This window comes from Miniopterus schreibersii (assembly GCF_964146895.1).
Source record: "Miniopterus schreibersii genome assembly, chromosome: 19".
Classification (NCBI taxonomy): domain Eukaryota; kingdom Metazoa; phylum Chordata; class Mammalia; order Chiroptera; family Miniopteridae; genus Miniopterus; species Miniopterus schreibersii.
The window spans coordinates 39621775-39892126 of NC_138119.1; the positions used below are offsets into that span (position 1 = coordinate 39621775).

Here is a 270352-nt window from a genome sequence, read left to right on the forward strand (position 1 = left end):
AAAGAGAAGAAAGTGAGCAAGGGTTAGAGAACCTGTTTGAGGAAATAATGACAGAAAACTTCCCTGACCTGGTGAAGGAAAAGTCACACAAGCTCAGGAGGCACAGAGAGTCCCAATCAGGATGAACCCAAAGAGGCCCATGCCCAGACACATAATAATTAAAATGCCAAACATTAAAGGCAATGAAAGAATCTTTAAGGCAGCAAGAGACAGACAGAAAGTTATCAACAAAGAAGCTCTCATTAGACTGTCAACTGACTTCTCAACAGAAACACCTCAGACCAGAGGGAATGGCATGGAGTGTTTGAGGTAATGCAATACAAGGATCTGACACCAAGACTCCTCCATCCAGCAAGGCTATCATTCAACATAGAGGGTGAAATAAAGAGCTTCCCAGACAAAAAAAAAAAAAAAAAAAAAAGGCTAGCCCAGTGGTGGAGGGCGAGCAGGCGGGCACGGACAGCAGCCACCTCCCAGTGCCCCGGCTGCCCCGCCCAGGCTGGTCTTCTCCACGCAGCTGGCGCCCGGCAGCGCCACGGGCCAAGTGGAGAATTCCTGCGGCGTCCGGGAGCTCTACACCCGCATCACCAACGTGTTTAAAAATCTCACCATCCAAGATCTTATACTGCACTTTAAACACACCTAAAGTTGACATGGAAAAACCCTTAGGATCACAGATAGGTCCGGAAGATTTCATATTTGCCCACGTGAAAGGGATCAAAAAAAAAGTGAATGTGTATAAACCTGAGGATTCACTTGGTATCACCATTACAGATAATGGTATTGGCAGTGCTTTTATAAAGAGAATTCAAGATGAGATCAAAAGGCCCTGCCACCATGGAAGAAGTGCCCTCTGAAACCAAAGCCAAGGCAATTGAAAAAGTGGATGATCTTCTTGAATTGTACATGGGAATTTGACATACTGAGTTAGCAACCACAATATTTGAAGCTGGAAAAGACAAAGGTAATCCAGATGAATTTGCTGTCGCACTTGACAAAACTCTTGGAGACTTTGCATTCCCAGATGAATTTGTCTTTAATGTTTGGGGAGCCATCGGTGATGCCAAGAGAGGGTGATATGATGTGGATGCTTCATCACTGGAAAATTAATCATTGTTCCTTTTTTTAAAAAAAATAAACCTGTAAGATCTGCTTTTAGACACTGGAAAAAAAAAAAAAAAGGCTAAAGGAGTTTATCACCACCAAACCAGCATTGCAGGAAATGTTAAAGGGACTGCTGTAATAATAGTAAGAAATAGAGAGAGGGACATAGGCATAAAGAATTAAAATGGCAATACATAAGTATCTATCAATAATAACCTTAAGTGTAAATGGATTAAATGCTCCAATCAAAAGACATAGTGTAGCCAAATGGATAAGAGAACAGGACCCATATATATGCTGTTTATAGAGACCCACCTCAGAACAAAAGATTCACACAGTGGGAAAGTGAAGGGATGGAAAAATTTTTTCCCTGCAAAAGGAAACACACACAAAAAGCTGGAGTAGCAATACTTATATCTGAAAAAATAGACTTCAAAGTAAAGGCCATAACAAGAGACAAAGAAGGTCACTACATAATACTAAAGACATTGATCCAACAAGAGGATATAACCCTGGTAAACATATATGCACCCAATACAGGAGCATCCAAATACCTAAAAAACTTCTGGAGGACTTTAAGGGAGACATCAGCAGCTATACAGTCATTGTCAGGGACTTTAACACCCCACTGACTTCACTGGATAGGTCTTCCAGACAAAACATCAACAAGGAAAGAGTGACCCTAAATAACACACTAGATCATATAGATTTAATTGACATTTACAGAACATTCCACCCCAAGGCTGCAGAATATACATTCCTCTCAAGTGCACATGTGACATTCTCAAAGACAGACCACATGTTAGGACACAAAACAAGTCTCTACCAGTTCAAGAAGACTGAAATCATATCAAGCATCTCAGATCACAAGGGCATGAAATTAGAAATCAACTGCAGTAAAAACACTCAAAAACATTCAAATACACGGAGCCTAAATAGCATGTTATTAAACAATGAATGGGTTACCAATGAGATCAAGAAAGAAATCAAAAACTTCCTGGAAACAAATGAAAATGAACAGACAACAACCCAAAATCTATGGGGCAGAGGGAAAGCAGCCCTGAGAGGGACGTTCATAGCACCACAGGCCACCTCAACAAGCAAGAAACATTTTTAGTAAATTATCTAACCCTACAACTTAAAGAATTAGAAAAAGAGCAGCAAGAAAAGCCCCAGGAAGTAGAAGGAAGGAAATAATAAGGATCAGAGAGGAAATAAATGACATAGAGAATAAAAAAACAATAGAATCAATGAATTCAAGAGCTGGGTCTTTGAAAAGATAAACAAGATTGGTGAACCCTTAGCCAGACTCATCAAGAAACGAAGGGAAAGAACCCAGATAAACAAAATCAGAAACAAAAGAAGTGAGGTAATAACTGACCCAACAGAAATACAAAGGATTGTAAGAAAATACTATGAACAACTATATGCCAACAAACCGGACAACCTGGACAAATTCCTAGAAAAATACAACCTTCCAAAGCTGAATCAGGAAGAGTCAGAAAGCCTGAATAGGCTGATAACTGCTGATGAAATTGAAGCAGTAATAAAAAAACTACCAGGTTCACACTCAAAGAAGAACTAACACCTAGTCTCCTCAAACTATTCCAAAAATTCAAGAGGAAGGAACTCTTCCAACCTCTTTTTACGACGCCAGCATTATCCTAATTCCAAAACCAGATAAAGACACTACAAAGAAAGAGAATTACAGGCCAATATCTCTGATGAACATAGATGCTAAAATCCTCAACAAAATATTAGCAAATAGGACACAGCAATAACATTAAAAAGATCATACACCATAACCAAGTGGGATTTATTCCAGGGATGCAAGGTTGGTACAATATTCACAAATCAATAAATCAATAAATACATCACACAAACAAATTGAAAGACAAAAATCACATGATCATATCAATAGATGCAGAAAAAGTACTTGACAAAATCCAACACTCATTTTTTCATAGTTAAAAGGAAGTTTTTATTAACACAAGAAAGCTTAATTAGTGTAAGATCCACTTTTAATATTAAATCCAACACCTTTTTTAAAAATTAATTAATTTTAATATATCTTTATTAATTTCAGAGAGAGAAAGGGAGAGGAAGAGAGAGAAACATCAATGATGAGAGAGTCATGGATCGGCTGCCTCCTGCACGCCAACTGGAGATCGAGCTCGCAACCGGAGCATGTGTCCTGACCAGGAATTGAGCCACGATCTCCTGGATCCTAGGTCGATGCTCAACTGCTGAGCCACGCCGACTGGGCCCAACATCCATTTTTGATAAAAACTCTCAGCAAAGTGGGAATAGAGGGAGCATACCTCAACATAATGAAGGCCATATATGACAAACCTACAGCCAACATCATACTCAATGGGCAAAACCTAAAACCATTTCCCTTAAGAACAGGGACAAGACAGGGCTGTCTGCTTTCACCACTCTTATTTAACATAGTACTGGAAGTCTGAGCCACAGTGATCAGACAAGAAGAAAACATAAAAGGCATCCAAACTGGAAAGGAGGAAGTAAAACTGTCATTATTGGCAGATGACATGATATTGTACATAGAAAACCTTAAAGACTCCACCAAAAACTACTAGATTTAATAAATGAATACGGCAAGGTAACAGGATACAAAATTAACACCTAGAAATCAATGGCATTTTTATACACCAACAATGATCTCTCAGAAAGAAAAACTAAAAAAAAAATCCCATTTACCATTGCAACTAAAAAAATAAGATACTTAGGAATAAACTTAACCAAGGCTGTAAAAGACCTGTACTAGGAAAACTACGTGACACTGAAAAAAGAAAGAGAGGAAGATACATACAAGTGGAAGAATATACCGTGTTCATGGATTGGAAGAATTAATATCATTAAAATGTCCATACTGGCCCAGCCGGGCGTGGCTCAGCGGTTGAGCATCAACCTAGGATCCAGGCAATCAGGGTTCGATTCCCAGGCAGGGCACATGTCCAGGTTGTGGGCTTGATCATTGACTCTCTCATCATTGATGTTTCTATTCCTTTCCTCTCCCTGAAATTAATAAAGATATATTTTTTAAAAATAAAAAAAATAATAAAATGTCCATACTGCACAGAGCAATCTACAGATTCAGTGCAATCCCTATTAAAATACCAACAGCATATTTCACAGATCTAGAACAGATATTCCAAAAATTCATATGGAGCCAAAAAAAGCCCCAGAATAGATGCAGTCGTCTTGAGAAAGAAGAACAATGTTGGAGGGATCACAATACCAGATATCAAGTTATACTACAAGGCCACTGTAATCCAAACAGCCTGGTCCTGGCACAAGAACAGACATATAGATCAGTGGAACAGAACAGAGGCCCCAGAAATAGACCCACGCCATTATGGTCAGTTAATATTTGACAAAGGAGGCAAGAGCATACAATGGAGTAAAGACAGTCTCTTCAATAAATGGTGCTGGGAAAATTGGACACGTACACGCAAAAAAATGAAACTAGACCACCAACTTACTCCATACACAAAAGTAAATTCAAAATGGATAAAAGACTTAAATGTAAGCCATGAAACCATAAAAATCCAGAAGCAAAATCTTAGATGTCCCATGTAGTGGAATTTTTACAGATACATCTCCTAGGGCAAGAGAAACAAAGGGAAAAAAAAGAAACAAATGGGAATACATCAAACTAGAAAGCTTCTGCAGCCTTAGGCATTTTTGCTCAGTGGTTAGAGCGTCGGCACTTGTACTGAAGGGTCCCAGGTTCAATTCCAGCCAAAGGCACATACCTCAGTTGCAGGCTTGATCCCCAGCTTCAGTCAGGGCACATGTGGGAGGCAACCAGTTGATGTCTGTCTGTCTTGTCTCTCTCTTCACTCTCTTTGAAAAGCAATGGAAAGACTACCCTTGGGTAAGGATTAAAAAAAAAAAAAAAAGCTGCACAGCAAAAGAAACCATCAACAAAACGAAAAGGGAGCCCACTGTATGGGAAACATATTTGCCAATGACACATCTGATAAAGGGTTAATATCCAAAATCTATAAAGAACTCATACAACTTAACAAAACGAAGACAAGCAATCCAATTAAGAAATGGGCAAAGGACCTGAATAGACACTTCTCCAAAGAGGACATACAGATGGTGAAGAGATGTATGAGAAGATGCTCAACGTTGCTAACCATCAGAGATGCAAATTAACACCACAATGAGGTGTCACCTCTCACCTGTCAGAATGGCTCCATCAACAAATCAACAAACGACATGTGCTGGCGAGGGTGTGGGGAAAGGGGAACCTGGTGCACTGCTGGTGGGAATGCAGACTGGGGCAGCCACTGTGGAAAACAGTGTGGAGCTTCCTCAAAAAATTAAAAATGGAGCTGCCGTTTGACCCAGTGATCCCACTCCTAGGAATGTATCCTAAGGATCCTGAAACACTAATCAGAAAGAATATATGCACCCCGATGTTCACAGCAGCACAGTTTACAATAGCTAAGATCTGGAAACAGCCCAAGTGCCCATCAGAAGATGAGTGGATAAAAAGCTGTGGGACATTCACACCATGGAATACTATGCAGCTGTAAAGAAGAAGAGTCTCGTACCCTTTGGGACAGCATGGAGGGACCTGGAGAGTATTATGCTGAGTGAAATAAGCCAGGCAGAGAAAGACAAACATCACACGATCTCACTCATATGTGGAATCTAATAAACAAAATAAACTGACGAACAAATAGACCCAGAGATATAGAAGCATGGGACAGACTGAGGGATCTCAGAGGGAAGGGGGCACAGAAAGAGATTAATCAAAGAACTTCTATGCATATATGCATAGCCCAGGGACAAAGACAATGGTGCTGTGAAGGCCTGGGGCGGAGGCAGGAGCCGGGCAGAGGGGGTCAATGGCAGGTGGAAAAAAGGGGACAACTTTCAACAATAAAGATAAATTTTTAAAAAGAAAAATATATATTCTCTCTTATCAAGGTTCAGAGTTTAATATATATTAAATCCATCTTATTATGTTGTTTAGGTCTTCTGTGCCCTTCCTTCCTAGTTTCTCATTCACTTCAATCTGAGATGCATCAGGCTCCTATTACCAGTGCGTCCATTTTCCTGTATTAAATGTAATTCTTTATATCTCTGTTTGTGGTAAAAATTTCTTTATCTCTTTCAATACTTTTTAAAAAAATATCTTTATTGATTCCAGAGAGAGGAAGGGAGAGGGAGAGAGAGACAAACATCAGTGATGAGAGAGTTATTGATGAGCCACCTCTTGCAGGCCCCACGCTGGGGATCAAGCTCGCAACCCGGGCCTGTGCCCTGGCCGGGAATCGAACCGTGATCGCCTGGATCCTAGGTCAATGCTCAACCGCTGAGCCACGCCCAGCCGGGCTATACTAACACTTTTATACAATACATACATTCTCTCTCTTTTGGGCTATTGTCTACGTATGTTTGACAATAGAATAAATGTATATGTTTTGGTCTCTCCTCTGCCCCACTTCCTGGCAGAGAGCTCCTAGAACTGTTGCAATTTCCTAGGGATAGAAGTGTCTTTGCTCTAATGAGGTGACTCTGGGTGGCTTCTGAATGGGGGCACCTGAAGGGCCAGCTCATGATTAGAAGCTTGGAATTTTCAGTCCCTCTGCCCCCCCTTCTCCAGAGAGGGGAGAGAAGCTGGGAATGGAGCTAATAAACCATTATACTAATGTGATGAAGCCTCCATAAAAGTCCTGAGACCTTCCAGGTGAGTGAACACATGGAGGTGTGGGGAGAGTGGAAGCCCCACACCCCTTCCCACAGCCCTTGCCCTCAGCATCTCTTCCATCTGGATGCTCAGCTGTCTTTTCACAAGCTGGTAAGCAGTAAGTAGTGTTTTCCTTAGTTTTGTAAGCTGCCCTAGCAAAGCAGTTGGACCTGAGGAGGGGTCACAGGAACCTCTGACTGACAGCTGAAGCACAGGTGACAACTGGGACTTGAATGACATCTGAAGTGGGAGTAGTGTTATAGGACTGAGCCCTTACCCTGTGGGACCTGATGCTCTCTCCAGGTAGATGAAGTCAGAATTGAGTGAACGGTAGAACACCCAGCTAGTGTCACAGGATTGCTTGGTGTGAGGAAAACTCCACCCCTCTAGTGTCAGGAGTGCTGTGTGTATGACAGAAAAGGAGAAACACAGGACTGGAAATGTCCCCATACAGAACAACACTGAAACTATCTAGGAATCTCAATCCCCTTCCTGTTGCTTTACCCTAGCGCCTAACATGAGGCAAAAATCCTTTTATTCCTAGTTAAAACCTGTATACGACAATCAGGGCCTATTCTACTTCTCATGTACTCTCCCTCATCTCTCCTTGATAGCTGTACTATATGTACAAGGTTGCCAAGAAGCCTGGAAAGATCAATGAATACATATGGTTTGTTGATTTTATATTTCAGTACATGATGAAAGAATAGTGCCTATTTCCAGACTTTTAGCCACCCTGTATATTGTTGAAGCACACAGCTACCACATACAACAGTTTCCACTACAACAATCCTTTATTCTTAGTCGTGCAAGTAAACATGCTGTCACCACAGGGAGCAACACTGATGCCTCTTCAGGCGTTCTGGTTGTCTACAGCTTGTCCTCCAGACTCCACAGGAAGTGTTTTTATCCAGAATCTTTTTCTTTTATGACATACGGGGGGAGATAAATAGCAGTTTCCAGTAGAGGGAGGCTTATGTTCTTCACAGGAAACAAAGCAGGTCAGAAGCCTGCACTGTACAGGAACACCTGCCTTAGGTTTGTTCTGCCACCGTCCTGCTCAGTGTCCAGCACCAGCTGCCCACCTGCCTCATCCAGCCAACAGTGCACCTGCAATCCCGGAGAATGATGGAGGACACGAGTCACGTCAGGACCACAGACAAGATATGCTTTTCTCCCCAGGGACAAATAAGTCAGCCGCTTTTTAAAACATTATTCCTTGGCCTGGAAAGATGAACAGTGGACCCTATAAACAGGTCTCAACAGCGTTAACCACCATTATCTAGGTCGTAACTCACTTCACCTCATTCGCCCTGTGAAGCGAGGCTCTGCCATCCCCCCGAGTCCACAGAAATTCAATGAAGGGAAGCCAGCTGCTCAGTGTCACACAGCTCCTATGCTTCCATGTTAAGAATTTGATCGCCAGGGTCTGGCTCTAAAGTCCGGGCTACACGGCACCACACTGCCCAAGAACACAGCTCTGGGGGACTGTGGCTCATCACCATGGGGAGGACCCAGGTCAAAGACCACCTGCAAGTTGATAAAAACAGGGTTGTTATGCTAGAGGGGAAAAAAAGGGCCACTATTCAGCTAATTTTCTCAGGGTCACCTACTTTGCTTCCAGGAAAAAAGGTCGTAGTAGTGTCATCCAAGGGAGTGAGTCAAGAGCCCAAGGGAAAGGCGCCTGCTAATTCAGAGGCTGTCTGGAAGGTCGGGCTTCTGCGGTTGCCAGGCAACCGAGGTAAACAGCAGGAAGTCGCAGGATCATGGCCACTAACTACAGTGCCAACCAGGTAAGATCTTTTTCCATCTCTCTAACATTTTTAATTTTGCCTTCAAGATTCTGCCTCCGGACTGACACCTCCCCGAGGATTCTGGCCACTGAGTGGCTGACAGAGTGGGGTTAGAGTGCTTCCCACAAGCAAAAGGCATCTCTGGGTTAGTTTTAAGGTCTAAACAAGAGGTCAGCAAATTTTCTGTAAAGGGCCAGAAACTTAACATTTTAGGGTTTATGGGCCAAGTGACAAAATCAGAGTTATTATGTAGGTAGGTACATAACAGAAAACACAAAATTCAAAGTATAACAACCGAGTGCAATTTCTTATACTAATGAAAAGAATGGATTCTTTTGGGAGAAACATTTTGCTTAATTGGGATACAAACTTAATGTTCCCTTTTATCAAATCAATTGCAAGTGTTCATCTATAAAAACCATTCTTGGTTCTCTCAGGCAGTCCCAAAGCAGACAGGGTAGACCTAGCCCACGGCCATAGTTTGCTCACCACTGCTCTAGAAAAGCATTGTCTAATAAAAAGATATTGTGAACCACAAATGCAATTTAAAAAAAAAATCTATCTTTATTGATTTCAGAGAGAGGGAGGGAGAGGAAGAGATAGAAACATCAATGATGAGTCATTGATTGGCTGCCTCCTGCACACCCCCGACTGGGGATTGAGCCTGCAACCCAGAACTGTGATCTCCTGGATCCTAGGTCGACGCTCACCCACTGAGCCACACCCAGCCGGGCACACAAGTGCAATTTTAATTTCCTAGTAGCTACATAAAATTTTTAAAAGTTAATTTTAATAATCTCATTTTGCCCAATAAATCCAAAATATTTCAACATTTAATCAATATTTTAAGTTACAACCAGATGTTTTACATCCCCTTTTTTGTACCAAGTCCTTAAAACTGTGTATTTTACATTTACAAAGCACCTGTTTGGTCTGTCCCATGTTAAGTGCTCAACAGTGGTTGCGTGTGGCTAGAGGCTGCGTGGAGGACAACACACATTTAGCCCAAACTACACCCTCTCAAAAGCCAGTGTGTGGTTCAGGCCTTTGGTCCTCCAACCTAACGAGCTGTGTCCAGTCGTCATCTCCTGGGCTTGGGGTCTTGGAGCCTGAGACGGCTTCTCACCTCTCTCCACAGTATGAAAAAGCTTTCTCACCCAAGTATCTGCAGAACTGGTCTCTTGCCAAGCCAACAAAACAGGTATTCCACGTTAGTGCGCCACAAGGCCAGTTTCTGTGTAATTCACTGCCACCAACCTTGAGCTCCCACACCCTCTCCCTCCGCCCAAACTCAAGCCCCCAGATACCTTCTCCCTTTCCATCTCCCCCAGCACTTCTCTCCCACCTGTACCCCAGAACATTCCTTCCCACGAAGGCTACACTCAGATCATTGCCAACGACCGTGGTCATCTGCTGCCTTCAGTGCCCCGTTCCAAGGTGAGATGCTTATCTCCATTCTTACCAAGAACTAGAGCAAGAGGGGCAGACTTACAACCTCCTGCTGCCACTGCCTGGAAAGTTAAAGTTCAGTCTAATTCATGCCGTAACATGAGTGCCCCCGAACTTCCAGGCAGTTTACCCAATAGGTCAAGGTCGTGTTTAGCACCCAGAATCCCTTAATCTGATTATCTGTAGAAAATGGATGCCGGTGGGTGGTGATATTTATGCAATGGGTGCTCTGCCAAACTCAGTCTAAGGTTGAAGTAGTGAAGCCAGCAGAGGTCAGGGGATGACACAGGGTAACCCAAGTCGGGGGGAGGGGTTATGCTTTCATTCATTACCACCCAGTCCCAAAATATGGAAGATGAATACAGGGCCTGCCAGTGGCTCAGTTTCCGGGGGTGAGAAGTCCTGTCTTCTTCCTTTTAGGCAAGTCCTTGGGGTTCCTTCATGGGCACCTGGCAAATGCCTCTCAAGATACCCCCTGCTCGGGTGACCCTGACATCCCGTACAGCTGCTGGTGCTGCCTCCCTCACCAAATGGATCCAAAAAAATCCTGACTTACTCAACGCCTCCAATGGACTGCATCCAGAAATCTTAGGCAAGGTATCTACTCCACCCACCTAACCTCAAATCCTGTTTTCTCAGTTTCTTTTCAACCTCAAAAACGACTGTTATACCTCTGCTATTCCAGCAGGGGGACATCTAACCAACTGTCCTTGGGTAGACATCCTAGGCCTCTAACCAACAGTCTAGTCCCTCAGCACCTTCTGAGGTCTAAAGGGCTGAGCTAAGGACATCTTACCCCGCAGTACAAAGTGATCTGATCTCAAGGGGAGGTTAGCGCAATCAAATCTAACTCTTCTTGTTTGGAAGCTGACCTCTGGTCCATGGTATGGGGTGAAAGAAATTTAGAATTCTGAGTGGGTTGGGAGTGACCTAGGCCTGACCAGGCTCTCTTCTGTTCCACCCCGACAGCCCGGTGATCCAGGCAGTCAGAAGAAACCCCGGAACTCTGTGAAGCAAGCACCAAGTCCAACCATAATCCCAAACTCCCCAGCATCAAACCTCGATTCCCCAGAGCAACCCCAAAGCGCACACCCCTCTGCAGGTCACACTCCTGGGCCCCTCAGCCCAATCGACTTGCCTAAGAGCCCACCTGGAAGCGCATGCATGTAGAACCCTGGGTGGGTCCTAATCTAGCCGGGGCCAAGGTGCAAACCTGGAACTCCAGAGGGGACCCCACCTAGGAAACCTGTCTAGAGGGGTGAAGTAAGAAGAGCCCCAGTTAGGGAAATGATGGAAATAAATGCAAATTTGGAAAATAAACATTGCTGTTGACTCTTTCACTGATTTTGATTTTTCCCTCCGGCTGCCTCCTATCACCAACCATAAGGGCTGGGGAAAGACAGAGAACATGACAGAGGCTGGGGGGTAACACATCTGTATAAGGATTGAGTCAGTTACGCTCCAGAAACAACCAAGGAAGCTGGTTTGAATTACAGCACCCCACCCCCACACCTGTCTTCCTCCTGAGCACCTCTGCATGTCCAAAGACAACATCAAGGTCAGCAGGACAATCGTTTAGTAGGGCATGGGTATGTGGGTTTGGAGGTGGGGAAGAAAAGGAATGGGAAGCCAGAGTAGAAGACACTGTCCTTGTCTAGACTTCCTGTCTGATGACAGAGCACTCAGCGAAAGCACATAAGCTACAAAAGCAAAAGTACAAATATGGTTTGGAAACTGAAGATATACAAGTGATCAGAAGACAGAGAAAATCAAAGTGTGACGGTAAGCAGAAATTTAGGACCAAACATAAACATGAAGACCAGTCTGCCACTGCCCAGCCCCAACCATCTAAATGGTAAGAGGCCACCAGAGGTCAAGTCCCTGCCCACCCCCACCTCCAGCTTCTGTGTGGCATTGCCAGCGTGTGGTATCTTCCCAGCACTCACTGTTCAATTCAGTGCCCTTACCGAGCCTTTCGCAGCCCCAGTGCCAAAGTGTCCCTCCTGAACTGTCCCTCACTCCAAGGACAAGTACGAGGACATATGGTTTGGGCTGTAGGAGGCTGACAAGGCTTCCCAGGGCCAGTCCAGCAGAAGGAAGACATGATCTTACTTAAAGCCAGAGAGCACTGTTGACACAGAGGGTCCCCAGTGCCACACTTGGTCTTCCTCTACAGCTGACACCAATTACGTCACTGTCACTCCTCTCCAACCCACAGTTCTCACTGGCTAGCCAACAACTGAGTAACAGACAACAGAGATCTGTCACCCCCGTTTTATCAAAACAGCATCCCTGCCAAGGGAGTTAGGGACCCAGAAGCCTGGCCTCCTTGGATTCTAAAAGCAAGTTTCTCATTAAGTAGAAACATTTGCCAGGTTTTCAGCAATCCCTCCTTTTTCTCTCCCCTCAAATCTACACTTAGCTCATTGGCCCTCCGCTATCAACTCCCAGGTCCTCCGGCTCCCTCATGAGATCAAACTCTGTTGAACTGCACCATGGGGTTTACCCTTGGTTCTCAGGGGGATTCTGGAGCCTGTGACAGCCCAGCTCTCTGTGCTTCCCTTCCTCCCTCTTGCTCCTTCCTTCTCTGAGGCTTCCGCATGGTAGTAAATCTCTGGCTACTTGTGTCTGACTCTAAAAATTTTCCCAGTTGTAAAATAAACTGTTTCCCTCCTGAGCAAGGTCAGATTGGAGGACATAAGTCCCTGGGACCAGAGGAGGGGGAAGAAATTGGCTCCTCCTCAATTGCCATTCTCTTGGTTTCTCTAGATTTCAAGAAGAGTCAAAGACAAAATGAGTATTTTAATTAATTTCAGAAAAAGATGTCACATGAATTTAGATTAGTAAACATGACAATAAGAGGCTTGTTTTTCTGGAATTGCAAGGAAAATAACCCTTAATAGGTTCAGCAATAATTTTCTGGATCTTTCTCTTGTATCAAAAACTATACTCTTCTCCCCAAAGCACCTGCTCCAAAAGTCAGCTCACCCTCCTTATCTCCCTCTAGCTGGGACAGGCTAATCCCCCCCTCTACCGTGTGGGTGCTAAAGACCCTGGGCTCTGACCAATGAACAGAAGTGTCTTTTAAGCCAGCAACCCACAGGCAGTGGCACCCAAAGCCCCACTCCCAGTTCCCATGGCAGAGGCCACAGAGCTGGCTTTGTCTCCACTGTCTCAGGAAGAGGAGCCAAGAGCTGATCCTCAGCACAAAACAAGGCCTAACAGGGAGAGAATGAGGCTCCTAGGCCTGGGGAGACTGCAAGCGGGGCAGGAAAAGGGGGCTTCTGCAGGTGTTCCATCCTTAGAAGCAAGGGGACACTGGAGTCCTCTCTAGAGCCGAGCCTCTATAAGGTGCTCTGCTGCTGAGCCCCAGGGACATCTGCAAGCACAAAAGGGTCTGAACAAATCAGGAGAACTCTGCCCTGGCTGGAGACAAGACAGACAAGAGGAAACCGGGTAACAAGCCATCTGTGGGAGGATAGAGCTGGGGCTGGAGCCCTTCACATGGCTGCCAGCCCCACGGAGCACAACACAGTGAGGGCCAGGACAGCCACACCAGACTGGTGCAGCTGGGGGATCTTCAGGCCTTTTCCTAGGTCCCACATCTGTAGGAAAAAGAAAAAGAAAAAAAAAAGAATTTCAGCAATCAGGACCCTGGTCACTGTCGCAGACCCCTTCTCAGAGAGAAACTCTGCCCAATGGAGCAGGCGGCTCCTCTGGGCCTGTCTGGAGGAAGCCCTTCTCCGCGCCCACCTCTACCCATCAGCGCCCGCAGCCCGGCTCCTACCACCACCGATCCTGAGGACAGAAAGGCACCTGCACCCTGATATAAAAGCTTCCAGACTGAACAAAGCTTTCCCCAGACAACACAACCAACGTTTCCCAAAGTGTGTTCTTTCAAATACTCGTTCCTCAGAATGCTGAAAGGGTTACACGGGGAAAGTTCTGTGGTAAAAAAACCTGGTAAACATTTAACTGAGAGACTTCTAAACAATTTAGTGCACACCGTGCATCTCCAAAGCGGGGATATGACACACGGTTTCCTAGGTACAGGCCATCACAGAGTCCCTTTGTGGGAGGAGCACTGGCCCACCTGAGTCCTAACCAGTACTCTAAAAAACACCCTGGAATCTAGAACACTATTTCTCAATTTGGTTTTGACTGCGAACCCCACTAAGAAACATACTTTAATGAGTGCCTCACATTAAGGGAAAACTATAGGCATCGCTTGTGCTACAGCCCACGGTGTTGACCTGGATTTAATATCTGACCTGACTCTGTCTCCCACAAACATTATCTTAGTCAGCCCTTCTGGAACACCCTGGTCAGCACCCGGAAGGTCATCCCCCACAGAAAGAAGACAGTCTGCATGATAAAACCCCATCTCCTCTTCTCCCAGAGAAAACTTGTCCTGGTCCCAAAATAATCCCATCTTTTCTTTTGTCAACACCTCCCTTGCCCCACCCTACTTCCTATAAAAACCTTCCATTTGGTACAACCCCTCGGAGTGGCCTTTCTAGTTGCTAAAGGGGTGCTGCCCAGTTCATGAATCACTTAATAAAGCAATTAGATCTTCAAATGTACTGTTAATGAATTTTATTAACATATGCATAGAAAAGTTCATGCCCCAGGGATATTAACTCATTGTGCTCTAAGTTGCTGAACATCCCTTATGGTGAAAGTAGTGTCTTCGGGTTCCCCCCTTTCCCACATGACTGCCCCCCCACACACACACCCACACTCTGAATATAAAAGTGACTAAATTAGGAGCACTTCAGAGAAAACTTAGAGCCCAGGAAAAAACTGAGGATGCCCCACCTCAGCTCCAAACAGCTTCTGCTTAGATCAGATGGAGTCAAGCAGAGTCACAAAAAGCTATTCTGGCCCGGCCGGGCATGGCTCAGCAGTTGAGCATTGACTTAGGATCCAGGAGATCTCGGTTTGATTCCCAGTCAGGGCACATGCCAGGGTTTCAGGCTTGATCCCCAGTGGGGGGCATGCAGGAGACAGCCGATCAATGATGACTCTCTCATCATTGATGTTTCTATCTCTCTCCCCCTCTCTCCCTTCCTCTCTGAAATCAATAAAAAGATATATTTAAAAAAAAAAAAAAAAATCTGTTCTGCTCATACATGCCCAGTGTCTTACAAAACAGTCCTGCTGGGTGGCAGTGAGGGGAGGATGCTTTCTAGACCGCCAGACTATCAGCTCAGCAGACAAGAACTCTGGGCTGTCACAGAACAGAACACCCTGCTCCACAGTCAGAGCCCTACTTCCTAAGAGAAAGTAAAAGCAGATTTAAGGGCTTACGAAAGCTGTACTGCCCTGGCCCCGTGGCTCAGTTGGTTGGAGCATTGTCCCATACACCAAAAAAGGGCTGCGGGTTCAATCTCTGGTCAGGGCATATACATGAGTCAACTGATCAGTTTCTCTCTCACATCAATCTCTCTCTCTCCCTTCCCTCCTTCTAAAAAAATCAGTGAGAATTAAAAAGAAAAGCCATACCTTAGCTCTGAGATTCTGTAAAACCCCTTCCCCCATGTACACACTGAGACAAAAGCCAATAGGTGCCATCCCCTGCCTGGGCCAGGATATGACAGAGGAAGCTGGTCACTGATTTCCTTAGAGAGCTTTGTCCTACGGGATAAGTCCAAAAAGGAAATGCGCCCCCCCTTCGGGGAAATAAAGTCATACTGGATCAAACTGAGCACTGCCGGAACAGCTAGCTGACAGGTACACTGAATTTAACCGTTCATTTATCTCTCACTTTTCTACTCCATTAAACTGTCCACTGGACCAGAATGAAACTCAGAAAGTACTTGTCTCTAGGCTCTAACATCGAAGTTCTAAAAGGTCAAATTAAGGCAAAAGCATCCATGTGAAAGATGGCTCAGGTTGAGAAGTAATGGAAAACGGAACTGTACTTGTCTTCCTGGGAAAGGAAGCAAGACTAGGGGTAGGGAGCCCACAGAACTGGAAATCTCCAAAGTGCTGGAGGAGGGGGTGATCTCCTTTATGAAGACGAGATACAAGTCTAAACTGACGCCAAGGTCGTGCAGTTCTCAGGCCATTGAGACATTTCTAAACCCAATTTTACAATCTGGGATTCTAGGCGCTCAGTTTCTGTGAATGCTGGCCCCGTTTGCTCCAATAGCTCAAGACAAACAAAGACCAAATACAGTTAATGCAATTCAGTGTCAAGATAACAAAAGTCAGTGTATTTGAGGGCAGCCAAGGGCAGCCAAACTTGTCTCTCTGGGTTGCAGGAATGTCAGACTGAAAGCAGCAACCATGTTTCTTTCTCTAACTCACAGTGGAATCCTCATGTCTAGAGCAGTGCCTGACACAGTAGGTACCAAGTATCTGTCTAATAAATATGCCTTCCATGCCGATGTAAAACCTGGCTTCAGGGGTCTCTTTTAGTAACAACCCTCTTAAAACTGGAAGAGTTCACACGGAGACCCTGTGAGTGTCTGCAGGGCCTAACAGTGCTCAGCTCCATCCCCAGGAGAGCTGCCCAAGAGGCCCCTGAGCAAAGGCCCAGCACAATGAACTTGAGGAACAAAACTGAACCCACAGGATGAAGGAGAGCATCCTCCCAGCCTCTCCATTCCCTTTACCTGGCAAACATAAGAATCTCAATGAACTTACCAAGTGTCGGATCCCATTCCAGGTGTGATACATGAGCGGGAAGACGAGAGCAAACTTGGCTGTGTGGATCAGCGCTGGCCCCAGACTCAGGGACTTCACAAGTTCCAAATGAGACTCAAAGTTCCCAGGGAGCAACAGGGCCGACAAACCAAAAAGAGAGACCCCTGAGAAGAGAACCACACAAGCCCATCACAGCTGCCCACCAGCCACAACCGACGTAACACATGAGCTGGCTCTAGGATCACCCACGACATCCAGGACCACCTGGGCCAAGAGCACAGTTCATTCAGTTACATTCCTCTACAACACCTGACGACACCTACTACCTATAACAACACTACAGCACCATATTTTCTTTTTCTAGTCATTCTTTTTATTGCTGTCTGTTCATTCTGTTGACTTAACCTTTCCCAATCTCACTCAGTTCTCACCTGTCGTTCTCAAGGAATTTACCTAGTCTCATCCAGGTTTCTATACCACCTGTCACTATGAAAAATCATACTTTAATTCCTACAGAACCTAAGCAATGGAAGGATGTTACTAGCCCTCTCCATCTTTTAAAGAACTATTTGTAAAGTTCTTTTTCTTTTTCTTTTCTTTTTAATCCTCACTCGAGGATATTTTTTCCACTGCTTTTCAGAGTGGGAAAGACAGATAGAAACATCGATGTGAGAGAAACACATTAATTGGCTGCCTCCCACACATGCCCGAACTGGGGCTGGGAGTGAGCCAGCAACCAAGGTACATGCCCTTGACTGGAACTGAACCTGAGACCCTTCAGTCCTCGGGCCGACGCTCAAACCTCTGAGCCAAACCAGCCAGGGCATAAAGTTCTTTTTCAATAAATTCTATTTTAAAGTCAAACTAGTGCCAGCATGCTTTTTAAGTTCAACATGCTTTTTAAAAAAAAATAAAATATATATAGCTTTATTGATTTCAGAAAGAGGAAGGGAGAGGGAGAGAGAGATGAGATGAGGGAGAGATCCCCAGTCGGCTGCCTGCTGCACACCCCCGACTGGGGATCGAGCCTGCAACCCGGGCATGTGCGCTGACCAGGAATCTAACCGCAATCTCCTAGATCCTAGGTCGATGCTCAAACCACTGAGCCATGCCTGGCCAGGCTCAACATGCTTTTTAGGATTTCTGTATTGGCCACAAAATCCCTACAGTCTGAATAAATATCTTACCATGGACTGTCTAGGCCAGCTGTTCTGTTGCTGAAGGAAACAAGAGTATGAACCTCTGTGGCCCCATGGTCTAGAGCAGGGGTGGGGAACATCAGGCCCATGAAATCATTTGGTCTGGCCCTGCCAAGGCAACCACAGGCAGGACTCGAAATTCAATAAATCTAGCTTTTTTCATAGCTGATTTTTAAGTTGATAATTTCATATGGCCCTTGAATATCCAAATGGCCCTTGGCAAAGAAAAGGTTCCCCACCCCTGGTCTATGGGCTCAAGTTCCAGCCTGTTGGCATGGCAGCCACCTTCCTCGGTGCACTCTGCCCTTACCCACAGGCCCTGCACTCAAACAGCAGACAGCCCTGTGATCACTGCAGCACCTGGCATTTCCAATCCCTGGGCCTGTGCACAGATCACTTCTCCATTGGAAAGCCCTCCTCTACTCCTTGTGAACTTCCGACTCTCCCTTCCTTCAAGCTCAACTCCTCCAGCTGGTCTCTCCTCTGCGATCATCTCTATTACAAAGCTATCACAGTGTATTATAAATATTTCTTTGTCTTACTCCTTAGACTCCTCTATACTTGAGGGGAGAGGCTATTAACATCACTCCCCAATTTCCAATGTGTAACAGGAGATTAATCAGAAGGCAGGAGGAATATTCGAACAGCTCTTTCTGAAATGACCACTACAAGCAAACATCCATTTGGGTGCTCTCGTTTAGTAAATAAAGACTTCCCAAGTACCTACTGAGCGCAAGAGGGTATAAGTGGCAATAAGATAGACACAGTCCTCATTCTCTGAAGAATTTACAGTCTAACAAATGAGATAGATTTGTAAAACTTAAGCAAACAAAATAATTAAAAGTCATGTAATAAAAACTATGAAAGAAACCACCAGTGTAATAAGAACTATGAAGGATAGTGCTGTAAAACTGAAAATTAACAAAAGATCTAGAAATAGAAACTACTTTAGATATGGCAGTAAGCAAAGTACTCTTTCAATTGACACTTTTGTGAGGGAACCAACCACACAAAGCAAGGGGTGGGGAGTAAACACGAAACGGCTCCGTGCCCAGGAACTAAGACAGGTGAGGCGGGAGCAGGATCGAGGGGAGCTGGGGCAGAGATGAATCAGGTGGGGCCAAATCAGGCAGGGCATCGTAAGGCTGTGGTGGAGACCTGAATTTGAATCCAAAAGGAAAGGCAAACAATAATAATATACTAGTTAATAGGAAAACTCTAAGCCTGACATGATTCAATTTACTCAAAAAAGTTTTATTTTTCTTGCTATTGTGTGAAAACAGACTGAAGGTGAGCCACAGGATGCAAACACCATGTTGCTGGGCAGAACCACTTCAGGCCAAAGGCTCTGATCCTCGCTGCTGTTGGGTGCACACCACCCTCTCAGAGGCTATTGCTATTCAATTAAACGTGCTTCTTATCCCTGTTCCCGTAGGTCAACCTCCACAGTCTAGTTCCTAAAATCCCATCAATTCTGGGATAGGCATTATTGATATGCCCACTTTATAAGGAATAAATGGAGGTTTAAAGAGCTAACAAAGCTGCCTGAGCCATCCACCTAGAAAATGGCTCCCTTCAGCACGGGGGAGGCACGGTGACTCTGCCCAGAGGACAGTGACTGTGCTCCACCACGGAGCCAGGGACGGGCCTTTGGAAGAGCAGGACATGTGCTGATGAACACATGGTTGTTCAAAGGGTAAGGACAAGAAAACCTCAAATAACTATCCAGTACAGTTGTGAAGGAAATATATTCAATTTCAGCCATGTTTAACAAACTAATACTTTCTTATCATTAAAGTCCATGATCTGCCCTGCTGGCGTGGCTCAGTGGTTAAGCAGCAACCTAGGATCCAGGAGATCGCGGTTCAATTCCTGGTCAGGGCACATGCCCGGGTTGCGGCTTGATCCCCAGTAGGGGGCACGCAGGAGGCAGCTGATCAATGACGACTCTCTCATCACTGATGTTTCTACCTCTCTCTCCCTTCCTCTCCCCTCCTCTCTCTGAAATCAGTAAAGATATATTAAAAATTAAAAAATTTTAAAAATAAAGTCCATGATCTAGACTATTTTCATTCAGTGGTGACAAGTGCATCAGGCAATCATGGAAACTACAGTCTGAAAAATAAACTGCTCCTTCTCCCAATGCTTTTTAGGGCACAACCTGCTCATCAATACCACCCAACTAAGCAGAAAGCATCAATCTAAAAAACATAAGATTCAAACAAGCAGAAATAAAGAAACTATGAACTTACACTTAGAATAGCCCAATCTTGCACTTATCTGTTATTTCGGTGCAAGGAGGTGAATGAAGCACCAGAAACTACCCACGGATCCCCAGGTGACATCAATCATTCTTATGCCTAGATTCTACCATCCCTTTAACAGCCCAAGGAATGACAACATCAGGTCTTAGCTGAGAGTTTCTATCCTCACTTGGTCACCAGCAAAACTAATCTGGCTGTGAGGAGCAAGACCTGGCTTTAGGTAATTCCTGCCACTATCTTAGCTGCAGCTCCCTAAACACAGGATCCCTACGTGTAAGCCACCAGCCCTGCTGATGACCACTTCAGTAACAGTCCTCAGAAGCCTAGGAAGGGCCCTGAGGATATTATAAAAAACAAAAATATTTCCATGTCTCCAGCAATAGCCAGAGAAAATTTTAAAACACAGCTGATCCTCTTGTAAAGTGTCTCCCTCCTTGGAAGACACGTCCCATCCCAGAACTGAAACAAACCTCACTACCTGAACAGGATGAACTATAACCAGCACACCATCACCCCATGGCTGTTTTTACATTACATAAATAAACAGGCACTCTGGTCTGTAACCGAGACTTTGTGAGACGAGAGCAAGTCAGGCTTTGAGCCCGAGCAATCCTGGGTGACAAGGAACAGGGGCTAAAACTGAGTCTCTGCAAGAATAAGGGTAGTGACTGATCCTGGACTGTGTCTGGTCAATGTTCAGTCAGCCAACCCACATCTATTACATTTCTATTTCTGCTCTCTGTGACGTCAATAAATATACCAGCAGCATGTGCTACAGATGATTTTAAAATCCCTAAGCAAAGAACCTGAGCATAATGGGAACTCATAATTAGTTGTTAAAGGAACAAATGAAAATAAGCTTAAATGGACTCATCATTTTCTCTAAATCAGTTACTGAATTGAAGGAGGCAGTGCCTAGAGCCAAAGAAACAGCAAAGTTCTTCACAGAACTGTGTGTGTGTATGTGTGTGTGTGGGGGGGGGGGGGGTGTGGTGTGGTGTGGGGGTGTGATGTGGGGAGTGGGTGTGTGTGGGGATGTGTGGTGGGGGCGTGTGGGGGGGTGAGGTGTGTGTGGGGGTGTTGTGTGTGTGGGGTGAGATGTGGGGGGGATATGGGGTGTGTATGGTGTGTGAGGGGTGTGTGTAGGGTGTGGGGGGGTGTGGGGTGTATGGGGGTGGTGGGGGGTGAAGTGCATGTGGGGGTGTGGTGGGGTGTGGTGTGGGGTGTGTAGTGTGGTGTGGTGTGGTGTGTGTGGGGGGGGGGTGTGGGGTATGCATGCACAAAAACAGACATACATACCTGCACTCAAGGCAACACCAGTGCCGCGGTGGCAAATGGACATTGCCATGGGAAGAGACCAACTGCAAAGAAACACAAAAGGTAACTGAGAAAAGGAAAAGATGACACCATCCTAGAGAGTTCACCCTGGCAAAGAGAATATAAACCTTGTGGAAACAGGAAGTATTTAAACACAGAAACAACCAGCTTTCACATTCCTGTGTGTCCACTTTCTATATTTTAAATAAGAACACTGATATATTTAAGTAGTATCCTTCCCTGTGACCAGACTGTACTGCTGACAGAGCTGAAAGGCAGAATCAGTGATAACTCAAACTCCTCCTTTAGTAAGACACCAAGAAGGCTGCACAGTTAGAAAATAGTCACTGGAACACAACCTCAGGGCCTTCCGATCCTCCAGTCATAAAACTGAAGTAGAAGAAAACCTAAATGAGGTTTATTTATCCACTGTTTCATGTAACATACAACCATCCTCGAACTCTTTTTAAAATGTATTTTCAATTATAGTCAACATACAACGTTATATTAGTCTGTGGTGTACAACACTGTGGTTAGACATTTATTTAACTTACAAAGCGATCCCCTGATAAGTCTAATACCCACCTGACACCACAGTTATTACAATAGTACTTGGCTATATCTCCTATGTAGTACTTTACACCCCGTGACTGTTTTTATAACTAACAATTTTTACTTCTTAGCCCCTTCACTTTTTTCACCCAGCCTCCCCAACCCTCTCCCATCTGGCAACCATCAGTTTGTTCTCTGTATCTATGCAACACTGTACCCCAAAATACCCAAATTGAGCATACCATTTATTCCTTAATAAACCACCAATTTCAAATGTTTTCATTGAATTTTTTAGTATGTGTGGTATTTTATTTTTATTTTATTTTATTATTTTATTTTTTATTATTTTTATTTTTTTATATTTTATTTTATTTTATTTTTTATTTTATTTTATTTATTTTACTTATTTTATTTATTTTATTTTATCTTATTTATTATTTTATTTTATTTTATTTTATTATTTTGAGAGTACATTTATTAAAGTTAGAGAGAGTTAAACAAAGGAAGGACTTAAGATAGAAGAAGCAACAGAAGAGAGCCTAGGCAGTGCTCTGCTTTGGCTCTTTAGAAACGTTATAGAAATTAGCCATAGCTGGGCTGCTGTCAGCTCACTGAGAAGACAAAGAAAAGGGGGCTTTGGGGACAGGTTCAGGGGGTTAGCCCGGGACAAGCTGCCACTGCCCGTTGCTTCCCTGGCTACAAGTCTCACAGGGACCCTTAGAGTTTAGGAGACAAAAGTAAAAATGCACACCTGAGAGGGAAGAGAGGCATGGGCTTGCTTCAGAGAGAGTCCACCAATTTAGTATGTTATTTAATCCACAGTAGTTCTAAAATACTTTGTCATCAACCTGCTTTTTAAAGCATGTTCTGAATTGCTAACCTGCCAAGTGTTTCTGCAGGACAAACACTCTGCTGTACCCAGGACTAGTTTTCATGCTCCCTCCGGAGGGAGGTGGTTAGGGAGCTGGGAGAACAGCAATGTTTTCGTCCTAAAAAGTCAGCTTAGAGATAGAATGGTGAGCATAATCAAACCACACCGTCAGCACTCAAGGGAAGCAGCTCAAGTAGGTTAAAAAGACCTCAGGGAGAGATTCCAACTATGTAATGAAAATGGTCATAGGAAGAAAGGAGTAATACCCAAGGAAACCACAAAAACTGGCCAGGTACCACTGTGATGAACTACGACTCCATAGCACAAGTATAAGAGGCAGAGGAAGAGTCAGGGGACCAAGGCCAAGGGAGAGCAATGTGCACTGGGATTGGAATCAGGAGGCTGGGACCCAGGATAAGCAGGGCCTGCAGGAATGTCAAAGACAACCAAAAGGGACTTCTAAAGTTGTACTCTGGGAAAGGCGGCCTCCTAACTGGGAAGGCAGCATATGTTCATGGGTGAACATACAAGGCAGGCTGCTCAGCCATTTGTCAAAGAGAATGATTATCAGACTGAAAAAGGCAGAATAAATAGTGATTTGAGAGAACAAAGAAAAAAAGGTGGGGAAAGTAAGATACTGCTTAGCATTCCAAATGCACTTGGGGCTCCTGGCCAGGAGGATGAAACCCCATGACTGGAAGAGCTAACAGATGGAACACATGCACCATTCCAGGAATCTTATAGAGATACTGCAGTGGAAAATGGGATTGATGTGAGAAACCACTGAAGTCCAGCGTTAGCTGATTTTCAACAATGGGTAAAACTGTGGTCTGGTTAGCCTAGTACTGAGTAGGGAAGGGAGATTTTATTTTCCAAGGAAGCATGATGTTATTTCCAGCCCCATAGGATGTTTCAGGATCTTGTCACTGCTCATTAGGCAAGTAGGATGTCACGACTGGTTTTGCCTCAACAAACAAAATGCAGCAGAAGCGACACTGTCTGAGCTACAAATCACCGTCTGTCCCTGCATCCCTCCTCCTGTGGAGAAGGCCACAGCAGTCTGTGACAGAAAGTGAGGGCCATGTAACAGCCAGAATGGAACCAAGCTGCGTGAGGAAGGGGGTCTTCAGATTCCTCCAGCCTCTGTGTTTTCTAGCTGAGCCTCAGACATCATGGAGCAAAGTCATCCCTGCTATTTCCTGTTCAAACTTTTAGGCAAAAGTCTAGTGTAGAAAATCAAGATTGTTTTAATTGGCATATAGAAAAGACGATCCCTAGGAGCCAGTATGAGTTCCCTTACAAAAAAAGTTTTTTCCAGGAAACACTGATGTATTTCCAACTCCTAAAAGAGCACAATGCACACTGAGTAATCAACAAATACCTACTCATTTGCAGTGTCTTCATTTCCTTTCCTTTTCTGACTGTGAGTAGAATGTTAATCATAGAAAGCCAGAGACACAAAATATATGAATTTCAGCAATGGTGCAAACAATACCATCGGGAAAGTAAAATCTTTTCTCCAAAGAAGATATATGCATGGCCAATAAGTGTATAAAAAGATGCTCAACACCCCAATCATTAGGGAAATGCAAATCAAAACCAGAATGAGATACCTCCTCACACCCACTAGGATGGCTCCTATTAAAATAATAATAATGTCTTGGCAACGATGTGGAGAAATTGAGACCTCCGTGCACTGCTGGTGGGAACATAAAACAGTGTAACCCCTGTGGAAACAGCATGCCAGTTCCTCAAAAAACTAAACATAGAATTACCATACGATCTAGGAATTCCACTCTGGGATATACCCAAAAGAAACGAAAGCAGAGACTTTGTACACCCATGTCTATACCAGCACTATTCACAACAGCCAACAGGTGCAAACAATCCAAATGTCCATGGATGGGTGAATGGGTAAGACCACACACTGCGGTCTATACATACCATGCAATATTGTTCAGCTTTAAAAAGGAATGGAGCGTGGCTGGGCGTGGCTCAGTGGCTGAGCATTGGCCTAGGATCCAGGAGATGGAGTTTCCACTCCCGGTCAGGGCACATGCCTGGGTTGCAGGCTCAATCCCCAGTCGGGGGCGTGCAGGAGGCAGCCGATCAATCACAACTCTCTCATCATTGATGTTTCTCTCTCTCCCTCTCCCTTCCTCTCTCTGAACTCAATAAAAATATTTTTTTTTTAAAGAAAGGAATGGAATTCTGACACATTAACAACATGATGAGCCTTGAAGACATCATGCTGAGTAAAATAAGCTAGACACAACAGGACAAACACTGCATGAATCTACTGTATGAGGTCCCAGAGTAGTCAAACTTGTAAGATAGAAAGTTGAATGGAGGTTGCTGGGGGCTGGGGACAAAGGGGACTGGGACTTACTGTGTACTGAGAGAGTCTCATTTTGGAAAGGCAAGAGGATTCTGGAGATGATGGCAGTGATGGGTGCACAACAGTGTGAATGTACTCAATGCCACTGAACTGTACACTTAAAAATGGCTAAAATGGTAGGTTTTATGTGACATATACTTTTACCACAATAACAAAGTTGCTCCTGCAGTAGTAAGTCACAGAAAGGCCGCATTCCTGGTGCAATAGCAGCAGCACAGCCTTGACTTCCCAGGGTTAGTGGTGGTGGCAATTTTCTCCTTAGCACAGTTTGAGGAAGGATGTGGGGGTCAGCTTCAAACCTGGTCCCCACTGCAACAAATCTGTGTGTTCCCCAGCATGAATGTAATAGGCTCTTCATGCTTAACCAATCAATCAATAAAATAAAGGTGTGTTTTTTTTAAAGTAAAAAGACAGCCCAATTTAAAAAGGAGCATAGAAGTTGAATATACATATCTCCAAAGATATACACTTGGCCAATAAGCACAGGAAATATATTAAAAATCAATAAAGAATGATCAGAAAAAGAATGGGCTTAGATCTATTCAACAGGTCCACAGTACAACTAGAGTCACTGGATAGAAGATACGATTTGAATTAAGTTCAATAAAATAAGGCTCTTCCTGCTGATAAGACAAATTCCCACTGGAAAAGAGTGGTAGAGAGTTCCTTGTCACTGGAGGTATGCAAGCATAGGCAGACAACCATTTATGAAAACACTGCAGAGAAATTTCACTCGTTAGGTACAACAGTGGCTTGTAAATATTTTTTTGTTGTTGCTGTTAATCCTGACCCAAGGATATTTTTCCATTGATTTTTGGAGAGAACAAAAGGGAGGGAGCAAAGGAGGGGAACAGAGAGAAAGAGAGAGAGAAACAACGATGTGAGAGAGACACATCAACTGGCTGCCTCCCGCACGCACCATGACTGGGACCAGGGATTGAACCTGCAGCCCGGGTACGTGCCCTTGACCAGGAACTAAACCTGAGACCCTTTGGTGCTCAGGCTGATGCTCTAACCACTGAGCACACTGACCAAGGCCAGGATCTATTTAAATTTTAAGAACCCTTCAACACCTTAAAATTTTTTCTAAAATTCTTTTAAAGGACTTGTTTTATCCTGATAACTTAATTCCTGTATATACTTTTGCTTTAATAAAATGACTCAATATACAAGAGAGAAAGAGTGCTTCATCCCGGCCAGTGTCGCGCAGTGGTTGAGAGACACCCCATGAACCAGGAGGTCACGGTTCAATTTCCAGTCAGGTTTCGGGCTCAATCCCCAGTAGGGGGCATGCAGGAGGCAGCCGATCAATGATTCCCTCCCATCAATGATGTTTCTATCTCTCTCTCCAATCAATTAAAAACATTTTTTTTAAAAAGTATTTAAAAAAATAGGGTGCTTCAGAAACTGCTAACTCAACCATTTACTTCAATGCCTCCTCCAAAAACACTCTAGGACTTAGTAATAGAAAATACGATTCCAGACATCTCAGACATCTTTCCCAGACATGTCACCTTGGAAACAGCCTCACGTTCACTGCTGTTTCTCTTTTTTCCACAAATGGTGTCTAAAGTTTCAAAACTGGGCGAACAAACAAGGTAATGAAAGATTCACCTCACCAGCCCAGTACCATTTGCTATAATGACCCATGAGAAAAGGCCAGGGCTTTAAATACAGATTCAGAATAACTTGAAAAGTTCTTTATCATTATAATCCTCCCCCAAATCTTTCATGCCTTAAAAAAAAAAGATTCTGCCCAGCCAGTGTGGCTCAGGGGTTGAGCACTGACCTAGGATCCAGGAGACTGCAGTTCAATTCCTGGTCAGGGCCCATGCCTGGGTTTCAGGCTCAATCCCCAGTGGGGGCCATGCAGGAGGCAGCCGATCAATGACTCTCTCTCATCATTGATGCTTCTCTCTCTCTCCCTCTCCCTTCCTCTGCCAGAAATCAATAAAAACTTAAAAAAAAGTTTCACCATAAAGTAGTAAAGATTGAGATCAGTTATCAGTGTCCTGTTTTAATCTTGGACATTTGTCCAATTTCTGCAATCAGAATTATTTCTGGAATCCAGCTTGGAAAAAATCTAAAGGGCTGTGGTATGTGTGGAGGTGGCTGAAGAATGGCCAGGCTCCCTGGCAGGAACCCAAGTAAAGAGGGCAGCAGAGCTCAAGGGCAGCTTCATTGGGTGAGCCAGACAGGAGCAGACCTTTGGGAAGCACTGATATGACGGCTATCAGTGTTACTTCTGAGGACGACAGATAACAGACACGTGTGTGTGTGCGTGTGTGCTGTGTGTGCATACACATGTCCTAGATCCATCTACTGAAAGGGCCTAAAAGCAATGGCAGCCTGGTAGCAATGAGCACATCTAGCATCCAAGTCATGACTTCACAGGAGCCACCCTGAAGAATTTCCACTGGCCAAGTCTGGGACAATCAAACATCAAAACAGATGAGCGTTAACAGTGTGACCCTTTGGGCAAAACAATAAGACATCTATCTCTACCTCTCTCTGCTTCTAGTTCTTGAAACAGAGTTCCTAAAACCCTCATCATCTCCTGAGTGACAGGGGTGCCAGGAGCATCTTTTGTTCTACTAGTTGGTTTCTGACCCTGGTTCCTGATACAGTTCCAAAACCCATTAGAATTTCCTGGGTGGTAAGCACGTCCTTCGTTCTAATGAGGTGACTCTGGATGTGGGCTGGTCATCAGAAAGACCAAACCATGATTAGCTTAGAACTTTCAGTCCCACCCCTATCTATTCTAGAGAGAGGGGAGGGGCTAGAGATTACGTTAATAAATGATCATGCCCACGTGATGAAGCCTTCATAAAAATCCCAAAAGTATGGGGTTCGGAGTTTTCAGGTTTAAATACATGCTCATGTCAGGAGGGTGGTGTACCCCAACTCCATGGGGACAGAAGCTCCCATGCTCAGGGCCCTTCACACGCAGGAACCCACAAGGATACTTGGCTGTTCAGCTGTATGATTTATAATATCCTTTATAACAAACTAGTTAATGTAAGTATTAACGTTTCCAAGTTCTGTGAGCCCAAATCACTGAACCCAAGGTGGGGGTCATGGGAAGCCCTGTTCGAAACCTGGCCAGTTGAAGTATTGGGCACAACCTGGGACCCAGGACTGTCATGTGAAGTGGGGCAGTCCCGTGGAACTGAACCCCTAACCTATGGGGCCTGTACTAACTTCAGATAGTGTCATAACTGAAATATAGGATGCCCAGTTAGTGTCCAGAGTTGGAAAACTGGTTGGTGTGGGAAAAACCCCTACATATTTGGTGACACTGAGTAGAGAAGTAACTGTGGTGTTTTCCCTTTAGTTGGTTTCATTAGAGTAGAGGAGAAATGAACAAGTTTTTCCTTTTATGAACACTTGAGTCTGTACCAATGGAGAAAGCAAGCTTCACCCAGTAATAAATCACAGTAATAACTGATTCAGGTGGGTAAAAGTCTGAGGAGAAATAGAATATTTATAGTCTCAGGGTATCTCCCTACAAAATCAGTATTAATAAACACAAGCCTAGCAGACACATCTTAACCAGTGACGAAAGTTTGCATCAGCAGTAATGGACTAAACACAAGCGCTAAGAGCACAGCATCTCTCAGAGGTATTCCTGCCCCAAATGCACAAATCACAATAGTGCATCAGACAAATCCAACTGAGCAATGTTCGAAAAATGTCAAGGTCAGCCCAGCCGGGCGTGGCTCAGCGGTTGAGCATCGACCTAGGATCCAGGCAATTGGGGTTCAATTCCCGGTCAGGGCACATGCCCGGGTTGCGGGCTGCAGCCAATCAATGACTCTCTCATCATTGATGTTTCTATCTCTCTCTCTCCCTCTCCCTTCCTCTCTCTGAAATCAATAAAGATATATTCAAAAATAATAAAATAAAATAAAAATGTCAAGGTCATAAAAGATAGGACTAAAACACTGTTCCATCCTGAAGGAGGTTAAAAAGACGACTAAAAGTAATACACGGCCCCCCAGTGGGACCCTGGACCTATAAGAGACCTTACTGGGACAACTGGCAAAATCTGAGTGGGAACTGAGATCAGATGCTGACTGGAGCAATGTTAACTTTCTGACTGCAATGGGTGCACTATGGAGAGTCCTTGAGTTTAGGAAACACATACTCAAGTAGTAAGGAACTACTGTGGCAGGCAGAATGATGACTCCCTAAAGATGTTAACAAGCTCACCTTAAGATAAGGAGACCTCCCTGGATTGTCTGGATGGGCCCAATGTAACCGCAAGGATGGCAGAAGAGGACAGTCAGAGAAGAAATGTGACAGTGGAAGCAGGGTCAAAGTGATGATGGGAGACAAATTGGACCCATCACTATTGGTTAGGAAGATGGGGGAAGGGGCCATGAGCCAAGGAATTCAAAGCAGCCCTTAGAAGCTAGGAAAGACCAGGAAGGAGATTCTCCCCTGGAGCCTCTGGAGGGGACCAGCTCTACCCACACTTTGACTTTAGCCCAGGGAGACACTGTCAGACTCTGACCTCAGAACTGTTGGATAATAAATGTGCTGTTTTAAGACACACAGTTTGTGCTAACTTGTTACAGATTTAATAGGAAATTGATAAAGGAGTAATCAGGCATCATCATTTCTGCACTTGTTCTTAAATCTCTCAGCCATGCTAACACCTTGTGAATCTGCACAAAGGTATAAGGGAACTCTGTGTACTATTTCTGCAACATTTATGCAAATTTGAAGTTGTTTCAATATAGTTGTTTGGTGTGTTTTTTTAAATACCTTTATTGATTTCAGAGAGAGGAAGGGAGAGGGGGAGAGAGAGAGAGAGAAACCAATGATGAGACAGTCGTCATCAATCGGCTGCCTCCTGCACGCCCCCAACAGGGGATTGAGCCTGCAACCTGGGCATGTGCCCTGACCAGGAATCGAAAAAGAATCTCCTGGATCCTAGGTCAATGCTCAACCGCTGAGCCACGCCTGGCTGGGCCAAAATAGGTTTTTTTAAATTGATAGCATTATGACTTACCAGGATTTTCCAAATGGTAGCTTTGTAGGATAGATTACCCATCTAAGCCCAGAAGATAGAATTTAGTCATCTTATAAAAGGCCCGAGGGAAACAACTAGGGAGGCTACGGGCCAATCCAGCCTTTTTGCCCACTCCTCCCTGGCTCCCTGGTCCCAGAGCCCTTACCTGTAGATAGTGATATGAGGAGACAGAGGACGGTTGGAACCAGTGTTCTTATTCCAGAATCTCTCCATCTCTTCCTTGGCTGTGGTTCCCAAAGGAACAGCACTAAAATGAAACCAGAAGGTTTTAATTGATTGAAAGTAAAGTTGGTTTAAATTTTTTATGTAACAAAAAGTTAAAATAAAAAAAGGTAAGCTGGGCTGGATGAAATGCTGTATAAGGAAAACATGTTCATCTACTCACCTTATCTTTATGCCAAGTTTGACTCCGTTATTAATAACCTCAACCACCCAATGAGGTCATGTCAGAGGGTAACTCTTCTTTCTATTCCCCTCAATGCACAGGTCCACCAACAGAAACTCAACTGCTTTGTGGTTGGGCATCAGGGCAAACATAGTATTTCAAAACTATTTACATAAATGGATTACCCTTTTCCCAGGCCATGTGTGCTACCTCACACATTCCCACCTGTTCATCTGGCTCCTCATGACTCCCTTCCAGGTTCAAAAAAATCAAGAATTGCATTCAACTCAGTGCCTCTGAAGAGTTTCTTGGTTTCCCTTGTCACTGGGCTGGGTGAAGCCAACTGTTAAACAGCTATGTCCAACAATTTATTATGTGTTTACACTAAACACGACTCCAACCACCTCAGAGAAATATCTTCCCACAGATTAATAATTACAAAAGGAAAAAACAGTGCCTTCACAGTGTAAAAAGCCTAGCAGACATTTCCTTATTCAAATGATCAAAGTTGGAATCACTGACAATGAGATAAATGGTCTCATGTGCCCCTCCCCTGATGTACCCAGGATGCACCATCACTCACATTCCACTCCTGTCAGGAACCGATAGCCTGAGTCCATTTATCAGGACAGTCGGACAAACCCAACCTTATAGACACTCCTCAAAGCAACTGGCCTTATTTGTCAAACTGTCAATGTCACAAAGGACAAACAGAAGCTAAGAAACAGTTCAGATTCAAAGATACTGAAGAAACATGACAACTAAATACAACGTGTGAGATCCTCGATGGGAACAGGCGAACTATATTTCTATAAAGTACATTCTTTGGGACAAATAGAAAAATCTAAAAATTGACTGTATATTGAATAAAAGTGTATCAATGTTAAATTTCCTGAATTTGATCATTGTATTTGTATAACTATACTGTGTTATATAAGACAATGTTCTTGTTCTTATTAGTAGTTAGAAGTGAAGCGTCATGATTCCTGCAACTTAACTGCAAAGAATTCAGAGAAAATAATAATAATTAAGTATATAATGAGCTACATTAAATTATCAATATTAACTAGTTGAGACCTACAAAAATACCAATTTCATATAGCTCAACCTAAAATACATAGCGGTAAGTAAATCTAGTAAAAGGTTAACAACTGATGACTCTACATGAGCAGTATACAGAACTCCACCGTATTATTCTTCCAGCTCTTCTGAATGTGTATTTCCTAAATGACATGGAGGCAACTGTTGAAGTCAATAGACTAGACATTAATATAGCAGGAAGAAAAATATTTAAAGACTAATTCCTGCCCAAAATTAAAGTTTACAAGAAAAAAAAAAAGCAATAAAGGAAGAAAGACTAAACAGAAAAGAAGAAAATTAGTTATCAAGGAAGGACTAAAGAACTGGATTAAGCCCAGACGGGAGTGGCTCAGCGGTTGAGCATGGACCTGGGGTCCAGGTGATCGGGGTTCGATTCCCGGTCAGGGAACATGCCCGGGTTGCGGGCTTGATCAATGACTCTCATCACTGATGTCTCTGTCTCTCTCTTCCTCTCCTTTCCTCTCTCTGAAATCAATAAAGATATATTTTAAAAAAAAAACAAAAAACTGGATTAAGTCAATGAAGTTAAATATAACAGAAAACCTGAAAGTGAGAAAAATTTAAAAAATAAAGGAATAATCTGTTTTAAAAAATTGATTTTAGAGCCTGGCCGGGCATGGCTCAGCGGTTGAGCATCAACCTATGATGCAGGAGGTCACGGTTCAATTCCTGGTCAGGGAACATGCCTGGGTTGTGGGCTTGATCCCCAGTGGGGGGCATGCAGGAGGCAGCCAATCAACAACTCTCTCATCATTGATGTTTCTATCTCTTTCTCTCCCTCCTCTCCCTTCCTCTCTCTAAAATCCATAAAAATTTTAATTGATTTTAGAGAGAGGAAGGGAGGGAGAGAGAAACATCGACTGGTTGCCTCCTACACACACCCCAACTGGGGATCAAACCCACAGCCTAGGTATGTGCCCTGATCAGGAATGAAACCCACCACCTTTTGATGCACGAGATGACACTCCAACCAAATGAGCCACACGGGCCAGGGCCCAGGGAAACATTCTTATCCTTCCTTCTACTACAGCGTAAGAAAAATAGTGACCACAATCACTGTATTTTCAGCCAACCATCTACAATTTCTTGCTTTCATATGCATCCCCAAAATCTAAGCAAACAATCTACTGCTTTTCTCTGAGGGGAAAAAATAATAATAATATCCACAGATTTAGAAACTTACTTTCTGATACAGAGCCGAGGACTGAGATGGGCACGGAGGCAATGACGGCCAACAGGTCTGCAAGACAAGAGAACACTCAGAGATCAATCTCAGGAGACCAATTCTCTGCGCTAGCACTGTATTAAGACTTAGGGGCAGAGGGAGAAATTAAGAATAATATCGAGACAATGACAGCACCAGTGTCCTTGAGATCATTTTCCAGTGGGAAAGCTACAACTTTAAGTAACTTGAGAATAATCACAAATCTTAGTTACAAATGCAAAATAAAGTTTTGGCTGAACACAAATAATACAAGGTAAAAAACTATCAGAGTTGGTAATGTTTAACAGAAATAAGTGGCTTTTTAAGTTACGTCTTAAAGAAAGTGATGGTTAAAAGATGAGTTAAAAAAACAAAAGAACAGGATAAGCCACTGGCCACTCCAAGCATATGGCTTAGCTACAGGTGACAAGAGGAGGATTAAAAGGTGGAACAGGGGTCTGTGCAGGGAGGGTGCTAAATACTAAGCTCTCATTTTAGGAACCACATCAAGTTTCTAACAACGTGGATGAACTCTTAAGTCAAAAGTCTCTCATATAACATTGCAAAAAATATGGGAACACAAAGATTTCTTTACTACCTATAGGAACAGGTACTTGAAGATGACACACAAGTTTTCTACTAAAAAGTTGCTATTTTTCAACTGAGACTAAGATGTACCCAGGCCATCTACTGGAAGTGCACAGTATGACACGATCCCTACAGCCCTCCACTCATATCATTATATCAAGCCTTTCCAAAAGTCCTTAAGAAAGTTATCAGAGTGAAGCTCTAGGACTAAAATTTAAAATACAGTGATTCGCCCGGCAGGTGTGGCTCAGTGGTTGAGATTCAGTCCATAAACCAGGAGGTCACGGTTCAATTCCTGGTCAAGGCACATGCCCAGATTGTGGGCTTGATCCGCAGTAGTGGGCATGCAGGAGGCAGCTGATCAATGAATCTCATCATTGATGTTTCTCTCTCTCCCTCTCCCTTGCTCTCTCTGAAATCAATAAAGACATTAATAATAAGAAAATACAATGATTCACCCTAGTTGGTTTTGCTCAGTGGTTAGAGCATCCACCTGTGGACTGAAGGGTCCTGGGTTCAATTCTGGCCAAGGGCACATATCTTGGTTGCAGGCTCAATCCCTGGCCCCCAGCTCCCGGTTAGGGTACATGCAGGAGGCAACCAACATGTCTGTCACACACTGATTTTTCTCTTTCTGTTTCTCTCTCTCTTCCTCCCACTCTGCTGAAAAGCAAAGGGGAAAAAATATCCTTGGCTGAGGATTAATAAAATAAATAAAATACAGTAACTCTACAGAAGTCTACTGTGTCTCCACTATGTCAAAGCACCACAGGGACATAGATCTCATCAAGACCCTGTGGTCTAAACAAGCCCACATCTGGCCGGGCATGGCTCAGTGATTGAGCATCGACCTAGGATCCAGGAGACTGCGGTTTGATTCCCAGTCAAGGCACAAGCCTGGGTTGTGGGCTTGATCTCCAATCGGGGACTTGCGAGAGGAAGCCGATCAATGACTCTTATCATTGATATTTCTCTCTCTCTCCTCCTGTCCCTTCCTCTCTCTGAACTCAATAAAGATTTTTTTTTTTAAATTTTTAAAAAAATAGATAAACCCATGATGGTGCTCCCACCACTGAGAGTAGATGCATCAACATCTCAAGAACCTCATGCTTTACACTAGGACATGAGAAGGGCCCACATCGTGAAGGACAAACAATCCAACCAACACTGCCTTCAGCTCTTCCCTCTCCCCAGCTTTGGAGGCAAGAGGTGAATATGGACATTGTATATCCAAGGCTCCCAGAAAGAAAGTGGGAACAAATCTCTCTACATCAATTGAAGTAATTGTGACTCTGAAGTTGCAGGGCTCGCATTCCTCACACCAGGCGAGGTCCAGTCCCTCAGTCCCTCAGCTCCCCAGCAAGAGCTTGCAGATGTGGGCTGGAATCTACAGTCTCTCTCTGTCTAGTGCTATTGTTTCCCAGACAAATGCCAGTGCAAACTTTCCACAAGGCCTAACAGAAACTAGCTGCACAAACTTCATTACCTTATCTGAAACGTGACAAAAGTACTTATCTATCCTTGCCTTTCAGGTGAAACCAGGAACTCAGAAAAGATTTATTTTCCCACACAGGAACAGTGCTTTATATGTGTTACAGCACTTTCTTTGTTTTATTTTTAATTAATAAGCCCAGAACTTGTCATTTCTAGTTAGTGTTGTCCCCTTCTAAATGCATTACACGTCTTCCCCCAAATGTAATCATTGCTCAAATTGTTTTTGAAACTTCTCTGGATTGGAAAAAAGCAGTAATGTAGAAAGAACACTGGACAAAGTAAAGAGCCAGATTGGAGTTCTAGATCTGTGAAAGCTGTGTCACTGAGCTTCAACTTCTTTTTTTTCCACTATAAAATTATTTTTAATGTCCAGAGTTTATGAGGGCCAGAGCTTCCTCCCACACTCAAGTTTATAAATTCTCAATTGGCTTGTGAGGCCAGTAGGGATACTTCTCTTTGTCTAATTTGGTTTCTGGGAAGGGTTCATTCAAATCCTCAATGGTCATCTGATCAAATGGAATTATGTTCCTCATCTTCTCCTGCTCTCTCATACTGCTCAATACTGCTCTTTGAGAGACAAAAACTCAGCACAACTTTTCACATCTTTTTCTTCTTCAGCATCCACCAGGGCACTGTATTTGTCCTCAGGGACCTTCAGGGCATTCAACTTCTTCTCAAAGTCACCTACCAAGCTGGCCTTTGTATATCGGCCTTGTAAGCCCAGTCAATGGCAAGTGGTTTCTTGGGTAGAGTAGCCAACCTGGAAGTGAGGCTGTCATTCCAGGATTTCAGGGTGTTAGCAATGGCTTTCTGGTTTTGGGGTATGATCTCCCCAAAAGCTACCCAGTAAATGGTTTTTAGAGCAAGTTTTCGCCCAGCCATCTTGAGATCCTTCACCGACCCTGGCAGCCCACAGCCCACCTTCTTCATTTTTTTTTTTTTTCCAGTTTTTTTCTTTTTTTTTTAAAATATCTTTATTGATTTCAGAGAGGAAAGGAGAGGGAGAGAGAGATAGAAACATCAATGATGAGAGAGTCATTGATCGAGCCCGCAACCCGGGCATGTGCCCTGACCGAGAATTGAACCCTGATCGCCTGGATCCTAGGTCGACACTTAACCACTGAGCCACGCGCGGCCGGGCACCTTCTTCATTTTTAAAATGCAACCATTTTTGCCTGGCCTGGTGTGGCTCAGCAGTTGAGGGTCGACCTAGGATCCAGGCGATCGGGGTTCGATTCCCGGTCAGGGCACATGCCCGGGTTGCAGGCTCAATCCCCAATGACTCTCTCATCATCGATGTTTCTGTCTGTCTGTCTCCTTTCCTCTCTCTGAAATCAATAAAGATATATTAAAAAAAAAAAAGCAACCATTTTTAAAACCCTCAGTGGTGATAAAAATATTCATCTGCTGAAAATGAATTTGACTTTTGTAAAAACAAAAAAACAAAACTAGTTATTCAAAGCCAAGTCTATGTGATCAAATTGAATAAAACCATTTTTGGCCCAAAATAAGATGTGACAATAATATAATGAGTTTCTCTTATATGAACTCTAAACTGGTTATTAGCCCACTGCTAACTCCCAAGCTACAATGTAAGTCACCCTTCATTTCTTCTCTCCTCTCAGTCCACATACACGCAAGGCTTCCCCCAGACCCACCAATGTGGTCTGGAAAGTCAGCAGCTGTACTCTGCACCCTCTTCATTCCTCACTAGGAGCACCATCACAGAAACTCCTGAAATATCTCCCGAGCTCCAACCTCTTCCCTGTAGTTCAGTATTACCAGAGCTTACTTACTAGAAAATAAAGCTGACTCCTTTGCTCTTCTGTTTTAAAGTTTTTAACCATTTCCCACTGCTTATGGTTAAGGTTCCTACTGTGGCCAAACAAGGCCCTTCTCAACACTGCCCAGTCCAATTCTCTGGACCTATTTTCCAACAAATTCCCTTTAGCCCCTACTCTTCTACCACGGTGGATGCTACATCACACCCACACAGCACACAAGCCCTCTCATGACCACATGCCTTTGTTCATGCTATGCTGACTGGAACCTCCCTCACAGCCTGATAAACTCATCCTTCAAAACCCAACCACCCCTGGATGGCAACTTCGCTATTTCTTCTTTTTTTTAAAAGTTCTTTTTCTTTTTTTAAAAAATATGTTTTTTTAAAAAAATGTCTTTATTGATTTCAGAGAGAGGAAGGAAAGAGAGAAACATCAATGATGAGTCATTGATGGGCTGCCTCCTGCACGGCCCCTACTGGGATCTAGCACGCAACCCAGCAAGTGTGCTCTGACTGGGAATCAAACCTCAATATCCTGGCTCATAGGTTGACACTCAACGGTTGAGCTCCACCAGCTGGACTTCACAATTTCTTTAGCCTTACCTATTACACTTGTTATGATCCTACACCACTTGTTCATATCTCTATATCATCTATTATGTTGCTTAATAATTAATCTACTTATTTATCTCCTCTGCTAGACTTTGAGCTCAAGGATAGGACTGGAATACATTGCATCTATAGCACCTACAAATAATGTCTGACACACAGAAGAGGCTCAAAAAAATGGTCTGTGAATGAACACACTTATTTTAAAAAGCAGTCTTACAAACACAGAATTAAAATTTACTTTTAGAGATGTTTCACATGTAGAATCTAATTTGATGAACAATGTCCAGAAAGTTAATGATTCTTGGTGACTGGGCTTAAGCAGCACGAACACTGTCATTCAGAAGCCTAGCTGCTCCCTCTCTCTGCCTTGGCTTTGGCAAGTCATTCCTTGACTAAGTTCCGATGGAGTTTGTGTTACTCTGCTGGCTATTCGTCACTGGCTAATCCATGAACAGTTTAGGAAGTGTACAAAATATAGAGCACTATTCAAAAACCATGACATACAGTACTCTGACAACTAATAATATTTAACCAAGTATTAAAAATGCTTAGCCAGTCTGGCCAGTGTTGCTCAATGGTTGAGCACCCATCCATGCACTGGGAAGTCGCCAATTCCCTGGCAGGACACAAGCCAGGCTCATCCCCAGCAGGGGGTGTGGAAGAAGCAGCCAATCGATGTTGATGTTTCTTAGCGATGTTTATCTTTCCCTCTCCCTTCCTCTCTCTCTAAAGTCAATTTAAAAAAACCCACATATATTAAGAAAAAGGAAGTAAATATTACAAGTAAAATTTTTTTTAAATGTTTAACCAATATTTCTCTTCAGTGGGCCCAATTTATTACTATTTTCATTCATAAATGAGGAATCCACAGTTATGGAACGAATGACCTTGACTTGTTCCAAATAAATGGAATTAGTGACACCAGAACTAGAAACCAGTCCTAATTTCTTAGAAGGTATTTCCTGAGGTTAAATCAGCACACTATAAACAGTTCCAAATCCCTCTCTTGAAGTGAATTAGGACTGGAAATTCACCAGGAATGTTTTGTTTTGTTTCTAATATATCCTTATTGATTTCAGAGAGAGGAAAGGAGAGGGAGAGATAGAAACATCAATGATGAGAGTCATTGATCGGCTGCCTCCTGCATGCCCCCGACTGGATCAAGCCCATAACCAGGGCATGGCCCTGACCAGGAATTGAACCTCGATCTCCTGGATCCTAGGTCGATGCTCAACCGCTGAGCCATGCCTGGCCGGGCTCACCAGGACTGTTTTGTTTTTTAATTTTAAAAAGCACTCCTAGCCTGGCCAGGCTCACCAGAAATGTTTTGTTTTTTAATTTTAAAAAGCACTCCTAGCCCGGCTGGGTGTGGCCCAGAGGTTGAGCATCGACCCAGGATCCAAGCCATCCGGGGTTCGATTCCTGGTCAGGGCGCATGCCCTGGTTGTGGGCAGGATCACAGTCGGGGGCATGCAGGAGGCAGCCGATCTAATGACCCTCATCATTGATGTTTCTATCTCTCCCTGTCCTTTCCTCCCTCTGAAATCAATAAAGATATATTAAAAAAAAAAAAAAAAAAAAAAAGCCCTCCTATAAAACCCCTTGTGAGAAATGAACAGAGAAGTGCTCTTCCTATGAGAGCCTTGGATTACCACTAATGAAAAAGTCTACTTCTTGGCACTGAATCCTGGTGGTCAGTCCTACAGAACTGAAAATGATGATGTCTAAACACAGTTCATGAGCATAATGATCCTTGGCTTCTAAACCTGACTCCTAAAATGGACTGTTTAGAACCAATATGATCATTTCAAGCTAAATGTTAATTCCACCAAAAGAACCTTGACCACTACCAAAATATATCAAAGAATTCAAAAGCATTCAATTATGGGAATAAAGGAGGCAGTTTAGGAAAGACTGGGCAAAGCATACCTTAGAAAAAGAGGATTCATTTGGAAATGAGAGGCAGGGAGAAAAAGAAAGGATTATGATGACCCATTCCTGATCTTGACTCCAAAAGGAATCATTTTGTCAACAGAGAAAAACTAAATAAAGTTCCTCTATTTTTATACTGGGTGACTTAAGTGGAAAGAGAAATGAGAAGACATTTGGGTAAATCAAGAATTAAATCTCAACAGCATTAAAGCTAACTTTCCATAACAAATGGTTTCCAAAAATAGGGTTGGCACAAAACTATGCTGGGATTTGTACCAAGAGTGTGTAAAGTCACTAAAATCGCTGTGCTAGAAAAGCTCTGAGACAGCGGACAGTTCAGAATGGAAGAAAACCTATGGTGTTTCTCTGCACAGGAACTGACACTGCGGAGGGAAACTGGGACATCCACTCCTCCCTCCCTCAATAAAAAGATAAACTAAAACTGAATTCCTTGGGCTGCTTTGGGGCAGCAGAGCAACCACTTCAGGCCGCTACTGGCGGCTACTGTTAATCCCCAGCCGGCAGGAGTCCAGGCCTCTTGCACCCTCGGTCAGGGGTCAAGGGCCCTTAGGAACTCGGGCGGCGCCCACTCACGGCCAGCAGCTGGTGTTCGCGGGCATTAAATAAAAGACGGAGTAGTCAAGATCTCCCCTCTCCAGGCCCAATCCCTAAGCAAGATCTCGAAATCGCAGAACCCATGGTTGGGGATCTCTTAGAGCTGCAAGCATACCTCGTTTTACTGCGCCTCACAAGTGATTTTTTAAAATGAAATTAAAAGGCAAGACCTTCCCCTCCCCCCACCAGCCAAAAAATTACTGCTGGCTTCACCGCGACCCCGATCCTCGCTTCACCGCGTGGTCTCAACAGAACACGCAGCGTCTCCGAGGTGTGCCGCATTTCTTTCCTCGGAGCCCGGCTCCCTGCGCAGCCGACAGTAACCCGGCGAAGGCCGCAGAGGTGGGGCGGGGGACGGGCGGCGGCCGGGGACGGGGACGGGCGGCGGCCGGGGACGGGGACGGGCGGCGGCCGGGGACGGGGACGGGCGGCGGCCGGGGACGGGGACGGGGACGGGCGGCGGCCCTCCGCGGGGAAGAGCGGGCCGCGGACCCCGAGCCCCGCGAGGGCGGGGGCGGCGAGGGCCGGGAGCGGTCGCTGGGGTCCGGAGTGGCCGCCACACTCCAGGGCCCTTCCCCTGCCCGGGCACAGAGTGAACAGGCGTCGTCAAGAAGCCACCGCCAGTGCGGGCGCCCGAGGGCCGCCGGCGCCGACTCCCAGCCCCACACAAAAGTCACCTCAGCAGGAGCGCAGCCATCTTGGTGTCGGTCTGGGCGGAAGTGGCGTCACGGCCCCCAGCAGGGCGGGGCGGGGCCTCTGCACGGGCGCGGGGCTCCGGGAAAGGGCGGGAGCCGCGGCGGGCGGCGGGCGCGCTCCCGTGGCCTCCGCGCCGCCTCCCTCGCCGCCTCCCGCCGGGTTCGCCGCGGTTTCGGCGGAGAGGCCTCTGGCTCCAGCTCTTCCTCTGGGCTTGGACTGGAGCCGCCGTCAGGGGACTGGCCCAGACCCTTCCCGGACCTCGTCGGCCTGCGCCCCTCCCGTGGGCCCGGGACCCCGGCGCTGTCGGAGACGTTGCCTCCCTCCCGGCGCGAGCGCTCCCGGGCCGAGGTGCGCTGGCTGCGGCCGAGCGCGGGCCTGGGGGACCCGCAGACCGCGGTCGCAGCCCCGCAGCCCCGCAGCCCCGCAGCGCCCCGCAGCCCCCCGCAGCCCCCCGCAGCGCCGCAGCCCCCCGCAGCGCCCCGCAGCGCCCCGCAGCGCCCCGCAGCGCCCCGCAGCCCCGCAGCCCCGCAGCGCCCCGCAGCGCCCCGCAGCCCCGCAGCCCCGCAGCGCCCCGCAGCCCCCCGCAGCCCCCCGCAGCGCCGCAGCCCCCCGCAGCGCCCCGCAGCGCCCCGCAGCGCCCCGCAGCCCCGCAGCCCCGCAGCGCCCCGCAGCGCCCCGCAGCGCCCCGCAGCCCCGCAGCCCCGCAGCCCCGCAGCGCCCCGCAGCCCCCCGCAGCCCCCCGCAGCGCCGCAGCCCCCCGCAGCGCCCCGCAGCGCCCCGCAGCGCCCCGCAGCCCCGCAGCGCCCCGCAGCGCCCCGCAGCGCCGCAGCCCCCCGCAGCGCCCCGCAGCGCCCCGCAGCCCCCCCGCAGCGCCCCGCAGCGCCCCGCAGCGCCCCGCAGCCCCCCGCAGCGCCCCGCAGCCCCCCGCAGCCCCGCAGCGCCCCGCAGCCCCGCGCCACAGCTGGACGCCCACCGACCGAGGACAACGCTCCCTTGTCCTTGTGTCAGGCTTGTGGGTGACACCCACAGCCAAAAGAACCCGGGTGGGGTGGGGTGGGGCGAGCGCGCCTTGATTTGTGTGTGGGGACGGCCTGCAGAGCCCAAGCACAGCCGTCACTTCCAGAGGCACTCGGGGCTTCGGGGAGGAGGTGAACGCGGGAGCCGAGCGGAGCGAGAGGCTCCTGCGTCCTCGGAGGGCGAGGGGGAGGAGTGGGGGAGCAGCCCAGGCGACGTCTGTTCCACAATAAAACATGTTTACATGTAGTCCTGCACCTTTCCTTTCAGGATTTAAATATCATAAATTCCGTTATTTCTGCATCAATTGAAAATGCAAGTTTGCATTTCCATAATGCAAATTTAATACTTATCACGGAACCCACCCAAGACTGATACACAAAGATGCCAGGAAGATACCAGGAGCCTGGCTTTACAGGTGAGCCTGCAGTGGTCCCAGAGCAGGAACAACAGTGATCTCTCCCCTCAAATTAACCTGCAGAGCACATAATTGATGGAAATGACTCATTGAAATTCAAACCAAACATTAAGTCAATCCTCTTAATACCAGGGCTCATCTTAAAAATAAGCAAGAGAGAGAAGCTGAATCTATCCAAGGCTTGGGTGAGAGAAAGGCAGGGGAAGAGAAAAAGGAAAACATTCCAGATGGGAGTATGAGAGGTTCCATGAAAAGCAAAATCATTTCAGATAATTGCAAGGAGGGAAGGCAAGGAGGCAACAATCAGGAGAGCTCTGATCTGAATGATTTTTCTGGCCATATTTGTGTTAAAATTTAGCTCTGAGCATATAGACACTCCCATAATTAACCTCAAACTCTACCCCAAAACCTTCAGGAAATTCTTAAAATGTAAATTAAATTCACCCTCTTTAGTCTGTATGTTAAAGCCTATCAGAACTGGCTTCAACTTTCCTGTACAGACTCGTTTGCTACGATGCCCCTTCAGGTTCCCCCAAGTCAAGTCAAAGTGGATGGCCCCAGATCTGCCTTGAATATGCCCAATACTCACACACACACACACACACCACGTTCTTACCTCTTTGTCTCTGCTTTTGCTGTTCTGCCTACCTAGATACTCTCACTACCTGGGTACATTTCCCCTTTTCAAAATAGCAAGCATCCTTCAAGGCTGGTCCACAGCTAACTAATATTGCTTTCAAGACATGACCCCTACTTCCTCTGAACTTCATTTATTAAGTAAATTTTTTTTAATCTCTGTTACATGACAGTCCCCCTGCCGTTGCAGCTGTATGTGCCGCCTTGGTACCCCAGCACTTAGTTCGTCCTCCTACAGCAAACGTCCTGCTCTGTTATAGCTGATTGTTGATAGGTTTGTCCTCTGATCCTCCTCTCTCTGCCTCCCCAAACTAGGTTTTGAACTCCTTGAAGGAGGAACTTAAATTTTGTGCTTCTCTCTGTTACCTGCATGCCTGCATTTTACATTAGCTGGCACTCAGCTGGCACTTGACTAAATTGAAATGTGCTTAAACTGCAGCATAAGGTATTGAAAGACTTCCTGACAAAGAGGGAGAAGTTAGGAGATTCTTCCCTGGATATTTTCCATTTGATAAAAGCTTCCATCTGGGAAGAATCACCCAGGATGCAGGGAGATGGGGGTCAAACAAAAGAATCCCAAAGGACCTGGTCATCTCAAGAAGCCTGTAATGCAACCTATGGTAATCGAGATAACAGTGAACATCCTGCTTCCCAAGTTCTCTTGGGAAACCTGCCTGTAGATCCTAGGGCTCTGGGGGAGTCATCTCAGGCAAGGAGTCTGGGGAGGAATCCCCTTTTCATGGCCTTAGGGTTCAGGCTCCCCTGCCCATCTATCCCTCAGAGAAGTGTGTGTGTGTCCCTTTTTCTGTCCCTCTCCCTCACCTCCCCCCTCAACATTCCAGCCTAGGGCAGGGGAAGGCCAGCAGACAAAAGTCCTCTGTGTATGGGGTGGTATGTGTCCCCCCACCTCTCCACCCAGAGGACACAATGCCCTTTCTGCACCCTGCACTCTACCCCCCTCCCCACCACCTCTCAACTGCACATGCCAGGCTGCAATTGGTTACTGGCTCAGGACGGCCTCCTCACACTGGGGCCCCAGGGGATTTTAAGCAGGTTCCAGGAACCCCTGCTCAGTTCCTGGTCCCCCACTCTCCCAACCCCACAGACCCTGCCCCAGCTATGGCTCCTGGGGCTGCCTGGTCCAGCCCCGGTCCTATCCTGACTGCGCTGCTCTTCTCCTCTTTGGGTAAGTGGAGCCACACCAGCCTGGGGGCCCTGGAACTCAGGTTCTCCCAGCAAACTTCCCACTGCCTGCCCTGTACTACCTACTGCAATCGAAGAAAGAGCAAGAAAGAGCAGGAAGGGGATATTATGCTCAGAGTACAAATATACAGTTTGGAGGGAGGCATAAAGGTGTTCTGTGAGAGGAGAAGGTAAAAGAGACTGTAGAGGGCTTCCCTGAGGTGGACCAGACTAGACCCAGGTTCAAAACCAGTAACATTCCCCAGAGCCACACTGAGGGCCTAGGGGCAGCAGTGTCAGAGCGAGGTAAGTCCCTACTCACCGCCTAGTACAAAGGTACCAACCCTTAGTTTCCCTGAAGGGAAAAACCAGAGATTGTGATCTAAGGAAAGGTCCCAGGTTTGTGGTCCCACTTCCTTGGGTCCTTTGCCTCTTGGTGCCTAGATTTCTCTCTGTGGACCAATTGTCTATTATGTGGGTAAAAGATGTAAGAAGGAGGGTCTGTGAGATCCTAGGATTTTGTTCATCGAAAGCTATCTTCCTTTGTAAGTTGATCAACCCCTCCCTTGCCCCATAGAAGATGTTGGGTGAGCAAGAGAAGGTCAAAGCAGGGTTATCTGAATGGATCCTTCCCTCCTTTTCTGAACTGTCCTGGAGCAGTAGGCAAATGGGTGGGGGCTGCTCAGAATGTCCAAGGTTGTTCTCTGATGTCAGCTTCTTGAGTCTTCAACCCAAACCTAGACTCTTCTGGGGTACCCTGAGGAAATGTTGGACAAGGGCATGGTGAGGGAATGAGGACAGGGAATCTTGAAGTATAAGGGGAGAGAGTTCTGTCTGAGCACCTGTCCCACTCAGCAGAGCTAAAGGGCAGGGGGGTGTTAGAACAGGAAGAAGAGAAGGTAGGTCCAGTGACTAACTTCCCTAGCTGCATTTGGGATTCCCAAGAAGGCTCTAAGGTGGAGGTCCCAGGCAACAAGTCAATGATATTACATGCTGAGGTGGGAGATTCAGAACTCTGTGGGGGTGGCATGAGTCCCCAACATTGCTCAGACAGTGGGTCTCTCTGTTCAGCTGCTTGTTCCCCCTCCCATAGAACAAAAGGGTCTACAGTTGCCCCCACCCAAGGCCAACCCACACACATAATCTCCCTGGAATGGCCTTCCTTGTGTGGGTGAGTCTTTGGCATGGCACTGGCCCAGAATGGCCAAGAGGAGGGTGAACCACAGAGGGCTCACACGCAGAGTCATCTGAACGCTGGGCTTGGGTTCTTGCTCAGTACCCAGCTTCCCTTGGGTACTGGATGAGGCCCTTTCCTCCCTGACCCCCCAGTCAAGAGCAAGCTGTATGACAACCAGAGAGTCAGCAGTGAGGAGAGTTGGGCCAAGGAAGAAGACTTACATTCTCTAGTTATCTTTTTTTTTTTTTGTAGGAAATTTGATTTTGCTTTACTGTGAAATACTATGCAGCTTTTAAAAACAAGATTCTCTGTGAATCAACAAGGAAACTCCCTACACATATTCTTTTTTATACATATATATATTAATATATCTTTATTGATTTCAGAGAGAGGAAGGGAGAGGGAGAGAGACAGAAAGATCAATGATGAGTCATTGATCAGCTGTGTCCTGCACGCCCCCGACTAGGGATGGAGCCTGCAACCCGGGCATGTGCCCTGACTGGGAATCGAACCATGATCCCCTGGATCATAGGTCGATGTTCAACTGCTGAGCCATACTGGCCAGGCTATACATATATTCTTAAGCATAAGTACCTGCATATCTTGAGTTTATTACATTTATATTGAGTTTGATTCATAAAAAAAGGCTACACATTAAACTGATAACAAACAGGAAAGGAATTGGTTGAGATATCAAGAAAGACTTTAGCTTTATCTCTTTTGCTTGAATAGTTTATAAGAAGAATGTAATATGTGTTACCTGTATAATTTATAATAAATTTTAAAAATTGTAAAGCCTACATCATAGGAATAGCTTAAGGGTTTGATACTGAGCCTGAGGGAAAGTGAAACTGGAGACAAACTCCAGCTTCTGGTTGTCCCCAGGGAGTGGTCACTGCCGTTCCCTTCCCTCTTAGACATGCTGATGTGCTTGGACCAGCGCAGCATTTCGCTCAGCTGCTCAGTGAGTCCAGAGACTAGGCCCTCAGAATTGATCACTTCTGCCTCAGTCTCTGCTGTGACCTGACAGCCTGGACCTGCACTGATGTCACCTCCTCTGTGTCTGTGCTGGGCCCACATGTACATCTGACCCTGCTCTGTATTTGCAGTGCTGTCCCCGGCCCAGGCCATTGTGGTTTACACGGACAGGGAGGTACATGGTGCTGTGGGCTCCCGAGTGACCCTGCACTGCTCCTTCTGGTCCAGTGAGTGGGTCTCAGATGACATCTCCTTCACCTGGCGCTACCAGCCTGAAGGGGGCCGCGATGCCATCTCGGTGAGTGCCTGGGGAATCCTGGGATTGCATAACAGAATGGGTGTCTCAAAGACAGAAAAGGGAACTGGGGGTAAGGAGGGGGAAATCCTTTATGAACCATAACCCCAACTTGGCAGAGTGTCAATCTTTGTCACCCTGACTAGTGTCTATCTGCACTGTCCCCTCCCCAGCACTGCCCACCCTGCCCAGGATCCCCTCCCCTGTGGCTAGAGCTGTATGCTTCCCTTGCTTCTCCTAGATCTTCCACTATGCCAAGGGACAGCCATACATCGACGAGGTGGGGACCTTCAAAGAGCGCATCCAGTGGGTAGGGGACCCTCGCTGGAAGGATGGCTCCATTGTCATACACAACCTGGACTATAGTGACAACGGCACTTTCACCTGTGATGTCAAAAATCCACCAGACATAGTGGGAAAGACCTCTCAGGTCACACTCTATGTCTTTGAAAAAGGTGTGAGAGAAGACAGAGGATGGGATCTGGGAGGCAGAAAAGGCAGGGATCAGGGAGGAATGGGAGGCTGGAGGAAGAGGTCAAATGCCAGGCTAATGCCAGTCAGGCTCTGGGAGGGTGGGCAGAACACAGCTTTGGCCCCTACCTCCCTGCCCACAGGGAGGAGGTGTGGGGCTAGGTCCCCCTGGGTTCTCACTCGCTTCCCTCCCCTCCCAGTACCGACTCGCTATGGGGTGGTGCTGGGTGCCGTCATCGGGGCCATCCTGGGCGGCGTGCTCTTGCTGCTGCTGCTCTTCTACCTGATCCGGTACTGCTGGCTACGAAGGCAGGCGACCCTGCAGAGGAGGCTCAGGTAGGGACCAGGGGCCACTCCAGTGGCGGCGGGAGGGCCAAAGGGAAGGGGCTGCGGCTGGCGCCCTGTGGGGGCCCCACCCACAACCTCTGTCTCCCCGCAGTGCCATGGAGAAGGGGAAACTGCACAAGTCTGGGAAGGACACGTCCAAGCGTGGCCGGCAGGTTAGCGGGGCTTGGGGCCTGGACAGCTGGGGAGGACAGCCCTGGGCGCCGCCCAGCAGAGTGAGGGGTGGGCCGGGTGACTGACGTGCGCCCCTCCCCAGACGCCGGTGCTGTATGCCATGCTGGACCACAGCAGAAGCACCAAAGCTGCCAGTGAGAAGAAGTCCAAGGGGCTGGGGGAGTCTCGCAAGGATAAGAAATAGCGGTTAGCGGGCCGGGCGGGGGCTCGGGGGTCAGGGGCGGAGTCCTCCAAAGGCGCTCAGGTGGTGGTCATCGAGATGGAGCTTCGAAAGGATGAGCAGAGCTCGGAGCTCAGGCCTGCTGTCAAGTCCCCCAGCAGAACCAGCCTCAAGAATGCCCTCAAGAACATGATGGGCCTGGACTTGGACAAGTGATCAGCCCCAGGCCCTGCCAGAGCTGGGGGACCCAGGCTCCTCGATGCCCCGTCTAGGTGCTTTCCTCCTTAGCGCCCCAGCCTGCCCTGCCCTGCCCTCACTTCCCTTTGAGATATAAGTTTCATTCCAAAATTCATTTCCCAGGCACGGCATATTCTCCCCCACCTTCACCCTCTGGCTTTCTGGGAGTCCAGGGCCTGATCCTACCCTGCACCGCCCCCAAGGACTGTGTGTTTGGTGCCTGTCCCTCTGGCACCGAGAAGAAAGGGACCTTGCTACCCTGCGCCTCGACTCCAGGCCACCTGCATCCCCACCCTTGCACCCCACAGCCTGCCCCTCTGCCTTTTCCCACTCTGACCCTCCCTCCGCTCGGTCAGGTGGTCCAGCTCCATACATGTCCTCCCAGCTAACACCGAGATCATCCAGATCAGCCTCTCCTTCAGGGTTCATTTAAGTGGTTAGTTTTCTTTTTTTAATCCATGCTTGTTTGTTTACCAGTGCCTTTGCTCTGCCCCCGCATGACTGAGTGCCAATGACGTCATGTGGATGTTTTGATTCCCCACCCCCATTAAGTCCTTCATGGGGAGCCAGCCCAAGCAGAGGGGCCCTGACCCTCAAACCTCAGCTACAGGATTGGTGCCCTCTGACCGCTCTGGAGCACTGTTCTGGGACTCAAGGTCATGGGGAAGGAGAGAGACGGTGGATCCACACAGGTCAGGGGCTGTGAAGAGGGGCAAATGAGCCTTAAGAAATGGCTTGTAAACAACCAAACAGAAAGGAGGAAAAACAAATGAGAAATAGGGGGAAAGGGAAGAGGCTGCATTTCCAGCCACAGGGGTTTCTTAGGATTTTTCTACATTCTGTATATTTCTTCTCAAACCCCCAAATATCCTTATATGTTTAATAAACACTGACATTTCCAGAAGCTGCTGCCTTCATCTCCAATTGCTCCATTCTTCTGGGAACAGCCCCTGCCTTTCTCCCACCTTCCCTCGCCAACTCCTCCTGTTCCTCAACTAGTTTCCGTTAAGAACCTGGTTTTATGGTCTAGGCTCACATAGTTCAATGAACTAGACTCTGAAATAGGCTCACAAGATACATTCAAACACTCAACAAACATCGAGTGGGCTCATACTATGTGTGAATCTGTGAGACAGACGCTGCATTTACACTTGGAGGGAAGATGGAGAGGAAGGGGAGGCAGCAGATCATTGCAGTGATTCCAGGGAGGACTGGTTCTCGGGAGCCCAGTTCAGCAGAGTTGAGGATGCTGCCAGGGGCCACTCGCACTGCAAACAACTCCAGAAATAATGGAAACACAGCAAGGGTGAGAGGGTGGGAGAGAGAGGCAGAGTGGGCCTTAAGGGCAGCTCCTTAAAAGGACATTAGGGCAGGGGTGAAGGCAAGAATAAGAGATGGAACCCCGGCCAGCGAGGCTGTGGTTAGTGTCGGCCAACGCACCTGCGCACCGGAGGGTTTGAATCCCGGTCCAGGGCATGTGCCTGGGTTGCAGGTCCAGTCCCCACCTCCTGCTAGGGTGCGTGTGGGAGGCACCCAATCAATATGTCTCTGTCACATTGATGTTTCTCACCCCCACCCCTCACCCACCTCCTTCTTTCCCCCTCCCCCCTCCATTCCACTTTTTTAGAATCAATGTTAAAAATATCCTCACTCCTTGTGTGAGGATTAAAAAAAAAAAAAAAAAGAATATGATATGGAAGAGACCTGAGTGGGAAGAGCTGACTGCTGGGGCAGGGAGAGAGGTCAGCAACACAGTCCCTGTAGCAGGTTGTCAGGCAAGCAGGATCCTTGTCCATTTAGCAGCCTGACTTTCTCCCAAGATCACCTCCCAGTTTGAGCTTTGGGAACAGGCTCCAAAGCACCCCTTCTCAGACCTCCAGACCTCTCCACCTTTGTCAGGATGGCTGGCCCAGCTCTGCCACCCGACACAGCTGAAAAATCACAAAACAGTGACCAGTGATACAGATGTGATAACTGCATTTGCTTTCTTCCATGACTGTTTTTAGCACCTGTCTCTTCTGCTAAGCATTTAGGAGAGCATTCACCAACCCCCCGAAGACATGCAGGTTTCACTAACAGCTCACAAAGCAAAGCACTGGAGCAACTCCTTGGTAATCAGTATTCAGGAGCATGTTCCCAGTGGTAGGAACTGGAGGAATGGGAGAGAAACAGGGTTCCAGGGCTCCAGGAGGAGTTGCAGGCTGCAGAGAAGAGGCTCAGTTCCAGTGCTGAGTGCTGGGCGGTAGAAGTGAGCAGCAGGTAGAGAGAGGCTGGTTTCAGAGCCTTTGCTGAGAGTGACCACTGGTTCTGCAGAAGAGGCCTAAACCTCTGGATCAGAACTATCCCAAAACTACAGCCTGTGTTTGCTACCATGCCCTTTCCTTAAAATACATATGAGGATAAGTAAAATACATATGAGGATAAGTATAATACTTTGGAACAAGAAATGGGAAAGGGGAAAGAATCATTTCAGCACCAGCAGTGCAGCCTGCAGGAGGGGGCTGGTGACGGACCCACTGATGTCAGCTCCCCAGGGCCACCTCACCGGGAACGGGGAGCCCTGCTTTCCCACTGTGAAATTAGGGAACAGGGCTACTACTGTTTTACCAGGACATTTGGACTCATACCAGGTGTGGTAATGAGATTATCCTTTTATTTGCCCTCGAAGCCAGGACTGAAAGCCACCATCAACACTAAACTGCACTGAGAACAGATTCCAAATGCAAACTCTCCTTCCTTTCTCCCAAGGAGAAGGTGCTCCCGGAAGTAACACAGGGCCATCCTGTGAATTAGTGTTCCATCCCCCTAGGCTGTGGGCCTGCAGGCAGGGAAACTGTGCTGCAGGCAGGGCAAACTGTGCTGCAGGTAGGCACTAGGCTTCCTACTCTCAGCTGCTACCTGGTTTCAACCTCAGCATTTGACTCTGGTTTCCATGTCATTTCTCAACAATGTAAACTCACTCAAAAGCCATCATTTTATTTAATTCATGGTTTAAAGTCTTCAGTGTGACCCAGTCATCTCCTTCCAGTACATTTGATAAACAGGTGAGTGGGGGGGGGGGGGGGACACAAACCATCAGGGACAGCTCATGTGGGGACAGAGAGTCAGAAGACTGGGGTGCTCTCAGCTGGAGGAGGAGGGAAGGGAGGGAGCCCACAGGTGCCCAGCAGTGGTGAGGCACAGATAAGACAGTGTGGGTGGTGAAGCAAGGTGAGGTCAAGGTCAGGGAGGCAGGGAAGGGTGGGCTTCAATGCTGAAATACTCAGGCACCTGTTCCTGGTGTCACCACAGCAACCTCCCACCCCCAGGCCAGCTCTGGCCAACATTCACACTCCTCTGTAAAGGTTAAATGACCCCACTTGAGGGTTTTTGTTATTTTTTTATATAATTATGAAACATGCTAAAATCACAGAGTGGATGTTCCATTTCTGTCCTGACTCCACACTGGGGCAGGAGGGAGCTACAGGGGCCACTTGGTCTATATGGCCTCTGGGGAGGGCTTGACGTGGGGGTTCAAGTCACCCAGGAATCTTTCACAGGGCATACTTTCACTGGTGGTAACCTGTGTCCTTAGAGATCCCCTCACTTCACTTGTCTTTCCACCCCAAATCTACCCAAGTTCCCATCTCCCTGCCTCTGCCCCTTGGGTGCCCCCAGCCTAGATGGTGAAGGAAACTCCTTGCTACTCCAGTTCCACTGCCGTCCTTGCAACTCATCTACTCAGCATGCACTGGTGTGGAAGCTGCTTGATGTAGGTGTGCCCTGGGGGGAGGGGCTCGTCCCCACTGGGGCTCAGCACATAGCAGGGAAGTGGAGGTGGTGGTACAGAGGATGTGAGGGGGAAATGTTACCTGAAGTGTGACTATAGTAACCACAGGCAGACAGTGCACATGCCCCACCCTCAGGCACCCTACTCTGAAGCCTTTCCCCTCCCTTCCACATTGTCCAGGTCCCCCCTCAGCCTCAGAGCTTCTTCTACTTCAACCTCATGGGACAGAGGTACTGGTCAAGGAGGCTTATCCCAAGGAGAAGCTGGTCCATCCTCAGGTAAGTGGCTGCCAAATGAATTCTTCATCTTCCCTGTATTTCTTGTGCCTCTACTGCTGTGATAGTTTGAGGGGGGGTCACAGAAAATAGCATGTAAGGGTTGAACTTGCCTTAATGAGAGGCTAGAGGGACAGAGAGACAAAGGTATGTGGGAATCAGCTGTGGAGCGGGGGGAGGCCGGCGGGAGAGGAAGGCTGGCTCTTCAGGAGCTGGGGTCCTTTTTCCTCTTCTGGAACCGCCGGAACTTGCCCTGAATGGCCAGGGCGGCCTTCTCTGTCTCCGGAGCCGTTAGGTCGATGTCCACCTCCTCCTCGGCCTTCTTGGCACTGCCGGCTTTCCCTGCAGGTGGGTAAGAGATGAATGAGTAACCCTGAACCTCCCAGCCCTTCTCCAGGCCCCAAATGTGGAGGTCAAGTCCACTTTCTGTGAGTCCACACTCGGCTCTGTGAGGTCCCCCAGCTTTTGCCAGCATTTGGAAAGCCTGGCAACTCTCCTAGAAGTCAGAGTCAGGAAACCGAGGCTAAGAATCAGCTACAGTGACATGGGAGCTTTGCTACTCTTGCACCAAGAGGATAGGTGCCTTCTCTCACCACTTACTCCTGAATCTATAATTCAAGCTCCAGAGCTCATGCACGTTCCCCAGCTGCCCCTCAATTTCTGACTGAGACAGTGGCTGGGATTATTGATGAGTCCCTTCCTATCTTGTTGCCTGTCTCCAACCACTCCAGAGCCAGTTTCTAAAATCAAAGAGTAAACATTGGTAGGTGTACTTCTTAGGTAAAAGTAGGAGGAAGCCTGTAGATACAAAGTCCTAACCCAGTGCTTTGTTCACTTCTCCACGTTCCTTACACCCGACTTCAGAGCTCCAGACTTACAGCCCTACCTGTCTTCATGTCCAAGTGTCATTTGCCTGCTCTGCAAACTGCTCTACCCAACCCCACTCACCCTTTTCCTCTGGGCCAGGTGCCTGGTTGGTTGCTGGGGATGTTTTGGTGTTAAGCTAGAAAAAAAAAATTAGAATATTAGATATTCATGGAAGTATTATGGTGCCATCCCCTTAGACTCATCGTCATCACTTTCAAGCCCCCCATTACCAGGTGCATTCCCTAGTCTTCTGAGAAAGTATGTATTGAGATCAGAGAGAGGGAGAAATTCATCAGAATTCATTCAACAAGTACTTATTGGTACTAGGGAAATTGCAGAGCACAAAACAGACAAAAACCTTGCCCTCATGAAGTTTACATTCTAGTGTATAGATAGACAAATGAATAAACAAAATGAGCCCTGGCTGGTGTGGCTCAGTTGGTTGGAGCATCATCCCATTTATCAAAAGGTCACAGGTTTGATTCCTGGTCAGGGCACATACCCAGGTTGTAAGTCTGATCCCCGGTTGGGGTCAGATCGATGTGATGTTTCTCACATCAATTTCTCTCTCCCTAAAATCAATAAAAACGTGTCCTCGGGTAAGGATTTAAAAAATAAAAATAAAATAAACAAAATAATTATTATGTTAGTGAAAATAAGTGCTGTAGAGAAAAGACAGGGAAGGGAGGCAGTGAGTGCTGGGGTGGACATGGAGAAGCAGTTTCAGAGTGGTCAGGAAGCGCCTCTGAAAGCTGGCATTTGCGCCAAGAGCTGAAGGAGATAAGGGAGTAAGGGTGTCCACGCAAGACTGTCCCTGGCCCTGGGGTGAGAGTGTGACTTGCCTGTGTGAGAAACAGCAGAGACCAGTGCAGCTGGAGTGGAGAGAGGAAGGAGGGAAGGTGGATGGAGATGAGCAGAGATAACTAGGGGTGCGGCAGATTATGCAGGGCCTCGCAATCATTCTAAGGAGTTTGACTTTTACTACAAGTGAAATGGGAAGACATTCAGTTCGCACAGGGGAGGAAGCAGAAAAACCTGCTAGGAAGTTATTGCAGAAAACTTTCAATGGCAGCTTGGATCAGCACAGTGGAGTGGAGGTGGTGAGAAGTGGTTTGATTCTGGGTATATTTTCAAGCTATGAGCAATGGAATTGATTGATTGGATGAGATATTGTGAGAGAGGAGTCAAGGATGACATCCAAAGAATGACTTCATTTGGTCTGAGGAACTTTAAAAAATGGAGCTGCCATTTCTGGAGATGGAGGAGACATTAGGAGGAGCAGGTTTTAGCGAGAGGATCAGGAGCTTGTCTTGGACAAGTTTGAGATGCCTATTAATTATCCAGGAGGAGATGCTTTTATAAGCAGCTGGATACTCAAGATGAGTCAAAGAGAAGAATCTGCCCTACAGATATAAAAGAGCAATTATTAGCATATGGACGGCATTCAAAGCCGTGAGACTGGATGAGATCACCCAGGGGTGAGTTCAAATACAGCAGACAGAGGAGAAAAAAGGGGCAAGTCCTGGGGTATTTAGTGATTAGAGGTTCAGAAATGGGAAAAACTTTCAATAAAGAAAATTGAAAAGTCAGGTAGGAGGAAAGCCAAGAGACTGCAATAGTTTAGAAACCATGTGAAGAAAATGTGTCAAGGAGAAGAGAGCAATGCGTCCAATTCTGTAGGCAGGCCTGGCAGTTACAGCGAGGCCTGAGACCTGACCGTTGCGTTTTGCTACTAGAGGTCACTGGTGACACTGACAAGAAAAGTTATGATGGAGGCAGGAGCAAAACCCTGGTTGTAGTGAGTTCATGGAGGACAAGGAGGCAAGTTCTATAGTCCCATGATCTCTGACTTCAAGTCCAACTTTCTCTACTGCCAGCAGCCCCCTGACTCTAATCCTTTCATTAACCATTTTCCTTCTGTCTGACTCTAAGCCTGCTCCCTTAATCCATCAGTTCCTTTCTCTCACCACAGCCCCTCCCCTTGGGAAGAAAGTATGAACCCTAACTCTAAACACCTCCCCTCTCTTCAGCTCTACTTTCCTTCCCATATCAGCCAGCTTTGAGAATCCGCAAACCAGGAATATGTCAGGACTGAACCACACAAGCCACCCCTTTCCCTCTGCCCTGCCAGCTGTCCCCTTCCTGAGTCCCTCCTGAGATCACTGGCCCTGGAATGGAGACATGGCTCAGACACTGCCTGGCTGCCCAGGAGTTCATAGCTCCATTAGGTTTACGTTTATAAGAGGTCCCTGGGGAGATCAGAAAAGAGAGCTTTAAAGAGAAGAAAACCCCTAGCACTCACAATTCCCCATGAAACCGCCACATACCTTCTGCTGAAAAGCACTATACTGGGGCTTCTACCTCCTGCCCCTCCTGCCTCCACCCTCTCCAGCCAGTTCTCAAAATAGCCACTCTCCACACTGGATTTCTGGATTTAGTTGTTCGCTGAGGTTGGGAGTGGCGGCAGTTAGACCACAAGTTAGCTCCCATCTTCTGTATAGTGCTTAGCCCTTTACTGGTCCCTAGTCTCTGCCCCAACCCTCCTGTTTCTTTTCCAGAAGCTCAGCAATTTTTAATGAATCAAGGTCCCCTGGTACATCCACCTGCATGCCATCAGACAATCCATACTTCAGGTAAACCAAGGAGGCATGGAGGTCCACTCTGGATGACACTGCATGTTCTATAAGAGTGTCTCTTACAAAAATGCACACCTCCAGAGAGTCAACGCTAACCCACAAGAGCTGTGGCAGGTGAGCTTCTCTCAGCCTCTCTGTCTCTGCCTCTTGTTCTAGTCAGAGATGGATTACGAATTCTCAGGTGCTCATCTGCTTCTTTCGATACTGAGCTCTTCTGACCAGAAATAACAGCAATGAAATGGTTTAGCAAATCCACCTTACCTCATTGTATTAATCACATATCTCATACTTACTATGTGCCAGCCACTTCCTAAGTACTCTATAACATTAACACACTGAAGCCTTTTAACAGCCCTATAAGATAGGTCTTGCTACTATTCTCATTTTACAGATAAGAAATTGAGGTCAAGAGGTTAACTTGCCTTAAGATCATGCAGCTAAGTAGTAGCAAAGCCAGGACTGAACCAAGACAGTGAGACTCCAGACTCCATGCTCTTGAACATTGTGGTATCTCTCAATCCCAGACAAAGCATGGGCATGTGTGGGCATTTGTGGGCATGTGCTGACACCGTGAGCATGTGTGGGCATGTGTGAGCATGTATGGGCAATGCGAGCATGTGTGGGCATGTGTTGGCACTGTGAGCATGTGTGGGTATGTGCGGGCACTGTGAACATGTGTAGGCATTGTGAACACATGTGGGCACTGTGAGCATGTGTGGGTATGTGTGGGCACTGTGAGCATGTGTGGGCACTTGGGAGCATGTGTTGGCATGTGTGGGCACTTGGGAGCATGTGTTGGCACTGCGAGCATGTGTGGGAATGTGTGGGCATTTGTGGGCATGTGTGAACATGTGTTGTCACTGTGAGCATGTGTGGGCATGTGTGGGCATTTGTGGGCATGTGTGAACATGTGTTGGCACTGTGAGCATATGTGGGCACTGTGAGCATGTGTGGGCATTTGTGGGCATGTGTGGGTATGTATGGGCACTGTGAGCATGTGTGGGAATGCGTGGGAATGTGTGGGTATGTGTGAGCATGTGTTAGCACTGTAAGCATGTATGGGTATATGTGGGCTCATGTGGGCATGTGTGGGCTCATCTGGGTATATGTGGGCACATGTGAGTATGTGTGGGCACATGTGGGGCTGAGTTAACTAGCCGAGTTCGCCCACACAGCAGAGCAATTCCCAGGTTGGAAGGAAAGTCCTAGGGGTCATGATTTCCTTCTGTTCCCAGTCAGGCAGCTGTATATATCAATCATAGTCCCCACCACTTTCTTCATATACAAGCTCCTGGGAACATGGGAACAGGAGCATAATCCCAGACCATTCCTGCTCTATCAGTTGAGCTAGCCACCCTGATTCTGGCTTTCACCTTGATGTTTGGTCACTGGGCCTCCTGACACACACCAGGCTGACTGGTGGGGAGAGCCATTGCCTGTGTGTGTCCTTCACACACAGGGCCAGATGCCAGCAGAGAGGGAGATAACACAGCAATATCCCCCTTTCCCATCAGATTCTGAGAATTCCATGTGTGGGACCATCCCACTGGTTTCCATTTCAAATGACTCCCTTGCTTACATTCAAGCCTGCTATTCCAAGTTTCTAGTGAGCATGGAGCTTGGTCCAGTTTAGCCTTGCTGACTATATGCTTCTCACTTCTCAACACACACCAAACACTAATTAGCAACTGTGAGGCCCATCAACTCTTGCCTTCCCCAGAGGGCCCTAGTTTCTTTCCTCGCCTGCCTTCCTGTATGCCTTTCCTCCTCACCTCTGGGCCTAACGAGCTCAATGTTCCGTTCCATCCTCTTGGCAGTATCTGCCAATTCCCCAAGAGTATACTCCTGTTTCCTCTGCACTTCAAAGTTGTGAATCCTCTCTTCTAGAGGGAACGGAGAAAGAGGAGAGGCCTGCTTGCTTAGGGTCTGTTTTTATCAGGCCTTGAGACTGCAGAGAGGGAGAGGACACAGCAACACCCCCTTTCCCTATCCGATACCTCCTCCCAGGGCATTGTCAGCATTCAGATGATGTCTTGTCTTTCCATCTGAGCTTTAGAATCTTTACAATCAACTGCCTCACTCTCATATATAAAACCTCTCCCTCTCTTTAAAAAAAAAAAAAAAGCCTCCTATAACTGAATTCCTTCTCCAACTACCACTGCCACTAGAGTAAGAAGGGTCGAGTCTTGAGGAACCCCAGTATTAAAAGGCTGGGGAAATCTTTTCAACAAATAGTGCGGGAATGATTGGATAGCCATATGAAAAAAAAAACCCAAAATAAAAAACCCTCAATCCATACCTTGTACCCTATACAAAAATTAACTCAAATGGATATAAAACTATAAACTTTTAAAAGAAAATATAGGGGGAAAACCTTTGCAACGTTGGGGTAAGCAAAGATTTCTTAGTAGACATCAAAAGCACTGTCCATAAAAGAAAAAAATTATAACTTGGACTTTATCAAAATTAAGAATTATTCTTAGAAAGACACTGCTAAGAGAATGAAGAGACAAGATATAGACTGGAAGAAATATTTGCAAATCACACATCTGATAAAGAACTTGTATTCAGAATATATAAAGAACATTCAAATCTCGATAAAATGAATATAATTTGTAAAAATGAGCAAGATATTTGGACACTTTACCAAGAAAGATACATGGATGAAAATAAGCACATGAGAAGATGTATAACATCATTAGTCATTTGGGAAACTCAAAATAAACCCACAATGAAATACCATTATTCATCTATTACAATGAGTTTTTAAAATGACAGTACCATGTGTTGGCAAAGACATGGAGTATCTTGAATTCTCATACATTACTGGGGATGCAAAATGGTATAGCTACTTTGGCAGTTTCTTAAGCATACATTTATCCTATTCCTAGGTATTTACCCAAGATAAATTAAAATTTACATCTAGCCCGGCCGGGCATGGCTCAGGGTTGAGCGTCAACCTAGGATCCAGGCGATCGGGGTTCGATTCCCAGTCAGGGCACATGCCCGGGTTGCGGGCTCGATCAATGACTCTCTCATCATTGATGTTTCTATCTCTCTCTCTCCCTCTCCTTTCCTCTCTCTGAAATCAATAAAGATATATTTTTTTAAAAAATTTACATCTACAAGTAAACCTGTAAGTCAATGTTTATAACAGCTTACTCATAATCACCAAAAAACTGGAAACTACCCAAATGTCTCTCAACTAAGAAATGGATAAACAAATTGTGGTACACCCCTACACTGCAATACTAATCAGCAATTAAAGGGAGGAATGAACTACTGATACAGCAAAATGGATGAACCTCAAATGTATTATGATCAGTGCAAGAAGCCAGACCCAAAAGGTCATATATATATTGTAGAATTCCAATTACATGACATTTCTCATAAAGACAAAAGTATAGGGACAGCAGACCAGAGGCCATGGGAGCAGTGACTACGAAGGGGAATGGGGTAATTTTTGGATGATGGAACAGCTCTCTATCTTGATTGTACAGATATATGTTATATGACTGTCTATGTCAAAACTCACAGAACTTATACACTAATAAGGGTAAATTTTACTGCAGGTATATGGTACCTTAACTTTTTTTTTTTTAGTATGTCTTTATTGATTTCAGAGAGAGGAACGGAGAGAGAGAGAGAAAGAAACATCAATGATAAGTCACAGACTGGTTGCCTCCTACACACCCCCAACTTGGCATGTGCCCTGACTGAGAAATCGAACCTCGATGTCCTGGATCACAGGTCGATGCTCAACTGCTGAGCCACGTCGGCTGGGTGGCACCTTAACTTTTAAAATGGGGGGGAAAGGTTATGGAGAGGTTACAAGCCAAAAGATACTGAGGAGCAGTTGCAAAGGTACCTGGGCTCAGGGTTTGGGTAGGGGCCAGTGCCTCTTATGTCTTTCACCTTTTCATAGCTAGACTTCTTAGAAGATTTATGTCTCTACTTCCTCACCTCCCTCCCACACACTCTGCAGCCCACTTCAACCTAACTTCTCCTACTCCACAGAAATGACTCCTTTAGGTAACCAATGCTCTCCACGATACTGAGCAAATGCAAAAGTTTCAGCTCTACTGGGCTTGAGCCTTGAAGCATTCAACACTCCTATCCATTTCATCTTTCCCTGGCTGCTGGGACATCATGGCTTTTCTGGGTTTTTCTATCTTTCCAGACTCTTCTGCCCAACAATTAATATTGGAGGCTGTCAAGGTTTAGGGCTGGGCTCTCTTCTGTTCTCTCCTCCTGGATGATTTTATCTGTACCTATGACTCTAGTTATCATTTATACCAGCACCGGCCAATAGAACAGGGGTCAACTAATTACAGCCACTGCCAGCCTATTTTTATTAATAAAGTTTTGTTGGGACACAGTCAGGCCCATTGTTTACATATTATCTGTGGCTGATTTGGCACACAAAAGCAGAGTTTAATAGTTGCAACAGAGACCATGTGGCTCACAGAGCCAAAAATATTTACTATCTGTCCCATTCCAGGAAAGGCTGGCAGACCCCTGCAATAGGACCTTCTGCAATGACAGAAATGTCTTATATCTGTGCTGTCTGGTATATGGAATCCACTTGGCACAAGTGGCTACTGAGTACTTTGAAATGTGGCTGGTGCCACTGAGGATAAAGCTTATAATTTTATTTAATTTTAATTAATAAGCTGATCATAATGAATAAGTTAGATAGCTTCGTGTGGTTAGCGGATACACACTGAGCAGCACAGAATGCCACCAAGGACTCAAATGTGTATCTCTACCCGGACCTCTCCTCTGAGCTTTAAGACATCTTCACCTGGACGCTTCACAGAAACCTCACACTCTGTGTCTCTAACTTAATTCACAGTCCTACCTACCCAACCAAACCCTCTACGAGTATTCTCTACCTCATTCAGTTGTACAAGCCAGAAACCTACAAATTGTTCTTGACACCTTTCTCTCCTTCACACTGCCTGTCCAATTCAATAGTCAGTGTTCTTAACTTACCTCCCAAATGTGTCTCAATCCATTCTCTCCTCCCCACTGCTTCAACCCTGACACAGCTGTTTCTTACGTGGACCACAGTCATAGCCCGGGGGGGTCACCAGTGCTCTTAGGATAAAGAACAAAATTCTTAATATGTTCTAAAGTGTCTCACATCATGCAGCCTCTGATTACCTGTTACTCCATCTCTGGGACATACCATGTTCCTTCCCACCTGAGGTGCTTGGCTTATGGTTCATATCCCTGCTTCCCTTTTATCTAGTTAATTTCTGTTTATCCTTCAGAGCTCTCCTCCAGGGTTCCTTCTTCCAGAAAGCTCTTCTTAGCTCCCCAGATTAGGCTGGCGCCCTTATTGTACGTTTTATTGCACTGGTATTTTTCCTTGGTAGCGTTAATCACTAACATAATTAAATAATAACTTTGTGGCTAGATATTGAATGTTGTCTGCCTCCTACATTTCCGTGTGAATCCCAGTGAGGGTAGGGGCAGTGTCTACCTTACTCACTGCTGTGTTCCCGGGTCTGGTACAGGCCTCCACACAGATGCACTCAGAATTTGTTGATGGGATAAAGGGAGCTCCTGCTCTGCTTTATGTGCAGCCTCGTCATCTGAAACCCATTTGTTTTTTTTCTTAATATGTTTTTATTGATTTCAGAGACAGGAAGGGAGAGGGCGAGAGAAACAGAAACATCAATAATGAGAATCATTGATCAGCTGCCTCCTGCACACCCCTACTGGGGATTGAGCCCAAAACCTGGGCATGTGCCCTGACCAGGAATGAACTGTGACCTCCTGGTTCACGGGTTGATGCTCAACCACTGAGCCACGCCAGCCGGGCAGAAACACATTTGTTTTCACACAGCCGAGGGGCTCCATTACAAGGCTAGTTCAGAGACTGTGAAAAAGGTCTCAGAAGCCAAGTTACTGCTTTTCCTCACTTCAGCGCATGTGTCTGAAAAAAGGGGATGAAGGGGCAGAACTCCTCTAAAAGCGTGTTCCACATGACCTGCATTACCCTCACTGTGGATTTGTCTACCTCCCTTTCCCCACCCTCCCCACCCCACCAGATTCCATCTCCTTGAAAGCAAAGTCCCCATTTCCCCACTTATTTGTGTATAACTTGTAGTAACTGCAACCTATATATTGCACATAGTAGGTACTCAATAGATGTTTGTTTATATGAATTAAAATTTTCTCAAGCTTCAAATTCCTGGGAGACGCAATATGGTAAATTGGGTGGAGTCAAACAGATATGGGTTCATATCCTGGCTCCACATTGACTGTCTGTTCAAATCCCAGCTCTGCCACTCCCAGCTGTACGACCCTGGGTAAATCGCTTAGCCTTGCTGTGCTCAGACCTCTCATCTGAGGCAGTATCTATCTTGAAGGGTGAAAAAAACTAGAGAGAATGCACATAAAACACCTGGTACATATTGAAATAGATAGTTATTATTTTAAAGTAATGTAACTCTGGGTTGAATATAAGACTAGGTCAAGTTCCTGGAGTCACAGCATAAAGCTGCCACAGGACATATCTCCACTAAGTGGAACTGAACACCTGGGGCTGCTCTAAGGGCCCTTGAGGCGTATTTTGTGACCACAGGAGCTTCATAACTGATCTCTTTTTACTTTAAACCAACCCTGGAAATCACAATCTCCCTGTCTTCCCAATGTCTAGCCCCAAAAATGCTGACAGTGGTTCTAAACCTCTGGTAAAGGGTCAACAATAGTGTGATTGGACAGAAACCCACGTCTGTAGCCCTGGAACCCTCCTAGGTCAGGGTGGACAGGAGGGGTCCACCAGTACAGCACCTCCATAGATGTTCACATTCCCCTTGGAAGAACCCTGAGACACAGACCACAGGGAGTGGATTAGTCTCGGGAGCAAATAAATCATCTCTCCTTGATTGAGTTCTTACATCCACCTTTGTATCATAAAAATGATTCTGTAAATCTATCCCTTGCCTCAGAAGGATAGTTTGTTAGTATTGCCTTGGCAAAGCACCTATAAACAGTCAAAGTAGTAACAACTTCGATGTTGTTTCCCTGTTGCCACTATTGGCAAATAGGTACCCTATTACACTGTCCCACTCACCCTGCCCCTTCTCTAGCTGTGCTTCTTACTCTTCTGTCTCCTTTATTTTCAATGGTGTTGCTACAGCAACCACTGTCATCAGAAGAGGCAAGATAATGTCACCCCCTCTGCTCCAAGCAGCAAGTGAGAACTAACCTTGGGAAAGGTAACCTACCCAGATTTCCCCATTCCTCAGCCCACTGGGCTCTTTAAAGGGGGATCACAGATCATCTGCAGCAGCAGCAGACAGGACGAAGCAGCACGTCCTCCTACCTGGACGGCACAGGCCCTGCGTCTGCATGGAACAGCCCGGAGGTCGTGAGATGAAAACACGTCCAATAGACATCATAGCAGCACTACTAGAGTCACTGTGTTCAGACGAATAGGCACAGGTACTCAGAATCCTGTCCCACAGTCCAGGGCAGGGAAACCTAAAAAAGGCCTAAATCTTAAAAATGAGCCCAAAAAGACCCCTTTCTTGCCTTTGTACTGACATGAACCCTAGGCTTTGTAAGCTCCCTGCTTGCTTTAGAGGCACAGAAGGCAAAGGCAGACAGGACTTACTGCAACTGCTTCCAAGTGGAGACAGAGAGACTCCCCCAACCCCTGCCCTCTCAGGGGTCTTTCTATCCCTGCTGGCACAGTCTCCCCTAATGTTAAAAGAAGGTCACTGCCAAAGGACCTTAGAGGTCTCTGCATCCCCTGGAGCCCCAGAAAGACCCTAGACTGCTGTTTTTGGAGCACTGTTGGAACTGGTCCAAACCTTTCAGTGCAGCAGCTGCAGTCCTCAAACAGCTCCAGAAAGACTCGCTCAAGGTCACCCTCAAGATCACAACTGAAAGAGAACTAGGAATCCTTACTCCAGGGTCCAGACACACACCCGTCTCCTAATACGTGGCTTACAACACAGATATCTTCTATCTCAAACGCCTCCTAAGAGGACTAGGGCTCCTCAGACTCCTGGTCTGCCCCTCTCCCCTCAGCCACTACACCCTGTGTCCTGGAATAGCAGTACCCCCACTGGAGTCAGAGGCAGACTCCCTTGGCCTTGCAGCTCACAGTAGCAGTGAGTCAACAGCCGCATCCCGTCCCCCCAGCAGGGGCTGCCACAGTTTAATGAGTAGTTATTTGTGGTGCTCTGCACACAGCTTGGAGCTGCGCCTTCACCCCATGCTGGGGGGAGTAGGTGGGGGGGGGAGCAGTGCCAAAGCATCATTTATTATGATAATCTTCAATGTGCATCCCACCCTGGCGTTAATGTCCCAAAATAAACACATTAATCCCCCCACAGCCTACAAAGCAACAGTCATCAGGAGGGCTCCGTGTGGGAGGGAGGCGGCACCAAGGACAACGCACAGTGGGCGTTTGGGAAGCCCAGGTGGGCAAGCCCTTAGGAGTCTGCCTCTGCCCACTGAAGTGATAATCAGGCTTCAGGGAGGAGAATGTGACAAGGACTAGGTTTGGGGCACTTGTGGGTTTTTTTAATACATCTTTATTGATCTCAGAGAGGGAAAGGGAAAGGGAGAGAGAGAGAGAAACATCAATGATGAGAGAGTCGTCATTGATCGGCTGCCTCTTGCCCACCCCTGACTGGGGATCAAGTCTGCAGCCCGGGCATGTGCCCTGACTGGGGATCGAACCACGATCTCCTGGTTCCTAGGTTGATGCTCAACTGCTGAGCCACGCCGGCCAAGGCTGGGGCATTCTTTTATAGGCACCTGCAGGGAACCAGACCTCTTTGAAAAAGTGGTTTTGGATCTGCTTCTGACTTGGCTTACTCATGCAGATAAAATAATTCTGGGGCAAACTGAGCCATTTGAGCAGCAGTCTGGAGGATAGATTTAGAAAGTCATGCACTTAGGGTTCTGAAACCCCAGTAGGCTTCCACCTCTTTTTGGCCAGTCTAACACATTCTTCCTTCTCCCTCCTAGATTTCTCCTCTCAAAGCCTTTGCACTCTCCTTGGGAGTCAAGGCCAAATGCCAAAGGACTAAATGCGCAGCCTTTGGTCGCCAGTGCACTGATTTTCCTTAGACACCTGCTTTACTGCACTGCGTCCTGCAAACCAAACACTTTAGAGGTAAGAAGTGGCTCTTGGTTCTTTCTTTTCAGAAAAAGCCTGTCCTCTGGTCCCTGATGCTTCGCAGTTATGGGAATCAATGATGGACAGAAAGGAAGAGCCCAATGAATGGCGGCCTCCAGTCTCCCCTTCCTTTCACTCCTATCACTTATTCCACTTTGGAACGTTCATGGCACCCAGTGTTAAGGAGACCAGGCATCCTGTAAGCAAGGATAGTACTTGCCCTGCCTAGTACTCTACCAAAATGTACCCTGTTGATAGATACCATCCTATGTGCGTCTCTCTTCTCTCTCTATCCTCTTGCTCAGCATTTATTATATCACACTGCTTAGATTTCCTATAGAAAGTATTTGTAATATATTCCTTAAAAGTTGCATGTTGCCCTGGCTGGTTTGACTCAGTGGTTAGAACATCGGCCTGCGGACTGAAGGGTCTCAGGTTCGATTCTTGCCAAGGGCATGTACCTCAGTTGCAGGCTCAGTCTCCGGCCCTGGTCCGGGCACGTGCAGACGGCAACCAATCGATGTCTCTCTCATATTGATGTTTCTCCCCCTCCCCTACTCTCTCTGAAAAGCAGTGGAAAAAATATCCTCAGGTGAGGATTTTAAAAAAAAGTTGCATGTTAATTAAGTTATTCTATAGTCACTGGGATAACATGATAGAGGAGTCTTATGAAAAATGCTTTTGGGATGAGAAGTCAGCAGTTCTGTGACCTAGGCTTGGTGCTGGTACTGTGTAAATTTAGATAATGTTTGGGTCTCAGTTTCCTCATATGTAAAATGAGAAGTTTGGACCAGATAACTTTAGAGCTCCTTAACAAATCTAAAAGTATATCACTAAAGTGTTTTTGATATATTATTTGAGATTTTCTTGGTGAAAGACATACCTGTATTTCTATCCTGAAGAATGTTTACAAAAGTAAGTTTATTTTTTTGGCTGATAAAATAGACTCATGAAAGATAATAAAGATAAGTTTTAACTACAGAAGGAAAACAGGGGGAGACATTCACAGAACCACTACCTTGAGAAGATGATTATTGACCTGACCCTTCTCCCTCCCCTTGCCCTGCACCCCCCCCCTCTCCCCATTCCTTTCATCAGTTAGGACCCTCCACAGACAGACATGAAGATGCATCAGGCTTGTGTAGATGGACTCCAATCACACTACTTAGGGGTGCCTGCCGTTACAGAGACTTGACATTCTACGAGGTAACTGGTCACAGCTCCAGCTTGGGAAAAAGAGTCGTCTGTATTCCCAGGTCACAGGATGGCAAAGTCACCCACTTGTACCAGCCAGAGGCTCCTGCTCAAGCAGCTAAAACCAACACCCTGGGTGGGTGACTGAGTGCTGGTTTCCCTTACTCCAGAAGACAGATACTTCCAGTGGTGGAAGGCATTCCAATATTCAGTAGCTCTTTTAGATGTCCAACATGGCCATAATAATAACAACAAAAGGCCAATGAGAGAGAGAAAACCAGATTTCCTCCAAGCCCCTACCAGTGCTCCTAACAACTGGCTCACAGAAGACGTAACACAGTGACATCACCCTGACCAAACTTCCATCATACAGATTCAGAGAGACAGGCACATGAAAGAGAATGTGATCCCTGAAGTGTGATACCTCATTCTTTTTTTTAATTGTTTTTATTATTTGAGAGAGAGAGAGGAAAGGAGAGGGAGAGAGAAACATCTATCCCCTTCCTCCTGCACTGGGTATGGAGCCTGAAACCCGGGCATGTGCCCTGAGGGGTAACAGAACAAGCAACCTCCTGGTGCACGGGACAATGCTCAACCAACTGAGCCACACTGGCCAGGGCTCATTTTTATTATTTAAAAGGACAACAGAAGAATAGTAAAGGAGGGAATACCAATTCTAAGCTCTCCTCTAGTGAGATTTCTAATTGATCTGTCCCTTGCTGCAGCCCAGCTGCTAAAACAGTACAGACACCAAGAACATAGTTACAAGTCATCCATGACCCCCATTTCAATGGAATGACTGCTGGGCCAATGGATACCTCCAGCTGAGCTCCTCACAGCTGAGGAATGTAACAGGATCACAGAACTTGCAACTGTGCCATAAGCAGCAGGCTAGTCACATGACAAGGGATTATAGGAAAGAGCCCTCAGGGACTGAATGCATCTCCCCTTCCCATCCTTCACTGCAACTAGAGAAAAGTTATTCAACTGTAATAGTAGACTGTGATTCACAGCACTCAAGTCCTGCCTGCAGCTGTGAATGCAGACAAGCTGGAGGAGTCCCTACAGCTCTACCGCACATAAGCACGCACACACACACACTTACACACACACTCATTCACACACATGCACTCACACACATTCACACACACACTTTCTCACACACATTCACACTCTCACACACAGCACACTTATTCACACACACACTCACACACATTCATACACACACTCACACACACTTTCTCACACACATACATTCACACAGTCGCACACTTTCTCTCTCACACACACACACACACACACACACACACACACACACACAGAAATGCTCTGGGGCAGTGCTGAGGGACAGCAAAGAACCACCAAGGCAAAGCAGAGCTGAGACCTCCCCAGCAGCCCCAACACAATCCCTCCTCTTTTAGTTGTTTTGAGTCTAGAGAGTACTTCTTCAGTTGAGATGGGAATCTTTAAAGAAATACTAAACCCTCTCATTTCATGCAGTTTCTCTGAAGCAAGAAAATAAGCAGGTGGAGAGGTGAAGTTTATATAAAATTCAGGGCACACAGGGGCTGGGCTGAGAGGAATGAAGTGGTCTGAAGTCTCCCTGGAGCTCCAGAGCTCTGGGCAATGTTTCCATTTCTCATCATGCTTTACAAGAGGGAGAAAACAGGCTGGGTCCTGGCCTCTAAGGAAGCTGAGACCCTTTGGGGATCTGGTTCAGAGGCAACAGTCTCTGTACACCCAGGTGGCTGTTTCTGGATTTTATAAATACTCATCCTTAAAGCCAGGCTCAGCTCTGTAGCAGGAGGCAGCTTCAATGGTAAATTGCTAGTTGGAACCAGTTACTCTGTAGTCTGGGAGGCTGGGCAGCCTTGCCTACGCTGACAGCTAGTCCCCATCTGAGGATTCCCCTCTCATCATTTAACTGAGCTCCTAAGTTTAGCCAACTGTGGCTGCAAAGTCGAGACTGCATTCTCCCTTCAAACACCACATTGTTTTCCTTGCCACTGAAACAGCTTTGTCACTCCACCAAATACCACCCTAAATGCCAGCCCCTGTAGTGCGTCCTACAGGGAGGCTGTGCACTTCCCCAAAAAAGCACAACATCTGCTGGCATGGCCTTCAGATCACAGGCTCCCAGGGGACGGCTTGAATCGCAACTTTCAGATTTAGAAACACTAGAGGGGGTGTTGAACTCCAGACCTCAGTGAAAAGAGGGCAAAGAAAACCTCTCTTCTCGTATTAGGGCTAAAAGAAGCAAAAGAAAAGAAAATTAAACTGTGTTTTTTCTTTTCTTTTTAAAAGGCTGCCATAGTCACAGTCACAAGGAGCTGAGGGACTGGAAACCTCTTTAGTCCATTTACAGCCCCCAGACTAGCTGCATTTTCCAGAATAAATTTAGTGGACATGGCAACCAGGACAACATCGCAGTTGGCACTAACTGGCTCCCTGGACGACTTTCCATAGGCGCCAGCAGAGCCCCCACAGATGACGATATGTACTGAGACCTAGGCCCAAGGTGCTGTCCCTTCCCTAATGGGCATACTTGAGAATTTTTGCGCTAGTTTTCTGTCACACTCTAAAATAGATAAAAACAAACAAACAAACAAACAAAAACAGGGAGAAAATAACAATAACTGATATAGATTGAGTGCCTGCTTTGTACCAGGTACTGTTCTAAGTACTTTGCATATATGATCTCAGTTAATCATTAGAACAACCGGTATTATTCTCATTTTACAGATAAAAAAGGAACAAAACCCACAAAACTGAAGCACAGAAAGGTTTAGTAACCTGCCTAAGACCAGGCAGCTTTTAAGTACGCGGTTCAGAGCGGGGACCTGGCGCGGCCGGCGGACGCAGCAGGAGGGCCCGCGCGGGCGGGCGGGCGGCGGGGCGGGGGCGGGGGCGCTGCGCCCCGGGAAGGAAGATCCTGGACCCGGGCAGGGGCAGCGCTTCCCCAGCCCGCGCGCGCCCCGCCCTGAGCGCTCTCCGTGGAAGAGGACACCCCAATCGGGGGACTGGGTCTGGCCGGATGGGCACCGTGGAGCCCGACAGGAGACCCGGACGGAACCGGCACCGCACACGCAGGTCCGCGCTGGACAGGGACGCGCCCCGGGGCCCGCGGCCCGCTGGGGGCTCCTGAGCTTCAGGGCCGTCCCCGCAGCGGCCCCTCCCGACGGGGTGAGGGGCGGGAGGCCACCTTCCTAAGCGGGGGAGAGTGGCCCCCGCAGGGGACCAGGGCTGGGGCTCTAGCCGAGCGCGAGCGTGGAGAGCCGTGCAGCCCGGGACGGGGACGGGGGCCCCCGGGCGATCTTCGCAGAAGTCAGAGGGGTGAAGGCAAGCCTGGCAGCCCCGGAGCCCCGAGACAGACGCAGAGGGCGGCAGCGCGAGGGCCTCAGCCCCCCAACGCGCCACCCACAGCGGGGACTTAGAGCCTCCCCTCCAGTCACTTCCCGGAGCCCGGGGGTAGGAAGAGGGTCTCCGCGAACCTGGGCTGCGCGCCCAGAGCTGCCCCCTCGCCCCCCCACCTCGGAGCCGCCCCACGACCTCCTAGCCCCCGGGGCCCGGAGCCGCCCCCGCCCCTCGCCCCCAGAGCTCCCGGCCCCCAGCGCCGCTCACCTCGCTCATCGCGGCGGCGGGACGGAGCGGGCTGCACGTGCAGCGAGGCGCGGCCCGGGGGCTGCGGGGACCGCGGCGAGTGGCGGGCTCTGGGGCACAGCCGCCCGGCGAGGTGGGAGAGTCGCTCGGGGGCTGCGCTCCGTGCCCGCGCCCGGCGTCGGCTGCGTGGGTCGGGCCTCCGCGGGGCCGGGGACAGCTGTCCAGCGCCAGCCGCTCCGCCAGCCGCCCGGGACCCCGCCTTTTATAGTCAGCTCGGGACCGGCTGCAGCCCGACCAATAGCTGCGCCCCCTGCCGCAGAGTGACAGCCCCCCGCGTCCAATGGAGGCAGGCTCGGGGGTCTACGTCTTTCCAACCAGGGCGAGGCGGCCGCAGCGCGGGAAGGAGGGGCGACCGCGGCCGGGAGAGAGCGCGGGAAGCGCGGCGGGGCGGCGGCGGCGGGAGGGGCGGCGGGAGGGGCGGCGGCCGGGCGCGGAGCGGAGCGGAGCGGAGCGAGGGGCGGCGCTGCGCGGGTGCGGAAAGCGGAGACAGAAGCGCCGGGAGGAAGCCGCGAGGGTACGTGGGGCGCGGCACACAGTGAATGAGGGGTGACGGCCGGAGACGTTCCCCGTAACGGTCAGGGACGGGACGGCCGTCTGCGCGAGGGCAGCGCGCCCGAGGGGCCGGCGGGCCGAGAACCGGGAAACAGGGAAGTGTCCGTTAGAGTCGGAAGAGCATAGATCCTAGGAGTGGAAAGACATTTAAGATCCATCAATCCTACGTCCCACAGGAAAGGGGAGGGGAGGGGAGGGGAGAGGAGGGGAGACCCTCCCCAGCTTGTGTAATGAGCTCCTCCCAAAAGCTTCCTCGTTCACTTCCAACGGGACGGCGTGCTCTCCGCTGTGCCAACCGTGGCGGTGAAGCTGTAAGAAAAAAGGAGACACACTTAACGACCTTGCACCTATTGTTGCCATTAAAATAGGTATCAATGTGCAAGTTCCATCTCCTGGATCTTGCTCTTTTCTTTCAGCGGTGCGGGCAGCATCCCATTTGGCGGTCCCTGCGTGAGGACCAAAACCAGCCGCGTGGACCCTGCCCAGGTGTAGGGACCGATTGTGAAAGATGAATCCCACAGTCCAACCTGTGTAGAATATTTCTCAATAAGATGGAGCTTTACTAAATAATAACTGCCTTGTATAAGTTTTAAGAAAAAATATGATTAGAGCAAGATGAAAAGAAATAGAACACCTAGGTAAATGTCATGGTTGTTTTTCCATATGTTTTTATTGATAATATCACTGGGCTGCCTCCTGCACGCCCCCACCGGGGATGGAGCCTGAAACCCAGGCATGTGCCCTGACTGCAATCAAACCTGTGAGCTCTTGGTGCCTGGGTGGATGCTCAACCATGAGCCACACTGGCTGGGCATCATGATCTTTCTATTAACTTCAATTGCTATTCCTGTTTATCTGAATATCTAGGTTTCCTTCCAGCTTTAAGGAAATCCTTCCAGTTCTCTTGCCTGTGACACTTCTGGGCATTGTAAAACCGCTTAGCCTACTTACAGCTTCAGTCAGCCAAAGCCAAACACTTTCAGCTTTAGCTGTGACACCCTTTTAATAGTTTCTTTCCTGGACTGTAATAACTAAGTCATTAATAGCTGAGCTTCTCTCAGCCAGCAACCACTGATGTCTTCTCAACAAGATTCAGATAAGACCTCAAATACTCTCTCTAGCTCCACCCTCTGTGCCTGTACATAGTCTCTGCCAGGTCAGAAAAACAGAAGATGGAAAAAAAGACTTCGTCTTTCCCCATCCTGACTCTCACTTTCCAGTGGGAATCTGGTTGCCTAGATTCTCATCAGGGGCCCCTATTCAGCCACTCTTCTGGCTTCCCCCACCTTTCTAATGAACTGCTAATTTGCGTGGAAAAAATTGTCTTTAGTGAAACAGACCTCTCCAAAGTTCTTAAACAGCTATGCAAAGATTATAAAGGGAATTCAAGATCCTAGATCAGAGGTCAGCAAGCTTTTCCTGTAACAGCCAGAGAGTAAATGGCTTATGGTCTCTGTTGAAACTTCAAGTCTCTCCTTATAGTTTGACAGCAGTCATAGACAATATGTAAACAAATAAGTGTGGCTATAGTCTAATAAAACTTTATTTGTGGACACTAAAGTATGAATTTCATATAATTGTCAGGTATTATGAATTTTTTTTTCTTTTAAAATTTTAATTAAAAAAACAAACATTCTTAGCTCAAAGGCTGTGTAAAACAGGCCACAGGCCAGATTTGGCTCACAAGCCATAAACTGCCCACCCCTACCATAAGTGATTAAGTGCCCAAGTACACTACAACAGTAAGTTATATAATAATAAATAGTAATAGGTTAAAGAAGAAAGACATTGTTCAGGACCAAAAGAGTCAAAAGCTTCCTGGGGAACATGGGGTTTGTGTTGGATCTTAAAAGAAGGATAAAACTCAGGTTGCAAGTTTGGTTTCTGGTCAGAGTACATACAGGGGTCAAGCAATTGATGTTTCTCATATCAATGTTTCTCTCCCTCTCCCTTCCTCTCACTCTAAAAAATCAATAAAAACATATTTTTTAAAAAGGGTAAAACTTAGCCCTAGCCAGTTTGGTTCAGTGGTTAGAGCATTGGCCTTCGGACTGAAGGGTACTGGGTTTGATTCTGGCCAAGGGCACATACCTCAGTTGCAGGCTACATCCAGTGCCCAGGTTGGGGAGTGTGCAGGAGGCAACCAATCAATGTGTCTTTCTCACATTGATGCACCCCCCCCTTCTCACTCTCCCTGAAAAGGAATAGAAAAAATATTCTCGGATGAAGATTAAAAAAAAAGAAAGAAAGGAAGGAAGGTGGAGAACCAGGAACAGTGAGAAAGAGTTCCAAAGAAAACAGTGTGTTTGTCAGGGAGTCGAAGCAGTAGGGAGGTTGATTGAGAGAAACGAGAGAAAGCCCATTGAATTCAACAGGCCAGGGAGACCACTGGTGAATGTAGAGAAAGAAGATTGAAACCAGATTATATGGTGCAAAGGAAAGGAGGCAGGGTAGCCAGAACCAGTGTTTGTGCCAGAACCTGGGGGGCCAAACAGGTCAGAGCGGACCCAGACTGGAAATCTGGCTCAAGGGACACCTGAGTGAGGTCACCACTTGTCAAATGCAAATGTGGCAGATAGGAATGGCAAGTAGCAGCAGTTCAGAAGTCAGAAAGGAGTATCTGGTCAGAGAGTCAGGACAGCAAAGGGTAACCAGCTAGGGAGGAAAGCCACTAAAGGGGAACGAATGTATGCAGATGTCAGCGTGGAACCCGCATTGCTGGAGCATGCCTGGCACAAATCAGACATCTGTTAGGCATTTGCTGAATGAGTGGCTGCATCACAGATAAGAACATGATGCCACTTGGAAAAAGTATGAGTTTGGAATCAGACCTTAATTCATATCGTAGCCCATTTAACTTATAAATTCCATAAACACTTATTGTATGTGCCAGGAGTACACAAGACACTAAAGATCCAAAATAAAAGACTTCAACAACTCCCAGTTGGTTGACATTGCTCTGCAGTGTGGGGAGTGCACAAGCACAGCTCTAGCCCCCAGGCTCCCAGAGGTGACCCTCTGTGCTCAGGCCTGAAGGGCAAGAGGATCAGGAGGACCAGGGGAGGGGCCAGGTGGCGATTCCAACCAGACAGAACAACAAGGTCCGATGTTTGGAGGTGGGTGAGCACAGCTCATTCCGGGAACTCTAAAAGGCTTAAGCACATCTAGAGCCTTTGGATGGGTGGGTTGGAGGGAGGAGGCTGGTGGAAGGGAGAACATGGCACAGGCTGCTGCAGTAGTGAGTGGTACCCAGCGAGGGCCTGCACTCAGCTCAGAGGAAGCGGGCACATGCAGGTCATGAGACAAGCCTGAGGGCGGGGGCGGCTTCCTACATCTCCAGACCTCTCTCCTGCCATGCCCTGCCTGCAACGCTGCGCCAGCAGGAGAAGCCTGCTTGTGCTTCTACCTTATCTACTTTTCTGTATCTGGCTCCTTGAACTTCTCAGATTATACCCTCTGCCTGAACTGGCCAAGTCCTCATTATCCTCACTAAAAACCAGCTCCTCCAGGCAGCCCTTCTGCCTCCTCCTCAGCACCCCTCTGCCAGAGCAGGACTAGCTGTCCCTCTTCTGTTCACAGCACTGTCAGTGACCCAGCTGTATTTCCTTATACCTGCTTAAAGGTGTATCTCCCCCACCAGCATATTTAAACTCCACGGGGACAAAGAGCAGCTTACTCATCTTTTTGCCCCTAGTCTCACACACAGCAGGTCCTAAGTCAGTACCTGTTGATTGAGTGAATTAGCGTGAATTCTAACAGAATCTCACTCAAGCAAAGATACCAACAGTGATACACATAAGTAGGCTCACTACCTCGCGGGGCCAGATCCAAGCCCCTGCACTCTGAAACTCAGCCTGTTTCAAATGCAGTAAGTTATGCATCGTTGGATGTGGTCTTTGAGAGAGAGGGTTCTGCCTACTCATCCTCAGGACCTTTAAACTCAGTCTCTTCCCTCTCTCTTTCCCCCTCCCTCTTGCTCTCTTCCTCTCTCCCTCCTCCCTCTCTCTCCCTTTCCCTTTTTCTCTCTCTCCCTCTCCCTCCCTCTTTCCCCCTCCCTCTCCCTCTCTCTATGACTCTAGCCTGCACTTTGGTTTTTGACTCATCCGTAGGGCAAAACTACTTATAATTTAATTCTTAGCTGAGGAAACAGAAGGCACGACAGCTTATCTCCAGTGGGAGAAACTGCCGGTGCAGAAACAACAAACACCCAGGGACAAGAAGCTTTCACATTGAAAGACCGAGACTTGGGCTTTATCCAGTGAGTGTGGGATCACATTTAACCAACATACATCCAAATACTTTAGAAATTACTTTTTCTAGCCCTGGCTGGTGTGGCTCAGTTGGTTGGAGCGTCTCCTGTACACCAGAGAGTCATGGGCTCAATTCCCAGTCAGGGCACGTACCTTGGTTGTGGGTTTGATCCCAGTTGGGGTATGTATATGAGGCAACTTATCAATGTTCTCTCACTCTTACGCTCACTCTCTCCCTTTCTAAAATCAATAAAATACATATATATGGAAGTCACTTTCTGTTCATAGATGTTGGGAGAGTATATACTTCTTGCACTTGCAAAAATATTCTTCAGTGTCAACAAAACATGAGACAACCCCAGTGAAGACACCTACTTCTGATTCTTTTTTCTTATATGTTATCTTTATTGATTTCAGAGAGAGGAAGAGATAGATAGAAACATCAATGATGAGAGAGTCATTGATTAGCTGCCTCCTGCACGGCCCCCACTGGGGATCTAGCCCACAACCCAGGCATGTGCCATGACTGGGAATCAAACCAAGATCTCCTGGATCCTAGGCCGATGCTCAACCGCTGAGCCACGCCCGGCTAGGCTACTTCTGATTCTTAAGCTTATTAATTGGACAGGAACAGGTATGTAATTTGCAGGGCTCCGTGAAAAACAAAAATGCAGAGCCCCTTCTTCAAAAATCACTAAGAATTTCAAGACAGCAACATCTGAGCATTAAACTGAGCACAAGAGCCCTCTCAGAGCAGGGTTGTGACTGCACAGGTCATACACCCATGAAGTCTGCTCTGGCATGAGTCCCCAAGTCAATCCCACTGCCTCTAATTTATCAGCAGCCATTCAAGTCCTTGGCCCTCCCTAGTTAGGAAGCAGGACCTCTCTAGCCCTGTGTGGGCTCTTAACTAGACTGCAGTCTCTAAGAGCCTTCCTTTAGGGAGTCTCATGCACTTGTTACACCTGTCCTCTTACTGTTGACATTCTGTATGTGAAAAGCTTGCTCTGTCTTTCCCTCTCTGCCCAGTGGGCCCAGGATCCACACAGAGGCTGCTGATCTAGCCTGAAGCTCAGCAGTAGGGAAAATCTTCGTGGTCTGGTTAGGAGCAATTTCCAATGACTCATGAGATCCCCACCCACCAGGGTCCCTCCCCATGTGCCAGCAACCAGTGCCATGGGCATGCTCAGAAAACCTCCCCCAGGCCTTTGCCCAGGGTCCAGAGTCTGTCCCCTACCTACACAGTCTCTGAGAACTGGAGGCCACACACAACAGAATATCCTTGTTTTCCAGGTACCGAGGCCGTAACCCCTAACACGGGGAGCTCCTGAGATCAAGAGGAGAGGAGGGCGGAGTGGGAGTTTGGGGAGACACATCCCACACTAGATTTTGTGGCCTGCAGGTGGCATGCTGCCTAAGAGAGCAGGTAGGAAATCTGGGGGCCATAAACTAAAAACAATAAAATACCGGTAATGCAGGGGGTCAGGCCCAGGGTATGTCCAGGAAGGAGCTCTGCGGAAGAGGCTGTGACAGCCACCCCAACCCCAGAAGCCATGGCCAGTGGGGATGCTGAGCCGAGGAACTGTGTGGTCTGTGGGGACCGGGCCATGGGCTATCACTTCCATGCCCTGACTTATGAGGGCTGCAAGGGTTTCTTCAGGTGAGAGTCTTCTCCCAGTAGAAACAAGCCCCCACTTCCTTCCAGGCAGCTTCCAGCCTGCCCCGAGCTGGGAGTGTGCAGATGCCTCACTCCTGTGTCCTGGAGCCTAATGCCCTGAGGCTAGCTCGCTGCTGTCACCATGCTCCACACTACAGCTGGTGTAATAATGGAGGGGAGGGCAACGTTTGTCCCAGGGACACAACCCCTTAGTCAAGAGCACCTATTCTGCTCACTTACTGCAAAGCGCCAGGCTTCCCCAGGCGACCTTGGGTCTCCACGAAGATGCTAGGTGTGTTTGTGCCTGAGCTGCCCTCATGGCCCTGTGGGCACAGCTCGGAGTAGCCTGTGTCACCAGATGCTTTCAGGCCATGTCCTCTCCGCCCCTCACCTACCACCTGTTCACTGCCATCCCCAACCCTCACCTCTGTCTCTCACAGATGGACAGTTGGCAAAAGCACAGTCTCACCTACCTTTCCACTGGGAGCTGTAAGGTCAACAAGGCCCAGAGGCACCACTGCCTGGCCTGCAGGCTGCAGAAGTGCCTGGGTGCTGGCATGAGGAAGGACGGAGTCAGCCCTTCCCATCCCAGGAACCCACAGACCACCTCTCTCTGCTTGTCCCTGTTCCCACAGAGTGCTCCCCACCTAGCAGGCCGAGTAAGCTCTTTAAAAGTCAGATAATGTTGCTATTCTGCTCATCTCTCTTTAGGGCAGTTGATGTGCCTCTCTCATATCCGTGTTTCTCTCTCCCCCCCCCCCCTCTCTTCTACTCTCCCTGAAAAGCAATGATCTCACAGTCTAGCTCCCCCATGCCACCTCTCATGACTCTGTACCCCTTGCTCAATTCATCCCAGCCACACTGGCTCTGGTGCCATCCTCAGATACACCTGGCACCCTCCTCGGGACCTCTGCACTGGCTCTGGCCATTCCCTCTCCAGGAATGCTCTTGTGAAATGGCCCTGGCTTGCTTTTCTCACCTATCTCAGGGATAGTTCCTGTCACTTAGTAGGTACTTGATAATTGTTGACTTAATTACATAATGCTCTTTCTGTGTGCCAGGTAATGAGGCTAGGTTCCAAACAGATAATGTAACTTGTGTTCACACAAGTCAGCTTGCCTAGGGTTCACTCAGTGTACAAGCTGCAGCTGAGATTCAGACTCTCCTGTCTGACTCCCAGTCCTTGCTGTTGCCATTATGTCTCATTGTGAGCCATGAAAACTGCAGAAGTCAAACAATCTTGATTTTAATTCAATCTACATCACTTAAGTATTTTGTGACCTTGGCCCTGTCACTGGAATCTCAGCCTGTTTTACATTTCTGAAAAATATGGATAAAAATACCTATGGCCCTGGCCAGTGTTGCTCAGTGGTTAGAGCATCAACCTGTGCGCCAAAGGGTCATGTTCGATTCCCAGTCAAGGGCACCTGCCTCTGTTGGGGGTTCATTCCCTGCCCCCAGTCACGTTTTCAGGAAGCAAGCAGTCAACGTGCCTCTCTCACATCCATGTTTCGCTCTCTCTCCCTCCCTCCCTTCTACTCTCCGTTAAAAGCAATGGAAAAACTATCCTCAGGTGAGAATTAACAAAAAAATTAAAAACAAAACAAAACACCAATGGGTAACAAATCCTATGTTTCAGCCCGTCAGATTTTACCTCGGAGCTTTTCAAATTGTGCTGTATAGACATAGGCGATGTCTTAGGTATCCAGAGCCCTCCCTCAACATTCCTGCAGAAGTCAGACCTCCTCGCACTGTCCCCACCACAGTGCCTTGCTCTCTGCTGTTGTCCCACAGGCTGGGGAATGTGGACAAGACCCCCCACTGGAGCCTCTAGGACTTAAGCTGTACCCAAGGAGGCCTCCAGACTCCCTTCCCATAGCCTTCGCTGTGCAAGGTGGCCAGGGTCCCAGACCAGGGGCTGGCAGAGAGAGGTGCTCTTTACTGATGTCAACAGCTTTGTCGTGTCTCTTGCCTGGGCACAGTGATCATGTCTGCAGAAGCCCTGGTGTCACGGTGAGCAAAGCAGGTCCAGCACCAAGCACAGCAAGCACCTGAGCAGCTGAGCAAGAAACAGAGCTAGCCCGGCCGGGCGCTGCTCAGCGGTTGAGCGTCGACCTAGGATCCAGGCAATCGGGGTTCGATTCCCGGTCAGGGCACATGCCGGGGTTGAGGGCTCCATCAGTGACTCTCTCATCATTGATGTTTCTCTCTCTCTCTCTCTCCCTCTCCTTTCCTCTCTCTGAAATCAATAAAGATATATTGAAAAAAAAGAAACAGAGCTAGCTTGTCCAGACCATCCTGGGGCCCACGCCCGCCACGTGGGTACCATGTTCGACCAGTTTGTGCAGTTCAGGGTGAGCACTCACAGGACTTGGGCTGGAGGATGGCCTGAGGGAGGGCTGTGTGTCATGCACCTATTCAGAGGACGGGACTCCTCTGGAACCCCAGTGAGGCAGGCTTCTCAGACCCAGACCCTTCCAAGGCTGGAGAGACCAAAAGGAGAGCCCTGGGCCTGGGCCTCACTCAGGCTCTGACCTTTGCAGCCTCCAGCCCATCTGTTCACCCACCACTGGTGCTTGCCCACCCTGGCCCGTGCTGCCTCTGCTCACACACTTCGCAGACATCAACACATTCATGGTACAGCAAATCATCAAGTTCACCAAGGACCTGCCCCTCTTCTGGTGGGTGACCTCCCCTTACCTCTCAGGAAGAAAACACTGCAGTAAATTATAACATCCCCCCAGAAGAAACAGAACAAAACAAAAAGCCACTGACCAAACTAACCCACCCCTCAGCCTTTCCGAGCACCAGGTCTTGAATTCCCAACTCTGTTTTTGTGTCTCAGTCAGAAGTGGGAGTTCCTCTCTCTGCACTTCAGGCTCGAGTCTAAAGTGCCCTGTGTCCTGTTCTCCACAGGGCCCTAACCATGGAGGACCAGATCTCCCTTCTCAAGGGAGCAGCTATCAAAATCTGTCACATCACACTCAGCACCACTTTCTGTCTCCAAACACAGAGCTTCCTCTGTGGGCCTCTTTGCTACACAACAGAAGATGGTGAGATGGTGCTAGGACAGTACAGGGCATGTGTCCTTGTGCGGTGGGTGAGGCAAGGGGACCTGAAGGCTCCTAAGCCTAGTCTCTCCCACAGTGGGGCTCCACAAAGTTTTTAGAGCTGCTCTTTTGCTTCCATGGGACACTGAGGTGACTGCGGCTCCAGAAGTCTGAGTATATGCTCATGGCTGCCATGGCCCTCTTCTCTCTTGGTGAGCATCCCCCAAAGCCCAGAAGCTTTCTCCCAACACCTCTAACTCCCAGCTCCTTGAATCCATCCATCCCAGGCCTGTTAGTCCTCCAACCTGCAGAACGTGTCTCCCCCAGCCTCCACCCCCTGGGGCGCTGTGCGGGCCCACCCCACCCCCACCTGTCCTTCCTGCTCCCTCTTACAGACTGGCCTAGGGTTACCCAGAGGGAGGAGATGGCACTGGCTCTGCAGAGCTACATCAAAGGCCAGCGGCCAGGGCCCCGGGATTGGTACGGGGACTGGGGCTTGGAGGCTGCATCAGGGAAGGAAGACATTAAGGGGACACTGAGCATGAATGCTTTTTACTGGCCTTGCCTTTGGGAACCCAGGTCCCTTGAGGGTCTGCTCCTTCCCTCCCTTCTCATATGTTCTAGCACCCAAAGCTCCTACCACTGTTTCATCTCAGTTTTTCCAGATGTTTTATTCAGAAGAGATGCAAAGAGGTTGCTCACAGACTCTGTATCACAGCATTCCTGAGACTGGTGACACCCACACCTCACCATCCAGCCTCTCCAGATGCGCAGCCTTCCATGAAGGCCACTCACTCTCCCACCTTTCCCTCTGAGCAGAGCCCGCCCTTCCATTTTTCATCCCCCTCGGAATCATGCTCATTCACAGCCTCACGGCCAACACGCCTGGCTCAGCAGTCCCCTCCCCAGGCCCAAAGGTGCGCTCCCTTCCCTCCCGGCTGGAAGAGGGGTGCCTTAGGCCACAGCACACACCCCTGCTGGAACCACTCTGGAAGGCTAGATCTTCAGATTCCACACAGCTGAAGTTCTCACCAAGTCTGGGGCTTTCTTCATTAGGGACCCTCAGAGCTCTGGGTTCAAAAATGGCATGGTGAGAAGACAGTGTCAGCCAAAGGCCCTTGGGGACCTCTGGAACCTCTACTAAGTCTGTCATGGTTTCCTCTGGTGTTCAGACCTAGCTTCACTGAGGGGCTGTTTGGGGAATCGGGCCTCAGGACAGGACTCGGCTGCTATATTTCCCTTCTTTCCCCAGTGACCCCACTACCTCCACCTCCAAAGATTTCTGTATGCGAAGCTGCTAGGCCTGCTGACTGAGCTCTGGAGCATTAACAATGCGTACGGACCCCAAATCCAGCACATCCAGGGGCTGTCTGCCATGATGCCTCTGCTCCAGGAGATCTGCAGCTGAGCCAGCGCGCCTGCCCCGGCCCCCTGGACACACTGGACTGGAAAGGGCAAGCGCTGGAACCAGAGGCTGGGACCAGAAGGGAGCCATGTGGTTTTAATGAAAGCCTAAAGCACTAACTGCCTCTTCATGCAGTCGTGGGGGAGCGGGGGTGGCCACGGTGGTAAAAGTGTTCTCTGGAAGCACAGAAGGTGGGGAAGAAGGAAGCTCCTTCTGGGAATGGGTGGCCCCACTTTCTGAGGTCGAGATTCTTTCCCAGCCTTGGAAGGCTCTGGGATGGAAAACAGGATGGGTGCTCGTTCCATGTAGACTTTCCTGCTCTGAAGAGGAACAGGTGAGGAGCTTTAATCCACAGGGAGGTGAAGGGGGGCCATGAGGGAGACAACTCAGCCAGGCAGACCCCTAACCCTTCTTCCTCAGTCCAGAGCCACAGCACAGACAGATGACGCGCTGGCGGCGGAGGCGGGCCCTCAAGCCACCGACTCATCAGCGCCCTGTGGCAGCTCCAGTTCTGAGGAGGGCGTGATCCTGTCCCCCACTCTGCTCCTCAGGCCCAGAGGTCACCCAGCAAGGTGGGTTCTGGAGAGGGGCCTAGTCTCTGGCCCTGGGCACCTGACTCAGAGCTTGCAGCTGCTGGAGGGGCTCCGGAACCTCAGCCCACAGTGATGCTGAAGCCACAGTGGAATCTGTTGCGCCAGTGGTTGAGGAAGGCCCCGAGGGCGAGGGTGACGGGCAGCGGGGGCACCTTCTTTTCCAGCACTGCACCCACACACCAGTTACTGTCCACCCAGCCTGTGGGGAGGAGAACAACTTGGTTACTTAGCTGGACTTGGAGAAAGGGGTCAGGAGAAGTACGGCGGAGCTTCCCACCCTCTGCCCACCCCCCAATCTCAATCATCCTCACCTCTAAACACCATGTTGGCCTGGGCCAGGGTCAGGTGGTAACCAAAGGAGAAGGTTGTGTCTTGTAGCCTTGTGTTTGCCTCAAACTCCACTCCAACCTGAACCTGAGGACCATGGGCAAGGATGAGAGAGGGGTCTGTCTCTGTGAAGACTGCAGGGGTCCTGACGGAGGTCAGCAGGATGAAGGCATGCATGAAATGTATGTGAAATGCGGGCAGGAAGAACAGTATGTCAGCAGTATGGAGCTCCAGGGTGGGCAAAAGTTCAGGACTGACATGCTGGGTGGGGGATGGGATCAGTCATCTCACCTGTTCATTCGCTCTGTGATAATAACTTGCATGGGCCCCACCTGATCCCACATTCAACGTAGCTACCCAGTGTACAGCTGTGAAAATCAAGGGCAGGAGGACAGGAGCATCACAGGCCAGGAAACCCAGCCGAGCCCAGAATTTCCCCTCCCCATCATACCCCTCTCACCCCGTACCCGAATACTTCCCCGCCAGTGTCAAGATGGCCCCCTCTTCGCCTGGCCGCCGGTGATAAACCAACTCTCCTCCCAACACCAACCGATGAGTGAGGCTCTGCAGGAAGTGAGCGACCACGATCACTGGGAGTAGGAGACACAGAGTCAGGCCTGGAGACAACACGCAGGCCTGCCTCTTCCCCCTAGAAGCCCCACCCCAGCCTGCCTGCGTGCTTTCTTCTCTTAATCCCTGAAATGTACAGATGATGAAAAGGCATAGCCAACATCAGCAGTAGGCAGCCAAGATAGAAAGAACCCTGTCCCAATTTCTCACCCGATTCCCCAATCAAGTCAGGATTTCCGAGGGTCAGAGTGGCTGTGTAGTCATCTCCCCGGTACTCGCCATCAAATTGCCATGTCAGGAACTTGGACTGCTGTGTCTGGGTAGTGAGAGAGGGAAATAAGAGCTCCCTCTCTCTCTGCCATCACCGTTCCCTCTGCTCCTCCCCCTGGAGCCTCCAGAGCAGGACATTCATGGAGGAAAGAAACCCTTGGATGGAGGCAGGAATCATGGGTCACCTGGAAGACGGCCTTGGCTCGGAGCCGTTCTGCCAAGAGGAGCAGGACCTGGGCGTTAAGGCTGCCACTGCTGTCCAAGTCCCCTACCACAGTGGGGAAAACCTGTTGAAGAGCTAGACAGTCAGACTAAGCTGGGCTAAGGTTCCACTCTGCATAAATCCAAACACCATGTGCTTTCTTTCACAGCACCCAGCGCCCCCTAGTGGAGCACAAAGAAAAACTCCAGCTCAATCACACAGAAAGTGTCGGTACCCTCCACCATTCAGAAGAAACCCAGAGAAGCTAGTAGGTGCCCTGCCCATTCTTCCCCATAACATACACATTTCCTCCTCCTATAGGTGGCTTTTCAGGGAGATGACCCAGGTGTGTGGAGCCCTCACCTCAGTGGGGCTAAGTTGCCAGTCCCCTGCGTAGGCTGCATGGAGGTGATAGCCGGGCAGGCCAAGAGCACTCATGTGCACGGTGTGAGCCACCTGAGGGAAGAGAAGCCAGTGGAGGAGAGCATTCTTGCTGCATCGATCCCCCATCTCACCCTGCATCCTCTCCCCATCCAGGCCTTTTAAGAATACCAAATATTCCAACATATACAGCGGGCCACCTGATTAAAGGCAACAAGTCCCACAAGCAAAGGAGTTAAGGAGCCCCGCTTCCTCCCTCCTCTATCACATGGGGCCTGGCCAAGGCAGGGGTACAAAGGACAGAAGAGAGAATGGGGGACAGGCAGGAGGAACAGTGAGGAGGGAATCAAGAAGTGGGAGCACCTGGAAATGGCTGCTCAGAACCTTGTTGACAACCAGCTTCACACCCTCCATCTGTCCTGGGAATACATCTGAAGGTGGGGAGGGGAGGGAAGGGAAGGAATAAGCAGACAAGGAACCCCTGCTCCAAGAAGTAGACCCCACCCGTCCCACAGAAAGCGCTTTGGAGGAAACAGCCTCCTTTCAGGTCCACTCCATTCGGGCACCTGGCCCTTCCTGAGGATGGAAGCCCCATCTGTGATCTCCCCTTTTGTGCTCGCACCTCTGCACACCCAGCATTCAAGACCACCCCCCTCCTCTAAACCTTCAGCCTGAGACACCCAAATGCCAAGTTCTCACCTTTGCACAGGCGGTGCAGCTCATCGAAGCTCCCGGGGTTGGGCAGAGGTTCCTCTCGACGGGGGCTCCGGCGGGGCAAAGCCCCCATCGGTGCCAGGCCCAACGTGTTCCCCATTTGAGTCCAGGAGGCGGGGAGGGGCCGGGGCAGGCCCAGGGAAGATGCTATTCCTCCCTCTACCCCCCACGGGCCGCACCCCCCATCAGCCGACTCCCCAGCCCCCGAAACTCCCACATGGTCCGACACTAGCCCTGGAACGAGAAGAGTGTGGGGAGAGGGCACCGATGGGGAGACTGAATCCCGGACGCAGCCCCATCCCGTCTTTGCTCCCCCACCCCACCTGTCACCCCGTCCCTTCCCCCGCTGTCTAACCCGAGCCCCATCACAGACCTCACCCAGCTTTCTAGTCTTCATGCTCCTCATCCCTAGGCCCCGAGCGAGGCGTGCAGCGCTGCAGTCGCCCTTACCGTCTCAGACCCTCATGCCGCCCCTTCCCCCCCGCACACCGCGGTCATCTTGATGGGGGCAGCCATCTTGAGTGATGGCAGAGCTGCGGCTTCACGCTGCTTTCTCTGCGTGGTCATGAGCGCCATCTTGGAACCGGGCAAAAAAAGCTTTTAAAGACCCGACCCTCCCTGGATTGGGCCCCGCCCAATCTATTAAAAATAGCGGCTTCGGTCTCCCAGGGGCCAATGGGAGAGGAGGAAGCGGCGGAGTGGCAGGCCCCGCGCGGAGACGGCCCGGGCGCGGCGGAGGCGGCGGGGCCGAGGGCGGTCCCGAGGCTGGTCGCGGGCCGGCCTCGGTCGGGGGCTCTCCGAGGTCGGCAGCCTGGGGGCGCGCAGGCTCCGGCGGGAGCCCCTTGGCGCTCGGGCCGCTGGAGCTCCCGCCGCCATACAGCTCGGAGACGCCTTTGGAGGAGCGCGGCGGAGGGAGCGATGGGCTGACCTTCCGAGCCCGACTCCGCCCTCGGCGCCCCCCGGGAAGCCGCGCTCCCCCGGCCTCGCCCGCACGGCCGTCCCGGCGCCGCGCCCGCCCCGCGCCGCTGCCCCGCCGGAGCTCGGCCTCGCGGGAGGGGCCGGCGCGAGCGCTCGGGGCGGCGGTGCGGGGCTGCGTCCGCAGCTGACCCTCCGCCCTGCTCCCCGCGGAGCTGGCGTCGGAGCCCGGCGTGTGCGCCCCCGGCGCGCTCCGGGCGGGGGGAGCCCGGCGTGTGCGCCCCCGGCGCGCTCCGGGGCGTGGGGAGCCGGGCGTGTGCGCTCCGGGGCGTGGGGAGCCGGGCGTGTGCGCCCCCGGCGCGCTCCGGGGCGGGGGGAGCCGGGCGTGTGCGCCCCCGGCGCGCTCCGGGGCGGGGGGAGCCGGGCGTGTGCGCTCCGGGGCGTGGGGAGCCGGGCGTGTGCGCCCCCGGCGCGCTCCGGGCGGGGGGAGCCCGGCGTGTGCGCCCCCGGCGCGCTCCGGGGCGGGGGGAGCCCGGCGTGTGCGCTCCGGGGCGTGGGGAGCCCGGCGTGTGCGCCCCCGGCGCGCTCCGGGGCGGGGGGAGCCCGGCGTGTGCGCTCCGGGGCGGGGGGAGCCCGGCGTGTGCGCCCCCGGCGCGCTCCGGGCGGGGGGAGCGGGGAGGCCCCGCACGCGGCGCGCTGGGGAGAGAAGGCTGGAGGAAGTCGCGGGCTCCGGTCGCCTCCCTCACTAGCCTCGCGTCTCCGCCCCCGTCTCTCAGGAACGTCCTACTGGGAAAGATGCCAGTGCTTCTGATCTCCGTTCCGCTGACCCACCCAAATGCCTAGGGCTGGGGCATGAACCGCTGTGGCCCCTGTGGGCTCATATCGCCTGGCTACCGCCCAGAGCTGATAAGGGGATCCAGTGACCAGGACCCTCCACCTTTGTCCTTTAACCACCTCTTCCTACCGTAGCCTTCCGACGGGGTGGAGAGGGCAGAGGCTGCTTTCTGATTTTGTTTGGGGTTAGGGTGTGACGGTCAGCACACAGGAGGTCATTATGGGCTCTCATGTTTTCAGCCTTGTCTCCTAATACATTAACTCAAAAAGGGACGGAATCCATCACCTGCCCTCTGACCCTCACCCCTGTCTCTATTTTCAACTCATCCTTTCTTCTGTTTCCCAAAACCTCTGCCAAGTTGTAGTGAAGGGGGTAGGGTTGGGAGGTGAAATCCGCCCATAATGGGACAGAGTTATTGAGGGCTGAGGTTGATATGTCAGAATTTCCAGAGAAAGACTAGCACTCCTGCTTCCTGCAGCACCCAGAGCTAGGGGCTGCTGCCCCAGGCCCCAAAAGAATGAGCCTCCAGTGGGCCTAAAGGGAACCCCTTGGCCTCCACTAAGTCCTGCCTGCCTGCCTCCCACCCTCACTGTGCCCTACATGTACTTGCCCTCCCCCCCCATTTCTCCAACTTGTTTACTCCAACATGGCCCCTGTCCAAACACCCCTCCACAGTCCTTGTCGCCTGACGGGGTGGGGAAGCAGGCAGGTATATAGCCCTTGCCTCTCCAGCCAGGCCAGGCACAGACTACAGGGACAGAGGCACTGACCAGGTAAGAGCAGCAGTTGTGGGAGCACCCAAAGAGGACCAGGTTTTAATTGTGGGGAGAGAAGGGACCAGGTTGGCGTGGGCACCTAGGGAGGGGTTGAAGCCGTTCAGCTTCAGTGTCTTCCCCACATCCATCTGTTCCCAGGCCACCACCCCACTGTTACCACCATGAAGCTGCTTGTAGTGACGGTGCTGCTCCTCACCATCTGTAGACTCGAAGGTGGGTGGAATATGGAGTGGGGTCCCAAGGAGAAGGTGCCAGGGGTCCTGGCTGCCCATCTGTCAGTTCTGTGCCCAGATCTGGCAACCACAGGGCTCAAAAAGAAGACTGTTCCCTCCCTAAAGCCCAGAAAGCCTGTCCAAAGGCCTGGAGTAGGAGACCTGTTTGGGGCTGGGTACTGGCAGTGGTGTAGTCGGAGGCCAGGACTCATTGTTGGGGACCAGCTGAGAATAGGTGTGTGTGTTTCCGTGTGTGTGCAGGAGCCTTGGTCCGGAGACAGACAGAGGAGATAGATCTGCAGAGCCTGATCTCTCAGTTCTGGGAGACTGTGACTGATTATGGCAGCGACCTGGTGAAGGTCAAGGGCCCCGAGGTCTAGGCCCAGGCCAAGTAAGTTTCAGCAAGGGGGGTTCAGGGCCCACAGAAAACTGAGCTTGGGGTGGGGAGAATGAATTTTGAATTGTAGAACAATTGCCTCATCCCCCTGTGCCCGTGTGGGCCACAGCAGCTGGGCTATGGATTTGTCTCCAGGGTGTATTACTCTGCCCAGCAGAGGGCTTGCCTCTCCTCCTACGAGGGGACTTGGGTCTCACCTCCCACCACCACCAAGGCCCTGCCAGTGCCTTTGGTCCCTCACACTGACCTTTAACCCTCATATGTCTAGGGGGTACTTGGAGGAGACAAAGAAGCTGGTGAAGAAGGCTAGAAGTGATCTGATGAGCTTCCTCGATTACTCTGTGGCATTCCAATCACCGCCAGACGCCCATCCATTGCCAGCTGGCCCCTAGAACACCCTCTGGCCAGGCCTCCAACCCTTCTCCCTCCCCACTCCTTCATTCTACAATAAATAGTAAAGGAGTCCATGGTGAGCTTTTCTGAGGATGGGAGGAGAAAGAAGTCCAGCAGGAGGAGGCTTTGGGTGTGAAAAGGGTGGAGAAAGGGCCCAAGAGACAAATGTTGGAAATGACAGCATTGGGTGCCAAGGAGTCTTCTCCAGGCCTGGGACCAGCTCTGATGGAGAGGAGGAGCCTTTGCATGGACGCAGAACTGTGAAAAGGCACGAAATTGATGAACTGAATCCCTGCCCTGTGCAGGTCACAGGAAATTAGGGCTCCCTCAGGATGTCCTCTCAATCATTCTATGAAGACAAAGCCTCCAAAAACTGAACCCAGAGGCGTCACCCAAGTCCCTCCCTTCCCTTCCGAGCCAGGGGAACATTGCTCACCCCCATTCCATGGTCTACAGTAAAAAGTGGGACGCACTTTCTCCAAACCACTCTCACCTGGACCCCTACCTAGAACACCTTTCCACACCCCTCCCCACTTTTATCTGGGTGCTGTCATAGCACTGGCCTGGTGGCCATCTGAGAGCCTGGAACCAGCCAACATGACAGCCAGTTCAAAGCCCTACAGGCCTCCAACTCGCTGGGCATGTGGGACTGGAGCTACTGGGAGCCACAATGCCTGGGTTCAATCAAAACAGAAAGGAAAGCGGGCTGGGTAGATGTGTGAGGCTCACGATCCCAAAATTAGGGCAAGGAAAACATTTTCCAGTAACTTATTCCCACTTTACTTCTAAAATAGTTGCCTCCCTTCCCTGACTCACTTCTCATATCCCATCTGAAATCGCCTTCAGACAAGACTGCAGTCTCCTGCATAATGAGTGACCTTGGGTCTGGCCTTCACGGCCCTCACCCCTCATGACCACCTTCCTCCCCTTCTTTCCCAGGATCTGTGGTTTTCTTGTGTGCTAAAGCATACAGGGACAGATCTCAGTCTGTTACTTGCAGAATGGTCTTGGACAGGTTAAACTTCAAAGAGCCCAAATCCTCACAGTGAGCAAATGGGACAAGGAGCTGGAAAAACATATTGACAAGTGTGAGTCACTGTGAGAGCAAAGTACTGCCCAGCATGGTGGCTGGGGGATGAACCAAGACCCATCTGAGAAGGCTTCTGGGTCCGATGCAGGACTGGCCACATCGGATGGGGGCCAAAGACTTCCAGCCCTGGCCAATGTGGCTCGGTTGGAGTGTAGTCCCATATGCCAGAAGGCAGAGGATTCAATTCCTAGTCAGGGCACATACCCAGGTCGCAGATTCTATCTCTGGGGTCAGGGCACATGCAAAAGGCATCCAATCGATGTTTCTCTTTCTCTCTCTAAAAAGAAAGAAAGAAGCCCTGGCCCGTGTTCTCAGTGGTTAGTGTCGGCCTGCACACTGAAGGGTTGCTGATTCAATTCCCAGTGGGTTGCAGGCTTGATTCCCGGGGTTGGGGCACATGTGGAAGGCAACTGATTGATGTTTCTCTTCCTCTCTCTCTCTAAAAAGCAAGCAAGCAAACAAAAAACTTCCAGGGAATCCCATCTCCTGCTGGAAATGACAGGTGCTGATGACTGGAGTTCCTTCTCTGCCCACCCATGTGCTCAAGGAGCTTGCCTCCCATCTGGACCTGACTTGTCCCCTGTGTCTTGCCCACATCCAATCCCTCCCTGGCCCGCTAAGGTCTGTCTGGTCCTGGGACCCACTGAAAACTCACTGTTCCCATACAGCCTTCCTTTAGGAGTGTCACAGGGGCCTTCATCACACTGTCCCTCCTGCATCCCTGACTTTTTGGCCAGGCTAATGCCCATGGACACTGAGCTGCCCCACACGACTCCCAGACTCCCACTGTGATAGATTGGAGGTTGGGCAGCCAGGTTTTCCCACAATCCAGAAGTCATTTCTCAGGTTCAAATGTCTCTGAATGTGCCCAGAGTCCCAACAGAAGTCCCTGCTCCAGGCCCATGCTAGAGACCCTGGGGAGTCAGGTCTCATCCATCCCCCTCACAGGTAGCATTCACCCCTCAACCAAGCAAAACAGCCTGGTGTTTGACACTGTGAGCTCTGTAGGTCAGGAATGGAAATCTGTCTTACTCCCAATGGCATCTTCAGTATCCAGTCTAGTGCCTTGCAGAGCTAAGGATGATGAAGGAATGAGTGAGTGAGCGGAGTCCAGTCTGTGGCGGCTTTATTGGTGCTACCCCCTTCCCATTTTTCAGTGAATGTTGGGAGTAGGGAGGAGAAGGGTGCTGTCACGGGGAGACTAGAATACGAACATTAATGAGTAGGATCTGAGCATAAGCCTTTGGCAGGAAGGAGGAACCAGTGGGTCCATTCATGGGGGCACAGCATCATTACAGGCGTTGGTCTGTGGGCATTAATGGCAGGAGGCGTATGTGGTGCCAACCACGGAACTGGGCAGGGAACCGGAAGCAGGAGGAGGGTGTGACCAAGGGCATCTGTCCTACGGTTACTCTGTTGGTTTCTGATGCTTCAAGGTCTCATAAGTCTCCTGGTTCCGGGGGCTCAGGCCCTGGAGGTGGAGGTCAGAAGACAGTGAGGAGCTTGAGGCCATCCCAGGGCTCCCACCCCCCCACACCCCCATAGACCCTGCCCTTCCAAAGGTCACTCAAAATCCACCCTCTTCTGCTGACTTCCTGGGATTGGGGGTGGGCGGGGCAGGCTCACTCACCGTATAAATGCCATCTGACTTCTGTGGAGGCAAAGGAGCAAGTTGTCAGAGACCCACACCTCCTTCAGGGCCTCCCAGCATCTTCTTTTGCACCCAGGGACATATCAGCCAGGGGTGGTGACTAGTCACCTGTGACTTGGCTGGGTGGCAGGGTGGGTAGGGTGAGGTGGAAAGCGGGTCTCTGAAGCTTATACAGGTCAGCACCTGAGCCTCATCCCCTCCCAGGGGCTGCAAACCTCAAGGCTATAGCCCCAGAAGGGCTGAGTCTGCAAAATTCTTGACACCCAGGTGTGTGTGTAGGGGGTCCATACCTGATACGCTACAGCTGCCTTTCGCACCTGGATCTGGAGTAGAGGAGAGGTCACTAGTAAAAGCAAGGTTAGTGGTCCATCCCCCTTCTCTCCAAACTTCATGGGTTTCTCCTCAAAGCTACGCTGACACCACTGTTCCCCGTCCTCCCGCCTGCCCCTGCCCTCTTCCCTCCCCACACCTGCCCAGCCTCACCTTGAGTCGACAGTAGAGCAGGGTTAGGATAATCCCGTACAGAAACAGGATTGAATCCAGGATGTAGCAGATCTGAGGATCTCCCAGGGCCTCTGAGGGGAGAGAGGGTGCCCATGGGGACAGGGCGTCAGGGAAGGGGAGGGCCTCTGGGAGGTAGGACAGGCCTGAGGTGGCTCTCCGGGGAAGAAAGTTTACCTTCCTCTCTGATCCCATTCTCTCACCTCGCCCTTTCTCTCAGCCTCGCCTAGCTAGAGGCAGGACTGGGAGCTGCCAGTGGTGGGGTGCTGGAACTCAACGCACTAGTGTTGAGGACTCCCTCCTTCTAGCACTGTGGGTTCCTCAGGCTCCACTGAGCACTTCATAGCCCTCAAGGGACTCATCTGAGTTCACTGGGCAAAGACCAAAACCTCAGCCTGGAGGGTAGGGTGAGGGGAAGGCAGTGACAAATTTCAGTGAAGAAACCACAGGAGTGTCTCTGCTCAGTCCTGTGACCTGTGGCTGCGAGCTGGACAGGAAGGATGTGAGCTGGGGAAGGGAGGGAAGGCAATTACTCTATTATTGGTCATCTAGCCTCAGCGGCATGGCATTCTGCCCCACTGGACACTTAAGATACGTAAAAACAAGGTGTCTGCTTTCCTGGGCCTTACGGGTGCCCAGGGCTCTGCACACAGGGCTCCAGGGAAGGATCACAGCTGTGCAATTCCACCTGGGGTCTCTGTGGTGTCTCTGTGGGACTCTACCCTGTTCCTCACACCCTGGGCCACTGAGAGGAAGTTTGTGCAATTAAACAAATTAAATAGTGTCTGAGCTCCTATCTGCGCCATCCGCCCTGGCCCCTATCACGTGGGCTCCAGGGCGAATGGCTTTTTATTCTGCGTCAGTCTTTCACACTTGATGTTGCATAAATCTCAAAACTACCCTGTGTGGGAAATGTCGCCGCCATCTTACGGATGACGAAAGGAGGCTCAAGGAAACTAAGTAACTCGTTCAGGGCCATGGAGTTAGGTGACAGCTGGAAGGCAGATCCAGGATTTCTGCCTTCGAAGTGTGTGCAGTGTGTGTGCTCTTTCTTCATGCCTCGGGCCGGCTCCCTCATCTCATGGCTGCTCTCTGATCCTTCCGCCTTCACAGCTGGGCTGGCGCAACCTCCCATCCATCTTTCAATTTCCCCAATTTCCCTTCAGTTTCACTCACCCCGTCCTCCCCAAACCCCAGCTGCAACCATCCGTCTTGTAAACATTCAGACAACCCTGAGAGCAAGAGGTGAGAGATCATAAACCAATTGCTGCAACCTTCCCATTTCTGCCTCAGTTTCCACAAAGATGTTCAGGTCTCTAGAACTGGGCAGTGCATGCTGCCCACCCTCCTGTCGGTGGCTGGCAGGAGGTGAATTTAATGACGATGTACAGAAGCAGCAATCACGTCTGCTTGACTGCCCTGCCTCACTCCCAAGCACAAGGACAGACCCCTGCCTACCTAAAGCAACTTTATAAATATCACTTAGCCAGCTAGAGGTCAGCTCCCAGTGGACAATGCCAAACGCACCCACAAGAAGCAGCCTTTCCCAGACCAGCTTATGTCACACACTCCCCTCCCTGCCAGCTGGAGCCTTGGGTACGTATCAATCCTAAAAAAGTAACACAGGGACAAGGAAGGAGGAAACTGACTCCTGTGCCCACACAGGCCCAGCCTCAGGGTCTCTGTGCCCAGCTGCCTGCTGCTGATATCCCCCCTAGGCCCATGCTGCCCCACCCACACATGCCCTTGACTCCCACCTGGAAGCCCAGCTCACTGTTCCTCACCAAGCCCTCTCACCTGCTTGTTCAACCAAAAGAAGTAAGAGCAGGACCACTGCTGGAATCATCTTGGGCAGGGCTGAGGGGCGGCAAGCGGGGATCGAAGCTCTGAGAGCAGGGCGGGCGTAGCTGTGCTGGGTGAGCAGCTCCCTGACCACAGAGTTCCCCCCTTCCTGCCACGCCTCCCCCAGCTCTGGCCCCTTCCCCTTCCTGCACTAGAGACCAGGCGGCTCCCGGAAGGGCCAACTAAGGGAGCTGAGCGGTCTGGGCCCTTCCGCCTCAGTCGTCCAGTGACCGAGGCTCTGCCACCACAGAAAGAGGGGACTCCCATGCTTGGGAAAGGCCATGTAACCCGCCTTCGCACACCAGCCCTGTTCAGAGACACATCGGTGATAAACTGCCCCGGGATTCCCTAGGACCCCATAAGAACCTTTTCCCTTCCACCTGGAACATCCCCCCGCTCTGATTTGAGAAGTGCACCAGTTTGTGTGGGCAGCAAGGTCTGGGTGGTGGGGGCGCTGAGGGAAAAGAGGAAATGGGGAATGGAGAAGTGGAAAAGACAAGAGTCAGAGAAGGGGCGGAGAGGAACAGGAAAAACTGCTAAGAACTGAGTCTAACAGAAGTGCAGGGTTAACAAACACTCAAGTTTCCCATGAAAATGAAAGACAGTGAGATATTAAGAAAGATACCCCAGAGGCTTTGGCATAGGGGCTCAAAGGCAGCTAATTTATTATAATCTCTCCCTCTCTAGAACATGCACAGAAAGCCTGGCAGCTGAGTGTCACGTACACACACACACACAGCCCCATTTCCAATGACGACAGGCTCCACACAGGAAGTCGAGAGGCAGGGAGATGAAATGTTGTCCTGCTCACCGGTCGACTTCTCCAAACACAATATCCTGGGTACCTAGGAGGCCGGGAAGGGGAAAAAAGTGCTGTTACCCAGGACCCAGAACTCTATGCCCAAGAGACTGAGGAACATGCCCAGAGTCTATGTGGAACAGGAAGTGTTCAGATTCTGTCCCCAAACAGAGTCCCAGCCCCCGTGTCTACACAACAGGCCTGTACCTATGATGGCAACAACATCCGCCAGCATGTGCCCCTTAGACATCTTGTCCAAACCCGCCTGCAGATGGAGAGCAACAGCGTCAGGTGAGGTTATCAGGGTAGGAGAGGGAGGTTCGCAGAAATCTCAACCAAGGTCAATCACTAGTGGATTCATTTACTGCAGTCAGACTCATTGGGACTGGTTCTTACCAGGTGGGCAAAACCAGGAGCCTTGATCTTGCATCGATAAGGGCGGCTGCTGCCATCAGACACCAGGTACACCCCAAACTCTCCCTGTCCGAGAAGGAAGGAAGACTGCTGCCATCAGCAGGAAGAAGCTTCCTCTCTGCCACCTGATCCTCTCATCACCCACGCCCCCCCATCGACATCTGTCCCCAGCTGCCCACTCCACACTGTCACTTCCTTCCCCTCCTCTCCTCACCTTAGGAGCCTCGATGGCCGTGTAGGTGGCCCCCGGAGGAACCTGGTAGCCCTCTGTATACAACTTAAAGTGATGGATCAGGGACTCCATAGACGTCTGGAGAAGGAAAGCGGAGCATCGATAAACCAGATCCATACCATCTCCCCCACCATCCCCAGCACAAGAAATAGTCTCCCCTTAGGGAGACTAAGAAGTGAGCAGAGAAGACATGAAGAGAGGAGGCTACAGGAGCTGAAGACTCTCGGTGAGCTCTCTGCAAATGGACTGAATCCCAGGATCCTCCTCCCGGGCCGCTGCCCTTAGGAGACCACCCCTCCCTGGCCCTGCAGCCACCTTCATCTCGGCTCGCTTGGGCGGGGACACTTTAGCATCATCCACCTTGACCTCCCCAGGAGGCATCTTGTTCAGACACTGTGAGATGATTCGAAGGGACTGGCGCATCTCCTCCACCCGGCACAGGTACCTGAGGGAGACAAGACAGGCTCGAGAGAGGCGCTGTCAGAGGGTCAGATGTGACGCCCTCGCCGACCTGAAAAACACTAAGAACTTCCCTCATTCATCTCCTGGCTGAGGACCTGGGTGTGGACTGGCTGCCCACAGAAAGCCTGCAATCTTGATTCTTGTATTGGGCCCGTCCCCAAGTCCTCTCCTAACTTTCTTAGACCCTGTCCTGTAGCACTTCCCTCAGTGATCATCCTCTTAAACACTTTCTGGAGTACGGAATGAGTGAGAGTCAAATAGACTCAAAAAGTAAACAACAAACCTCATTCAGAGTCAGTGAACAGGAAGGGGACCTGAAGCTGAGAATCCAGTGGAAAGAGCCTGGGTCAGGAGTCTAGTTTCAACTTTAATAAATAATCACAGACTAATCTCTAACCTTTATGCCTCAGCTTCCTCAGCAGTAGAATGCAGCCCACACTAGTTCTAAGATATAAGGATACATGAAGGTAAAACAAGGTGTCACGTATATGAAAGTGCTTTGAAAAGCACCAGTTTAACACACAGGAAAGTAGCTGAGAGGAAAGTTGGGGGACACCAGCTGGACTGTGACCTAAGGGAGGATTTGGCCCTCACCTGTCATAGCAGTCCCCTCGGGAGCCAATCGGAACATCAAAGTCCACCTGGTCATAAACGTCATAGGGCTGGGTCTTCCGCAGGTCCCACTGGATGCCTGAGCCCCGGAGCATCACCCCACTGCAGAGACATGATGGGAACACAGGTTGCTCTCCACAAACCAAGAAAGGCACCCTCCCTCCCTTAGTCTCCTCGACTCCTCCCCCTGCTCTGGGCGGGACACAAACAGAGTGTGGCCAGGGAAGTCCAGGAAGCCCACCCCCAGGGAGAAGCCCACTCCTCCCACCTAAAACCGTAGTTAAGTGCATCTTCTGCAGTTACAACCCCAATGTCAACTGTCCGATTTCGCCAGATCCTATTGTTGGTCAGCATCTGTTGGTCAAGAAAACACCTTTCAAACTTAAAACACCTCTGTGTCTCTTTAGCACTGGGGACCAAAACCCCAAAAGTCATTCTTGGGGAGAAAAGAGGGATTTTTCCCACTGACTCCTATCTCACCTCCTCCACCTCATCAATCCGAAGAGAGAAGTTCTTCGAAAACTGATAAATGTCATCCATAAGCCCAAGGGGTAGGTCCTAGAAGCCAAACAGAGGGTGACAGTGAGCACAGCAGAACCTCCAGCCAGGGCCACAGGGTGGCTTTTCCATTAGCCAGCACTGCCCTCCAGTGGCCGCAAAGGACATGGCCCACTCACCTGGTGCACACCTCCAGGACGGACATAAGCAGCATGCATCCGAGCCCCAGACACTCGCTCATAGAACTCAAACATCTGGATAGGACACACAGGGAATTGGTGACCAAGTCCTGGGCCCCTAAGTCTGGCCACAGGGTGGTACACTCCCCTGATCTTAACAAAAGAGTACCTTAAAAACATACCCCAGGTTAGATAACCCTCCCCTCCTGCCAGTCTCATTTCTCTTCACACCTTCTCCACTTCCTCCCCCCTCCCCATTCCCACCCTTCCGTCCTTCGCAAACCTTCTCCCTTTCTTCAAACATCCAGAAGAAAGGGGTCATGGCCCCAATGTCCAGGGCATGTGTGGTCACAGCCATGATGTGGTTCAACAGCCGTGTGATTTCCCCAAACATCACTGCAGAAAGGGGAAGACAAGGAAGAGGCCAAGGATCCAGGCTGACAGTGGTCCTGGGCAGAGCCCAGGATCTGCACACTAGGCCTGGGCAGCGGGAGAGGGCCTGGCATACCTCGGATCCACTGTGCCCGTGGCGGAGGCTGGATGTTCAGCAGTTTCTCCACAGCCAGTGAGTAGGCCTGCTCATTACACATCATGGACACGTAGTCCAGCCGGTCGAAGTACGGCAGGGCCTGGGAAGAGGGAAGAACTAGGTCTCCCCTCAGGGCCAGGACCCCTTAGAGGGCAGGATGGATACCCAATCACCAGCAGTGTGCTGGGGAGGGGACCCTGAGTCCCCTCGGTGAAAACACTCTGACCGAGACAACTTTCAGCTCCCCTTGTCACATAACTGAACACAGCTCTGGGCAGCACAGCCATGGGCGGAGTTGGCAGCAGACACAGGAGCAAACACCCCAGAGCATGGCACCGAAAAACATGGTGAGTTCTGAGTACTTCTTACCTTGGTTTTTAACATAATGTAGTAAATCATGAACTAAGATAACTTAGTTTTTTTTATTAATAATGTGATTTTAAAAATTGATTTTAGAAAGATAGGAGGGGAGAGGGATAGAGAGATAGAAACATCGATGAGAAAGAATCATCAACCAGCTGCCTCCTGCGTGCCCCCTACCCAAGCATGTGCCCCTCCTGGGAACTGACTGGAATCCAGCAGGGGACCTCTTGGTTCATGGGTCGATGCTCAACCATGGAGCATCAGGCTATAATTTAATTTTAACAATGGCTGTTTTAACTACTAGCTCACAAAATTCCTGAAAATTTAACGATCTGTTCTGTGACCCAGGGTGACCTGGGTCTAGCACCCCACTGCCAACCATCCTGTAGATCGTAAGTCCTAGGGGTCCCTGTCCCTGGGAATGCGGACATAAGAGAGCTGGGATTTGCTTCTGGTAGGAATGGCTCATCCTCCAGAATGCCAGACAGGAAGTCGTGGTGGTAAGCTTCCAGGAAGGAGACGGAGCTGAGACACCCCTCTTCAGGACAGCCAGTTCTTGTCCTGATGTCATTGTGACGTGGGATAATGCTACAGGGTTAACTCCGTAGGCTCTGGGACCAGAAGCCAGCACAGCCTGGAATCTCTAGGGGAAACCACAAACAGTTGGCTATCTCCTATCCTAATCCATCATTCTCTATCAACACCTTTCTTCATGAAAGTAAGAAAAAACTTCAGGTTCCTACCCCAGATCCAAATTCCTTCAACTCTGACCCTCACCACTTGGGTCACACGGTTCTCCTAAAAATGGCAAACTCCGTCACAGACTCCCTCCCAGTCACTCTGACTCACTCAGTATTTTGAAAACAAACTTAAGAGAGCTGGAAGATACAAGAATGAGATGTGAATCCTGGGGAGCTGAAGTCTCTCTCCTCTGTCCCTGCCCCCAGGGACCCTGGCTTTGACATCTGAGTGTGATATAAGAGCAGAGAAACTGAGGCACTACAGGAAGGGCAAAGGGGCAGCCCGAGAAAACCTGGGAGTGCAGCTCTGGCTGCAAAGCCTTCCTGCCATGTGAATCAAGTCCAGATGGTCCAAGTCACGCATCCTCTGCCACAGCTCTCCCTCCTCCCAACCGAGGCTGTCCTCACAACCTCAACAGGCTACTCTCCTCAAAACCCTCCGCCCCTGGAGTTTTGGGAGCAGCAAGCTGGCAACATCCCAGATCCCGTCCACAGGCCCCTGTGTGCCCACACCTGCAGGTAGGTCTTGTATTCAATGAGCTTCTCGGTGCCTCGGTGCAACAGCCCGATGTGAGGGTCGCACTTCCGCACCATCTCCCCGCTCAGCTCCATCACGAGGCGCAGCACACCGTGGGCTGCTGGGTGCTGGGGCCCAAAGTTCAGGGTCAGGTTCGACACCATTGTGTCCTTTGGAGGATCCACATCTGAGAAGTGGGAAAGAGTTCAGAGCCAAATGGCAATTCCCTTGAGAGCCCCCAAGAGGCAGCAAGGGTTAGCCTCCCCCTATACTCCACACCATGTGTGTTTCCTAATCCTCAGGAAACTACTGGGTGGGAAAAGCTTTCCGATGGAAGGGAACGTAAACCCAGTCTTCCCATGTCACCCAGAATACCCTTTTAATAATAATAATAGCTAACACCTATATGTACCTTATCATGTGCCCCACACTACTCTAAGCACCTTGCTTATTTTAATTAACTCTCACAACCACCACAGAGTATTAGGTACTATTGTTATCCCCATTTTATTGGTGAAACTGAGGCCAGAAAGGATAAGTGACTTCACACCGAGCTAGTGAGTGGCAGAGCCGGGACTGGACTCAGCCTGTCAGCTCCAGGGTCCACACTCTTAACCACCAGGATGCATTGCCCTCCAAATGCATCTGATGATGGCCACCAGGAAAGGGATAGTTCTTTTTTTTTTTTTTTTTTTAAGTTTACTGATTTTAGAGAAAGAGGAAGAGAGAGGGAGAGAGAAACAATGATGTGAGAGCAAAACATTGATGGGCTGCCTCCTGTACACCTCCTACCAGGAATCCAGCCCACAACCCAGGCATGTGCCCTAACTGGGAATAGAACCAGCAACCTTTCAGTGCACAGAGGACACCCAACCTACTGAGGCACACCAGCCAGGGCTGGATATTTAATTCTTACTACTATTAAATGACAAGGCTGACCCTCAAGATTACAATTTAATTTGGGAAATACATACATGTGAGAAACCAGTGACACAGATCAAACTGACAAGCTACCAATTAAGTGGCTCAGCCATTAAGCGCTTAAAGGGAAGAAAGAACACTGTGAAGACTTGTAGGACCAAGCTGGCTCTTAAATAGAAATGATTCAGAGAGGCAGAGAGGAGACATCCCAGTTATGGAATCAACACAGGTCAAGTCTTACATACAAGGAAGTAAATACCTGGAACTCTTATGTGAGGCAGATTAGTGTTGGCAGGCAGTAGTATCAATAACAACACTTATGGAAGACCTGCCATGTGCCAATAACTACATTAAGTGGCTTATTATTACCTCATTAACTCCTAACAGTAATGCTATGAAGTAGGTACTTTATTAACTGGTAAATGGAGACTTGAGATTTGAAACCAGAGCCAAACTTTTCAACCACAACTCTTCACTGTGGGCTTTGGAGTCAGACAGACCTGAGTACAATTCCATCTGTGTGTCCTTGATCAAGTTTTAATGTCCCTGTACCATAATTTCCTCAAAACTGGGGTAATACTAGAATCAGTCTCAGAGTGTTGTTGTAAGGACTAAGTGAGATAATGCATATAAAACATGTAGTACATGGTAAGCACCAGCTATTTTTACTGTGAAGTTTGTGTTTGTTTTTTTAAAATATATCTCTATTGATTTTAGAGAGAGAAAGGGAGAGGGAGAAGGAGAGATAGAAACATCAGTGATGAGAGAGTTGTCATTGATCAGCTGCCTCCTGCATTCCCCTGACTGGGGATGGAGCCCACAACCTGGGCATGTGCCCTGGCTGGGAATCAAACCAAAATCTCCTGGATCCTAGGCAGATGCTCAATGACTGAGCTGTGTCCAGCTGGGCAGTGTAGTTGTTTTTGTTAATTCTCACCCGAGTATATTTTTTCCATTGCTTTTCAGAGGGAGGGAGGGAGGGAGAGGGAAAGACAGGAGGAGAGAGAAATATTGATGGTTGCCTCCCATATGTGGCCCAACTGGGAAAGGGGAGAGAATTCACAACCAAGGTACATGCCTTTGACCAGGAACTGAACCCTCAAACTTTCAGTGTACAAGCCAACGCTCTAACCACTGAGCACACCAGCCAGGGCTACCTGAAGTTTTTGAAAAGTAACTGCAAGTGCCTTTGAAGGTTTCTGAGCATGAGAATGATTGACATGGTAAGCAACAGTATATAGGATTGCTGGCCGGGAAATAGGTCAGGGGCAGGAACCCAGTGAAGAGGCTCCTGGAACAATCAAGGTCTGATACAAGATAAATCTGAACGAGAGAGATGCCCAAATATAAAACATTATGAAAGAACTGCAGGGCTTGGTCACTCACTGGACACAGACATGGAAGGCAGGAGAGAACACGGAGCTAAAGCTGACTAAAAAGTGTCAATTCTGAAAGATTAGGAGAAAGGCAGTGCCACTGATCAGAATCAAAAAGTCAAAGTGAAAAACTGGTTTTGATGGGGAGAAAAAAATGTTCCTGTTCAGGAAGGTGTCATTTGTGTGACAAGGGAAAACCACCTTGTCCAGCCAGGGAGATGGAAGCACACTAACCTCTGGGAGAAACTGAAGCTGAAGATATAAATTTGGTAGGGACCTTCCAGGGTTGGCTGGGACCTACTCTTTCTTTTCTACTGCACACTCTTCCATTCCTTCTCTCCTTGACAATTACCTACTGTGATCACTATCATCAGGTTTGCTGAACACCCATGCAGGGTGAAAGAATCAAACACAAAGGGGGGGGCTACAACCTGCCTGAGACCGAGCTGAACAGCAAGTACAAATCAGGTTGACAGGGGCTCTGCGCACTCACCATTCCAAGGTGGAGGCTTCCAGTGGGCTGTTTCCTTGGTGGGGTACATGACCGCTCCCCCAAACTGCTCTGCCCATTGCACATCTGGCTGCCACTGCCGGGCACCTCTGAGGAGTTAAACACACAGGGCCGAACAGTGCTTGGTTCCTGTTCCCAGTCTCTCAGGGGTGCAGACCCGGGGAAGGTGTCCTGGATTCTTCACTGCCAAGTCCCCGACACGGGCTAGTACAGCTTTGGCAGAAGCAGGTGCACCCCATCCCCCGGACAACTTATCCCCGAATCCCCCCATCCATCACCCCTGTGCACGGAGGCTGCGATCGGGCTCCTCCAGCGTCAGGCCTCACGCACTTTCCCGGCCTGATGAGTATGAACGCGAGGAAGCGGTTCATTCAAGGTCAGCGGGAGACTGACAGAGGGCGCCTGCTGGCTCCTTGGCTCGGCTCAGGTGTGACCAGAGCGACGCACCAGGCCAGCCCGGGGTCACCATTTGTGTTCCTCTTTTAATTTCCTCAAGCGTGTCACGAGTCGCACCCCACCCGTGACAGGGTTCAGGAGAAGCAGCAGAGATAAGGAGAAGGGGACACGATCTCCACGTCGAGGCGCAGGGTCTCCCCCCACTGATTTCACCGCTGGCCTAACAGCTCGAGACCCTCTTTCCTCGGCCAGGGCGGGCGCCGCGGCTCCTGGAGCCCAAGACACGGGCCTGGGCGAGGGGTCACAGGCCCGGGTCACCCTTTCCTAGGAGCCTCAGTGGCCGTGGAGTCCCCAGCCTTGGGGTCAGCACGTCGAGGGGCTGCCCTGGGTCTCACCTGCTGGGCTGCACCTGCAGCCGGCACCCAGCGCCGGGCCGCAGCACCAGGGCCGCAGCACCCCCGAAGCCGCGCAGAGCCCTCAGCGCCACCATCTTGCCCGCTGCGGCCGGCGGGGAAGGATTGAGCGGAAGTCCCGCCTGCGCACCTCCGGGCGGAAGTCCCGCCTGCACGCACCGGGGCGGCTTCGCGCTTATCGGCACAGCGCGGCCGCCATTTTGGGGGCTGGCGGGGTTGCAGACCCGAACCTGAAGAGATCCGGTTCTGCGCCTCGGCCGCGCTGTAGCTTGAATAACAGGGACTGAGGGCAGCCGTCCCCACGGCTCCAACCCGAGGGACCTCGCGCGCTCCCGCCTGCGCCCCCCCTGCCCTCCTGGGGTCGCCCCAGGCTTAGCCAGTTACCCCGCCCCGAAAGCCAGCTAGTTCCCAGATGGCGCCCGTGGCTTACGGAGAAGTGGCCCGAGTGGGGCTGGGCGCGCAGGGCGCCCGATGCCAAGGCCACCAGCACTGGCGCCCCGCGGGGGTGATGGAGGGGCGGTCCCCCAGAGTGGCCTCCTGTCGCCAGACCCAGCAAGGGCCCTCGGGATGCCCCACACCCACTGCCAGCCGGGGCCAGTCGCTGTCCCCTCGTGTCTTCCGGACACGAGGCTCAGTCCTGGCCAAAGCCACAGAAATGCGGTTACTGCCGGGCGTGCGGGCCCCGCTCTGTGTGGAGAAGAGGAGCCCGCAGCCCTGGCGGCGCTTCCGCTCGTCCCCGGCCCCCGGCGGCCCTGAGCCGCAGACAGGCCCCCCGGGGTGCTGCTCCCGGCCGGCGGCCGGGGACCGACGTCTAGCGGCGCAGAAACTCGGCCGCGCGCGCTCAGCCTGGAAGTTGACCTACTGGGAACCGCACCAATGGGTGGGGTCACGTCCCTGACTGGGAGCGAGCGGGACCTGGCGGCCGGCAGCCCCGCGGAGCCGCCCCGCCCCCCGCCGCGCCCCGGGCTCCTCCGCCTCCGTGGCCCGCGCGGGTGCGGTGCGGCGGCGGGAGGCCCGCGCGCTTCGCCCTCAGCCAGCCTGGGAGAAGCGGGCCGGCGGCTGCTCGGCCTCGGGGACAGCTGGAGCTGGAGCTGGGGCCGGGGCTCCTGGGACACTGCGTCCTTTGTGCCTCCTCCCCGCGCGCCACCCCCCACTGCTGCCGCGACTCTGACGCCCCTTTGTCTCTCGCTGCTTAGTCACGCCCGTCCTGTCTCGGATGGGGTGGGCAGGGGCAGTAGGAGCCGTCCGGCGATAGCGCCTCCAGCCCCTGCCCTTCTGGCCCCAGCCTTTGTCCGGCTCCTGCAGCCCCACCCCCGCCACTCAGGGTCACGGGTGGGCTCCGGGCAGGTGTTCCGGCCCTGAGCAGGAAGGGAGGGAAAGGGGATGGCGCGGGCACGCAGGAGCCGCGCGGAGCGAGCGGACGGGGCCGGTGGTCCCGGCGGCGCCTGCTTCCTGGGGATGTCCTGGGGAAGGGCGCGGCCCTGCTTCCCAGCCCCGTACCCCGCGCCTGGAGAGCCCTCTCCCGAGACCGGTCTGCTGGGCTCCCCCAGTCCAGAACCGAGGGAGTGCTTTTGCTTCCTGTCCCCGATTCGCCTCTTCCTCCCCAGCCTCGGCGCTGGTTCCCGTGTCCGCTACCGCCCCAGTTTCCCTGTGTGCAGTGCTGCCTCCACCCTGGCCCTGGCCCCTGGGAACAAGAAAGAGGGCTAGATGTTCGAGGACCCACTGGGTGCTCTAGGCAAGGTGGGGCCAGGAGAGGGAGCCAGGTGGGGATTCCTTCAGAGGGGTGCCTAGGAGGGGTCTGTGCCGGGCGGCCCACGGGGCTGGGGCGGTTGAGGGCAGTTGGAGTGCGTAAGAGCAAGGCCCCAAGCCTGGGGAATCTGCTGGGAGCTGGGCCAGGGAATGGCGAGTCAGGAAGTGGGGAGAGGGAGCCTGGGGGGAATGGAGGCGGAATGACTGTTCCAGGCCTTGGAGGGGGTGGTAAGCCGTAACTCAGAAAGGGGGGAGCCTGAGGGAGAGGGGGGGCATTAGAGGAGAGGGGGTGACACCCTGGGTCCTCCTTCTGTAAAAGGAATAGTGGTAACCCTACTGCCTGGCCCTCTGCCCCTATGTGCCCATTCTAAGGCTCATCCTACCTTTGGGCCACAGATTCCCTGATCGCTCTGTTCCCAAAGGCCCCACCTCCCGGCCTCCTGTACTCCCTCCAGCTGCTTGTCCTGTGCCTACAGCGTCAAGTCACCTCCTTCTTCCTTCGCCTCCCAATGCTTCCTTACCTCTTCCCCACCCTCTTTCCCGGCAGTTTACTCAGGGGCCTCCAGGGGCAGGGGGCAGCCAGGGGAGCCCTGAGAAAAGGAGTGACGCCAGCCTAGACAGTGGGAGTCAGGATCCTCCTGGGACCTTGGCCCTTTCTGTCTACCCGCCAGGCCCTTTCCCTGCCTCCCCAGCCCTCCTGGGGCTCTGTCCACCAAATAGGGAAAGATACAGCTGAGAGCTAGCTGTCGGGTTTGGGAAAAGGCGATGTCATCAGCTGGCCCAGTGCTGTGACCCATCCTCCATCCGGCTGCTAGGGATCCCCCTCCCCTGGGCAAGTCCCTTTTTTTTAAACAAAACCTAGGATTTTGGGGAAGGAATGAGACACCCTTCTGAGTCCTCCCAACAGAGCTGCTAGCTGAATGGCTTACAGCTCAGCCAATCGCAGAGGCTGGGGATGCTTAAAAGAGCTGGCGGGGAGAGTCTGGTAAGAACCCTCAGGGAGACCCACAGAGACAGGGACACTGGACAGAGACAAAGGCACAGAGGCAAGCCAGAGTCGGGGGTGGACAGAGAAAGGCCAGAGAAGCTGCGGAGACAGAGGCAGGGAGAGACAAAGACCCAGGAGAGGAGGGTTTGCCCGAGCGGGGGCACTAGGCACCTCTCCCTAGCCAAGAGGCAAGTTTTCTCCATCTGTCTGAAGGTCCCCAGCCCCTCCAAGACTCTGCCTCTGACCCCGGCCCTGGTCCAAGCCCCAGGCTGCAGAGAGGAGCTTTCCACAAAGCCAGGACGTGAAGGACTCAAGCCCCAACGGCCTCAGTCCCTCCCAGCTTCAGTACAGGGCTATGTCCTGGACGGACCCGCACTCCGGGAGGGGCTGGGCGGGCTGCTGGCTGTGGGGAGCCCAACCCTGTCTGCTGCTCCCCACGGTGCCCATCCCCAGGCTGGTGGGGCTGTTCCTGCTGCTGCTGGCCTCCCTCCAGCCCTCAGCCCGGCCGGCCAGCCCCCTCCCCCGGGAGGAGGAGATCGTGTTTCCAGAGAAGCTCAACGACAGCATCCTGCCTGGTTTGGGCACCCCTGCCAGGCTGTGGTACCGCTTGCCTGCCTTTGGGGAGACGCTGCTGTTAGAGCTGGAGCAAGACCCGGGTGTGAGGGTTGAAGGGCTGACGGTGCAATACCTGGGCCAGGCACCTGAGCTGCTGGACGAGGCAGAGCCGGGCACCTACCTCACTGGCACCATCAACGGAGATCCAGAATCGGTGGCATCTCTGCACTGGGACGAGGGAGCTCTGTTAGGGGTGCTGCAGTATCGGGGGACCGAACTCCACATCCAGCCCCTGGAGGGAGGCACCCCTAACTCTGCTGGAGGGGCTGCGGCTCATATCCTACGCCGGAAGAGTCCCACAAGCGGCCAGGGCCCCATGTGCAGCGTCAAGGTGCCTCCTGGGAACCCCAGGCCCAGGCCCCGAAGAGCCAAGGTAGGCTGCTCTGGAGTCCCTCCTGCAGTACCTCCACCACGCCTGTCCCACTGACCCGTGTCCCCTCTCTCCACCTATTTCCACTTCTGGTCATTGTGCTGCTTCCCTTGTTCGCCTGCTTTTTGTCTTTCCATGAGCCTTTCTTGGGAAGGTGCTGGCTTCTCCCTACCCTGATGCTTGTCCTGGCCAGACCCTGATCCCAAGTAGGGTTCCCAGAGGTGGGTGGGAGGCTCTGTGCTGGGAATGACCCTCCTCTCCCACCCAGCCCTGCCTGGCCTGCTGCTGCCACCGTCCCAGGTAGAAGGCTCTCCTCACAGTCCCTTGGCCTTGACTCTTTTCTGTGACCCAAATTTGATTTTCACCCCCCTGCCCCCACGAACATATAAGCTAAAGGAGTGAGATTTGAGGCCCAAGAGATTGGCTTCTGTCTTCTGATGCTCCCTTCAAAATTGTCCTGGCAAGCTACAGACTAGGGCAGGAGTGGATGGGAGGAAGGAAAGGGGTCCCCACCTCGTCCTGGTCACTCCACACTGGCCTGACTGCAAGGCTGCCTGAGGCTCCATCCTTTCCTGCCTCCCACTCCCGGTCTCCCCCCTCCCTCCCTACTTCCCTCTCTAGCTTTAATCCAGACCAGACTCTCCCTTCACACACGCCACGCTGAGATCTGGCCCCAACCCTAGCTGCTGACTGAATTGTTCCTCCAACCACACAAGGCAGACACGTTGCAGCCTAGCCCTCCAGCCCAGTCCTACAGGCCCAGCTGCTTTTCACCTCTGGGGACCAGGTGGCCCTGAGATGCAGACACCCCCCCCCCCCATCTCTGAACCAACAATTGATTTCTTAGAGTTAGCACAAAAGCTCTGGGATTTGGGGCTGGGGGAGGGACCAAGCGAGGCCTGCAGGAATCTGGTGGGTGGGGGGCCCAGCCTGCTCCGCCCAGCTCCAGAGTCATGAAGCACTGGAGGGAAAGGGGTGGCATGTGGGAGGCTATTTCAGGTCCCCCTCTCCTTCTCCCTAGCGCTTTGCTTCCCTGAGTAGATTTGTGGAGACCCTGGTGGTGGCAGATGACAAGATGGCAGCATTTCACGGCGCAGGGCTGAAGCGCTACCTGCTCACAGTCATGGCAGCTGCGGCCAAAGCGTTTAAGCATCCGAGCATCCGCAACCCTGTCAGCTTGGTGGTGACTCGGCTGGTGATTCTGGGGCCCGGTGAGGAAGGGCCCAAGGTGGGGCCCAGTGCCTCCCAGACTCTGCACAGCTTCTGTACCTGGCAGCAAGGACTCAACACCCCCGAAGACTCAGACCCAGATCACTTTGACACAGCCATTCTGTTTACCCGGCAGGTGAGGCCCGGCCAGCACCACAGCCACGCAATGCAGACTTGAGGGGGATGTAAATGGCGCCTGCAGTTGTGTGAGGCGGTGCCTGTCTACATCCTAGTGCTACTGAGTCCCCGCTAATCCGGGCCTTAGCCCATTGGACCCTGCTGCCTTGGTTCTTCAATCGTTTTCTGTGATCTCCTCCACAGGACCTGTGTGGGGTCTCTACCTGTGACACCCTGGGCATGGCCGACGTGGGCACTGTGTGTGACGCGGCTCGGAGCTGTGCTGTGGTCGAGGATGACGGACTCCAGTCGGCCTTCACTGCTGCTCATGAACTGGGTACAGTGAGGGGGGCCCTGTGACATCTGGGAGGAATGAGAGAGGTGTCAGAGGTGAGGCAAGGGGACAGTGAGCTCACTAGGGTGCAAATGGGTCTCAAGGTGTTTCTTCCTTCTCTCTGGGCTCAGGTCCAGGGCCATTGTCCTCTGTTCTGCGGGTAGACAAGCAGTTAGGTTTTCTAATAAGTGAGATAGTGTGTGGAAGCCCACTGCAACTCTGTGTGTGAGTGTGTGTGTGAGTGTGTGTGAATGTGTATGAGTGTGATGTTTGTATGTCTGTGTGTGTCTGTGTGGGATAGGATGGATGGGTGCTGGGTTGGAAATATTGGCTACAAGGGAAAGTGGGTGGGGAGAGGCCCTGAGTATAGTTTGCAGAAGGGGAGGCAGAGCTCTGGTGGAGCTGCACCCTGAGGAGCCCTCAGAGCACTAGAAGGGGGCTGAGGCAGGATGGGGCCATCCACAGCTGCAACCAGGTTTGGGATGGCCCTGCAGCTCCCTGAGGACACGGGGAGGGGACCCTCGGACTCCAGCAGGACCTCTGTTCTCACAGGCCACGTCTTCAACATGCTTCACGACAACTCCAAGCCATGCGTCGGTCTGAATGGTCCTGGAAGCACCTCCCGCCATGTCATGGCTCCTGTGATGGCTCATGTGGATCCCGAGGAGCCCTGGTCTCCCTGCAGTGCCCGCTTCGTCACGGACTTCCTGGACAATGGCTACGGTAGGCAGGCTCCCCTCCCTGGACAGGACGCGGTTCCTGCTCCATTGTACTCTCTCCTGCCTCCTTCTGCATGGGCCAAATGGACTCCCTCTGCAGAGGTGGGGGGAGGCTACTGTCTTTGTGTGCTTCCCATTACCTCCCAGAATAAGTAGCTCAGCAAGGGGAGGCAAATTTTGGTTCAACAGAATTAGAACTGAGCTTCTAAGGGCCAGAGCTATCCAGTACTGGAATGGGCTGGCAGTGGAGGTGACTGCCTTGTCACTTGAGGTGTGTAAGCCAGCAGGGTGGCCACCCCCCGGGCAGGGCTGCTGGTGAGAAGCAAACTCAGCAGCTCTACAGTTGGTTAGAGCAGGCAAGAAGCTGTGGTGCTTGATGGCTGTCCTGCTCCTGTTCTTGAGATGTGTGTGGCTGTGTGGCTGTGAGTTGCTTTGCCCCTGTGTCTGACCTATAACAGGCATGATGGTGGTAACTGCCTCTTAGGTGTTGGCTGTGATTCAATGAGATGGTGTTGGACAAGCAGCGAGCTGATGCCTGTCACTAGTAAGCATCCAGTAAATTGCAGCTGCTATTTAAAGCTTCTTGCAGGCCTAGGCTTTGGGTCCCAGGATCCATCAGGCCCCAGGAAGCCCAAGCTCTCCCAGAACAATCTTGAGTGGTGCCTTGTCCCACCTCTGACTCTAGCTTCTGCCTCCTCCCAGGGCACTGTCTCTTAGATGAGCCAAAGGCTCCCCTCCACCTGCCTGTGACTTTCCCTGGCAAAGACTATGATGCTGACCGCCAGTGCCAGCTGACCTTCGGGCCCGATTCACACCACTGTCCACAGCTGCCACCGCCCTGTGCTGCCCTCTGGTGCTCTGGCCACCTCAATGGTCACGCCATGTGCCAGACCAAGCATTCACCATGGGCCGATGGCACCCCGTGTGGGCCCTTACAGGCCTGCATGGGTGGCCGCTGTCTCCATGTGGACCAGCTCCAGGACTTCAAGGTGAAGTCCCAGGCAGGGGTGGGGCAGAGGGCCTGGGGGAGGAGGGGCTGGCCTGGAGCCCAGGAGAGAGCGTATTTACCGCCCTTCCGTTCTGTGCTGCTGCAGATCCCACAGGCTGGTGGCTGGGGCCCCTGGGGATCATGGGGCGACTGTTCTCGGAGCTGTGGGGGTGGTGTCCAGTTCTCCTCCCGGGACTGCACGCGGCCGGTTCCCAGGAATGGCGGCAAGTACTGTGAGGGCCGTCGCACCAGATTCCGCTCCTGCAGCACTCAGGACTGCCCAGCAGGCTCTGGTGAGGAATGGGAGGGACCAGAGCCCTGGGGGTGGTGAGTGCTTTGGGGACCAAGGAGGTGCTGTCTGTCCCTGCAGTGGAAGGCAGTGACTTTACCCTTCAGGATCCTCCCTGGCAGTCTGTGGGGAAGAGAGGTGCCAGTTGTAGGAGGTCTGAGGTACAAGGTGCAGGGGCTGGTGGGCAGTGTGAGGAGGGAGGGGCCCTGACTGTGCACATCACCCCTTACAGCACTGACCTTCCGGGAAGAGCAGTGTGCTTCCTACAACCACCGCACTGACCTCTTCAAGAGCTTCCCAGGGCCCATGGACTGGGTCCCCCGCTACACAGGCGTGGCCCCCCAGGACCAGTGCAAACTGACCTGCCAGGCCCGGGCACTGGGCTACTACTATGTGCTGGAGCCACGGGTAAGGGCCAGGATGCCTGGGCCTGTCTGTGCCCACACACTCCCAACAGTCCCTCTACTTTCTGAAAGCACAGTCCTCCACTGCTGGCTGTCCCACAGCCACTCCAGGCCAGCTCAAGGGTCCATGGGACCTATCTGTTTGCGGATGTTTGGAAAACAAACCCCATCGGGCAGTGCTAGCCTGTCCCTTCTTCCTCGGCTTCTCACTCCCCCACCCCCCTTCCCGTGCTTAGTGTTGTAAAAATGCAAGTATGTGGCCTTTGGCTCAAGTCTCTGACCCTGTTCCATGGGCTCCTCCACCAAATCACAAAAGTGCCTCAGTCAGCTCATGAATGACCGGTCCTCACTGGACAGGCCTCCTGGAGACAGTGATGCCCCTGGGCTCCTCTCTGTGGTAGGGCGACTGGTTGGAGGCTGCAGGAGAAAGAAAAGCCCCCCCAGTCCGCTCCCTCTGCCTTGCACTGAGTAGAATGCCTACAGGTGGCTGCCCTCTAGTGTTTGTCTGGGGCAGTACCATCAAGGTTCGGGCTTGGTGCTGGGACTCCCCAGTCCTGCAACCAGCCCTGCTTTTCCCAGCTTGTTCTCTGCCTGCCAGACGCCTATGTAGCCTTTGGACAATTTCCTAATCTTTTCGAACCTCAGTATCCCAGCTCTAGAACCCTCCAGCTGTGGTTGTGAGAATTATATATAAATGTTTGTAAAGCACTTGGCCCGGTGCCTGACTCCGAGGTGCTCGGGCGGCGGTGGCTTTTGTTGTTGGCCTCCTGCTGGGCTCCTCCCCACTCCATCCACAGTCCCTCCCTCGTGGGATGTGTCTTGTCTGGTTATCAGCCCCTTGGGCATGGGAAAAACCCTTCGAATGCCTCCTTCTCTTCTCCTCAGGTAGTAGATGGGACACCCTGTTCCCCGGACAGCTCCTCGGTCTGTGTCCAGGGCCGCTGCATCCATGCTGGCTGTGACCGCGTCATTGGCTCCAAAAAGAAGTTTGACAAATGCATGGTGTGTGGTGGAGATGGTTCTGGCTGCAGCAAGCAGTCTGGCTCCTTCAGAAAGTTCAGGTTCATCCACTATTTATTTCCTCCTCCTACCTTCCTGGACACTATTCTGGGCCTGGGGGGATAAGAGGTGAACTCAACACTGTCTCTCCTCTGATAGGCTAGTGGAGGAGACAGAGAGCAAGCCGTCAGCAGGTACAGCAGTAACCTACCTGTTCAACAGTCCCCAGGAGGTGGCCTCCCTCCTGGAGGGACAGTAGGAATTGGACAGGCACCAAGGAGGTTGGGCTTAGAAGGGTAGGCACCTCCGTGAAGGCAGAGCAGGTGTAAAGTCCAGAGGTCACAGGGTGAAGGCACATTTGCAGGTAGCTGAGACACCTCATAGACGTCTGGAAAGATAGCCCTCTACCACATGCACACACACTCATGTACACACACACATGCACACTCACACATGTACACTCATGCACACATGCACATTCACAGTCATGCACACATGCACTCACATATACACTCACACTCATATACATACACAGAGCTCAGAAGGCTGAGGGGATTCAGAAAGATGCTGAGTTCACCTTTATTCCTTTCACACAGGTACGGATACAACAATGTGGTCACTATACCAGCGGGGGCTACCCACATCCTGGTGCGGCAGCAGGGGACCCCTGGTGTCAGGAGCCTCTATCTGGCCCTGAAGCTCCCAGATGGCTCCTATGCCCTCAATGGTGGATACACACTGGCACCCTCCTCCACCGACGTGGTGCTGCCTGGGGCAGTCAGCCTGCGCTACAGTGGGGCCACGGCAGCCTCTGAGACACTGGCGGGTCACGGGCCACTGGCCCAGCCCTTAACGCTGCAGGTCCTGGTGGCTGGCAGTGCCCAGAATGCGCGCATCCGGTACAGCTTCTTCGTGCCCCTGCCCGCCCCTCCGCCGCCACGCCCCGCTGCCCAGGACTGGCTGCACCGCAAGGCACAGATTCTGGAGGTCCTCCGGCGGCGCCCCTGGGCCGGCAGGAAGTAGCCTCACCATCCCGGCCCTCACATGCCCTTTCTGGCACTGGCCCAGACTTAGCTGGGAGAAAAGGGCTTTGCAGGAGCCTCACGCTGGACACACTGGGGAGAGCTAGCCCCCATAACAACGATGTACAGGCCGGCCCTGCCTGGTTCCTGCCCTGGAGGCAGCAACCGTGGATGGAAGGGGCTGGGAGACAGTCCCCTGTCTAAACTGCCCCTTTGCCCTGCTGGTCACAGGAGGGAGGGGAAGGCAGGATGGCCCTGTTGTATTTATTTAGTATTTATTCACCTTTATTTAGCACTGGGGAAGGGGTTCTGGGGAAACTGACCCCTGCTCCTCATGGCCCTCACCCTGGCTAGGAAACCCAGGGAGGTGGGTGAAAAGCCTACGTGGCCTGTGTGTGTCTGTGTAAGAAAATGTGGGTGCATTTGTGTGTGAGGTGCAGCCTGCCCTGCTTTCTTCTCCCTAAGATCTGTTTTCTGGGAAAGGAAGACTCAGGGTAGGGCAGGTCTTCAGGGAGTAAGGGATTATCATATTTTTAAATATACATGGAATTCTGCTATTTATGTGCCCCTTTCAGAGTCGGACAGACATGGGCTGAATCCTGGCCCCACATTGCTGACCATCAGTTTCCTCAATTGGCAATAATAATACCTCCTTTAGAGATTTGTCTTGGAGATTAAAGTAATGTAAATAAACAACTAGAAACAACTAGCTAGCAGCATGCCCAGTGAATGGGAGCTGCCACTAGTGACTGTCATCACCTTTCTGTCTCTGCCGTGCTCACAGGGGTCGCACTGCACTTGAAGGTGGCCAACAGCCATGCCAGCAGAGGCTGCCCTGACCTGGCCCTGTTCCTCTGGTTGGCAGATCCCTGTCCTGAACTCTGAGGGACTGTCAGGGAAAGGATGCTCTTCCCTGATCTCTGGAGGCTCCCACCACAGGATATTGCGGTGCTGTGGTAGAAAGTGCTTTGGAGCAGGAGTTGGGGTCTGGCTTTGAGTTGGGGTTCACCTCACTAGAGTTGGGGAACTCACTCATGATGCTGAGCCCGGGCTGTTCACATGTACAGCAGTTAGTAATACCAGTTCCCACAGGTGTTCTGGAAACAAATGCCAGAGGTGACCTTTATGGCGACGGAGTGGCAGGGTCCCCACAGTCAAGCAGTACAAGCACGGCTGGCTTCTCTGAAGATAGAAGGTGGGAGTGGATTTTAACGGGAACAGAATGTGGTTTGGGGGAGACAGTCAGGAGGGCAAAAAGAATAGTGTGGTGAAGGCCCTTGAGGTGGGGGAGCCAGGGGTCAGTGGTGGCAGGACACCAAGGGCAGTCGGGTACTAGAAAGAGCTCTGGGCAGGTGGCTTTGCTTAAGAGAGCGCTCGAGCAGCCCTGTGTGTGCCGTGGAGGGGACGGGGAGGTGGCAGGTGGGCCCTGCGAGAATTTGGAGTCTCGTGTGGCAGTGGCTGGACTGCTGGGGCGGGGGAAGGGACCGGACGTGGAGGCGTGGGGTGGCCAGGGGAGGACGGCGAGGGTGGCCTCGCCTGGCTCTAGCAGCCCGGGGCGGGGGCGCCCACCTGCCTGCGGGCGCCCGGCAGCGCTGCCTCCTGCCCGCCGCCGCCGCGGGCCGAGCGGGTGGGACCTCGGCCGGGCGGTCTGGGGCGGGGGCCGGAGGAGGAGGAGCCCGGCCGCGGGATCGGACGGCGGGGCCGAGCGGGGGTGGGACCTCGGCCGGGCGGTCTGGGGCGGGGGCCGGAGGAGGAGGAGCCCGGCCGCGGGATCGGACGGCGGGGCCGAGCGGGGGTGGGACCTCGGCCGGGCGGTCTGGGGCGGGGGCCGGAGGAGGAGGAGCCCGGCCGCCGAGGCCGTGGGCGCCCCGGGAGGGGCTCGGGCCGAGTCCGGAACCTCCTGGCCGGCGAGAGTGCGCGTGAGGCGGCCGGCGGCCGCGTCCTTGGCTCTTTCTCCCCGAGACGCTCGGCCCGCGGTCGGTCGGAGCGGGGCCTGCGCGCCCGTCCTGCCGCCTCCGCGCGGGGCGGCGCCGGCTCGGGGCCGCGGCGTCGGCCTCTCGTTTTCTACGCCGCCAGGTTGACGGGAAGTGACAGGACCAGCGTCTCATTGGCCAGCGCTGGGGGGCGGGGAGGCAGAATTCAACATATTAAGGCCTCATTGGTTAAGAGGATGCTCCTGAACCAATCAAATACGTTTCCGATGGACTGTTGCTGGGGGGAAGCAAAGTCGCTGGCCGCGGGCCTCGCAGCCGGGAAACCCACCAGCTCTACGGGCAGCTTCCCTGCGCGGGGCCCTGCAGGGCGCAGGCTGGGGGGACTTCAGGAGCCTCGGGGAGGAAGGGCGGGGCAGGAAGTGGATTTAGGGCGTCCCGCAGTTTGGATGACCAGCCACAGGCCCCCCAAACTGAAATACAAGCGCACACAACACACATGTCCAACTACACAGAGAGGCAATGCCACATTCTCTTGATAATGTAGATGCAAATAAGCATTGAGAGGCAGGAAATATGAGCATTTTAGCCTGAAAATGGGTCTGAGGAAAATATATTCATGACCTAATTTCCTAATTAAAATTGACTGTTTATCCCATTTATTTGTTCAACAAATAAGCCATTGGGTTACAAACTGGCATCAAATCACACGTACAGAGTCTGGGGAGCATGCAGATTTTTGGAGTCAAACCTAATTCAAGCTTTGATGTGATCTTAAATTAACCTCTGAGAGCTTCAGTTTCTTTATCTATAAAATGGGTATGTTGCCTGCCTATGGAGAGGTCAGAAGTTACAAATGATGTGAATGCTTGGCACTGTCTGGCTTCTAGTAAGTGTCCTACCTGCTGATTCCCTTCCCCTCAAATCTCTTCTTATGCCTGTCCCCTCCCACTCCTGCATGAGCATGAGAAAATTATACCAACAAACCGTCCAGGTCAGATCTAAGATGGGATATTTTGTAGAATGTGTGTCCAGAGGTCTGGGTTCCACTCGGGGTGATAAGAGGGAAGACACGACCCGTCCTCAGAGAGTTCGCAGCATGGCCACTGAGACGGTCAGGTGAGTGCCGTGATGGAGGAGGGGCACCTAGCACAGCGAGGGGACACAGCAGTGCTTTTGGGGGGGGGGTCCCCTCCACTTCTAGAGTAGGCAGCACGCTGCAGGGGTTACTTGGAGAGCAGCCTCGGCAGGAGGAAGAGACCATTTCTGCTGACTCAGCTCTAGGGCTGTTATGCAAAACCAAAGTAAAGGCTGAGCGTCCTCCGTCCTGTGCACCAGAAGGTTGCCAGTTAGGTTCCTGGTCAGGGCACATACCTGGGTTGCTTGCTTGGCTCAATCTCCAGTGGGGCACGTGCGGGAGGCAGCTAATGGATGCTCCTCTCTCACATTGATGTTTCGCTATCTCTTCCTCTGTTCCTTCCCCTCCCTCTAAAGTCAATAGAAACATTAAAAACACAATAAAAAACAACCAAGTGGCATAAAGAGAACAGACTTGAAGCTGGAAGGTCGCACTGTGAGGAGCTGAGCAGGGCCAGAAGGGGTGGTTTGGGGAGAAGCCACCGTCTAGGCGGGAAATGTTGAATGGGAGAGAAAGAATTTTAAAGGCATTTAAACGTGCATCGACACATGCCCTTTCTCCATTCCCCCCTCCCTCACCTCTGATGTTTCCTTGAGAAACTAAATAGATATTTAAATTATTTTAAATTAGTTTTTTTATTTCAAGGCTGGGTTTCTTCTACTGTGTTGGCGTCTGTCATGACTGGGCCACTAGGGGCACAGGATTTATTCAGAATATGGAAAGGCAGGAGGCTGTGGTGGAAACCAGCATATCGGAATATACATTTTCAGAAATGTAACTGTTCTAGGCAATGATGAAGTCCTGGGTGTGGCCAGGGTGGAGTGGGGGCGGATGTTCTTAGAAACAGGATGTAGGGCAGTTGTTGGAAGGTGGCAGGCAGAGAGGGGGGATCGAAGGTGAAAGTCAGTTTTACAGGAACCAAACACCATGGAGGAACAATTATCTGTCTAAATCCACCCTCCCTACCACAGAGAGCTCCTTAAAATCCAGGGCTTTTACTCGGCTCCTACATGGTGCTGAAAATTTAATTGTATTGAATATCTGCTGTCTGCCTGCACTTTTCTTTAGTTCTCACTAATTATTACAAACCCCTTAAGATGAGGCTCGTCTGTCAGGTGACGAGCCTGTTGCTCAGCATCACGCCAGCCCCGCTTCAGTGCTGGCCTTGCTGTCGAGCCCAGGGTCTTCTCATTTTGAGCCTCCACAGGAGCCTCAGTTTCACTGTGTCTAAACTTTAACTTGTCATCTCTACTGTTTTCCCCAAATGTGCCTATTCTAAGTTTTGTTTTTCATTAAATGGCACCACCACCCACCCAGTGATGCACACTAGGAATCCAGGTCATCTCGATGTCCTCTAACTTCTCGACTTGGCACAGCTGGTCAATCGCGGAGTCCTGTTTGCCTCCTAGAGTTCTTAACGGTATCCTATGTTGAGCAACCTCAAAAACAGTCAGGAGGCTTTGGCCAGAAATAAATGATAAAGATTTATTTAAGGGTATTAGGGTTTGCAAACTAGAAACACAACTAGACAATACCCAGAATGTTCCAAAGAAGAAAGAAAAGCTCAGTGTTCTTATAGTAAAAAGTACACTTTCAAGAATCGTCCTGCATTCTTAGGCCCTGGACTGGTCCAAGACGGTGACCCTGTACATGACCAGTGGTCTGAGTGATGGTGCCTGGAAGCTTGGAGAAGGGAACGTTCTTGTTTTGTCCTTCAGGGAGGTTTGATGTATGTTTGGGCATCGATGCAGGACTGGAATTTCAGACACAGGCTGCTTAGAACAAGAACAGAATCATATCCACATGCCTCAATCTACCTGACTTTAGTAATTTAGCACATCTTCCCTCAGGTCTCACTAATATTATCTTATGTGCATGAGTTTTCATCTCACTTCTTAATTTTCTACAGTAACCTTTTAAATGGTGCCCCTGCTTCCAATTAATGCTCGACCAGAGTAAACTTCCTAAAGTTCTGACCTTAGGACTGTCTGATCACAGCACTTTAATGCCTTCCTCTTGCCCTCAGGATAAAACCCAACTCTTTTAATGTGGTTTATGGAGTCTTTCATTATCTGGCATCTATTTACTCTCCAGTCCCATATCTCAACATTCCTTCACCCTATTGTCCAGCTTTACTGATCCTTTTTTTTTTTTTAAATGTCTTTATTGATTTTAGAGAGAGGAAGAAGAGAGAGAGAGAGAGAGAGAGAGAGAGAGAGAGAGAGAGAGAGAGAGAGGAGAGAGAGAAACATCACTGATGGGACATCATTGATCAGCTGCCTCCTGCACTCCCTCTGCTGGGGATCGAGCCTGCAACCTGAGAATGTGCCCTGACTGGAAATCGAACCTCCATCTCCTGGATCCTAGGTGGATGCTCAACCACTGAGCCGCGCTGGCCAGGCACTGATCCATTTTTAATTTCCCAAGTTCTTTAATTTCTTCCTCATTTCCAGGCTTTTGCATTTATGGTTTCCTTGGAACACTATTCATCTGTTAGAAGGTAATTTTCAGAAAAAGGTAAAATTATGACTCACACACTATTAAAGAAAAAATTATTCTGACACTTGTTAAAATGGTAAAGAAGACTTTGTTCAGCATTATTGCAATAGGTGTCAAGGCTATCCCAATCTGAGAGAGATTGGGCTCAACTCTGAATACAGTGTGGACAAGTGGAAATATTTTTTTCTTTTTTTAAAATTCTCATCTGAGGATATTTTTTCCATTGCTTTTCAGAGAGAGTGGAAGGGAGGGAGAGAGAGAAGAGAGAGAAACACCAATGTGAGAGAGACACATTGATTGGTTGCCTCCTGCACGTGTCCCAACCCAAGCCGGGGATCAAGCCTGCAACCAAGGTATGTGCCCTTGGCCTAAATTGAACCCAAGACCTTTCAGTCCTTGGGCCAACGCGACACTCTAATCACTGAGCCAAACTGGCTAGGGCTGGACAAGTGGACATTAATAGCCAATGAGCAGAAGGAGAGGGTCAGTGGATGGAAAATTACATGAGGGTAGGGAGAGTCTTGCTAAACAGACATAACAAGATTTTTGCTAAAGGCAGGCCAGGGTGATCAGATATTAAGATTGGCAGGATTCTTAGGAAAGTAGCTAGTTGCCCAAGAATGAGCCTATTTGAAAAGAAGGCTCAGGCAAGTGGGGGACCCAAGCCTGTCTAAAGTTTGGTCAAGGTTTTGTCAGTACACATATAAAAATGAACATGTTAAAGGTTTTAATTACTCATGAAGGAGTAGGAAGATGATACAACTGGTTCAAAAGGAAATCTAAGGAACAGACATATTTATAGTCAGGAAAACAGAAATGAATATGAAAATGGAGACAAAAACTGCTTTTTTCTACAATGTGTGTAGTACTGGGTTATTTGAACCTCCATCAGAGAGGACAGGATTTGCTGTTGATCAGTGACCTGCCAGAGTTGTAGTTTCATGGGAACAGTCTTATAAAGCAGATGGATGTGCTGTGGACAAGTCCTCCAGGTTCCCCGCTAGCTATCACTTCTGGGAAGCCTTTCTGCAATCTCCACCGTGAAGGAGCTGCAATTTTTCCGACCGTGAACTTTTTTGAGGTAGAAACTGAGTTATTCAAGTGTCGTCGGTGTAAACATCTGCTCCTGAGAAACACAATATGCCAAGTGAGTAGTGGAGGCCACCAAACATACTGTGTATTAATGGAGCATCCATTTTACCCTAATATCTGGGGAAACATTTTTACATTAACCCAGTCGCAGGCAGCCCTTTTCCCACACTCAGTTTCCTTCTTTTATCAACAGTTTCTATTCCGAGGCCTGCGGGATCCAGGTGGATACAAAGTGCGACAGAGCAGTCAGCAACGTTGTACCGGGAGCAAGGTTCAATATTGCTACTAAGTGGCACCAGGTTGCGGGGCGCCACGGATACACCAAGCAAGGGCTCAGCTCCTGGGTGGGTCGGGCCGGAGCAGGGCCAGCGCAGCCCGGCCGCTGCCCTCCGCGGCCGGGGGCGCCGCGGAACCCCGCGCGGCACCCTCGCCCGGGGACCCACCCGAGGCCCCGCCTGGAACGCGGCTCCGCGGGTGACGCGCGGCCCCGCCCGCCCGCCCGCATCCAAGATGGCTGCGGAGGCGCCTGCCCGGCTGTCAGGCCGGCGGTGATGGCCGGAAGCCGCAGACCCGGTACGAGGTCCGGGGGTGGCGGGTGAGGGGCCCGGGCGAACGCGCGGGCCGTCGGGAGGATGGGAAGTTTGGAGCGAAGGCCGCAGAGCGCAGCGGGTCCGGGTGGGGAGCGGACCGAGGCGGGTGGGCCCCCAGCGGGCGGGGCGAGCGCGGGAGGAGGGGGGCGCGCGCGGGGCGCGCCCGAAGCCGCGGGGGTCCCCCGCCGCCGAGCGCGCCCCACCCTCCGGGCGCGCCGGCCGGTCCCGACAGGTGCCCCCCGGGGCTGGGGCAGGTGGGAGGGCGCCGCGCCGGGTGTGCCCGCGGCTCCCAGGTGGTCGCGCTCCCTGCGCCTGCGGAGCTCGCTCCAGGCGCGCGGGAGGCGTGGAAACGAGCCCGCTTCCCCCGCCGCGCTGGCTCTCCTGAGACCAGTCCGCAGGCCTGTCCGGACTGCCCCTCCCGTGGCCCAAACACTGTCTCCATTAGCTGCCCTGTCCCCAGCCCCCAGACAGGTTGGTCCTGCTGGGGGGGGGGGTAGGTATGGAGTTAACCTGACACGCCAGGGTCGCCAGTGGGAGAGGCCAGGGACCTAGCGTGTCCCGCTCGTCCCCTTTTCTGTTTCCAGCACCTCCCCTCACTTCCCCCCTTTTCTTCCCGGCCCTTCTGCGCCCCTCTGCGGGTGGTCAGTTGATCCCGGCCCACTTTCGTTCCAGCTGGTCCCAGGAGCTCCGCTGGAGTGCTGGGTGGAGGCGTTCTGTCCTCTGTGACATTTCCAATTTTAGATAATGCCTGCTACCCCGGGACCCCCTAGAGCCCCCATGATCTGGAAGAAGACAGCGTGAACCTAGGTGAGTCTCTCCCCCTCTAAATTGGAAGGGAGGTTCTCCAGAGGCTCCTCTGATGGATGAGGGGTTCTTCTGACTTGGGGGTGAGGACTGTGTACATGGCTGGAGTGGGTTGGGGAGGGTGGAGGAGAGGGAGGCTTGGACTGGAAGTGGCCGGTGGTGGGGCTGCTGGTGGTTCCTGCCTCTCCCCCCGGCTTGGGCACACCTGTGTGTTCCCTTCTGTGAGCCCGCCTTCCCTCTTCACCCCTGGCACCACCGTCGTCCCTACGATGTCCTCTGCTGGCTCTGCCTGCCTGCCGCCCTCAGACCTCACACCAGGATGCTGCGGAGGCTGCTGGAGCGGCCCTGCACTCTGGCCCTGCTTGTGGGCTCCCAGCTGGCTGTCATGATGTACCTGTCACTGGGGGGCTTCCGAAGCCTCAGCGCCCTGTTTGGCCGAGAGCAGGGGCCCACATTTGACTATTCTCATCCCCACGACGTCTACAGTAACCTCAGTCACCTGTCCGGGGCCCCTGCTGTTGCCCCAGGCAGCCCTCTGGCTCCTCAAGGTCTGCCTTACTGTCCAGAACGGTCTCCTTTCTTAGGTGAGTGCAGAAGGTAGGTGAAGGTGAAGAAAAGGCCAGGAGGGTTGGGGGCAGGAGTGGGCTCAGGGCCGGAGGCTGATGTGACTGAAGGTGGGCAGAGGCTGAGACTGAGTGGACTCTGAATTTGGAGTTTAAGTTGGGCCTGGGGTTGAACCAGAGCTTTCCAGGGCCTGTCCATGCACAGGCTGCTTCCTGCCCAGGCTAGGAATTGCTTCCTCTGTGGGTGAGTCTTGGTTTAGTTCGTTAGCTGGAAGTCCATCTGCTCTCTCCATCCCCTAACTGTAGCTTCCCACCCTATAAAGCAAAAGGGTTATGAAACATGAAATACGCAGGTAGGCTAGGTAAGGAGTCCACACCTCTCAGGCTCTGCAAAGCCGTCCCAGTGATGGGGACTCACGGCCTGTGCGATTTTGGAGTGAGCCCTTGGGGGTTGCTGAGCCACAAACCAGGAGTGCCAGGGCAGAGGTGGTCCCAGTCCCTGGTGGTCCTGTGCTCCCTGACCCTCTAATCCCCAACTTGCCATTCCCTCCAACAGTGGGTCCTGTGTCCGTGTCCTTTAGCCCAGTGCCATCGCTGGCAGAGATTGTGGAGAGGAATCCCCGGGTGGAAGCGGGGGGCCGGTACCGCCCTGCAGGGTGTGAGCCCCGCTCCCGAACAGCAGTCATTGTGCCACATCGAGCCCGGGAGCACCACCTGCGCCTACTGCTCTACCACCTGCACCCCTTCCTGCAGCGCCAGCAGCTCGCTTACGGCATCTATGTTGTCCACCAGGTACCTGCCCCCGCTTTCTTGTCAGGAAGTCTCAAGCAAATGCCACTCCTCCCTCATAGGTGGTCCCTGGACTGATTTTAAGATGGTCCGGCTGTTGAATGCGGGGAAACCCTGGCTCGGCTGTGCCAACACTTCCCCTCATTCGAAACAGGGCACTCCCTCTGTCCAGCGAGCTTCCAAGTTTTTCCTTTGTTGAATTTTGAATTGTGTGAATATGAAATTGGACAGATTTGGGCTAAAATTGTAGTCCTGCTAATTGTCCCATGTGTGACCTTAAGCAAGATACTTGACCCCTACAATGAGGCAGGGTCGTGACTGATACACACCTATTCATGTGGTTGGTTGTCAGGATTCCATGCTGAACGGCAGCAGGGAAGCACCAGCCCCAGCTGCTGTGCAGACCGTCCTGGTGGATGAGGACGGTCAGGACAGCGCTCTTCGCACTCCTTGCCCCTGCCTCCGTCTCACTTTGCTTTCCTCTTTCGCTCTTGCCCTCAGCCCCCTTCTCCATCCACCCACAGTGTCTGGTCCTCTGTTATCTTTCAGGCTGGAAATGGAACTTTTAACAGGGCAAAGCTGCTGAACGTCGGGGTCCGGGAGGCCCTGCGTGATGAGGAGTGGGACTGCCTCTTCCTGCACGACGTGGACCTCCTGCCGGAGAACGACCACAACCTGTATGTGTGTGACCCCCGGGGGCCCCGGCACGTGGCTGTCGCCATGAACAAGTTTGGATACAGGTAAAAGGCTTGCGAGGACGCTGGCGGCAGGGAGGAGGCGGGCTGAGGGGATTGTGGGTAGGGACGTATCCCAGACCTGTGGACCCAAGGGCCTCTCTTTCCCTAGCCTCCCATACCCCCAGTACTTTGGAGGGGTCTCGGCGCTCACTCCCGACCAGTACCTGAAGATGAATGGCTTTCCCAATGAATACTGGGGCTGGGGCGGCGAGGACGATGACATTGCTGCCAGGTCAGACTCCCCACCCCCCCACCCCCCCGCCCCCAGCCTGCAGCCCTGTCTTCCGAGGCCCCCGGCCATGCTCCTTTCGCACTAACCTCGGCTGCAGGTCCTGCACTTGCCATCCCTCCGCCTCAGTCCTTTCAGTCTACCCGGGTCAGGCTCTGCACACTGCTCCTCTTCCCCGTCACCCTTTGGTGCCTTAGGTCAACTGGGAGAGTATCACGGGACCCGAGCTGGAAAGGGGCCCACAGATGGTTTGGTGCTGCTTCTGCTGGGTATATCCTATGGGGCTAGAGGAGGAGGCACTCATAGAGCCCAGAATCACTTTTTTCCAAAGCCTCTGCCATTGGCATGATGCCAACTCATTTTTAGCATGTGTAACCTTTGACCTTCAGCCTTAGCTGACTCAATTTCCTATCTGTGGTTTGAATATTTGGGCTCAACATACTGGATCCATTGCCTCCTCTCCCCTTGTGTCCTCTGGGATGTTGCCTCTGAATTCTTGTCCTGAGTGTACCCTTCCCAGGCCGTCTTCACCTCTTGCTCCTGTGTCAGTTAGGGGCTGGTTCCTGTCTAGGACCCACCCTTCACATTGGATCGGGTGGTACAGGGCAAAGGAGGTGGGGCAGCTCAGCCACTCTGCTAAACAACAATGGCTGAGCTTGAGTCTGCAACTCCGACTTGTCAATGTGTCCTGCCTTTTGACAAAAAGGCTCCTCTCCCAGTCCTTCCCAGACTGCTAGGGTAGCTCCTGGGACCATTCAGGGAACGAAGGTGGGAGGTGCAGACACACCTCTGCCAATTGCTTCAAGGCCCCCAGCTTTCCTGTTCTCTTTGGCTGTTTCCTTCTTTCCATTTGCCCTTTCTCCCCTCCCAACATTTGGCACTAACTAGGAAAAGTTAACTTTTCTTCCTAACTGGTAACAGTTCTCAGTGTAGATAATCGTGCAGTCCCATCCTGGCTGGCCTCAGCTCTTCTTGTGCACCTGTCAGCAGCTTTCCTCTAGTCTGATCCTTCAAGGTTCCCCCACTTTTCCCACAGGGTACGGCTGGCTGGCATGAAGATCTCTCGCCCCCCCGCATCTGTGGGGCACTATAAGATGGTGAAGCACCGAGGAGACAAGGGCAACGAGGAAAATCCGCACAGGTAGGCAGGGAGGACTGCCTGGGTAGTGTGACTGGATCCTCGGGGTTCTGCATTCCAGCCAGAAAACTCCTACAGATCCCTAGATTCCTGGCTGTTCCTAGATCTTAGTCTCTAACCTCTAACCCTCAGATTTGACCTCCTGGTCCGTACTCAGAATTCCTGGACACAAGATGGAATGAACTCACTGACATACCGATTGCTGGCTCGAGAGTTGGGCCCTCTCTATACCAACATCACAGTAGACATCGGAACTGACCCCCGGGGTCCCCGGATTCCCTCTGGTCCCCGTTATCCACCTGGCTCCTCCCAGGCCTTCCGCCAAGAGATGCTGCAGCGCCGGCCCCCAGCCAGGCCTGGCCCTCTGCCTACTGCCAACCAGACAGCCCCACAAGGTTCACACTGACTCCTCCTTCCTGCCTACTTTAATCATGAAACTGAATCAGAGGGGTTGTGTTCTCCCACCCTCAGCTCCTCGCTGTTCTTAGAGGGATGTGGGGCAACCCTAGTGCTGTGCTGGGGGCAGGGGCTTCTCCTCACTGCTGGACTGGAGCTGGGCTCCTCTAGACCTGGTGGTCTTTGTTTATAGGGGCATTTGCCAGGGCTTATGACTGTGAATCCTTGACGTCATGATTTTATGTGATGACTCCTGGGAGTTCCCTGCCCCTGGAGCAGGAGCAGGGCTGGACCCCAAGTCCCTTCCTCTTCCACGGAGAGGAGAGTGATCTGGCCTCTCCCGGGACCTCTGTGAATATTTATTCTATTTATGGTTCCCAGGATGTGTATTGGTGAAGTAAGCCTCTCCCTGGGTACTTTCTGCCAGTACCAGACCTGGCTCATGGGCCTGGGATTTTGATATATTTTCTAATAAAGGACTCTGTCGCACCTTTGCTCCTGCTTTTGCACCCCTTCCTCCCCAATGCCAGTGATAGGACAGCCAGATCAAGCCAATCCAGAGCAACTTTTATTTTCACGGTGAGAGTCCTGGCCAGCAGGGGGAGCAAGAGGTGGGTATGGACATCAGCTGTCGCGTTCTGAGCCCAGGACCCGGGCTGCTGCCTTGCGCCCGCTCTCTATACAGTCATTGACAGCAACCCCCTCGTAGGAGGCTCCAGCCAGAGTCAGGGGAAGCCTGCCAGTGGCCAGGAAACGGGTAGCTGACTCTGGAGAAGACAAAGGAAGCCACAGCTGGGGTCTGATTTCCTTGGTTCTCCTCAGCCCAGCTGCTTTCCCAACTTACCCAGTTTTTTCCAGTGGCCTAGTGTGTACTGGGGGATGCAGTTCTGAAAAGAGAAGAGATAAAAGGAAAAGTTTATACTAATGTCACAGGCGTTGGTGGACAATAACAAAAATACCAGTCCCTGCCTTCAAGGCCTACAGTGGGGAGCTGAGGTCATTCATCCCAGCTGACCCTGTGTAGATGGACCAAGCAGTGACTTGGTGGCTCCTTTAGTCCTAACTGTGTGGCAGCTGCTTCCTGTGCCCGCTGTTGGAACAGTTCCTGAGATAAGACACAGCCTCTGGCTTCCAGCGTCTGTAACCAGGAACCTCCTAGCATCACCTAGGGAAAGAAGATGGCACTGACCTACACTGGGCACACAGGAGCCCTTTGGAAACCCCCATTAAGCAAAGCTGCCCCCTCTCACAGTCACTCTGAGGCCAGGGGGGCTCCCATCCTGCTCAGGGAAAGCAACTGAGTCGTACACGATTCCCAGGATGCCTGGGTCTTCTGAAGATGGCACCAAATGTCCAAATCCCTGAGAGTAGGAGAGGACAGTCAAGGAGGAAGGATTCCATTTGGGCCCTTGTCTCCCCTTCCTGTGTCACACCTGGACAGGCAGACGGGCTCCTCGGTACTGCAGATTCACCACAGCCACAGACACAGCAGTGATGGTGCTCAAGACACGAGCCAGAGGTGCAGCCTCAGCAGGGAGCAGCTTGCTGAGCACTGGAGGGAGCAGGCAGAGGCCTTCTTAGGAGGCAATCCCACTACAACTTCATCTACCCTTCTTGGGATTAGCCTTCCATCGAATGAACAATCCAGGGGCATGGTATGGTCCTCCTGGCCCAGAAACCTATAACTTGCCTCACCCTGGTTGGGGAAGGGGAGGGCGGCTACCCCGTTACCTGAAGCTGGAAGAGCACTAATAACATGGTCAGCCTCCAAGCAGCTGTCCCCCAGAGACACCTGAGAGATGAAAACATTTGAAACATACAGAGGGAGTTTTGCCTCAGCTTCTGGGGCACCCAGGTGACAGGAGAGCCTGGTAGTGAGCATGAAAATTACCCATTACTCCAGTTAAGTGGGTCAGACAGGCTAGGGTGTCCTCTGAGCTGTTTAGTGGACCTGGGTTGTTCCTGCCCCGACCTCTCAGCCACTTAAACACACTCTATGCACAGACTTGGGTCAAGTGGGTCTTGGAGGAAGGTCCACAAATAAGGCTCATATTTAAATAGCTTCTGGGCCAGGAAAACAATAAGCAACTCCAGTTGGGCCAGCCCTGGCCTGGTTAAAACATTGGGCACTCCTGGCCGGGTTGCTCAGTTGTCAGAGCATCGTCCCCATACGTCAAAGTTGTGGGTTTGACCCAGGTCACGGCACATATAAGACTTAACCAATGAATGCAAGAATAAGGGGAATAATAAATCGATATTTCCCTCTCTTTCTACAGTCAATAAAAATAATTAAAAAAAAACAAACAGGCAAAAGACGGAAACTCTTAACACAGGTTCATTACACTCCAGGGGGTTCTCCTACCTTCCAGCGTCCTGCCTGGAGGCTGAGCCCACAGACCGGCTGGCCTCTGAGAACAGTGACCTCCCTACTGGTCAGGTGAGTGTTAAGCGCCTGGGGCAACATCTCCAGGCCTCCTCGGAGTGACCACTGACTCCAGCGTTCAGCTCGGGCCTGCCGAATGAGAGCTGAGTCTGGCCATGAGGTCCGCCCTGCAGAGGAGGAATACAGAAGAATCCAAGTAGCTCTCAGGCCTCCAGTCTCGCCCTGGCAGTCCCTAATGTCTTGACCCCTGAACCATGTTCCCCTCACCTGCCCCCAGGAGCAGCCCCAGTAATATGGAACGATGGGTTTGCTCAGCTTGAAAGAGACTGGGAAAGCAGGACCGTACGCTGAGCTCACGGCTGTTGCCTGCAAACACTCCACGGCAGAGGCTGTCCATGGCTAGAGACGCCACCTTAGGGGCGAGATGGGGACTAAGAGGCCAAGAACTCTCACTGCCCTGCTGGTGGGGGTGAGGAGAGGTTGAGCAGGTAGGGTCTGGGTTGGGAAGCAGCCCCAGTCTTACAGAGGGAGGAGAAGGGAGAGAGGCATTTGCCCTCCGACACCGAGTTTTGGGAACTACTGGGTATGAAAAGAGAGGGGACACTCCCAAGTGACACAGAGGAGCTCCAGGTGGCCAGTGTGAGTGGGGGCTCTATGGCTGATTTAGGAGGAGAAGGATTTGGGGACTCTGGGCAGTGTCACCTCAGGTCCAAGGCGGCGCTCGGCAAAACTGTGCACAGTCTCGTCAGTGTCTTTGCCCTGGGGTGTGGTCAGGTCCCTCAGCCCAGCCCAATACAGAGGTCTGGAGAAGGGAGGCGAAGGGCGGAGTAGCCCGCTGCATGGAGGAGGGCGCAGTGAGGAGGGAGCTGATTCCATCCCAGCTCCAGGCTCACTTCCATTCATTTGGCCCCTTTGGCTTGGGAGGACAGACAGACTGGGCAGTGAGGACACGGCAGGGATGCGAGGACGGGGCAAAGCAGAAGGAGGTGCTGTAAGGAGGTGGTAGTGTCACCTGATGCCAGAGGGCAGGGCATGCAGGGCACCGTCTACATACAGGAACCTGTTCTGGGCAGCTGGATGGTCTCCGCGGACAGGTAACACTTCTGAGTCCAAGCCAAGTTCAGAAACCTGCTCCCCAAACGTCCCCGGGAAGAGGAGACACTAAGTAAAGAATTATATACTTCCTTTCCCCAGTCTGTCCTCTAACGAACCCCAACCTTCGGGGCGGTCCCCAGCCTCTCACCATGAGCAGGGTCCGGGCTCCCAGCGCTCCCGCAGGCCGAATTCCTCGAGGCCCAAGTTCGAAGACGGCACCACCAGGCCCCCGCACAGAGCGGATCCAGCCTCCCAGGCGCTCGCTGCCCTCCACCAGGACCACCTGGGGCAAGGGGGGTGGACGCTGCAGCCCGGCCTCGCGCGCCGCGCCGGGCGGAGGGTCCGGAGCGGCGGCGACACCCTCGGGCCGGCGGCGGGGTCAGAGAGTAAAGGAGGCTCCCTGCCGCCCGCGGCACTCACCTTGGGAGGGCTGGGGGCCCGGCTCAGGTGGTAACTGGCGGCCAAGCCGCTGATGCCTCCGCCCAGCACGACCACGGTCCGGCCCATGGGGAGTCCGAGGGAGGGGGCGGCGCGGGCAGGGCCGGGCACCCTCCCTGCAGAGCCCGCGGGCCCGCGCTCCCCCGCCACTCGCGCTTTCCGGGGCTAAGGCCGAGCGCGAGGCCCCCGCTCGGGGCGCAGGACTCACCCACGAGCGCGAGAAGAGAAAGGGAGGGGGAGCAGGTGCAGGTCCTCCTGCTCCCCGCCCACGCTCCGCGGGAAGATAAGCGCCACACCCGCGCTATCTGCGCGCGCGGCGCGGGGCGCACCCGGCGCCGCCCCTAAGCCTCAGCCTAGCGCCCCCGCGGCCCGCGCCGGCGCAGTGCTCCTTGCTTCTGATTGGTGGGCCCAGAATGTCCCGGCTGACGCTCGCCAATGAAAACACCGGGCGGGCTGCGCACGCGGGCGGTGGGAGGTGGTTCGCGGAGCGGGCGGTTAAGCGGCGCGGCGGCGGGGGCGGCGCCCGGCGCTGGCTCCAGGCCCAGCCAGGCGAGAGCCCAGGAGGACGGCTCCGCGCGCCGGGGCCCGGGAGGCTGGCCCGCGGGGACGCGGCTCGGTAAACAGCTCCTGGTGTTGGCAACAGCCTGGCTGCGGGAGCGAGGGCCGCCCGGCCGCGCGCGCCCGTCCGCAGGGCCCCGGGGTGCCCGCCCTCGAGAGCCAGCCCCCTTCGCCTCGAGTTTGCCTGCCCTCCTTCCGCTCGACGGGTCGGGGAAGATCCAATTCTTCCCACCCCGCCCCAAGCATAAGTACAAACAAGGACCAGTTTTTCTTAATAAATTTATTCACAAAAAGTGAGATTGTAGAGTCCGGGGGCTGTACACGGGCAGGGCCTGGGGAGCTTTGTACATGGGGCCGGGAGACAAGGGGACCTCCAGGTGGAAGGGTACTTTTTAATAAAAAAAATAATGGGAGCTACAATCACCCCACCCCCTCCCCAATGAAAAAGACACAAAAATAGACGTCTCTGAGGTAAATGGGGAGCCTGGGGCTTAAGGGTGTTGAAAGGGTTTCACGGTCCGGGGTGTGGGGCGTCACAGGCCCCGGGGCGGCTCCTGCGTCAGCTGGTAGAACAGCACGTAGCCCTCGCTGGAGGCCACCTGGTTCTCACTGACCGGGGAGACCCTGGGGAGAAGGGGCGGGAGGGTGACGCTCCGGCCGGTCCCTCCCCGGCCGGCGCGCAGCGGGGTCAGGAGGCCCCGCCTCACCAGGCTCTGCCCTCCGGGGCTTCGCCTCGGGGCGGCGGGAGCCGCGGGAGGCTGTTCTCACCGAGAGTCGTTGTAGACGTGCCAGCCGGTCTGGCACCGGCACAGGGCTGTGTAGTGGCCGTAGTGGACGCTGCCCGAGTGGTTGCAGAGGGCGTACAGCTGGTAGACCGGGCTTCCTGCGGAGCGGAGGCGCGGGTTCCAGCGGCGGTGCCCACGCCCTCCCCCCGGGCGCTCCGGGCTCCCGGCAGACTCACCGGCCTTGTCACTGGCAAAGTCCCCTAGGCTCAGTCGCTGCAGCGGGAAGTCTACACCTACGGAACTTTTCTTGATGGAGCCTCGGGATGCGGAAAACCGATTAAGATCTAAGCCCTGGTTAAGGAGCATAGAGAAGAGGCGGCGGCCTCGAGGGCCCGCGCCCTCCCGCGTGCGCTCCGCCCGGTGGACGGCAGGGGGAGCTGGAGCTTCCCTGAGGAAGTCACTTCCCAGAGGCCCAGCCCCGCAAACGCGGGGAATGAGAAGAATCGACAGGAGAGGCGGAATTTGGAGATCAGGATACGGAGCACGAGGATTCGGGGGAATCTCTGTACTGTCAACTTTTTGGTACTTCGTGTTTTCTGCCGACAGCGGTCACATACCTGAATAAATGTCACTTAATGTTAGGTTACTGTGCTCCTCATGTTGAATGGCTTTTCCGACACCCTGACACATACAAACTTACCATGCTTCTCATTACTTCTGTATCCTCTGGGCCCCCTTTGCCCTACGAGTGCTAGGACTTACCGGAGACTCCAACACAAACCCCCACATAAAAGTATTCCCCATAGTAAGGCATCATGCAACCCCTTTTACGCATATGAAGCCCCCCAGGCTTGAGCCCCACGTACTGGGGCGTTTTCCGACTCGAGCTCTTCCTCCTTGGTGAAAAGGCTGAAACAGTCCCGCAGAGACACTTTGCCCCCAGCAAATCCTTTCTGGAGGGAAAGGGGAATGAAGATCAGCGTCTTCTGAATTTCCTTTTCCAACTCTTCTTAATCCAGGTTTCAATTCTCCAGAGACCCAAAGGGTTCCCTCCCACACCCTGGGGGTGGGTAGGGCTGGGTCACTGAACCCATGTCCCATCCACCCCTGGAATCCTCTGGAATCCCACCTTGGGGATGGGCAGGGACAGGTCACAAAAAACCTCGAAGGTCGTGGAGCGATACCCACAGGCCTGGCACTTGAGACAACTTTTCAACTGGCCCACAAACAGGTCTAGATAAAAGCAAAGAGCAGGAGAAAGTCACTGTGGGACGCTGAGATGCTTGTTCTGATTCCGTCTCTTCCCACACCCTTGCCTGACCTCCATCCCCACCACCAACACTCCTAACAAGCCTGTTCCACGTTTTCATCACCCGCCCTCTTCCCACACCTCTTGACAGTGTCATTTTCTCCCTCCCAAGCCTGCACCTCCACCCCCCACCCCCCTACCCCCCCCACCCCGAGCTGATTTCCCCCATTGCTGTGCTCATTCCATACCCACAATCTTGCTGTCCTCTCGCTCCAGGTACCGCTTCCACATTAGGTTGGCCCGGTCATCATCACTACCACAGATGAAGGGACATGGGAGCACCCATGAGACAGCAGGAAAACTGGGCACACGAACACCACTGAAATGATTCACAGAGCCCTGTACCCCACCCATACCTCAGCTCCTTCTCTAAATTTCAAGGAAGAGTCAAAGGAGTAATGCTTCAGAGGGCTTTCTGGGGAAAGCCAAGGTAAGAGGAAAAGGAAGGGATGCAGACAAGAGGCGCATGCTCTCTTCCTCCCTCGGGCTTCAAGCCCTCTATGTACCTTGTTGTAATTAATTATCCCCTCCTCCTTCCACATGGCGACAACCCCAGCACTGCCTTCTGCTCCACCTGCCTCAGCCCTCCCATTCTGCACGGCTTCTCAGACCATTCTCTAGGCCATGCATTTCCTGGACCCTATACCCTCAGTCTTGACTAACTCTGCTCTGGGAAGGAAAATGTTACCGGTAAAGTGCTGGGGAGAAGAGGGAGGGAGAGTAGCTTTACCTTAAGTCAGGTTCTTCCAGCAGAGCCCCTCCACAGCGGGGTGGACAGGGGGCTGGACTACTGGCCAGGATTGGTGGAGCCCGGCGGCCTCGTCGGTTGATTTCAAGGTGTAGCCGCTCCATGAGGAGCTTCAGGAACTCCTGGGCATCCTGCTGGCTACAGCCAAAGAGTATGGGCAACTGATCCCCCTAGTCCACAGACATAATCCCCTGCCAGACACTGGTCCCCACTTCCTGGATTAAGGATATCCCAAGGCTCAAAACAATGCTGCCAGGGCCCCTGCTTGGCCCTATCCCCAGATATGGCGAGAGAGAAATTCCATACCCTCCAGCTCTCCCACCTGTATCCAGAGAAGGAGGGAACGTATTTCTGGAAGACAGCTCGGAATCGAGTAGGATTCACAGCCTCACAGGAGTCAGGGTGCCACAGGGCACCAATCACATCTGCAAAGGCTATTAAGGTGGGAGCGAGAAAGGGAAACAAAGGTTAGTGACTAGAAGAGGCAAGCAAGAGGAGACTGAGGTGGAAAACAACCTTTACAAAGTAGGCGCCAGGAAAAAGATACAAATGCCAGATTTGAGGGCTGGGGCTGCCAACACTGGCAGTTGGACCTGCTAGGGGTTGGGGAGAAGAGGACTTGGGGGGGCAGGAGTTGTTGCCCCACCTTCAGTGAGCTCTTGGGCTCGGCCCCCTCCAGGCACCTCTTGCCGGAAGTCCCTTCGCAGACAGAAGTCCCGGAGAGGCCGAGTGCTGCTCAAACACTGTAGCACGGCATTCAGGAAGCACTGAGGAGCAGCAGAGACACTGCTGTTATCTCTCCAGACCAGGCCTAAGGAGCCTAGCAGAGCTTCAGAGCTCTCCTTCCCCAAGCCAGCAGGTTCCCACCCCCAGCACAGGTTCACATTCCTGTTAGACAGGAAGGACAGGAGAATGACTCTTACCGTGTTTCCCAGATTTCGGAGACCAACATGACCAGAGCCCAGAAGCAGTGTGTGATGAGCCTGGAAGGTCAGAGTGCAGTCAGCAGGTTCCCATATATCATGTGGCACTTTAACCTTTCAACAGCATGCTGCCCATTGCTTTGCCCACCCAATACTTCACCCCAAACTTTATCCTTTCTCTCACTGGGTATTGGGGTCTCCCTACCTCATTGGCCATGAGTAGTAAGCCCATCACAGCTGAATGTACCACGGATTCAGCCATGGCAGTCCCACCTGTTCCCCACTTACTCCTCTGCCCAGCTAGCCGGCAATGCAGCTCCTGGGGCAACTCCCCAAGCACTGGCATGGTTGCCCAGCTGCTCCCCACTCCCACCTTGCTGCTTCCAAGTCCCCCTCCTGCCCCCGTGGCTCCTTCCTGCCCCCTCTCCTGATAGCTCCAAATGCAACCAGCCTAGTTCATTTGGCTTGAGAAATGGGCAAGCACACTAGCTCACATTTTCTGAGCCCGCCCCTCCTCAGCTCCAGAGATTAATTAGGCCTAGGTAGTGTCCTAGGAGAGAAGGCTCTGCAAGGGAAAGTAAGGGCCTGGGGGACCCAAAAGAGAATTCCAAATGGTTGGGTTAATTTCCTAGGAACTGAAGTGGCGCAGCATGCTAGGGAGTGACAGACAACCCCAAAAGGGTACTTAAGTAAGGGAGAGAAGAGTCCAAATGCTGTAATGAGGGGCTAAAAAAGGAACTTGAGCCAGGCCGTGTGGATCCATGGCTGAACATCCACTGGAACCTGGAGGTCAGTTTCATCCCTGGTCAGAGTACATGCCTGGGTTGTGGGCTCAATCTCTAGCAGGGATTGTGCAGGAGGCAGCCAATCGATGATTCCCTTTCATCACTGATGTTTCTCTCTCTCTCCCCCTCTCCCTTCCTCTCTCTGAAATCAATAAAAAATAAAAAATAAAAAAAAAGGAACTTGGGAAAAGGGGCAAGGAAAGCCATACTATGGCAAGAAAGCTGGAGGAACATGAGAACGGAAGGCCACGTGTGCTGCAAGTCCTCACCGTCTTGTCATCAGAGTAGAAAGGCTCCGAGGGCCGGGCAGATAACACATGGAAAGTACCATGGGAAGCAGGGGGCTCCATCCGAATGCTGAGCAAGGTGGGGGGCCCAGGAAAGCCCCCGAGGCGGCGGAGGGAGGTGCTCCGTCTCAGAGTGGGTGGTTCCGGCCTGAGCGCCAGGCGGCTCAGCGCAGCCCCCAGCTCTCCAGCGCCTCGGTGCCCTCCCATTGGACGCAGGTCCCCACTGCTCACAGACTTGGATCGGGCTAGGTTGGTCCTGGATGGGAGAGGCAGAGCCACAGCTGGGGGTGGTGAGCCAGGCAGGGGAACTCCATGATCTGCCCGAAGGGGACCTCTGGTACGAGGGCCTGAGGTCCGTGCCCGTCCTAGCTCCAGTTTCTTGAGCCGTTCCTCAGGCGGACCTGGCCGGGGAGGCAGAGGCCGTAACATGGGGTTTGGCCCAGGGGCTGGGTTTCGGCGCTCCTTGCTGCGGGCCCGGGGGGCAAACGGTAGTTTGGATCCCACTCGAGGCTGAACATTAACAGGGGGCTCTCTGGTCCGGCCCAGGCGGTGCTCGGAGGCCTGGGGCATTGTGGACACCACAGGCTGGACCTGGGAGAAGAGGAGAGGTCGGCATGTGAGTATGCACGCAGGGGAAACCTAAGCCACCATACTAGCACCTGCATGCCCTGACGGCAGGAACCATGTTACCATATCAGTCACTGCACCCCCGGCACCTAGCACAATGTTCCACACCAAGTAAATACTTAGTATCTGTTGAGTACAAATGAGTGAGAGCCAGCGGCCCACTGCTTGGACTCCTATATTCCTCACTACCTCCCTGCAGAAAACAGCTTTACCGAGAAGCCGATGATAGCCCCCATCTCAGCTGTCTTTACCATCTAAACGCTCGTGACAAGGGCCCCCATACCTGGGAGGTCAAGTGGGATGTACCCAGACTCCCTTAGGCCCCCTGGTCAATGGGGGTGTGGGTGCAAGGACGACAGCCCAGAAGACAGCATCCCACCCTCAACCCCTGGCCCTCCGGGCTGCAAAGGAAGCCGACCAAATGGGTGACTTGCGACTCCCTCCCCCACCCTGGACCTCCAACGCGGTGCTGGGGCTCAGGCCTCGGCGGGAGGGCGGGCACTCCCTGACCCCCACCTCTGCACCTCCCGCACCGCGGCAGGGCCTCGGCGGGTCCGCCCCCCTCGAGGGCAGAAAGGCCGAGGCCGCTGATTGGCTCCGGAGCCCGGCGCTGTATTCCCCGCGGCCCCCGCAGCCCAGTTCCCCCGGGCCCGCCCGCCCCTGGCCTCGGCCTCGGGGGACCGCGTCCTCCCGGGTTCGGGGCATTCCCCCCCGCCGCCGGTAGTAACGCCGCGGCCCGTACCTGTCCCCTGGGGAGCGGCAGGGGAGCCCAGCCAGGGCCAGGCCCCAAGCTCAGGGCCGCCCCCCACTGCCCCCGTGCAGCATCCCCACGGGCCCGGCTGCAGCTTCAGCGGCAGCTGTCGCCCTGGTCGCTCCCGCCGCCGGGGCCGCCGCCATCTTTGTTGGTCCCGCCCGCCACCATCCGCCGGCTTCAGCGTCTCTTACAGCGCCTGCGCAACCGCGCTCGGACCGGCGCGCTTGCTTCCTTGGCGCTTGCGCGACCCCGCCCCTCGACTCCCCGGGCGACACCATGGAAACGCAGCCAACTTAAGAACCACCAGTTCTCAGCCTTGCCCAGAATTGCAGCAAACGAAGACCCTGAGGTATAGGGTCCCGTCACCTCACTCCGTGGCCCAAAGGATGTGATCTGACCACTGGAGCGTGGCCCCCGGGCTTGCAGCGCAGGTCCTTCCCAGGGAGCTGCGGCCGTGGGTTCAGCAGCAGGGACAGGACTATCCCCGTGGTATGCTGGGAAAGCCGGCCTTGCAAAGCCTTTCCTCAAGCACCTTGCACCTGAGGCTCCCCTCGAAAAGGCAAAGGAAGACCTCAGCAGCAGGGAGAGCAGTCAAGCCTTTTCCATTCACTCCCCAGCTCCTGACCAGAGCATCCTCCATCTCCCCCTCTCCCAAACGACTGCAGTTGTACATGTGTCTTGGCCTCCTCATCCACTGTTAACAACCGCCAATGAGAACCACGGGCCACCAGAGGAAGCAGCTTTTATTGATGAGTTATCTCCAGAAACCAAAACGACTATGTACCCACTTTCCATCACCCCTGTCCCTCCAGGACCTCACACTGCTCCACCCCGGGAAGGAATATAAATGGCCTTTTGGTTTTCCAAAGCCCCAGGTTTTCCCCTCCTGGTGTAGCCTTAGAGATTCAGTAGCAATACTGTTTGTTTGTTGTTGTTCCAACAATCCCTGCTGCAGCTACTTAGTAACAATTGTGGGTGAAGGAGAGTGAGGGAAGCCATTAGATGAGTAAGGGACACACAGGAAAACGGAACATAGCCTATCAAAGGTTATCCAGCCTCAGTGTCTTGATCCTTCAGTTGCATTTCTCTTTATGCTGAATAACACCTTTCTGAATCAGATCGGGGATTTCCACTGCCAGCCACGGACCCAGCTGCAATACAAGAGAGATCCTGTAAGATTACTACCACCTAGGCAATGCATTTTGTTCCATCAGAAGCTCCTTCCTAGAGAGATTCTAGGGGAACACTTACCCAAGGGACAACACTGTTATTTCTTGTTTATTCTCAGTTACTCTTCTTTTTTATACTTACTGATTTTGGGGGGTGGTGGAGGAGGAAGGGAGAAGGACAGAGAAGCATCGATGTAAGAGTGGATCAGTTACTTTTTTTATAGTTCTCAGGGTCTAACCCTTTCCCCCTCTTATATACAAAATACCCCAAACTTACCCCCAGAGCCATGAGATGAGCTAGTCCAAACTTGGGCACATTCCTGGCCCACAAAGGCTTAAAGTGATCAGTCAGACAAATTTTGCCACCCCTGAAAGAGACAAGAGGGAAGAGGTGTTGACATGCAAGGTTTACCATGAAACACAGCATCCTCTTGGGAGCACAAGACTGTTAGTGATCCAAACTGAGAACAAGTCAGCTAAGTACACTGCCCAGGCTTGACAGAAGGAGGCCTGGGGCCCCTCTAGGTCAGCAGACTCTGGGAAAACTCCTGCCTCCCAGGGGTCTTCCCTAAGCCCTTTTTTGACCATTCCCATCTCCTATTCAGTCCTACCTGTACATCTTGGCTGTTTTTCCATCCAGTTCAGGGACTGCAATTTCTGGGGCAGTAGTAGGATATGTGATTGGAATCTGGAGGAATTATAAAACCTTAATAAAAGAGAATCAGGATAGAAAGGAACTAATGTGCCCAGCCGGTGTGGCTCAGCTGGTTCAGTGTCATGCCATGCACCAAGAGGTCACCGGTTCGATTCCCAGTCAGGGCACATGCCCAGGTTGCAGGCTTGATCCCCAGTAGTGGGTGGGCAAGAGGCAGCTGATCGATGTTTCTCTCTCATCAATGTTTCTATCCCTCTCTCACCCTTCCTCTCTCTCTAAAATCAAAAAAATATTAAAAAAAAAAAAAAGGAAATAATGTAATTAGACCCACATTTCTTGGTTGAACTGAAATGTTTGGCAAACTCCATAAGCAGCATGTGCACACCATGATTCTGGACTTGGTAATCAGTAACTGTAACCTATGCTTGCTTCAAACCTCAGCTTTTACCTCCCATTTGAAAAGTTTTCTTTAGTCCTTTCAAGAAATCTTAGCTTGTTAACCTCCGTATTTCCCACTTTATCATACTCACATCAAACTCGATGTCAAACTCATATTTGAGGAGATCATGGATATACCAGCATTTTCCAAACCACCTAAAATAAAGACCAAACCTCAGTCCAATTTAACCACTCTGCTCATACTCAAATGACATCTTCTTGGCTTAAGTGACCAGCCTGGTAGACTCATGGGATTGGAACTGGGAAACTCTGGAGCTGTGGGAGTGGACACAGCCAATATGAGGCAGGGATGACCTGGTAGTGAGCTTTGAGACACTAAATGCTGAAGCCATGTAAGATTCCCACCCCAATATCCCCAGAGGGTCTGCCTACCGAGTCCCTTCCTTGTTAGACTCCAGTCGGAACCAATCGGTGTCTGCGATCTTGTTGCTCTCCACATACTAAAAGCAGAGGATCCAGTCTTTGAGGGGGAAGCTGGAACCAAGGGCAGTCCCCCTCCCCTCAAAAGAAAATTATGTGATTACTTTCTCTCTTAGTATTTTTACCAAACTTTTCAGACTTAAGCAAAATTAAAAACAAAGTTACACTGGTAAGCAGAGGACTAGCAACTTGCCCAGAACAGAGAATAGATTGCTGATGACTTCCAAATCTTTATCTTTAATCCAGATGTTTTCTCAGAGCTTTAGCCTCCAGTATCCAACTATATATACTGAAATTTCTATCTTTGTTTCACAGGTATCTCAAGCTCAGCATTTCCCTCTGTTCCTTCAGACCTATTTCTCCAATGCATCAATCTCAGATTACCACTCAGATTACCACACCAGAAACCTGGAATCATTCTTGACCTTCCCTCTCCTTTACTCTAGTCCATCAACCGTAACGATGTCCTGCTGATTTTACCTTCTGAATATTCTTGAAACCTACCTTTCCTCTCAGTTCTCACTATAACTAACTGCAGAGGTTAGATCACCTTTCTTTTGCTGGATTAATGGCAGCCTCCTAACTTGTTTCCTACTTTCAATCTTATCCCTGTCAATTCTATTTTCCTCTCTACTGCCACTGTGAATGATCTAAACCCAAATCTGACCATGTTATTCCTGAGTTAAAATCTTTAAAAGTACCCCAAAGCCTCCAAGATAAAATTCGAGTGCTCCAACCTACCTTTCAAACCTTGCTCACCACCCCCTGCCACACATTTGATGCTGTAGCAACTCTTAATTATGTTTCTTCATACACATCATGGTGTTTCTATCATCTATGCCTTTGTTCATTCTGTCCCTTTTGCCATGAATGTCCTTCCTTTACCTTCATGTTTTATCTGGCTGGCTTATGTTTACAGGATAAGTCTCAGCTCAAGCACTGCCTCTTCCAGGAAGCCTTCCCTGACCAGACCCAAACTGGATTAGGCATCTCACCCCCTGCTTCAAAACATCCAAGCAGTTTCTCAGCCTCCCTGTCTCCACTTAAACAATGTGTTTTAATGATCGTTTCTGTACCTCAGTAGGCTCTACCTTATTCGGCTTTGGATCCCCTTCCTAGGTACTAGGTGTATAATAAAGATTATCTTTAGTGAATGTCAGCACGTGGCAGGAAACAAGAGACCACTGACCAAACTTTTTTCTTACAGAGAAGGGAGATTAACTGAGAGCATGGCTCCTTCGTGACGGCGAGCTCAGCTCCGCGATTCTGCAACTACCACCTGCTTGAGTTTTCGGCCCTAACGCGTGTTCCTCCCCCAGGAGTGAAGGGGGGCAGAGAGACCACCTCCTCACGTCCGGGGGAGCAAGCGCCCGAGCCAGCGGGACACGTCACCTTCCCAGAGGCGCATCCCTAAAGTCAGTGCTGCTTTCAGACAGAAAGCCTGGTCCGACTGTGGCTCCCCACGCGAGTCTCTTCTGCGCTCCCCACCCCCACCCCCGCATTTCTACAGTTTCTATGAATTTGGGAGTTCAACTTTAAGAGCGGAAAGGGCTTCCACACGGAGCCTATTCCTAAGCACACATTACCGGTAACGCTTTTGCGACGCGAAAGGTCGCAGTAGCACAACTGACCCGGATAAGAGACTGATACTCCTCCTTGAGGCGCTGCACCCACAACTCCCGATCTCGAGGTCCGGCGTTAGTCTTCAGCACCGGAATCTCCGACACTACACGCCGGGTGGCCTCGTCCGCCATCTTGGGTGAGGGCGCAGGAGAAACGCGGAAGTGGTTTTGCCTGTCGTTTACATTCTGGGCGCAGCCATCTTTACTACGGGAAAATGGAGAGTTGGGCTGCCTTAAGACTTCCTCCAACGTGACCTTTATTTTCTAGTAGCGAAGACGAATTTGTCACCTGTTCGCAGGTACAACGGGAAGAACAGAATGGAAACGGACCACCCTGTCCTGAATATGGCGCTTATCAGTACCGCCCCCCTCCCAAACCAACCACCCACCCGGCCGACTGCTCAAAGCGTGGCTTCCGCTCATGCTCAGAGAGGTAATCCCCGAAACGCTTCCGGACACCTCCCCACACTCCGAGAGTTGTTAGAATTCCAGGCCTTTCTAGGCTCCGTTCCAGGCATTGTCTTCCTAAAACGCGCAATTCACGTTTTCGCGTCAAACGGCTTCCTTACTTTCCGAGTACTTAATCGGCCTCAGGGTCCAGGGCCAATGAAGTCATTCAAGAGGAAGGTATTGAACTCCTGGTAATTATTGCAAACCTTGGAGACTCAAAGTACAGTATGCGATCTGGGCCCCGAAGAATTAACACAGTTGAATTAGGGAATTATATTAACAAGTGCCAAGGAGCTGAGAGGTCACAGGAAGTCTTGGTCCAGCGTAGACATTTTTTTGGGTCTGGAATTAGTCCACCTAGGAAGGAATCATGCCTCCATCTCTAGTGCATGGCACACAGTAGATATTCAGCAATTCTTTTGCATAATTTTGTAACTTCTAGTTGGTTTTTAAACCTAAACGTATTCATTTGGGTTTTAATTTACATCTCGTTTACGCTGTTAATCGTTCCAGCCTGTTGCAATAATTTTGGGTCATATCCTATTGATCATAACATTCTGTAGCCAATCTACAAATGTGATAAGCATACTATGTATTAATTTCTAATGGCTGAAACCTCCAGTACAATGTTGAATAGAGAGCAGACATCCTTGTCTTGTTCTGATTTTAGGGGGCAAGCGTTGCCTTTCTTCATTAAATATGTTAGCTATAGGCTTTTCCTAGATGCCCTTTATCAAGTTAAGGAAGTTCCCTTTTATTCCTAGTGGTGAAGGTTTTAACCATGGACTTTTTCCAAATGCTTTTTGTGTTCATTGAGATTATGTGTTTTTTGTCTTTTATAGTATGCTATACAGTTTTTTCTTTAACATATGGGATATTGGATAAGGGTAAGACAAAGCTTTTTAGTATCTCACTGGAGCTCTCTCCAGGGGAAATAAAGATCAGTTTCCTCCTGGGTGTAGGCACTGTGGTGTGGTACAAAGTGCAGAAATTTGGAATAAGGCTTTGGAGATGGGGGAGGGGAAAATGGTGACATGTAGGTCAAACTTTGTTATAAGAATAAATTCTGAGGATCTAATATAAAGCATGGTGACTGCAGTTAATTTATTGTACATCTTAAAGTTGCCAAGAATATCTGTCATGGAATGAGAGAGGTATGTTAAACCTTGTGTTATGACTACAAATGTCTATTTTTTCTTGTACCTGTTATTAAATGCATACAAATTTAGAACTTCCTGGTAAATTGAACTTTTTGTTATAGAGTGCTCTTATTTATTCCTCGTAATGCTTTTTGCCTTCAGGTCTACTATATGTTGTTATATGTTCATTTGGTTTATGTTTGCATATATATTTTACTCTTTTACTTTCCACCTCTTTGTACCCTTATGTTTTAGGTGGCTCCCAGTGTCTTATATTAGTTATCAGTGGCTACTAAAACCCGTAAGGAATTAAAAAAATGTTTTTCATTTATTAGAGAGAAAAGGAAAGAAACATCGATTTGTTATTCCACTTGTTTATGCATTCATTGTTGCTTCTTGTATGGTTCCTGACTGGAGATCAAGCTCTGCAACCTTGGCTTATCAGAACGATGCTCTCATCAACTGAGCCACCTGGTGAGGGCCATAGGAATTGATTTTGGTGAAGAGTATGATGTAGGGGTCCAATATTCTTTCCCATTCAGTGTCCCAACAACATTTATTATATAATGCTATTTCCCCACTCATCTAAAGAGAGGTTTTTATCATACAAAATTTCCATATGAATTTGGGTCTATCACTGGACCTTCTATTCCGTTCCATCAATTTGTCTATTCACAGGGCATCATTCCACTGTTTTAATTATTGTAGCGTCATAATACAATGCATTTTTATATCTGGTTGGGTTAGCTTGCTCTGCTTTTTCAAAACTTTCAATTCTTATTTTAACACTTGAACTTTAAAATAAGCTTTATTTTTTAAAATCTTGCTGATATCTTAATCTAGATTATATTAAATTTATAGACAAATTTGGGAAATTGACATCCTTGTTTTCTCTATCCAAGAATACAATGTTACTTTTCATTTGTTCAACTTTCTTTTATGTGGGTAGCATTTTAAAATTTCATTCATACATATTGTGTACATTCTTGTTAAGGTTATTCCTAGTCATTTTATCTGTTTTGTTGCTATTGGGTCTTTTCTTTGGTTATATCTTTAACTTACTGTTTGCATATATAAAGAAAAGTTATTTCTGCATGTTATCCCTCCATTGTAATAAATTCTATTATTTGTAATACATATTTTTAAATGTTTTTATTGCTTTCAGAGAGGAAGAGAGAGGGAGAAATAGAAACATCAGTGATGAGAATCTATCAGCTGCCTCCTGCATGCCCCCGTTGGGGGATCCAGCCCACAACCCAGGCATACGCCTCGACCGGGAATCAAATTGTGACCTCCTGGTCTATGGGTCCACGCTCAACCACTGAGCAACACCAGCTGGGCAATTTGTAATATTTAGGTTGCTTCTTGAGTTATTTAGGTAAACAAACTGTTACACAATATTATTATTTTAGCTATATTAAAACACGTATGAATAGCTAAAACTTTGAAGAAACATGAAGAAATAAGGTAATGTGAGGAGTTAAGTTCTTTTTGTTATTTATAAGTTCATTAAGTAAAATATAATAGGATTCTTAGCATTTTAAACGAGTTCAGGGCCTAGATGCATGGTGTTCTAGAAGTCAGAAGTATTTTGTGAGTGATAGTGTGTCCCCTGTAGGTAATCTGAGGAATTCACAATATGGCACATGTCCACATTTTCAAAGAGGGAAATTTTAGATGAAAACCTGGAAACTGAATGACTAAGACTAGTGATTTTTAGTAACATTATAGAAGAGTTATTAAAGAGTGATTTATGAGCAATGAAAAAAAAAAGCAATAAACCTCAGAAGCCTACAGTGGTTCATCACAGTGATTCAGATTCCCAAGGGGCTGTGTTCTTTGCCTGCTGACCTTTTGCAGGTGTCTTCTCAGCCCAGAACACTTCCCAATATCTACAAGATGCCTGGCTTTTTCCTGTTCTTTAGGTTGCAGCTTCCATGCTGCTGCTGCTTCAAAGAGAGGCTTTCCCTGTTCATTCGTGTTTTTCTGTCACAGCACTGTTCTTTTCCTTCACAGCACTTTAAAAAAAATTGATTTTAGAAAGAGAGGAAGGGGGGAGAGAGACAAACAGACATCAATTGGCTGCCTCCCATTCTCACCCCGACTGGGGGATGGAACACACAATCTGGGTACATGCCCTAGTCGGGAATCAAACCTGCGACCCTTCCGTGCACAGGACAATGCTCCAACTGAGCCACACTAGCCAGGGCTCACAACACTTATCTCAATTTAAAATGATGTATTTCTTTTCTTAGCACCTGTCTACTCATGTAAACAGTGAGCTTCATGAAGTCATGTCTGCTTTGTTCACCAATGTGTATCCTTATCATATATGCCTGTCCCAGTCCCTGACATTAGGAAATGCTTAACATATATTAAGTGAATGACTGAATGACTTTCCTTGTGTCACTCAATTAACTAGAACATCATAGAGGCAGTATATCTTCATTTCAAGAAAAAACATGTTTCCTGATAGGTTCTTTGAAAAAGAGAATGGGCTAGAATATAGGAGCATTTTTATTTGATTGAACCACCAACCAAAGATGTGTTTAACCCTGGTCACGTAGCTCAGTTGGTTAAAACATCACCTGATACACCGAGGTTGTGTGTTCGATTCCCCAGTCAGGGCCATAAAAGAATCAATGAGTGCATGAGTAAGTGGAACAACAAACTGATGTTTCTCTCTCTCTAAAAAAACTTAAAAAAAAAAAAAAAAAAAGACTTGGTTTTCTAATTAGCTGGTTGTGATGGTAAGACAGGGCTGTATTTTGTCCTGGACTGTAGGATTACCAATGACTTAAAAAAGTCATTCCCATGGGGGCAGCAGAGAGCAGTTATAAAGAACTCCCTGAATTTCTGAAATCTGGTAAAACTTATATATCAATATTAGGTAACACTTATTGAGCACTCTACAATGACTTATGAGGTAGCTATATTTGCCCCTTTTACAAAGTAAGCTCAGAGAAGTTAAGGAACTTGTCCAAAGTCCTATCAGTGAAGGCCAGAGCTAGTGAATGAAGAAAACTAAACAGGTTAGGGAGCATTTTGGAAAGATTAGTTTTCAGTGACTGATTGTGGCCCCTACTCTTCTAACCAGAAATCAGGAGACACTGGAGTTCTAGGTTGAAGTTCAACTGAAATTAGGAGCCAGTATGAGACCTGGGTGAAAATGAGTAACTGGGGCAGCTTGGAGTTAATGGGATAACTAAGAACTAGAGAGGACAGTCCAGTCAGTAAGCAAGTCACTGTAGGATAAAGTTCAGGAGTAAAGCCCAGGCTGGGACACAGGGCTCAGTGGGCATGGAAGAGTTAAGAGGATACTTGTGACAACTGGTTGCTAAAAGGGTACGGACTGCTTTAAGGGAAGGTCTGGTTTGAAAATATCTTAATTCTCGCAGAGCAGGGAACAGCATGGACTGGGACAAGCAGACTTTATTCAGATCAGGAAAGATAAGAGATCTGCTATACTTTGAATTGGTATCACCATTCACTTGAAGAAAATATTTAATAGGGACATGGTAGCTATCTGAAGGGCTGACAATGGGCTATAACTCAGAGAGGGGAAAAATAGGACCAATAAGTGGAAGTAACAAAGAGGTAGACTTTTCTAAGTACAGAAGGACTTTCTAATCACTGAGAACTACAGCAGGTTGAGAACTATTTCAGAGGACATAGTGGAAATAGGAGATATGAAAAGTAGCTGAAGGGTACCAGCTTAGAGTCTAGTGAAGGAAGAGGTAATTGTGGGAATAGTGTGTTGAGAAGCAGGAAATGGATGGCAATGAGGGTCCAGGGAAAGGGACCAGTCTTTGAAAGCTGGAGGGATTTTTTTTCTCAGCTGAGGCTCCCAGGAAGAGATGGAACTGATGTAAAGGAAGTTTTTAGTTGAAGCAAGGAGAGGGTAGAAAAAGAACATAAGGCAAGAGATGAGGTTTTTGCTTGAACTATAGAGATGATGTAGTTTAGCCAGGGGTGAGCAGCTGTTCGGCTATGGCTAACCAAAGCTCTTTGTGTTTGAAGTATCCTCTCTACACAGTTGTCCTTGGCTTAGCAGTATTCGCTCCACTTCCCCTCTGGAAATCTGCTCAGCTCTGCTGACACTACGACCTCCTTAGCACCTGTTAAATCTCAAGGCCTTGGGTTGAAAGAGTGAACACCCAGCTCCCCTACCCCCCGAACAAAAAACATTCCTACAGATGCAGCCATGAATGGACCGACTAGCTTAGGAACACACAATTGTCCCAATGTCTGGACTTTGTAAAAAAATTCTAAGGTTTGGTCCCAGGCAAAAGAATTGAGTCCTTCAAGTCCTGTTAAAGGAAGGGGGAACCGTTTCCCCCTACAGGCTACCATGAGTGGAGTGGCTGTCACACTGTTAGAGAACGCAGTTTTCAGCAAGGACTCCCCTCTCCAGGCCTTTAAATGGGGTTGCATTAGGTTTGGAGAAGTGGGCTCATGAAAGGAATTACTACCATGATGCCAAGATTGCTAGGTGTGAAACCGCCTCAGGACAGGAATATGGAGAGGGTAGGAATCTAGGTTAACTACTGCCTGTGTCTGCCCTTTTTGTGGGCTTATGTAGGTGGGACACACCACCTTTCCATACATCACAGCTACTTCTGTCCTAATGACTCTGCCTCTGGGAAGAGCTGGGGAGCAACTGGTGAAAATGAAGATACAGGAAAGCTTATTTACAAAGGAACAGAGTTCCAGTGAGTATTGTGGAAAAAAATGAGTGGGGTAGAAATTGTTTTGTTTTTCTAATGAACATCTCTTCCCTTCAACCTTCTAAAGTAGGAATGGGTGGCAGGTGTCACCCTCCTCCTTGCTGTCCATTGTTGCTCTCAAACAAGTGCACACCCGTTTTCTTCCAAAAACTCTCCCCTTTGAAGCTCATGCCATTTGGCTCCAATACCCTCGAACCTTCATGCCTACAGAGGACTTCAGCACCTATTAAATAACTTCTCTCTGCTAACTCTTCCTATCATTGTGCTGTTTTTAGGAAAATTCATGCAATCCCTAGTTAGTTTTTGACCTTCTCAACTTCAACTTTCAATTCCTTAACTTCAGCAGTTCTGGCAACACAGGTTTTTCTTGATGGCAGCTTTAGGGATTAGAGGGTATCACTCTCAAGTGTGAAAACACTGGTGGTACCTGAGCTGGCTGGGGTCGACTTCGAGACCCACCATGGTGGAACAGCATGGATGTAGGATTCCATGAAACGTGGGGTACAGTTTTGACCTTTGTGCCAAGCTTCCAGAAAACCTGGGTCTGAGGCCAAAAGCACCTTTCCTGTTAGCTGCCTCTGGGGACATCTGAAAACTTTTTGGAACAACTCCCATCCTCTTGAAACACTCCCTTCCTTTTGATTGTGACAATTATCAACCAGTTTTTATTCTTCCCCATTGGCTGTTGCTTTTCCAAGATCCTCCAAGGCCTCCTCTTCTATTTGTGCTTTAAATGATGGAATTCCCTAGAGCACTCTTCTTAGTCCTCTGCTGTTCTCTGGGGAGCTTACCCAAGTCTATGGCTTCAGTAAGCCCTTAAATGTTCGTGATTCAGAAATTCTGGCCTATACATCACTGGAGTGTTTAAAAAGGAGTTTTCTATAAGAGGAATATTTATATAGTAAAACAAGTTCAAGCAGTAAAGATAGATCTAAAAAGTATGTTTCATCCCTCCCAGGCGCACTTTCATGGTGACTTTTTAAATGCCCGTGTAAATGTGCCATATGGATTGTTCTGCACTTCCTTTTTCCCCATTTAATATACTGTTCTCCTAAAGCTAGATATGTATATTAAACTGACATTAGGACATCTCCATCTGGTTATCCCAGTCCCCTAAGATTCCTCTTTCTTTGGAATTCTCCCTCATGCTACCCCCTACTGCTGGTCTCTTTTTACAGTCAACACCATAAAAAGTCTTTATATCTACACTGTACATTGTGCCTTTCCAGTCATTCGATTTACTTCAGTCTGATTTCTAACCCACCATGTCTCTGAAACAGATTTCTCCAAAATTACTAAATTACTTCCTTGTTGCAAAATCCAGCAGACATATTTTGGTCCCACCTTACCTGATCTGTTGTTAACCCTTTGATCGGCTTCCTTGATACTTCTTTCCTGTCTTTGCCCCTAGTCAGTGGTCCTCTTTTCGGATTCCTTTTCTCATCTCATCCTGAAGGGCGGGTATTCCTCTCTCGGCCATCTTACTTCCATGGCTTCAACAACCATTTCTATTCACACACACACACACGCTCACCCACTAGACCTTTCCTCTGGGTTCCTAGCCTACACTATCTGATATTCCATTATCTAAGATAACCCACAGGCACCTAAAACTCATTCCCCCTCCTAAACAAAAAACGTCACCATTCCCCAACTGTCGAAGTCAGAACACTGGGCAATAGCTTTGAATTCCTCCCTCTGCTGCACACCTATTTCCAATCTCTCTTTCCCATCCGCACGCTCCTTTCTATAGGACTGACAAGAGCTTCCCAATTGTCCTCTCCAGTCCACGATCCCCACTGCACTAGTGGTCTTCCTAAAATGCAAACATAATTATGCACACCTCTGCTCAGACTCTTCAACGTCTATCTGTGCTCTCAGGGTAAAACCAACCAAGTCAACCAACTTACAAGGCCTTGTGTAATCGGGTCCCCCAGTCTCACAGGCCACACCAGGCTGACCAGGCCCCTCGCCCCCACTTCCCAGGAGTGCAGGCCTCAGCTCGGGCGACCCATCCGGAGCAGGTGGTCAAAAAAGCAGAGTGAAATCCGAGAGCGTTTGAAGAGCGCGCGGCGCCGCGAGCCCGGGTGTCCCGCGCGTCCGGGTTAACAGGAAGTTCAGAGCAAAGGTCATGTCCAGACCTCGAACCTTCCGCTCAGTTCGCGACAACCCGACCCGTCCTATTCCGCCCTCATGAGCCATGGCCGCCTGCCCGTCCGCCAGAGGGTCTTCGAGTCGACACTCGCCGGCTCTGGCGCCACCGACGTTCCCACACGCACGAGCGCGGCCCTTTCCCCGCTCCCGTGGCCCCGCCGCCGCGTCGCTCAGCGAACACTCGCGCTGTCGGCTGCCCCAAAGCAAGATGGCCGCCAGCCCATTCCGGCCGCGCAGTGAAGCCGGGCCCGCCCCGCGCACGGCCGCCGCCAGGCTGCCCTCACCTGGCATGGCCACTCCGCTCCTGCCCGGCCGCGGTCCTGAAGCCGCCGCGGGCCGGCCCGCAGCCGGCCGGGTTCCGGAGGCGCCGCTCTGGACGCAGCCTCTCCCCGCCCCCGCCCGCCTCGCGCCTCCGCTCCCCTCCCCCGGCCCCACGCCCGCGGCGGCGGCGGCAGGGGCAGGAGCCCGGATGCGGCGCCGGGAGGCGGCGGGGGGAGCGGCGCGGATGGATCCAACATGGCGGCGCCGAGCCTGAGCTCGGGGTGAGGCGGCGGGGCGGCCGGGCGGCCGGCGTGGGGAGGGGGCGCGAACGGGCCGGGGCGGGGCCGGGCGGGCCGCGAAGGGCCGCGGGAAGGAAAGTGCGGGGAGGCGGTGGCGACGTCCTGCCCGGGGCCCTGGGAGGGAGGTGGCGGCCGCGGCCAGGTGGGGGAGGGGCGAGGCCGGGGGGCGTGCGGGAGGCCGGCGGGGCGGGGGCGGGGGCGGGGGCGAGGCGGCCGCGGGGCCGCGGGGCCGCGGGGCCGCGGGCGGGACGCGTGGGAGGCCGGGCGGAGCGGGGCTGCGGCCCCGCCGGGACGCGGGGTGGGGGCGGAGGGGCGGCCGGGGTGCGGAGGGAAGGGCTGTGGCGTGTGGTCGGAAGGAGGGCGGGTTCCTGGGAGGGGTGTTGTGAGACGTGGGAAAGGGAGGGTCGGACTTACGACGTTCGGGGGAGGGTTTGAAAGTGTTAAATTGGCTGTGGAGGGGGCAGGGCCTACGGCAGAATTTGGGTGGAATGGGAGAGAACGGAGGTTTGGGGAGTGGAGAGCCTGTTGGTGTGACGAGGTAATGGGGAAAGTTTGGGAGGGAGCGGAACGAGCTGGGGGACAGGACAGTGGGGCTGCGTGGTAATAAAGGTTTGGGGGTTACCTTCCCCCGCGGAAAGGAAGACGGAGCAGACTTAAGCAGCATCAGTTGCAGTCAGTTCTGATCGCCAGGCCTTCAGCTTTTAATAAAGTGAGAAGAGCGTAGGGAACGGTCAGGTGGGTTTGGAGAATTGGGGTTGGCTGAGGGTTAACTGGGTTTTATCTCAAAGGCTTCCTAGCTTACCTCTTGTTTTTCTGGTTTTGAAACGACGGGAAAAGGGGGAAGCTGGTGTGACGCGAGAGCAGTAGGAGTAAAGGAGTTTTCTAGTTTTTAGCAGCGCGAGAATAAGGAAATAGTCTAAGGAGATAGTCGTGCTGTGTGGGAGCCCTGTATCTAAAGTGGAGACTCTGGAAGTCTGAAAAAGGGAACAGGAAACACAGGATGGCATCTAGAAAGCCAGGCTTATTAAATGACTGCTTTAGTTTCCAGACCTTTCTTTTGCTGTTTGGGTGCTAGGAAGGCGGGGTCAATATTTACATTGAAAATGACCCTGGTGAAATGTAGATGTCTGAGTGGATGCTGCCCTAGTGAATATTTTGTTTTCACTTTGTGCTAGGTATAAGAGAGGGCTAAGATAGAATTTGGAGGGTAGTTCTGGTCTGATAAGTGAAGTAATTGATGGAAAGTTCCTCCTTTGGCTGTAACACTTTACCCAGTTCTCCCTAAAGATGAAAGTTAACATTAATATTGTAACAAAGTTATGTGGATTTCATAAGAAATTGAGGATTCAGGTGAGAATGTGTCAGAGGATAATTGGTTTTCCCACAAGTTGTTGAATTTGGGACCTTTTTTTTTTTTTGAAAAAAATGTTTTTATTGATTTCAGAGAGAGGAAGGGAGAGGGAGAGAAACCTCAATGCAATGGGAGTCATTGATCAGCTGCCTCCTGCATGCCCCCTACTGGGAATGGAGCCCACAACCCAGGCATGTGCCCTGACGGAATGAAAGCATGATCTCCTGGTTCATAGGTTGATGCTCAACTACTGAGCCACTTGGGCGGGGCAAATTTGGGACCTTTCTTGCTATGAGCCATTGAGTCTGGAAGTTTTTGGAGTTATTTTTTGGTGTGAATTGGCTGGTGGAGAGTTAGTGAAGCATGGTGACTTTGTTGGGGGTGAGTTCTCTTACTTAACTTGGAGGGGATCATTTCCATAAAAATGGCTTTAGGCTTGTCTATGTATTTTTGTAACTAAGATTGACAAAGACTTTGGGCCTTTGAGGTTTCCAAAAAAAGCTTAAAAATTGACTCCCCCCGTATTTGTTTTTGTTTTGTTTTGTTGATGGCTTCGAACCTTCTGCTAGGAAGAGACCTGGGAAATTAAGTTTCTGGCAGAGGTAAGTCTGGAACTTTTTTATTGTTTTCAAACAATGGAAAGGAGTGGAAATGGCATGAGAAATGTATTGGGGTTGAGCTCGGTAATGGGGTAGATGGCAGGAAAAATGAGTTTTCACCTACCAAACTGAGTGCATATGGTTTGTTTCGGTAACTGGATATAAATAGGAGGGAAAGGAGAGCAGAAATTAGGTGTGTTGGGGTAAGTCCCCAGCTTTGTTTTGTTATATAGTCTTGTTGGTTAGCTCTAAGAGAAACATTTTTTAACGTGTGGAACATTGCACTAAGTACAGTGTCTACTAAATGTTGTCCTTGGAAGTTTGCTGATGCACTTTCCACGCTTACTTTTTTTTAATATGCTTTTATTGATTGAAGGGAGAGAGAGCGAAACATCAATGATGAGTCATTGATCAGCTGCCTTCTGCACTCCCCCTGCTGAGGAACGAGCCTACAACCCAGGAATGTGCCCTGACGGGAAATCGAACCTTGATCTCCTGGATCCTAGATGGATGCTCAACTGCTGAGCCGTGCCCGCCTGGCTCACTCTTTCTTCTAGTTGTTTAGGGCATCACTTCATTTGTTCTTCCACATAAGGGCTTCTGGGAGAGTCACATACCTCTAGTTTTGTAAAAATAGGGATATCTTTCCCTACTGGGATGAGGCTCGACTGCTTGGAAGTAGAAACCTAATAGAATGACCAGTCAAGTAAATCCAGTAGATACACAGACTGTCCGTCAGTTCTTGGCTGCTTTGACCTCCCTAAAGAGAACAAACTACAACTCTTAAGAAATGCAGCAGTTCATCAGAATAAAGGATTATTTGGGGGAAACTATAGGGAGGACTCATGTTAGGATCTCAGTTGGACTCAAACCAGCCAGCAGGCTTAGGACTCGCATTTACGGGAATGTGTCTCATGGTATCTGACGTTATTTCAGACGCCAAGCAGTTCTTGTTCACCTTCTGTTTGTTCTCCTCACTCCTCTGGTACCTTCATCCAGGTTCTCTGTACAAGTTAAGCTAAGTTTCCTTGCTTCATCGCCACAGAAGGTGGAGTGTATTTTGGTTTAAGAGGAGGTTGTCCATTTTCTTTTCATGTTGAAGTTAGATTCTTGGAACTCCTGTCTGGATTGCTGAGTGAATGAACTCACCATCCTAGATGATACGTAAGTGGGGAGGGCTGCTTATTACCTAGCCTTCTGACATTTCTCCCAAGGACATGGCCTTGGGAAACTTAGGCCTCTTCTCCATTTTGCTTCATTGAATGAGTCTCATCAGCAGCTTAACAAGGAAAGGTTGGCTACTGGTCTAGTTTTAGGACTTTCAAGATGGCTGTGAGGGTTAATTGTGGGATCCTTTGTATCTGTCTTGCACAGGATGGCATTTCTCTTATCTTCACAGAGGTCCAGATTGAACTAGGTCAAATTAGACCTCCCAGGATGGGGCAGAGCAAGTGTTGCCCTGCCACCTGCTATTTACCTGAATGGCAACAGCAGGTGGTAGAGACCGAGGTTGGAGTGGGATGGAACTCTGTGTGCCAGTTGGACTGAGGAGTTAAGTGAGTCTGTGTGACTGGCTTTTCTTTTCTTTCGGAATACTGCTTGATGGGCTTGTGTTAGAGCGACCAAGTGGCTTTATTCTCCAATCTAAGGTGGAAAGTGACATGTTTTCTCTACTATGCTAGACCTTTATCATGCTCCATATAGAGTAGGGTCTCATTCTCAGCACTCTTGACATTTTGGGATGGATAATTCTTTGTTATGGGGGACTATCCTGTGCATTGTAGATGCTTAGTAGTGTCCCTGACCTCTATTCACTGCTTGCCAGTAACACCCTCCCTTATATCACCATATGACAGTCTAAAACGTCTCCATACATTTCTGAATGTCCCCATGGAGGGCAAAGTTGCCCCTGGTTTAGAACCACTGACCTTAAAGCTCTGATAATTTCAGGCACCTTAAATGATCCGGCCTGGGAATCTAGGACTGAAAAGTGGCTGTTTTTCCCCTCAAATGCAAGAAGTTAACCCTCAGAGAATTGAGGCCTGTTATAGAATTTTGTCCATTGATGAATAATTAGGACCACAGTGCTCTCTTGTATTTCTGTCGAATTTTCCAATGGCCTATTATATGGGGCAATATTTCATTTCTTGGGGTTTAAGTCAGGACACTTTGAATTAAGGAGCTCTGAAGCAACCTGGCTTTCTGATTGGTTGAATGTGAAACCTGTCAGTCTGCTTTTCTGGGATCCTCATAATCAACAGCTGGCCAAAGGGAACAGGTGGGATAGGAACAACACGTTGTAGGGGCTCTGAGGAGGCTTGGTTTTCCCATGTTGCCTGATATAAGCAAGAAGTTATTTTCCTTCTGTCTCCTGTACCTAGAAACTGCATTAGGTGAAACAAGAGGAAGAGACATGAAAATCCAGTCTATAGTTGAATAGCTGTTTTCCCAGCTGTTTTGTGAGAGAGACATATTGGTTGCCTCCTGCACCTGCCCTGACCAGGGCTGGGTGTGGAGCCTGCAACCCAGGTACATACCCTTGACTGGGAATCAATCCCGAGACCCTTCAGTGAGTGGGCTGACGTGCTAACCACCGAGTACGCCGGCAAGGGCTAGGCTTTATTTTTAAATAAACACTTATTAAGCACTGCACTGCGCTAGGCATTGTGTTAGCACTGACAGGCTCACAGGTTCTTTTTGCATCCTTACAGTGTGGTGGGGATTGCAGCTGCTGAGCAGGGACTCTGGAAAGTATTGTGCACCTGAGCCCCCAGCATGGCGGGCCTGAAGCGGCGGGTGAGCCATGTGTGGCCGGAAGAGCATGGGGAGCAGGAGCATGGACTGTACAGCCTGCATCGCATGTTTGACATCGTGGGCACCCACCTGACACACAGAGACGTGCGCGTTCTTTCCTTCCTCTTTGTTGACGTTATTGATGACCACGAGCGTGGCCTCATCCGAAATGGACGTGACTTCTTATTGGCGCTGGAGCGCCAGGGCCGCTGTGATGAGAGTAACTTCCGCCAGGTGCTGCAGCTGCTGCGCATCATTACTCGCCATGACCTGCTGCCCTATGTCACCCTCAAGAGGAGGCGGGCCGGTGAGGGGCACGGGGCTGGGGACTTGGGCATTGGGCTGGAGTCCCAGCGGGAGGTAGCACTGACCCTGGGGGGTACCAAGACTGTTATAAGGCCTGTTGGAGGGTTGGACCAGATGAGAGGGGTGCATTTTCCCGAATGACTCCCTCTCCCCCTACAGTGTGCCCTGATCTTGTAGACAAGTATCTGGAGGAGACATCAATTCGCTATGTGACCCCCAGAGCCCTCAGCGATCCAGAACCAAGGTCTCCTCAACCCCCTAAAACAGGTGAGAGGATATTAACACTCCTAATTTCCATTAAGAAAGAGGACGTGGAACCTGTCATAGTCCCACCTTAAATGAAAGGACCCTGCCCCCTACACAGCCCCCTAAAAATCAGTGACGCTCTATTGTGTCCCCTAGGTCCTGTGATTGTTGCCACCTTGTGTCCTCCTCCTAGGTCACATTGTGGATACTGCATTTCTAGCTACGTCTAAATGATTCCTTCCTCGTTCCAAGAGAAGTGTTTGAGCATTTACCCCACTGTCTTCTCCCCTGGTCAGTGCCTCCCCACTATCCTGTGGTGTGCTGCCCCACTTCGGGCTCTCAGATGTGTAGCAAGAGGTCAGCTCGAGGGAGAGCCACACTTGGGAGCCAGCGAAAACGCCGGAAGTCAGTGACACCGGATCCCAAGGAAAAACAGACATGTGGTAAGAAGTTCAACGGTCCCAAAGGGATGCTCATCAGTGTGAGGCCCGCTTTGAGTGCTGTTACAGAGTGAGGTTGAGTGGTGGTCTCTGGGGGTAGAATTCCTCTATCTTTGTGACAGACTACTTTTCAACTCTTTTTAGTTAACACTAGATTAGAGGGACGCCATCATGACATCCTTACTGTAGGATGAACCCATCACGGTGGAGTATGAAAACGACTGTGCCTGTTAACTAGGAAACTATCTCCCAGAAGCAAGGTGCTGCTTGAGTGATGGGCTAATGTGACCTGGGCATGGCCTATTTAAGGGAACCTCCTGTATTCTGGGAGATTCAGAAATACCTAGAAAAGTAGTCCTGGGTAAGAGTAGGGGAGCTAACAGGTGTTGTCCAACGTTGCTGTGCTCTTTCAGCCTTTCTTGTACTCATCCCTCATGGCAACCTCTTCTGTCTCTTCTCTTTCCTGCAGACATCAGACTGCGGGTTCGGGCTGAATACTGCCAGCATGAGACTGCTCTGCAGGGCAACGTCTTCTCTAACAAGCAGGACCCACTTGAGCGCCAGTTTGAGCGCTTTAACCAGGCCAACACCATCCTCAAGTCCCGGGACCTGGGCTCCATCATCTGTGACATCAAGTTCTCTGAGCTCACCTACCTCGATGCATTCTGGCGCGACTACATCAACGGCTCGTTACTAGAGGCACTGAAAGGTGTCTTCATCACAGACTCCCTCAAGCAGGCTGTGGGCCATGAAGCCATCAAGCTGCTGGTGAATGTGGACGAGGAGGACTATGAGCTGGGCCGACAGAAACTCCTGAGGAACTTAATGCTGCAGGCCTTGCCCTGACCTTCCCTCATGGGACTGGACCCACCACTCACCTCTGGAGCATATGTACTGTTCTGGGGTTTGTTCTCTCCCCTTCCACCTGATCACACCCCTGCTTTTTTTTTTTTTTTTTTTTTTTTAGGAAAAGACAAAGGAAAACGGAAGTGGTGTTTCCCACCCCTCCCTGCACCCATGTGCCTGGATTCCCGTTTCCCTTTCCACTCACCCCCTATGTGTCTGCAGCTACCTTACCACTGAGCCGCAAGACAGATGTATAGGGAGAAGCAAAGTTTGGAGGACAGACTGAAGTGAACACTGCATCTGGGTGCATTGAGGGGCTGTTGGTACTTCTGGCTTTAAGAGGGCTCTTACATTTTGTCTGAAAAACCAAAGGGCTGTGAGTAAGGGAGCTGTGTTGTGTGGGAGGTGAGACTCTGAAGTGTATTTTGGAAATTCACCACCACCCTCTCCCAAATTACAGAATTTTTAAAAAAGAAGCTGTGGCCCTTTCCACTCTCTCCTGGCCTCTGGTGGTGCTGCTCTGCCTTGTTTCTTCTGTTTACGGCTGAAACCTGCCTTGTGGGCTCCTCCTTTTCCTCTCATCCAGCCCTCTTCAAGGAAAAAGAGGTGTGAGGACTAGGTCAGCCTAGCCAGTCTTCCCAGCTGCAGTGTGCGTGCACATGCACGGGGTGGTGCAGAGATTAAAACACCCCCCAAAAAGGGGAGGAGGGAGTGTTCCACTTTCCTTCCATGTGCAAGTAAAAATAAATGAGGTACCCTGCAGCCCTTTCCCCTTTGCTTTTTTCTGGCTTGAGCAAAAGGCATTACAGGTGAAAGTGAAGTAATTCAGTATCAACTCCCTTCTTTTTCCTTCCCCATCCCCCCCGCCTGGAGCTGGGATGTGCACTGAGTGTTGCACTTTTATTTGGGTAGGAGTCACGTTAAATGAGCCAGGAGGCCTAGAACCAGAGCCGAGTCCAGCTGGTACACAACCACCTCCTCTTTCAGCTCCCAAAGGAGATGTCCAGACACACTTTATGATGATTATATTTTTTTCAATGCCAGTGCTGCTCAGTCCTCAGCATAATTTTAGTTTTCATGAAATAAGCAATGACTATATAAAATTCCACATTTTTGAAATCTGAGCTCAGGTGAGTTTTTTTCCAAGAAGCTGAGCCTGTGTTCCTTCAAGAGAGTCAAGATTCTCCAAGTGAGTGGAGGTGCACCTGGGTCCCACCTCTAAGTAACAGCAACCCCAGCTCACAGTGGGGTCTCAACTCAGAGAAGTTGAAAGTCTTAAGACAGTGGGTGACCCAGATTACCATAGAGGTCAGGCCTGCGGTGCTGGAACACAGGCAGATGTTGGCGCAACTGTCGCAGGTAACTGAGGTCGATTCGAGCAAGGCAGAGGCCCGGACCCTCAGAGCAGCGGGCCACCACTGTTCCCCAAGGGTCTACCACCATGCTGTGGCCATAACTCGCTCTCTTCTCGTGGTGGCGTCCACACTGTGCTGCTGCCACTACATAGCACTGGGTTTCAATGGCACGTGCCCGCAGCAACACCTGGGGAGGAGATGTGTAGTAGCTGGCAGGGAAGTGATTGGCCAGCCTACCCATTCTGACCATTCTGTAATTACCTGGAAATGATTTAGGATGTTAACTATTCCTTAACACCCTGCTGACCAGCTATTTTGAGCCAGAACTTGCTCACGCAACTGGCTACTTTTCTGCTCTCTTAAAACTCTACATTTCTTTCAGACCTTAAAATTACTTAATGTAAGTGCAGACACGGGTTATCTTGTGACTAGTAAGCAAGGTGTTTTAACGTATGAGAATTAAGCAACAATCTGGGGAATGAGTTTTCCTACTAGGTGGGAAGGGGGAGAAAATCTAACCAGTAGGGCCGAGGCAAGAGAATGAGGTTAAGAGAAGGCCCTCATGTACTGAAGAGGTCCTCTTACCTCCCAGTGGGCTGGGCCTGTTACAGACCCAAAAGCTGAAGGATAGGTAAGTATTTCTGCTCCAGCCTGTGCCAGTGCCAGAGAAAGTTCAGGGAACCGCATGTCATAGCAGATAGCCAGACCAACCTGGAATGAAAACAGTGTCCTGTTTGTCACAGCATCTAGCCACGCCCCTTACCCTACTCCTTAGGGCTATCTACTACTGAATCTCAGTATTCCTTTCCCTCTCTCTTGTTCCCTCCCTCCCTCCCTCCCTCCTTTCACAACTCCCACCTTGCCTGCTGGTGTGCTGACAGGTGACTCCAGATTGGGCCCAGGCATGGTAGAGTTGCTTTCATGCATAGGCCCCTGCCCTGGAATCTCTACATCACACAGATGTGTCTTCCTGTAAGTGGCCACTACTGACCCTAGAGCAAGAGGGAGAAGGAATATTTGGTGCTGGCTCTCTAGAAGCCCACCTTAGCTCCTCTCCTCCAAGAGGAGCCCTTGGCCAAGGAAACAGAGTTGAGAAGACACAATTCTGGAGAATCTTGGTTTAGGTAGAAGAACCTGGGAACAGGCAGGCTAAAGAGTTGTGAAGTCTCACCCTTGCTGTTCAGAAGCACATGACAATTGTAGATTTTCTGAGTCTGCTCCCAGTCTTGGCCACGCTCGTGGAAACCACCCAAGGACAGCCAGAGTCCACATTCCCTGGGGAGAGTGGACACTGGCACTCTTCCCAAAGTTCCACCCTCACACCTGGCAATCCAGAGACAATGCCCAACAAAGAAATGACCTCTCCCTCCCCCTTTTCCTGATACCTGGCAAGCTGGGTGTATTCTCCCAAAATGTTTCCTCCCAGTGGCTCAGAGAGGTGAAGAGTCTCTGCAGTGTCCCGTGCAATGAAGTCAAATGCCTCTGGCAGGAAAGCCAGGCAAGCACCCAGTCTAGCAGCCTCTCGAATCAGCTCAGCACAAGCTTTAAAGTTCTGCTGCTTGTCTGGCGTTGATGTTATCTGGCACACTGCCACCAGGGGCAGTTCCCAGGAGGAAGAGGAGACAGCCATGGCTCTGGGCCTGTGAATGGTGGTGCAGGCAAGGACTGAGATTTCCCAGCACAGGGAAACCCAAGTTCAATGAGAAAGGGCTTGAATAGGGAGGCAGGAAGGCTGGACTTCCCTTTGGTTCTGCTCTCACAAGGTACAATGACCTACCCATCAAATGTTCGGTGGATGGTTGGTACCCCACTGTTTCCCATCACCATGTCACAAACATTTACTGAGCATCTACTATGTACCAGGCACCAAGGATACATAACATGTTACCTGGGCTGAGCACAAAGTACTGAGAGTGGAGATATCCGCAGTCCAGCACACAGAAGAGACAGGAGGTGGTGAGGAGGCCTGACAACGAAACCGAGCCTGAGGAAGGTGAGAAATCAGGACACCAATCCCTCCCTCAAGCAATACACTTCCAGGATTCTCTGACTTCTCTTCACACTGTGAGGCTGAATCAGGGCCCTGCCGGTGAAAACCCCCACGTCTTCGAAACACTTTACTATAAGTATGGGCGACAGGAAGAGATCATAAGGTGGGAAGACGGAGGAAACCTCTACTTCCACCGACCTCGCATTAACCTAAGCCCTGTCCTCTGCCAAGCGCTTCCGTAGCTCAAAAGTCATCTCCCAGAAACTTCCTTGATTCCAATCCCCCGGCCCCCACTGCCGCCTTTGACTGTGCACCTGCACCGCTTCATCCACACCCAGAGGGGGTCGCCCGCCCCGGTCCCACCACCGGCCGCACCCCGCGCCCCTCTCCACTCAGCCGGTCCTCCCCGCCTCTCCCAGGGTGGCGTGTCTGTTGCACAGGTGAAAGCACCGCAAGTGGAATTCACCGCGGCGGGCGGCGCAGGGAGTAGGTCCTACATGGAGACAGACGCACGATCCAAACTGGAGAACCGCCTGGAGCCGCCAAGGAGAGTGGGCGGAAACCCGCGACCGGAAGTGACGCGAGGGCCGCGCTGCCCGCCGGAAGCCCCGCAGGCGCCAAAGATGGCGGAGAACAGCGGTCGGTCGGGCAGGAGCAGCGGGAGCGGCGTGGCGAAGGGGGCGGTGTCGGCCGAGCAGGTGAGGCGCGCAGAGGGCGCGGGAGGCAGCCCGCCGGGCCCAGAGGGGGCGCAGGCCTTCCCTCCGACCCCGCACTTGCGTGGCTACCCGCAGAGGGGCGGGTCCTGGAGAAGCCAGGGCAGCCGGGGGGCGGTTGGGAGGTGAACGCCACGCCCCTGGGCTGCTGGGCGCGCCTCCCGCTGGGAGCCCCGAGGTGCAGGGTCGGGGAGGGTGCCCCGGTCTGACGGGAGCCGGGCCCTCCCTTTCCCCACTTGTGCGCACCCCAGGCAGGCCGCGGCCCGCACGGCAGCGCCAGCGAGCCCGGGCGATTGGCTCGTGCGCGGGCTGCGGGCGCAGCCGGCTCCGCGACCCTGACTGAGCGCCGGGCGTCGCGGCCGCCGCGAGCCACGTGACGGGCGCGCACCTGATCCGTCCGGCGCTTCCGACTCTTGCGTCGGTTGAATTTCTCTGGAGACCAGAAACCCTTTCCTAATCCGAGTCTGAGTTTCCCCTCAGTGCCTGATACCGGGAAACATTTCGTAAATTAATCAGGAAACCCGTGTGGCTTGGGCGCCGTGGTTGGTAACCGTGGCTGCTGTTGAACAGGTGGGAAGAAGCCTACGCAAGAGAAAGGAAGACAGTGAAACAATAGCTCTTGTGATTACAGATTCACTTACCAGTTGTTTGTTGAACAATTACTCAGGCAAAAGTATTTTCATGACGACTTTTTAAACTGTCCTTTGCCATCAAAGAGTGCTAGTCTGGTTGGGGAAAATAAGTTATGCAAAATGGTAATATGAGGCAGAAGAGGTATAAAGTGCTATAGGGTTTTGAGGAGGGAGGAAGAGAGTTTCAGACTTAGGGGGGAAAAGGGGAGGGAGAGGAACCTAATACTTTTTGAAGGTCTTCCGTGTGCCAGACACACTGCTGGGTAGCAGGAAACATATATAAAATAGACCTTGTTGTCAAGTTAGCTCACAGACTCATTTGAGAAAAGACAAACCAAGCCATAGGCTTTACAGTGTTCCACACAGGCTTTTCTTTATGGCAGGTAGAGGGGCAGGAGGTTATGGGATTGGGGTGGGAGAAGGTAGGAATGGGAAGCTGTGGTATAATAGGGAGGCTAAGACCATAAGAAGTGCACTGGGGTTGAATTACATTTATACTACAAGGTGTCCCCTAAAAATGTATACACACTTTGAATGATTATAAAGTCAATGTTAATTAACATACAGTTCATTTTCAAAATTTAAAAGAAACTATAGAAATGAATAATTTTTTTTTGTCGACGCCTGTTTTCAAACTGATAATGGTTCTGGTTCAGGAACTGCCGATAATGTGAAGCAATGGAATCACAAACATGGAGAATCATTTTGCCCTGGACAGTTTGGCTTAGTGGTTAGAGTGTTGACCTGCGGACTGAAGGGTCCTGGGTTCCATCCCAGTCAAGGGCACATACCTCTATTCCCAGCCCTGGTCGGGGCGTATGCAGGAAGCAACCGATTGATGTGTCTCTCTCTCCCTTCCACTTTCTCTGAAAAGCAATGGGAAAAATATCCTCGGTGATGATTAAAAAAACAAAAAACCGAATCATTTCATTCAGTATTTATGTGCCCTCAATTTGTCATCCATTGCTGGTTTTGTACCATCAACTTTATCTCTTATGTATCCCCATAAAAAAAAGTCTAGTGGCTCTTTAGGGTAAATTTTCTTTGTTCAAAGCTTAGTCTGGCTTCACCCATTATTTCAAATCAGTTAAACTTGAAAAGGAGTGAAAATTGAGTTATCAGCTGTTAAAGTGTGTATGTATACATTTTTGGGGGATACCCTGTATTTGCTATCTATGACCACCCATGAATTCTACTCTTGGCCTTTCCTTCCTGTAGAAACATCATGGTACCTACTTCATCACTGTATTTTGGTTATTAGGCAAGTCAGTGCATGCAAAGTGTTTTGTATAGTAACTGCAATATAGTATGTGCTTAATAAATGCTAATTATTTTGTTTTCTAGAAGAGATAATCCTTTAGCTCATTTGTAAAGGATGAGAGAAGTTAGTTAAGCAAAGAAGGAAGTAGAGAGTTTTCTAAGTAGAGGGAACAGTGTGTGTAACTGCACTAAGGCAGGAGACTGCCTGATGTTTGGGATGCAGGTAGACCAGCATTTTGTAATGGACTGAAAGACTCGGCGTGGAGAGGAGGGTGAAAGCAACATAGGATGTTCTTAGGGTTCTGTCTTTGATGGATGCTGGTGCCATCGGGACTGTAGGAAGATGGACATGTTTATGGGGAGAAAATAAGTTTATTTTAGGTTTGGGTTTTTTGTGGGACATCCAGGTAAAGGCATTTATTAGGTGGTTAGATTTATAATCTTGAGTTACAGGAAGAAATCTGAGTTGGAGCTATAGGTTAGAGTTATGAGCTTATGGATGGTAGACAAAGCCATGGTGTGGTTTGTACAGAAAGTGAAAAAAAAGCAAACAGTGGTGGAGAAAGAGAATCCCTCGAAAGAGACTGAGGAGTAGTGCTAATTGAGTTTTGAGACTGTTCTTGCTTAACACTCTCTGGCCTTTGTGTCCCAGAGAGAACATGGGGTGAAAAATGTAAGATTTATCATTGCTGCAAATTTGAGTCACATATGTCCCTTACAAACAAGATGGAAGCAAGTAACGCATTGTGCTAGGCACTGTACTTGTTTTATTTTCTGTTACTTAATTACTGCTATTTGAAGTAGGTTGTATTGTCCTTTTATGGATAAGGACAATTGAGTTTCAAAGACTTTAGTTAACTTACCCAAAGTCAGTGACTGGAAGAGCAGGGCTTTTAATTGAGGGACTCGAGAATCAGACAGACCTATTTTTTTCACTTATACCATGATCATATGAGAGATACTTGAGCTGAGCCTGATAACTGAATAGATTTGACAGGGGGGTAATGGAAATAGGGTAAGAAGGGGAGAGATAGGGAAAGCATAGATCAACATGAAGTGCAGCGACTGTTAGTTTAATTAAATCATGAGGTGTAAGTTAGAAAGATGTCCTGAAAGTAAGTTGAATCTTTGCATGGCAAAGAATTTGGGACTTTTTAATGTAAACAGTGAGGGAGTAACAGAAGGACATATTTATACTGTTGATCTTTTCTCTGTCCCGTAAAATATGTGCATTGTGGAAAATGTAGAAAACACAGGAAAAAGTCCAAAATAAGAAATTAAATACCCTTGATCTTGCTTTCGAGAGATAACTATTAATGTTTTGGAGTATATTCTTTGAGAGGTCTTTTCCCTCAATGGTTTTGTGTATGGATGTGTAGATGGCAAGGGAGGAAATGTGTATTTTATATATTTATCCTTACCCAAGGGTATGTTTTTATTGATTTTAGAGGGAGAGGGAGAGAGAGGGACATCGATCGGTCCCATACGTATCCCCATTGGGGATTGAAACCACAACTTAGGTATGTGCTCTGACTGGGAATCAAACCCACAACCTTGGTGCTTCGGGACAATGCTCTAACCAACTGAGCTATCCTGGGCCAGGGTTTTTGTGTGTTTTTTCAATCCTCACCCAAGGCTATTTTTTCCATTGCTTTTCAGAGAGAGGAGAAGTGAGAGGGGGGCGGTGGAGGGAAAGAGAAACAGAGAGAAACATTGATGTAATAGAGAGACATTGATCAGCTGCCTTCTGCACATGCCCCGACTGGGGCCAGGGACCGAGGCTGCAACCAAGGCACATGCCCTTGGCTGGAATCAAACCTGGGATCCTTCAGTCTGTGGGCTGATGCTCTAACCACTGAGCCAAACTGGCCAGGGCAAAGTGTGGGGTTTGTTGGTTTTTTTTAAAGGATTGCTTTAGAAGGATGGTGGGTAGTTCACAGAATTGAATACTGAAAAGAAAGGTCAGATAACTGTTTACAAGGATAACAAGGTGTCTCAGCTCCAGCTGATGTCTGTACCTGTTCCTCTCCCCCAGCATCGAATTCCTGTGGAGAGACTAGCATAGAATAGGTTCCTGCCCAGTGGTCAGGGAGCAAGGGTGCTGCGATTAGTAGCCCCCCAAGAACCCCACTGTGTTAAAGGAGGGGCAGTTCCCCAGTGGGAGGGATACTGGGCAGACCCATACAGGACTTGGTCATTACAGCACCTTTCCTTACCGCTCTTTACATGCAAAGCTAAACTCCTCTGTTGGTGACCCAGTAGCTTTGCGCCCCATCCCTATATTACAGATGCCTACCTCTCACCAGCTGTCACTGCAAGGTGGACTCACACAGCAGGCACTCAGTAAGTGCTGAGTGAATGGAATTCTAGGCATTCCTAAGTTAGAAATTGCAAACTTGTGTCCTCTCCTTTTCCAAGGTAGGTGTCCACCACTGCGTCTTTGTAAAGCCTGCGACCCTATATTGTATCTTGACCCTGTGCCTTTTCCAGTGTCTCTTCTCTCACTTCTTATGTCTCTCACCTCAGGTAATTGCTGGCTTCAACCGCCTTCGGCAGGAACAGCGTGGCCTGGCATCCAAGGCAGCTGAGCTGGAGATGGAGTTGAATGAGCACAGGTGAGGCAGTGGGGAGGTGCAGACAGTAGGGAAGTTGGGTGGCCATTTTGTAGGGCAGGGCTGCAGTAGCGCAGGCCTGAATTTTGAGGCCCTGCCTTATTGTCCTGTCCCAGCCTGGTGATTGATACACTGAAGGAGGTAGATGAAACCCGCAAGTGCTTCCGCATGGTTGGAGGGGTGCTGGTGGAGCGCACTGTCAAAGAGGTGCTACCTGCCTTGGAGAACAACAAGGAGCAGGTGAGCAAGAATTCCTGAGGGGAGCTCTGGGCAACCAAGGGCTGGGAAGAGGAGGACAGGGATTTGGGGGTAGGTGGAGGAAAGTCTGAGTAGCCTCTTAGCCTCTGCTCTTGCATTGATTGATTGATTGATTGATTGATTTCAGAGAGAGGAAGAAAGAGTGAGAGAGAAACATCAATGATGAGAGAGTCATTGATCGGCTGCTTCCTGCACGCCCCCTGCTGGGCATCAAGCCCGCAACCCCGGCATGTGCCCTGACTGGGAATCGAACCGTCATCTCTTAGATCATAGGTCTGTGCTCAACTGTTGAGCCATGCCGTTGTGTGCCTCTGCTGTTTGTTGTTGTTAATCCTCACCTGAGGATATTTTTTCCATTGATTTTTAGAAAAAGTGCAAGGGAAGGAGGGAGGGGGAGAGAGACACACAGAGAGAAACATCAGTGTGAGAGAGAGATGTCGATTGGTTGCCTCCCACATGAGCCCCAACCAGCTGGGGATTGAACCTGCAACCCAGGTACATGCCCTTGACTGGGAGTCAAACCCGTGACTCTAACCACTGAGAAATACCAGTCAGGGCATTAGCCTCTGCTCTTTATGCTGCACTAGGTCCAAGTCCTAGACAAGAGGACTTGGTGGCTCTGTGACCTGGCTGATTTGGGGAGGGGAGGTGGTGAGAGCAGTGTTTCTGTGGATACCTGCATTCAAATCACCTGGAGGACTAATTTAAAATGCAGTTTCCTAGACCCTGTCCTGGTTTAGAACCTTTGGAGATGGGGCCTATGAAGTGGCCTTTTAAAAATAAGCAGCCCACGGGATTCTTGTGTACACTAAGATTTGTGAAACACTGTGTTTGAGAAAGGAGTAATTTTAGTGTCTGGGCTCCTTTACTGCCTGGTTAAAGGTGAGGTTGGAGGTGTCCTATCTTCCTCACTTTCCTGCTCCATGCCAGGTGGGGGAAGGACATCCTGAAATCCTTATGCGGTGCCTGTTGCTTGCCTTCTAGATACAGAAGATCATTGAGACCCTGACACAGCAGCTGCAGGCAAAGGGAAAGGAACTAAATGAATTCCGGGAGAAGCACAACATTCGTCTAGTGGGGGAGGACGAGAGGCCTGCCAAAGAAAGCTCAGAGGGAGCTGGAGCCAAGGCCAGCTCAGCCGGAGTGCTGGTCTCCTAGGGACCAAGGCCTTCACATTTTTCCTGCCCTGACTCTCACTTCTAAGTTCTCTTTATTGTTGTTATTATTTTCTCTGCTATTGTAATATTTTTTTGTTAATTAAATGTTTTGGTCAGAATGCTTAGCTCTAGCCTAAAGCTTTCTACCACTGTGAGGGGTGGAATTTGCATGGGGCAGGGAAAAGCATGTGATTTGTGGCTTTGGTTTCATCAGGTTAATGGCTCACAGTATCAGAGGCATCCCATATGTTATCCTTTGCCTTGCATACAAAGATGTATCTACTTTTTTGTTGTTTGTTAATCCTTACCCAAGGATATTTTTTCCATTGTTTTTTTTTTTAGAGTGGAAGGGTGGGGGGAGAGAGAAACACCATTGTGAAAGAGACACATCGATTGGTTGCCTCCCTTGACTAGGAGGCGAATCTGAGACCCTTCAGTGCACAAGCCACAGGCTGATGCTCTTACCACAGAGCCACAGCTGTCAAGACAGATGTGTCTCCTTATTTACAGTCATCACCCCAAAAGTTTCAGACACAAATGTTGACTGTTAGATTGAAATTTAATAGTAAGCATTTGAAGGAGGCAGGTAGCTCTGGTGATAATGCTTTATGAGTTTACAACAAAACAGTGGCTTGGCAGTGTGTCTTGGCACCATTCTTTAGATAAAGAGGTCCAGGGTGCAAACCTGTGGGCTGGCCGTCCTGCCGTCCTCACCAAAACCCCCAACCAGGTAAAGCTGATCATTCCAAAGGCAGGTCTGATGGCCCACACGTTTCAGCGCAGGGTCCGCACAGGGGAAGTGGAACCACAGAGAAGGAGAGCTGCCTGTTGGGTAAGGTAGAGGGAGGATATTGGGGCAGTAGCACTTTGTCACCCATGGGGCTCTTAACAAGACCAATGGCTTGCCCTTTTTTTCCCCTCCTCACTTGATTGTTGGGCCTCTTCAAAATTTAATATTCTGTGTATTCCTTTAACTTGTCAGCTAATCCTTCCTACTGCACTCCACCTGCTTTCTGTGGCTTTCAGGTTATCATATCTTCCCACCTTTTCCCCTCCTCAACCATGAAGCGGGCTCTCACGGGTATCATAGATGTAGAGGTCATTGCAAATGGTGTCTCTAGCTCTGCTCAAAGTTTCTCCACCAAACAGCACAGCAAAGGGCCCAACCACAGAACAGGAGTGATGCCGCAGTCCCCGAGGGCCCTGCCAGGACCCCTGCGCACTGCTCACAAGCTTTACAAGCTGTTCCATCAAACGAGGGGCAATAGGCGGTTCCTCCTTGGGGGAGAAAAAAGGGGCAGTCTGGAGGGATTTGAGCGTTACAATTTTAACTGCCTTCCACCCTAAGCAAGGTGTGAATAATACCTTAATCTTCCCATGACTCCAATGCCCAGCTACTTCTGGTTCAGCTGAGTTGCAGCCCCCAAAGAGCCACAGCTGGTGACCTGGGCGGGGCCCAGAAGTTGGGAGCAGGGCGGCACAGTGTCCCGAGCGGGAGACGGAGTGGTACCTTTCTTCCTTATAACTGAGGATAGACACAGGGTCAGGCCTGAGTTGGGGTTTCCGGAAACTAAGAGCTGTAGGGCCTTTTCCCCACCCCTTTGCCAAAGATCGAAAGGCGGCGCGGGATAGGGGAGTGGGCCGAGCGAGAGGGAGGTACTTTTGGCAGAGAGCTCGGCTAATAGCCATCCCGGGGAGGCGGCTGCCAGGGTGAGGATGTGGATAAGCGGCTCGCGAAACAGCCTTGGCTTTTCTAGAGTGTAGATGGAGGGTGACAGGATTTGGGCCATACCAATAGGTGCGGGCGCCGGGGTCCAGCCTTAACGTGTAGATGCTTCCATAGCGACGCTGGGTGCGGATCCCCCCTTCCCTGCCTGCCACCCGCAGCTCTCGGTCGGAGAGGCGGGTGCAGGTGTGACCGCTGAGGCCCGCAGGAGGGCAGCTGCCGGGGGCCGCGGCCCACGCCTCCCACTCTCCGCGCTCCGTGTCCAAGGCGGCCACCGTGGCCAGGCGGCGCGCCCCGTCCCAGCCGCCCACCACGCAGAGCCAGCGCCCGCCCAGCGCCACCGCATCGTGGTGGCTGCGCCTCGGGCCGCCCGGCGCCCCCACCCGCACGGCCTGGCCCCCCGCCGGGTCCAGGACCACAGTGTCGCTGCTCGGCTGTGTCGCCCCTCCAGTCAGGAGGCCCCCCACCAGGTAGAGCCGGCCCCGCAGCTCCGTGCACGAGTGGAAGGCCCGCGCCAGAAGCGCGTCCTGGACCACCGGCCGCCAGGCCCAGCGCGAGCCCCCCGCCCCGCCGGGGGCCGCTGCCATGGCCCGGGGCGGGGAGGGGTGCGGCCCCTCGGGGCGCCCTCCACGGGTTCCCCGAGCCGCCAGAGCTCCAGCCGTGGTTCAGCCCTCCGCCGTCGCCGGGCAACCACAGCGCGACCACGCCGCAAACCGAAGGTCAAGGTCGCAAAGCACCGGTACCGTGGCAACGGGAGACCCGGCGGATCCGGGACGACGGCGTTGTCTCCGTGGCGACAGGAGCTGCGCGAGGGGCAATAGAATTCTGGGAGATGGTCACCCTCCGACCGCGGGGGCCAGCGGCCCTCGGAAGGACCCCGTCCCTAAGCGCGAGCCGACTGGGGCGAAGCTTGCGGCGCAGGCCTTTTTCGGCGGGGCCGGAGGGGCGCCCGGCCGCGCGGTCCCCGGACTCGGAGGGCACCTCTTTCGCCGCCGCACTGCGGGCACGGGCTGGACGATTGCTCCTCTCGGCCGCTCGGGGGCAGCAGAGCCCACGAGGGCCTGGAGGCCTGGTCACGACACGGGGACGCGGTGCCGCGGGGGGCCGGGGTCAGGAGCCTCCCCCGACGAGATCCAGGCCGAGCTGCCGCCGGAGCTGCAGGGGGCGAGGCGGGCGGAGCCAGGGACCCGCACCCGCTCCCCTCTGCCCCCTGTTCAGGCAGGTCCCTGAGCTGTTCCTGCCTGTCCCCCAGGACCCAGTGAAGAGCGACTGGGTTCAGCCGCAGCAGGAAACGCAGATTTCTCCTCCTGGAACAGCTGGGTGGGACAGAAACAGGACTCGTGTCCCCGGGGCTGGGCTGCTGCGCAGGGGCCTCTGGTTTCTGCCCATCAGCTTGGTCCCCATCGTGCCGGCGCGGTTGGGAACATACACCGTGGGCAGGGCTGCCCTGGGATCTGACAGCGCAGCAGGGCTTTGCCTCTCCTGACCCGAACTCTCCCTCAGAGGAGATAGCGTGGGGCAGGTATGGTCAGGAAGGCTCAGCTGGAGAGCCTGGGAGGCTGCAAGGGCCTATTCCCCACGTGCACCTTAAAGCTGAGACACACTAAGAGCTTTGAAAGTCTCTGCCCACCCAACTGTTGCTTTCCCTGAGTCTGATATGGAGGATCCTGTTCATGGTAAAATTCTCTAATAGGTCACTAACTTCTACTGTCCTTGGCTGAAGTCTGAAAGCCAGTCTTCTCCCTCAGGCCTGTGACTGGGTAACCTCCAACAGCTGGACTCAGATCTGTCACAGTCCTAGGATTTAGGGGAGGAGCTGCCTGGGGTGTGGTCATTTTGCTTAAATTTTATTGGCCTATAATGCCTGTGTTGGGCTCTTGCTTTGGCTTAAGTCTTTGTCTGTTCTTTCTGCCACACTCGTTTTCTCTCTCTCCTGTACAGAACAGGGAACTCCCCACCCAGGGGCCTTCCCAGCTCCTCTCTCCAAGCTTCCGCTCTGACTGTCTGTAGTGACTGGCCTCTCACTTGGACCAGGAGCCCAAACCTCACAGACTCTTAGGCTGCAGCCCCTCTAGTTCTGCCCCTCCTCTGTAGCGGCATCCAGCCATCGCAGCTCCTTCCCTGGTTAGTGTCAAGTCGAGCTCGTGTTTTAGAGGAGGCAAGGGAAAAATCCAGGTTAAAAAACAACAACAAGGAAAGAGGGAATGGAAACCAGCGAGTCTGCACTTGTATGACCCATACGTTACAGCAGGGCAGCATCTATAACGTCCTGTCAGCGATATGACAGTGAAGGGCACTGAGATAATGGGAAAGAAAAGCGCTGTGAGATAGGGAGAGGGGCAGCCGGACTCCTCCTCTGGACCTGCTTTCATCTGCTAAGAATATCCAGGCAGGGGTGGGGCAGGTGTGACCCTATCAGTTTGGTCTCAGTTGGTCTTTTCTGGCAAGAAAGGATCCCTACAGCCTAAGCTTCTCAGACAGTCTGGGTCTGTCCCAGCCCCAAATCTCCTGGTCTCAAACCTTCAGAAAACAGTGTTTTCTCCTTGTCTTAACCCCATTTTCTCACCAAACTGTCCCTGGTTCTTTCTCAGCATTGTTCAGTACATAGCCAATAATGGGACTCTAGGGGTCCGGGTCACACTCTGGAGATTCCCAGAAGTTCCCTTTGCCTTTGTCTCCCAAGCTTTTCCACCCTTCCCACCCTTTCTCTGGCTCTTCCTTTGTTGTCTTCTGACCCTTCTGCATTTTCCCCACAGCTCATTCCGGCCAGCTGACACCTGGCCCCATGCCTTCGTGCCCCCAATTCTGGCTCTCTGCTCTCAGCTCAGCCAGAATAAGGACACGGAGAAATGAACAGAGGGATGGTGGCAGGGGCCAGACCTTGAGCACTCCTCTGAGAGGTGAGCTGGAAGGAGCTGGACAGGTACGCAGACTTGGGGGGAGGAATCAGGTGAATTAGAGAGTGAGATGGGACAAGGATGGGAAAGAATGTGAGTTATTGAGGGACTTGGTGATGTTGAGTAGGAAAATATCACTAGGTCATTGTTGAGTGGTTGAAATTGAGGGCAGAAGAGGGGAGCCCCTGAGTGACCCCAGCAGTGGGCAAGTAGGCATCTGCAAACCCTCTTCAGGCCTTGCTGTCTCCGCTTTTATTTGTCGCGGCTTCCTCACCTCTGCAGTAAGGCTGTGTGTGCACTTCTCTCTGAGTCTCTAGGCTCCCACTTGCCTTGAGATCTGTCTCTTATCATGTCTACATCTGTGTTTCTCTCTCTGAGCCAACCCTTCTCTCCTCATTCCCTCCACAATGCTGAACAGAACCGACCTTCGAACTTTACCACAGGAGCTTTGGAACTTCACAGGAGTGCCAGGCTTCTCCCCTTTGGCTGTGCTCTGGAACTGTGGAACCTGTTGGCCGTCCCTGGGCACAGGTATAAGGACTTGATTACTGATGAAGACCTGAGTGAGCTTCAACATATGGGCCCTTTTCAGGGAGTAGGATTTCCTCACAGAAGACTTAGAGCATGGAAGCCTGGGCCCAGGAGGGAAGCAGGCTGGCGAGGGGAGAGTGGACAGCAGGCTTTGTTCCTCTGCCCTTTCCTTAAGCTCCTGGGTCCGTGCTCCTGGACCTTGCTGATTACTGCAGGTGAGAGACTCTGCTATTTCTTGGTGTCAGACCTTTTATGCCACTTATAGAATTGCAGGGGAAACTGAGGTTCAGGACGGCTTCAAGGTGGCCTGGAGGGAGGTCCCTAGAGTTCCTGTGAGGAAAGTGTGATGTACATCTTGGGGGAGGACACTCTTCTGTCTTCCACCCTGCTTCTTCCACAGGCTGGGACTCTGGTGCTCTGTCCTCAGGTCAACAGCTCCTAGCTCACTGTCTCTGGGACTGAAAACAGCTGCAGGCCAGGGTCTGAGTCTCCAAAGCCAAGAACCACTCCTGCTGCTTGGGGCCTTGTGGTGTCTTGGAACCAGAAGACCTGGCCCCAGCTTTCCAGGACCAGGTAGGGAACAAGCCTAAGAGCCTTGTGGGGAGAGCCTCTGGCCAGGGAAGCTGCACCTGCCTGCTGAGCACTAAGGTGGGAACAGGTGGAGCTGCAGGGCTGGGGTAACTTTGGGCCCTGGTGGGGGGAGAGAGGGAACTGGGGTTCACAAGGAGGAGAGGAGGCTTACACTAACAAGTTCAAAAGAAAATCTGCCCTCAAATGACAGGAATCCTCAGTTCCTGTCAGTTCCTCTAACAGCCACCTTCCCCTTGTGTCCTCTCCTGTAATGTCACCCCTAGGGTCTCCCCCTTTCTCTAAGCTCCCATCCCTCCAGTCTTCTCACAGCCCCTGGGTCTCCTGCACTCTTTCTTGATCTGCATTCCATTTTCTGCTCTGCAGCTGTCCCACCCCCAGTGCTGGTGCAGGGGTGATGCTTAACTGTGGGGCCTCAGGAGGCTTCCCCTGGGGAGGCCACATTGGGTGGTGGCAAGAGCTCAAGCTGATGGCCAGAGATGAACCACACCCGCACACCAGCTGAGAGCTACTGAGGCCTGGTGCTACCTGGAGACAGCCCTGGGGTTGCAGGCTGGGCTGGTTCCTGGGGGCTGCTCCCATGTTCCTCAGCAACTGGGCTCCCTAGGCAGGTGTGTGGTTGGACAGAGACAGGAGGATGCAGGGGAGCCTGGCAGGTGTGTGGTTGGACAGAGACAGGAGGATGCAGGGGAGCACAGCTTGGGGTCCCTCACAGAATCCACTGTCACCAAATTTATAGGACCCCACCCCAACCTTTACTCTTACCTACTCCTCACTGCTATTTCTTCTGCTGCTGGCACCACTCTGATTCCACGAGGGCTCCTACTCTTGTCCTAGGTCAGCCAGGACTTATTTCTAGAGCCTTCTAAAAGTACTAGCCCAGTCCAGCTGGTATGGCTCAATGGTTGAGCGTCGACCTATTAACCAGGAGGTCATGGTTCGATTCCCAGTCAGGGCACATGCCTGGGTTGCGGGTTTGATCCCCAGTAGGAGGCAGGCAGAAGGCAGCTGATCAATGACTCTCTCATTACTGATGTTTCTTTCTCTCTCTCCTTCTCCCTTCCTCTCTTTGAAATCAATAAAAAAATAAAAGAAAAGGTACTAGCCCATCCAGACACACAGGGCCAAAGAATAAAAGCATCTTTCTCTTAAAGGATCTGGTCCCTGGTCCCTGACTTCATGGTCGTGTTTTTATAGAAGGTAGGGGTTTGTGGGCTGAGAGCGGGGGTGGTGCTGCACACAACAGCCTACTGAGAAGCAAGGCCAAACGTGCGTGATGTTCAGCACCTGGTGCCCTGGTGTTCTCTCCAGCTTCAGGTCAGGATCCAGCAGACCCAACCCCCTGAGCTCTAAGGGATACTGTTAGGAGACCAGGAAGTGTGGTTGCCATGAAAGGATGGGGTTGGGTTCTGGGGATCAGTGGGCCTGCAGAACAGGCAGACAGGAACAACGCAGCACATGGCAATGTTAGATGGGATCCTGGGGCATAGTGACGCTGCAGGAGGGAGCTAGGTGTTTTCAGTGGAGGAAAAGGTGCTGGAGATCTTGTTTTCTGTGCGGGGTCCCTCCCCACCCTCCACAGGTGAGAAGTGTCCTAGGGAGGAGCAGGAGGCGTGACCTGGGGGGTGGAAGCAAGTCCCATATCCCTACCCTTCCACCACAATATCAGTCAGCACCCCAACACCTTTCTGTACACAGCACAGAAACCAAGGTGGCGAGCAGATGAGGAAAGCATCGACAGAGAAGCAGAGCTGGGCTGAAATGGGCTGCAGGCGTCTTGTCCGGCTGGTGTGGACAAGACGTCTGTGGCTAATTTATTACATACTCCTGTCTCTCCCAAAGCCAATGCCCCCCAGCCTCTGACTCTCCTCTGACCTCAAATCTCACCACAGACAAACAGGACGTTCCTCAGTTACTCACCGAGGAGCTCTCATCTGCCCCCAACCCACCCTCCCAACACCTTGGTCCCTCCCTCCTACCCGCCCACTCAGTCTGACCCTCACTCTCACTCTTCCTCTCCCCCACACCACCCCACCCATCCCTGGCCCTGCCTGACTCACCTCCAAGTCCCATGGACACAAACAAAAATTTCAGCACAACCCACTCCAACCGGTTTGGCTCAGGTGTGCAGCTGCCGTGGGGACAGACGGGCTACAGGTGGGTGCTGGGACACATGCAGGTAATGAGTACCCGGATCTGTCACACATGGCCTGAAGATGGGTGCGGGTGCTCACAGAGTCACGTGAAGACTGCACAGCGGAGGCACAGAGCGGTTCTAATTGTTCGTGTCTCTGTTTCTGCTGAGGGCTCACTGAAGGCAACGAACAGCTGTTAGGTGCCTCTGTCCCCTCCCTGGACTGGCACAAAGTGGTGATCACTACCTGTCAGTGGAATGAACTCAGGTGTGCAGGTGTCCAGGCGTGCACACAGGGAACCACTCAGACAGCTGTTCGTCACCTTGGCTTGAATTGCTCCTGTTCTCAGGACCCAGAATGTGGGTGGGAGGAGGGTAGTAAGGTATGAGGGGAATGGGGTTCAGTGAGGGAGAAAGAACAGACCTAGGAGACCAGGCACTGGTATGGAAAATCCTCCCCAACCAATATCTCCTTGCAGCCGGTACCCTAGAATCTGCCTTCTGCAGGCTTCATCCCAGACAGGGAAGCAAAGGCCCTAGCGGGAGGACGTGTTCCCCAAGAGCAAGGCCCCAATACACTGGGTTGCAGGATGAGGGGTGGGGGACTTGCAGGGAGGTGCTTGATAGATGAGGGAGAGAAAGACCCCTTCCTCAAGCAAGGCCACCTCTAGTGTTCATAGGACCTGAGCATTCCATGAAAAAATGTCCATCCGTCCTATCCTTATACCACCTGGAAAGTCCCGCCTTCATTCTGTGTTCCATGTGGAGTTGGGGGTGACTTCTCAACGATAAGCACTGTGTGTATGTGGGGGGGGTGCATTGTGACTGGGGAAGCTGAAGGAGATACAGGAACTGGATACCCACCTGTGATCAAACTGCTCTCCCACCCATGCCTCAGTTTCTCTGTGGTTTCCTGGACTAGGAGGGGTGAGTCCGTGGGAAGGGAAGGAGCTCCTCTGAAACCATGCGATAGGATCCAAGCTGTGATAATTATAATTATAACACAGAATGCTCCCCTCCCATTCCCCCGGCCCTATGCACCCTGCCACAGTGGATCTCAGAGCAGCATCAGGGTGGGGCTGCTCTCAGCCCAAACCTGAACCCTAACCTGTGTCTCGAGGAGGGGAAGGGGCTCACCAGGTGGAGGTGGAGAGAAACTGGGGAGTTTTGGCATCCAACCTGAGAGCTGGGATCTAGAGCCAGAGTGGGGTCATGGTCCAGACAGAGGCAGTGTTATAGCCTGCATCACAGCCCTGGTTTCATACTGACACCCCTTCATTCATGAATTCATGCCTTTAGTGAAAATGTACTCAGTCCCATCACATGCTGTGGACTGTCCCACCATGGATAACTGAGACGAGATTCTAAAACAAGCCTGACTTTCAAGGAGTTCACAAGCTACATCTCTTATCCTGTCCCTCAATTTACACATTTGCTGACTCCCTGGCATGCAGCAGGCTTCAATCAATGTCACTTGACTTGAAGCTAGCAATTTAGTTAAGGAGATAAGATGTTCACAAATTATGAGCACACAAAATAATAAAGGGCCTAGCAGAGGCTGAGGGAGAACAGGAGAACACAGCTTGAATCAAGACTGTCCTTGCAAAGTCCAGACATGCGATCTTGTCCAATATCATGAGATAAATGGGTAAAATGACCATGGAGATAGTGGGAAGGGGCCTCATGCACTTTTGGGACTCCTGGCCAGGTAACAAGAAGGTGTGATGTTGAGAGGGCCCTGCTGGGGAGGCCAGGAATCTGAGGGGCTAATTCCTTGGTCATGGCATCTCCTACATATGCCATGAACTAACTCCCTGCCTCCGGGATGAGGCCTCTTCTCATCTGAGGAATGAGGAATGGGGCCGGCACTGTCCTTGGTTCTGCCCTTCCCTTGACACTGTGGCTCCAAGGCTTGAGCCCCTCCAGGAGACTGGGGGACTTGCCTGGCCGAGAGGCTGGCAGGGTGTGGGATGCTTAGGTTCCTTTCCATCCACAGGGCCTTGCCCTATTCCTCCTGGCCTGGTGCCTCCCTCCTTGAGCCACCTGGGCCTTCTCCTGCCTGCCTTGCCCGCCCTCTGCCATGCCTCTCTCTTGACAGCCCCTTCCACACACTGCCAGGTGAAGCCTAGAGCTGAGGACAGGATCCCACCCCTCAGGTCCTTCCCTCCCTCCCCAGCGCCCATTAGCTAGCCCAGGCCGTGGGGGCGGTGGCTGCATGTCTCTGTGCCAGGCCCAGCCCCCAGAGACGCACCTGTTCTGACCTGCTGAGCAGGTTCCCAGTTTCTGCCGTAGTTGTTGGCCACGGCGTGGGAAGCCGCTCTGGGGGAGCTTGGAACTCCTGATCACGGCTTCTTGGGGGTAGCTGCAGCTGGGTGGGTAGAACGGGGCCAGGTCCCCCAGCAGGAGCCCCAGTGGGACAGGCAGGTGCGTCGGGTGCCTGAGGACTCCGTGACCCTCCTGCCCTGGGTCGGTGCCCTCCCAGCTCTACAGACGGCTCCCAGGGAGAACTCGGTGGAACTTCAGAAACAGTGGGCAGCACTGGACTTGGACCAATGCCCCTGTCCCTGGGAGCCGGCATGTGGGGGCTTGAGGCCTGGCTGCTGCTGCTGCTCCTGGCGTCACTCACAGGTAGGCCGCCCTGAACCATCGGGACCCCTGCTGCTGAGCCCCAGCCGTGTGCTCCCCCTGCCCCCAGGAGGCTGCAGTGAGGACTCACTCTCCCTCCCACCCTATCTGCCAGTTGTATCACCAGAAGAATCAGAGTAGCTTTTCCCCTTCGTGTCTCCTGCCCTGGGCCAGTTCCCATGTCTGGGGACCCTGACTGCTACTGCCAGAGCCTTGCTGAGGCCAGAGCTGCCTCTGGGAGATGAAATGAAGTGATCAATGCAGGGGGCAGGGTGGTGGGCCTGGAGGGGACCCTTCTACCAGTTTCCTGGGAGGAGCTCTTGCTTCTCTGCTGAGCTCGGAACTGCTGACTGGTGCTGAGCTGACTCAGGGCTGAGCTGCTTTCTGAGATCATCGATCATCCGGGTATGGAAGCCTGATGCCCAGAGAGTGGACAGGGGGTTTCTTTCTCCCCTCTCCATGATGTCCTAGAGTCCTAGGTCCAGACACCTGTTGGGGGGCTATGGCCTCTCTGTTTCCCTGGACACACTATTAGATGCCAGGGTGGTAATAAGGTGATGACTCAGATGAGTTGGGGTCTAGGGCAGAGTACCTTCTAGCTAGGTGTGGTTCTCTTTTGTTCATCTCTTGTCCCTCATTTTCTCTTAGATGCCTTATATTTCTGCAGTCTAATGTATATAAAGCAGATATAAATTATAGGAATTTCTAATCTTCAAATGGGGGATAGAGTGCGTGTGCACACCTGCAGAATGAGGCCACAGTGGGGTTGGGTGGCTGTGCCCAGGGTGAGGAGTAACTGAGACATCCTTCCCTTTGGAACTTGGGGACCTGCCTGCGTAGGACGGTTTGAGTCCCAGTCCCAGGAGCAGTGATGGGAGCCTGGGTGTCCAGCAGGGCCTAGCAGGGCCCTGCCTGGTCCCCAGCTGCCAGCTGCAGCAAGGCCTGGATGTGTGGATGGTGGGGCTGCTCTCCTTTGATCTTAACATGGAAGGGTCATTGGCCCAGCCTCCAGTCACGTCTTGATTCCCATTTTCCAGACAGCCCCTCTCACTCACCTAGGCCAAGGGGGTGGGGCCTGGGTGCTGGGCCAGGCAACTTGGCAGCCACTCTCCCGCAGGATCTACCCACACCCGAAGGATGGAGTCAGTGTGTCTCAGGACTTGGACAGGATCAAAGAGATCACAGCTCCAACTCCTCACTGTACCAAAGGGAAACTGAGAAGCAGAAAGAAGCACACCTGGGGCTCATGTCTGGTCACAGGTGTCTGAGTGCCACAATCTGAACAAGACATGGTCCCTGCACCTTTCTTACGACACAGAGCTGTTCTTTCTAAGAGAAGCTCAAGGAGGGAGAGCAGGCTCCTTCTAGTTTGGGAATCACCTGACCTTGCCCAAGACCTACGGACTGATGGGGGCTGTGGACAGGGAAGCAGCCTGGCTCCAGGATGCCCCGGAGGCTGGTGCTCAGTGAGCCACCACATTGCAGTTGCTGCTGCTGTCACCTGCATAGGGATAGAGGGTGCTCCCGAGGGTTCCCAGCCTGAGGATCAGCTGGGCCCACCCCCACTGCCACGCCCTTCCGAATGCTCTGTGTTTAGGCTCCTCAACAGCTACCCGGAAGCTAGAGTATTTCTTTACTGAAAAAGCCTTGGATTGAGAGAAGCCAGCAGCCTTGGGTTCTGTCCCCATCTCTGCTATTAATTTGTCAGGTGACCTTGGGCAACTAAGAAACTATACTCAGTAGACCGAGAGGTGGGGCCCAGTGATCTCTGTGGCCTTCAGCTGAGATTCCATGGCTGTGTGAGTGTCTAGGCCCGACCCAAGGGGGAGCTGGGTGCTGGGTACTGGATGCTGGGAGAAGCAGTTGGTCTGGCTGTGGTAATGAAAGGGGATAGTCCTGGCTGCATCTCTGGGTAGGGACCAAGATTGGCTTTACCCTGGACACTGCCTTCTGTCCCTGCACCTAGTGCCCCCCATCTTTGGGGCCGTGACAGCTCTGAGCCCCAGGGCCCTGCCCCACCCGATGGGGAGAGGAGCTAGGCTTGGGAGGCGGCTTGGGAGGCGCCTGCACCACAGCTCTTTGTTTCTCTTTAATGGGATGAGTTTCCGGGTGAGGTCCCCTCCCTTCCCCCTCCCCCACCTCCTGCCCCGGGCATGAGAGGCCCAAGTCTATCGACACCCCTCCAGTAGGATTCTCTTCCCAGCTCTTTGGCCCAGCTGGGCCCTGCAGGGTCTGAGGGTGAGGGGTTCTCTGAATTCTGAGGTCTGTCCTCTGAGGGTAGGGATCAGCATTTTTGTCTGAGGTTGGTTTCCTAGAAAGGGAGGGGTCCATCCCTGCTATTCTACTCCTGTTTAAGGGGGGGGGGGAGGCTTTCCTGTAGGATCTACCCAAACCCAGGGAAGCCAGAAAGGGAGGCTGCTTCCCCACACACAGTGAGGGGCAACTAGGGGACCCCGGGAAGTCCTGTGGCCCCATTGACCTCCGTCCTACCCGGGGTGTGCTAAGGGGACCCTAGCCACAGAGATGGCAGTGAAGGGCTTATACCAGAGTTCATGGCCCCGGGCCTCTAGACTGCAGCCTTGGGATTCTGGGGTCCCCCAGGCAAAGTGGAGGGGGTTAAGCCTCATGAGGAGAGAATGCCTGGGCTTTCAGGCCTCTAAAACATGCCCTTTCTGAGCAAGGTCTAGGAAAAGAGGAGGGATGGGGTGGGTAGGAGCTGAGTCAGGAGGGAAGGAGAGGAGCCCAGTAGCTGGATCTGGGAATAGAATCAAGACTAAGAAGGTGAAGTTCAGAATTGGGGGCCACCAGCCCCTGGAGGAGGGTGTGAAGCTGGGATCATTCTCACTGGGTCAGGAACCTATGTCCCCTGGCCTTTCCCATAGTTCTCTGCCCCCACCCCTACTTGCCTTTAAATTGGTGTGTGCTGAGAGCTGAGTTGAGGCTGTGATTTGGGGTGGGGCAGAACTGGCCACACTTGGAGGGGGTTGGCTGGCAGGATTGGGGGGCTGGCTAGGATCTCAGGAGTTTGGGAGAAGCTGAATTCTGGGTCTCCCACCCACAGTGTGGCTGTTGTGGTGACTCAGCCTGGCTCAGACTGGCTCCGGGGGGTTTAGGGGACTTATCCGTGCTGGGAGCTGTGTCTGGGCCAGAGCGGGGCTGCCTGCAGGCCTGCCCTGCCCCATTGTTCTCACCTCCCTCTGCTCTGGGGTGGCCCCCCTCAGACACTAATGGGTGGGTGGGAGCTTTGCCCAGGTTGGGAAGCTCTTGGTAAGCTGGGGGGCTTAGGACAATGGGGGGGTAAGTGAGGGAGGTAGATGAAGCCAGAGAGAAGAATCTCCTGGTTTTCAGTCCCTTGTATTCCAAGGCCAAGGCCATGGCCATTCGGGAGGAAGGAAAAGGGCTGGTTTATGTCACAGTCCTGAATGGGGGCTTCAGAGCTCCCCTTCCAGGTCCTTCCCCACCCTAATCTCACCTTGTGGAGACTGTGGTGAGGGAGATGGGTTAACAGATGAGCAGAGATCCTGAATGGCTGGGACCCTCCCTCAGCCCCAGGCAGGATCCCCTCCCACCAACCAACACCAAACAACCCTCACAGGGCTGATTTTTCTGGTGGTGACAGCAGCAGAGGCTGACAGATATTACTAGGGACAGGCCTCCTCCAGGCCAGAGGCCTTAGAGTGTGGCTGGGGGTGAGAAGGGTGAGTCCTAGTAGGAACCTGAGAAGCAAGGGGAGAGAGAGCTCTTGTTGTGTTCGTTGGGGAGCCCTTGATGGCAACTTCCTATTACCTGGAGGGACAGTGACCTCATCTGTGGGTCCCTCCACATGAGATGACTCTGCCCTCCTGTCTGTGGTGAGGTGGGAGGACAGCCTGGGCGACACTCCAGACGGATACAGAGCCACACACCACTGATCACAGGCAGCTGAGACAGGGAGACATGTAGACACCACAGAGAACCACATCCAAATATTTACCACATACACAGCATCTGTGGGACAGGAGTGCGAGATGTACAGGCATGGAGCAGTGTGCACACACATCCACACACACACTGCAGCACTCCTCTCTGGGTGCAGACAAGCACATACACTCACCCGAAAGTAAGGCATGAACACCAACTGTGCAACACCCCCCCTTCATGCTAAGAGACAGCCTCACATGCGTGTGAACCGGCAACAAGAACAGTCAGGCCCTCACCCAAAGCTGCACGTCCAGACACACAGGACTCGCACTTCCTCCCCTCTTCCTCACAGGCCCTGCATGTACTCCCAGGGGATGCTGATGGGGAGACGCCCCTCACAAGGAAGAGCCTCCTTCCCCAGACACACACTCTGTGGCTGCCAGGCTCAGTTTCCTCTCCTGAGATCACAGGCCAGGCCTCACACACATAGGAAAGCTGGGACCCAAGCTCAGGGTGGGGAGCAGCCAGCCAGCCCCAGCCAGGAATGGAGGACCTGTCTGGGAGCTGGTGGCATGGTGGCCTGGCCAGGGGTGGGGGAGGCCAAGGGCAGGGATCCTGTCTGGCCAGTTGTGCCTGTTCCTTCCCTTGCGCAAGGTGGTGGCTGGTGGTGACTGTGGCTCAGCAGCAGGTCTGAATCACCAAAGCTCCTGACCAGAGTCCTGGGGCTCCAGGAGGAGGGTTGGGAGGGTCCAAGAGAGGAGTGCCAGCCGGCAGAGTCCACCAGCCTCAGCAAACAATTTGCAGCAGAAGGGTCGTGGGCTTGGCCTGGCCTGGCGGCTACACGCCCACACGGTGACCTCACCAGGCAGCAGGGTGTTTCCTGTGCTCTGGTGACATCACCGTGCCAACACCGGGCAGGCACTGGATGGGGAGAAGAACAGGAGGCCGGGAGTCCAGGCTTCGGTCCAGTTAAGCTCAAGCTCTCTTCCGCTGACTGGTGGACTTAGGACAGTAGGGGCTGTGGGAGAGATCCAGAGGGACTTTCCTGTGTTACTGGGGCCTCACCGCGCGGAGCTTGGGCTTGTCGCTTGGGAGTGTGGGTCTTGGACTCACAAGTAGGGATGACAGTATTCAGCTCAGGCATGTGCTGGCACTCGATGCCTGTTGTGCCCTAAGGAGTTATTTTGGGGGGAAATGTGGGTGATTACTGGGGTGAGGGGCAGATGGTTGGCAAGTGTAAGGATGTGAATAAAAAATATGCCTCTGACATTGTCCCAGAAATAGTCTTTAGAAGGGTTTCGGTGTCCAGCTAGAGCAGGGCTTCGGCCCCTGTGGCCTGCAGACAGTGGTCTTGGAAGTAGAGGGCGTGCCGGGAAGCCCCTATCTGAAGCCCACCTCCAGGCCTTGCTCGGCAGCCCTGCCCCTCCAGTGTCAAGAGGATGTGCCTGGGAGGGGCGCAGGTGGTTAGCTGGACTCCCCAGGCTGGGCTGGGTGGGACCAACATCAGCTGAGGCAGCTCACGGCCCTGGCATCTGGCCCTGCAGGTCTGTCTAGTCCCTTTTAGGCCCTTCAAGCTCTCAACAGCATCCTCCCTCCCCCCCTCCACCCCTCCCCCCGGAAGCTGGGCTGCGGGACCCCATCCCTCTGCCCCAGGCTCTGCCTCACTGGAACCCTCTGATCCACTGTAGTGGCACTTCTTGGTCTCCCCTGTGCTTGCCCTCTCCACCCCCTTCTTTTTCCCTTTGCAATGAACCCAGCTAACCAGTCTGTCCTGCCTGTACCCCGAGGTTGGCAATGTCGTGGCCACCCCTCCCTCCCTAGCCCAGCCAAAGACTGCTCATTTCTCTCTGGTCCACCCTTTCCATCTTCTGCCTGTCTCTCCTCCATTTACTCATTCACCCCCTCCCCCATTCATCCTGTCATCAGTAAACACTATCAATTATGTGCCAAGGATGCAGCTACGGGCTCCCAGAGGAAGCACTGAGTCAGAAGCCATGTGCCCATATGGGATGTGAGACCCAGTTTCTACTCTGAGGAGATGTCTGGTGGGAGAGGCAGCTACAGTCCATAGGATGAAGTGTGTGACTGGGTAAAAGCAGGCTGCTGGGCCAGCACGGCGCTCCCTGGGTGGGGGTCGGGGAGGGAGGACTCCAGGAGGAAGTCTAAGCCAGTGAGTAGGAACCATCAGACAGGGAGGAGGGCATCCCGGCAGGTATGTGGAGTGTCTTTGAGTCTCTGTCATCTCTCTTTCTGTTCAGTGACCAAATCCTGCAAAGTTTGGAAACTTTGTCCCCTCCTCTCCGCCCAGCAGCCCCATGTGAGGCTGCAGCTGCAAGGCTCCTGGTTCAGTCTCCCTGCTTTCCAGTGGGAGGGCACAGCACCCTGCCTCCTGCATTTGGGACTCCCATTTCTTCTTGACCAAATCTGAACCCCTCTGCCTTGTGAGGAAGGTCCCGGGTGACCACAGGCTCCACTCCTGCTCTGGACACATCTGCCTCGGCTGCCCTCCACTCTGCTTCCCTAACCAGCCGGCCTCTCCACCTACCTGGTCCCTCCTCACAACTGGCCTGCAGCACTGCACTGCCCGGAGTCAGAAATCATCCCAAGGGGCCCGCATCTGTCTCCACATGGACTGACCATGTTTCTCAAGGGCAGGAAGTGGCTCCTCCTTTGCAGATAAGGCCATAGGACAGGTCCTCCAAGGGCTTCACTGGTCCTTTCGAGGCACTAACCAGCCTTCTGTTGCTGGTCCCAAGCCCGGGTCCTCTGACCCTGGCTCACTGTGCTGATCCTGTCACTGTGTCTGCTCTGACCTCATCTCTCTAAGCCTCTGTCTGACCTTCAGCCTTTCTGCCTTCAGTCACTTGCTTGTTCCTGGCCGGGAGCCTTGCTGGCGCCTTCCTCCCACATAGAACACCTTCCCCTCTCTGGGAATCCAGGTCCCTCATCTTCAAGCCACGAAAAGAATGTTCTGAAGGGCCTCCCCGGATGGACCCCTCCCACTCAACCAGTGCTCCCCACCCTTGCCATGGCCCCTCACAGTGTCTTTCCCTGGGGGGTGAGTAGGCTTGTCTAGGGCTTCCCTGCTTTTCTGCACACAGAACCCTGAGCCCCCTGCGGGCAGAGGCCGGGTCCCCCTCGGCTGTCCACCCTGCCGATGCTCAGGATACAATCCTGGGCCGGGGAGGGTGTGACCCCCCTTCCAGGGGGTCGCTTCCTCCCTGGGTCTCAGGTTCCTCTCTGAAACGGAGGTGACACGCCGACCTCTGGGCGGCTCTGAGAGTAACGAGGTGATGGCCCCGGGTGCTCTGCCAGCATCATGGTCCGAGTTCCCTTTGCTGTTATCATAGGAGCGTGTCCCCCCTCCAGCAGCGCCCCTCTGTCTGCCCCTCGCCCCGCCTCGGCCCCCTCGCCCCGCCGCTGCCCCCTCGCCCCGCCGCTGCCCCCTCATCCCGCCGCTGCCCCCTCATCCCGCCGCTGCCCCCTCATCCCGCCGCTGCCCCCTCATCCCGCCGCTGCCCCCTCATCCCGCCTCTGTCGCCCTCGCCCCGCCTCTGCCCCCATCCCGCCTCTGCCCCCCTCGCCCCGCCGCTGCCCCCCTCATCCCGCCTCTGTCGCCCTCATCCCGCCGCTGCCCCCTCATCCCGCCGCTGCCCCCCTCATCCCGCCGCTGCCCCCTCATCCCGCCGCTGCCCCCTCATCCCGCCGCTGCCCCCTCATCCCGCCTCTGTCGCCCTCGCCCCGCCTCTGTCGCCCTCGCCCCGCCTCGGCCCCCTCGCCCCGCCTCGGCCCCCTCGCCCCGCCTCGGCCCCCTCATCCCGCCTCTGTCGCCCTCATCCCGCCTCTGTCGCCCTCGCCCCGCCTCTGCCCCCCTCATCCCGCCTCTGCCCCCCTCGCCCCGCCTCTGCCCCCCTCGCCCCGCCTCTGCCCCCCTCGCCCCGCCGCTGCCCCCTCATCCCGCCTCTGTCGCCCTCGCCCCGCCTCTGTCGCCCTCGCCCCGCCGCGGCCCCCTCATCCCGCCGCTGCCCCCTCATCCCGCCTCTGTCGCCCTCATCCCGCCGCTGCCCCCTCGCCCCGCCGCTGCCCCCTCGCCCCGCCTCTGCCCCCTCGCCCCGCCTCTGCCCCCCTCATCCCGCCGCTGCCCCCTCATCCCGCCGCTGCCCCCCTCATCCCGCCTCTGCCCCCCTCATCCCGCCTCTGCCCCCCTCGCCCCGCCGCTGCCCCCCTCATCCCGCCTCTGTCGCCCTCGCCCCGCCTCTGTCGCCCTCGCCCCGCCTCTGCCCCCCTCGCCCCGCCGCTGCCCCCTCATCCCGCCTCTGCCCCCCTCGCCCCGCCTCTGCCCCCCTCGCCCCGCCGCTGCCCCCTCATCCCGCCTCTGTCGCCCTCGCCCCGCCTCTGCCCCCCTCATCCCGCCGCTGCCCCCTCATCCCGCCTCTGTCGCCCTCATCCCGCCGCTGCCCCCTCGCCCCGCCGCTGCCCCCTCGCCCCGCCTCTGCCCCCCTCATCCCGCCGCTGCCCCCTCGCCCCGCCGCTGCCCCCTCATCCCGCCTCTGTCGCCCTCATCCCGCCTCTGTCGCCCTCATCCCGCCTCTGTCGCCCTCGCCCCGCCTCTGTCGCCCTCGCCCCGCCGCTGCCCCCTCGCCCCGCCGCGGCCCCCTCACCCCGCCTCTGTCGCCCTGCAGGCCGCTGCCCCGCGGGTGAACTGGAGACGGCGGACCTGGTGACCGTGGTGCTGGGTCAGGACGCGAGGCTGCCCTGCTTCTACCGCGGGGACCCCGGCGAGCAAGTGGCGCAGGTGGCCTGGGCGCGCGTGGACGCGGGCGAGGGCGCCGGGGAGCTGGCGCTGCTGCACGCCCAGTACGGGCTGCACGTGGGCGCCGCCTACGAGGGCCGCGTGCAGCTGCCGCGGGGCCGGCGGAGCGCCCTGGACGGCGCGGTGCTGCTGCGCAACGCGGTGCAGGCGGACGAGGGCGAGTACGAGTGTCGGGTCAGCACCTTCCCCGCCGGCAGCTTCCAGGCGCGCCTGCGGCTCCGCGTGCTGGGTAGGCGGGGGCGGGGGGGCGGGAGGAGTGGGGGGGGCGGGAGGAGTGGGGGGCGGGGAGAGTGGGGGCGGGGGCCGGGGGGATTGGGGAGGGGGCGGGGCGGGGCCGGGAGGAGTGGGGGCGGGGCCGGGGAGTGGGGGCGGGGGATTGGGGAGGGGGCGGGGCCGGGGGAGTAGGGGGAGGGGGCGGGGCCGGGGGAGTAGGGGGAGGGGGCGGGGCCGGGGGAGTAGGGGGAGGGGGCGGGGCCGGGGGAGTAGGGGGAGGGGGCGGGGCCGGGGGAGTAGGGGGAGGGGGCGGGGCCGGGGGAGTAGGGGGAGGGGGCGGGGCCGGGGGAGTAGGGGGAGGGGGCGGGGCCGGGGGAGTAGGGGGAGGGGGGCGGGGGCGGGGACGGGGCTCCTGCGGCGGCGAGCGGCCCTGCCCGCGGTCAGAGGGTCCCCTCGCGTGGCCGCCGCGCCTCGGTGCAGCCGGCGCCGCGGGGGGCAGAGCCGTTCAGCACGAGCCCCCCGCTGGACCCGAAACCTCCCTGCGGGCTTCCCCGCCCGCTGGGACGGCGGCGGCGGCTCGCTCGACCTGCGCCCCGCTCTGCCTCCTGAGCGAGCCGCCGCCCTCCTCCCGGCCTGCCCCTGGCCCCGCGCCGGGTACCGTCCCGGCCTCCCCCACGCCGCCCGCCCACGCACGAGGCCTCCCTCACGACCCAGCCGCCACATTTCTAAGCTGGGACCGCCCTGGCCGGTGGCTCCGTGGTTAGAGCGCCTGCCCTCGGACTGAAGGGTCTCAGTTGGGTTCTGGCCGAGGGCACGCACCTGGGTTGCACGTTGGATCCTTGGCCCCGACTGGGGTGCGTGGGGAAGGCAACCCATCGAAATGTCGCTTTCCCGTTGCTGTTTTCTCCTCTCTCCCTTCCACACTCTCTGTAAAGCAGTGGAGAAAATATCCTCGGGTGAGGTAAAACGAACAAAACAAACAGAAATACAACAATACGGAGCTGAGGACCTTCCCCCTTCCCCACTCAACTCTCTCTTCTCCCGGCTGCACTTACTGGTTTTTTAACAGTTCTACCAAAAACACTCACTCAAAGCCCCCCGAACCGGGGCTCCACATGGGGCCTAGATGTGGACGTGCAGCCCAGGTATGGCCAGCTGGCCATGCAGGTCCATGGAGGATACGCCTCTCTTGATCTGGGCCTTCAGTGAATGTGGTCAGAGGCCACGATTGCCCTTTAGATCACTGTGGGCACTTGTGGTCAGCGGAAGCCCCAGACCTGTGGTCAGCTTAAGTCTTTTCCATTCTGTGCTTGGGCCATTAATGCTCTGGAGATAAAAAAGGTCCTTATCATTTCCCTTTATCCACCAGCCTGTTAGGAAACGTGAGTGTGAACTAGGCTTGAGTGCCTAATAGCTGATGATCTGGGGCAAATCATTTAACCTCCCTGAGCCTCAGTTTTCTTACCTGTGAAACAGGGGTAACAGCATCTGTGTACCTCAAGGGTCTGCTGACAGGTCTGAACAAGATAACGTGTGGTGTTTAGCATAATACTCGGCACATAGTAAGTGCTTAATAAATGGTACCTATTATTATATATATGTTATCTGGTTAGTTTTATAATTACTTTATTCCTTTCATTTAAAAATGACCCTTGTTCACTGTAGAAAATACTAACAATGGACAAAGGTATAAAGTCAGATGAGAGTCTGCCACTAGCCTGGTGTCTTTCTTGGTGAAATAAGAGAAGAAAAAGGGGCTGGAAGTTGGCACCTGTGTGGGGCTGAGCTGAGATGGGGCCTTCTGACAGGTTGTGCAGATCGTGATCTCACCTCTCCCGTCTGCAGTGCCTCCCCTGCCCTCACTGAATCCTGGTCCAGCGCTCGAAGAGGGCCAGGGCCTGACTCTGGCTGCCTCCTGCACAGCCGAGGGCAGCCCAGCCCCCAACGTTACCTGGGACACAGAGGTCAAGGGCACCATGTCCAGCCGCTCCTTTAAGCACTCCCGCTCTGCGGCTGTCACTTCTGAGTTCCATCTGGTGCCCAGCCGCAGCATGAATGGGCAGCCACTCACCTGTGTGGTTTCCCACCCAGGCCTGCTCCAGGACCAGAGGATCACCCACATCCTCCAAGTGGCCTGTGAGTACTGGGATCTCAGGTGGGAGCCCCATGGGCTTCAAGAGGATGGATGAGATGCTGAGAAACCCTGAGCCACACCAGTAGGCCAGCCTGGGTTCTGTGGCGACAACATGGGACTGAGAGAGCACCAGGCAGAGAGGTAGAAGACCTGGATGGAGCCCGCCCCAGATGACCTTAGGCCTCTGACCTTCAGTGCCCTGCTCTTTACAAAGGGCTTCTGGGAGGATTACATGTAAACTTGGAATCGACCACTTTGTGAAATGCACAGGCGAGGGTTTGTAGACAGATGTGGGACAAGCTTGAGGGCTGATGTTCACCAGCTGTCATCCAGCCTCATAGGCTTCATTTTCCTCCTCAGCAGGAGTGTAATGGTACCACCTTCAGGGCTCCGATGGGAGGTGGGAGGTAGGAGCTGGAGTGCAGAGCATCTCACAGGGCGCTCAGTGCAGTGAAGGTGCTTGGAGAACAGCAGGTGTTTCCCGCCATTAGGTTTTGAGCCTCTGGGAAGAGAGACTGTTTTCTACTTGTACTGACCCAGCATATGGCGCAAACTTGGTCCTCAACAAATGTTGGTTAAGGATATGAATGAAGTAGTAGGACTGTTTAGCTTTCCAAGAATCAGGGAGCATTTACCAAGTACCAGCTCTGCTGGGCATCATGGGGGTGGGTAGGGAGCTCATGAGTGACATGTGGGTACAGTGAGGCACTTAGGGGCTCCTTGCACCAGTAACCACTGTGGACCTTCTGAGCTCAGAGAGGGGAGGGAGCCATGTGGTGAGGCACCATCAACCAGGTGTGGCTGGGCTGGGCTGGCATTGAGGGGTGGGAAGGAGATGGCAGTGGGGGCTCTTCCAGGTAGGTGGAGTCTGGGTGGGGGCCTTGGAGGAACAGCAAAATCAAAGCCACCATTCCCATTTTTTCTCTTCCCATCTTCCATCCCAGTCCTTGCTGAGGCCTCTGTGAGGGGCCTTGAAGACCAGAAACTGTGGCAGGTTGGCAGAGAAGGTGCTATGCTCAAGTGCCTGAGTGAGGGGCAGCCCCCTCCCTCCTACAACTGGACACGGTAAGGGCCTAGGCCTGGGGAGAGCCTCACTTGGGACCAGGGTCCTCTCCTCTAAGGCCAGCATGTACTCATTATGGGCTGGGACAACATATTTTGAGCCCCAGGTAAGTTGGGGCACAGGTTCAGACTGACACAAGAACATCCATGGTCACCAAATGTTACTGGCTTGCACCATGAATCTCGGATATGTGATCATTTTAGGGAACAAAGTAATAAAGACCTTGTTTTTTTTTCTAACTTTTACATGGTGAAGTGTAATACAGTACTTAAATATTAATATTTTATATATTTACGTAAATTCCTACAGTGGATAAGACAAAACAATACAGCTGATTGTAACTGCTGTTAAACCCATGCTCCTGTGACCACTTGGTGGTGTCAGGGCCCTACCCAGGAGCACCCACTACCTCTGCAGGTTCCCTCGAGGAGGGCTTGGCTTTTTACAGGGTCTGAAGTCCAGGGGCTCAGGGAGGGTCCGCTCACGTGTGTGAGCCCAGGACGGGCACACGGCCTTGTGCCTGGGCTCTGCTCCTGGACACTGTGTGCAGCGCATGGGTGTGGGGGCACCAGTCACTTTTTCCAAGTACATCTGAGCCCAGACAGGAATGAAGTGTTCTGTTGTGCAGACTTCATGCCATGTGTGCATGGTGCCCAGTGCTAGTGATGGGATGCCCGTGGGAGCATGTGTGATGGCATGCATGTGTGTAGGGGTACCTGGGTCAGGCTGGGCTGCAGGGAGAAGGGGGCCTCTGCCTAGACCTGCCTGGGGGTGGGAGGGGCACCGTGGGAACAGCCTGCGGCTCTGGGTGACGGTAGAGGAAGGAGGTGGAGCGTGGTCTGGGCATGTTGGGTGGTGGCAGCCTCAGCCTGCCCAGCCAGCACCCATCAGCTTCCCTGTCCTCCAGGCTGGACGGGCCTCTGCCAAGTGGGATGCGTGTGGAAGGGGACACCCTGGGCTTCCCCCCGCTGACCGCGGAACACAGTGGTGTCTATGTCTGCCACGTCAGCAATGAGCTGGCCTCCCGGGATTCTCAGGTCACTGTGGAGGTTCTTGGTAAGTCTGGGCAGAAGCAGGGACCTGGGCTGAGGGTCTGGGGGCCACAGAGCAAGACAGAGGGAACTGGAGGGGGCTGGGCTGCATGTGTTCTGCAGAGGGTCAGGCTCAGGGGCTGGTTTGGATGTCCTCTGTGAAAGGGCAGGGGGAGTGCGCGTCGGGGACCTGGGCACCTGGGCACCTGCCTCAGGCAGCAGTCTGTCTCCAGCAGACCCAGAGGAGGCCTCGGTGAAGCAGGTGGACCTGGTGTCAGCCTCTGTGGTGGTGGTGGGTGTCATTGCCGCCCTCCTGTTCTGCCTGCTGGTGGTGGTGGTGCTGCTGATGTCGCGATACCATCGGCGCAAGGCGCAGCAGATGACCCAGAAATAGTGAGTACTGGCTGCCCTGGGACAGGGAGAGCTGGGCTGGGGACAGAGAGGAGGCAAGCAGCAGGTGGGCCAAGACCAAGGAGAGAGAGGAGACTGGGTGGTTCACATCTGGGGGCAGCCTTTCGGGAGGTGGGAAGGAGCTCGGAGCCTGGACCACAGTTGGATGAGGAGAACCATGTTGCCTGCGTGAGGGTCAGATCCACACAACCAGGTGTCACCACATGCATACACGCTTTGCAGCCACACCGCCACCAGCAGCCACCCAGTCACACTTGCAGGGACAGCACAGCAGCCATGGCCCCTCTCACAGAGGCTCAGCCAGGCTGAGCTCACTGTGGAGGCCACCACTGCCCTGCGCTTCTGACAAAGGGTGTCTTTCCCAGTGAGGAGGAGCTGACCCTGACCAGGGAGAACTCCATCCGGAGGCTGCATTCCCACCACTCCGACCCCAGGAACCAGGTGTGTGCCCCTCTGCTGACCAGGAGCACAGCCCTCCCCTGGGTCTGGCCACTGATTCACAGCTGGGGCTGGGCTGGGGCACTGTTGGGGGTATGGCTGCTTCGGGTCTCCTGGGTTCCTTGGGAAGCCACCATCAGTACCTGGGGGCAGGGGGGGACTTGGGGGTGGGCATGAAGCTGTTTGTACCTGGGAGAGAATGACATGTGGGTTTGGAGGAGTGGTGATCAGGGAGGAGGCTGATGGAAGACAAAGGTGAAGAGGCCGAGCCCTGTCCTGATTCCTCCCCATGTCCGGGCCCTGCAGCCGGAGGAGAGTGTAGGGCTGAGAGCCGAGGGCCACCCTGATAGTCTCAAGGACAACAGTAGCTGCTCTGTGATGGTGAGGCCCCCGGCCCCACCGGTGTCCCCACTGCTCTTCCCAGGCTCCTGTCCTGTTCCCAACATGGTGGGTCAGCAGCTCCCTCTCCTGTCCCTCACGTCTCATCTCAGCCTGGCTCAGGCTGCCCAGCCCCTCACCCCTGCTCTGCCTTTGTCTCCATCTCCGTCCCCACATCCAACATTTGCTCCCAGCTCCTTCTCTGACCCCTGTGTCTCTGAGACAGATATGACCCCCGACCCCCTGTTTATGCCTGACCTCTGGCCCCACCTGGCCCCACTGGCCCCCCAGGGTATAACTGCCCTGTCTTGGTTCCTCACATGCCCTTCACCCTTCGTCTCCAGAGTGAAGAGCCGGAGGGCCGCAGTTACTCCACGCTGACCACTGTGCGAGAGATAGAGACGCAGACTGAGCTGCTGTCTCCGGGCTCCGAGCGGGCAGAGGAGGAGCAGGACTGCGACGAAGGCATCAAGCAGGCCATGAACCACTTTGTGCAGGAGAACGGGACGCTGCGGGCCAAGCCCACGGGCAATGGCATCTACATCAATGGGCGGGGGCACCTGGTCTGACCCAGGCCCACCTCCCCGAAGCCTGGCTCCCTCTGCTGACATGGGGGCTTTCAGCTCATCTCAGGGGCCCCCCCAAACAGCCCACTGATGACTGCTCCACCTTTTCCTCCAGCCCTTGTGTCTGACACCCAGATGGCTCTATTGGTTGAGTCCCTGTCCATGTGTGCAGGTCAGTGTGTGTGTGTGTGTGTGTGTGTGTGTGTGTGTGTGTGTGTTGGCCAAGTGTGTGTGTGGAGAATGACTGTGCCCATGTGTCGTGCTGTTTCTCAGAGTCCAGTGCCTGTTGCTGCTGTGCCCCAGGTCTCAGGCAGCTATGTGGGGAGTGTTGTGTAGCTGTGTGGCCTCTGCCTGCAAATGCAGGCATTTTCTTCACACCCCAGAGCAGTATTATAATGATGCAGAGGTTGGAGGCAAGAGGTGGAGACTGTGGGTCATTTCCAGGTGTGCAGGCACAGCTGGAGCTGGAATCTGGCCTCCTGAGGGGGGGAGCTGGATTCCCACCCCTGGGAGCTGTGGGGTGAGTGTGAAGCCAGCCTGGGTCCGCCAGAGGCTCCAGCGAGCAGTTAGAGAGGAGCCCTCTGCCCTCTGGTGGCTGCGGGGCCTGCTGCAGGCACATACTTTCTTTGAGGACTAGTGCTATGAACCATTTAATAAGAGAAAAATCTTTAAACAAATTTTTCATTTATGTGAATGTTTCTCCATCATTCCTTAAAACGAGGCCCGTTCATCCAGGAGTTCAGCACAGCCCAGACCATCCCAGGGACTCACTTCCTGTACTCCTTTTGAGGACTCTTAGCCCGGGTGGCCTTGTGGGAGGGAGCTTGGAGCCAGTGGGGTCTGAGGTGTATGCCCTGGTCGTGGCTTCCGAGGACACGATCTGTCCTTGGTCCCCTGGGCCCCTGTTTTCTTTGCTGTGTCCATAGTTGCCTGTGGTCCCTTGGGGGGTTGTTGGGACTTGGTGACGAAGGTTCCTAGTTCAGTTGTTGCAGAGAGAGGGTGGGGTTTCAGGGGACTCAAAGGAGCTGCTGGGGGCCAGACTGTCTCCTTCCCCGGGGGTCTTGATGCCACCACCTCAGGGCTTTCCTGGCCATTTCTATGGGTGGAAGCTGCAGTTAGATAAGGCCCATTTCTGCCTGGTTCACCCAGACACACTCAGCCCAAGTACCGAGATTGAGTGCCCAAACCCTGCAGGGCCTGGAATGTTCTGGACTCTTGGACCAAAGAAGAGACTCCCAGCCCTGCTCCCCAACCAGCCCGGGACTTTGGATCTGGGATCCTAGTATGTACATTCTATGTAAATATGTCCATATTTGTACATAAAACCACATTCTGTTTTTAAATAAACAGATGATACCTGTTCTGCCTGGTCGTTGTCGGGCTCCCTGAGCTGTGTAAACCCTGAACACCTGCGTCTGCCTCAGCACCTCCCCCTGTGGTCCAGGAGGATGGAGTCAGATGCCTGTGGCTGGGAGGGGGTAGCAAAGAAATGACCTCCCAAGACCACCAGCGACCTCTGCGTCCCCAGTGGGACAGGCAGCCCCGCGTTCTGCAGAGCCGGGCATCCCTGTGTGCGGGAGTCGCAGCAGCTCCGGCAGGGGAGGCAGGCAGAGACCAAACTGCAAAGGAGCTCCCCAGCATGTTCGAGTTGGAAGGACTTGAAGATCCTATGTGTGAAAACAGGCCCAGGGAGGACCTGTTGGGCCAGGCCCGGGTCCTCTCTCCTCTGTGTGCTTTGCGCAGCTCTGAGCTGCCTTGCTCTGGGGCCAGCCTTGGGTCTCCACAGTGGGACCCCGGAATTCTGGTTTCCAAGCGTATCAGTCACCTGCTCACGCCCCAGGCGCCAGCACCCACCCCAGGGCTCTGACATCACCTCCCCTTGACCAATGAGCAAGGCCCAGCAATGGGTGAGGATGTGAATGTCAGCTACCTCCCCCACCCCAGGCCCTGTGGTTGCAAAGATGCTCTAACAGGAAGCGGGTTTGGGGCGCTGCACTGCTTCCTGCCCTCGCAGGGCTAAGCAGGCGAGAGGGGCAAGTGCCAGGTCGGCCACGAGACAGAGCTCCGTGCCAGGGTCCCGGCAGCTTCCTCTTCCACGGCCCCCCCACCCCCACCCCCGGCCAAGCCCCAGAAGCAGGAGCTGTTGCCTGTTGCCTGTTGCCCAGGCCACCCTCCACCCCCAGTTTGGAGCCCTGCCCCCTGGGGCTGGGCCAAGCCCAGAAGCTGGCTTGGGATTTCATGGGGGACTGGTAGGCCAAAGGTTTTGGGGGACGGAGGTGGCTGGGCCAGAGGCCTGGGGCTCCAGCCATGAAGTCTCGGCAGAAAGGAAAGAAGAAGGGTGGCTCGAAGGAGCGGGTGTTCGGGTGTGACCTGCAGGACCACCTGCAGCACTCGGGCCAGGAGGGTAAGGGGGCCCCTTGCAGCTGCTGGGCCAGTGGGAGGCAGGGAGCTTCTCCAGCCCGAGCGGAGCTGAGGTGCTCACAGAGAGCAGCGGCTTAGGTCCAGTCAGGAGACTGATGAGCAGGAGAGGCAGGATGGCAGCTCTGTCGACGGGGGACGGGAGAGGGAGGCTGAGGGGCGATGGCGGGCGCTTGGGTCTGAATGAAAGGGCCTCGGAGAGTCTGAGGAAGCACTAGGAGCGGGTGGGGTTCCTGGGGGAGGGGAGTGCCAGGGACAAGGTATGGGTTCAGGTCCCTTTGTGACTTTTATGGGCCTCAGGTAAGGATTCCAAGTGGGGACGGCCCCTCCCTGTTCCCTGTGATTCTTCTGTTCTACTGTGCAGGGGAGAAACCAGTTCAAAGTGGAGGGAAGGGAGAGGCTGTTGACATGCGAAGGCCAGAGAGTAAGAGGCGGCTTGAGGCCTTGTTTGAAGATGGGGTGAAGGGCACAAAGGAGGGTGTTGTGGGGACTGTCCGAGTGTTCACCAGCCAGCTTCCTCCCTGAGTGACCTTGGAGGGGGCTTGGGAACAGGAGGAGCGGGGACATTACCCCCTCCAGGGACATCACTGGCTCCACTCCCTCTGTGCTTGGTTGGCATGGAGCAGCCACTCAACCGCATTTCTCAATTTGATTTGAAGTCGAACACAGGTATCCTGGCTGCCCAGCCCAGCTTGTTTTAGGCACATCCAGCTCCTCCCAGAGAAGGGCCCATTCCCCCCGCCCCCCAATCTGTCATTTCCTCTTTGTCCTCTGCTCTGCTCTGGGTTGTGGCCCCTGCAGTGCAGGGAGGCGCTGGTGGTTCCTGCTGGTTTCCTGCTTAGGGCCCGCCCGCATCCCCAGACACCTTCTTCCCCTTTTCTCTTTTCTCCCCCCCAGAGGCCTCCATCCCCACTGGGCTCGACTAAGGGAAAGTCCAGGCCCCAAGGAAGAGTGTGGAACAGCTGAAGCGGCTTTCTGGGCCTTTCTCCTCTCAATGGGCAAAGCCCAGCTGCCAGGGCAGGGAGAGCCCTTTATAAGGGATTCTCTGGAGAACAGGGCTCTGGGCCAAGGGCACAGATTGAATGGGGCTGACGTCCCTCCTCCAGTTCCCCGCAGACCCATGCTCCCTCTTCAGCCTGGTGCTGCCCCTCCCTGGGGCTCCTGCCAGCCCCACTTTGAAACACTGACCCATAGCCACAGAGACCCCTCTCCTGTGAGCCTCCGTCTGCATTTGCAGCAGGTGAGGGGTGAGGAGCATGTTCTCCGGAAGGACAGACATCTGGTTGTTGGGTCCTGATCTCACTGCATCCCAGAGGGTGAGAGAAGCATCCCTCACCTGAACTCACGGGTGAAGCGACCCTGGGCACCAGAGTGACAGTGACGGCCTCCTTGCCCCCAGCCCTCCTGCACCCACAGGTGGAAGTGGAAGGGCAGAGACAGGCTGGGGATGGCTTCTCTCTAACCTAAGACCCAGCAAAAATGAAAGTACTGGCCAGTGGAGACCTGTGTTTCTGGTTCATTTATCCTCTGGTAACTATCTTGGTCCCCCCTTCAGTACACCCATCTCAGCACCTTCTCCTAGCTCTGCCTCAGGAAGGTCTCTTCCTTTCCCCAAGCCCTACAGGTATTGAGCCCTTTCTTTCCCTGATCTTCATCTCCTTTAACACCTTGTTCAGATTTCTGATTCTCCAGGCCCTCTTCCATGACCTGCCCCCATATATCTTTGACTGTGCCACCCCTACCTGGTCTGTATTTGTTCCTCTGACCCCACCTCTCTAATCTCTAGCTCCACGGCTCCTCCATCTCTCTGACCCTGCTCTCTCTTCCCCCACCTCCTTGGCCCGTTTCCTCTGTGGCTCTGACGCCCTAGGCTCCTAATGCCTTCTTCAATGGCCTCCTCTGGAGGGTCAAAATCAACAGAGCACAGGGGATGGGGAAGGTCTCCTGCTTGGTTGCAGTTCATGTGGAAAGGACCTAGGGTTTAGGTGATAGCAGGCTATTTGTGAGTCATGTGATAGCCAAAAATGTTGGTGTAGCATTAGGCCCCTGAGAGGAGAGCAGTAGTTCTAACAAGGAGAACCCACCCCCTCCTCTCTGCATTCGGTGCTGGGGACCCCAGGTCAGGGGACCCTTGCCAGTGGGCACAAGTCCTGAAGGGATATTGGTGGACCAAGGCCAGGACTAAGTCCAGGCAAGAGAAGTGCCTGGGGTGTAATATTTAAGGAAGCCCTCACCTTCAAGGTCATGCATGTGCACAGCTGACACTCTCACAACCCGAAGAGCGAACGCTTCCTTAGCTTTTGCACCCTCGATACCTTTCTTGTCTCACTCAAGTCCTGGCTTTGGGGTGCAGGAGGGCAAAGGGTGTGGACACCAGGTCATATATGGAGGGCTTAAAATCCTAGTTGATGGATTTATTGTTTCCTTCATTCTGTATTTCTATCTTACTTAATTCCACAAGGAACTTAGAATGGATGACTTCCAAAATCCAAAACTTTAGAAAAAGAGTAGATGACTGAAGGAATTGTGTTGAAGGGAAAAGAAGAGGAAAGGTAAGCTCAGTGCCCAGAAACGCGTATCAGCTTCTATACGGTTCCTGGAGGCAGGCGGCTCTGAGCTTCCTGGAGATTAAAGGAGAAGGAAACACCATCAGGTGTAAGACCCATAAAGCCGATAACAAAAGAAAAGCAGGTGGCTTAGGGGAAACATAGCGCTTGCTGACACTGGCACATGAGCTCTGGTGGGTCTCAGTTAGTAGGACTCCATGTTTTATCTTTGGCAATATTCTGTGTTAAGTCTCCAAGAGATGTCACCAATTCTCATAATTGATTGGTAATTAATTGAGTCATTCAATAAACATTTACTGAACATATGCTATGTTTCAACACTGTGATAGACGCCACTATTTGTCAAAAGGATGTTACTATTTGTCCAAAGGTATAGATGTGAAAGAAACTAACCATTACAAGGCGCAATAAGTACTATAGTCAGGTATAAAGAAAGGACTCTGGGAGCTATAATACAGATACAGTGGTACCTCGGTTTTCGAATGTACTCCATTCCGGAAGACCATTTGAGTTCCGAAATGTTCAAAAACTGAGGGATCCACAGCTGACAGCCCGGCCTCAGGATCTTGCCCTCAGCAGAAGCCATGTGGCATGTTTGACTTCCAAGGCGTGTTCGAAACCCAAAGCATTTGCTTTTGGATTTATAGCGTCCATGATCCAAAATGTTAGTCAACAGAAACGTTTGAAAAACGAGGTACCACTGTACATGCAAAGGGTTCAGAATTGGAGGTGATGTTTGAGTTGTGTTTTGAAGAATGCATAGGAGTTTACCAGGCAGAATCAGAGGGGAGGACATTTCCAGACAAGGGAATAACATGAGTGGAATGACAAGGGAAGGACATGGTACCAAGCCTTGTTCAGGAAGCAGCAAAGGGCTGAGTCCTAGGATTTGCTGGGGAATGGGCTGCCACTGAGGCTGAAATGGCACCTTGCGCCTGACCTGTGAAGGTTTTATATACCATGCTGAGGAGTTTATATTTTATTCCGTATCTGTAAGGTAAGCAATGACGTTTGGGGTGCAGCAGGGTATGGATATAACAAAGGATTTAAAGCAGGGGGTTGTGGAGTTGGGATTCATCATGTGGGCTTTGAGGTTTTCCCACGTATGAGACACCAAGTCAGATATGAGGAATATCGAGGTGGGTCCCACTTGGATCGTGTCCTTAAGGAGCTTGCAGTCTAGTAACAGAGGAGGGGCCAGATTTGGGAGACATAATGCAGCTTTTTGAGCTTTTGGAATTCAATCTTGGCTCTAACTGGGTGATACTGGGCACTCATTAGCCCTTTGATCCTCAGTTTTCCTATCTGTAAAATGGGGACTAGACTATGTAATGCACAGTGCTTGGCACATAGGAGCTTCTCTTCTGAACTGACATGTTTGAAGGTCTGTCACTATTTTGTGTACTTTCCTGTGACAGAACTAATATCCACGCACTTGCTTATGAGAGGGGGTGTTTCACAGCAGTCCCCATCAGCCCTGTTCCATTTTGGTTGGGACTCAGGGTAAAGGCTGGTGTTGGAAGTGCGTTTATATAAATTTATATAACACTTCCAACCAGATTGCTGCCCCTTTAAAAATTCCAGAGTAGCAAGTAGTAATTACAGAGAGAGAAACTTCAGTTCCATAAAGACAGACCCTTCTACCAGGGGTGGGCAGTCTGCAGAGACCATCAGCTCTCCTTCCTGGGGTTATGCTGAGGCTCTAACCCAGTGGGCAGAGAGGTTGTAGAGGGATTGAAAGGTTGGAGCTGATGTCCTGTGAGAATCTTTCTGGCAAGTTTTATTCCATGGGCACTGCCCTCAGTCTCCCCAAACCCCCTTCCCTGATGCTTCCATGTAACCCCCTGAGATGTTCTGATTTCTCTGTGTCTGTGTCCCCAGTGCCCCAGGTGCTGAGGAGCTGTGCAGAGTTTGTGGAGGAGTATGGAGTGGTGGATGGGATCTACCGCCTCTCAGGGGTCTCCTCCAACATCCAGAAGCTCCGGTGAGTCAGGCAGTTTTGGGAGGGCTCTGGGGCCAGGAGGCCAGGGGGTCAGATGGGTGAGGGGAGGTCAGGAGAAGGAAACACAGATGCCAGGGACTGTGTAAGGGAGGAGCTCCAGAGTCTGGTTAGGAGAGGCTGAGACCAGGCACCCCCCCTCTGAGGGTAGCATGCACACATGGACACGCGCACACACACACACATGCACAGACACACATGCACACATACACATGCTTGTGCACGCACAGACACATATGCACACTCACAGTGCACTCATTGCACACACACGTGCACGCAGAACACACATGCACGCTGTGCTCACACATGCATACACACCCCTCCACTCACACATACACACCCAGCTTTTTTAAAAATGTAGATATTATTCTCATATCATAAAATTCTCCATTTAAAAAGGTACATTTCAGTGGTTTTTAGTATATTCATGGGTTGTGCAACCATCACCACTAATTTCAGAACATTTTATCACCTCCAAAAGCAACCCACACCCATAGCAGCAACTCCACATCCCCTCCCAGGACCTGGCCACCCCTGGTCTGCTTTTGTCTGAATGGATTTTTCTATTCTGCCCATTTCACATAAACAGATCATATCATTGTAACCTTTTGTGTCTGTTTTTTTCCACTTGGCATGTTTTCAAGGTCCATGCGTGTAGTTGCATGTACCAGCACTTCATTCCTTTTTTATGGCTGAATGATAGTCCGTCTTGTGTCTCGACCACATTTAGTTTACTCCTCAGTTAATGCCGCTTGGGCTGCTTCCACCTGTCGGCTGCTATGAATAACGGTGCTGTAAACATTCGCATACAAGTGCTTGTGTTGACACGTGCTTGCACTTCTCCTGAGTGTGTGGGAGCGGGGACTGCTGGGTCACGTGCTGATTCTATGTCGAACTTTTAAAGGAACCGCTAAACTGTTCTCCACGGCAGTTGCATCGTTTCACATCCCCGCCGGCGTGTGCCAGCGCCCCCCTTTCTCCACCTCCCTGCCAGCCCTCGTCACTCTGTCTTTTTTACGACAGCCACCCTAGTGGGTGCGAAGTGGTATTTCATCTTTATTTGCATTTCTCTAATAGCTAATGGTATTAAACATCTTCTTGTGTGCTTATTGGCCACTTGCATATCTTCTTTGGAGAAATGTCTATTCAAATCCTTTGTTCATTTTTGAATTGGGTTTTTTGTCTCTTTTGAATTGTAAGAGTTCCTTATATTCTGGATATTAGACACTTATCAAATCTGATTTGCAAATACTTTCTCCCATTCTGTGGGTTTTCTTCACTTTCTTGATAGTGTCCTTTGACACACAAAAGTTTGTAATTTTTTTTTTTTAATCTTCACTTTAGGAATGAGGATATTTTTTCCATTGATTTTTAGAGTAGAAGTGCGGGGATGAGGGGGAGAGAAACATTGACGTGAGACACATCGATTGGTTGCCTCCTACACCCACCCTGACCAGGAGGGGAAGGGATTGAACTTGTGTTGCAGGTTAGATGCCCCTGACCAGGAACTGAACCTGAGACCCTCCGGTGTGCAAGCCTATGCTCTAACCACTGAACCATACCAACCAGGGCTCACAAGTTTGTAATTTTGACATTCAATTTATTTCTTTGGTTGCCTGTGCTTTTGGTGTCATATCCAAGGTTATGAAGATTTACACTTACCTTTCCTTCTAAGGTTACACTCCCCCATTTTTACATGTACCCAGACACATTCAGGCTCATCTCCCACTTCTGTTGGCCCCTACACGCCCCCTACATTGCTACACCTGCAGCTGCATCCCCGATGGGGAGCCCCGTCCATGCCCTGACCCACTTACCCTCCTCATATCTGCCCTGTGCATTGACATACATGCCCCAATGCCCTCCTCCCAAGTCCCACACATGTTGACCTCCACCTTGCCTGGAGCCCATCTCTACACGCCCACATTTCTCCTGAGCCCCCGCACTCCTGACCACTCTTCACCTCCCCAGGCAGGAGTTTGAGGCAGAGCGGAAGCCAGACCTGCGGAGAGATGTTTACCTCCAGGACATCCACTGTGTGTCCTCCCTGTGCAAGGCCTATTTCAGAGAACTGCCAGACCCCCTGCTCACTTACCGGCTCTACGATAAGTTTGCTGTGAGTTGGGAGGCTAGGGGTGGCAGAGAGGGCTGAGGGATAGCTGTTCTGATTTTGTTTATTGAGCACAACAGTACTTGGAGACCCTGAGCCCACACCATCTGGATGGGTGGGTGAGGCCTTCCCAGACACCTTGGAACAAGTCCAGGGACCCTGGGCCCCCCACGGGCGGGTATATTACAGCATCTGAGTGTTACCGGCAGCGACGCTAAAGCTGAGAGTGACAGCGAGTTGTTCAAGGTCACAAAGCTATATTTGGCATAGTCAAGATTCGGCGCAGGGCTGTGGGTCCCAGATCCTGAGCGCTCCTTGCATCACTGTGTGCCTTAGACCTGGGTAGGAACAGTGCGGGGCAGCACAGTTGTTGCTCGGAGTTTGCCTCAGAGCTCTGTGGAGGAAGCCGAGCAGGCTGTCACTGACTCCTGCTTCTTGAATCCCCCCAATCAGGAGGCCGTGGCGGTGCAACTGGAGCCTGAGCGCTTGGTGAAGATCCTAGAGGTGCTTCGGGAGCTCCCTGTCCCAAACTACAGGTGTGTGGGGCTCCTATCCACCCCCAGCCCAGGCTCCTGCCCCCCCCCCAGGCTCCCTCCACCTGGGGCCTTGATCTCTCCCCCAGTTCCCAGCCCCAGTCCTACTCCTGCCCTGTGACCCCACGTGACCGTGTCCCCTGGTGCCCCTCCCTGCAGGACTCTGGAGTTCCTCATGCGCCACTTGGTGCGCATGGCTTCACTCAGTGCCCAGACCAACATGCACGCCCGCAACCTGGCCATCGTGTGGGCCCCCAACCTGCTGAGGTGGGCATGTGTGCGGGCAGCCTGTGGGCATCCTGGCAGGGCCTCGGCCCCGGCAGGCGCCTGCAGGAGGGGCGGCTGTGTGGGTGCATTGGAGAGGGGGCTGAGGGGGGCTCACGGACCCCAGTGAGACACAGGAAGGTTCAGGATTACACCGAGTGTGATGGGGTTCACCCCTTTAACGCCTTCTCTGAGCTTGAGTGAAGTCCCCAAGGGCAGGGCCTTTGTTCCTTCAGTGTATCACTGAGCTCAGGGACCGGCAGAGGATGCGTCCTTGTCAAGTGCTGTTGAGCAAATGTTTCTCAGTCTATTGGAAAACTGGCCTGTTAGTCACTCCTTGTGGTGGAAGGCAGACTATGAGAAATCCTGACATTCATTATAAGCAGGCTCTCTGTTGTACAAAGGAAGCTGAGATTAATTCTGAGGAGGGTGTCCAAGAAGGCTTCCTGGAGGAAGTGGCATTTGAGACTTGAATCATGCGTATGGTTTAAGAGGTGGAGATGGGGTTAAGGGCATGAAGGGGAAAGGGTGTAAGGTACTTTTAGGGAGAATTCGCATAAGGAAGTGTGGTAGGACTGGGCGAGAATAACTCCCCCTCCACACAGGTCTAAGGACATAGAGGCTTCAGGCTTCAACGGGACAGCAGCCTTCATGGAGGTGCGTGTGCAGTCCATCGTGGTTGAGTTCATCCTCACACACGTGGACCGGCTCTTCGGGGGCGCTGCCCTCTCTGGTGAGTGTCTTTCCTGCCCAGCATGTCACCACTCTGTCTGGGGAGTCACATCAGACTTATAGAGGGCCTCAAATATCATTTAGTTCAGTCTCCTCATTTTGCGGATGAGAAAGCTGAATCTCATTGGGCAATGTTTCTGAGACATTATGGCACAGCCAGGGCTGGCACAAGCCTCCCCTGCTCTTGGCACAGGGCATAGCTCCATCTCGTAACCACCATCCCAGCTTTCAACACCAGTGACTACTTGCTGTCACTGCTGCCCATGAGGCCAATGTCCTGGGATCTCCTGGCCCTCTCTGTCCCTAAGGACTCAGCCCCTCTTGAGGAGCTAGACAAGGGGCCTCTGGGTACACCCTTAGTTGGTGAGTGGGCAGGTGCGACAAGGAGCTGGGTGCCTGGAGCCTTCTCTTTTCTGTTCTCGGCTGGTGACTCCTCTCTTTTTCATAGGTGGAGAGCTGGAGAGTGGATGGCGATCACTTCCAGGGGTCAGGGCGTCAGGTAGCCCCGAGGACCTTATGCCCAGGTCCCTGCCTTACCACCTGCCTAGCATCCTGCAGGCTGGCGATGGACCCCCCCAGATTCGTCCTTATCACACTATCATTGAGATTGCAGAGCACAAGTAAGACTGCTTTCCTGGGTTCTCCTCCCCTGCACTGACCTCCAGGCCCCAACCCCAGTGATTTCTCCATTCTCCCCAGGAGGAAAGGGTCTTTGAAGGTCAGGAAATGGAGATCTATCTTCAACCTGGGCCGCTCTGGCCATGAGACCAAGCGTAAATTCCCACGGGGGGCAGAGGACAGGGGTAAGTTTGGGGCGATATAGGGGGAGCTCTGGTGTGGGAGTCCCAGGCCTGGCCCTACACACACCCCTGTCTTGCAGAGGACAAATCTGATAAGGAGACTCTGCGGCCAGCCAAGAGCATGGATTCCCTGAGTGCTGCGGCTGGGGCCAGTGATGGTGAGTGCAGGCGTGCACTCTGGTGTGTGTGCGTGTGCATGCGCTGTGGTATTAACAACATGGGCCTGTGAGCCACATCTGTGTCTGTCTGTAAGGGAATCACAGTATTATGAACAAGACCATTGTGTGTGCATTTGTGTGTGTGTACATGTGGCCAACTATACTCATTAATTTCAAAACCATGTGATGAGTGCCTGTTCTATACCTGCCATAATGCTGGATGCCAGCCTCACAGTGGTGAGCTTGTCATTTAACCTATGGGTGTGTTCATGTGAGTACATGCAGGGACACAGTGGTGTGTGTGTGTGATGGGGGGGAGTGATGGACAGTGACAGCACCTGCAGGGAGGGAGGGGGCTCCTGGGTATGTGTAGGTGGGGCACCTGTGACCTGCTGGCTGTGGAAGGTTCGCTGTACTGGCCAAAGGAAGCTGGGCTTGCTACCTTCTAGGCTGCCCTCTCAGGCTCAAGGAAGCAGGGAGCATTCTGTCCTGTTCCGCAGCAATCCTGAAGTGTCCAGGTCCCTTGCAACTGAGCCTGATGCCTACCTCTCTCTCATCCACAGAACCAGAGGGGTTGCTGGCACCCAGCAGTCCCCGGCCAAGCCTGCTGATGCCTGAGAGCTTAGAGAATGAGTCTGTGGAGGCAGCAGAGGGTGAACCAGAGCCCGAGGCAGGCACGCCGGGCAACACAAACTCTGAGCCAGGAACACCGCGAGCTGGGCGGTCAGCAATCCGAGCTGGGAGTGGCAGCCGTGCCGAGCGCTGTGCTGGTGTCCACATCTCAGACCCGTACAATGTCAACCTCCCACTACACATCACCTCTATCCTCAACGTGCCTCCAAACATCATCTCTAACGTCTCCCTGGCCAGGCTTACCCGTGGCCTGGAGTGCCCTGCCCTACAGCCCCGGCCAAGCCCTGCCTCTGGCCCTGGCCCCCCAGGTGAGGACCCAGGGATTTTTCAGGGCTGGGAGTGGGGACTAGAACTCTAGGCTGAAGCTCTGATGCTTGGGAGAGCAGAGGCCTCAGCCTTTGGGTTTTGGGTGGTTACCTTCAGCTGCCTCCCTGGTTCAAGGTTGGGGGAATCCAGTAATATTACCAACTTGTATGAAATCCAAGGATGGGGTATATGTCAGACATATATGGCAGGGGTTACTCAGTATGAAGTGGGAATGTGTAACAGATGATAGTAATGAGTCATAACACTTACAATGATTAATAGCTAACACTTATCAATGGGTTATGATAGGCCAAGTACGGTGTTAAGGACTTTGCAGGAGCTAGCTTATTTCATTTCCTCACAATCTTATGACACAGGCACTGTTGTGCTTACACGGCAGCGGTCGAGCCTCAGCTTACGTAAGCAAGGTGTCACGGACTCAGGCAAAAGGCGGCAGCGCTGGGGTCTGAGGCTGCTCTGCACTCACCTGTGACCAGAAGTGCTGAGCACACAAGGCTGGTGTTAAGAATGTGGCAGTGGTGTGCATGTGGGACCGACCCTCGTCTGTGCCACTTGTTGGGACCTTGGAGAAACTGTTTTATTTCTCAGACTCTCAGTTTCCTCATATGTAAAATGGAGACAAATACTCTGTATTATAGGGTGCTTTATGGGGAAATAAGATAATGCATTATAAACTGTAGAGCATGGTGCTCAGCACCTGGTAGCAACTCAATAAAGGCAGCTATAAGTCAATAGTTCAGAATATTGCTCTGAAAGGATCAGCCACGTGGGGGTCTTTGCTGGGAGTACTGGGCCCCTGATGTAGCAATGCTGGGAAGGCCCACATTGGAAAGGGCCAGGGCTGGCCTGGACCTTCGTATTCCTGGGATTATCTCTCTTCCAACAGAGGAGAAGTTGGAGGCAAATCCAGCCCCAGGTGCCCTGGCTGACTCAGGCCCAGCGGGAGCTGCCCCGGCCCTGGAGGACTGTCTGTCCCAGGAGGTGCAGGACTCCTTCTCCTTCCTAGAGGACTCCAGCAGCTCAGAGCCCGAGTGGCTGGGGGCCGAGGATGGGGAGGTGGCTGAGGCAGGAGCCACAGGAGCAGCCTCCTCCCCTGGGGAGGACGACCCTGGGATTGGCTATCTGGAGGAACTCCTGGGAGCTGGGCCTCAGGTAAGGAGGAGCTGTGCTGGGTTTGGGGGAGGTAAGGAATCCAGAGGGGAAACAGGACCACCTGGTCCTGAGCACAGTGCTGTGCCTACAGGTGGAGGAGTTCTCTGTGGAGCCGCCCCTGGATGACCTGTCTCTGGATGAGGCCCCGTTTGTCCTGGCCCCCAGCTGCTGTTCGCACGCGACTGGCCCCAGGCCCGAGGCAGAGGAGGAAAATGGGGAAGATGTCTTCCTGAGTGCCCACGATGACCTGAGTCCTCTCTTGGGGCCCAGAGCCCTCGCCTGGGATGGCCTGGGGGGTCTGGAGGAAGAGGCAGCGGGGTGTGGAAGAGAGGAGTCTCCAGAACAGGCTGAGTGGGTGCAGGCGTGCTGGGAAGTTGACGGGGGCAAGGAGGCTGAGCCTGGTAGCAGACGGGACACCAGGGGGGAGGCTGAGGGGAGTGCAGAGAGCAAGGTGCAGGCTGGAGAGGCAGGTGAGGAAGACGGAGCGGCTGGGGGAAGCCAAGAGGTGGTGGTCAGTTTGGGAGAAGGGAGTAGGGAAGAGACAGAGGCCAAGGAAGAGGCGGCCCAAAGTCAGCAGGAGGATGAGAGTATGGAGGAAGCTAAGGGTGTGGAGAGAGAACAGGGAGAAGACGAGGAGGAGATAAAGACTGAAAGACAGGGAGAGGCTGCGGAAGGAGAGGAAGCCCAAGCAGAAGCTGGACGGGACGCAGAGCTAGGGGCCCAGGAAAAGCGAGCTGCCGAGGAGAGCAGGGAGGCTGAACCCACACGAGAGGCTGGGGGGGGCCGAGGGGCTGAGGGTGAAGCCAGTGGGTCGAGGGGGAGCCGACACCAAGGCGCAAGAGAAGGGCAAGAAGAGCCTGAGGGCACAAGCGCAGAAGCAGCAGCTGGAGGAGGGGCAGGGCAGGGCGGCAAGGAAGGGGAGAGCGGGGAAGCAGAGGCGGAGGGAGAGCAGAGAGCTGGGGGTGACCACTTAGAACGGGCCTTTCTCCCAGAAGGGTCATATGGAGTGTCCTTGGACGATGATGATGCCAGAGAGGGTGATGACCAGTCCTCTGACACAGAACAGGGAGTCCCACAGCCACCCAGGCCAGAAGAGATGGAGCCTGAGGGGCAACCCCGTCTAGAGGGCTGCAGTCTGTGCCCTTGTCCCCTTAGCTCAGCTGGCAGTGTGGGCATGCGCCTGGCCTCCACCCTGGTTCAGGTCCAACAGGTCCGCTCTGTGCCGGTGGTGCCCCCTAAGCCACAGTTTGCCAAGATGCCCAGTGCAATGTGTAGCAAAATCCACGTGGCACCTGCAAACCCATGCCTGCGGCCTGGCCGGCTTGATGGGACTCCTGGGGAAAGGGCTTGGGGGTCCCGAGCCTCCCGCTCTTCTTGGAGGAATGGGGGCAGTCTTTCCTTTGATGCTGCTGTGGCCCTGGCCAGGGACCGCCAGAGAACAGAAGCTCAGGGAGTTCGGCGTACCCAGACCTGTACTGGGGGTGAGGACTACAGCCTCACACCCAGAACCTCTCCCTGTAGCATGATCCCTGCCCATTCCCTTCGGCCCCTCAGCTGCCTAGAACTCCCACCTGAAGGCACAGAAGGGTCTGAACCCCGGAGTCGGTTTAGTCTTCCCCCCAGAGAACCCCAGCCCCTTCACCCCCTTATGTCCCCACAGCGCCGATCATATGCATTTGAAACACAGGCTAACTCTGGGAAAGGTGAGGGACTATGATTAGGACCAGAGCATTGGGCAAGGGGGAAAGTAAGTTGTCTTCAATCTCTGGGGTCCCGGACCAGCTGCGTCTCCCGCAGCCTGAGCAGCTGCAGTGCCCAAGTCTACAGGCTTTGGTCCTCCAGCTTCTCTGTGACAGTGGGAAGCGCTGTCTTGGTTGGTTTATCTGAACTTGTCTTAGGCACAAAGCACTCATCCCTTTGGAGATTCCCAAGAAAGTCACCAAGAGCCTAGGGAGTGAGGTCATTGGCCAAAGGGAAACAAGAGTAGGCAGAAGCCATAGCGGCTTCTCGAGGGGACTCTGGCGGAGCTCCTGCTCCTGGAGGCTGTGACCTCCTTGCAGGAGCCCCAGGTGGAGGACAGGTCCGAGCCTGCCACACGCAAGCTTCCGGAGCTGCTGGGCCTCCTGTTCTGGACCTTTGCTTACTTCCTGGCCCTCTCTGCTCCAGACCAGGAAGCCCTGTGGAGACCTCGCTGTGTGTTGGGGGGACTGGCTCCCTCTGCAGCTCCTCCATCTGCCTCCTGTCACCGTAAGGAAGGGGGTCCCGTACAGAGCTCTCTGGCCTCCTTTCCCTTCGAAACAACTCCTCCTATTTCAGGGAAGGGGGATGGCTCCCTCGGCCTCCGCACCGACTCTCCAGACAGGCTGCGGCCGCAGGCCCCATTCTCCTAAGGGCCCATGTCTCAGAATAAAAGTATTTTTACACTTAAGCAGTGTGCAGCTTCATTACTTATTAAAGCCTCGGGTGACAGGCATCACAATGGCACGTCGCTCCCGGCTCGGTGCGCGTCTCGGGGTTGTCATGGAGACCTGCGGCTGGAAACTAGAGCTGGGTTCGGGCACTGCGGCCGCGGGGCAGGGAAACTCACTCGCGTCATGTTCCGCATTACCAGGAGGACCTAGGTTTCCACGTGCCCTTTATTTTATTTCGTTCCCCTAACAATTCTGAGAGGCTGGCGCGGGTCGCTGCCTCTTACAGTTGAGGAAACCAAGGCTCAGGTCACAGGTCTGCGGAGGTCTCAGGCGGGAGGCGGCGGCGCAGGTCTGAGACCGCGTCTGGCTGGCTCCTGGGTCCCACTCTTCCCAGGACATGGCGCCCCGGAGTCCGCGCCGGTGGGCGAGAGGGCGGGAAGGGGCGTCGGGACCCCTCTCCCAGAAACTGAGCCCCACCCACCGGAAGCCTAGGGCGCCCTGGGGTGAGTGGCTGCAGACGCTAATCCAAAGGCAGGTCCTCAGCCCGGCCGGGCGTGGCTCAGCGGTTGTGCATCCACGGAGGATCCAGGAGACCCGGGTTCAATTCCCGGGCAGGGCACGTCCTGGGTTGCGGGCTAGGGAGCCAATCAATGACTCATCATTGATGTTTCTCTCTCTCTCTCTCCCCTCCTTTCCTCTCTCTGAAATCAATAAAGATAAGTTAAAAAAACACACAAACCAAAGGCGGGTACTCAGAAGCGTGCCAGATGCGTCACCTCCAACCGGAAACAGACAAGGGTCCCGATGCCAAGATGGCCTCCCGCCAGCCTTTGCAAAGATGGCGCCGCCGGCCGCCATCACTGCCTTCCCTCCTGTCCCGCAGGAGGATGGGAACAAAAGTTAGTTGTATTTCTCCCGTCTTGCCGAAAGCGCCTAGGCCTTCAGCGTCGTCCTTCTGGGGTCCCAGGAAGTCGCAGCCTTAAGCCCTCACCAAGATGGAGCGGACGGAAGTGGGGAGGCTCCTGTCGGGGAGGGTAGACAAGGCCACTTCCGCCCGTCACCAGCATGGCCCCGGGCTGGGAGCGCGCATGCGCAGCTGCCCATGGCGCGACCGGAGCACGGACAGGAACGTTGTCTTGGAAAATCGGCGGCTGAGGCCAGTGAGTGCGGCACGGGACGGGACGGGACCTGGAGGGGAGCTGGAGACAGGCTGGGCGGCAGGAAAGGCAGCCGCGACGGCGTTCCGTCTCTCAGGCCAGGGAAGTCCTTCGTGTTGAGGGAGGGGCCGCTCCTGGCTCTTTATCTCCCGCCCGCGCGTCCCGCCTCCTGCGCCCGGGCGAGTGCGCTGCCTTGTCTGTCCGCCGGGTCCCGGGGCCTGGCCGGGCCGGGCGCCTGCTGGGGGCTGCGGTGGCGCCACTCCCCGCGAGGCTGGGCGCCGGGCCCCTGCGCCGCGTCGTCTTCCCTTTGTGTCGGCGCAGAGCACGGCCCCGCCGGGCCCCCCTCGCCGAGCGCGCGCGCCGCCGCGTCCTGCCCGGTGCCGCGTCGCACCCGGCGCGCTCGGGAAATGCTTCCGGGCGCCCAGCTGAGACTCGGATGACCCGCGGCCTGGGCCCTCGGGGGCCGTCCTCGGCTGACAGCTGTGGGCGACAGAGACGCCCCGCGCCCTGCCCGCCTCCACCTCCTCGCGCGTTCGCCTGGCACCGGGGCCACTGCCCGCGCGGGCTCGGGGACGGACAGGTGGGTGGTCCCGGCCACCAGCGCCGCTTCCCCTTGGGGACCGCGACGTTCGTGCAGCGCTGCTTCCTCCCGACGGTTTCGCTTTCAGTTCCCTATTTTTGGCGAACATTTTCCTTGGTTCCGGGCTTTCCAAGGCTCATCCGCTGAAGATTTTACTTGGCTAGGAAAGGTTTGGGGACCTTCTGGGTAGAGAATTTAACCAAAAAGTTACCCCTTTTCCGTCGGGACTTTATCGTTTTGCACTATGTAGCTGTTTCTTTCTGGAGGCATCTGTCTGCTCAGCGCTTTGTTTTTCCTCCCCTCTGGCTGGGTGTCAGGGTCCTCAGGCGGGCACCTTGCTGGTGGATTCCAGCCCCATTGTCTCTTCTTCAGAACCCTGGGCCTGGAGTTTTTCTCCCTTCTTGCTGAGGTTCAGTTGGTTTGGAGTTGTCATGGCAACACTTTAGCAACTGTTGTTCTGGGCTTGGTGAATAAGACATTGGTGTTGAAGAGGATACGTTTAGGCTTAAAGAGGGTACACTTGCACTTTTGGGTCTAACAAACGACATCAATCTGGATGCCACAAAACAGGAGCCCTGTCACTGTAATGGGTCCCAAAGGCCAAGTCTGGTATTTATGGTTCGGGAGGGTTTTCCAATGGCAGTGGGCTTCAGGTTTCCACTTCCCGGATTTGAGAACAGAAATTTGTTGGTGTTCAGTGTGTGGCAGAGCAGCTGGAAGAGGCATCAGCATCTGTGGCCCTGTGGTTTTCGAAGGTGTTGTTCTAAATGCTGCCTCTTCTGATCCCTGTGTCCTGGCAGATTATGATAGCTGTGCTCATAATCCATCAGTCTTCCAGTACGATTATCCCCTCCCCACTGAGAGTGAAGTGATAATGGAGGGGGAGCGAAGCTGTTTGTGGAGTTGCCTTTTCAGTCACTGCAGCCCATTCTTCAGCATCAGAATGGAGGAAACTGGTTGTCCCCTGCAGATAATTGGGTTATGTTCCTGGCTGTACTTCATGGAGCCTAAGTTCTAACACAGGGGGCTGTTCAGTTTCCTAGAGTCACTGCAAACACCTGATTTCTACCAGGACTTAGCACTCAGGCCAGTGAGGCGGGGGGTACGAAGACTTCCAAAGAAGGACCAGTTCCTCGGATGTGCGGCCTCACAGAGAGATGAAGGGGTGAGTGAAGAGAGGTAGGGTCTGGGAGGGGAGATGGGAGGCCTGGGAGAATGTGCTGGCTCTGGAGTCGGCAGACCTTGAGTCAGGTCCCAGCTCCCGAATCACTTGCTGGCTGTGTGATGTGGTTTTCCGTCAGTAAAATGCAAGCAGTGCTCCCTGCCTCATAGTGCTCTTCTTAGTATTAAATGAGGTACTACCTGCTCAGTGCTAGCTCTGTGTCTGTGTACATAGGAAACACTCAGTAAATTCCACCCTAACCTCGGGTCTGTTGGTAATGCCAGTGAGTTTGGGCCCATGTATTACTGGGCCAGTGAGCTTTGCATGCATGCATTCCCTTATTCTCCCCTTTTCCCCTCACAAACAGGCAGCAGAAAACAGCGGAGACAGAAGAGGGGACAGTGCAGATCCAGGAGGGTGAGTGGTAGAAAGGGACGTGCCCTGGGACCAAGAGCCCAGCCTGGCCTTTTCTTCCCCGTAGGCCATCGGTGCACCTTCTCCCCTGAGTGACAGGCAAGAGAAATGGAGGGAGAGAGGCATCAGCACTCTTCCTTGCTCCTTGAATTCAGGTGCAGTGGCAACTGGGGAGGACCCAACCAGTGTGGCTATCGCCAGCATCCAGTCATCTGCCACCTTTCCTGACCCCAACGTCAAGTACGTCTTCCGAACTGAGAATGGGGGCCAGGTAAGGGAGGGAGCTAGGTGGCTGCAGTTGTTACCAAGGGTTGGGATGGAGGGAGGTAACTGAACCTGTCCTGTGGAGACCTGGCTTGGAGGATGGGGTGTGGGGTGGAGTACGAGGTTTGGAGTAGGGGTGGGTGGGTATGGGATGGGGCTATGCTGAAACCTCCGTATGGGGACAGATGGGGGAGTGGCTGGGTTCTGTGTCTCTGAGGGACTCTTGTGTGGGGGTCCTGTGTAGGGGAAGCTTTGGGAGGGGCCTGGAACCTTAGCACCTACTCTCTCGTTCTCTCTTCCCCTTTCCTCCTCCCTGCTTCTAGGTGATGTACAGGGTGATCCAGGTGTCCGAGGGGCAGCTGGATGGCCAGACTGAGGGGACTGGTGCCATCAGTGGCTACCCTGCCACTCAATCCATGACCCAGGTACAGGGGTATGGGTTGGGGAGGGGACTAGAGCTCTGAAGAGTAAGATGAGGCAGGGAACGAGTGGGATGGGGTGAGGCTAGGGGTGGTGAGGCATCTTGCTGCCTTGTCCCCAGGTACTCTAGGCTCTCCCTTTCTAGGTATGCCTCCCTCCCTCTTTCCCTCAAGGGTTAGAAGCTACAGAGTAGTTCACTGGGGAATACCTGAGGGTCACTGGACTCTGTCCTCTTGGTCCCCTTCCAGGCAGTGATCCAGGGTGCGTTCACCAGTGATGATGCAGTCGACACAGAGGGAACAGCTGCTGAGACGCACTATACCTACTTCCCCAGCACTGCTGTGGGAGATGGGGCAGCAGGAACCACGTCGGGGAGTACAGCAGCTGTTGTTACCACACAGGGCTCGGAGGCACTGCTGGGACAGGCCACCCCTCCTGGCACTGGTGAGCTGCTGTGTGAGGATGCTGGCTGCAGAGTAGGATGGGCTTTGGGACATACTGGGGGGCAGTGGGCCTTTACTCATCACCTGCAGGGGTCACTGAGACCAGGACTGGCAGTGAGTACAGGACTGCCCCTCCAGCAGGAGGAAGTTCACCCTTTTTAGAAGAGGGTCCCAGGGCCTTGGCCTTGGAGCTTGCTGAGGTTATCAGCCCAATGCCCTGACAGAACCTCCCCTGCACCCTCACAGGTCAGTTCTTCGTGATGATGTCACCACAAGAAGTGCTGCAAGGAGGAAGCCAGCGCTCCATTGCCCCCAGGACCCACCCGTACTCCCCGTGAGTAACCCTGTTTCTTCTCAGTTACCACGAGTGCCAGATCTTGAGTGATTCCTTACCCCAAGCGCCAATCTTATTTTCTGACCTTCGTCACTTGGCTGCCCTGGGCTCCGTCGTCAGGAAGTCAGAAGCGCCCCGGACGACTCGGGACGAGAAACGCAGGGCTCAGCATAATGAAGGTGGGTGCCATCGGGTTCGAAGCCAGGAGCTGTCTGGTGGGATTGCAGACAGCTGTGGTGTTTGAAGGGGCGAAGTCAGGCAGCTTTTCCTGGGCCTGTGGGGAGCTCTGGCTGAGCCACCTTGTCCTCATTGTTCCCACAGTGGAGCGGCGCCGCCGGGACAAGATTAATAACTGGATCGTGCAGCTGTCCAAAATCATCCCAGACTGCTCCATGGAGAGCACCAAGTCTGGCCAGGTCAGGGAAAGACCCTGGTGTTGGGCAGGTGCCCAAGTTGTGTGTCCTGTGGGTGCACGCGCCAGTCGTCTTTCTTCTTTCTGAGGTTCCTTAGGTGGAAATAAGGCCCAGCATGTGAACTGCTTTTGGAAAGCAAGCAGGTGTTTTATATTCTAGTCCTCATTCTGTTGGCTTTTTCTGCAGAGTAAAGGTGGTATTCTGTCCAAAGCCTGCGATTATATCCAGGAGCTTCGGCAGAGTAACCACCGGTTGTCTGAAGAACTGCAGGGGCTTGACCAGCTGCAGCTGGACAACGATGTGCTTCGCCAGCAGGTTGGGTCCTGTCCCAGGGAGCCCTCTTTTACCCTTTGGGACTCTGTACCTCATTTTCCATAGACAGGCTTTGTCTTTTTCCTTTCGCCAGTGGATGTTGGAACAAGTTCAGGGACTTCCCATCCCCCTCACTGCCTCCTTCTTTGTGTCAGGTGGAAGACCTCAAAAACAAGAATCTGCTCCTCCGAGCCCAGCTGCGGCACCATGGGGTGGAGGTCGTCATCAAGAACGACAGCAATTGACTCTGGGTGTCCCTGTCACCCAGAAAGCCCAGGAACAGCAGCTCGCCCTGTGCCCTGTTCCTTCATTGCCCATTTCTGGCACGAGACTGGAGGAGTTCAGAAGGTGCCTGGACAGCAGCCTGCAGTGTTGTGAAATACGGGTCGCGCACTGACAGTCTGGCCCAGCCCCACCGTGCAATCCGAGTCCCTGTAACACAGTGCAGGCTCTGTGTCCAAGCTGGATACTGGACACACCCAGCGGGGTGCCTGCTCACAGTACCAGCAGAGGGTCTGCTGACAGGCGATGCCCTAGCTGTCCCCGGGCTCGCGCTTCCACGGTTCTCCCTTCCCCTGGAGCTCAGGTGTGCACCCGAGGACCCCAGGGAGCAGGCTTCAGCAAGACCTGGGGGAAAGGAGCAGTGGCAGCTGCCCCAGGAAGAGAAGCTGGGCAGCAGCTGAGGCTTATGCAGACATCCAGGGAGAACCCCAGGCAGGGGCCCACGTGAGGCCTTCCCCTTGTGGGGACGATTCTCTCCCCCTTTTCTTCCTTTTTTAAAGATAAACTATTCCGAGCCACAGTTGCCCCGTTTGTCGTCCTTCGGTGGGCCCCAGGGCGGATGGGAGGGAGCGCGGGCGGAGACTGGGGGAGGGCGCTGCCCGTGCTCCCCGCGTCTCAGTATCTGGGCCAGACCAGTGGGTGGTGGCAGACCCGAGAGTGTCTAGGGCAGCTCGGGAGAGCGGCGCGGGACAGGTGCCGTGGGGGCGGGGCGGGAGGCGGTGCCTCATTTCCGGTTCCGGTCTCTTCTCGCACTGGCCGGGGAGATGCGGGCCACGCGGGCGCCGGGCCGGCGTTCCTGCAGCTCGCGCTCTTGGCGCACGTTACGGCTGCAGGCACCTGCGGGAGTCCTGGGCCTGCCTCGTGCGCTCCTTGTGGCCCCTGGAGCGTGCGGAGCCCCGGAGAGGGGTCTCGGGCGGGAAGGGGAGGGGGGCGAGGCGTGACTGCGGTCCACATGTCCCCCCCTCCAAGGTTAGGGGCAGGGGCGTCCCTCTGCCGCGCGGGGGGCGCCGCGGGACGAGGGCGCAGTGCCCAATGTCCCGCTCCCGGAACTCCGCGGGCTCCTGGCTCGTCGACGTGAGATCTCGGGAGGGGGCGGCCGCGGGATCCATCCCCGGGGCGCTCAACATACCGGGTACAGAATTTGCGGGGAGCCACCCCCAGGCCTCCGGAGAGGGGCTGGTTGAGGCGGATCCTGGCGGTGGAGCCGGCCCTTCCAACCTGGGGGAGCCATGGTGGGAAAGGGCTGCCACCCGCACCCTCCAGGCCCCATCACCGAGGCTGTGTCCCCTCCTCAGTTCATGGGAAGCGGCTTCTGAATTACAGTGCAGCTGGGCTGTGTCTTGTCCTTGAGTTCTGGGGTTGTTTTGGGGCCCTCTGGAGATTTGTTCTACCATGGGGACCCAGTTCTTCCAGGCGTCACCTCTGAACCTGAGATTGCCTAGCTGCCTCCTCCCGTTGTCTAAGTTGGAAAGTGCCCTGCAGATGGAACCTGCTGCTCTCCAGGCTTCGTGCTCCGCAGAGGAGCCGAAGCTTGAAGACGACTACCTCATTTTCTTGTCAGACGAGTAGGCGGGGCTTGCAGGTCAGGCAGCTCGCCCTGGGTCTTGGATACAGAGGGTATGGGGGAGGTGGGGTGCTGGTCGGGGTATAATGGCGCTGCCTCCCTGCCTGCCCTCCTTTGCTCACCCTTCCTTGTCTCCACAGGGCTCCTACTTCCCCGGGGCCTGTAGAGAATGGTTCCTGAAAGGTCAGGTAGAAGTGGGCGCACAGTCAGCCCACCCCCGGAGCACCTCTAGTGAGTGTGAGGAAGGCGCTGTTGTTGGGCTGGGCAAGGCCTTAGGGTGCTTTGCACACAAAAGCACCAAAATAAAGAACATTTAATCAAAGCACTGGATGCATTTAATGTGTCAGTTCTATTTAAAACAGTTCTATTCAGACCTCAATTCAGCCCTGGGTCCGTCTTCCCGCATTCATCTCTCCCCTTCCCACCCCCAACCCCAAACTCCAGTAATTTCCTAAGAGTACAGTTCGCTTTCTGGAACAATTGTTTTCTGTCCAGAATGCACGTCAGAATCACCTGGGGGGGAGGGGGGTTGCTTGGGTCAGCAGACTGGGGCCCCACTGGCCCTCCCTGCCATTCATTTACATATTGTCTGTGGCTGCTTTTGTGCAAAAACAGCAGAATGGTTGTAACAAATGACATGACCTTCAAAGCCTAAAATTTTTACTATGTAGTCTTTTCTAGGAAGTTTGCCTACCCTTGCCTTAGACCAGCTATTTTCAGCTGGTGTTCTACAGGAACTTCTAAAACATGCAGTACCTGACTAATCAAGGGCACTGACCTCTTTTCCCTTAAAGCAGGGGTGAGGACTTCTGGCCCTGCTGAGGCAACTGCAGGCAGGACTCAAAATTCAATCAATCTAGGAGCTTTCATATCTAATTTTTAAGTTCATTTTATATGGCCTGAGAGTGACGTTATAAATCTCCAAGTGGCCCTTGGCAGAAAAAAGGTTCCCACCTCTGCTTTACATTGTCAAAAATATGGTGAGAGCCAACATAATAGCTGCCCCGTATGAATGAATCAAAAGTACACTTTTTTTTTGTCTGGCAAAAAGTATGTTTTTGGTGTGCTGCAGAATTTTAGTAATTAGTTTATGGGACTTGAGATGAAAAACGTTGAGAATCACTGCTCTAGACTTTCAGGTCCCCAGTACCAGTGGTTGAGTGGAGGGACGGATGCCATCTCCACAGAAGTGTCCAACACAGACATAGGTGTTAGGGCTCCTGTGCCACCCAAAACAGGTCCCAGTTGTTTTTGTTTTGTTTTCTAATCCTCACCTGAGGGCATGTTTATTGATTTTTAGAGAGAAGACAGAAGAGAGATGATTTGAGAGAGAAACATTGACTGGCTGCCTCCCATATGCACCCTGACCGCGGATGAAACGCAAAACCTTTTAGGTGCTCGGGATAATGCTCCAGCTGACTGAACCACCCGGCCAGGGCCGGGTCCCAGTTTTTATCAATAACTGTTCTCCGATCCCACACTGGATTTAACAAAATTTTATTTGTTAAAAAAGTGAAAAAGCACATATTTACTGAGGCAAAAATATACACTAGGTGTATAACTTCCCTCTGGCATGGTGATTGCTGCATATCCTTTTAAATATATTAATGGCAGAGTTTTGACTTAAGTTGGAGGGGTTTTTTTAGAGAGAGGAAAGAAGAGGGGGAGAGAGAAACATCTCAGAATCAAGCATGCAACCTGGGCATGTGCCCTGGCTGGGAATCGAACTGACCACATTTTGGTTCACAGGATGACGCCCAGCAAACTGAGCCGTACTGGCCAGGGCCTTAAGTTTGATTTTTTAAAGTATTACTCCTTTATTTGTGGAAGAGAAAGTTGGGTGAGAGATGGACCCAATTTTCTGATTTATCAGGTCTCTGAAGAAATTCCTTCAGACAGTTCCTGTATTCCTTGCCTTTCTCTCACACCCTTTTCCTTCCTTCAGCCTTCTGGACTGTAGCCAACTCTCCTTTGTCTTGAATCTCACCACTTAACACTGCAGTGGTTGAGCATGGGTCCATGCATGAGGTCATCGGTTCAATTCCCAGTCATGGCTCGAATGCCCGGGTTACAGGCTCAATTCCCGGTGAAGGGACGTGCAGGGGGTGGCTGATCGATGTTTGTCTGTTATCAGTGTTTCTCTCTATCCCCTCTCCCTCCCTCCCTCTCTCAAATCAATAAAAAGTTTCCATTCATCTGAGCTCTCAACCTCCTCTACTACAGAGATACCCCACTCTGGGTAATCACAGGACAGTGCTGCCTGCCCTGAGCCGAACATCGTTAGATCTGGAGATAAAGTTGAAACAGGTGAAAGAGTATAGCCCAGGGTCTGGCAAATGGTAGGGGTCCGTTACTCTTTCCCCAAGTACCCTAGTACCTTTCGTTCTCAAACTGGTTGCGAAATTTTTCCCATGGTCTAATTTCCCCCTTTGAGTCTTAACTGTTCTAGTCTCTTTTTTCCTCCTCAAGTAATATAATTCGGTTATAGTGTTTAATTGTTTTATTGATTTGAGAGGGAGACAAACATCAATTTGTTGTTCCACTTATTGATGCATTCATTGATTGCTTCTTGAATGTGCCCTAACCAGGAATTGAACCTGTAACCTTGGCATATTGGATGCTCTAACCAACTGAGCTACCAGGCCAAGGCCTAGCATTTATTTTTTTTAATTGAGGCATAATTTACCTATAATAAAAGCACAGTTTTTAAGTGTTCAGCACACACTGAGTTTGGTAACAACTGTCCTAAACAAGATACAAAACACAGAAATCCCCACACTTTCTGTCAGGCCCCATTCCAGTTAATAACATCATTAATCCCTTACTAGGCAATTGTTTTTCATCTGCTGTCACCATAAGTGAGGTTTTTTTAGCTTCCTCCCTGGCCTGCCAACCTACACTGATTTTCCAGTTTAGTGGATGGGGTTCCAGAGGACCCTGGAAGTTTGCTTAGCTGGCCCAGCACATGGCTGTGCTTTCTGGCTTAATTACTGTTAAGAGAACATTCCTTGTTTCCCTCATTTTTGGTTCATAATCTTGATACGCTTTTCCAACCCATTACCTTGCCCTTTAAAGCTCTCCCTTTCCTCATAGCTATTTCATCAGGTGAGGCTGCAAGCCAGAGCTGACTGGCTCTGGCCTTCCCTGACTTCTGCCTTCCTTTTCAAACCACATTAGACCCTTCCTCTCACCAAACTTTATCCACCCCCGGTTTGTGTCGATGTTTTGTCTGTGTCATCTCAGCTACTACCTTACATTATTATTTCTCTCAGTACGTTGTGAGCTTCTCGACAGCAGGGACTAGTTTCACCACCTAACCTGCAGTGCCTCAACATGAGTCCTCAGTAGCCTCCCCACTTTCAGAATCTTCTCATCTCAGGCTTTCTGAAACATCACTGCCTAGGCAATCTTAAAATAACATTTTTATCTTATCAGAATTGATAATTCACAGTAGCTCTTTGTTGCCTAGTGACTCAGGCACATACCACAGCCTGGCCCATTGAGCTATCTGCAGTTGCTCTGGCGTCACTCTGCCTTTCCAAACGTCTTTCAGTGCATGCTCCTAGCAGACTGGTTTCTTAGTGGCTGAAGTAGACCCCCTACTCCTTCCTGATCCTGGCCTTCACTCACCATTTCCCTTGTTTGAGAAGTTTCCAGTCTCTTAGGAACCACTTTGAATGTCACAAGAATTAGAAGAATGTATTTGCTGCCCTCTTCCAGAGGGCTTTTAAACTGAAGGAGAAGAAAGATAACCAGATAAAATTAAGTAACTGAGTTCCAGGAAGGACACAAGAAACAGGAGACTGGTGGGTAAGGCACCCCCCCCGCCCCCCCGCGCCCCCCCCCCCCAGCACTTGGACTCCCTTCAGACTGAGCTTCGTTTCATTTTTATTTGACCAACAATTAAACCAGGACTCAGCATTTAGGAGGAACTCAATAAATACTGAATTTGTATTGAGGTGTTTAGTAATTCCCAGGGGGAAAATGCAAAGGAAGAAAGTTGAGAGTAATACAAACAGTAGCATGTCTGCAGAGTGGGGGCTGTGAGTCAGTTCTGAGTCCAGTTCCGGCTGACCACCACAGAGTGGTCATGCAAGTTACTTTTTTTTTTTTTTAAAACTATTTCTGCAGTAGGTGGCAGAACGGCACCAGGTGTTAGACCCATGGGGTCAGACCGCACTTGGGGTCAGCAACCTCGGTACTTGAATGCTGGCTAGGAAAGAATTCAGAGCCAAGACCCAAACTGTAAGAGAACATTTATTTGGTAAATGGCAGAGGTAGAGAAAGTAATTCCTAGAAGAAATGGGCTTAGGAAACAAGTAATAGAGGTAGAGGAAGGGCCCTTGGAGCTTGGGAGAGAGGAAGCCAATGGTAATGTGCCCGTGGGGAAAGGGAAAGGCACTGGCATGTTCTCTGGAGGGAGAGCCCAATGGGTCTTCTGTCCTAAGGGTTTTAAGTGAAGAGACTTAAGGGGAGGTCCAAAGGGAAGATCTCATCATAAAATCCAGCAGTTTTCCAGGCGTGTCCTTCCAGGGTTGTGATCTCCACTGATTGATCTGCACCAGGGCAGGGGGTCATTATCCAATGCAGCTGGTCCTGAGGTCAGCCATGGGGTTGCTTGCCTGGTTTTGCTGCTTTTCTGGGCCTGGAGCTGAACTACAACTGAGGCCTAGATGTTACCTCTAGGGAGGAAAGGTCAGGGGCCCAAACTGCTTGATCAGTGATAAGCTAGGGGAGGAAAGGACACCCTGAGGGCGAGGTCCCACCCTACAACTGTCCTTTGCTAGGCATCCAGTTCGCTTTCCACCCTGATGACCTGGCCCATTGTCCTTGCTCTGCTCTTGTCTAACTGCCTACAACATAGTGAGAAAATAATTCTGAAATGTAGGGCTCTTCTGACATCACACACGTTCAAGGACATATCCACAGCCAGTGATATTTATAGAATTACCTGTAGGTCAGTTTGCATTAGAGTATTTGGTGTACACAGGCCTAGCGCTCCCGCTTTCCCGCTTCCCCTTCCCTTTCTCCTGGAGTGATCCTGCCACTGAGGTTCGGGGGAACGGGTGGTGTCACTTCTCTCCTGCTCCCCCACCTCTCGCCTGTTAGTAGGAGGCCCAGTTTCTACAGCACCCAGTAATTTACATCCAAACCAACAAGAAGGAAGAAAACCGACCGGGCTCCGCTCGGGCGCAGGACGACTAACTCCCCTGCCTGCCGCTTCCAGGTCCTCCCCTCACCCGCCGCTCCGAGCGCGCACGGCCGGGTGGGAGTCCCCGCTCCCGCGGCGCCGCGGGCGGGCGCGCTCACCTGCGGGGCGGGCCGGGCGTCCCGCAGCCGCCGTCTCCCCGCCCCGCGGCGCCGCGGGCGGAGCTGCACCTGGAGGCGGTGAGTCACTCAGCGGAGCGGCGGCCGACTCCTCCAATCGGAGCGCGAAGGGGCGGGGCGCCGGCCAACCGGGCGCGGAGGGCGGGCCGGGGGCGCCACCTGCGGCCGAGCTCGGGCTGCGCGGCCGCGCGCGAAGCTGGGTCTGTCCCGGGGCTTGGCGGCCGCTCGCGTCGGGATCCGGATCGTGATGGGGACGAAGGCGAGAGTCGGGAGGAATCAGTTGCTTCTCTTCACGTCGGTGATTCTGTGTAAGTTCCCGGGGTGTCGGGAAGGGTCGGTGGTCGGGCCCGAGGCTGGAGCGCGGCGCTCCCACGGCCCTGCCCGCGGGCCGGGCGGGCTCCGAAACCGGCGGGCCTCCCCGTCCGCGCCCGCTCCCCGCGTCCCTCCCGCCTCCCGCCTCCCGCCTCCCGCCTCCCGCCTCCCGCCTCCCGCCTCCCGCCTCCCGCGCGGCCGCTCCCCTCCCCCACGCCGGAGGGCCGCGCGGGGTTCCCCGACCCCCGGAGCTGCGGGCTCCGCGCCGCCGGGCCCGCTCGTCCCCGCACACAGGTGAGGGGCCCGCCTCCACGTGCACCTGGGGAGCGCCCCCGGCCACGCCGACGCGCGGCCGCGAGCCTCTTACCCGACCCCCTCGGCCCCTGGGTGCCCCGAAGGGACCCCAGAAATACGACGGAGGAGCCGGGGCGGGCGCAAGAGGTCTGTAGCTTCTCGATCTCTGGGCTGCGAGAAGTGCCTGGGTGCGACGTCTGCGGAGGAGGTAAAACTGCAGTCCGGATTTTCTCAGAAAACGGCATTCCAAGCCCCTCTCCCGAGTGGCGCCCCAGGAGTGAACGCGCACGCGGGGTCGCCGCGGGGCCGGGCTCTGCCCTCCGGCCGTGGGCTCCGTCTGGTTCTCGAGCTTCCTGGGTGTGCCCTCCCCCCCTCGTTTCTGTCGTCCCCCGTGTCACACTCGGGCACCGAAAGAGTTGTGAGGGCCCCCTTCTGAGCTGGGTAGCCCTCTGGTCTTCAGGGAACCGGGAACCGCGCTTCGGAGGCCGCCCGGGAGATGTTGACGAGACAGCGGGTCCTGGGGGTCCCATGTCCGGGGGATGGAGCAACTAGCCCTGTCGCATAAATCAGGCTGGACCTGCGGAGAGGGATTGGGTTAGTGCCCAGCTGCTGGGGCGCCAGGCCGCCGGCCTGGGGTGTAGCCTGGCTTTGCATTATTTGTGATCTTAGGCCAGTAGCTCAGTCTTTTCATCTGTAAAAGAGCAGTAAATTCACCCAGGATAATAGCTACATTACGTCTACTGCAGGGGTGGGGAGGTGGACCTGTAACACCGCCGGCAAAATCATTGGGTCTGGCCCTGCCAAGGCCACTGCAGGCAGCACTCGAAATTCAGTAAGTCTAGGAGCTTTTTTTCATAGCTAATTTTTAAGTTGGTCATTTTGTATGGCCCTGGAATGATGTAAATACCCAAATGGCCCTTGGCAGAAAAAAGGGCCCCGCTCCTGGTCTACATGAAGGCAGTGCTGGGCAGCTGTCATGCCCTTTGGACTTTGTAAGGGTGAGAAAATACCGTTCCTAGTAAAGTAGATCTGAGGAGGCAGGGGAACCTTGATAGATCCAGTGGCAAGAGTGAAAATAAGCAGGGTCTTTTTCTTGAGTGTCTAGTCAGTCCTGTAGCCCTGGGGATGTCAGAAGTATAGACAGATGCCCAGGTGTTCTTTCTTGGGGCTGCTCCAGGGAGAAGGGAGAAGGGTAAGATGCAGCTGACAGTGAAGCAGAGGCCCAAACCCACCCTGGGGAGAGTAGTGGGGAGGGCGGCCCAGACCTGCGGGGACAGTGATCAGAGGCTGAGCACTAGGGACTCAGGCCATGACGCATGTGAATAGGACAGTTTGGGGGGTAACAGCAGGGGGAAAGGGGGAACCTATCTTGGAACTATTGTTTTGCCCTCCACCTTTTACTGCAGTGTGCTGTGTCGTGTCCCCCCCGCCCCCCGCTCCAGGTTTGAGGAACCGCGATGGGTGGGTTTGTGAGTCCTGCTGTTTCCTGCTGATGTTTCTTCTAGCTTTGCTGTTCAGGGTTATGGGAAGCCTCAGAACTGTGGAGGGCGAGTCACTCCTCCTGTCCGCTCCCTCTCCCTCAGGTGAATTTACTCCCAGGAAAGAACTGTTCCCTTGAAACCAGGAACTAGAAAGTAGTGACCGACAACCGGCCTAGCTGGGGCGTGAGTGGTCACAGAATTCCAGTCCCTTTGTCTTTCCCTCTCGTTTCCAGACGCTTTCATCAATGATGACTCTCTTCAGCCTTTGGGATTCCGCCTTGTATGGGGCCACCAGCCTAATTTTGGTTTGGGTTAGAACGGGAATTTCTTGGTGCTTTTAAAAAATGTTTATTTGGAATAGGTTAATATTTTGGTGTGGTTTGAGAATCACAGTGATATTAAAGGTGTGGGAGTGTCACACTCCACCCTGTTCCTGCTCACTGCATACCTCCCTCAGTGTCTTATGTGGCCCTCCAGTGCTCTGTTACACAGATACTTGTGTATGTCACTGTGTGTTTATTTCTTCTCCTTTTTTTACACAGGAAGAGGCATCCTGCCTGTGTACATTCTATGGCATCTTTCATCGTGTTTATTTCGCTGAATGTACCCTGGAGAGCTTTTCTATTGGTATTACAGGTGGTGTGGCCTTGGCCCTTAAGACCCCCTCCCAAGTCAGCTGGGGGGAGGGGCAGGGCACCTTCTCTGTGGACAGAGATGGCTGACAGCCCTGCTCCAGGTGGATTTGAAAGCTGTGCATTTTACATGGCGGCTTGCTTTTCACATTTGTTGGCGTTGAGAAGAGACTTCGGGGATCTCTAAACTCAAACCTGCTTCCTTCTCATAGGTTCAGGAAGGATCAGGGGACCACTGGTCAAATGTAGTTGTGGGAGAGTTTTCAGCGTTTTGAGGGGATTGTGGGAAGCAGTGTGAGTGGACACATACTGGGGTTTTCCAAGCATTGAAAACTCAAGAGTTCATCTGCCTGGAACTCCCTGATAAGCAGGGTTTCTGTCCAAAGTCCGTTGTGTCCATTGTTTCGCTAGGTGGGGGGAGGGCAGGAGGAAGCAGCTGGCTGGCAGGAAGTTTGATCCTGGGCGAGGCCCTGGAGTGCTGGCCAGGCGGGGCAACTTTCCCTGGGAATGGGGAGATGGGTGGGGGAGGGGAGGAGCTGGGCAGGTAGAACTGGAAATTCCGCTGAGAGTAGGCAGGAGAGTGGGGCGGGGAGGGCCCTCCCAGCCTACACTGCCATCACCTCTGTCTGTCATCCTCAGAGGGCTGCTGGTGTCACTGAAAGTGCAGCCAAGGGTGGCTGTTCAGACTTTCATACCTATTGTTGGGCTCACAAAGCTTTCCTCTTACTGAGCATTCCCCTGTCCCACCCGGCCTCCAGGAATGAGGGGTGTGGTGGAGGATGGGCAGGCCGGGGTGGGAGCCGTGCTTTCGAGTTCTGCTCCTCCGGCCATGTCAGATTCATTGTTAACCCAATAAACACTGTTTACAACGTTCCGAGCACGGTGCCAGAGGTCGGGATAAAACAGTGAGTAATACCTGCTATCTGAACAATTAGCCTACGTTAGTAGTAAACTGAGTGCATGTAGCTGGGCCTGCTCCCTCTTCCAAGACTATAGCTCCCTCAGTTGGAGGGTCCTGTGAGGGTCCTAAGTCTAGAGGGGAAGTTTGGATGAACTTGCAGAGAAAACCAGAGGCTGCTCATTCCCATCGGTTCCTCCCCTCCCCTCCCCTCCCCTCCCCTCCCCTCCCCTCCCCTCCCCTCCCCTCCCCTCCCCTCCCCTCCCCTCCCCTCCCCTCCCCTCCCCTCCCCTCCCCTCCCCTCCCCTCCCCTCCCCTCCCCTCCCCTCCCCTCCCCTCCCCTCCCCCTTAAACGCACGAATTCAAACAAAATCATAGCAAGAAAACAACTTAAGGAAAATTCTAATAATCAACAGGCTGTATAGGGAAAACAGAGATTTCTTAACAAAGCAGTAGAAAGAAGCAACTTTTCTGTTGTGGGCTTGACCTGCTCGTAGGAGGGAAGGGTGGGGGTTCTGTTAGGTGTCTGGATGCCTCCACCCTGTGACTGCCTTTTCATCACCTCACCTTCCCTCTGGGCAAAGTGGAGTTAGGAGCTGGGGAGGGTACAAGCATAACTGGGTTTCTCTGTTTCTAAGGATCTAGAGACATACATCAACCAAGGAAAATACAGAGCAGGGGGCACCAGGAGCTGTCAAAATACAAATTGCTTTGAGAATGCAGGATGGAAGAGAGTTGCTTTTTAAAAAGATAAGTTTTTTGTTAAGAAATGATACATGCTCAAAATAGAAAAAATGGGAAAACACAGAGGAACATAGGGAAAATAAAATCATGCGTAATCCCATTATCTAGAGATAAACAATGCTGGTGTTTCCATTCTGTAGTATTCAACTGTGTGGCTATAACAGAATTTACTTAATTGTTCTCCCTTGTTGGGCATTTCGTTTCTTTTTCTTTGCTGTACTTAGCTAGCTGTATTTGGGTCCTTGTACACGCATGTTTAAGTTTACCTTTATGCCTAACTTGGGTTAAGTTTCCCATCTTGCTGTTTGTAGCTCTGTGATTTTGTCAACTGTGTTCAGCCTCAATGTTCTCATCTGTAAAATGGATGATAGCATTAGTGCTTGTCTTGAGGTTTTGGCGAGAATTAATGAGACAGTGGATACCAGGCCCAGATCTAGAGGGTAGGGGTAGAGCTCGGAGTCCTCTGCCATCACTCAGCTGGTCCAGGTAGTCAAGACCTTGCCCAGGTTTGAGAGGAGGGCACTTGGACTGACTCCAGTCACAATGTAAGAAAAGCACACAGATGAGATAAATGTATACATAGGTGTATTTATTTTGGAAAATGCAGTTTCCCACAGTTTTTGTATTACTCAGGTACAAAATGATTTTCAGGCATTGTATCCAGTCTTACAAATTCACACACCACCACCTGAATGTATGAGAACATGCTGTGATTGATTTGGACATTAATGCCGGAATCACCACTTCCCCTCCTCTGTGCCTTACTCACCTTCTCTCCCACTTCCTGCCTCTGTGCCACTTCACCTGCCCACTCTCCTGCTCTCAGCCACAGTGTCTCCAGGCGACCCGTGCTCCCCTTGTCTCGGCCGTTTTTCCTTCCTGGAAGTTTATCGGACTCACATACACACTTCAGGATCTTGATGGTGTAGTCATCTATTTCTTACTCATTTGTTACCTCATCTCACCTTTACAGTTTTATTTAATTATTTGGTGCTTCCCGGTGTGACATTATTTTCATATTTCCTGTTATTCTTTCTTTTTTCTTCTGCTCCAGTAAGTCACGTCCCCCTACCTGTCTCTCCAACCTTGGCGGCAGCAGTTTGCCCTGTGTCTTCTCTTTTCTCATGGACCCTAGAAGAGTTGTTGGTTTTCAGTGTGTTACTTCAGTATGCTTTTTACTTGTTAGAATGGAGCAGTCATTTCCAAGTTCCTTACATGAGAAAGCAGAACTCAGAAGTCTTTGTTCTGTTTTTGAACAAAGAAACACAGAAGCCTAAGCCTCTGGTAGAAACGTGAGCAACTAAATTGTAGAAGTAGGCTGAGGCAGCCATGCTGGTCAACACGCAAGAATTTCCTGTTCTTTTTTTTTTTTTTAATATATCTTTATTGATTTCAGAGAGAGGAAGGGAGAGGGAGATAGATATAGAAACATCAATGATGAATCATTAATCAGCTGCCTCCTGCACACCCCCTACTGGGGATCGAGCCCACAACCCCGGCCTGTGCACTGACCGGCAATCAAACCCTGATCTCCTGGATCCTAGGTCGATGCTCAGCCTCTGAGCTATGCCGGCCAGGCTTTCCTGTTACTCTTAATCTTTTTTGCCTTTGTTTTTATTTTTTTCTTCTTGTGATCTGATTTTCCCCCCTTTTTAATTCCCTTTTCCCACTTTTTTCCTCTAAACTAAAACAATACATAGTTACTTACTATACCAATGTAGAACATAGAAAAGAAAAGCTGCCTGTGGTTTAATCTCAGGTAAATACACTGTCAGGTATTTAGAATCTATTCTTAGAGATTTTTTAAATGTGTACACTCAGGTTATTTTTATTATCTATAAAAAATAGGGTCAGTATTCTCTCCGGCAGCCGGTGTACTAAAATTGGACCAATACAAAGAAGATTAGCATGGCCCCTGCACAAGAATGACCTGCAGATTCGCTCCATGTTTAGTGTAGTGCCTGATGGGTGTCCTCACACCCTTTGATATGAGTCAAATCACATTGGCCTCAATAGCAAAATCATGACTTTTAACTATAAAAATATTCGTTTAAGGCAGTCTGAAATAAAAACAAAGCTGAGTTATACCTGGGTTATTTGTGCTGATATGTTAACTTGCAGTTCCTTTATAAAACTTAAAAAATAAAACAAAAATAGGATCATAGTCTACTTTTTTTGCATTTTGGACATATTTCTACTTTGGGATGGCAATGTGTATTTCTCACCTATTTGTGTCATGTGTCATGTACTAGAGCCAGAATCTGGGTTAGAATCTAGTTCTGCTTGGTGACCTTGAGAAAATGACTTAATTTTTGGGCCCCAGTTAACTTGTGTGAGGTGGGAGCAACAGTGATATTTACCTTATAACACTATTGTGAGGGTGAATGATTTAAACTTTAACGGAAAGGGCTCAGAAGAGTACCTGGCACATAGTAAAGCATTAAAGAAATGTTAACTGCTATTTTTATTTTATTTTAAGTATATCTTTATTGATTTCAGAGAGAGGAAAGGAGAGGGAGAGAGAGAGACAGAAACATCAATGATGAGAGAGTCACTGATCGGCTGCAGCCCGCAACCCGGGCATGTGCCCTGACCAGGAATCGAACCCTGATCGCCTGGATCCTAGGTCGATGCTCAACTGCTGAGCCTCGCTGGCCGGGTGGGCATTAACTCTTTATCAGATATATGATTTGCAAACATTTCCTCCCATTCAGTAGGTTGCCTTTTCATTTTGTTGATAGTTTCCTTTGCTGGGCAGAATGTTGATTCTCTCATTGTGCAGAAACATCACCATGCTGCCTTAAGAATCACTGGGGATTTGAATAGAATGCCCATTGCTGGTGCCCAGCTTAGACAGTTTGATTATTGCGCTTGGCTTCCTTAAGAAAATACCACAGACTGGGTGGATAAGCAACAGTAATTTCTCACCATTCTGGAAGCTGGAAGTTCAAGATCAGCGTCCTGGAAGAGTTGTCTTCTGAAGACTCTGTCCTTGACTTGCAGATGGCCACCCTCTCACTGTCCTTCCCACAGTCCTGTGTGCTTGAGCATCCAGTCAGATTAGATGAGGGCGTGTCCTAAGGGCTTTATTTTAGCGTAATTACCAAGTTAAAGGCCCTGTCTTCAAATGCAGTCACATTTTGAGGTATTGGGGGTAGAGCTTTTACATCGGAATTTTGAGGGAACACAATCCAGTCCATAACAGCCATAAACCGTTTTGAAGATTGCCTCTGCTCTAGCCTGGGGCCTCTGCTAACTTGGGGTCTCCTGGTGCTCTTCTGGCCATGAAGACAATGGGGGTGTTTCAAATGGATGCATTTTTTCACCAATTCCCGCTGCTGAGAGCTTACCTTACAAATTTACAAAGGGCCTGGAACTTTCCCCACATTCAGATCCTCACCCCCCACACCTCCAGGAGATGGTCTCTGCTATTTTCATGCAGACACCTACAGACTGCAGCCCAGGTGCAGAGATCCCTCTGCCGAATGAAAGGGGGAGGTTGCCTCTGTGCAGAGAACTTTCATTCTGTTTCAAAACTATGAGGCAGCCCAGCCAGTGTGGCTCAGTTGTTGAGTATCATCCCATGAACCTGGAGGTCATGGTTTGATTACTGGTCAGGGCGCATGTCCTTGTGGGTTCGGTCCGGAGAAGGGGGAGTGCAGGAGGCAGCCCATCAATGACTCTCTCTGATCATTGATGTTTCTCTCTCTCCCTCTCCCTTCCTCTCTCTGAAATGAATTAAAATATATTTAAAAACAACAGGCCTGGCCAGTTTGACTCAGTGGTTAGTGTTGGCCTGTAGACGGAAGGGTCCCAGGTTCGATTCCCGCCAAGGGCATGCACCTAAGTTGCACATTCGATCCCTGGCCCGGTTGGGGCGGGTAAGGGAGGCAAACAATTGATGTTTCTCTCTCTCTCTCTTCCACTTTCTGAAAAGCAAAGGGAAAAATATCCTCCGGCGAGGATTAAAAACAAAAACAACAAAAAAACAAAAACTATGAAGCAAATTTGAAAACATTTAATTTTAAGTTATGAAGCTAAGTTTTAAAAAAGATAAATAGAACACATTTTTTCGCCCGAGAACTGAACAGTTGGAAAAAAACACACAAACCTTTGCTAGTATTAAACTGTTTTAAACATTGGGTTTTAAATCAAGCTTGTTTTTTCTTTACCTGGGCACGAACAGTCTTCCAGTTTGAAAAATGGGCTTATGTTTGCAGATAAACCTTAACAAGTAGATGCTGTTGGGAACGTCTGCCGTGACCCGATTTGAGGCTCTGTTTGTTGCACACTCGGATCAGGCATCCAACGTCGTGCTGAGTGCTCAAAACACTAAATGACATGGGTCCCTGGTCCCTGGAGTTTACCGTCCGGTAGAGAGATACCTGGGCACAGACGATGTTCGGATGTGGGACATGCTTTGACAGTGTCTTGCACTGGGTAGTGGAAGCCTTTGCTCTGCTGAGGGCAGGTTGTTTTCTGGAAAATAACATGGGTGGAGAAAGGGGAAGGGGCCTGGGGCCTGTGTGGTAGGAGCAGTGTGTTGTGAAACAGCTCAGCTTCTCTGGAACTGGATGCAGGTGTGTGTTCGTTTTAACCCTCACCGGAGGACATTTTTTTCCATTGCTTTTCGGAGAGTGGAGGGAAAGGAGAGAGAGAGAAACATGGATGTGAAAGAGACACATCGATTGGTTGCCTCCTGCATGCGCCCCGACTGGGGCCAGGGGGTTGAGCCTAAAACTGAGCCATTAGAATCAAACCCAGGACCCTTCACTCTGAGGGCTGACACTCTAACCACTGAGCACCGGTCAGGGCCTGGATGCAGCTTTTTATTGCTGGGGGGTAAATTGGAAGAGCTGAGAGGGTGATGAGGATGGATGATAAGCTTATCACCAGGTCAAGCAGTGTGGGAATTCTTGCCGTGCTGAACAATTGGGGTGTTACAGGCCCTGTGGAAGCCTGGAAAGCTTGAAGCCACTGTTCGATTGGCACTTTGGGAAGGCACATCGCCTATTACCCAAAGACCAAGGTGGTTGTAGGGGTGACACGGTGGTCTGTGTAGTGTGCTCACGGCAGTGCTTGGCATATAATAAGTGCTCAGTAAATGGTAGCTCTTCCTCGGCGGTGGAACAGAGGGTGGGTTTGGGTTGAATGAGATTAAAGGAGGAGAGAAGCCAGTCAGAGAACAGTTGGAATTCCTCAGATGGTGATGGCACTAAAAAGCAGTAGCAGGAATGGAGAGAAGGGGCCAGCTTGAGGGAGATTTGGGAGATGGCATTGTAAAGCTTGGTGTTTGACTAAGAGTGTAGGACAGATGGTGGTGGCCTGAAGGTGACCAGGTAAACGATTGCTGACCTGGAGAGAGGAGAAGAGAGAGGTAGTGGTAGTGGGGGATGGTGAGCAGTGTGAGATTGTAGGAGGGGGTGGTGGGAAGTCTATGCCCACATCAGGAGGCCCAGGGGTGGGAGTCTGCAGCTCAGGTGAGAGGTAGTGGCTGGAGCTGACCGGGGGTGGGTGTAGATGGACTTTGGGCTGCATTTCCTGGATTTTGGGCTGCATTTCCTGGAGGATGTGGAGAGGAGAAAAGGCCCAGGATGGAGTGCTGGGATCACTCATTGAGGGATGGACAGAGGGAGTGAAGTTCAAGGAGGAGAGTAAGACAGAACTCTGAGGAGGGTGGTCGATCGGCAGGGCAAATGTCCTACAAAGGCCACAGAAGGTAACTGGAAAAGCAAATACTGCATGTTCTTGATTCTAAGACTATTTTAATGTTTTGGAAATTAGGATGTTATTTACAGCTTGTGTATATGTTTAATTTTCCCCCAAGAAGCTCTTACTAAATCGATGTTATATCTTATAATCAGGGCATCTTAGAATTGAGAAGTATGATGGCTGGTGACCTCAATAAAAGCAATTTTAATTCGGATGTCAGAGCCGAAGCCATGCTGGAGTAGGTGGGGTGGTAAATTGGTGTGTTGCCCGGAAACAATGTGTAGACAACTTCCTGAAGAAGTTTGGAGAGAAAGGGAAAAGAGGATTCCAGCTAGAGAGAGGTACAAGATTAAGTGAAGTTTTCTGTATGTGAAAGGGCCGAAAGCCTATTGACTGATGCCTTTGACTTTGTGGCTTTTCTTGCTGTGAAGTTAGAGTAAATGAAACATCACAACGGAAAGGATGTGATGTTTTTTCAGTTCCGGTGTGTAGACATTGGTGTATGTGCAGTGTGCCAGGTACAGGTTCAAGGTCAAGGGCAAAAGGGGCCAAACCACCAACTTTCACCGTACACAAAAATAAACTCAAAATGGATAAAAGACTTAAATGTAAGTCACAAAACCATAAAAATTATGGAAGAAAACATAGGCAGTAAAATCACAGACATCCCACGTAGTGGACTTTTCACTGATACAACTCTTAGGGCAAGAGAAACAAAAGAAAAAATAAACATGCGACTACATCAAACCAAAAAGCTTCTGCACAGCAAAAGAAAACAGCCTCAAAATACAAAGGAACCCACGGTCTGGGAAAACATATTTGCCCAGGATGCATCTGATAAGGGGCTAATTTCCAAAGTGTACAAAGAACTCATACTGCTCAGCAAGAGGAAGACAAACAACCCAATTAAGAAATGGGTGAAGGACCTGAACAGACACTTCTCCAAAGAGGACATACGGATGGCCAAGAGACATATGAGAAAATGCTCAACGTCGCTAATCATCAGAGATGCAAATTGAAACCATAATGAGGTGTCACTTCACACCTGTCAGAATGGCTCCATCAACAAATCAACAAACGACATGTGCTGGCGAGGGTGTGGAGAAAGGGGGACCTAGTACCCTGCTAGTGGGAATGCAGACTGGGGCAGCCACTGTGGAAAACAGCATGGAAGTTCCTCAAAAAATTAAAAATGGAGCTGTTTGACCCAGTGATTCCACTCCTAGGAATGTATCCTAAGGATCCTGAAACACTAATCAGAAAGAATATATGCACCCGGATGTTCACAGCAGCACAGTTCACAATAGCTAAGATCTGGAAACAGCCCAAGTGCCCATCAGTAGGTGAGTGGATAAAAAAGCTGTGGGACATTCACACCATGGAATACTACGCAGCTGTAAAGAAGAAGAATCTCGTGCCCTTTGGGACAGTATGGATGGACCTGGAGAGTATTATGCTGAGTGAAATACGCCAGGCAGAGAAAGACAAGCATCACATGATCTCGCTTATATGTGGAATCTAAAGAACTTAATAAACAGCTGAACAGAATAGATTCAATGACATGGAAGCATGGATGAGACTGACGAATGTCAGAGGGATGGAGGAGGGCGGGTGGGTGGAGGGGGAGAGAGTAACCGAAGAACTTATATACATATATGCACAACCCAAGGACATGGACAGTGGTGGGGAGAGGGACTGGGGAGGGGGGAGGGATGGGGTGGAACGGGGCATTGGGGAGAAAAAAGGACAACTGTAATATTTTAAACAAAAATAAAATTTAAAAAAAAAGGGGGGGGCGAGATGAGGCAAAGGAGTGGTGAGGAGGTGGGCAGGAGACCATGGGTGCCTGTGTGGGGGGGTGCCTCCCTTCGCTCGCTGGCCTGTCTGTGAGTTACGCTGATGAGGAGAGATGGTTTGGTGGGCTGGAGTATGAGACTTTTTCAGGTGGTATTTATATTTATTTATGTCTGTTTGAAGAAAACATTGAATTCAAAAGAAGTGTGTGCAGAAGGAGCTATGGGCGGATGATGGTGAAAGAAGCTATAATAGTTATTTGATGCTTCCTATGGGTCAAACATTGTTTTAAGTACTTTGTATGAACTTGTTTAACTCTCAGCAACAGCCTTTTTTTTTTTTTTTTTAATATATCTTTATTGATTTCAGAGAGGGGAAGGGAGAGGGAGAGAGATTCATTGATCGGCTACCTCCTGTACGCCTCCTGCTGGGGATCAAGCTGGCAACCTGGGCATGTACCCTGACCGGTAATAGAACCATGACCTTCTGCATCCTACGTCGATGCTCAACCACTGAGCCATGCAGGGCCGGGTGCAACAGCCTTTTGATATAGAAACAGTGTTTATCCCCTTTTTACAAATGGGCAAACTTAGGTTGAAAGTGACCAAGTGGCTTGCCCGGGTTGCACAGACTATTCAGTAACAGATGGGGTTTGAATGCAAGCAGTCTGGTCCCAGTAGCTGGTTGGGGAATGAGAAAAGGGGGCTGGACCAGGATGGCCAAGAAGTCTTGTGTTGATAGGAAGGGCGTGGTGATGAGGCTGGATGAGTCCTGGCCGGATGCAGAGCTACAGAGGGTGCTGAGTATTGTTAGGCAGGCCATGGGGGCAGCAGACGCCTATGGTATCGGTGTGACTCCTGAGTGTGTTTTGGACCCAGTTATCTGAGAGGACTCAAAAGGGAACTTTAGCTAAAGGATTTTTGTTTGTTTGTTTGTTTAGTGTTGCCCTTTATTTCAAAGGCTAGTTTTCAGTTTAATTATGTTCTTTATTTGGGTGGTGCCATAGGTTGGGTTTTTGGGAAGCTGACTCTGTGATGTCAGTTATTGTACTAAGACATTTATTACGGAGTGCTCTTGGGATCCACATCTGTGGGAAGGAGAGAAGGAAGCAGAATCAGCAAGAGAAGTCCCCAGAAGGCTTCGGACAGCTCCTGCAGTGTTGCGGAGAAGGGGCTTCGTACATCTGTCCTCTGTCGATTTGACATTAAAGTGTAATGCCAAATATACAGATACAGGGTAATATTTTTAGAAAGACTTTATAAGTCAGATGGGCCTGGCTTAAAAGAATGGTATTTTATTGCAGAGTTTGTCTCCATTACACCAGTGGCTTTTCTGAGAAACAGTGTGGTTTGTAAAAGTAAGGGGAAACGGAGTGTAGGAGTGAGCTGGGAAAGCTGGGGCCAGTTGGAAGACAGTTAATTTTCTCATCTGTAAAATGGAGGGGGGGAAGACTTATCCAGATTAATTCACAGTGTTTGTCAAATCAAAATAAATGTACATAGACATTAATGCCAGAGAGAGAGAAACTGAAAGAGTTTAGAGAGCATCTAGTTCATACCTTCATAGTTCAGATGAGCAAAGGGAGCCTCAGAGGTTAAGGGACCATGCTTAGTTATGTAATAAAGGGAAAATACACTTGTATGTATGAGATGTGTTTGTGTTTATCTAAGAAGGCAGGACTGTGACTTAAGGCTACAAGTAAAGCTTCATGAGTTTGCCTGTTGAGAACAGGAATGAATGTAATTGTGTCAGTGCCCCCCTCTCTCCCAGTATCCTGGTCCCTGGGGCTTATGTGAGGGGTGGCCCCTCCTGTGAAGTTTCTGCCTCCTCTTACCTAGCTATTTAATTAGCCTTGCTCTCTGCCCCTCCCCACCCCCACCATAAACCATCTTTCCTTGTCCTTTGGTCAGGGGGAGATGCTGATGAAATGATCTGAGCCCAACTTGGTCCCGACTTCATCTCAGAACCAGCTATGTGACCCGAAGCATGTCACCTTCCTTGTGTAAATTGGGATAATAGTACCTGTCCTCTGGTCTATCATGCTTGTTTAAGGATCAGGCGATATCATGTATGTGGAAAACATGCTGAAATACACCAGATATGGTGTATTTCACAAATGCCGAGAAGCCTCCCCCTGTCCCGCTGTCTTCCTGCCAGGATTGTGGATAAGTGGCTGCGATTGTTGAGAAGCTGTCTGTGAACCTTGAAGAGCCGCTGGGGAAGCTGCTCTCGGCTACTGGGAATCCAATTAGATTACTGGGAGTGACGGCAGAGGGGGGCGGGGGGATAAAAAATGAAATAAGTTGCATTTGAAAGAAATATTTTATTTCTACTGATAAAAGAAGTATTGACCTGCAGTTGTAGCAAAAAGCATTTGGAGAACATTATTTAAGATATCAGCCAGAGGGTGAGACCGGCAGGAGCTTGGGATCTCTGCATGGAAAGGCCCAGCCTCAATGCCTTTGCCAGGCTTCTCTGTCCACTCCTGACAGGACCACCTCTCCTCCTCAGGCTCACTGGCGCTGGGCAGGGGAAAGGTGTACACTTCTAGTCCTGAAGTCAAAGTTCCTGAGAATAAACGTGAGTTGAGAGGGGCTGTGGAGGGGAGGGGAGTGGAGTCAGTGGATGTCTCTGGCTCTGATGACTGTCCTGTCCTCTCCATTTGTCACTGCCTCTTCCTCCCACTCATGTGGATGTTGTCTGCAGCTGCCAAGCTGCCTTGCACCTACTCGGACTTCTCCTCGCCCCGAGTGGAGTGGAAGTTTGCTCAAGGTGACATCACGAGCCTCGTTTGCTATAACAACAAGATCACAGGTGAGTCCTCCACCTGGGGTAGATCTGCCTGGATTCCAGGGAGGGGCACACCCGGGGCTCAAGTCCCTATGGCCTTCCCACCTCCCTTCCTGGGTGCCTTGGTGCCATCATCACCAGCTTCTGTCAGCTCTCCAGCTCCCTCTACCCTGGTTTCCTCTCCCCACAGCTCCCTTTGAAGACCGAGTCACCTTCTCAAATACTGGCATCACCTTCCACTCAGTGACCCGGAAGGACACGGGGATGTATACGTGCATGGTCTCTGATGAAGGCGGTACCGCTTATGGGGAGGTCAGCGTCCAGCTCATTGTGCTTGGTATGTGCCATGAGTCTTCTGTTCAGTCTTGGAATCATTTGCTTCCCCCAATGCTTTGTAGGCTCTACTGAGCCTTGGAGCTCATTGATGGTGCAGATATTCTCGGGTGGGGAACTCAGAGTCACATTGCTGACAGAGAGGGAGGGAGGGAGGGCAGGCAGCCAGAGCTGGTAGCTGGGGTGTCACCCTTATCAGCTACTTAGCCTCCCAGCAGCCCTTCCTGCCCTGTGATCAGCACCTTCTGTCCTTTCCAGTGCCTCCATCCAAACCCACAGTCAACATCCCCTCCTCTGCCACCATTGGGAGCCGGGCAGTGCTGACCTGCTCAGAGACAGATGGTTCCCCACCCTCTGAGTACCTCTGGTATAGGGATGGGACCCTGATGCCCCTGGAGCCCAAGAGAAGTCGTGTCTTCAGCAACTCTTCCTACAGCCTGAACCCCAAGACAGGGGAGCTGGTATGGATGGGTGGGCGTGAGTGGGGTGGGGGACTCTGAAAGTGGGGAGGAAGAGCAGGCAGCAAGGTGAGCGGGGTGTTGGTCCCCTGGCATAGAAGGTAGGGGCTGGCTTCTTTGGGTAGGGTGTGGATGTGTTTTCTGCCCTCAGGTCTTTGATCCCGTCACAGCCTCCGATACTGGAGAGTACACCTGCCAGGCACAGAATGGGTATGGAGCACCCATGATGTCCGACGCTGTGCGCATGGAGGCAGGTGAGCATGGGCAGGTGGGGCAGGGGCTAGAGCTCAGACTTGACGTGGGGCTTGGGGTCTGCTTTTTGCGCTGGCTTGGGCGGTGTAGTGGGAACCATGCGTGAGCGTTCGTGTGCCTGACCTCTCATCTGCACCTCATAGTGGAGCTGAACGTGGGAGGCATTGTGGCAGCTGTCCTGGTAACACTCATTCTCCTTGGAGGCTTGATTTTCGGCATCTGGTTCGCCTATAGCCGAGGCTACTTTGATAGTAAGTACTTGCCCTCAAAGGCTCTCCTTCCTGCTGTCCCCATGTCAGGGCTCAGTCCTGGGTGCTGTGTGAGTGCTGTCCCTGACGCTGAGCCCATGGGTGCAGGCTCCTCTCCAAGGGAGCCCTGCTGCCCACTCCTCAGAGCTATGTGCTGGTTCCTGCCCTCCATCCTGCTGATCCTCACGGTGTATTTCTTCTCTTTCAGGAAAGAAGAAAGGGTGAGTGAGGGGCTGCGCTGGGGTCTCCAAGCCTGAGACATGGATGTGTTGGCGTGATACTGAGATGGGCCCAAGGAAAGGGGGTTGCAGGTGGAGGCCACCGCCTGGTGGGAGACATCTGAGTTCCTACCTGTTCATCAAGGCTCTGAGCTGTCCTTTCTCCCTCTCCCCACCACGTTCCCACACCGAGAACTCATGACTCTGTAAAGTTCTCAGTTCTGACGTCAAAAGTTGGCGAGCGAGGTTAAGGAGAGGGACTCGGGGTCTGAATGTGTCTTCTGGCTTGTCTACAGGACCGAGAGTAAGAAGGTCATTTACAGCCAGCCCACTGCCCGAAGTGAAGTGAGTGTCCTGGCTTGAGGGAGGGCTCTCCAGCCTGTGTTATGTGTTCAGGGGGTTATGAGCTAAAGAAGACTAGAGAGTTGACTGGGTGCTTCATTTCCCCAGGGGGAATTCCGACAGACCTCGTCATTCCTGGTGTGACCCTCGTGTCCTGTGTCTGGCCTTGCTCGGGTGCTACCAGACTCTCGCCCTGGAGTCTGCAATTTCACTGGATGCCTTGTTTATCTTCTGGCCCCACAGGGCCCCCTTGTGTCTTCACTGGGGTGTGTTTTTAATAATGTCGGCTATGAGCCCCTGTCCTTCGTCCCCTCCTCTCCCTGCGCTGCTGAGTGGCCTGGACGTGTGTGAAGCTTTCATTCCCTGTCCCTACGTGGGATCCAGCAGGCGTCTGGCGATGCCTGTTGGTTTCCTTTCCATGGAGACGGCAGGAGTGGAGGGCACGCACCTCCCCACCCCTCCTGTGTGCAGTGGCCCTAGAGTAGGGGTATCCTCGGCTCCTTCCTCCCACACTGAGGACCAGCACCAGCTGTTCTAGAGTGGGGATGGAGACAAGCAGCTGAAACGGTTGTTTGGTGATGACATCAGTCTCTTCCATCTCTGTCTTCCCTGGGAAGTCCACTGGGTCCTCCTGCACTGTCCTGCACATGAGCAGACTGAGACCAGCGGTGTCTGTAGGAAACACGGGAGCCTGGGCTGTGGAGAGTATAGTAAGCTTCGGGGGACGTGAAGAAGAATTTCAAAAGTACTGACCTATGGGAAAAGCTGGAGCTGGTAGCTGAACAACTGGACAGACTTCCAGCTGTGGCTGCGAGCAGCGTGTGTGGCTTCAGCTCTGGACAGGAGTGTGTGTTGGAGGGCTTCCTAGCTCTTTGGTGAGATTGTGTTTGTGTGTGTTTGGATGTTGCTGGAAATAAAAACTTGGTTTGTTGAAGCTTCTTGTTGTGAGTGGGAGAGAGAGGTTCTTTGGCTCCTTCTTTGTACAAACAAGGAAATACCTACAACCCTGCTTCCCAGCAACCTGGGCTGGCCCCAGCTCCCTGCCCCACCCTTCCTGGTTCCTGTCTCCAGGCTGAGCTTCCGGAACCTATGCCCCTCATTCCAGAGCCCTCTTGTGGCTGCCCCCCCTGCTGGCAAGGGCTCCTCTGCAAGGCAGTGCTGGGCTTTCTGATCACCCCCTAGGGGAGCAAGTGCCCGCCCTCCGCCTCTGCCAACCAGATGCATTAATAGACTTCTCCGGGCTACAGGAAAAAGTGCTCCAGACCCCACGGCTGGATTTCTCAAATGTTTGGAGAACTACATCTTTAGCAGGTGTTTATAGTAGTTACTACTAGTTAATTTTACTTAGTGGGGTGGGTGTTTAAGGAAAAGATCACTTGAGAGGAGGGTGAGTGTGTGTGTGTGTGTGAGGGAGAGGGCGCAGCCTGCCCGGCCTCCCCTTGCTCTTCCCACTCCAGCCCTTCTTGTTCTTAAATTACTGTTTCCCCACCCACCAGCACCCAGTCTACTGAATAACTAGCAAATACGGGCTTTTCTAGCATCGATTTTGCTTTATTGCTGTGGAGGATTCCAAGCACCACTTTGCCACATTCTGCTGCCTTGCTTGGAAACCCCAGACAGCTGAGTTTTCTACACAGGATCCAAAAGGCAAAACCACCACCAGGTCAGGGTCACGAGCCAATAAACAGGTTTCCACATGGAGATAAAAGTCTAATTAGGCAGTGAAAACAGATGAAGAAATGGTTCAGTAGGAAAGGCAAGTGTGCCCCAGGTCTGCGTCGGGCTGGAGTGAGGAGGCTCGGGGGGCCTGAGGCTCCCCCATCCCTTGCTGGTAGGAGTCGGCGGCTGCCAGCCTTGGAATTGACCCCTGAGGCTTACAACAGCCCCTCGTGGAATGTCAAAACCAATTTTTGTAATAAATGTTTATTTTTCACATGGAATTTGTTTAAATCCTGAAGTGCTACATTCAAAGAATTGGGACGCCCAGGGTTAGTTATTCATTCGAAATCCTCCTGATGGTCTTACTGAGACGTGCGTGGCCGTCCTCACGGCTGGTCAGCCACACCTCGGGCGACCGGCCTGGCCGGCCGGGTGACTGCGGGGCAGCGCCCGGGCGGGGGCGGGCGCGGGGCGGGGTGGCTGCGGGGCAGCGGGCGGGGGCGGGCGCGGGGCGGGCGCGGGGCGGGCGCGGGGCGGGCGCGGGGCGGGGTGGCTGCGGAGCAGCGGGCGGGGGGGCGGGGCGGGCGCGGGGCGGGGTGGCTGCGGGGCAGCGGGCGGGGGGGCGGGGCGGGCGGGGGGGCGGGGCGGGCGCGGGGCGGGGTGGCTGCGGGGCAGCGCCCGGGCGGGGCGCGGGGCGCGGGGCGGGGGTGAAGCGCGGCGGTAAGGGCGTGTTCACCGCGGAGCAAGGCCAGAGGAGGAAGGTGCGGGAGTGCCGGGCATGTTCTGTGGGCACGGCCACGGCTTACAGGAAAGTTAAAAGCTGCCTGAGGAGGCTGTGTAAACAAATCTTGTTACTTCTCTACTGATTTGCTACCCGAAGCCCCAACCTCTTACAGGGAAAAATCATTAACCACGGAGGCTGCGGGTGGTGGCGGGTGGGCTCCGCCGGGTCGGGCCGGGCGGCTGGTCCTGGGCCCGGCGGCGGCCTGGCGCCGTGGCCGGTTTCGCGAGTGGGCCGCAGGCCCAGCTTCCATGGCTCTGGGGCTGAAGCCCGCTGAAGTCAGGTGCTGCCTTCGTCTGACCGGAACTGTGTCCGTGGTCGTTTGTTGCTGACACAGTTGGACGCTGACCAGAACCTGATGTCCGAAGGGTAATGATGGAGGACTGCAGTGGACGGACAGAAATAAAGGGTCATGTTAAAGAAATGGAGTTTCTGTGCCATTTATCTGTTTTATATCAGTTTATTAGGTCAACCAAAGAACTCAGAAGGGCAGGGAGAAGTTCCCTTGAGACAGTGCGCACAGCCCGGGGCCGGCGGCGGCCGTGGGGAGGGAACGGCCTTCAGCGGGACACCGGCGCCCCGAGGGCGTGTCCGGGAGCGCGTCCCGCCCCCGCGTGCCGCCGGCCGGGCCCCGCGTGCTGCGGGCGGGGCCGGGTGCGGGCCGCGGGAGGTCCCGGCTGAGGAGCGTCCCGGGCGCTCGGAGGCGGCGTCAGGAGGCGGGTGCGCTGGGGCTTGAGACGGGCGGAAGGCGGCTTATAGTTCCCCGGGGGAGCCACGGCGGGGCCGCCGCCCTCCCGAGGGCAGCAGCGGGCGGGTGGGCCCCGCGCCCGGCTGCGGAGACGCGCGGTCCGCGTGGAAAGCGCCCCGGGCCGCTTCCCGGCGGGGCCGCGTCTGGACTCCGCTCCGGCCGCCTGCTCAGCGCCGCGCGCCGGCTGCGGGGCCGGGGCGGGCCGGGGGCGGCGGGGAGCGTTGGCCGCCGAGGGGAAAGCGGGCGGCGGGAGAGGGCCCGGGCTGCGTGCGCGGAGGCGGGGACCGCGGGGGTGCCGGCGGGCGCAGCCGCTCCGAGTTGGGCGCCGCTGCTCAGGCTTCGCCGCCGCCGTGCGGGGAATGGACGCCCAGCGCCCCCCGCCCCGAGGCGTTGGCTCTTCGCCGCCGGCAGTGCCGGGGGCCTGGCTCCGCCCCCGCGACGCCGCGGGCCGGGGAGCGGCGCGGCGGGCGCGGTGGGCGCGGTGGGGGGTGGCCCCCCCGGCGGGAAGCCTGCGCGCCGAGCTGTGGAGCCGCCAGCCAGGTCCGGCCCCCGCGGCTTTTTCAGCAGCGCCGCCAGCTCGGCCGACGAGAGCGCGTCCGGTTGAGGAAACTGCGGCCGCGACGGCAGCGAGGTGCCGCCGACCCGCCTGCTGCCGGGGCCGGGAGCCCGAGCCCGGTCCTGCGGGGATGTGGGCGCCGGCCCTCGCCCTCGCGCTGCTGTTCCTGCGCGGGCGCCGCTGCGAAGGTGAGGGCCCCGCGGGCAGGGCCGGCCTCCTGGGGCTGCGCCGGGCGCGCGCCGAGCGCCTCCTGACAGGTGGGCGGCCGGGCTGACGGGACGGGGCTGGAGGGGCTGGGCCGGGCCGCCGCAGGCTCCAGCCCCCTTGGCGGCGGGAGAGGCCTCCTGCGGGCTGGGAGGCCGGAGGGCGCGTGGCTGGCGCCGCCGCTCGAGGGCCGGGAAGCGTGAGGGAGACGCTGACGGCCGGGCGGGGAGGCCGCCGCTCAGCCAACCGGCGGCGCCGGGACCCGGCTGCGGGCAGCGCCCCGCGGAGCCTGGACGGACCGACGTCTCCTCGAGGGCACCGTGGGTCGGGCGGGAGGGGACACCGGCTGTGAGGGGGACGCTGAGGCCAGGAGGGTTTGTCGGGCCGGTGAGGAGGCTGCGGCGGGGCTGGCGGCCGGGGCGGGCGATGGGGGAGAGGGGCCGAGGGGGAGTCCGGGGGGGGCGGCGAGGCCGAGGGGGAGTCCGGGGGGGGGCGGCGAGGCCGAGGGGGAGTCCGGGGGGGGGCGGCGAGGCCGTAGGGGGAGTCCGGGGGGGGGTGGGCGAGGCCGAGGGGGAGTCCGGGGGGGGGCGGCGAGGCCGAGGGGGAGTCCGGGGGGGGGCGGCGAGGCCGTAGGGGGAGTCCGGGGGGGGGTGGGCGAGGCCGAGGGGGAGTCCGGGGGGGGGTGGGCGAGGCCGAGGGGGAGTCCGGGGGGGGGGCGGCGAGGCCGTAGGGGGAGTCCGGGGGGGGGTGGGCGAGGCCGAGGGGGAGTCCGGGGGGGGGCGGCGAGGCCGAGGGGGAGTCCGGGGGGGGGCGGCGAGGCCGAGGGGGAGTCCGGGGGGGCGGCGAGGCCGAGGGGGAGTCCGGGGGGGCGGCGAGGCCGAGGGGGAGTCCGGGGGGGGGTGGGCGAGGCCGAGGGGGAGTCGGGGGGGGCGGCGAGGCCGAGGGGGAGTCCGGGGGGGGGCGGCGAGGCCGAGGGGGAGTCCGGGGGGGCAGCGAGGCCGAGGGGGAGTCCGGGGGGGCGGCGAGGCCGAGGGGGAGTCCGGGGGGGCGGCGAGGCCGAGGGGGAGTCCGGGGGGGCGGCGAGGCCGAGGGGGAGTCCGGGGGGGCGGCGAGGCCGAGGGGGAGTCCGGGGGGGCGGCGAGGCCGAGCCCGGGCCGCGCTCGGCCGGCTCTGCAGACCCGCGGGAGGTGCTGGGCCCGGGCGGCGCCGGGGCGGGAACCGCGGAGGCGGGCAGAGCCGCTCTTTCAATTCTTTAAATTTATAGTTTGAAATAATGTTGGAATCCCAGAGCAATTGTAAGAATAGTACAAAAATTCTTGTGTTTCCTTCACCAAGATCACCAGTGAACAGTCACATCTGCTCCGTTTCTCTTTCCGTGTGTGTCTGCACGGAAACCTGTACTCACAGCGATTTTTGTTGAGCCGTTTGAGAGGAATGCCCCTTGTCCCAGAGTGTTTGGGCACAAAACTTGTAAGAACAGGGAAGTCACCACACTGTATCACATCACCGCAGTTCCCAAATTCAGCAAACAGTACTGATGCCATCAGAGATCTTTCCAAATCATTGTTCTCAGTCCTCACCCCACGGTGCTTCTGCGCCGCTCCTCGGGACAGCGGAGGGGAGGCGTCGCCGGCTGCCCCCGCCCGGCCGGGCCGGCCCCACCCAGGCCGCGGGCTGGACCCGCAGCCCTCGGCCGCCCGCAGAGCCCTGGCCCGCCCGGCCCGCGGGCCGCCTCCCGCCGCGTGTGCAGCCCCGCGCTGTTGGTCACCAGGAGTCCGTGGTTCCCCGCTTTCCTGTCTTGCACGGTACTGACATTTGTGGAGACGGCCAGTGTCGTAGAGGCTCCTCGATCTGGGTCTGTCTGACATTTCCTCGTGTGATTCAGGTCAGCCATTTTGGCAAGAATACCACGAAAGTGATGCTGGTCTTTTTTTCGCATTGCCTTCCATCAGGAGACGTGATTACAGTGAAATGTTTTCTTAAAAGCTTGGGCTACAACCTGGCAGGCGCGGCTCGGGTGGGATGTGGGCGGGAGCCGGGAGAGCTCAGTTCCGTTCCGGTCAGGGCTCGCCTGGGTTGCGGTGGATCCCGGCCGAGCAGGAGGCCGCGGATCAATGACTCTCATCATTGATGTTTTCCCCTCTCCTCCCTTCCTCTCTCTGAAATCAATAAAAAAGAAAATTAAAAAATCACACACAAAAAACTTGGGCTATTGGAGAATTTAATCAGCGTAAGATCCGCGCAAGCCCGTCAGCCGCGCGTCGCCGCAGGCTGCTCCCCCCCGCAGAGCAGCGCCTGCGTCTCGCGAGTCTGCGCGGCCTCCCTGACCACATGCCCTTCTTCCCTGCTGCTCACTGTCCCCGCCACACTGGCCCGTGGGCTTCTCCCGGGGTGCGGCTCCTCCCTCACCACGGGGCTTCCGCCCTCAACCCCTCAGGGCTCTGCTCAGACTCCACCTTTCCAGTGATGTCTTCCCCACCAAATGTCAGCCCTGGCGCCTGGCAATGCCTTACCCCCTGCTTATTTTCCTCTGTAGTATGCATCTCCGTTTTACACAGTATCCTGTTTACTTATTTTCTGTCTCCCAGGCGCCTCTGTATGTCACTGGGATGCAACGTCCTTGAGGCCAGGGCTTGTCTGACTGTTCACTGCGGTACCTTCATCGTGTAGAATAGCATCTGGCACAGACGGACTCTCATTTAAGATGAATTGAATGAACGAATAAAGTGAGAGTTTACCTGTGCTCTGAAGAGTTTCCCTGGGAAAAGCACGTACGACTTCTGTGGCCTTGAGAATGGGAACTCCCCTTCTCTTTTTCAGTTTCTCAATGTGTAAAATGAGGTCAACAGTGGTGCCTGCTTTGTGGGAATATTGTGAGGATTAGATGAGAGATACAAATACAAAGTGCTGCCTGGCCAGCATGACTCAGTGGGTGAGCATTGACCCATGAACCAGGAGATCGTGGTTCGATTCCTGGTCAGGGCACATGCCCGGGTTGCAGGCTCCATCCTCAGTCAGGGTTGTGCAGGAGGCAGCCCATCGATGACTGTCTCATCACTGATGTTTCTATCTCCCTCCCTTCCTCTCTCTGAAATCAACAAAGGGTTATTAAACACACACACACACACACACAAAACAAATACTAAGTGCTTAGAAAATTGAGTCCTCACAAGTCCCCCAGTGAGTGCTCATGTTACTCAGCTCTTGGGAGGCAGGGCTATTCCACTTAGCTTTGTAATCAGAGTGGAAGTCAAGAGAGACCATTCAGTAGCCCTTCCTCACTACTAACAGAAAGCGAGTGAGAAAATCTTGAGATAAGATGATAAAGCTTTAGCCTGTGGCTCTTTTCTGAGGTTTCTCATCATAACCAGGAACTTAGGGAGACCTCAAAACTTTTAAAGGAACATATATTCAAGACATTTAGTCATATTATTACATCATACTGTGAAATACTCTGTTTCTACAGTGGCATCTTCCTCTCCAGTCCCATTCTTTCCCTGGATATGTTTGGGCTGGGTATTGAGGATTCAGTGGGGGATGGCCCTTAGGTTCACAGAGCTGATGTCTGTCACATGATTCAATACATAATTACACCTGTGATTAGTGTGCAACAAAGTAGCCAACACAGCAGTTGCTCAAAACATGTTAGTTGAGTGAATAAATGAATCATTTTCAAGCATCTCAGAGGCCTAAAGTTCACTTTGGACCCTAAATTCAGGTTTTGGCGGTGCATTCTGAGGAAACCCCAAAGGACACTCTGGAGGTTGCCAGTGCCCAGGGGCTGTGGGCAAAACTGGAGCCCGGGCCCACACCTGCCAGATCAGCTGTAACGGCTGCAGCTGTTCATGCAGGTGGTGCTGAAGCTCACTTCTCAAGGAGGAACCTGAATAGATGCTCTGGCTGGGGTCCCTGGCGAGCTCTAAGTAGCCTGGGTCATTTTGCTTTTCTCTTCTGCCATCTCCTGGTTCATGGGTTGATGCTCAACCACTGAGCCATGCTGGCCTGCTGGCCAGGCTGTCTGTGATTTTTGTTCTGCATGTATACTGGGTGTATCTCCAGGGCACAAGCGTGGGGTATGTGCACATACCTGCAGCAGAGGCTGCCAAACTGTTTTCTGAAGTGGTTAAACCAAGCAGTACCTGAGAGCTCCCCATTGCCTCTGGGAAAGGAAAGTGCAGGAGCCGGAAGCCTGTAAGGCAAAGGTGGGGGCCCCAGGGGACCACCTCTCTGTGGCTTCCCTGGTCTTTTGCATGGAAGTCCTACATTATAGTAATTTATAGTAATGTAAAATAAGTATAAGGGAAGACAGAAAATGCTGAGTCACTCACAGGCAAGCTGTATTTAGAGAACAAGGGGAACTGAGAAAACGGAGGTTCCTCCTAGCTATGGACACTGGGGGAGGGGTGTTCAAGGAGAAATAGGAGTTTGGGAGAGGGGAGAGGGCAATCTAAGCAGAGGGAACAGCCTGATCAGAAGTAGGGAACACACAGCATTTCAATGGAACTGGACTTTTTTCTTGAAGGACAGTATTATAAGTGAGATTATTCAGTTAACTGATACTAAGAGTGGGCCATGGGCTAGGTAACTTTGATAGAGGTAAGGGGTTGCAGTGCTTGTGAATGTGTCAGTATGAAGTCCCCAAGGGTGGAGCTGGGTAGAGTGCAGGAGCGGAGATGAAGTGGGACTTGGGTTCTGGAGGGCACTGGACCTACTTTAGGATTTTACCTCGATGGACCAACCCTGCCCCTGCATTTTGGAATCTCACTGGGCTCCCTTCACCCTGACCCCAGCAGCAAACCCCTTCGGTTGCCTTCGTCTCAAGCCTTTAGGCATAACCCTGAGCTGAGAAAACCTCAACATCCTTTTGTCGGCTGGGGGAAGTTACACTGCTCTGAGGCTCCCCTGCACCCTCCACCCTGGAGGTCAGTCTCGCCCCTCCATCAGCCTCCAGGTCAGAGGAAGCTCTGGAGGCTGTAGCTCTGGCTCTGGGCTCAGTCACCAGAGAGGGACTGCCTGCTGGGCCAGATGCTCTCCCTGACCGTCCCCCATGCTGGTTGCCACTGCTGGAGGGGCAGTGTTGCCGCTGGCCTGTGCCCTTCCTCTGCAGAGCTACTGCCTCACCACATTTATTCTTAACCACCGGAAGAGGGGCCTGGAAACTGCTGAGCAGTAGCAGAGGCGGCAGCTCCTGGGCCTCCGCTGACCAGGCAGTATGCCCTCTGAGCCCCCAGCACTCACTGTCCGGGCTCCTCCGTCCCTCACTAAGCACATGAGAATTGTGTTGAAGTTGTCTTTCCATGCTGGCATTTCTTGCCTCTCCATTTGTTGTGCACAACCCTCTGGGACAGAGTCTGAGATCTTTTGATATCAGTCACAATACCCAGTACCTAGTACCTTGCTCTCTATCTGTCCCACCACCTCAGCCTGGCCCCAGGCCCTCCCAGCCCTGCCTCGCTCCAGCCATCCTCCTCCCGCCCCCACTGGACTGTAGTGGCTGCAGGACAAAGTCAGAACCTCTGATCTCAGGTCCTGGGAACTCTCGTGTCGGATCCACAGCTTCTCCCATTGTCCCCAAGAGGTGACTCCAGATCTTCAGTGCCTTTGCTGATCCTGCTCCACCATCACGGCCTCCACCAGCCTGTGCCCTCTGGGTCCAAGAAGGGCTCCGCCCACCCCACCACCAAAATTCCCCAATGTCAGGGCACCAGTGAGGGGCTCCCCAGTGTCAGCCACCTCACCTCTCCCATAAATGACCACACTGGCCTCTGCTCTGAGCTCGGTGCTGGCCCTTCCATGGCTGGCCCCTCCTTGGGCTCGAGCATCACTGCTTCACCAGGAGCTGGCCAGGGCCTGCTCAGCCCTGATCACATCTCTGATCTTCCTCCAGCTGCTTCTTTCTGCCAGCTTCCTACTCTTTCTTCAGTCTCCCCACCCAATTAAAAAAACTATTGGAAAACCACTGCTTTTCCTCCTGTGTCTTTCTTCCCTGTGTCTCCTTAGCTACCCCAGCAGGCTGTCTCCAGCTTCTCTACACGTCAACCTCAGCCTCATCCATGCAAGATTCTACGAGAACCAGCAGGACTTGCATGGCCTCAGACCGAGGCTTGCAGCAGGCACAGTGTGATATCTGCTGCATGTTATTGAAAAGGCGCAATTTCAGGAGGAGCTGTTAAGTAACACTGCAAGGGGAGTGACCATTTTTGCATTGTCACACTAGTTCTCTGCTGAAATTCTCAAACTTATACTTTATTTCCTTGAACATAATAATTACCTTAAAGTTTACTATTAATACTTTTATTATCAAGATGCCCCTTGGGTCTGTTTCTGTGGCTGCTTTCTTTTGATTTTTTGGATGTGTTTCCTCTTGTTAGGCCTGTTTATTTTTTGTTTCATTTTGGGCATTATATATGAAACATTGTAGAAATAATTTAATGCTCTAGTTGATGTTATTTCCCTCCAGGAATGATTTATATTTGCCTCGAGTCGGAACCCAGGTTGGAAACACTAGAGGCCCTATAGCACTGTAGTCCAAGTCAGGGTGGACATGACTCAGAATTGGATTTGAGTCCTAGCTGGTTTGGATTAGTGGTTAGAGCGTCGGCCCGCGGACTGAAGCATCTCAGGTTCGATTCTAATCGAGGGCATGTACCTCAGTTACAGGCTGGATTCCGATCCCCGGCCCTGGTTGAGGCGAGTGTGGGAGGCAACTATTTGATGTTTCTCTCTCTCCCTTCCACTCTCTTTGAAAAGCAATGAGCCCGGCCGGGTGTGGCTCAGCTGTTGAGCATTGACCTAGGATCCAGGAGATCAGGGTTCAATTCCTGGTCAGGGCACATGCCCAGATTGTGGGCTCCTTGATCCCCAGCAGGGGGTGTGCAGGAGGCAGCAGATCAAAGACTCTCATCATTGATGTTTCTATCTCTCTCCCTCTCCCTTCCTCTCTCTGAAATCAATAAAGATTTTTTTTTTAAAAAAGAAAAGCAATGAAAAAAGTATCTTTGGGTGAGGATTAAAAAAAGGAAAGGGAGATATGATAACCTCGTACCTTGATTTAAAAAAAAAATTGGGTTTGAGTTTCTGTAAGAGCTGGTCAATTTCTTGTTCACTCTTTTAAAAAAAATGTATTGATTGATTTTTGGAGAGACAGAGAGGAAGGGAAAGAGAAAAACCAACGGGTTGCTCCGCTGACTGATGCATCGTTGGTTGGTTCTTGTATGTGCCCTGACTAGGGATCAAACCCACAACCTTGGTGTGTCAGGACGACGTTCTGACATGCTGAGCCACCCGGCTAGGGCTCTTGCTTGTTCCTAATTCTTAGTGTGTAGCCATTCATGGCACCAGCCCCAAGTCTGACGGATGTAGGCACAGTCCCTTCCTAACGTGAGGCCCCTGCTCTGTTGGTTCCTCCAGTTGGTTGTAAGCTCTGCTCTGCTGCTCAGCCTTTCAGCTGCTTTTTATGGAATTGGAAGATGCCTCCAGGGAACAGCAATAAGAACACTGGTCTCACATGTCTGAGTTTCCTTCTTTCAGATCCTGGCCCTTAACCTGTCACCGTTTTATTTAGCTCTCTGATGCCTTTAACAACATGCTTTTATATTTTGCCCATTTTTTCTTAGTTATTCTTCATGGGAGCATTGGTTAGCATGTCTTTACCTGGTCTCCCATTATCAGAATTAAAATTCCTTAGGTGATTACTTTTCTCAGCCAATAGTGAGAGCTGTAGAATATAAGTATGGTCTGTTTCCAGACCACAGATTCTTGGGAGTCAGGGCCATGCCTCATGCATGAAGAGTTCACAGTGGGGTTGCAGTCTAGACTGGGTAACTGATATCCTTTTTGTAGGTTTATTAATTATTTTTCCATTCCCCTGTGTACTCGGGATTTTTGTGCAGTTGGCCTGTTCTCATGTGTATTCCGAAGACCACAGAGATGCATGGCACAGTCTCTGCTCTCGGTGGCCACAGGCAGATCCTCTTCGAGTCATGTGTTTCAATCTCAGGGTGTCATGATCAAAGGACATGTTATATCAAACAAATAATAATTACAGGCCCTTTAATTATTTGCTCAGTGTCTTGCAGGAATGTTGGGGTGAAGGCATGGCTGAGCGTGAGTGCACTTACAATGCATGTGAACATGTAAAAATCCCCCTCCATCACTCTTGTCTCAATATCGTCATCTTAATAGATCTGTTTGTATTAATATCCCATCTCCTAATCTCTCCTCCAAATTCTCCTTGACTGCCCCCTCAGCCCATTCAGACAGACTTGTTTATTTCCTGCCTCCATGGGCAATACGACGTAGCTTTCTTGCCAAAAATGGCCACAGGAACAGCTCTTTCCTCCACTGGTTGCTGGCTGCTCTGTGGGGCAGTGACGGGGAGCCTGCATCACACCTTCAAGCCCAGCAGTTCCCACCTCGATCTACTGTCAGGGAGGTGCTGGGATGTGCCTGGGCAGTGTATTTTTCTTCTTCCCTTTCTGTTTTTTTTCTACGGAGCAATACTTGTGGAGACCTTCCAGTGACTGAAAAACTGGCACACATTAATGAGGAATGAGCACAGTCTGCTGTGCCAAGCTCTCCCGGGCAGTTGGGAGTCCAGCTCTATGGGAAAGCAGAGGAGGGAGCCATTGAGTTCAGCGTGGATGTTCATCTTACTGGGTCTGACCATTCAGAACTTGTAGTGGTCACCGCTGGCCACCAGTGGTCACCCCAGTGCTGCAGGGAGGATAGGATGTGTATTTAGAGCACTGTAGTTAAGAATTCACCCTCTCAAGCCACATTGACTGGGTTGCAAGCTCATCTTTCTCACTGTGTAACTTGGGGTTACTTTTAAGTTCTTTCTAAATCTGTTTCCTCACCTGTAAGATGGGGATAAGAATCTTGTCGGGGCCCTGGCCGGTGTGGCTCAGTGGTTAGAGTGTCGGCTTGCACACCAGTGGTTCGAGGGTTCAATTCCTGGTCAAGAGCACATGCCTGGCTTGCAGGTTCAATCTCGCCCTGGTCAGGGCGCGTGCTGGAGGCAACCGATGGATGTGTCTCTCCTATATCGATGTCCAGCTCCTCCCTCCCTCCCTAAAAATAAAAAAAGCATCTTGTAGCGTCACTGTGAAGGGAAATCACTGCCATGTAAAAAGTCCTTGGCAGCTTGCTCATGGACTCTAGCTCCCCCCTGTACAGTATGTATGGGTCCGGAGCATACACAACGGGCTATGGGAAACCCCTCAATATCACATTTCATAAAAAGGTTTGTACTTTTCACATAGCTTGTTGCCCTGTAAAAGGGTTAACAGCACAATTGTTTAAAAAATAAATTAAGAAGTATTTATAGGATCAAAGAAAAAAAGACATGTAAAGAGTTTACAACCTACCTGTGCCATGGTAAGACTCAAGAGATGTTAGCTCTCATTATGGGCTTGTGGGCTCCTTCAGGGCTCAGGGAAGAAGGGGCGCCAATAAAGGGTGTGTACTCTCAGGCTCTCCTGTGTGCCGCCTCCTCTCGGCTCAGGGAAGTCACATCGACTGCCCGCATGCTGAGGTCTGACACCCTTCCTGTCCCTGCAGCTGGTTTCTCTTTCCAAGAATCCTCCAATTCTGCTCAACCTGTGGAAATATCCCTGGGAACATCTTATTTGTTACACCCCCGCAACTCAGAGACATGGGTGACCTCTGCCGAATGGAAGGTACAGCTGCGTTCAATGGCACAAGATTGTCTGATACTCACTTGGAAGAATGAATCTGGTTTGCATGATGTAAAATGGAATTCGGGTGATCAATTCAGCAAGAGATTCAATTTTACGATCAAGGACCTAAGTCTTCTCATCAAGGCAGCTCAGCATCAGGACAGCGGTATCTACTCTCTGGAGGTCACCAACGATTCGGGGAGGACTACAACACACTATTTCAATGTTTCTGTAACTGGTGAGTGCCCGGGACAGCTCTCTCTGCCCCCAGCTCCTGCAGGACTTGTGTTTGCAGTGCCTTCCTGATCCAAATCTCTGCTTCCAGACCCTGATGGGAACTCCGGGATGAAAGAGGAGTCGGGGGCCCTGGATGGAGGTAAGTGCCAAGTGATTCTGTCCTGCTCAGTCTCCAGATGTGGTGATGTGAGCTATGCCTGGTACAACGGGAGTGAGCAGATCCTGATGCAGAGGAACCTCTCCGACTGGAGGATCAGATTGATGTCAACGTCAACGCCTCCCACATGTACACTTGCAATGTCAGCAACCCTGTCAGCTGGGCACACCAGACCCTAAAGCTCAGCCAGAGCTACCTGAGTGCCCACTCGAGTAAGTGCAGCGCTCTGGGCTAGAGCAGGGGCTGAGGGTGCTGAACCCATCACCAGGCTTATGAGCAGATGAGACTTGGGGATGACACCCCTTGGCTTGTAGCCCTTCACCGGGGGCTTCTGGCCTCTAAGCAGATGTCCTGTACAGCCAGGCCTGAGTCTGGGAAGAATTTTGCCCCCATCAAGAACATTTTTCTGGGAGATGGGCACCTTCCCTTCACATAGGAAATGCCTAGTTGTTTGGTGAGTGACAGCCTGGCCCTGGCTGTGGGTTATTTTCTTCTTCTGAAAGTGACAGAGACCTGTTCCTCCTCTTGAGTGACACTTTCCCAAGCATGTAGTTCCCCAAGAGATAACTTCGCCCTACAGCCGTGACAGCATCAGAATAGTCACAGGGGCACTGGGCAGAGGTCTTGGCTTATTGTTTGTGCTTATCCTGAGAGTTACCCAGAGCTAACTTTGCACCACTTTTTATTAGATAAATAAGGCTTAATGTGGCATCAACATGGGCAAAAACAACCCACAGTCCTAAGCTTTAAGGAACTTTTAGCCAAATAGGGACAACAAAGTAAGTGCTCACAGGCAAAGAAGAACTGAGCAAGCTGAAGCAACGTGGAGACAAGGACATTCTTCTGGGTCACGTCATCCACGGCTGCTGCACCCTTCACAAGCTCTGTGATCTTAGGCAGAAGCGTCAGCCTCTTGGAGCCTCGGATTTTCTCGGGCAAAATGGGAAACACCTAACAGAGTTACTATTAAGATTAAATAAGATAATATTTGTAAAGAGCCTACTCAGCCAGCATCTGGAACACTTAATTCCTTTCCCTTCCCCCTCGTTAACTGTACTACATACACACCAGGCTACATATGTGACAGATGCTAAGGCAGATGTCCACATGAGGAAGAGCAGTGGAGGCTGGAGGCAAAACTGAAGACTCACTCTGCCCACCAGCAGACAGGCTACAAGAGTTTGTTGGTTTAAAAACAAAGGAATGGATTGATGTAACATTTACTGTGCTTTGCATCTGTTGGATCATGTGATTAACCTTCATTAGTAGATAACCTTATCTGCAGAGAGGTTAAGGAACTTGCCCCACGGCACAGAGGTTCTAGAATTAGAATCTGAACCAAGCCTGTCTAATTCTCATGCTCATAGTGTCACTCAGGGGAGGTCATCCAGCTGAGCAGGGAGACAACCTTGTGAATTCACAGGGTGTGAGAGCAGCCTGCAGCGGGCTGGTCGGAAGGGAGAGGAGGTGGAGTCCTCACGCCTGTGCCTTCCTGTCCCTCAGGATTCGGCCTCCTGCCCCTTTTGATGACCATCATGGTTCTCATAACCACACTGTTTTTCGGCACCCTCGTCTGGTTCTGTGTGTGGAGAAGGAAGAGGAAGCCGCCAGGTAAATAGAGGTCCCGAGATGTGCTGCCTGACTTGCCATCCCTGGCTGTGGTGCTGGGGACATGTGCATGTGGTCGGGGAGGGAAAACAATGGTTGCTGGGCCTTTGCTCCCAGATCTCACCTCCTGCGGGGGGGCCCCAGATGTGCACGGTCTGATCCCCAACATGCAGCTTTACTGGCAGTGGCTCGTTTGGGAGAGACTGTCGGGTGGGTTGCTGCCCTGAGCTCTTTGGGTGTCCTGGGAAGAGCACTAACCTGCTTCCTCTCTAGAACCTTTCTCAAGGTCTCGGCCATCTGGGGTGAGGGTGGGATTGCAGGAGCCGGAGCCTGGATAGGATGCTTCCTGGAGGACTGTGCAGCTCTGTTCTTTGCTTCTTTCCTCACACAGAGCCCAGCCCAGAGGAATTTCTGACAGTTTACGAAGATGTCAACAACCTGCCAATTAGGAGCAATCAAGTATGGCGCCCTGTGGGCTGGGGTTTCTCTCGACCAGTCTGGAAAACACTCTTAGGACGATGGCTATTCTGAGCAGGGGGACGAGGAGAACCCAGTTGCCCTCTTGAAGTGATCCTTGACCCTTCCATCTCTCTCCCTCTCCCTCAGCGTCCTAGCTCTGGCCATGGACAGAAAGAGAAAACAGGGAGTGCGAAGGTGAAATGAGTCTGAAGGGCATCTGGGTGCAGAATCGCACCTACTGAAAAGGGGTGGGACCCCAGGGCAGGTGCTGCCTCTGCTTCCCTGGTGCCCTTGTTTCCAGAGGCTGCTCTAAGGTGCACCCTCCTGTATGTTGTGTCTGACCACAAATGCTTGCATCCCTGTAAGTCCGTTTCCTGCTGCGGTTCCCTTCATCATTGCCCCCTGGGGAGGATGTCAGCCAACCAGGCTGAGCGCTGCAGTCCTGCAGCTGCCTCAGTGGTCTGTGTTCAAACTGCTTTTGGAGGAAGAAGCCTGATCTGGAGAGAGTGAGACTGCACCAAGGCAATGTGCCGGGGCCGGTGTCTCTGCAGGCAGGGCCAACTCTCTGCAACTCAGAGGTGAAGAGAGGAGGGCACCGCAGAGGGGCTGCAAGGCAAGATGTGAGGACAGGCCCAGGGTATGGGCAGGGACTCCCTGAACTGCCCATTGGGAAGGGAGGACAGGAAGGACCCTCGTCCCACCACCATTCCTGGTGCTTGGCCTGGGGCATCTAGGCAGGAAGTCACATGTGTGGGGTCTCGTGGAACAGCCAAGAGAGATGCAGCCTCCCTCAGGCTCCGCGGGGACTGGGGTCAGAGGAGCTCCTCCAGCCTGTCCATGTCCTAGCAGTGGAATATTGGGCGTCTGTGCCTCTCCCATCAGAACCAAACCCTGGTACAAATCACAGCAAGTACAAATACCTACAGCCACTGATGCTCACAGACTTGCTAAAAATAACCTCCACCCAGTGAAGGTCACTTTAGATTAGGGAAACGAAGGAGACTATTGGGGGAAATAATTACTTAAGATTAAAAAAATAACCTATTGGGGATTCAGGCCCATTACTCTGTTTCTGACCCAGGGGCTCATCCCCTCGTGGTCTCGTCCCTCCCAGGCCTCTCCCTGCTGTCTCCAAGATTCTCTCCAGAGGCTTCAACCTCAAGCTTCATGTGATCTCACTTGAGCCCCAGCTGGACCTTCCTGGAGACACTTCCTGAAGGTCTGGGAAGAAGAGAAAAACAAGAGTCCTGGTTTCTGTCCTGGTTTTTGCCAGATGCTTGTGACTCTCGAGCCTCAGAGGAAAGCTGGTGTTTCTCTGCTCCTCTTGGGTCCTCTGGTGTGCACTGAACCCCCCAGAGCCCATCCTGGTGATATACCCTCATGGGGGTGGGGGCGGAGAGCATGAAATACCTCCAACCCCATCTGTGGGGGCAGGATTGAGAGAGGGAAATGCTGCCTCTGTCCTTGGGTCCAGGGCTTCACCCAGCACTGCACCTGCCCAGGAGGCTGTCTGGAGGCCAAGGGTAAGCTGACCACCAAGGCTAGCTCTACGTTGGAGGCTTGAAAACATCTAAAGCCACTGAGTCAGTGTCCCAAGGAAAGGCTCAGACCTAGCTCTATGCAGAGCTCAGGGCCGTTATCTGTGGAAACTTAGTCAAGGAGTCAGCAAAGGGAAATTTCCCAGTTACCAAAGTAGAGCAGATGACAGGAGCCCCTTGGGTCCCTTCCCACCATGGCAGTGCCTCAGTCCCAACAGGAACTGCTGCTCCAGAATTGCTCTTTCTCTGTCTCCCCTGTCCTGGGTGACTGATGACTGTTCCCTCCCAGGCTCCCGGGAGGGAGTTCCTCTTCTTTGTGCTCTTTCCCTACTTGACCCAAATCTTCAAGACTGAGTCTTCTGCTAATATTACCACATGTCTTTTACTATTTCTCCTGCAGGAGCAGAAGCAGGAGCAGAATTCCCCTGGGAAAGGGAACACTGTCTACTCCGTGATCTTGCCCCAGGTACCACTCTGGCTTCTCTCTTCCAGTCCACACCTGTCTATGCAGCTTTCTCATCGCCCCCGCTCCCCCAAAAAACTCACACCCTTGAACGGCAGAGTAAGATCTTGGTGCTCCCGCAGGGGCAGGTGGCTTGGCACCAGCTGCATGAAGTTGGTTGACAAGCTCTGAGTGGTCTGGGGTCTCCACAGCTGACAGAGCCTCAAGTCCAAGGCAGAATGTGCCCTTCCGTGCTGGCCAGAGGTGTGGCCCAGATGCAGTTGCAGGAGGAGGAACCTGATGGGAACTTGGCTTCTGTTGGTTTTCTCTCCCTGCTGCTTCCAAGACTTGGGGAGCTTGCCCTTTTATCTCCACTTCTTGTACCTGTTTTCTGGAAAGACCAGTTCTGTGTTGTTCTCTTTCATGTTATTATGACTTAACAACAACATTTATGAAGTGCTCATTATGTCCATTTTTTCAAACAAATCTTCCATAACAGCCTCATAATGTAGATCTAATACAAACCTCATTTTGCAGTTGAAGAAACAGACTCAGGGGTAAACTAATATGCTCGAGGCCACGTAGCTGGGTAGTGGCAAAGCTGAGCCAAATGGTTTCTGCATCTCCACCCCACCGTGTCTCTAACATTCTGGAATTATAGAAATTTACCCATAAACTGGGGAAGCCCTTTAATATGGGCAGCCAAGATGACGTTGACATAACCCAGGCTGTGCATCTCTAGGGAAACACTGCCTCCTGGTGGCTGATGATGAGAAAGTTCTGATAAAGATTCCCTTTTTTTTTTTTGGTTTTGTTTTGTTAAAGAACTTTGACCTGAAGCAGCAACCTCTTCAGTTTGGTGGCCTAGCCGCAGGACAAAGAAAATCCTTGGGGATAGGCTTCAGAGAAAGATCCAGAACTGGAGGGAGAGGAGGAAGGGAAGGGGCAGAGAGGAGAGAAAGGGCAGAGAAGGGGAGCAAAGGGGAGGGGGGTGTTCAGCCATTCAGAGCCCCTTTGGAATTCCCAAGAAGGGTGTTGCCTCCTCCCACTCCCCTTAAGAAAATGGGACTCATTGAGTCAAGTCAAAGAGCCTTAAAGAGTACAAACCTGTAAGAATTTTTATGAGTTTATTTGTGCCAAACTGATGACAATTGTTGGGAATCAAAATCTTCACCTATTGAGAAAATGCTCTGGAGAAGGGCAGTTTTGCACCTTATTTTATACATTAGATTCAAAAGAGAAGAGATAAGAGGGTTCCATGAAATCTACAGGTGATAGATTAGGGAGGCGGGAGAAAGCAAAGTGGGGAAACCTCTGGCATTGAATAGAGAGTAAAATGATAGACACACTTCTTATACATTTGTAGGAGCCTGATAGTTAACAGTCAGCAGTTAACACGATAAATGGTAACAATGAGGGGCTCTGTGGTCTTTTGCTCTGGTGGGAGATTGTGCCCTGAGGGGTCTGGGAAAGGAGATTATTCTGACATTTCAAACTTGTTACTATAGATGCAAAAAGACAATAGACAGGCTCAGTTAAGGTAAAGATTGACCTTTGTCAAGGAAGATACAGGCCTAGGACATTACTACCCACCATGACTGGCTTTTAGTTAAAAAGTTAATTTCAGCCCGGCCGGGCTTGGCTCAGCAGTTGAGCGTCGACGTAGGACCCAGGCGATCGGGGTTCGATTCCCGGTCAGGGCACATGCCCGGGTTGTGGGCTGCAGCCGATCAATGACTCCTAAATCATTGATGTTTCTATCTCCCTCTCTCCCTCTCCTTTCCTCTCTCTGAAATCAATAAAGATATATTTAAAAATAATAATAATAAAAATAAAAAGTTTTAATTTCAGACCTTCCTGTGGGGTTACTTTAGGTCTCTGAGTTTGCAGGGCTGCCACGCAGGCCTCCCCTGACATGTCAGGTTTAGAATGTGGCCCCTTTTTTGTCCACAGATATAACAGCGATTGATTCTGCCAGTTGCCCGTCTTTAGCCACATTGCATTTCAAGAAGAGAAATTTGAGATGTTGAGGGAGAGTGAGGTTTCTGAGAGGGAGCATTGCAGAAGAAGGATGGTTACCTGCCTTCGAGAATGCTTGTTTTAGATCCAGAGAAGGAAAGCATGTCACCAAAAGGAGGCATTGAGATGCTGAGGAAAGGGCCCTGGGGAGTCTGGGCTTAGATCCTGCTTCTCCTATGAACACCATGACTTGGGCTACTCACCTTTTTGGAGCCTCATCTATAGAATGAGGCAAATTATAGTCATTTCTAATGTGTAGGAGTATTAAAAGGATTAGGGGAGCCTGGCTGGCGTGGCTCAGCAGTTGAGCATTGACCTAGGATCCAGGAGATCGCAGCTTGATTCCCGGTCAGCCACATACCCGGGTTTTGGGCTCGATCCCTGGTGTGGGGTGTGCGGGAGGCAGCCAATCAATAACTCGTCATTGATGTTGCTCTCTCCCTCTCCCTTCCTCTCTCTGAAATCAATAAAAACATATTAAAAAAAAAATTAGAGGATAATACAGGTACAGAGTGTGTGCTCAGGAAGTAGCAACTGTCTTTAAGAGAGAGGAACTTGTATTCCGGTTGTCCTACCTTGACTAGTCCATGGCTCTTTTTACTAACACTTAAAGCTTCTCTCTGGGCCGAATTGAAGGGGAGGATGGAAGCAATAACTCCTTCCCTAGAGCTGTGCTAGATCTATGCTTCTGAAATGATTTTATTTCTCTCATCAGTCCTCTGCTTCCACATCACAAGAAACTGCAACTACGTTGTATTCAGTGGTGCTGCCCTCCCGGAAGGTGAGTCTCCTCCTCCTGGGTGCTACTGAAGCAAGTGTTTGTTTGCAGGTACAGTGCAGGTATGTGTTTGCAGAGTGCAGCACTTCTTCCACTGTGTGTACTCGAGCAGCTCATGTTAAATGACTATTTAAATGTGTGTTTTTTAAAAAATTTATCTTTATTGTTGAAAGTATTACAGATATCCCCCATTTTCCCCCCATTGATCCCCTCCACCCTCATCTGCCCCCCAGGCCTTCCCCACACTATTGTCCATGTCCATGGGTTGTGCATATATGCATATAAGTTCTTCGATGAATCTCTCCCCACCCACTCCCCCACCCCCGCCTTCCCACTGAGATCCCTCAATCTGTTCCATGCTTCTATGTCTCTGGATCTATTTTGTTCCTCAGTCTATTTTGTTTATTAGCTACCACATATGAGTGAGACCATGTAAAATTGAATCAGAAGAATCAGAAAACCTGAATAGACCAGTAACAACTGATGAAATCAAAGCAGAAATAAAAAATCTCCCAGCAAACAAAAGCCCTGGTCCAGACGGCTTCACAGGGGAGTTTTCTAATTCTTTCAGTTGTAGGGTTAGATAGTTTACTAAAAATGTTTCTTGCTTTTTGAGGTGTCCTGTGGTGCTATGAACTTCCCTCTCAGGGCTGCTTTCCCTGTGTCCCATAGATTTTGGGTTGTTGTATGTTCATTTTCTTTTGTTTCCAGGAAGTTTTGATTTCTTTCTTGAGCTTATTGGTAACCCATTCATTGTTTAATAACATGCTGTTTAGCCTCCACGTGTTCGAATGTTTTTGAGTGTTTGTACTGTAGTTAATTTCTAATTTCATGCCCTTGTGATCTGAGATGCTTGATATGATTTCAATCTTCTTGAAGTTGTAGAGACTTGTTTTTGTGTCCTAACATGTGGTCTATCTTTGAGAATGACCCATGTGCACTTGAGAGGAATGTATATTCTGCAGCTTTGGGGTGAAATGTTCTGTAAATATCAATTAAATCCATGCGGTCTAGTGTGCCATTTAGAGTCACTGTTTTTGTGTTGACTTTTTGTCTGGAAAATCTATCCAGTGAAGTCAGTGGAGTGTTAAAGTCCCTGACTATGACTGTATTGCTATTGATTTCTCCTTTAAATTCCTTAAGGTTATTATTGATAGGTCCTTATTTATTGCCATTTTAATTCCCATTTTCCCCCCTCAATTGTCCCCCTCCACTTCGCTCTCACCCCCTCCCAGGTCTTCATCCCATTATTGACTATGTCCATGGGTTATGCATATATGCATATAACTTCTTTGGTTAATCTCTTCCCACCCTCCACCCCCCTTCCCTCTTTCCTCTGAATATGATCGTCTGTTGCCTGCGTCAGTGTCTCTGGATCTATTTAGTTCGTCAGATTCTTTTGTTCATTAGCTTCTTCTTAAAGAAGACCCTTCAACTTTTCCTGTAGTGCTGGTCTGGTGGTGATGAACTCCTTTAGCTTTTTCTTATCTGTGAAGCTCTTTATCTGACCTTCAATTCTAAACGACAGCTTTGCTGGGTAGAGCAATCTTGGTTGTAGTTCCATGTTTTTCATCACTTTGAATATTTCTTGCCACTCCCTTCTGGCCTGCAAGGTTTCTGTTGAGAAATCAAATGACAGTCGTATGGGTGCTCCCTTGTAGGTAACTAACTGCTTTTCTCTTGCTGCTTTTAAGATTCTCTCTTTGTCTTTAACCTTTGGCATTTTAATTATGATGTGTCTTGGTGTGGGCCTCTTTGGGTTCCTCTTGTTTGGGACCCTCTGTGCTTCCTGGACTTGTAAGTCTATTTCTTTCCCCAGGTAGGGGAAGTTTTCTGAAATTATTTTTTCAAATAGGTTTTCAATTTCTTGCTCTCTTTCTTCCCCTTCTGGCACCCCAAAAATACAAATGTTGGGCCTCTTGAAGTTGTCCCAGAGGCTTCTTATACTATCTTCATATTTCTGAATTCTTTTTTCTTTTTGCTCTTCTGGCTGGGTGCTTTTTGTTTCCTAATATTCCAAATTGCTGATTTGATTCTCAGCGTCCTCTACTCTACTGTGTTTTTTTTTTTTTTAAGATTTTTTTTTTTTTTTTTAATATATTTTTATTGATTTCAGAGAGAGGAAAGGAGAAGGAGAGAGAGAGATAGAAACATCAATGATGAGAGAGTCATTGATCAAGCCCACAACCCGGGCATGTGCCCTCACCAGGAATCGAACCCCGATCGCCTGGATCCTTGGTCGACGCTCAACCGCCAAGCCATGCCCGGCTGAGCTCTACTCTACTGTTGATTCCCTGTAAATTACTCTTCATTTCAGTTTGTGTAGCCTTCATTTCAAATTGGTACTTTATTATGTTATCGATTTTCTCAGTTATTTCCCTAATAGTATGCTTAAACATCCTTATAAACAAAATTCTGAACTCTGTATCTGCTAGCTTGCTTGGATCTATTTCGTTTAGTTCCTCTTCTAGAGATTTCTTCTGTTCTTTCCTTTGTGACATGTTTCTTTGCATCCACATTTTGGCTGCTTCCGGGTGTTTGTTTCTATGTATTAGGTAGAGCTGCTGTGTCTCCTGGAATTTGTAGAGTGGCTTTGTGTAGTAGGTGTCCTATAGGGTCCAGTGGCTCAGCCTCCTCAGTCACCTGAGCTGGGCCTTCTAGGTGCTCCCCTGTGTGGGCTGTGTGCACTGTCCTGTTGTAGTTGAGCCTTGGTTGCTGTTGGCGTCCCTGGAGGAATTGACCCCCTGGAAAATCAGCTGTGAGGACTAGCTGCAACTACAGCCAAAGAGCTGCTGTGCTGGAGAAACCCCTATGGAGCAGGATTTACTTCAGCGGAGCTTTGGTGTTCACCAAGTGCGCCCTTGAGTGTCACTCTTGGATGTGGTAGGGTTGTAATCAAGCATGGTCAAGTTTGACCACCAGGTGCACTGTCTCTGGGGCCTCCCAGGAGGTGCAAAGTCAGCCTGTGCCAGTGCCTTGCCCAGGGCCACCCAGCATGAGCTACACAGCAAACCGTAGTTGGCTGCTACTTGTGCTTGGCTTGGAGGTGTTCAGAAGAGGCCAAGCTATAAGCCAATGCAGCTGCCACTAGTGCCAGGCCTGGGGCCACTTATCAAGCCATATGGGGCACGTTTCTGCTTGTTTGAGACATTTTAGGAAAGTCCTAAGCATGAGGCTCAAGAGGCCACTTGCACAGAAAAGCTCCTGGAAATGGCTTGAATGAATGAGCTTGCAAGTAGGGAGGGGTGGGGCCTCTGGTAATCACCGGAGAGGGGCCAAAGGTGTGAGTGAGGTGCTGGTGATTAAAATATGGCACCTGCCTGCCGCCTGTGTGCGGGGAGGGCTCGCCAAAGGAGCCATGGCCTCTGCCAGCCCTTCTGCCTGGGAGGAAGCCGCCCCTCCACCTCTTGCCCCCATTTCAGGCAGGTTAGTTCCTTCCCAAGTGTCCCAGGTTCCTTTTAAGCTGCTGCTCAGCTCTGGGGCTCAGAGGGAGCGAGTCCGGGTGAGTCTGTGCACGGGCCCTTTAAGAGGAAAGCCTGGGACTCCCGCAGCCTCCATGACCCTCCACCACAGTTCCCGCTGGTTTTCACAGCTCGAAGTTTTGGGGACTTCTCTTCCTGGCCCTGGTGCCCTGGGCTGGAAACCGGATGTGGGAGTTTTCCCTCACTCCGGGAAACCTCCCCCACTGAGATGTCCCTCCTGGGTTTAAACTGCTGCACCGGGTGTGGGTCCGCGGCCGCGTCTCTGAGATTTGGCCCTGATCCGCCAGCATCTCTGCCCCTCCTACTGATCTCGGTTATTCTTCATTTCCCTGGTGTGGGCTTCTGTTCAGCAAGATTTCAGGAGGTTCTCGGTGATGGTTGTTCTGTATTTTAGTTGTAATTTTGATGTGGTTGTGGGAGATGGCGGGTATAGCTGTTACCTAAGCCACCATCTTGTTTCTTCCATACTCTGCCATTTTAATACTTTATGCCTATGTTTCTCTCTCTATTTCTTCTTATTATTACAGCAGTTCCTTTAACATTTCCTGCAATACTTCTTCTATTTCTACTTCTAATTACAACAGTCCCTTTAACATTTCCTGCAATGCTGGTTTGGTGGTGATAAACTTCTTTAGGCTTTTTTTGCCTGGGAAGCTCTTTATTTCACCATCTATTTTGAATGATGGCCTTGCTGGATAGAGTAGTCTTGGTTTTAGTTCCTTGCTTTGCATTACCTGGAATACTTCATGCCATTCCCTTCTGGCCTGTAGAGTTTCTGATGAGAAGTCAGCTGACAGCCTTATGGGAGCTCCTTTGTAGGTAACAGATTGCTTTTTCACTTGCTGCCTTTAATATTCTTTGTCTTCAGTTCTTGGCATTTTAATTATGATGTGTCTGGGTGTGGGCCTCTTTAGGTTCTTCATGCTTCAGACTCTGTGCCTCCTGAACTTGCGTCACTTTTTCCTTGACCAGGTTAGGGAAGTTTTCTGCCATTATTTCTTCAAACAGGTTCTCTAACCCTTGCTTACTTTCGACCTCCTCTGGCACTCCTATGATGAGACTATTGTTATGTTTCATGTTGTGCCACAGCTCCCTTAGACTGTCCTCCTGTTTTTTGATTGTTTTTTCTTTTTGGATCTCTGAGTGATTTTTTTTCTACCTTCTCTTCTAATTTACTGATCTGATCCTCAGCATCCTCTGATCTGCTGTTATTCCTTCCACTGTATTCTTTATTTCTGCTATGTCATTTTAAATTTCCTTCATAGTTTCCATATCTTTTTTCATGCTGATGAGCATCCTTACAATCAGTATTATGAGCTCTATATCTGATAGATTGCTTATCTCCATTTTCTTTAGCTCTTTTTCTGGAGACTTCTCTTTTTCTTTCATTTGGGGCTTGTTTTTTTGTCTCCCCATTTTGGCTGCCTATTTGGGTTTGTTTCTATGTATTAGCTAGATCTGCTAGGACTCTCAGTCTATTTGGAAGGTCTCTGGTGCAGGCAAATGTCAGATGCTGTTTGTGACTGGTCTTCAGTACTCTGTTTGGAGCTATCAACAACACACAGCTTGAAGTCCCCTCTGTTAGGGCTTGATGCATTTGGACATGACCAAGATGCACACCAAAGTGCTTTTCCAAGGCCCAGGTCCAGAAGCAGATCAGGCAGAGACTCAAAGCACTGTGAGGTCTGCATCTGCCTATAGGCTTGTTAACCTGATTCTCTTAACGAGCTTCAGGCTGTAGAAACTCCTCTGGGTAGGGTGAGAGGTTTTCCAGCAGGATGGGGCAATTGTGTCCCCCTCATGCAAAAGCTTCTTGGAAGGTAAATGTGTGCCTGAGAAAGATGTCCTCTGCAGTACGGGGAAACGACTTGGCACAGGAATCCAGATGGTGCCCTCTGAGCTCTATCTCCAGATCCCACAACCCTAGGTTCTCCTCACACAGCTCCAGTCCACGTTGCCCTCCCTCTGACAGAGCCCAAGGTGAATGGCTGCACATGAAACTGTGTGTTGGCTCTTTAAGAGGGGGCCTGCATTCCCAGCTGTCTCTCCCTGGCAGACAGTAACCCGGCTGCTTTTACAACCAGATGTTATGTGGGCACCTTTCTCAGCTCTGGCGCTCTTAGCTGGGAAGCCCAGCCTGGGGTTTAGGCCCCAGAGTCCTCAGTGGGAACCTCCCACAGCTGAGATATCCCTCCAGACCTTCAGCTGCGGCCTGTGGGAGCCCAGCCAGCCCTCTCACGCCTCTGCATTTCCTACCAGTCTCTGTGTGGTCTCCACTTTTCCTCCTTGGTTATGAGGGTGCTCTCTAGGTAGTCTTCAGTTGATTATTCAGGATTTTAAAAAATATTTTAGTTGTAATTCCAGTTTGGTCCTAGGAGAGTGTCAGTGTAGCTTCCACTCAGTCTGCTGCCATCTTTAATCCTCTGTATTTCAATGTTAGTGGGCCAAATAGAAAATGCCTTTCTGGTTCTGTTTGGGGAAGAATAGCAGCTCTGAGACCAGGAGAATGGGTTAAAGGTGTCTTGAGGGGTTTCTGTGGGAAGCAGAGGACAATCAAACAGAGAGGAAGAGGTTTGTGCAGAAGGACCACGGAATCTTTATAGGCCAGCTGAGGCTATAGTGAAAGAAAGAAGAGGTTTCCAATGCATGTGGCCTGAGCTGCAGGACTGCACTGGATCTAGAGAGACACAGTATTGATCTTCAGGGAACCAGACAAAGGCCGTCCAGTCACTCATGGTGGAGGCCTCTGGACTGAGGCAACCCATCAGAGTCCCCTCGAATCCTGATTCAAGCTGGGATCACAGCTCTTATGTGTACCTGGAACCACAGAATTGGGTATCCTGGTACCCACTGTCAACTTTTCATCTCAGGTAGGAGGGGGTGGGAAGAATGATATTCTTGCCTGGCCAGGCATAGCTCAGTGGTTGAGCATTGCCCTAGGATCCAGGAGGTTGTGGTTCGATTCCTAGTCAGGGCACATGCCCAGGTTGCAGGCTTGATCCCCAGTCGGGGGCGTGCAGGAGGCAGCCGATTGATGATGACTCTCTCATCCTTGATGTTTCTATCTCTTCCTCTCCCTCTCCATTCCTCTCTCTGAAATCAATAAAGATATATATATATATATTTTAATTAAAAGTGATATTCCTAAGGCTGGAGTCACAGTACAGATCCACAAGCTTAGTATGGTGACATGAGAGGCTAAGGGTCTGTCACACTGTGAGGTATGGAGTTCAAGCAGGTCAGGGATCATGTGTTTGTGTCAAATGGGGGTGAAGTTTAGGACACATTTTCAGACTTTTCATTCACCCTTATTCCAGTAAGTCATCCAATCAACTTGGATTCTACCATGAGCAATATTTATATTTGAATTATATGCAATGACACATGTCATAGAGATGGTCCAGGCATCAGGGCCACAGGCTTTGGTTTTGTATTTGGAACACTGTTCAGACTACTGGAAGTGCTTCTGAGCTCCACCACGGTGCGTGCCTGTGCTATACATTGAGCAAGTACATGATTAGAGCCTGTGTTTGCATTAGGTTTGTCTGAAGGCTGTGTGTGTGTGTGTGTGCGCGCACATGCGCCAGGAATATATGTATGTGTGGTCTGAGGGGTGTGTGCCTGTGGGATGCTAAACTCTGAATTTGGTTCAGAAATGTCGTATCATAGACAAGTACATGTTACGCCTTCTCTGGAAACCACAAACACCATTGTTCACTCCTGGGGTAGGAGATGCTATTCACTTCTGGTTGGGGACACTTCAAGGACTTTGTGGGCACTGAATCTCTTTTGGTACCTCTCACACCAGTTAGGAGTGGGACATTTCTCAACCTGAAGTTCAGTACTCTTTACCCTCTGAATTTCAGTCTGGATCCAAGAAGAGGAGCCACAGCCCTTCCTTTATTAGCACTATCTATGAAGAGGTAAGATTCTAGAACTCCTTCGAATGGCCTTAGCCCTCATAGCATAGCTGGGAAGTTAGTTGTACACTTGTGAAAAAGTCATCCAGAGTCTCAAATTTGTACGGATTTTAGTCATATTCTATTCCAAATCCTCATTTTAGAGATGAAGAAACTGAGGTCCAAGGAAAGTGAGGGTCTAATCCAAGGTCATATTATGTGTTTGACTCTTACTGGTGAGCTCGAGTTTCAAATTAGGGCCATCCCCAGGCTAGTTCCCCAGCTGTGAGTCACGCACAGGACACCTCTCCTTTCCAAGTGTGTTTGTGGGGATGGGGGAATCAGAGAAGGGACGATTAGTGTGTCTGAATGACTTTTTAAAGTTAGCAAGTAATTGAGAATCATTCTAGAACACAGGCGATCTTAAGCTGCTGCTGGTGCTCCTGAGCATGGTGGCTGAATTGATTTCTATCAGACCACTTAGGGAATGGAAAGTAGGGACTCAACATTTATTGAAGATTTCTTGTGTATACAGTGGCTTACCAGTGGTTTCATATGAATTATCTCATTTAATCCCCACAGAATGTGTGAAGTAGGTATAATTATACTTCCCACAGAAAATAAGGCATGGAGAGCACCCCCACGTTCCCCATTACCACATACTGCACCCAAGCTTCCACCCGTGGTCCAATAACAATGTTGCCATTGGTCCCAAGGGAGGGGGAGGATGGGTGCCTGCTGGGCTTCTTGGCATTCTGACTGTAGCTCCACATTAAAGCCAACTGGACAGTCCAGAATTGCAGAGGACACTTTGTGGTCCAAGGCAATCTAGGAGGAATCATGAGGAAGCATGGTGCGGTTAAAAAGCACTCGACTTGGAGTCAGAAGAATTGGACTCAAGTCCCTCCTGTACTTCAGTCAGTGGCTCAGCTTCATTTTCTTAATCTGTAAAATGGGGTAACAATCCACATCCCACAGGGTTGCTATGGGATCTCCTAGTGGTAGTGTCTGAACTTTGTTTCTTCTGCAGGTTGGAAGGATACAACCCAAAGCTCAGAACCCTGCTTGACTGGCTCACAAGAAGCTGGAGAACTTTTTTGTATAATCCTAGTGGCCACTTCTGTCCTCACCTCTGTTACATACCAGCATCTGTTTTGGGAATCAGTACAATGGATGATACCACATGAGCCTCTACAGAAAAGTTCCTAGTCTGGGAGTTTGTTATGGACTATATTTTGTTTTGAAAATGATTACTAATAGGCATTAAAGGAGCAAGGCACCCTGGCTGGTGTGGCTTGGTTGGTTGGGCATAGTTCCGTGCACCTAGAGGTTGCGGGCTCCATCCCTGGTGGGATGCTGAGGAAGCCAATTGGTGTTTTGCTGTCACATCAATGTTTCTCTCCCTCCCTCTCCCTTCCTTTCTCTCTAAAAATCAATAAAAATATTTATAAAAAGAGTAAGGCTGTTGCCCTGGGCTGTTGCCCTGGGTAGCTCAGTTGGTTAGAGCCTTCTTCCAATAACCAAGGTTGTGGGTTTGATCCCTGGTCAGCGCACATACAAGAATCAACCAATGAATGCATAAATAAGTGGGACAACAAATCGATGTTTCTCTTTCTCTCACCACCCCTTCCATCTCTCCCTTACTCTTTCTCTCAAATCAAAAGAAAAAAAAAGGAGAAAAAAACACCCAAAAAAACCCTGTCCAGTTTGGCTCAGTGATTAGCATGTTGGCTCACAGACTGAAGGGTCCTGGGTTTGATTCTGGCCAAGAGCTTGTACTTCCCTTGCAGGCTTGGTCCCTGGCCCTGGCTGCATGCAGGAGGCAACCAATTAATGTGTCTCACATTGACGTTTCTCTCTCACATCGACATTTCTCTCTCTCACATTGATGTTTCTCTCTCTCCCCCCCTCCACTCTCTCTGTAAAAGCAATGAAGAAAAGCCAAGCATGGCACAGCGGTTGAGCATGGACCTAGGATCCAGGAGATCGTGGTTTGATTCCCGGTCAGGGCACATGCCTGGGTTGCAGGCAGATCCCCAGACAGGGGTGTGTAGGAGGCAGCCGATCAATGACAACTCTCTCATCAATGATGTTTCTATCTCTCTCCCTCTTCTTTTCTCTCTCTGAAATCAATAAAGACATATATATATATATAAATAGAGCAAGTCTCTCAATTTACAGACTGGATAAGATTGGGTGGAGAGGTTGGGCAGTTCATAAAGACCACACAGCAAGTCCAGATACAGCAAGTCCAGGGGCTGGCAATCTACCACATTCTCTGTCCATGTGCCCGTCCCTTATGGGTTTCCATTCTGTTACTCGTGTCTTCTCCTTGCTGATCTAGGATTATGGCATTTCTAGATCCTCATCTTGCCCAGGCCCATCTTCCAGAGGAAGAAAGGATAACGGTGATGCAGAGGCAGAGAAGCAGCCCCTCAGTGAAGGCAGACTAAACAGCCATAAGCCACTGACAAGTTCTCCAACGGGCCAGGCCTGGGCTTCACTCAAATACAGAGATCCCCCCTCCACATAGGAAACCTTTGCCTCTGGCCATTTGTTCACAAGGAGAAGTGGGCAGGAACAGGTGTAGATGGTGCAAAGACAGCCCAACTCAGAATGGAAAAGCCACCTGGAGCACATAGGTCCCGATAATCGGGCAATGAGACCAGCGGCTTCCTCTGGGGAGGAAAGTGAGTATTTTTTCTTACTGTTATACCCGTCTTACGCAAGACTAATTTACACAGAGACCAAATTGATTGTTTGGAGATTTATTAGCCAGTGACTGCGAGTGGACTCCTATCCTAAACAAACTCGCAGCCCTGAACTGTCTTCACAGGGAGACTATAAAGGCAAAAACTACGTTCTGTTTGGCTAAGGGGGCACGTGGGGGACTAGCAAAGCAGCGGAGAGAAGCTAAGATAAGTGTTCATTAACCTTCTTGGTTAACTAGTCCCTGGAATTTTTATGGGTGGAAACCTTTTACAAACTTTACAAAGAGCCCGGCCGGGTGTGGCTCAGCGGTTGAGCGTCGACCTAGGATCCAGGCGATTGGGGTTCGATTCCCGGTCAGGGCACATGCCCGGGTTGCGGGCTCAACCAATGACTCATCATTGATGTTTCTATCTCTCTCTCTCCCTCTCTCTTCCTCTCTCTGAAATCAATAAAGATATATTTCTAAAAAAAACCCACAAAGTTTACAAAGAGCCAGGGGAGGGGGAGGGGTCATTATTTCTACCAAATTTTGCCGCTCCTGCTTATCTTCAAAGTAGTGATTGTAAGAGTGGAAGATGGGAGCGCTCTACGTGCTATACTCCATTATTACCTACTTTTTTTCCTGTCTGCTTTTAAGAAGATCATACATGTGTGTTACTCTTTTCATATATTTTTAAATGCTTAAAATGCCTTTTCCATATAAGCTCCCCATTACTTACCCAAAAGAACTCCCCTTATTGCCAGGTGTGGATGTAGAACTACCATAGTGTCTCTCCTCTCCCCTGAATTGTAGCTCGGCCCTGAACCCTGGCCTATATGTTGGCATGGCAATATAAGTAGACTTATATTCATCACTCTCTAGTATACATTTGAGTCACACCTGCCTTGCAGAACACACAAACTGTCCTGGACTTTGTTCTTTCCACTCAGCAATGCACCTTAGAGTTCAGTCCATAGCAATCAGTCTTTCTTTTCCTTTCTTTACAGAAGTGGCAGGATTTGCCATTGCATATACTATCATATATTTAACCAGATTTCTACCAAATGGACAATTGAGGTTATTTCCAGCCTTTTTTTTTAAATCCTCACCTGAGGATATATTTTTCATTGCTTTTCAGAGAGAGTGGAAGGAGAGAGAGAAACATCGATGTGAGACAGACACATGGATTGGCTGCCTCTTCCACATGCCCTGAGGATCCAGCCTTCAACCGAGGCTCGAATATAATCCATTTTGGAAGACTTCGAGTTCTGAAATGTTCAAAAACAGAGGGATCAACAGCCAACAGCTGGGCCTCAGGATCTTGCCCTCAGTGGAAGCCCTGTGGCATGTTTGACTTCTGAGGCGGGTTCGAAAACCGAAGCACTTACTTCTGAGTTTACAGCATTCGTGAACTGAAATGTTCGTCAATGGAGACCTTCGAAAACTGGGGTACCACTTTACATGTCCTTGGCTGGAATTGAACCAGGGACCCTTCTGTCCACGGGCCGAGGCTCTAACCACTGAGCCAAACCTGCCAGGGCTCCAGCCTTTTAGTTTAAAAAATACTATGGTGGACATAAATTTACATGGATCTTGTGTCTATGAGTGAGAACGTCTGTTGGATTCATTTTAGCAGATGTTTATAAGACAGTGTGAAGGTCCAGTTCCCCTTCAACAACATTTGACCAGCCTTTTTTTAAAAAAAAATATTTTTATTGATTTCAGAGAGAAGGAGGGAAGGAGAGGGAGAGAGAGATAGAAACATCAGTGATGAGAGTCATTGCTGGGCTGCCCCCTTCTGGGGATCCAGCTGCAACCCGGCACGTCCCCTGAACGGGAATTGAACTTTGATCTCCTGGATCCAAGGTTGATGCTCAGCTGCTGAGCCAGGCCCGGCCGGGCATTTGACCAGTCTTGGCAGAGCTGTGAGGTGCTGCATCTGAGGTGAGAGGGGAAATGGTGTGAGTGCCAGGAGACACGGGAGCAAGCACACTTGGTTTTGTGTGCCTACTGTGAACACCTAGGAAAAGCTTTTCTGCTGCCATCTAGTGTGCATTTTGGGAGTAACACCTGTGTGTAGTTCACTCGGAAAAGCTCTTTTTGCCGCCATATCCTGTGGAAACTAACCACTGATTGTATGTCATCATAAAATGTTATTCTCTGCTTCCATCTAGTGTGTATATTGAAAATAACATTTGCATGGAGATAGCATGCTTTTCTCTGCTGCAGTCTCCACGTGAGCCCTGGCGGGAGGCTCAGTTGACTGAAGCATTGTCCCCATGAGCCAGGGTTGCAGATGTGATCCCAGGTCAGGGAAAAGGAGCAACCAGTGAATGCATGGATGATTTGAGCAATGAGTCCATGTTTCTCTCTCTCTAAAATCAGAGAGAACAAGTAGAGAATTAAGAGAAAGCAGAAAAGGGAGGGAATGGAGAGAAGGCAGAAAACAGAGAGAAAGAGGGGAGAACAGAGACCAGGAGGAAAGCAAGAGGAGGAAGTGAAAACCATCCTTCCTGCTGCTTCCTGCGCTGGGGGCTCCAGACCTCCCTGCCTCTGTTCCCACGTGGTTTCTTTTCAGTGTCTGTCTCCTGTTCTGTCTCTTATAAGGACATCGTCATTGGGTTGAGAGCTACCCTAATCAGAAATGACCTCATCTCTGATCCTTCACTTTATCACATCTGCAAACCCCTATTTCCAATGAAGGTTCCATTCACCATTCACATATTCTGGGGAACACAAATTTTGGGGCTACAAATCACCCCACTTTAAAAAAACGATCTTTATTGATTTCAGAGAGAGGAAAGGAGAGGAGAGAGAGATAGAATCATCAATGAGAGAGTCATTGATCAGCTGCCTCCTGCACGCCCCCTGCTGGGGAGCCAGCTGCAACCCGGGCCTGTGCCCTGACTGGGAATTGAACTGTGATCTCCTGGATCCTAGGTCGAGGCTCAACCAATGAGCCATGCCTGGCCAGGCCAGTCAACCCATTTTCTGACTATAAAATAACCCTTTTGTCTTAGGAGGTGACTAAGGTCCCATATAGATTGGTACTGACAGTGATTCCATGGACGTTGGGTCTGGGTAGAATGCAGACAGTGAAACATTTTTGATGGAGGAATCTAGGGCCCAGCTCCATCAGGAGGTGAGCGCCTCAACCCACGGGGCTCACGTAAGCAGTTACGCTCTCTGTTCTTTCTTCTTTCTCTACTCTCGGTTCTCTCTCTCTTCTGTTATTTCTCTGTTCTCTGTTTTTTTTTTTTTCTTTTCTTCAAGTACAGTTTGAACCTGATACTGAGTTTGGACTTTTAAAGGCTGGCCTAGAGTTAGATTAGTGACTTCCTCCATTGACAAGGTGGTTGCCTCTACTGCCTGCAGGCAGCCCGGCCATCCAGTTGCCACAGAGTCTAATTGTTTTGAGAAGTAAGCCACTGGCCTAGGAATCTTGCCTAGCTTTTAGACTCCTAAGGCAATCCCTTATCTTTCTGCTACATATAGAATAAACGGTTTTTCTAGGTCAGGAAAGCCTCAGTTAGGGCCGATTTGAGGTCTTTGAAGATTTGGTTTAAGCCCTAATTCCATTCTAATGGCTCAAAAACAGGTCCTGTGCTTGCCTCATAAAGGGGCTTACCTATCAGCCCAAACCTGGGGATCCAGGTTCAGCAGAAACCTGCCGTTCCTAAATATGATTTTTAATTGTTTTCTTTCTCTTCTTCTTTTTTTTTTTTTTTTTTTTGGTCTGGAGGACTGCAATATTTAGAATGGTCTCTTTTTGTGTGAGAGAGAGAGAGAGAGTGAGTGAGATCCTTGGGTTAGGTGGTAGCCTGAATATTTGACTGTTGAAGAAATCTGGGCCTTTCCCCCAGGAAACCGACTAAGATGGTGTGGGGGTCATGAAGCCGAGGGCTCCCATTTCAACCGCTACAGCCCTACTTTGAAGACAAGCTAGGGCAACAGGGTTTGGTGAACAACGACCTCTTCCCCTTCTCCTGGCGCTTGGTAAACTTTGTAAAAGGTTTCCGCCCATAAAAATTCCAGGCACTAGTTACCCAGGAAGGTTAATGATGGCTTATCTTAGCGTCTGTCTGCAGCTTCACTAGTCCCCCACCTGTCCCCTGAGCCAAACAGAAAGTGGGTTTTGCCTTTATAGTCTCCCTGTGAAGACTGTTCGGGGCTGCGAGTCTGTTTAGGGCAGGAGCCCCTCATAGCGCTGGGCCGGCTTAATGAATTCCAAACGCTCGCTTTGGTCTCTGTGTGAATTAATCTCGCGGAAACTGGGTATAACATTTGGAGGACCCAGCGAGATTAGTTCTATAATTTCTCCAGGCCACTGGGCCTCCACGACTGGCCGGCAGGGGAACTTCCTATAGTGGGGGGGGTACCCCCATGATGTTCCAGGGCCCCGCAACAGGACTTCTCCCCTGCAGGTCGGAAAGCTGACGCCCCGCGGCCCAGTCATTCGTTGGGAATCTCTCAGGACGCCTCCAGAGATAAATAATTTTTAAAAGGTATTTCCTGGTTATGTCCTGGTAAGACTAGTCTCTGGATTATCGCCAATTGGGGCCAGAGGTGGCCGTTCCTCCTCGGGTCGGGCCCCAACGGGACCCGGTTAGGTCTGGCTCTCTGTTCGTCCGGGGAACTGGGTCGCCTCCCTGGCCCCGGCGCGCGCGGGACGGACTCGGGGGGGGGGGGGGGGGGGGGGGGGGCAGGACTCTCGGGGGGGGCGGGGCCCCAGCCCGGGGGGCGCGCGGCGCCGCGTCTGTGCCCCGGGCCCCAGCTGCGCCCAGCGCCCACCCGCCTCTGCAGTCGCGCAGCGCCCAAGGCGCCAGCCCCGGCCGCGCGGGCGCACCGTGGTCAAGGCCGGACCGAGTCGCCGCGAGGCAGCGGACAGAGGGCGGGCACCTGGGGGTCCCTTCGGGGCTCCCCCCTTTTCTCCGGCGCTAGTGCCCGGCGCGGGGGGCAGGAAGGAGCGGCTGTGGCCGTGGTGCCAGGCTCCCTGTCGCAGGACACCGTCCCGCTTTGCGCCCTTCCTTTCGGCGCTGTCGGGAGGCGTTTCCCGGGTGGCGCGCCCGCCCCGTCGAGTCCGTTTCGTCCTGGGCCACAGGCCGGGCTCCAGGGCGGTCTCTGCCTCTAGGCCCTAGGACTCAGCGCTTTCCTTTCCTTCTCATTTTCTGTCTCGTCCCTCTGAAGCCTGACGGAGCTTCCTTTCTGGGGCAGCGTCAGGAGCCCCCTTCTCTCCCCCTCGGCCGCGCCCGTCGCCTCCGTTTCCACGGCCCGCGGGCCGCCTCCCCGCCCGGGCCGCGCGGCAGCGGAGCCGATTCCGCGCCCGCAGGGCCGGCGGCAGGGCCCGGAGGAGGCCGCTGCGCCCGGCCACGGTCCAGTGCGGGCCGGACCTGCGCCCGGGACGGCGCCCCCGCCAGGCCGGGGCTGGGCGGCGGAGGAGGGGCGGCTGCGGGGCGGCTGCGGGGCCC

At 51.9% G+C, this 270352-nt stretch overlaps 23 protein-coding genes, 1 long non-coding RNA gene and 2 pseudogenes across 69 annotated transcripts; 15 read left to right on the forward strand and 11 right to left on the reverse strand.

Annotated features, from left to right (window-relative positions):
• The first annotated feature begins 295 nt into the window (after positions 1–295).
• Positions 296–1077, forward strand: LOC308549386 (PDZ domain-containing protein GIPC2 pseudogene; annotated as a pseudogene). Its single transcript has 2 exons — positions 296–309; positions 518–1077. The product of its transcript is annotated as a PDZ domain-containing protein GIPC2 pseudogene (transcript).
• A 7423-nt stretch (positions 1078–8500) lies between these two features.
• Positions 8501–11416, forward strand: CFAP126 (cilia and flagella associated protein 126). Its single transcript, XM_081120847.1, has 5 exons — positions 8501–8628; positions 9767–9829; positions 9985–10065; positions 10498–10674; positions 11047–11416. The coding sequence occupies exons 1-5, from the start codon at positions 8602–8604 to the stop codon at positions 11245–11247; spliced, it is 549 nt and encodes a 182-aa protein (XP_080976973.1). The 5' UTR covers positions 8501–8601; the 3' UTR covers positions 11248–11416.
• A 1443-nt stretch (positions 11417–12859) lies between these two features.
• On the reverse strand, positions 12860–40873 carry SDHC (succinate dehydrogenase complex subunit C). Of its 2 annotated transcripts, none has more exons than XM_081120848.1 (6): positions 40759–40873; positions 33037–33093; positions 30513–30614; positions 21491–21552; positions 16729–16892; positions 12860–13682 (listed from the first exon to the last, which is right to left on the reverse strand). In XM_081120848.1, exons 1-6 carry the CDS (start codon positions 40776–40778, stop codon positions 13578–13580), a joined length of 510 nt encoding a protein of 169 aa, XP_080976974.1. In that variant the 5' UTR covers positions 40779–40873; the 3' UTR covers positions 12860–13577. The 2 variants fall into 2 exon arrangements, with proteins under 2 accessions (XP_080976974.1, XP_080976975.1); XM_081120849.1 differs by lacking the exon at positions 40759–40873 and adding an exon at positions 40318–40336.
• On the reverse strand, positions 35550–36054 carry LOC308549035 (ATP synthase subunit d, mitochondrial pseudogene; annotated as a pseudogene). The gene has a single exon. The product of its transcript is annotated as an ATP synthase subunit d, mitochondrial pseudogene (transcript).
• A 3050-nt stretch (positions 40874–43923) lies between the features above and the next one.
• MPZ (myelin protein zero) lies at positions 43924–48768 on the forward strand. Its single transcript, XM_081121931.1, is given in 7 exon segments — positions 43924–44031; positions 46314–46480; positions 46719–46932; positions 47149–47284; positions 47388–47448; positions 47550–47648; positions 47652–48768. Coding segments are annotated over 7 exon segments (936 nt in total). The 5' UTR covers positions 43924–43964; the 3' UTR covers positions 47844–48768.
• A 2048-nt stretch (positions 48769–50816) lies between these two features.
• Positions 50817–69608, reverse strand: PCP4L1 (Purkinje cell protein 4 like 1). The gene is made up of 3 exons (XM_081120805.1): positions 69375–69608; positions 52857–52911; positions 50817–52250 (listed from the first exon to the last, which is right to left on the reverse strand). Exons 1-3 carry the CDS (start codon positions 69381–69383, stop codon positions 52114–52116), a joined length of 201 nt encoding a protein of 66 aa, XP_080976931.1. The 5' UTR covers positions 69384–69608; the 3' UTR covers positions 50817–52113.
• Positions 69609–75768: 6160 nt separating this feature from the next.
• NR1I3 (nuclear receptor subfamily 1 group I member 3) lies at positions 75769–80330 on the forward strand (the record flags this gene model as incomplete). The annotated part of the gene is given in 7 exon segments (XM_081121917.1): positions 75769–75875; positions 76231–76546; positions 78416–78459; positions 78461–78553; positions 78789–78944; positions 79328–79400; positions 80202–80330. Coding segments are annotated over 7 exon segments (918 nt in total).
• Positions 79571–84015, reverse strand: TOMM40L (translocase of outer mitochondrial membrane 40 like). 2 transcript variants are annotated; one of them, XM_081122309.1, is made up of 10 exons: positions 83835–84015; positions 83370–83618; positions 83034–83101; positions 82653–82745; positions 82273–82374; positions 82028–82133; positions 81715–81837; positions 81539–81615; positions 81232–81334; positions 79571–81119 (listed from the first exon to the last, which is right to left on the reverse strand). In XM_081122309.1, exons 2-10 carry the CDS (start codon positions 83482–83484, stop codon positions 80980–80982), a joined length of 927 nt encoding a protein of 308 aa, XP_080978435.1. In that variant the 5' UTR covers positions 83485–83618; positions 83835–84015; the 3' UTR covers positions 79571–80979. The 2 variants fall into 2 exon arrangements, with proteins under 2 accessions (XP_080978435.1, XP_080978434.1); XM_081122308.1 differs by having other exon boundaries at positions 79572–81119; positions 83758–83913.
• A 996-nt stretch (positions 84016–85011) lies between these two features.
• LOC308549036 lies at positions 85012–86985 on the forward strand. Its single transcript, XR_013997701.1, has 4 exons — positions 85012–85907; positions 86049–86123; positions 86384–86513; positions 86788–86985. It is a non-coding gene; the product is annotated as an uncharacterized lncRNA (long non-coding RNA).
• A 2125-nt stretch (positions 86986–89110) lies between these two features.
• Positions 89111–92121, reverse strand: FCER1G (Fc epsilon receptor Ig). Its single transcript, XM_081120706.1, has 5 exons — positions 91952–92121; positions 90137–90228; positions 89944–89976; positions 89633–89653; positions 89111–89473 (listed from the first exon to the last, which is right to left on the reverse strand). Exons 1-5 carry the CDS (start codon positions 91998–92000, stop codon positions 89411–89413), a joined length of 258 nt encoding a protein of 85 aa, XP_080976832.1. The 5' UTR covers positions 92001–92121; the 3' UTR covers positions 89111–89410.
• Positions 92122–92630: 509 nt separating this feature from the next.
• Positions 92631–101818, reverse strand: NDUFS2 (NADH:ubiquinone oxidoreductase core subunit S2). The gene is made up of 14 exons (XM_081120707.1): positions 100941–101818; positions 100132–100238; positions 97338–97528; positions 95701–95821; positions 95476–95588; positions 95193–95267; positions 94996–95073; positions 94784–94869; positions 94498–94617; positions 93757–93886; positions 93424–93519; positions 93192–93275; positions 93003–93060; positions 92631–92841 (listed from the first exon to the last, which is right to left on the reverse strand). Exons 1-14 carry the CDS (start codon positions 101033–101035, stop codon positions 92804–92806), a joined length of 1392 nt encoding a protein of 463 aa, XP_080976833.1. The 5' UTR covers positions 101036–101818; the 3' UTR covers positions 92631–92803.
• A 1744-nt stretch (positions 101819–103562) lies between these two features.
• On the forward strand, positions 103563–111512 carry ADAMTS4 (ADAM metallopeptidase with thrombospondin type 1 motif 4). 4 transcript variants are annotated; one of them, XM_081120708.1, is made up of 10 exons: positions 103563–104683; positions 105702–106025; positions 106211–106343; positions 106893–107063; positions 107544–107603; positions 107762–108048; positions 108154–108340; positions 108569–108744; positions 109626–109801; positions 110336–111512. In XM_081120708.1, exons 1-10 carry the CDS (start codon positions 104051–104053, stop codon positions 110760–110762), a joined length of 2574 nt encoding a protein of 857 aa, XP_080976834.1. In that variant the 5' UTR covers positions 103563–104050; the 3' UTR covers positions 110763–111512. The 4 variants fall into 4 exon arrangements, with proteins under 4 accessions (XP_080976834.1, XP_080976836.1, XP_080976835.1 ...); XM_081120710.1 differs by having other exon boundaries at positions 109626–109742; XM_081120709.1 differs by lacking the exon at positions 107544–107603.
• A 6379-nt stretch (positions 111513–117891) lies between these two features.
• B4GALT3 (beta-1,4-galactosyltransferase 3) lies at positions 117892–123161 on the forward strand. 4 transcript variants are annotated; one of them, XM_081121020.1, is made up of 8 exons: positions 117892–117994; positions 118753–118818; positions 119122–119399; positions 119935–120170; positions 120717–120907; positions 121014–121136; positions 122170–122274; positions 122404–123161. In XM_081121020.1, exons 3-8 carry the CDS (start codon positions 119135–119137, stop codon positions 122675–122677), a joined length of 1194 nt encoding a protein of 397 aa, XP_080977146.1. In that variant the 5' UTR covers positions 117892–117994; positions 118753–118818; positions 119122–119134; the 3' UTR covers positions 122678–123161. The 4 variants fall into 4 exon arrangements, with proteins under 4 accessions (XP_080977146.1, XP_080977145.1, XP_080977148.1 ...); XM_081121019.1 differs by having other exon boundaries at positions 117915–117994; positions 118684–118818; XM_081121022.1 differs by having other exon boundaries at positions 117923–117994; positions 118684–118818; positions 119122–119412; positions 119960–120170.
• Positions 123162–123213: 52 nt separating this feature from the next.
• PPOX (protoporphyrinogen oxidase) lies at positions 123214–126980 on the reverse strand. Of its 6 annotated transcripts, none has more exons than XR_013997681.1 (12): positions 126566–126964; positions 126294–126428; positions 126105–126178; positions 125753–125885; positions 125318–125462; positions 125030–125217; positions 124399–124459; positions 124101–124219; positions 123918–124028; positions 123650–123832; positions 123512–123554; positions 123214–123434 (listed from the first exon to the last, which is right to left on the reverse strand). XR_013997681.1 is itself a non-coding variant. In XM_081121023.1 (12 exons), the coding sequence occupies exons 1-12, from the start codon at positions 126650–126652 to the stop codon at positions 123292–123294; spliced, it is 1431 nt and encodes a 476-aa protein (XP_080977149.1). In that variant the 5' UTR covers positions 126653–126980; the 3' UTR covers positions 123214–123291. The 6 variants fall into 6 exon arrangements, 4 of the variants coding, with proteins under 4 accessions (XP_080977149.1, XP_080977150.1, XP_080977152.1 ...); XR_013997682.1 differs by having other exon boundaries at positions 126063–126178; XM_081121023.1 differs by having other exon boundaries at positions 123683–123832; positions 126063–126178; positions 126566–126980.
• A 422-nt stretch (positions 126981–127402) lies between these two features.
• Positions 127403–133465, reverse strand: USP21 (ubiquitin specific peptidase 21; the record flags this gene model as incomplete). Of its 2 annotated transcripts, XM_081122069.1 has the most annotated exons (13): positions 127403–127765; positions 127910–128024; positions 128103–128210; positions 128405–128483; positions 128733–128819; positions 128996–129099; positions 129364–129428; positions 129906–130061; positions 130246–130357; positions 130570–130690; positions 130847–130906; positions 131901–132509; positions 133288–133465. In XM_081122069.1, 12 exons carry the CDS (start codon positions 132486–132488, stop codon positions 127675–127677), a joined length of 1686 nt encoding a protein of 561 aa, XP_080978195.1. In that variant the 3' UTR covers positions 127403–127674. The 2 variants fall into 2 exon arrangements, with proteins under 2 accessions (XP_080978195.1, XP_080978194.1); XM_081122068.1 differs by lacking the exon at positions 133288–133465 and having other exon boundaries at positions 129364–129494; positions 131901–132488.
• A 559-nt stretch (positions 133466–134024) lies between these two features.
• Positions 134025–146572, reverse strand: UFC1 (ubiquitin-fold modifier conjugating enzyme 1; the record flags this gene model as incomplete). 5 transcript variants are annotated; one of them, XM_081122092.1, is made up of 7 exons in its annotated part: positions 134025–134450; positions 134746–134836; positions 135080–135156; positions 135654–135717; positions 135955–136022; positions 137634–137824; positions 146379–146572. In XM_081122092.1, 7 exons carry the CDS (start codon positions 146383–146385, stop codon positions 134373–134375), a joined length of 576 nt encoding a protein of 191 aa, XP_080978218.1. In that variant the 3' UTR covers positions 134025–134372. The 5 variants fall into 5 exon arrangements, 4 of the variants coding, with proteins under 4 accessions (XP_080978218.1, XP_080978215.1, XP_080978216.1 ...); XM_081122089.1 differs by lacking the exon at positions 146379–146572 and adding an exon at positions 137914–138047 and having other exon boundaries at positions 137634–137829; XR_013997757.1 differs by lacking the exons at positions 135080–135156; positions 146379–146572 and adding an exon at positions 137914–138047 and having other exon boundaries at positions 137634–137829.
• Positions 146550–153353, forward strand: DEDD (death effector domain containing). 6 transcript variants are annotated; one of them, XM_081122083.1, is made up of 6 exons: positions 146550–146636; positions 148575–148607; positions 151316–151704; positions 151863–151970; positions 152246–152392; positions 152859–153353. In XM_081122083.1, exons 3-6 carry the CDS (start codon positions 151380–151382, stop codon positions 153233–153235), a joined length of 957 nt encoding a protein of 318 aa, XP_080978209.1. In that variant the 5' UTR covers positions 146550–146636; positions 148575–148607; positions 151316–151379; the 3' UTR covers positions 153236–153353. The 6 variants fall into 6 exon arrangements, with proteins under 6 accessions (XP_080978209.1, XP_080978213.1, XP_080978210.1 ...); XM_081122084.1 differs by lacking the exon at positions 146550–146636 and adding an exon at positions 147133–147192; XM_081122086.1 differs by lacking the exon at positions 146550–146636 and adding an exon at positions 147370–147389.
• A 1-nt stretch (position 153354) lies between these two features.
• Positions 153355–157634, reverse strand: NIT1 (nitrilase 1). 12 transcript variants are annotated; one of them, XM_081122076.1, is made up of 7 exons: positions 157078–157634; positions 156479–156556; positions 155976–156230; positions 155762–155865; positions 155449–155582; positions 155176–155301; positions 153355–154777 (listed from the first exon to the last, which is right to left on the reverse strand). In XM_081122076.1, coding segments are annotated over exons 1-7 (966 nt in total). In that variant the 5' UTR covers positions 157080–157634; the 3' UTR covers positions 153355–154510. The 12 variants fall into 12 exon arrangements, with proteins under 12 accessions (XP_080978202.1, XP_080978205.1, XP_080978197.1 ...); XM_081122079.1 differs by having other exon boundaries at positions 156479–156710; positions 157078–157154; XM_081122071.1 differs by having other exon boundaries at positions 156479–156574; positions 157078–157148.
• Positions 157078–163337, forward strand: PFDN2 (prefoldin subunit 2; the record flags this gene model as incomplete). Its single annotated transcript, XM_081122093.1, has 4 exons — positions 157078–157278; positions 161712–161800; positions 161914–162037; positions 163040–163337. 4 exons carry the CDS (start codon positions 157078–157080, stop codon positions 163211–163213), a joined length of 588 nt encoding a protein of 195 aa, XP_080978219.1. The 3' UTR covers positions 163214–163337.
• A 417-nt stretch (positions 163338–163754) lies between these two features.
• KLHDC9 (kelch domain containing 9) lies at positions 163755–165614 on the reverse strand. Its single transcript, XM_081122070.1, has 4 exons — positions 165005–165614; positions 164578–164737; positions 164292–164490; positions 163755–164037 (listed from the first exon to the last, which is right to left on the reverse strand). Exons 1-4 carry the CDS (start codon positions 165523–165525, stop codon positions 163871–163873), a joined length of 1047 nt encoding a protein of 348 aa, XP_080978196.1. The 5' UTR covers positions 165526–165614; the 3' UTR covers positions 163755–163870.
• Positions 165615–173366: 7752 nt separating this feature from the next.
• On the forward strand, positions 173367–190034 carry NECTIN4 (nectin cell adhesion molecule 4). Of its 4 annotated transcripts, none has more exons than XM_081122094.1 (9): positions 173367–173716; positions 182296–182655; positions 184485–184775; positions 185718–185838; positions 186744–186892; positions 187104–187260; positions 187644–187719; positions 188023–188097; positions 188439–190034. In XM_081122094.1, exons 1-9 carry the CDS (start codon positions 173641–173643, stop codon positions 188661–188663), a joined length of 1530 nt encoding a protein of 509 aa, XP_080978220.1. In that variant the 5' UTR covers positions 173367–173640; the 3' UTR covers positions 188664–190034. The 4 variants fall into 4 exon arrangements, with proteins under 4 accessions (XP_080978220.1, XP_080978223.1, XP_080978222.1 ...); XM_081122097.1 differs by having other exon boundaries at positions 173532–173716; positions 187101–187260; positions 188439–190026; XM_081122095.1 differs by lacking the exon at positions 173367–173716 and adding an exon at positions 180289–180671 and having other exon boundaries at positions 187101–187260; positions 188439–190026.
• Positions 190035–190744: 710 nt separating this feature from the next.
• ARHGAP30 (Rho GTPase activating protein 30) lies at positions 190745–204924 on the forward strand. Of its 2 annotated transcripts, XM_081122189.1 has the most exons (12): positions 190745–191064; positions 195527–195629; positions 197616–197760; positions 198208–198290; positions 198447–198554; positions 199157–199284; positions 199732–199903; positions 199983–200086; positions 200164–200241; positions 200805–201182; positions 202088–202353; positions 202445–204924. In XM_081122189.1, the coding sequence occupies exons 1-12, from the start codon at positions 190968–190970 to the stop codon at positions 204068–204070; spliced, it is 3288 nt and encodes a 1095-aa protein (XP_080978315.1). In that variant the 5' UTR covers positions 190745–190967; the 3' UTR covers positions 204071–204924. The 2 variants fall into 2 exon arrangements, with proteins under 2 accessions (XP_080978315.1, XP_080978316.1); XM_081122190.1 differs by lacking the exon at positions 190745–191064 and having other exon boundaries at positions 195567–195629; positions 197620–197760.
• A 2651-nt stretch (positions 204925–207575) lies between these two features.
• On the forward strand, positions 207576–211065 carry USF1 (upstream transcription factor 1). 2 transcript variants are annotated; one of them, XM_081122191.1, is made up of 10 exons: positions 207576–207666; positions 208031–208080; positions 208233–208348; positions 208665–208766; positions 209010–209205; positions 209451–209538; positions 209659–209717; positions 209860–209954; positions 210138–210266; positions 210419–211065. In XM_081122191.1, the coding sequence occupies exons 1-10, from the start codon at positions 207659–207661 to the stop codon at positions 210506–210508; spliced, it is 933 nt and encodes a 310-aa protein (XP_080978317.1). In that variant the 5' UTR covers positions 207576–207658; the 3' UTR covers positions 210509–211065. The 2 variants fall into 2 exon arrangements, with proteins under 2 accessions (XP_080978317.1, XP_080978318.1); XM_081122192.1 differs by having other exon boundaries at positions 208233–208317.
• A 512-nt stretch (positions 211066–211577) lies between these two features.
• On the forward strand, positions 211578–212196 carry TSTD1 (thiosulfate sulfurtransferase like domain containing 1; the record flags this gene model as incomplete). Its single annotated transcript, XM_081121918.1, is given in 3 exon segments — positions 211578–211677; positions 212002–212098; positions 212100–212196. Coding segments are annotated over 3 exon segments (294 nt in total).
• Positions 212197–217573: 5377 nt separating this feature from the next.
• F11R (F11 receptor) lies at positions 217574–235878 on the forward strand. 3 transcript variants are annotated; one of them, XM_081120850.1, is made up of 10 exons: positions 217574–217745; positions 231816–231884; positions 232011–232118; positions 232285–232431; positions 232686–232888; positions 233037–233139; positions 233281–233388; positions 233594–233606; positions 233900–233948; positions 234054–235878. In XM_081120850.1, the coding sequence occupies exons 1-10, from the start codon at positions 217685–217687 to the stop codon at positions 234087–234089; spliced, it is 897 nt and encodes a 298-aa protein (XP_080976976.1). In that variant the 5' UTR covers positions 217574–217684; the 3' UTR covers positions 234090–235878. The 3 variants fall into 3 exon arrangements, with proteins under 3 accessions (XP_080976976.1, XP_080976977.1, XP_080976978.1); XM_081120851.1 differs by lacking the exon at positions 233594–233606 and having other exon boundaries at positions 233281–233392; XM_081120852.1 differs by lacking the exon at positions 233594–233606 and having other exon boundaries at positions 217604–217745.
• A 1735-nt stretch (positions 235879–237613) lies between these two features.
• CD244 (CD244 molecule) lies at positions 237614–263851 on the forward strand. Of its 3 annotated transcripts, none has more exons than XM_081121690.1 (9): positions 237614–237877; positions 247455–247811; positions 247899–247949; positions 249471–249578; positions 249967–250034; positions 251973–252038; positions 254749–254814; positions 262160–262216; positions 263223–263851. In XM_081121690.1, the coding sequence occupies exons 1-9, from the start codon at positions 237820–237822 to the stop codon at positions 263259–263261; spliced, it is 870 nt and encodes a 289-aa protein (XP_080977816.1). In that variant the 5' UTR covers positions 237614–237819; the 3' UTR covers positions 263262–263851. The 3 variants fall into 3 exon arrangements, with proteins under 3 accessions (XP_080977816.1, XP_080977817.1, XP_080977818.1); XM_081121692.1 differs by having other exon boundaries at positions 237643–237946; XM_081121691.1 differs by lacking the exon at positions 262160–262216 and having other exon boundaries at positions 263223–263641.
• Positions 263852–270352: the final 6501 nt, after the last annotated feature.

What these genes read in the sequence shown, in the direction of transcription:
- B4GALT3 (XM_081121020.1), top strand. Translation starts at nt 119,135, where the DNA reads ATGCTGCGGAGGCTGCTGGAGCGGCCCTGCACTCTGGCCCTGCTTGTG. An exon ending in AGAACGGTCTCCTTTCTTAG is followed by an intron (nt 119,400 to 119,934) that starts GTGAGTGCAGAA and finishes TCCCTCCAACAG; the next exon opens with TGGGTCCTGTGTCCGTGTCC. An exon ending in ATGAACAAGTTTGGATACAG is followed by an intron (nt 120,908 to 121,013) that starts GTAAAAGGCTTG and finishes CTCTTTCCCTAG; the next exon opens with CCTCCCATACCCCCAGTACT.
- CFAP126 (XM_081120847.1), top strand. Translation starts at nt 8,602, where the DNA reads ATGGCCACTAACTACAGTGCCAACCAG. An exon ending in CTAACTACAGTGCCAACCAG is followed by an intron (nt 8,629 to 9,766) that starts GTAAGATCTTTT and finishes CTCTCTCCACAG; the next exon opens with TATGAAAAAGCTTTCTCACC. An exon ending in CTTCAGTGCCCCGTTCCAAG is followed by an intron (nt 10,066 to 10,497) that starts GTGAGATGCTTA and finishes TCTTCCTTTTAG; the next exon opens with GCAAGTCCTTGGGGTTCCTT.
- PCP4L1 (XM_081120805.1), bottom strand. An exon ending in ACCTGGCCCAGAGGAAAAGG is followed by an intron (nt 52,251 to 52,856) that starts GTGAGTGGGGTT and finishes ACCCACCTGCAG; the next exon opens with GGAAAGCCGGCAGTGCCAAG.
- FCER1G (XM_081120706.1), bottom strand. Translation starts at nt 92,000, where the DNA reads ATGATTCCAGCAGTGGTCCTGCTCTTACTTCTTTTGGTTGAACAAGCA. An exon ending in TGCTCTACTGTCGACTCAAG is followed by an intron (nt 89,977 to 90,136) that starts GTGAGGCTGGGC and finishes CCTCTACTCCAG; the next exon opens with ATCCAGGTGCGAAAGGCAGC. An exon ending in AGGCAGCTGTAGCGTATCAG is followed by an intron (nt 89,654 to 89,943) that starts GTATGGACCCCC and finishes TTGCCTCCACAG; the next exon opens with AAGTCAGATGGCATTTATAC.
- CD244 (XM_081121692.1), top strand. Translation starts at nt 237,820, where the DNA reads ATGTGGGCGCCGGCCCTCGCCCTCGCGCTGCTGTTCCTGCGCGGGCGC. An exon ending in TGCCAATTAGGAGCAATCAA is followed by an intron (nt 250,035 to 251,972) that starts GTATGGCGCCCT and finishes TTTCTCCTGCAG; the next exon opens with GAGCAGAAGCAGGAGCAGAA. An exon ending in ACTCCGTGATCTTGCCCCAG is followed by an intron (nt 252,039 to 254,748) that starts GTACCACTCTGG and finishes TTCTCTCATCAG; the next exon opens with TCCTCTGCTTCCACATCACA.
- NECTIN4 (XM_081122097.1), top strand. Translation starts at nt 173,641, where the DNA reads ATGCCCCTGTCCCTGGGAGCCGGCATGTGGGGGCTTGAGGCCTGGCTG. An exon ending in GCTCCTGGCGTCACTCACAG is followed by an intron (nt 173,717 to 182,295) that starts GTAGGCCGCCCT and finishes GTCGCCCTGCAG; the next exon opens with GCCGCTGCCCCGCGGGTGAA. An exon ending in ACTCCGACCCCAGGAACCAG is followed by an intron (nt 187,720 to 188,022) that starts GTGTGTGCCCCT and finishes CGGGCCCTGCAG; the next exon opens with CCGGAGGAGAGTGTAGGGCT.
- DEDD (XM_081122083.1), top strand. Translation starts at nt 151,380, where the DNA reads ATGGCGGGCCTGAAGCGGCGGGTGAGCCATGTGTGGCCGGAAGAGCAT. An exon ending in TCCTCAACCCCCTAAAACAG is followed by an intron (nt 151,971 to 152,245) that starts GTGAGAGGATAT and finishes TCCCCTGGTCAG; the next exon opens with TGCCTCCCCACTATCCTGTG. An exon ending in CAAGGAAAAACAGACATGTG is followed by an intron (nt 152,393 to 152,858) that starts GTAAGAAGTTCA and finishes TCTTTCCTGCAG; the next exon opens with ACATCAGACTGCGGGTTCGG.
- KLHDC9 (XM_081122070.1), bottom strand. Translation starts at nt 165,525, where the DNA reads ATGGCAGCGGCCCCCGGCGGGGCGGGGGGCTCGCGCTGGGCCTGGCGG. An exon ending in CCCGGCGCCCGCACCTATTG is followed by an intron (nt 164,738 to 165,004) that starts GTATGGCCCAAA and finishes GTCTATCCTCAG; the next exon opens with TTATAAGGAAGAAAGGTACC. An exon ending in GGAGTCATGGGAAGATTAAG is followed by an intron (nt 164,491 to 164,577) that starts GTATTATTCACA and finishes TTCTCCCCCAAG; the next exon opens with GAGGAACCGCCTATTGCCCC.
- NIT1 (XM_081122071.1), bottom strand. An exon ending in TGTGCTTCTGAACAGCAAGG is followed by an intron (nt 155,583 to 155,761) that starts GTGAGACTTCAC and finishes CTCTTGCTCTAG; the next exon opens with GGTCAGTAGTGGCCACTTAC. An exon ending in TCAGCACACCAGCAGGCAAG is followed by an intron (nt 155,302 to 155,448) that starts GTGGGAGTTGTG and finishes TTTTCATTCCAG; the next exon opens with GTTGGTCTGGCTATCTGCTA.
- NDUFS2 (XM_081120707.1), bottom strand. Translation starts at nt 101,035, where the DNA reads ATGGTGGCGCTGAGGGCTCTGCGCGGCTTCGGGGGTGCTGCGGCCCTG. An exon ending in GGATTGATGAGGTGGAGGAG is followed by an intron (nt 94,870 to 94,995) that starts GTGAGATAGGAG and finishes CTTGACCAACAG; the next exon opens with ATGCTGACCAACAATAGGAT. An exon ending in CCAAGCGAGCCGAGATGAAG is followed by an intron (nt 93,520 to 93,756) that starts GTGGCTGCAGGG and finishes TTCCTTCTCCAG; the next exon opens with ACGTCTATGGAGTCCCTGAT.
- USF1 (XM_081122191.1), top strand. An exon ending in GACAGTGCAGATCCAGGAGG is followed by an intron (nt 208,081 to 208,232) that starts GTGAGTGGTAGA and finishes CCTTGAATTCAG; the next exon opens with GTGCAGTGGCAACTGGGGAG. An exon ending in CAGGGCTCAGCATAATGAAG is followed by an intron (nt 209,718 to 209,859) that starts GTGGGTGCCATC and finishes TTGTTCCCACAG; the next exon opens with TGGAGCGGCGCCGCCGGGAC.
- ADAMTS4 (XM_081120708.1), top strand. Translation starts at nt 104,051, where the DNA reads ATGTCCTGGACGGACCCGCACTCCGGGAGGGGCTGGGCGGGCTGCTGG. An exon ending in CCATTCTGTTTACCCGGCAG is followed by an intron (nt 106,026 to 106,210) that starts GTGAGGCCCGGC and finishes TCTCCTCCACAG; the next exon opens with GACCTGTGTGGGGTCTCTAC. An exon ending in ACTATGTGCTGGAGCCACGG is followed by an intron (nt 108,745 to 109,625) that starts GTAAGGGCCAGG and finishes TCTTCTCCTCAG; the next exon opens with GTAGTAGATGGGACACCCTG.
- SDHC (XM_081120848.1), bottom strand. Translation starts at nt 40,778, where the DNA reads ATGGCTGCGCTCCTGCTGAG. An exon ending in TGGTGTTGCCTTGAGTGCAG is followed by an intron (nt 16,893 to 21,490) that starts GTATGTATGTCT and finishes TTCTCTTCTCAG; the next exon opens with GGGTCTCTCTTTTTGGTTTG. An exon ending in GGAATGGGATCCGACACTTG is followed by an intron (nt 13,683 to 16,728) that starts GTAAGTTCATTG and finishes TTTTTCCTACAG; the next exon opens with ATGTGGGACCTAGGAAAAGG.
- ARHGAP30 (XM_081122189.1), top strand. Translation starts at nt 190,968, where the DNA reads ATGAAGTCTCGGCAGAAAGGAAAGAAGAAGGGTGGCTCGAAGGAGCGG. An exon ending in GCAGCACTCGGGCCAGGAGG is followed by an intron (nt 191,065 to 195,526) that starts GTAAGGGGGCCC and finishes CTGTGTCCCCAG; the next exon opens with TGCCCCAGGTGCTGAGGAGC. An exon ending in CTCTGGCCCTGGCCCCCCAG is followed by an intron (nt 201,183 to 202,087) that starts GTGAGGACCCAG and finishes CTCTTCCAACAG; the next exon opens with AGGAGAAGTTGGAGGCAAAT.
- TOMM40L (XM_081122309.1), bottom strand. Translation starts at nt 83,484, where the DNA reads ATGGGGAACACGTTGGGCCTGGCACCGATGGGGGCTTTGCCCCGCCGG. An exon ending in ACTGGCGGGGAAGTATTCGG is followed by an intron (nt 81,616 to 81,714) that starts GTACGGGGTGAG and finishes TGATTTTCACAG; the next exon opens with CTGTACACTGGGTAGCTACG. An exon ending in GGCCAACATGGTGTTTAGAG is followed by an intron (nt 81,120 to 81,231) that starts GTGAGGATGATT and finishes TCCTCCCCACAG; the next exon opens with GCTGGGTGGACAGTAACTGG.
- F11R (XM_081120852.1), top strand. Translation starts at nt 217,685, where the DNA reads ATGGGGACGAAGGCGAGAGTCGGGAGGAATCAGTTGCTTCTCTTCACG. An exon ending in TAGCCGAGGCTACTTTGATA is followed by an intron (nt 233,389 to 233,899) that starts GTAAGTACTTGC and finishes GCTTGTCTACAG; the next exon opens with GACCGAGAGTAAGAAGGTCA. An exon ending in AGCCCACTGCCCGAAGTGAA is followed by an intron (nt 233,949 to 234,053) that starts GTGAGTGTCCTG and finishes TCATTTCCCCAG; the next exon opens with GGGGAATTCCGACAGACCTC.
- PPOX (XM_081121023.1), bottom strand. Translation starts at nt 126,652, where the DNA reads ATGGGCCGGACCGTGGTCGTGCTGGGCGGAGGCATCAGCGGCTTGGCC. An exon ending in GGGGCTGCTCCTGGGGGCAG is followed by an intron (nt 125,218 to 125,317) that starts GTGAGGGGAACA and finishes CCTCCTCTGCAG; the next exon opens with GGCGGACCTCATGGCCAGAC. An exon ending in GCTTGGTCCATCTACACAGG is followed by an intron (nt 123,555 to 123,682) that starts GTCAGCTGGGAT and finishes TTCTCTTTTCAG; the next exon opens with AACTGCATCCCCCAGTACAC.